Here is a 286003-nt window from a genome sequence, read left to right as displayed (position 1 = left end):
TAGACAACGGAACGGACCTCTGAGTTTCATAGCTTGCACCAATTTTATGTTTAATATAAGATAGAAAGAAATAAGGCAGTAAGATAATAAGGTGCCAGATGCCAGATATTATGTTATAGAGGATTTTATTAAATGAGCAGGGGGGGAGAAGGAAAGGGGGAAGGGTACCCCAGAGACAGAGAGAGAAGAGAAGAGGAGAGAGAGAGAGAGAGAGAGAGAGAGAGAGAGAGAGAGAGAGACTGAGACAGGAAGAGTGAGAAGAAGGAGGATAGAGAGGAGGAAGAGGAAGAGGAAGAGTGGAGTAAGGGGGGCAGGGCAAGGTAGAACTGTCCTTTTGTATACCCCTGGGCAGGGCCACCTCCACACCCCCAGATCCCCCCTCCCCCTAACCCCCTCCCCTACCCCCATCCCCCACCCCCCTCCCCCTGTGGCAGATAGGCAAAGACATCACAGGTGGGCAGACTAAAGCAGAATCCTAACACTAATCTTCTGGCTTCTTATTTTCTGGCTCGTTCTGTCCTCACCTGAGTTTTCTCTCTGTCACCCATCTCTCTTATCACTGTCTTGGTAAAACTGCCTCCTCTCTCTGTAGAACTGCCTCTTATGGAGCTTCCCTTTCCTCTCTTTTCTCATCAGAGTTGGGTGTAACCTTTTCTGTCAAATCTTCTCTGATTCGTCACCTTTTCTGCCACTCAGTTAGACATCACTTTCAAACATGGGTGCTTCCTTCTACAAACTAACTTTACCTTTGTTTGGGATTCGAGGCGTGTGCCACCATGTCTGGATCTAAGCTTTTCTTTACCTGATACTTGCTCTATACTAGGCTGTCCTTAAACTCAGGTCTGTTTTTCTCTCTCCTGTTTTAAAGACGTGTTTGTATTCTAGCTGGATCCCACAGACCTAGGGCTTTGGATGTGACCTCTTGCCAGAGCAGCCATGTTCTGAATTAACACTCCTCTGCAGCAAGTGGTCCTGCTGCCACTGCCTCTGGAGCAGCCAGGCATAATATCCATGTTCCTGCCAATATGAACGTCAGAACATGGGTTAGGTTTTGTTTCTGAGCCTGTGGGAAGTCTGCCTATACCAAAACCAAAATTCTTTAAGGATTTTGTTTATTTATTTATTTATTTTTGAGACAAGGTTTCTTTGTTTAGCCCTGGCTGTCCTGGACTCTGCTTTGTAGACCAGGCTGGCCTTGAACTCACAGAGATCCGCCAGCCTCTGCCTCCCCGACTGCTGGGGTTATAGGTATATATGCCTCTGCACCCAGGTGAGATGCCGTCTTGAATGCAGCAAGGAATCGAAAAGGAATGAAGGTGCTTAGTTTGCCCTAGGTTTTTTTTTTTTTAAGATTTATTTATTTATTATGTATACAAATCTCATTATAGATGGTTGTGAGCCAACATGTGGTTGCTGGGAATTGAACTCTTGACCTTGCGAAGAGCAATCAGTGCTCCTAACCTCTGCGCCATCTCTCCAGCCCTACCCTAGTTTTATAAGCCCCTGTTTCACACGAAATAAAGAGACCAGCATCATCTGTTTCATCAAAGATCATCTGGTACTCATTTTTTATTCTGGGGAAGGAAGGGATCCCCTTCTCCCAAAATTGCTGAGCTGGGTGTGGAGGCACACTCCTATAATCCCCATACTGGGAGGCAGAGGCAGGAGAATCTCTGTGAGTTCAAGGCCAGCCTGATCTACAAAGCAAATCCAGGACAGCCAAGGCTACTCAGAGAAATCCTGTCGTGGAAAGAAATTAAAAAACAAACAAACAAACAAAAAACTGTTGTGGCCTCAGAACAAAGGAATAAACTGAGGTTTGAAAGGATGCAGAATGGCTAGTCAATGGCCAATGGGGTCAGGCGGCCAGGCCGCACTCCACACCCTCTCTGTTCGTTAGTTTTGTTAGTTAGTTTGTTAATGTCAGGACACCACATGGCCAGCAAGAAGGGTAACCTGAAGTCACTGGTGAACCAGCAGAGGGAAGGGCACCAGCCACAGGGATTGTGAGGGCTGAGAGCCAGAATGTCATCTAAGAAGGCCTTGAAGCAGCTGCCTCCCTCCCTGTGTGGCCTTGTCCTCCTCGGCCCTCTGTGACCTCTGACCCAAAGGCTGGGTGCTTTTGCTTCCCTGCTGTGTGGTTTACATTTTGCTTTCCCAGTTGTCAGGGCTTTCTGAGAGAAATGAATATTTCTTTAAAAGTGATCTTATTTCAGTCTCTTCGGATCCAATACCGCTGGGATTCCTTGTTTGTTTGTTTGTTTGTTTGTTTAGCATTGGGGATGAAACCCAGGGCCTTGGGTGTGCAAAGCACTTGTCTGTCATTGAGCTGCACCCCTGAGCCTCAAATGATATGATTTGAAGATTTTAGATTGGTTGGGTGTATTCAGTTTTGAGACAGGATTTCATATATTCTGGGCTGAATATTATGGCTGGTTGGAATGTCAACTTGCCACAAATTAGAATGACACAAAGAACTGTGCTGACTGCCTTGGTTGTAGTCTGAGGACCCACCCTGACTGTGGGCTGCACCTTCAGGTAGCTAAGAAAGGGGTGGCAGCAGAGGCAGAGGCAGGCGGATCGCTGTGAGTTCGAGGCCAGCCTGGTGTACAAAGCGAGTCCAGGACAGCCAAGGGTACACAGAGAGACCCTGTCTCGAGAAAAAAAAAAAGGGTGGGGGGTGGGGGGGTAGCAGTGGGAAGATCACACTTTCTTTTGCTTGCTTGGCCTCCCATCTTGCTGCTGGGTTGATCTGTCTCTCTGTCTGTCTGTCTGTCTGTCTGTGTACGTATCCCATTAGTTCTGTTCCTCTAGAACACCCTGACTAATAAACTGAGGATTCTCCTGAACTTCCGATCTTCCTGCCTCTCTACCTTCAGAGTTCTGGGGTCACAGGTGTGCACCATGACACCTGATATACACTGGGCAATAATCACACTCAGGGCAGCTTCTGCGCTGGAAGACACTGAAGACGGGCTACATCCACAGCCCTGCTTTGACATGTTATATGTGCAAAGTACGTTCCCATTCTACCAAGGAAAAGGAGCAAATGCCCACCAGGCAGGGTAGGGGGATGGGGAATATAAGGGTACCTCCATCTGCATCCAGAGGAGGGCAGCACCCCATTTACCTAGAGCCAGGACTTCAGTTTCCAGAGGGATTTAATCTCAGTGCCCTTTGATGCACTTTTTCACGCTCTGTCCCTTCATCCCTTCGGAAACACCCATCCCTTCTTCCGGTCCACCTGTGAGGCATCGGAGCCCCCAAACTAACTCTCACACAGGCCATGGTGGGAGATGCTACCTGTACCCCAGCAGCTTGGGGGCAGACACCTGCTGCCTGCCTTGTTCCCTTGATCTGGGGCCAGAAGCCCTGAGGGAGACACCGGGCACCAGCCAGTCATACACCTTAGCAGTTTGGTGAGCCCCTTTTCTAGGTAACCTTCAATGGGAGCAGGCATTTCAGGTGATTTCCCATGGTAGCAGGGGGAGTCACCTGCCCCCTCCCTCCTGTCTAGATCAACAAAGGCCCTAGAGTTTGTTGTTTGTATCACCCACTCACTAAGAGCCAAGCAGATGGTGAGTCACAGGGAACACCACCAGCAGCATTCATCTGGCCAGGTCTTGTTCCAGAACATTCCTGGCAACCCCACCCAGGAATACCAAGCACGGTACAGCCAAGGTTAGGATAGAGGGGATCCCAGTGTAGAATGGACTCGCTAGCTGAGTGGCGATGTCGTGGGGCTGAATGATAGAAACACATCCACCCCTGCTCAGGGGGTGCTTATGGTTTGCTGCTGTGGACATACAAACACAGACACCAGGACAAATGGTAGCTCACAAAGGAAAAGGCTAGATCGCAAGAAAATAGACACAGGAGGAATAAAGAAAATGCAGCCGAATGGGGTCAGGAAAGGTCTGTGCGGGGGGGGGGGGGGGGCAATGATGGAAGCCCAGCATGCCTGTAATCCCAGGATTCGGGAAACTGAGGCAGGAGGATTACTGTGAGTTCTAGGTCAGCCTGGGCTAAAAACGGGTCCTTGTTTCAATCTCTGATCCCTGCCTACTCTAAGAAGCTGGTATTAACAGAATTAACCAGAACCAGAGTGCATCCAGCACAGAGTCAACCATCAATTCCTGCATCCAAAGGCGTCCTAACTCAGATGTCATCTGATCTTCTTGTAACTGACTCCGTGGCCTGGCTAGTGACCTTCATTTCCCTGTGGCCTGGAAAGCCAGCCTGCCTGAAGAGACAGAGAGGAGACTATATCTGAAGACTCTTGTTGAGACTAGCAAGGGTAGCACACATCTGTGGTCTCGGTACTGCAGAGGCTGCTTGCTGTAGGAGGATCCCAAGTTGGAAAGGCAGCCTGGGGTAGTGAGACATCTTCCATCTCTAAGCACAGGAAACTGAGGGAAGCCCCAGAGAAGCCTCGCACATCGTCCCTTCAGCAGCACAGGTGTCTTATTCCTTGCCAAGCTCAGCCTGAGCACGTTCTCATTTCCATCTCTTCTGGAAGGCCTTCCTTCTCTCCTTGGAGATTTGGAATTGGCCTTTTCCTGGCCTCTCTTTGCCCCAGGCCACACCATCACCCAGACAGTAGCCCAGTGTTCGCTCCTCAAGCATTCCATCACTCTGAAAAGGACATTATTCGTCACAACTTCAATTCTAGTCAAAGAGAGATGTGCAGTGGATGTAAACATGTTTTTGTTTTGATCCCAAGTGTGGGATGTGAAACAAGAGTTGTGTGGAGGGCGTGCAGTGTTTGTCTTCTGGAAACAGACTTATGAGAGAAACTGCATCTTGCAGGGGCATGGTTTTGAGAGGCGATATATGTATATATATGAGCCCCAAAACAAGAGGTTTTGGCTTTTTGGTCTTAGCATCGATTCCTGTTATTTGGCTGTTTGTCTCTCTGCTTTAAAGAGGAACCGCTCCAGGGGTTCTGGCTGTTGCTCCAGATTCCGGCTGCTGAGGTTGCAGTCACCTTTGCTGAATTGCTGGTTTGCTCCCAGGAACTGCTCTAAAAAGATCTACTTCTCCTGTTCTCATTAACCACTTTTCTCTCCTATCTAGGGTGGGTGGGTTGGAAGGGAACTGTAAGCATTTAAAAAACCAAGTAAAGTAGGTTTGAAAAAGCTCAAAGCTGCCGAGTGGGGATGGCGCATGCCTTTTATCCCAGGCCTTCACTCCCAGCACTTGGGAGGCAGACACAGGCGGATCATTGTGAGTTCGAGTCCAGTCTAGTCTACAAAGTGAGAACACGACAGCCAGGGCTATTACACAGAGATACCCTGTCTCAAAAAACCAAAAAGAAAAAAGGAAAGGAAAAGAAAAAGTTCAAAACTTAGAGATGGCTCAGCCATTAAGAGCAGAGAGGACCAGAGTTAGGTTTCCAACACATGGTGGTTCACAACCAGGGTATATGACAGTCTTTTCTAGACTCCGTGGAGACCAGGAACACACGTGCTACACACCACACAAAGCACTAATACACATTTTAAAAAGAAAAAAAAAATGGCCTGGAGAGATGGCTCAGAGGTTAAGAGTACTATCTGCTCTTCCAGAGGTCCTGAGTTCAATTTCCAGCAACCACATGGTGGCTCACAACCATCTATAATGAGATCTGGTGCCGTTTTCTGGCATGCGTGCAGGCACACTTGGGGGCAAAATACTGTATACATAATAAATAATATTTTTTTTGACACAAGGTTTCTCTGTGTAGCCTTGGCTGTCCTGGATTTACTTTGTAGACTAGGCTGGCCTCGAACTTACATGGGTCCGCCTACCTCTGCCTCCCGAGTGCTGGGAGTGAAGGCGTGCGCCATAAATAAATCTTTAAAATAAATAAATAAACTAAAAACTAACAACAACAACAAAAAGGAATTTTCCCACTGTTTTGCTTTTGATTTTGTTCTGTGGTCCTAGAAGTTGAAACTTAGGGTCCTTGCATTTGAGCCAAGTGCTCTCCTTCTCAGCTGTGTCCCAGGTCTTTCTTTAGTTTTCACTTTGAGACAGGGGCTCACTGAGTTCTCTGGTAGCCCGGAGAACCCTTAAACTCATGATTATCCTGCTTCAGCCTCCTACACACTGGGATTATAAGTGTGCGCCAATATTTTAGGCGTATGGTTTCTCTTATTTATTATTATTTGTTCTCTGCTTTCTTTTATTTTATGAGATAGAATCTCATATATTCTCGGCTGGGCTCAAAGTCAGTATGTAGCTGAGGCTAGCCTTGACCTTCTGATCCCCTTGTCTGTGATTATAGGCATTCATCATCTCCCTCAGCTATGATACCTTTTTGGGTGTTGGGGGGGGTGGAGAATAGGTTTTCTCTGTGTAGTCTTGACTATCCTGGACTTGATTTGTAAACCAGGCTGGCCTCACTGGGCAGTGGTGGCACACCCCTTTAATCCCAGCACTCGGAAGGCTGAGGCAGGCGGATCACTGTGAGCTCAAGGCCAGCCTGACCTACAAAGAGAGTCCAAGACAGGCAAGGCTACACAGAGAAACCCTGTCTCAAAATACCAAAAAAAAAAAAAAAAAAAAAAACAAAACCCTCAAAACCTCAAAATAATAAAGGCTGGCCTCGAACTCACAGAGATTCACGTGCCTCTGCCTCCTGAGTAGTGGGATTACAGGTGTGTGCCACCGTGCTGGGAGCTACGGTATTGTTTAATGTGGTGATTTACCACTCAGTGTGTGAGCTTATCTATCGTATTGTTACAGTATTACAGTACAGTTAGTTTAGATGTTGAATTGACTTACTTCCTTATAGATGGATATTGGGAGTCCATCCACCATTTTTTACACTTTATTACATTTATTATTTATTTATTTATTTATTCTTTGGGGGAGGGGCTCCTGCCACAGGGCAGGTGTGGAGGTCAAGTAACAATGTGGGGAGAGTAAGTTCTTCCCTTCCACTACGTGGGCCCCCAAGGATCGAATTCATGTCCTCTGGCTGGGCCTCTACCCACTGAGCTCTCTCTCTCTCTGGACTGCTGTTTGTTTCTTTTTAGTATATTGGATGACTTCTGTTTGTCAGCTTCATTTTCCTATCAGTTTCTTTTTGTTTGTTTGTTGTTCTGTTTTTGTTTTGTTGTTTCATTTATCCAGACAGAATTTCTCTGTGTAATAGCCTGGCTGTCCTGGATTTGCTTTGTAGACCAGGTCAGTCTCAAACTCAGAGATCTGCCTGGGATTACAGGTGGGAGCCGATATGCCCAGCCTTATTTTCCCATTGGAATTTTTGTTCTGTTCTGAGACAAGTTTTCAATAGCCCAGACTGTCTTCCAATCCCCCGGCCCTCCCCCGGCCCCAACTCTTATGCAAAATGAATGACCACTGCTCCTGGTTGCTGTTGACCCAGTTTGATGAGAAGAAGCTGGAGATATCCTGACAGGAAGATTGGACTTCCCCAAGAAACAGCATGACCCACACACAGCAGGAAATAGCTAAGGAAAACTACCCCCCTTCACCCCACTAACCTTCTTTCTCTCCTACCTGGTGTTGGGGAGTTGGAAGGGACTGGGGTGGAAAAGGGAGAAAGAGATATAAGGAACCTAAAATAAAAATAGATTTTAAAAGTATGCCAACATGTTGGGCATGTTGGCGCACGCCTTTAATCCCAGCACTCGGGAGGCAGAGGCAGGTGGATCACTGTAAATTCAAAGCCAGCCTGGTTTTATGAGTCCAGGATAGCCAAGGCTACGCAGAGAAACCCTGTTTTGAAAAACCAAAAATAAATAAATAAAAATTTATTTTAAAGTATGCCAAGCTGGGCGTAGTGGCACACGCCTTTAATCCCAGTACTTGGGAGGCAGAGGCAGGCGGATTGCTTTGAGTTCGCAGCCAGCCTGGTCTACAAAGCGAGTCCAAGACAGGTAAGGTTACATAGAGAGACCCTCTCTCAAAAAACCAAACCAAACAAACAAACAAAAGTATGCCAACACACCACCGCTGGGCGTTTCTGTAGCTTCTGTGCTGAGGTGGGTTCCAGTGTCTCCTGCACGGGAACGGATGCTTCCACACTGAGCCTCCTCCTCAGCTAAGTCCTTGTTTGGCATTGAAGCTCCTTTGTTCCTGTGTGTGTGATCCTAGCCTCCTTCCCTGACAGTCCCCACCCTGCTGTGAGGTAGTGTTGAGTCACCTTCCCACCGTTTCCTGCACAGCTCTCCCTTCTGGCAGCTCAACACTAGGACTCCCAGCATGCTGCTCTTTCACAGTGGGGAAAGCTCGCTCCAAGTTCTTGCCTGTTTTCTCATTCTCTAGCGTCACCTCCTGTCAGGCACCTCTTCACCTTCGCTTTCTGGCTAGGCGGCTCGCCCTGACTATCTGCTTCTATGGCTTCTGATTTTTCTTCTCTCCCTTCCTACTCCTCTTTGAGATAGGTGGCCCTGGGGCCCGGGCTCGCCTTGAACTCGCTAGATAGCGGGGGAGGGGGGGGCGGGGGGGGCGGGGACGGGGGACGGGGGGACGGGACACAATCTTGAACTCCCCACCTTCCAGCCACCACACCCAGTTTCTTCTGAGATTCCACACAGGGTTTGGGGCACTCTGGGCAAGCACTCTACCAACTGAGCTATTCCCAGGCCTGGGCTTTGATTCCTGCGGGAGTTTCCAACATTTCGTCCACCCCACATACTCGCTCTTCGGGTGTGCCCCATCCCTTTTGCTTTCCCAGCTCTGGGCCCTTTGTCTGCAGCCCCACTGCCTCCATGTCCGGCCCCTTGGCTGGCTGTGGTGGCTTGTGTCTGCAGCCCCACAGCCTCCATGTCCGGCCCCCTTGGCTGGCTGTGGTGGCTTGTGTCTGCAGCCCCACAGCCTCCATGTCTGGCCCCCTTGGCTGGCTGTGGTGGCTTGTGTCTGCAGCCCCACAGGCTCTCCCCTCACTAATCTCTTTCCCACGGGCTGTCTTCCACAGCCAGCCCGTCCATCAGGAGCTGAAGGAGAGGCTGACAACTATCTAATGAGTCCACACAATGTAGACAGCCAATTAAAATATTCTTCACAGGACGCCCCTTCACTTTGTTTAAGGCTGAACTCCAATGAGGCCTGCCCCTTCACAAAATCTGCCACACCATCTAGAGGACAGGGTGACAATAACTGATGTTTATCTCACTAGCAAGTGACACTTTTAGCACGCTCTGATGCCTTACATCCAAATAAAGGGTAACTAAATGCACCCGTGAGCAAGCAAAAACAAAATAAATAAAAAAAAAACCCAACACACACACACACACACACTCACTCATTATTAGTGTGTAACTTGAAACGAAAATCTGAGACCAAATAGTGATTTCATTAAAAGAAAAGAATAAAAAAAGGGTTTACACAGCTCTAATTGTTAAGTTCCGGGGATCAAACCCAGAGGTGCCCACAGGGTGGGCAAGGCTTCTAACATGGAGCTACACACCCACCTCTGACTGGCTGTTGTTTGTTTTGGCTTTTTGTTTCATTTTGTTTTGACACGGGATCTTGATATCCCAGGCTGGTCTGAGCTCACTGTTCGGGAAAGGGTAACTGAAATACTGCACTTCCTGCCTTCACTTCTGAAGTGCCAAGATAACAGGCCTGTGCCCCCAGGATATCCCATTGTTAAAATAGCTAGGCCCGGGGCTGGAGAGTTGGCTCAGTGGTTAAGAGCACCGGCTGCTCTTCCAAAGGTCCAAAGGTCCCGGGTTCAATTCCTAGCACCCACATGGCAGCTCACAACCATCTGTAACTCCAAGATCTGACACTCTCACACCAATGCACATAGATTTAAAAATTAAATAAAAATATTTTTAAAAATATCTAGGCCCAGTGGAGGCAGAGGCAGGTGGATCTCTGTGTTCGGGGGGCCAGCCTGATCTACAAAGGGTTCCAGGACAGCCAGGGCTAATACACAGAGAAACCCTGTCTCGAAAAACAACAAAACAAAACAAACAAAGAAAAAAAGTGTGGATCTAGCTGATTGGTGGTGGCACATGCTTTTAATCCCAGGACTCAGGAAACAGAGGCAGGTGGATCTCTGTGAGTTCCAAGCCAGCCTGGTCTACAGAGGCAGTTTCAGGACAGCCAGGGCCACACAGAGGAACCCTGACTCAAAAAAAATCGAAAGAAATAAATTGATAAGTAAAAATAAATAGTCTATTGGGCTTGAAGGTAGGACAGGCCTCACACACATAGGCGAGCCCCTTGCCTTGGACCCTATCCCCAGCTTGCTGGTTTGTTTGAGGTAGTGTGCATCAGATCGCTCAAGCTGGTCCGGAACTCATAGCAGTCCTGCTCTTCCTGCCTCAACCTCTCAATATTGGAATTCCAGGCGTGCACCATCACACCAGGTTCTGGATTTACAATTGTGAGCTGCCATGTGGGTGTTGGGAATCTGGAAGAGCAGCAAGCACCGGAACTACTGAGCTACTGTGGTGGTTTGAAGCAGAGTGGCCCCCATAGGTCCATATGTTTGACTACTTAGTCATCGGGGTGTGGCACTACTTGGGAGGGAGTAGGAGGCTCGGCTTTGTTGGAGTAAGTGTGGCCTTGTTGGAGGAAGTGTGTCACTAGCCAGGCCCGGTGGCGCTCTCTTCCTGCTGCCTACAGACCCTGATATGGAACTCTCAGCTATCCCCCGCCCCAGCACCATGCCTGCCTGCATGAGGCCATGTTTCTCCCCGCCCCGCCCCCCCCCCCCAGTCATGAAAATGGACTGAACCTCTGAAACTGTAAGCCAGCCACAGCTCCATGCCTTCTTTTATAGAGTTGCCATCTCATGACGTCACTTCACAGGAACAGATCGCTGTCTCCCCGGCCCCTCCTTGTTTGAGGCACAGTCTCTGTTTCTGCTGCTACACTTTGTATAGCAGGGCTGGCTCTCCTGGGCTTCTGGACGGATCCTCCAGCCTCTTGGTCTCTTGTAGCGGTGCCCGGATGCCACTGCATAGGTCCTAAGGATCAAACTCAGTTCTTTGGGCTTGTATAGCCAGTATCTTACCCAACAAGCCATCTTCTGGCCTTGTATTTTAACTAGCACACACTTCCTGTACATGCTTTGTGGAGAATTTTCCACACATTTGCACCATGTGTAAAGCTCAAATCAGAATAATTGTTCTATTTATGGCCTTGGACACATTTCTTTTTATTAAGAACACTAAGATGAAACCCAGGGGGTGGGGGGAGGGTGGGGTGTGCACCTTTAATCCCAGCACTCAGGGAGGCAGAGGTAGGCGGACCGCTGTGAGTCCAGGACAGTCAAGGCTACACAGAGAAACCCTGGGGTGTGGGGTGCGTGGGGGGAACACTCAGATTTTCTGTACAAGCTGCTTTGAATTTGCCAGTATAAGCCAGGCATTGTTCACCTGGATGTGTGGTTGAGTGGTAGCAATATACAAGGACCTGGGTTCCATGCTTAGCACCACATGAATTAAAATCTGGAGCCAGGTTATAGCACCGATTTGTAACCCTGGAATTCAGGAAGCAGAGGCCGGAAGATCAGCAGCAGATCAGGGCAGTTTCTGTGATTACATATCAAGTTGGAGACAAGCCTTGACTACATGATACCATTGTCAAAAAAATAAATGAAAAAACAAAGAGAAGGAAAACCGTAAAACACTTAGCTTTTCATTCTGTATATGGCTTCAGTAATCTTCCACAGCAATTGCTTCTGGTCCTCACATTTCTCACCCAGAACAAAGTCTCTGGTAGATTTTTATCTTGACGCCTTAAAAATCCCACCTCCCTAGGAGTTCCTGAGACCCTGGAGACAACGCATAACCCTTAGTTTCTCTCCAGGGCCCTCAACCCACTCCTCTGTGGCCTTTAACTTTTTTAAAATAGAGGAGTCGGGCCTTCCTGTGTTACTGTGGCTGGTCCCCAGCTTCTATGCTCAGGCAAGCTTCCCACCTTAGCCCCTGGTAGCTGGAACCACAGGAGTTCTCTCCACCAGGCCCAGCTGGCCTAACTCCTTGGTTGCCCTGGAGGAGCCTCTTAGGCAGTGACTTCATATGCTAGAGGGCCAAGTGGCACGCTAAACAGAACCCAGCTCCTGTCCCTGAAGAATTGAGCATCAAGCACAGGTCCCAAAGCCTCTGAGCTTGTTTCTTAAACTATAAGAAGAGAATAACAAGACTGACCTTGTAAAGAATGTGTGACCAGGGCTGGAGAGATGGCTCCGTGTTAAAGGCTGGGCTCAACAACCAAAAATACAAGAGAGTAGCATGTGTGGAGAAAATGTAATGGCCAGGTGATACGCCTCAATTCTAGCCCTTAGGAGATAGAGACAGAAGGATCATCCTCAGGTACATAGCAAATTCAAGGCCAGCCTGATCTACATGAGACATTACCTCAAACAAACAAACAAACAAACAGCAACAAAACTACTACTACTACTACTACTAATAATAATAATAATAATAATAATAATAATAATAATAATAATAAACCTCTAAATTTATGCTCCCAGCATTCAGAAGGCATAAGCGAGAGAACTACTAGGAGTTCAAGTAGAAGCTCCTGCCCAGGTGGTGGTGGTGGCGCACGCTTTTTATCCCAGCTCTCAGGAGGCAGAGGTAGGTGGCTGTCTGAGTTCAAGGCCAGTGTAGTCTATAAAGTGAGTTCCAGGGCAGCAAGGGCTACATAGTGAAACTCTGTCTCAAAACTACCCGCCAGAGACAGGGAAGGAAGAAAGGAGGGAGGGATGGGGAGGGAGGGAGGGAGGGAGGGAGGTGGGGTGGGGGCAAGGTGTTTTGCCAGACATCATCAGGTGTATATATGGCTGAAGTCAGATGCATCATGAGAAAGACGTGCATAGAGAAGAAAGGCTCACTTAATACAAGCCTTGTTTGACAGTCAAGACAAATCCACCTATGCCTTGTCTCTTACTAATCAACTCATCCTTTCCCTGGGCCTAGAGAGCAGCCAGGGGCCCCGAGTGTTCCTTGCTGGTATATGTACATCTCGTTGGTTCTGAATAAAGTCCCTTGTCACTTTGTTATTCATGTGCACATCTTCCAGAGGACCCAGCACCCACGTCGGAGTTCTGTTCCCAGCACCCACGTTGGGTGGGTGGCTCACAATGGCCTGTAACTTCATTTCCAGGAGACCCTGTTGCTTCTGGCTTCTGTAGGCACCACCCACACATGGACACATTCACACAATTACTCTTAAGGAGCCAATCTTTGGAAAACAAAGAAAAGTATCTGAAACGACACAGCCATGTGGCTCTGTTAAGATCTGAGTTAGGACTCAGACTAACATGGCTTTCCCTTTTTCTTCTCTTGCTTTTTCAGGTCCAGTTACCACTCCACAACATGGCTGCTTACAAACAGGATGGATTTCTCTTTTCCTCTTCTTCATCTTCCTCTTCTGGGCAGCTGCCAAGATTTACAGACTGCCTACCTTGTTACTTTTCTTTTCCTTTCTTTCTTTTTCTTTTTTTCTTTTTTGGTTTTTTTTGGTTTTTCGAGACAGGGTCTCTCTATGTTAGCCTTGGCTGTCCTGGAGTCACTTTGTAGGCCAGGCTGACCTCGAATTCACAATGATCCACCTGCCTCTGCCTCCCAAGTGCTGGGATTAAACGTGTGCACCACCACTGCCCAGCCCCTTGTTACTTTTCTTTTAACCTCTAAAAAAATTTTTCCTCCAACTTAAAGAAGGAAAGAGCATCTGCAATACATCCAAGAACATCTCAAGGAGTAAAAAATCAGTACACACAGGAGGAGGCAAGGATCAAACATAGCTGTAAAATGTGAGGTCCCATTCTGGTTAAGCAAGGCACAAAGGACATACAATAAGGTGAATGAGAAAAATCTTCCAATAGCCTGCGCCTGCAAATGTTAATGGTTCAACCGTGTCAATTAAGATACCCTGAGCTGGGCGTGGCCATGCTCGCCTTTAATGTCAGCACTTGGGAGGCCAAGGCAGGTAGATTGCTGTGATCTCGCAGCCTGGTCTCCAAAGTGAGTCTAGGACAGCCAAGGCTACACAGAGAGACCCTGTCTTAAACAAAACAAAACAAAACAAAACAAAACAAAACAAAACAAAACAAAAGATACACTGCATGGGGAGGGTAATATATTCTCAGAGCCATAAAAATCCCAGTGCCAACTGTATTTTCTCCCCACAAGGTATATTGGCAAAGGAAGCTTCTAAGTTCTTCGGAGCAATGCAGGTCTGGCACTGCCGCTGGTTGCCCAGGAGAACTGAACGGTAACAAGTACAGCTGAAGATGCCCTGGACTTCGGTTGCCCGTTAGTAACCGGCTAAGGAGAAACCAGGCAGGGACTGAGTTTGGGGCCTCCTCCCTGTGGGCTGCAGAAGGGGATCTGCAGGCTCTGCAGGAGAATTGCCAATAACCTGTGACATACACTAGGCCAAAGGTGTCCACTGATGCATGAAGACATGGCAATGGTGTCCCTGAGCAGAGGCTCCTCACTCGGCCAAGGCACTGACTCCAAAGTTCAGCATGAGCAGGGGAAGGGAGATGATGGGCTCTAAGCAAAAGGATAAGCCTGGGATATAGAGGGATGGTTTCCTGGGTAACACAGGAGGGACTGCTGTGAAAACCTCTGTCCACTCTATTTCAAATTATTACTGCCCACCTAACGGCTGCTCATCAATGTCGTTTAGTGACTTTCCACCAGTATTTGTTTTTCTTTCTTTCTTTTAAATAGATTTTATTAATTTATTCATATTACATCTTAGTGGTTATCCCCTCCCTTGTATCCTCCCATTCCTCCCTCCCTCCCATTTTCCCTTTATTCCCCTCCCCTATGACTGTGACTGATGGGGACTTCCTCCCCCTGAATATGCTCATAGGGTATCAAGTCTCTTCTTGGTAGCCTGCTATCTTTCCTCTGAGTGCCGCCAGGCCTCCCCATCCAGGGGATGTGGTCAAATATGGGGAACCAGAGTTTGTGTGAAAGTCAGACCCTACTCTCCACTCAACTGTGAAGAATATCCTGTCCATTGGCTAGATCTGGATAGGGGTTCGAAGTTTACTGCACATATTGTCCTTGGCTGGTGCCATAGTTTGAGCAGGACCCCTGGGCCCAGATCTTTCTCTCTTTTTTATTTTTGGTTCACTTTGTAGACCAGGCTGGCCTCGAACCCACAGAGATCTGCCTGCCTCTGCCTCCGAGTGCTGGGATTAAAGGTGTGTACCACCACACCTGTCTAGTTTTTTTTTTTTCTTAAAAAAATAAAATAAAAAGGACCAGGCACAGTGGCTTACACCTTTAGTCCCAGCACTTGAAGGCAGAGGCAGGAAGATCCCTGAGTTTGAGGCCATCGTGGTCAACTGAGCAAGTTTCAGGACAGCCAGAACTACACAGAGGAACCCAGTCTTAAAGGAAAACAGAAGTGTGTATGGATCGAATTCAAGTTAGGAGAGGCAAGTCTGGTCTCAAAGGGAGAGCTATGACCCAAAGGAACCAGAAGAGCTGAGAAAACTGCTTATTGTGGTCTGAGCTCTGAAACCACAGACGAGAGCTGAAGAGAACATTTTGAGAAATGGGTCGGGAGGCAGAGGCAGGTGGATCGCTGTGAGTTGGAGGCCAGCCTGGTCTACAAAGTGAGTCCAGGACAGCCAAGGCTACACAGAGAAACCCTGTCTTGAAAAACCAAAATAAAATAAAATAATAATAAAATAAAAATAAAGAGAGAGGGGGGCACACTTACAGACTGTGTGGTAATGAGAGATCCCCCAAACAAAACGTCCCAGGGGCTTTGACCTACTCTTGTGTTGCAGAGGTGGATATTGCATTGTGTGCTCGGCCACAAAGTTGATGGGCTTGTGGTGGAACCACAGACAGCTATTTCTGGAGAGTATTCTGTACAACCTGGTGCCTGTTTAACTTTTGTTGATATTAAAGAAGATACAGGGGGCTGGAGAGATGGCTCAGAAGTTAAGAGCACTGACTGCTCTTCCAGAGGTCCTGAGTTCAATTCCCAGCAACCACATGGTACCTCACAGCCATCTATAACGTGATCTGATGCCCTCTTCTGTCATTCATGCAGGCAGAGTACTGTATACATAATAAATAAATCTTTAAAAAAAGAAAGAAAGAAAGAAAAGAAAAACCAGCCAAAAAAGGCCGCAGTTCTTAGCAGGAGAGAGAGTGAGGAGTTGTCAGGAAAGCTGCAGGGTATGTTGAGACAGTTGTCCCAGGAGCATTAAAGGAACTGTAAAAATCTGCCACAGAAGGAACCACAGCCAAAAAAGGATCCATAGTCAGAGGAGTTACTGCAGCTTAAACAGGAAACCCTTCTGTTCAGGATGTCATAGCCACAGTTGGCAAAAAGTGCAGTGTTGACTAATGTAATGCAGTGTCCATTAGATGAACAGTCCTTTGTTTGTTTGTTTGTTTGTTTGTTTTTCAAGACAGAGTCTCTCTGGGCTGGGATTAAAGGCATGTGTCACCACACCCGACTTTGTCTTTTTCTTTTCATTATATCAGGTATATTGCCCTATAAATTGTGGCAGTGGCAGCAGGAATTAAAAAAAGAAAAAGAAAAGAAGAAAGAGAATTTTAACTTTAAAAAAAGTGTGTACGGATATATTTTTCATTTTCATCTTTTTTTTTTCTTGGTTTTTCGAGACAGGGTTTTTCTGTGTAGCCTTAGGCTGTCCTGGACTCACTTTGTAGACTAGGCTGGCCTCAACTCACAGAGATCCGCCTGCCTCTGCCTCCCGAGTGCTGAAATTACAAGCATGCACCACCATGCTCAGCTTCGTTTTCGTCTCTTAACCAGGATTTCTTAGTGAAATCAAATAGAACACCTAGAAAATATGCTAGTATCATGAGTTGTGATTTAATTAGGTTAAGTTTTGTTTTAAAAACCCTTTATTTAGGTCATATGTGTGAGTGTACTCCCCTACCCCGCAGGGCTTTGCTGTACTATCTAGGCTGCTCCTAAACTCTCAGGACTGGATGCATTGGTCCTCCGCCTCAGCCTCTACAGCAGCCTGCACCTACGCGCCCGGCAGGAAAATGCTTGTCTTGCTGTGATTTGGGATAAGCTAGTTTGAGAGCCCCACAGCTAAAAAAGAAAGTGAGTTTGAAGTGGGTAATGGTTACAGATCTTCAGTTATAGATTATGTAGATGAAAAATGAAGCCAGTGGGAGTGGAAACAGCTGCAGCGGTGACGGCAGCAGCCCACACCTTGGATTCTAGCATTCAAGAGGCAGAAGCAGGAGGATCTCTGTGAGTTCCAGGACAGCCAGGGAGAGGGAGAGAAGGAGAGGAATGGGGGGAGGGCAGAAAGAAAAGAAAAAATATTGGAAGAAAGAAAAAGAAAAATGGAACAAGCTCCGAGGAAAACTGAAACCAACTGAGTATTTACTTGCTCATGATAAGCACTGAGACAAGCACTTTTATGTGTCCCTCCATCTGTCTATCTCTCAAGGCTCCTCCATCTGTCTGTCTGCCTCCCAAGCCTGGTAGTAGAAATGTAACATGATCTAAACCATGTTTAGAACAGGCTCAGTGTCTCACTAGGATGTCAGAGTTTCGTGAAGGAGTAATCCAGGATGGCGAAGAAAGGCCCTTTAAAAGGGAGGACTGCGGGGCTGGAGAGATAGCTCAGTGGTTAAGAGCGTTAGCTGCTCTTCCAGAGGACCCAGGTTCAGTTCCCAGCACCCACAAGGTGTCTTATACCTTCTGATCCAGGGTTGGTTGGTTGATTTGTTTTTTAATCTATTTTTGCTGGGCATGGTGGCACACACACCTTTAATCCCAGCTCTCGGGAGGCAGAGGCAGGCAGATCACTGTGAATTCGAGACCAGCCTGGTCTACAAAGTGACTCCATGACAGCCAAGGCAGAGAGACCCTGTCTCAAAACACCAAAATAAATAAATAAATAAAAATTTTATGTGCATTTGTGTTTGCCTGCATGTATGTCTGATGAGATCTTGGAGTTACAGACAGTTGGGAGGCACTGCCATGTGGGTGCTAGGAATTGAACCCAGGTCCTTTGGAAGAACAGCCGGTGCTCTTAATCACTAAGCCAGGGTTTTTTATGCCATTTTCTGGACCTATCCATCACCAAGCACACATGTGGTATACAGATATACATGCAGGCAAAACACTCTTACACATAAAATAAATGCTTTCATTTTTTCTTTTAAAAAGATTTTAAAATTTCATGTGCACTAGTGTTTTGCCTGTATGTATGTCTATATGAGGTTGTTGGAACTCGGACTTCCTGGAACTGGAGTTACAGACACTTGTGAGCCACCATATGAGCTGGGAATTGAACCCAGGTCCTTGGAAGAGCAGCCAGTGCTCTTAACCACGGAACGGTCTCTCCAGCCCAAATGTTTCCATTTTCATTTACAGAAAATGCACGGGGGTATAGAAGGCTGGGGATGTAGCTCAGTTGGTAGAGTGCTTGCCCAGCATGTATTATGCCCTGGGGTCAGCCCCCAGCACCACCTTTAGTGGGTGGCGTGCCCATCGTCCCAGCAATAGGGAGGAAAAGGCAGGAGACTCAGCAATTCTGTTATCCTCAGCTGTATATATCGGAGGACAACCTGGGCTAGACCCCATCATTAAAAGCCAAAATGACCCTCCCCCCAAAAAAAACTGAAGCTAGCAAGCAACCACCAAAGTAAATAAAATAAATAAGATGGAGACAAGGCAAAGTACTGGGAAATGACACAGAGTACAGGTGAATGATGGTTACAAAGTCAGTGGAGGGAGCCATGAAAGCCATTGCCTTCAGCACACTTCAAAGGCGACAACCAAGTCTTCCAGACAAATCTGGTCCTGCATGGCTGGCTTGTGTGGGAGACAGTTCAAGACCCTCTTTTGGTTGAGTGGAAAGGACCGGAACATTAACACTAGAAGGGATCTGAAGGGTCCGGAGAAGCCCAAAACAAAGGAATGACTCTAAAGGGTCATAAACTTTTCTCTAGAGATGATCTACTGTTTACCACTGCTACCTCGTTAACCATCCAGTGGGGTCAGCTGAGTGCACACACACAAGCACACCCATGGCGGGTGAGGAGGACCCCAGAGTGCCCGAGGCAGGTGGGGAGGATCCCAGAATGCCCAAGGCTAGTGGGGAGGACCCTAGAGTGCTCACAGCAGGTGGAGAAGACTCCAGAGTGCCCATGGCAGGTGAGGAGGACCCCAGAGTGCCCACGGCAGGTGAGGAGGACCCCAGAGTGCCCATGGCAGGTGGGGAGGACCCCAGAGTGCCCATGGCAGGTGGGGAGGACCTCAGATAAAGGAAACTCCTGAAAAGTAGCCCTGAGAACTGGGACACTTTGCACACAGTGACTACCAACTGATGTTTCACTTATTTGTAGCCACTTAGGCTTCTCCCCTCAGGTCTGTGAGAAGCCTAGGGAGGTTGGAGAAGAGGCATGCTTAGTGACAGTAGCAGTGAGGCTGTTTGCCTGTGAGATTCTGTGACTTACGGGACATTGAAGAAGTATGTCTCCCGGTAATGTTGGGAGCCTGGGAGTGTGAACCCGTGGCTTTCCTAACCAGATCTGTCCTCAGTAAGGAGAGTGACCTTTCACCCTACCTGATTCTATGGCAGCATAGTGGTGAACCCTTCCCTTCCAGCCAGCCTGCTGCTGTCTCAGGTCTCAGCTTCTGCTCAGCCTGACTCTTCCCTTCACACATCAGTACAGACCCTGTTTCTTTCAGCACAGAGTAGTTCCTCCCATCCACCCAACCCCCACCCAAGGAGTCTAAGGGGAAGGGGCATGCTCCCCCTGTTAGGATTCTGCTTCAGTCTGCCTTCCTGTGAGGTCATTGCCTACCTGCCATGGCGGCGTGGCCCTGCCCAATATAAAAAAGGACAGACTTACCTCGCCTCTCCCTCTCTTACCTACTACTTACTCCCTTTCCTTCTTTTACTCCCTCTCTCTTTTCCTCCGTCTGTCTCTGTCTCTCTGGGGTACGCCTCTCTCCTTTCTTTCTCTCCCCATGATCACTTAATAAACCTCACAGAATCTAAAATCTGCTGCCTGGCATGCTATTCTCTTATTGTCTTACTTCTTACTACTAAACATCAAACCATCACCACACAACACGAGGACAGGATCCCAGCATCCCAGCCTCGCTCACTTGGCTTTATTGCTCTGGATGGATTCCTTGAATACCACATCTTGTTTCACCCAGATGGCTTCTAGCTCTACAAAAGCCGAAGCAGCCTTCCTTTCTGTTCTGCACACCTAACCAACCCAAACAATGTGCTGTATAACAACAACAATAACAATTAAAAAAAAACACATTACAGCCGGGCGTGGTGGTGCACGCCTTTAATCCCAGCACTTGGAAGGCAGAGGCAGGTGGATTGCTGTGAGTTCGAGGCCAGCCTGGTCTACAAAGTGAGTCCAGGACAGCCAGGGATACACAGAGAAACCCTGTCTCGGAAAACAAAAACAAAACAAAACAACAACAAAAAGTAAAGTGCTAATTGCAAAATATATCCCTTAAAAAACAAAAAAACAACATCTATAAAAACTTAGCTGGTTGTGGTTTTCTGTATCATAAGGAAACACTTTAATGTAATTTAAATTTTTATTAATTTTATGTGTGTTAGCATTCTGCTTCAGTTTGCCTACGTATGATATCATCCCTACCTGCCATGAGGGTGTGGCCCTGCCCAAGGCTATATAAAAGGACAAAGCCTCCTCTTGGTCTCTCTACTCCCGCCTCTCTCTCTACTCTCCCTCTACCCCTCCCCTCTTTCTACTCTCTCTCTCTCTCTCTCTCTCTCTCTGGGGTACCCCTTCCCCCTTTCCTTCTCTCCCTATGCTCATTTAATAAACTCCTCCATAACATAATATCTGGCATCTTATTACCTTATCTTATACCTTATATCTTTATATTAATCATAAAAATCTGTATGAGCATTTGCCTGCATGCATGTCTATGCAGCTCGTGTCTGTCTGGTGCTCACAGAAGTCAGAAGAGGGCATAGGTTCCCCTGGGACTAGAGTTAAAGACGGTTGTGAGCTGCCATGTGGATGCTAGGAATTGAACCCCAAGTCTTTTGGAAAAACAACCAGGTTTTGTTTGTTTGTTTTTTAAAGACCAGTTAAGGGACAGTCTGGGCTACAAAGCAAGACCCTATCTCAAAAAACAAACAAACAAAAATCAACAAATAATGTGAAATACTTTTTTAATTTGAATTTTTTCTTTTTTGTTCATTTATTTATTGAAATTTTTAAATAGCCACATTAAGAAACAAGAGCTACAGTAAAAAGAGGACGTGGAGTCATTGTCCTGTTACAGTGCTGTGTGTTGGTTCAGTCCCAGAAAAACAATATATTGTGGAGCCAGATCCTGGACGGCCTCCATCAGGTGCCCCCTGTGCTATCTCTCAGAGGCTGACAGCTGGCCAGTGTTTGCTGTGAACCTCTAGGGACTCAGGAGGAAGTCCTGCCCCCGTTCCTCACCGCTCTGACCCTGATCCTAGCCAGAGGCAGAGCCATTACTTCAAGCTGTCCAATCCCCACAGTGGGTGAACAGACTTCCTCCCCAGAGGCAAGAGGCAAAGACTGTGGTTCTTCTTGACATGGGCGAAGTCACCTGGAAGTGGCAGGGTTCTTTGTCTCAGCTCTGGCAGTTGGTTACAAACACAGCTGTGGCTGGTCTTCAAGTGTGGTCCCCCCACCAGCAGCTCCACCATTGTTTTGGGCATCCATAGCCCTTACCCGACCCTGTTTGCTCAAGCAGAGCAGCTCTGGGTTTTTCTTTTTTCTTTGCCCCAGCACCAGGCCTCAGTGTCATTTAATTACCAGGAGGCTGTAAACCTGGGCCGGGACCCACTTCTGCCCCTGCCTCCTGTGACATAGGCACAGGGCCCTTGGCATCTGTTCCCCCCTCCATTAGCTTTCTTTCTATTCTTATTTGTTTATTGTTTATTTGTTTGTTTATCTCAAGACCAGATCCTGCTGTTTATTCCAGTCTGGCCTTGAATTTATGTTGATCCTCCTGTCCCTGCCTCCTAAAATCTGAAATTACAGGCACAGACCACTATGCTTAGGTTTTTGTTTGTTTGTTTGTTTTTTGTTTTTTCTCTTTAATTATTTGGGGAGGTTCTTTTGAGACAGGATTTCTCTGTGCACTCCTAATTGTCCTGAAACATTTTTAATGAATAAAAATGTATTATTTGGTGGGTTTTGTTCATTTGAGACAGGGCCTCACTATGTAGACCAGGCTAGCCTCCAAATCTCAACAATTATCTTGCTTCAGCTTTCAAAGAGCTGTGACTATAGGCAGATGCCACCATACCTATCTGGTTGTTTAAATATCGTGTGGCTGTTGTTGTTGTTGTTGTTGTTGTTGTTGAGACAATGTTTCTCTACGTAGTCCTCCCTGGGAGAGAACTTGCTACTTCAACCAGGCTGGCCTCAAACAAACTTAGAAAGACCTTCCCAGCTCGCCTCCTTGAGTGCTGGTGCTGCAGGCATATGCTGCCAAACTCAGTTGTGCTTTGTTTTGGACAGGGTCATGCAAAGGCCAGGCTAGACTCCAACTTGCCTTATACCTGAGGGTAACCTTGAGTTTCTGATCCTCTTGCCTTTACTTCTGTACTTCTGGAATTATTGGTTTGCATGGTCACTCTCAGTTAGTATATTCCTGGGGATTAAATCCAGGGCCTGCTAAGCAAACCCGTCTGCCAACTAAGCCATGCCTTTGAGACAGGGTTTCTCTGTATGCCCTAGCTGGCCTTTAACTCACAGAGTTCAGCCTCCAGAGTACTGCTTGACTTCTGCTATAGGTTTTTGTTTTGTTTTGGTTTTTTTGAGACAGGGTTTCTATGTGTGTAGCCTTGGCTGTCCTGGACTCACTTTATAGACCAGACTTACCTTGGACTCACAGAGATCCGCCTGCCTCTGCCTCCCTAGTGCTGGGATTAAAGGCTTGCGCCACCACACCCAGTTTGCCATAGGTATTTTATTGTTGTTACAGTTGTTTGGTTTTTGTTTTTGTTCTTTCTTTTTTTTGTTGTTGGTTTGGTTTTGTTTGGTTTTGTTTTGGTTTTTGAGACAGGGTTTCTCTGTGTACCCTTGGCTGTCCTAGAATTCACTCAGTAGACCAGGCTGGCCTTGAACTCACAGAGATCTGTCTGCTTCTGCCTTCCGGAGTGCTGAGATTACAGGTATGCGCCACCATGCCCAACTCTGTCTGTAACTTTAGTTACAGGGAGTCTGAGACCCTCTTCCAGTCTACATGGGCACCAAGCACTGACATAGTACACATACATACATGCAAGCAAAACATGTGTACACATAAAATAAAAATAAATAAATATGTAGAAAAGAAAGATTTGGCAGGTTGGGCCTCAGAAGACCTAGCTGGTTTTCCTGGTCTTGTGCTCTGACTCCAAACAGTAAATTCCTGGGGTTGCTTCTAAAAGTTTTTGTGCTCAATCAAGAAACAGAACCAACCTGTGGATCCAGATTTGGTTTTGTGCATATAAGAATGAAAGTAGATAAGAACCCTGGGCCCTGAGCCAAACCATCCTGTCTTCAAGTTCTGGCCCTGCTCCACTTGCCTCTCAGCTTCCTGGACCAGTGTCTTCACTGTTAGATGGAGCTAACACCACCCAGGACAGCTGGGTTTTTCAGTAATGGCACCTGGAATTAGCTAGCAAAGGATTCATGCTTAACCACTGTTCTTTTGACTTTTTTGTTGTCGTTCTTTTTGTTTTTGTTTTTGTTTTTTGAGACAAGATTTCTCTGTGTAGCCTTTTGTGGAACTAAAAGCCGTCTAGGTGAAACAAGATGTGGTATTCAAAGAATCCATCCAGAGCTATAAAGCCAAGTCAACAGAGTCTCTGCTGTGAGTGCAACCTTAGGAAAACGAAAGTCACAGAGTACAGACACAGGACTTAACTGATGTTAGCTGTTCACTGGGTTATTTCCCCCCTACTCCCCTTTGGTTTTTCGAGACAGGGTCTCTCTGTGTGTATCTCTGGCTGTCCTAGGTTTGCTTTGCAGACCAAGCTGGCCTCGAACTCACAGAGATCATCCGCCTGCCTCTTCCTCCCAAGTGCTGGGATTACAGGTGTGGGCCACCACACCCAGCATCCATTGGGATATTAACATGCAGATTGCACGCGTGTGCACCACCCCCATGCTTGTTAGACTGAAGTCTCAATTCCTGCTGTGGCTCAATTTGGAGTTAGAGCCTTCAGGAAGCTGTTAAGGTTAAACGAAGAGAGCTAGCAGTCCGGGAGAGACTGTCTACCTCAGGTTTGACTGGTGTGCGTTGTTTGTTGGGGGTTATCTTGCTTGCCTTAACTGACGTGGGAAGACCCAGCCTGAACGTGAGCGGCACCAGTCACTAGCCCAAGAAAGCGGTCTGCGATCGATCCGCTACTAAGCATGCACACATTCGTCTCTGCTCTTGGCTAGAGCAAGGTGGGCAGCTACAGTGATGGACTGAGGGGATATTTTATCATGGCAGCAGAAATGAAACTAGAGCCTTTGCCGAGCACGTGAGACCCCACCGAAAACAAAAGAGACGTGAGCTGGACAGGAAGTTGCATGATTTTAGGCCAGAGTCACCTCTCCAGACTATAAATGCACCCCTCCTGGGCAGGCGGCAGAGCATCTTGTTAAGTACGGAGTAACTTCTAAACCAGTCCCTCTCTGGCTCAGTTTCCCTTAACTTCCTTCCAGCTTCTGTTCTATCAGGTTCAAGACTGCCAATCATGGCCGGGCGTGGTGTAGCCCTGGCTGTCCTGAAACTCACACTGTAGGTTGGCCTTAAACTAAGATCTGCGTGCTTCTGCCTCCCAAGTGCTGGGATGAAAGATGTGTACCATCATCACCCAGCGGAGTTATTTCAATAGTAAACAAATATCTCTATCTTTGTCTGTTTCTGTCTGTCTGTCTGTCTGTCTGTCTGTCTGTCTCTGTCTCTGCCTCTCTCTCCCCACCCCCAGCCCACCCCACCCCTACTCCGCTCATTGTGTAGCCCCTGCCTCGCCAGTGCTAAGATTAAAGGAATACACCATCTCTCTAGCTTCTTCCCATTTCTTCATATTTAGGACCTTGAGCTCTCCTCTCCTTTTTTTTTTTTTTTTTGGTTTTTTGGTTTTTTTGAGGCAGGGTTTCTCTGTGTAGCCTTGACTATCCTGGACTTGCTTTGTAGACCAGGCTGGCCTTGAACTCACATCGAATCACCTGCCTCTGCCTCCCGAGTGCTGGGATTAAAGGTGTGCGCCACCACACCTGGCAAGTTCTCCTCTCCTATATCTTCATTTTTAAAAAACCGTGTGTGTGTGTGTGTGTGTGTGTGTGTGTGTGTGTGTGTGTGTGTATTTTGAGACAGGGTCTCACTAAGTAACTCTGGTTGTTTTGGAACACACTATGTAGATAAGGCTGACCTCAACTCAGAAAGAAAGAGCCACCTACCTCTGCCTCCTCCTGAGTGCTAGGATCATACTCAGGTGCCAGCACACCTGACAAAACACCATGGCCAGCAGAACGTGCAATTCCTTATTGTGATCTATAGTTGCACTATTGTACTCTGAAATATCAGAGCGTCTTCCTCTGTGTTTTGGTTCCTTTATCCAGCCTCCCTCTAGCCCTGGTAGTCGCTTCCCACACAGATTATCTTGTTTCAGCTTCCACATGTGAGGAGACACACGACAGCCGCACCACCTCAAGCTCTTCTACTTGACATGATGTCTTCCCGCTGGTGTATGCGGCTGCAAAGAATGGGGTTTCATCCCTTTGGAGGAGAAAGAATCCCTGTGCACTTACACCACATTTTGGGTTTCTTTTGCTTTCTATTTATTTATTTTTTGTTTTTGTTTTTGTTGTTGTTGTTGTTGGTTGTTTTTTGATTTTTTGAGATAGGGTTTCTCTATCTGGCCTTGGCTGTCCTGGACTGTCCTTGTAGACCAGGCTGACCTCAAACTCACATCAATCCACTTGCCTTTACCTTCTGAGTACTGAAATGAAAGGCGTGTACCACCATGTCTGATTGATACCACATTTTGTAGGCATAAGGTTATGGTGTAATTCAAAAGCTGATTTCTGCACCCCCATATCTGGTTGCCATCCTTGTTCTGAGAATCTCCTCTCTCATTGTTGTGTAAACACTGCTCCCCAATTGTCCCCCAATATGCCAATAAGGCAGCTTACAGCCAATTGCTGAGCAGGAGAAAAAAAGAGGGCTGGCCTTCCTGCCAGCCAGGGGAGTTAGAGGAGGAAGTAAGGGATTCGGCCATGGGAGAGGTCCAGGAAACACCAGAAGAGAAGCTGGAACACGGAAAGCTACAAAGTGCAAATATTGGAGCTGGAGAGATGGCTCAACCACATGGTGGCTCACAACCATCTATAACGTGATCTGATGCCCTCTTCTATAATGTGATCTGATGCCCTGTGTACATGCAGGCAGAACACTGTATACATAATAATAAATAAATAAATCTTAGAAACAAAAACAAGGCCAGGCATGGTGGCACAAGCTTTTAATCCCAGCACTTGGGAGGCAGAGGCAGGCAGATCACTGTGAGTTCCAGGCCAACCTGGTCTACAAAGAGAGTCCAGGACAACCAAGGCTACACAGAGAGACCCTGTCTAGAAAAAACAAACAAAAAACAAAAACAAAAAGTAAAACACAAGTATTTCCAGGGTATAAGCTGGGAAGAAGCCAAATTAGTTTAGAGAGTTAAAAATACAGTAAAAACTGCTCAGTTGTTTGTTTTTTGTTTTGTTTTTCTCTTTTCTTTTTTTATTTTCTTTACCTTTTTTGAGACAAGGTTTCTCTGTGTAACAATCCCTGGCTATCCTGGAACTCATTCTGTAGACCAGGCTGGCCTTGAGCTCAGTTATCCCCCTGCCTCTGCCTCCCGAGTGCTGAGATTAAAGCATGTGCCACCACCAGGCCCAGCTAACTGCTCAGTTGTTATGTTGCTAGGCTTATTATCAAACAAATATAAAACAGTCTCAATTATTTGTATATAGACAGGTTAAGAGAAAAATGGAGAAACAAACAGATTTATACAAATAACATTAACAAAGTTTTTCTGTTTGTTTGTTTGTTTTTTCAAGACAGGGTTTCTCTGTGTTAGCCCTGGCTGTCCCAGACTTGCTTTGTAGACTAGGCTGGCCTTCAATTCACAGCGATTTACCTGCCTCTGTCTCCCAAGTGTTGGGAATAAAGGCATGCACCACCATGTTCTTTTCTTTCTTTCTTTAATGATTTGTTGTTTTGGAAGAAAAGTAAATCCCAAATGTTCAATTTTACCAACAAAGACTCAGGAACCAGATGCTAGGATGAAAATCTGATAGCTCAGAGAGGCAGAGAGAGCACTCAGTTTACCTTCGTATTCAGCTCATATCCTGAAGGACAAGACCAAAAGCCAAAAGCCCAAGGCCAAAAGATTGCTAACTAGCTCAGCTGACAGCCCAGGAGGAAAAGGCCAAAAAACACAAGACCAAAAGCTTCTTCACTCAAAGCTCAAAAAGCCCTGCTTCTTATCCACACTGTCTTAAATACCCTTAAACTCCAAGTCCCTCCTACTCTTTAATCCCTGTCAGCTGGTTTCTTGTTCTGCCTCCTGACCCAGGGTTATTATTTTTTATTAAATCCTGTGCACAGAAAGATCTTGGATTACAGTGTGTGCTAGGGTCACACCATAATCACTTGTTTACAATAAACAGAAAGTTCTTGGAATTAAAGGTGTGTGTTACGGCTGAACCACAACAAACAAGAAGCAGGTTTTTACAGTTCGAAATCTTGGGGTTCACAATGGGATCAAATATCCTGCAATGATGATTTGTTTGTCTTTATTTTTCATTTGATATGCATTGGTGTTTTGCCTTCCTGTATGTCTGTGTAAGGGAATCCATTACCTGGAACTGGAGTTAGAGTCAGTTGTGCGTTGCCATGTGGGTGCTGAGAATTGAACCCAGGTCCTCTGGAACAGCAGCTAGTGTTCTTAGCCACTGAGCCATCTCTTCCGGCCCACGCCACATTTTCTTTATTCATCCACCTGTCTGCAGACCGACATTGATTATGTGCACACTTATCTGGAGGCTTAGATTTTTCAAAAACCTACTTTATTTAGGGTTCTCAAACCTCATGTCTACCCCACCGACCAGAGGAAGGAAAGAATGGATGTTAATAGGAAAAAGGGGTTGTGGACCTGTTTAGATGTAGTTCCCTGGGCCAGTTCTACTCTGTGTTGTCAGGATACGAGCAGCCCAGTCCAACAGCCCACACAATCCGTAGTAGCAACAGGAATCCATAGCAGTGGCAAGATCCAACAGAAGCAGCAAAGCTCTGCAAAATCAGCACGAGTCATCGAAAGCAGCCAGAATCAGCTGGCACACCACGAGAAGTTCTCTGGGCTGTTTCTCTCTGCGAAAAGACCCGTGCCAGGCTGTGGTGGCACACGCCTTTAATCACAGCACTTGGGAGGCAGAGGCAGGTGGATCAAAGCCAGCCTGATCTACAAAGCAAGTCCAGGATAGTCAAGGCTACACAGAGAAACCCTATCGAAGAAGAAGAAGAAGAAGAAGAAGAAGAAGAAGAAGAAGAAGAAGAAGAAGAAGAAGAAGAAGACGACCTGTGACGATCAATGAAGAGTTGCATGGCAGAGCATAGCAGTGTAGCAATGCAAAGGTGTGTGCTAGGGCTGAGCCACATCACAACTGCCTGTTTACAATTAACAGAAAGTTCTTGGATTAAAAGTGTATGCTAGGGCTGAGCCGTACCACAACTAGAAACAGGTTTTCCCAATACACAACCTTGGGGTTCATGGTGTGATCAAATATCCTGAAACACTTATCATGTTTATTTATTAAGCATCCTCCTAATAAAAAGTATATATTTATTTTCTGTATTAGTTACTTTTATTGTATACCTGACATAAAGCAATTTTAAGGGAAAATGGGTTTATTTTGGCTCATGGCTTGAGGAGAGATATAATAGGATGATATAGGCCACATTCGAGGGGATTTTCCTTCCTCACTTAAAGAGGAAATACCCTCACAGACATGCCCAGAGGTGTCTCTGAATTGACCCTGAGATTGACCATCACATCGGGTTTTTGATGTTGTCATTGTTTGCTTTGTTTTGAGACAGGTTTTCACTACACAGCCGTGGCTAGCCTAGACCTCCCTAAGTAGACTAAGCTGGCCTTAAACTCAGATATCTGCCTGCATCTGCCTCCTAAATGCTGGGATTAAAGGCATGCGACATCACATGCTTAATGACCAGGGTCTTCTACGTTTATATTGCGTAGGGCATAGATTTTTTTTCTTTCCTCTTTCCTCCTCTTTTCCTTCCTTTCACTTGTTCTTCCTTTCTTTCTTTTCTTCTTCCTTTCTTTCCTCTTCTTTCTTTCTTTCTTTCTCTCTTTTTTTTTCCCATATGAGACAGGGTCTCATGTACACCAGGCCAGAATTGAACTCATCTATGGCTGAGAATGACCTTCAACTCTGTGCCTCTTCAAATCAAGAGCTGTTCTACAAAGTCTAGGACAGCCAAGGCTACACAGAGAAACAAAACAAAACAAAATATTTTCTTCCCAGGCGGACGTGGATGTGCATGCCTTTAATTCCAGCACTCCACTCAGGAGGCAGAGGCAGGTGGATCTCTGTGAGTTCGAGGCCAGTCTGGTTCACAAAGCAAGTTCTAGGACAGCCAGGGCTATTCCACAGAGAAACCCTATCTCAAACAAACACACACACACACACACACACACACACACACACACACACACACACACCCCAAACAAACAAACAAACAAAACAAAGGAAAAAACAAAAAACAAAAGACCCTAAAACTAACCAGCACACTGTGCAATGATGAAATCTGGAGTTTGGATCCCAGCACTCATGTAACAAGCCAGGCATGCTGTGAACACACATATACACTTATACATGTACAGAAATAAATCTCTGTGTATGTGTGTGTAGCCCTGTCTGTCCTGGAACTCATTCTGTAGAACAGGCTGGCCTCCAACTCAGAGATCCACCTGCCTCTGCCTCCCGAGTGCTAGGATCAAAGGAAACAAAAAAAATTTTAAGCCACTATGCAATGATGACATATTAAACTTTTGATATCTCTTGTAATTATTTTCAGGAAGAAAATAAGTTTATTGCCTACATTGCAAAGACAACATGGGCTGGGCAGTAACAAAAGTATTACCAGAAGCTTGTTTTTGACGTAGAGGGTCTCATCCCAGGTGGACCCCAAGCTTGCTGTGTAGCCATGGCTGACACTGCACTCCTTATGCTCTCTCTGCTCCCTCTCTGACACAGGTGCACACACCACCACACCCCGCTCTCCCTCTCTAACCCAGGTGCACACACCACCACACCCCGCTCTCCCTAACACAGGTGCACACACCACCACACCCTGCTCTCCCTCTCTAACACAGGTGCACACACCACCACACCCTGCTCTCCCTCTCTAACCCAGGTGCACACACCACCACACCTCGTTCTCCTGCACAGATGCTGGGCTCAGTAGATGGAGAATTAAATACTCTGATTGACGGTTGCTTGAAGCAGCAAAATCCTTCAGTCCAGTAGGCAGTTAGAGGCTAACAAACAGGTTCACGTGCTGATGCTTCACGGACTGATGCTCTAGGCTTAGGGGTTGCCAGGAAAATGACCGTGTTATTGCAGCCATTTCCCAAACGATAAGATTTAATGAGCCATGGATATTTAATTATTTCCAAAAGTGTACCTTCTGGTTTAAGTAATAAGCTGATGGCAGACGTTGTTAGCATCAAATCTCTGGGGGAAATGCACACAGGTACACATGGCCCTGGGCTCAACACACAGCTCTGTCATTTTATTTACACACTAGATTTTCTCATTGCTGAGGCTTTGGCTGATAGCCCTGCCCTAGTAGGCAAGCGCTTTACCATGCCTCACTCCTCACATTTCTTTTCATTTTTAAATTAAAAAGAAAATATTTTATTTAGTTGTATTTACTATGTATGGGTGTTTTGCCTACATATATGTCTGTACACCACATGTGAGCAGTGCCCTCAGAGGCCAGAAGAGGGCGTTGGCTCCTCTGGAATTGGATTTACAAAAGGGTTGAACTGCCATGTGGATGGTTGGAAACAAGTCCAGGTCCTTTGGAAGGGCAGCCAGGGCTCTTAACCACGAAGCCATCTCTCCAGCCCCTATATTTCTTGAAAATTATCAAGTATGAGCTGGGCAGTGGTGGTGCACGCCTTTAATCCCAGCACTTGGGAGGCAGAGGCAGGCGGATTGTTGTAAATTCGAGGCCAGCCTGGTCTACAAAGGGAGTCCACAAAGCCAAGGTTACACAGAGAGACCCTGTCTTGAAAGGCCAAACCAAACCAACACTCCCCCCCCCAAAAAAAAACCAAAAAAAATGATGTGCTTTCCCAGCTTTGTCGATGTCTCCTTCTTCTTTCTACTTCTTCTTCTTCTTCTTCTTCTTCTTCTTCTTCTTCTTCTTCTTCTTCTTCTTCTTCTGCATTTCTTGTGTGTGTGTGTGTGTGTGTGTGTGTGTGTGTGTGTGTGTGTATGGTGTTCATGTATCTGCTCATATATGTGTAAGTGCATATGTGTGAGGGCACATGTGCACATGGGGTGCACATATGTGGAGTCCTTCAGGGGTCTTCTTCGATTGAGTGCTGGATTAAAGGCATGTGCCACCACTGCCCCGCTGAAACAGGGTTTCTTTATGTAGCCTGCAGATCTGTAGATCAGACTGGCCTGGAACTCACAAAGGTACACCTGCGTCTAACTTCTGGCTGCTGGGATTAAAGGTGAACACTACCACCTGATGAAGCAATAACAGCTTTAAAAGTTCACTTGGGAAAGTTTCTATGCAACAAATATTTTCTATTTTGTGTGTGTGTGTGTGTCATGTACACATGTGTACAGAGGCTTGACTGTGTTCTCAGAGGCCAGAGGAGGTGGCAAGGGACCCTACTCTCTCTGCCTAATTCCTTCCCTGAGACAGGATCTCTCACTAACCCTGGAGTTAGGCTGGTGACCAGCAAGCCTCCTGTCTCTTTCTCTGGCACTGCTGAGGTTATAGGCCTACAGAGACGAGCCTCAGTTGTACAATGACATCAACAACAATGTGCCATAGGTGTTGGGATCTGAACTCAGGTTCCTATGCTTGCATATCAAGTGCTCTTACCCACGGAGCCATTTCTCCAGGCCCAGCAGTAAACAATTTGTTGTTCTTTTTTATGCTTTTCATTTTTCACTTATACCCTTTCTTTTACATTTTTATATATGTAGGCATAGGGGGCACATGTGCCAAGACACACTTATAAAGATCAAAGGACAACTTTGGAGAGTTGGTTCTCTCCTTCTGCCGTATGTCTTCCACGAACTACCCTCAGGCTGTTTACCTGCTGATCTGTCCACTGGGCGTCAGTTATGCCTTTAAGTAGCACTTGCCTTTCATACTTCCTGGAACTTGAAAAACTGCTTAGTGTACCACCCAGAAGGAGTTGTGATGAGAAATATGACATGAAGGAGACACACACACACACACACACAATTAAAATATTAAAAACATAAATTAATTAGTTAATAAAAAGACAAATGGATGAGCCAGGCATGGTGGTGCACGCCTTTAATCCCAGCACTTGGTGCCCTGGCCTGCGGGGTTCGACTAAAACTCGGGATGGAGTTCACCTGTTGAAAATGCAAAACACAAAGAAGGAGAGCAAGTCTGATTGATCAAACTCTCAAACTTCATTAGTCAGGCAGCAGCTTTTATACGTCAGAAGGCAGGGAAGCATATTGCTATAGCAACCGAACTGCAGGCCTTTCTCAAAACACAGGGAATTCCAGGCAGGGCCATAATGTCCTGCCACACAGGGCATCTTGCTTTGTCTTCATCTAGCTTTAGTCTAACTGCTGACTCACAACAGGGTCGCTCCATCCCTATCTGTCTTTAGTCTAACTGCTGACTCGCAACAGGGTCAGCTAGTTTCTGGTGAAAGGCAAGCTCTGGGAAAGACAGACACTTAAAGGTGCAGACTTGGACAAGATGCCTAAACATTGGCCATATGGCCTATTGTCCCGAACACTTGGGAGGCAGAACTCTCTGTGAGTTCAAAGCCAGCCTGGTCTACAATGTGAGTCCAGGACAGTCAAGGCTACATGGAGAAACCCTGTCTCGAAAAATCAAACCAAACCAAACCAAAAGCAAAAAAGACAAGTGGCCTTGAGGAAGCAGGTGAAGTGTAGAGCAGGGGCCTCATATAGACTTTACAGTCGCCAGAAGTAACCCCTAAACAGTGCACACAGGCAAGGGAATCTATACTAACATCAGTGAATAGAAACAGAACCCGTGCCACGGCAGGTGAGCGCCCATACCACTGACACAAATGGACAACTCCGTAGTCCAAAGATGAGCTTGAGGGCTAGTGCTCCATGAACCCTAAGGAGTGGGAAGTAGAGCTCCCAGGGCTACAGAGGCCCGTGTGAGATGTCCCTTTCCTCGCCTCTCTTTGCGGCTAGCATTATCACCCTGACCTTTATTACAGACTTGCTCTGCCAACGGTCAGGCTTAGGCTCTTGTTCTTCTCCAGCTGCCTGAACGGCAGGTTGAATGGGTTCCATGCCCCTGTGATGGTGACAGAGAACCTTGGTGACTAACGCGCTCAACTGACTTGTTTCTTGTCATGCTTCATCAACCTTGTCAGGAAGCTTGGCATGTTCTGGGTGCAGCACGGTGTGCAATTGCACACACATGAGCTTGCGAGGTCAGGCCTGGCTTCTAAAGGTCCCTCCCAGGTCCCCGCTCTGGGAATGACTCAGATAGTGAGTTGTCCTCTGCAGGGACCCCTGTGACCACCCCCTCATTTGAAACTCTGTTACCTATAGATTCCGGTGCCCCAGCCCATCCCTGTTGCTCTGAAGGCAGAAGGGATAAAGGCTCAGCAGGATTTCGACTTCCCTTGTGTTTCTACGAGCTCAGAGCCCTTGGCATGCACTTGGGCAAACCGTTTAAGCCATTTCTTCAAGCAACAACACTTGTCTCATTAAATTGTGAGAATTAAGTGAGGTGGCAACACTTAAAATAGCTGGAATTTGGTAGGCTGTGGTTACAATTAGCTCTTTCAGCCAGGTGTGGTGGCACATGCCTTTAGTCTCAGCACTGGGGAGGCAGAGGCAGGGGGATCTCAGAACAGACAAATTCTCTCTCTCTCTCTCTCTCTCTCTCTCTCTCTCTCTCTCTCTCTCTCTCTCTCTCTCTCTCTGTGTGTGTGTGTGTGTGTGTGTGTTTGCTGGAAAAATTCAAGGTCTCCCACACACAGGCTAATGTTCTACTACTGAGCTCTAGTTCTACCTTTTCAGTCATTTTTACTTAAAACAAACAACTTAGGACAAGTTGTGGCAGTATTCCTTTGTAATCCCAGCACTCTGGAGGCAGAGGAAGTTTGATCGACACAGTTTAAGGCCAGACTGGTCTACGTAGCTAGTTCTTGGTCAGTCAGGGCCATACACTGAGACTCAGACAGACAGACAGACAGACAGACAGACAGACAGACACACACACACACACACACACACACACAAAGTGAGTGAGTGGCTGAGTGAGAGAGAGAGAATTATAAAATAATATACAAACTTCTTTTTTTAAAGTTTTTCTAGACAGGATTTCTTTGTGTAGCCTTGGCTGACCTGGACTACCTTTGTAGACCAGGCTAGCCTCAAACTCACAACGATCCACCTGCCTCTGCCTCCTGAGTGCTGAGATTAAAGGCATGCACCACCACACCCAGCTATACAAACATTTTTTATAACCTATTCACTTTTATTTTGTGTGCATTGGTGTTTTGCATACATGTATGTCTGTGCTGTCAGATCTTGGATTTATAGTCGTGAGCTACAATGTGGGTGTTGGGAATTGAACCCCAGTCCTCTGAAAGAACAGCCAGTGCTTTTAATTGTTGGTCCATCTCTCCAGCCCTACTTTTGTTATTTTTCTGGGTGTGTGGGGGGGAGGGAGAGACAGAATGTGAGTACAGGTGTCCATGAAGGCCTGAGTTAGATCCCCCGGAGCTGCAGTGACAGGCAGTTGTGAGCCACTTGACATGGATATTGAGGTGGAACCCAGGCTCACTGCAAGAGCAGTACAGCACTAATTTGAAACCTCAGAGCCATCTCTCTGGCCCCAGTCTAATAGTTTAATACCTACCAGGGAAAAGCCTCATTTCAGGGAAAAAAAAAAAAAGCAAATATGCTTTGATATAAAGTAGCTTCCTGTACACTTTATTACATGTGGATTCCATTGCCTTGAAAGATAGTGTTTTCAGGAAAGAAAGAAAGAAAGAAAGTTGTTTCAAAGAACAATACCTTGATAAGACTTAAAAACCGCTGGGCAGTGGTGGCGCACGCCTTTAATCCCAGCACTCGGGAGGCAGAGGCAGGTGAATTGCTGTGAGTTCGAGTCCAGCCTGGTCTACAAAGTGAGTCCAGGACAGCCAGTATAACACAGAGAAACCCTGTCTCAAAAAACAAAAAACAAAAAAACAGAAAAAGAATGAGCTTCATAGGATGACTCCTGGGTGTCGGCTGGAACCTCAGCAAGTGACCAAAAGGCCACAGAGCACAGTAGACAGCAAAACAAAAAACAGAGGACATGAAGATTTTGTGTTTGTTTTAAGTGTTTGTTACTTATGTACATGTGTCTGTTTGTCCATTGGAGTGTATGTATGTGCAAGTGCCCAAGGAAGTGAGAAGAGGGCATCAGCTCCTCTGGACTGGAGTGGTACGCCACCCACCATGGGGGCTGGGAAGCCAACGCTCATCCTCTGAAAGAAAGAACAGTACACACTCTTAACTGCTGAGCCACATATTTTCTCTGGCCCGTTAATTTTCTTGAATTTTGAGATAGGGTCGCATGTAGACCAGGAGGTCCACAAATTTACTATATAGCTGAGACTGGCCTAGAGTTATATCCTTCAGCCGCACGGGAAAAGTTTCAAGACTCCAGTAAAACAAGGCCTGACCCTCTTACCTCTAGCGCCCAAGACCTAGAACCACAGCAGACAAGCATCACCTCGCCAGGCCCAGGGAGAATATGTGTATATGTGGTACTTGGGATTGAACTTAAAATACTGAGCGTGCTAGGCAAGTGCTTTACCAAGGGAGGGTGCTGGTGACTTGGTAGAGTTTCATTTCCTGGCAGAGCTAGTGAATGAACAAGTGCATATTCAGATTTGCTGCGCAGCAGGAAGCCCGGGGCTAGCACACAGGTTTCAGAGGCATCAAGAAGTAACTGTCAGGCCGGGCTTGGTGGCGCGCGCCTTTAATCCCAGCACTCGGGAGGCAGAGGCAGGTGGATCGCTGTGAGTTCGAGGCCAGCCTAGTCTACAAAGCAAGTCCAGGACAGCCAAGGCTACACAGAGAAACCCTGTCTCGAGAAAAAAAAAAAAAAGTAACTGTCCGCCTGTTGTGGTGGCACACGCCTTTAATCCCAGCAGGAGGCAGAGGCAAGCGGATCGCTGTGAGTTCAAGGCCAGCCTGGTCTACAAAGCGAGTCCAGGACATCCAAGGCTAACATACAGAGACCCTATCTCGAAACACCCACCCCCAAAAAAGTAACTGTTGATCCTGGCACACGCCTTTAATCCCACTACTCAGAAGGCAGAGGCAGGCAGATATCTGTGAGTTCAAGGCCAGCTCGGTCTACAAAGCCAATCGAGGACATTCAAGGTTACATAGAGAAACCCTGTTCTGAAAAACAAACAAAAGAATCACTGTCACTTACCTTAAAATCTCCAGCACCTTCTATAGTGCTTCATGAATAGGCGCTGGAAAAATAGTTGAAGGAACAACATTGGTTGGTTTCTAAAGGTTTTTGTTGCTGTTTGTTTTATTTTGAGACAGGATCTCCCTAAGGAGCCCTGGCCGGCCTGAAACTTGCTATGTACATCAGACTGGCCTTGAGTTCTCAGAGATCCACCCGATTCCACTGAGCGGCTTTTAAAAATTACTATGAGCTTTTGTACTTGAATTAAAACAGGGCCTTGCAAATGCATGCGCTCTGCCACTAAGCTCCGCTCGGCCGGTGGGGTAGTATGGAAGTAGATGGGCTGCCTGAGAGCATCACTTACAGCTAAGGGTTCCACAGCCTCTGATCCTCAGGGCTTTGACTAACTCTGAGGCTCTGCAGTCACTGGTAACTACTGAAAAACAAAACTATTCTCTCCAATTTTCAGTTTGTTTTATGTGTATTTTGCTGGTGTGTGGGTGTGTGCGCAGGCGCATGCATGCATGTGTGTGTGTGTGTGTGTGTGTGTGTGTGTGTGTGTGTGTGCACCATGTGCATGCCCTGAGTCTGTGGAGAGCAGAAAAGAAAAGTGTCAGATCCCCCGGAACTGGACTTACATGTAGTTGTGAGCCACCATGTGGGTGCTCTGCAAGAGCAGCCTCTTGTCATTCCCTGTGTGCTTTCTGCTTTGTGCTTGCAGGTCAAGATGTGACCCCTTAGCACCCCGCTGACGTCTTGGCCTCTAACCCTCTGGAACCATAAGAAAACCAAAGCAATGATTTCTTCTCCAAGTTGTCTTGATCATGGTGTTTTTATCACAGCAACAGGAATGTAGCGGATGCCGTACTCTCGAGCCAAGATGGCAAAAGCATCCATCTGTGGACAGAAACATGGCTGTTTATAAGGCAATTTGATGGGTGCGTGATGTCACTTTAGCAAAACAACAACTACAGCTTCCCCACTAGGGCCTACAACCTCTCCGGCCATAAATGAGTTTAAACTACCAAATTTCAGTTTTGCTATTGTTTTGTCTTAAACAGGGTCTTTGTTGTTGTTGTTGTTGTTGTTAGTTAGTTAGGTTTTTGTTTTGTTATTTTGACAACAAAAGGGTTTCTTTGTGTAGCCCTGGCTGTCCTGGACTCGGCTACCCTGGCTAGCGTGGAACTTGCGATGATCCTACTACATCGGCCTCCCCAAGTTGCTGACTTAACAGGCACAAACATCAGGCCTGTCTGTCTTAACTGTATAATAGTTTGAAATTTTCTCTTTCAAATGTCTGAGGACTAGGGTGTGGGGGAGGGGTTGGGAGGGGAGGTTGCTGGTGTCGTCCTTTCCGGCTTTCCATGCTGTGTCTTTGACTTAACCCCATTCTTGTTGCATTTTCTTATCTTCTCTACAGACATCTGCAGTCCACTCTGATACGTTAGCACAGGCGGGGTGGGGTGGGGGGTGGCTCACGCCTGTGATATCAGCACGCTAGGGACAGAAGGAAGAATCCTGCCCCAAACTCAAGGCTGCACCAGCTTTATTGAGATCGTGTCTCAAACCACCAAAAAAAAAAAAAGTTAAAATAGACTGTCAATAAAGTGGTCCAGGTGTGGTGTCACAGGCCTGTAATCCCACACTTGGAAGATAGAGGCCGGCGAAGCTCTGTGAGTTCGAGGCCAACCTGGTCTACAAAGTAAGTGCAGGACAGCCAAGGCTACACAGAGAAACCCTGCCTCAAACAAACAAATAAATATAAAATGGGCAAGTAAGTCTTTGGTATATCTTTTTTTAAAAAACTGTTTTGTACTTCAGAAGTGTGTGTGTGTGTGTGTGTGTGTGTGTGTGTGTGTGTGTGTTCATTAGGTTACTTGCAGGAGCATGGACAGATTAGGGGTTATATATAGAGATATATAGAGACTGAAGATATATAGAGATTAGAAAATAATATAACTCTCTCTCTCTCTCTCTCTCTCTCTCTCTCTCTCTCTCTCTCTCTCTCTTTCTTTTTTAAGACCAGGGTCTTTCTGTGTTAGCCTTGGCAGTCCTAGACTGGCTTTGTAGACCAGGCTGGCTTCGAGCTCACAGCAATCCTCCTGCCTCTGCCTCACCAAGTGCTGGGATTAAAGGCATGCGCCACCACGTCTGTCCAGATGGTTGTTGATGGTGTTGAGAAATTGAGTAACATCAGACATTTAAGGTCTCATTAAGATCATGAGACATTTAAGGTCTTTCTCTGTGAGTTGGAGGCCAACCCGGAATACATGAAAAAGACTTTTTTTACACAGATGGTAAATACGTGTACAAATGGATACTCCAGAGCCTTAGGAAAATGTGAATTAAGCTAAATTAAATAATAATAGCACTTTGTTGCTGTGGTCTTCTCCGTAGTCCAGGCTGTCCTTGAACTTTCTGTCTCAATAATGACCTTGAACCCCCAATTCTCCTGCTCCTACTGCCTGAGTTCCGAGATTGCACCACCACACTGGCCTGGTTTTTGAGCTCTGAGTTGTTACAATGTATCTCTGGAAGGTTCTGAACTCGACCTCTCCTACCTCCCCGTTTAGTGTGAGCTAACATACCCAGCAGCACACTTTTTCAAACGGCCAACATCCAGAACATTTCCAAAACTGGGGTGAGCCTTACATGCCTGTAATCCCAGCACTCGGGAGGCAGAGGCAGGTGGTTCGAGGCCCAGCATGGTCGACAGAGCAAATCCAGGACAGGCAAGGCTCTGTTACACAGAGAAACCCTGTCTGGGGGGAAAAAAAACCCCAAAACTAAAAAAAGAAAAGAAAAGGCCAGTGGTGGGGTAGATTTAAAACAACAGGGACTCTCTTTTGTTGTTAGGGAAGCAATATGGTAGGACTACTAAGAAAAACCACTTAGTGATTTCTTTCACTACTTAACCTTCTGGTCCTGTTCTTCAGCAGGCACACTCATTGGTATTTATTCAAAGGACCTAGAGACAAAACAAAACAAAAAAAGATTGTCCACACAAAAATGTGCACACTGTTTATATCAGTTTGTTCATAATGGTCAGACTTAGAAGTTACCAGAAGAAAGACAACAATATAAGTAGATAAACTGCCCTGTGGAGAATTGACTGCTGCTTGGTAATAAAACAAAAACAAAAACAAAATCCCTTTGATCCCAGAACTTGGGAGGCAGAGGCAGGTGGATCGCTGTGAGTCTGAGGCCAGCCTGGTCTAGAAAGTAAGCCTAGGACAGCCAAGGCTACACAGAGAAACCCTGTCTCGAAAAACTAAAAATTAATTAATTAATTACTTTTAAAAAAAGAAAGAAAAGAAAAGAAAAAACCAAGTGTGGTGGTGTACACCTTTAATTCCAGCGCTTGAAAGGCAGAGGCTGAGGATCACTGTGAGTTCAAGGCCAGCATGGTCTAAAGAGTGAGTCTGGGACAGCCAAGGCTACACAGAGACTCTGTCTCGAAAAACCAAAACCAAAACAAAAACAAAAACAAAACACAAAACAAAACAAAAAGCCCAGGCACTCAGGAGGCAGAGGCAGGTGAATCGATGTGAGTTCGAGGCCAGCCTAGTCTACAAAGAGAGTCCAGGACAGCCAGGGCTACACAGAGAAACCCTGTCTTGAAGAAAAAAACAAACAAACAAAAAACAAAACAGAACCTATAGATACAATAAAAAGATCATTGGTTTGGGTAAGGATGGGATAAATAGGAGTAACACAGGAAAATGATTGTTTTCTTGAGACATGATCTCATGTAGTTCAGGCTGGCCTTGAACTTACTATATAGCTGACCATGGCCTTGAACTGATGATTCTTTGCCTCTGGATCCCTTGTGCTGAGATTACAAGTATGGGCCATCAAGCTTGTTTCAGTATTGTTACATTAGTTTATTTATTTATTTATTTATTTTTATTTATTTATTTTAGTTTTTAGAGACAGGGTTTCTTTGTGTAACAGCCCTGGCATCCTGGACTTGCTCTGTAGACCAAGCTGGACTCAAACTGAGAGACTTGTCTGCCTCTGCCTCCCCAGGGCTAGGATAGAAGGTGTGGGCCAACACTGCCCAGCGTGAAACAGGGTATCACTATATTGTCCAGGCTGGCTTCTAACTTGTGATACTCCTGCCTCAGCCTTCTGAGTGCTGGGATGAACCACCATGCTTGGCCTTGAGCACAGAAAAAGAAATTTTAATTATATTTATTGGTGTGTGTGTGTGTGTGTGTGTGTGTGTGTGTGTGTGTGTATGTGTGTGTGTGTGTGTGTGTGTGTGAGGGTCAGTTTTATGCCACCACATGGTCCTGGGAAATAAACTCAGACCCTTTGTCTTGGTACCTGTCTTAACCTGCTGAACCATCCTGACAGCCACAGGATTTTTTTGTTTATTATTTTTTCAGACAAGGTTTTACATTATTATTCAGGCTGACCAGGAATCCACTCCATAGTCTAGGCTAGCCTCAGACTCTTGGCAATCCTCCTGCTTTATCTTCTCAAGTTCTGGGATTTACAAGTAGAAGCCCACGTGTCTGGCTGTACGAGACAAATTTAAAGTGTTAAAGCTACTTCATACAGCCGGGCGTGGTGGTACATGCCTTTAATCCCAGCACTGGGGAGGCAGAGGCAGACGGATCGCTGTGAGTTCAAGGCTAGCCTGGTCTACATGTCAAGTTTCAGGCCTGCCAGGGCTATATTGTGAGACCCTATCTCAAAACAAGCAAACGAAAAGAAGAAAGAGGCCGTGGGATGCAGCTCAGTGATGCTAGGCTTGCTTAGCACGTGGGAGGGCCCCTGCGTTGGCGGGGTCGCTCAGTGCTGGAGGGAGCGCTTAGCGTGTGCAATGGCACCGAGTCCATCTCCAGGATCAAAAAAGCAGAACAAAACTAAAACTAAGCTAAGCTGTGAGTTCTGGGGGCTGGTGAGACGGCTCAGGATGTAAAGGTGTTTGCTGCCAAGCCTGATCCCTGGGAAAGTACAAGTTGTTTTCTGACTTCTCAGATGTGCCATGGGATGTGCATTCTCCCACACACAGAGAAACGACCGCCATGGCAGGGAGGATGACAGCAGGCAGCCATGGCACTCGAGTTTACACGCGACCCACAAGCCAGAGGTAGACAGACCTAAGTGGAAAATCCATAGGCTTTTTGAAACCTCAGAGCCTGCATGCCGTGACATATTTTCTCCAAAAAGGCCATACCTCCTAATTCTTTCCCAGTGGTGCCAACAACTAAGGAACAAGCATTCAAACGTATAAGGCCACGAGGCTCGTCCTGTTCAAACCACCACACCAAGGGGCTGGACGGAATAAAGCTCTCTGGGAGATCACAGGCACAACTTGTGTTTGGTTGCAATAGCTCACACATGATTTCAGACCACGTTAGAGACCACCAAGGGCCGACAAGCTGGCTTAGTGTGTACAGATGCTTGCTGCTCAAGCCTGGAGACCTGAGTTCAAGCCCCAGAACTCACATTAGGGCCAAAGGAGAAAACTGACTTCACAAAGTTGAGCTGTGGCCTCCAAAAAATAGGCCCACCAATGTATAATAACATTTTTAAAAAGAGCCCCAGAGACAAAATTAGGCTTTATGTGTCCGTGGTTTGTGCTTTCACTGGATTTCCTATCTAATTTTGTTAACAATTTTTTTTTTCCGAGACAGGGTTTCTGGGTCTCTCTGTGTAGCCTTGGCTCTCCTACACTTGCTTTGTAGACCAGGCTGGCCTCTAACTCACATCCCTGCCCCTGCCTCCGAGTGCTGGGATTAAAGGTGTGCGCCACCATGCCTGGCTTCATTGACATCGTTCTTGAGTCATACTTAATCAGCAAAGCAGGATCACTAGCAAGAGAGATGGAAGAAAGCAACCGCTCACCTGCCTAGACTAAAATGTTTTGCAACTGAGCCGCCTCGGGGAGAAGAGGAAATTGACTAAATGGTGACTCTAGGACCAGCTGCCTGTACCATGCAGGATGACAGCAACTCAGAGCTTGGAGCTACAAACGGACCGGTGTATCCCATTCCTACAACTGCAGAGGGCAGCCTGGGCTGTCAAGGGGGTGAGAGGCTGTGTACAAACAGCTTATACCGTTGATTCAGCTGCCTGTGAGGATCACGGGCAGGCAGCCAGCCTTGACTTGTTCCTTGTCTTTCTTTCTTTCTTTTTCTTTTTGGTGTTTTGAGACAGGGTTTCTCTGTGTAGCCTTGACTGCCCTGGACTCACTTTGTAGACCAGGTTGGCCTTGAACTCATAGCAATCCACCTGCCTCAGGCTCCCAAGTACTGGGATTAAAGGCATGTACCACCACGGCCTAGCTCTTATTTGCTTTTTATTTTATTTATATTTATTTAGGTTTTTATTTTTGGGGGTTTTGTTCTTTTTGGGTTTGGGGTTTTTTTGTTTGTTTGTTTGTTTGTCTTGTTTTTTGTTTGTTTTTCGGAGACAGGGTTTCTCTGTGTAGCCTTGACTATCCTCGACTCAGAGATCCACCTGCCTCTGCCTCCCTGGGTGCTGGTATTACAGGCATGCCACCATGCCAAGCTTTGTTTAATTTTTTTGGTTTTTGATTTTGGCTTTGTTTTTCCAAGACAGCGTCTCTCTGTGCAGCCCTGGCTGTCCTCAAATTTGCCCTGTAGATCAGGCTGGCTTCAAACTCACAGAGATCTGCATGTATCTGCCTTCTCAGTGCTAGGATCAAAGCATACCACAACCACCAGGCTTCTGGTTTTTTGTTTGTTTGTTTGTTTTAAAGACTGCATGAGGGACTGGAGAGATGGCTCAATGGTTAAGAGCACTGAATGTTCTTCCAGGGACCCATGTTCGATTCCCAGTACCCACAACTCGCAGCTCACAACTCTAAGATCCGACACCCTAACACAGACATATGGGCAGGCAAAACACCAACGTACATAAAATAAAAATAAATTAAATTTTAAAATGTTTAAGTGTCTGTAGGCTTTAAACTTTTTTTTTCTTTCTTTTTTCACAGCGATCCACCTGCCTCTGCCTCCAGAGTGCTGTGATTAAAGGCATGCACCACCACACCTGGCGGCTTTGAACTTTTAAAAACATCCCTCATTTGGGGTAAATGTTCATACCTCCTTTCTAACCCACCTACCCTAGATAGGAGAGAAAAGAGGTTAATGGGAACGGGAGAAGTAGACCCTTTTAGATTCAGTTTTTTGGAGCAATTCCACTGGTGAAATCTGCACGATTCTAACAGTCCCATTAAAGAGCAAACCAGTAATTCAGCAAAGGTGACTGCAACCACAGCTAGTGGAACCCAGAACAGCAGCCGGAACCGGATCCTCAAAGTGTTTGCTGGAGCAGTTCTCTCTAGGAGCATCTTAAAGGCAAGTGATGAACAGCCAAACACCAAACAATAGAAAAGAATGCCAAGACCAAAACAAAACAAAAAACCATTTCTTGTTTTGGGCTCATATATACATCTCTCCTCTCAGAGTCTGTACTAGGATGTTTATCAGTTGACAAAGACCAAGCCCCGCAAGAAGTGGTTCCTTTTCTGGTGGACAAAGATCACTTGTTCTCTCAGAAGTCTGTTTTTAGTAGAGAAATACCACACACCCTTACACAAGTCTGTTCCACATTCCACACTTGGGATCAAAACAAAAGTAGGTTTACATCCACATCAAGTGCCTGTGTCTGTGTGTGTAGCACCCTCAGAGGCTAGAAGAGGGCCCTAGACGCCCTAGAACTGGAATTGCTAATGGTTGTGAGCCACTATTTGGGTGCTGAAATTAAATTGTAGTCCACTGGAAGAGCAGGGCACTTAATTGCTGAGACGCCCTAAGGTTTTCAGACATGTATTTTGAGACAGGGTTTCTCTGTGTAGCCTTGGCTGTCCTAGACTCACTTTGTATACCAGGCTGGCCTTGAACTCACAACGATCTGCCTGCCTCTGCCTGCCAAGTGCTGGGATTATAGGCGCGCGCCACCATGCCCGGCTGTTTATTATGTTTAATGGAAGCCAAGCAGCTAAGTGCTTGTGAATCTCAGGGAGGAAGTGCCTGATTTGCAGAAGCCCAAGGAGGTCAGAAGAGAGTCTGGGATTTCCTGGAACTGGAGTTACAGATCATCAACCATGTGCGAGGTGGGAACTGAGTCCGGGTTCTCTGCAAGAGCATTAAATGCTCTTAACTGCTGAGCTGTCCCCTGCCCCTGTTTATTTAGTTATTGAGGCAGGATTTTGTTATGTTAACTGGCCTCAGAGTTAAAATCCTCTTGCCCCAACTTCTGAGTTTTTAAGATAGTATGAACTCCAGTCAAATAAATGAAATAAAGCTGGGCACTGCCTCGTGCCCCCACGCTGTGGGAGTGAATAGCTCAGTGGGCCTCCCACGGTATTAACAGCACAATCTCAAGATGGCCTCAGTTCCCAGAGGACGCTGGAGGCGGCAGCCCTTTGGTGAGGTCACAGAAGCATCCCCAGGGTTCTGGGAGGCTCCCTTAATTAACACACCTGAGAGCCTGGCCACGCTGTGTTGACTAGCTGCAGCCAGGCCTCTAGGCTCCTCTTCATGCGCTGGCCCAAGAGTGGAAAAACACCAGGGCTTCCCTTTTTCTCCTGTACACGGTGGGGAGCAGTGAGAAGCTGCCAAAAGAACTCTCCAAAAACACGGATGGGAAACAAACGCGGGAAACCCCCACCAGGCAGAGCCCAGCATGCAATCCTGCCTCCCCTGTGCCCTCCCAGGAAATAGGCCTCCACAACAGAGGCCTGGGCCAGTGAGGGTGGGGGTGGGGCATCCAAGGGTTGTACCCTAGAACACCCAGAAGCTTGAGAAGGCCTGTGGCTGTTACTGTTCATCTCCTCAGGCACCTAAGTACCCTCCAGTATCTCCCCTCTCCGGAATCAAAGACAGCTTTTCTTCCTAGTGTTTTATGAGAAAACTTCTGTGCTGCATGCAGATCCTATGGGAAAGAGAACACGGTGTAATAAGAGGCCAGGCCTCTTGATGCTAGTCTGCTTTATACTTTGTTTTGTTTTGTTTTGTTTTTCAAGACAGGGTTTCTCTGTGTAGCCTTGGCTGTCCTGGACTCGCTTTGTAGACCAGGCTGGCCTTGAACTCACAGAGATCCGCCTGCCTCTGCCTCCCTAGTGCTGGGATTAAAGGCGTGCGTCACCACCGCCCGGCTTGCCTTATACTTTTTAAATTGCTTTATAAAGCTGGATGGGGCAGCCCTGTAATCCCAGCTGCTAGAGACTTTGAGGTCTGAGTGTGGTAAACTCAAGGCCATCTTGAGCTTACATGAGTTCAAGGCCAACCCGGGTTTCTTAGTGAGTGCCTATCCCACATGGAAAGAAGTTTGAAGGCAGAGTTTAGTGGTAGAGCATTTGCCTAGTATGAGTAAGACTCTGGGTTCAATCCCCATTATCACCACCACAAATGCACAATACACACACACTTTTTATTATATATTTGTGAGGCAGAGTCTCATTTTGTCTCCCTTGGTTGGCCTGATACTCCCTATGTAGTGGGATCTGCCTACCTCTGCCCACTAAGTGCTGGAATAAAGGCAATGGCCACCCCAACTGGGCACATCATTTATTATTTTCAATTAATTATGTGTGGATGGGTGTTTCTAAGTGTGGGTATGTGCATGTGAGTGCAGCTGACAGAGGTGACAGGTCCCCTGGAGCTGGAATCACAAATTGTTGTAGGCCACCTGATGTGGGTGTTGGGAACTAAGCTCAAGTCCTCTGGAAGAGCACGCAGTACTCCAGTTCATAATTTTTTGGTTTTTTTTTTTTTAAGATTTATTTGTTTATTATTATGTATACAGTGCTCTGCCTACAGGTACACCTATAGGCCAGAAGAGGACATCAGATCACATTATAGATGGTTGTGAGCCACCATGTGGTTGCTGGGAATTGAACTCAAGACCTCTGGAAGAGCAGACAGTGCTCTTAACCACTGAGCCATCTCTCCAGCCCCAATTTTTTGGTTTTTTAAGACAGGGTTTCTCTGTGTAGCCCTGGCTGTCCGGGACTCACTTTGTAGCCCTGGCTGGCCTCGAACTCACAGCGATCTGCCTGCCTCTGCTTCTGCCTCCCGAGTGCTGGGATTACAGGCGTGCACCACCATTCCTGGTTTGATTCTTTTTCTTTCTGAGAAAAGCTCTCCTGTGTCCCAGGACTACTTGGGATTAGCTGTATAGCTAAGGATAACCTTGAATTTCTAATCCTCCCAGCTCTACCTCCCAAATACTGATCTGAAAACTGCACACCATCAGAAATGCTTGTTTTATTTCTTCCCAGGATCCTTTCTTTCTTCCTTTTGTTTGTCCCCCCATCCCCCCCCCCAAAAAATGTTTCTCTGTGTAGCCTTGGCTGTCCTGAACTCAGCTGTAGACCAGGCTGGCCTCGAACTCACAGAGATCCGCCTGCCTCTGCCTCCCCAAGTACAGGAACTACAGGCATTCACCACTGGGCCTGGTTGCACCATCATTTCTTGAGACAACGTCATGTTTTCTGTTTGTACACAGAGAATGCCATATGGGTCAGTTTTCTTCCTGGCTCTCCGAGCTGTCTGGGTGCAGCAGCCATGTTGGATACATGTCTGTATTCCATAGGATGAGTACAGCTATTAGCACAGCATTGCTAGTTGTCTTAACAGCTTTTAAGAGAAATAACTACACTGAACTAAGTCATATTACTCAAAGTTTGACAGTCTTAACTATTCCCCACCCCCCCCACCCCCGCCCCTCGAAAGTTATCCTTATGCTGTTGGGTTTTCTGTTCCTTTGGTTTTACCTGGACTGGAGATCCATCCTAGGGCCTTTGTGCGTGCGTGCTCAGCATGTGGTCTGCCACAGAGCTATACTCTAGGCCCCTGAGGATAGCCCGAAATTCTTAATAACCCCAGCTCTGTCATAATTCTGGTAGAGTTCTGGAACTCTGCCACCATGCAGCCATCCCCACTGGTGGCTGTTCCCTAGGGACCAGAGTGTACGTTTGATGCTGTGGTTTTGAGCCCCATTGAAACAAAAAAATCTGTTGAAACAGATGTCTAACCCTGAAAGAAAAGGAAGGGTCCTAACTGGGTGACGGTCTAATCCCAGCACTTGGGGAGGCAGAAGCAGACAGAGGCAGGCAGATTGCTGCGAGTTCGAGGCCAGCCTGGTCTATAAAGGGAGTCCAGGACAGCCAAGGCTACACAGAGAAACCCTGCCTCGAAATACTAAGAAAGAAAAGAAAGCCGGACGTGGTGGCACACGCCTTTAATCCCAGCACTCGGGAGGCAGAGGCAGGTGGATCGCTGTGAGTTCGAGGCCAGCCTGATCTACAAAGTGAGTCCAGAACAGCTAAGGCTACACAGAGAAACCCTGTCTCGAAAAACAAAAACAAAAACAAAAACAAAAAAAAGAAAAGAAAAGAAAACAAAGAATTTGGACACATCTACCATCAAGGAGATTTTCTTTTCTTTTCTTTCTTTCTTTTGTGTGTGTGTGTGTGTGTGTGTGTGTGTGTGTGTGTGTGTGTGTGGCTTTTTGAGACAGGGTTTCTTTGTGTAATAGCCCTGGCTGTCCTGGAACGCTCTTTGTAGACCAGGTTTGCCTCAAACTCACAGGGTTCCATCTGCCTCTGCTTCCCAAATACTGGGATCAAAGGTGTGTGCCACCACACCTGGCTAATGTTTTCTATAATTGTCTAGAGTGTAGCACAATAAATGCAGAGAAAGTGGAGGAGGAGGAGAAAACAGCATGGGCAGTGGGATGGCTTAACAGGTAAAGGCACTCACCGCCCAGCCTGATAAACCAGGTTTGATTCCTAGAATCCACATGGTGCAAGGAAAACAACTCCTGTAATTTGTCCTTTGACCCACACACCCATGCTATGGTGTATGTGAGTGTACAACACAAACACACACAATAAATGTTTAAAAAAAAAAAAAGAAATGCTACATAATGCATACACATACATTTATATATATCATAGTCCATAAATCTATATCATTTTTGTGAATCAAGTAAAATAATTACATTTATTTTATTTTTGTTTTTTGTTTTGTTTTTGAGACAAACTCTCACTATATACCCATGGAGCCTTGGCTGGCCTGGAACTCTGTATAAACCAGACAGCCTCACCGGGCCATGCCTTCAATCCCATCACTCAGGAGGCAGAGGCAAGTGGATCACTGTGAGTTCAAGGCCAGCCTGGTCTACAAAGCAAGTCCAGGACAGCCAAGGCCACACAGATAAACACTGTCTCAACCTCCCCCCCCCAAAGTAGATTGTTAAAAAAGAAAGAAAGAAAAGTAACCCCCCCACACAAATAAATAAATAATAAAAAATAAAGAAAGAAAAATCACATAAATGACTGTCACTGTACTGTTTTTAATACTGAGGACCAAATTCAGGGTGTTATTTATCCTAAGCATGGTCTGCAACTGCTCTACATCTCTAGACCCTCAAAATCAGTTTATATTATGTTCTTGCATAAAAATTAAATCCCAAGGCTCCCTGGGATGTTTCAGTGCAAAGCTTCATCTCTGAACTGGACAGTGAAGGGCCCAAATGCTCGGGCCTCTTGCACCACAATGAATATAGATATGCCTGACCCAACGCTCTGAACTCCTTGGCTGTTTTGTATATTGTGCCTCTTTGCTTCTGCCCCAAGTGCAACAGGCACAGTGTCCTTCAAGATCCAGCCAAGTACCACCTGTCTGGCCAGCATGTTCCGATGTCTGAGTTCAGTGCGGGCAGTGTGCTCTTAGTATATCATGCTTACGTGGAAATGCTGGTTTGCTGAACTCCTTAATTCTAAATCTAAAGCCTTCTGCTGGGTGGTGGTGGTGGTGGTGATGGTGGTGGTGGTGATGTCGGCGGCGGCAGCACTCAGGAGGCAGAGGCAGGTGGACCTCTGTGGGAGGCAGAGGCAGGCAAATCTTTGAGTTTGAGGACAGCGAGGTCTACAGTGTGAGTGCCAGGGCAGCCAAGGCTACACAGAGAAACCTTGTCCCCAAAATCAAAACCTTTGGGTAAGTGATTTTAGGGTTTTTTGTTTGTTTGTTTGTTTTTTGAGACAGGGCTTCTCTGTGTAGCCTTAGCTGTCCTGGACTCACTTGGTAGACCAGGCTGGCCTTGAATTCACAGCAATCCGCCTGCCTCTGCCTCCCAAGTGCTGGGATTAAAGGCGTGAGCCACCACTGCCCAGCATTGGCATTTGTTTTTGTTTGACTTCATTTCACCATGGTTCAGCACTGTGTTAGGTGCTGTGACCACAGTAATAGACAATTCAGGGATGGAGGTTGGGGTGTCAGAGGTTGAGCACTGAAGTGTGTAAGAAGATGGTCCTCAGTCTCTAGCACTGCAGAAACAAAGCCAAGAATACCAGACCAAAGTCTTGCTGCGAATAAAGGAACAGATAACAGCACCAAAATGCACTTGGAGACCAGGGCATGGTGGCGCCTTTAATCTCAGCACTTGGGAGGCAGAGGCAGGTGGATTTCTGTGAGTTCAAGTCCAGCCTGGTTCATAGAACCGAGTCCAGAACAGCCAGAGGTGTTACCCAGAGAAACCCTGTCTTAAGAAACAAAACAAAAAGCACTTGGAGAAAGAGGTACTTTCAGAATGGCAACAACTAGTGTCCTCATAGCTGACGGAAGAGGAAATAATGTATTTTTCTCTTGTTTTTATTCTTTCATTGAGACAAAGTTGCATCTAGCCTGGGCTAATTTTAGACTTGCTTGTGGGTCAGGTTGACCTTGAACTGCTGATTCCCCCCACCTTCCACCTTCCTCAAGCTGAGATTTCAGCGACTCTGTCCAATTTTACAGGGTGCAGGCGATCAAACCCAGGTTTTCCTGCATGCTTGGCAAGCGATCTAGCAGCTGAGCTGTTGCCCAGCGCCCTTATCTTGCTCTTCAATGAAAGACAGGTGAGCTAAACTTACAACAAAGCAGCTTTTCCTCCTTTGTAGAAGGTTCTTTGGATAATTAGAATTGATGGAATTAGAAGCAGCTGGCTCGTGCAGTAGTGACTCTCCAGATGATGGCCAGAGCCCGCCATGTGTGTCTAGAAGGCACTCCTCCGAGCGTGGGAGGCTGGCCTCTTGGCTTCTAGGCCATGAAGTCATAATGCATGTCAAAATTTCGTCCTGTTCAGTGTCCCTCCCCCGGCCATATATGGAACAATGGCAGTCTTTACCTCCCTAATATGTCCGTTTCAGTGATTTAATGCCAACCCTGTGCCTTTCTATTATTTTTTTTCTTCCATCACCAGCCCCACTGATTTTTTGTTTTGTTTTGTTTTGTTTTGATTTTGGATTTGGTTTTTCGAGACAAGGTTTCTCTGTGTAGCCTTGGCTGTCCTCAAACTCACAGAGATCCCCCTGCCTCTGCCTCCCCACTGCTGGAATTAAAGGCATGTGCCACCATGCCAGGCTCAGCACCGCTCCTTATAAACATACCTAAAAGCTACACTCAGCGGCAGCTTACCTCTGCTTCCCGGCCCAGCACTGACAACCCAAGCAGAGTCTGTGTCCAGGGATGATGAGGACAAAGAAGACAGGTAGATATGTTCTCTTGGGATTGGAGTGACAGAATTTTGAGCAGTTGTGAATCATCCTTTTCTCTCAAAGCCATCAGCTGATTAGAAAAAGCAACAAGGAGCCAGTCCTGGTGGCACATGCCTTTAATCCCAGTACTTGCAGAGGCAAAAGCAGGCAGATCTCTGAGTTCAAGGCCAGCCTGGGCTACAAAGCAAGTCTACAAAGTGGGTTCAGGTCAGCCAAGGTGACACAGAGAAACCCTGTCTCAAACAAACAACAAACAAACAAAAAAAACCCAAAAATCATATTTGGAGCACATACTTTACTTCTGTCGTATCTCCCCTCAAGGGATTTCTCCCACCAGTCTGTCCTGTGGGTCTTTTGACACAAAAGCTCTCAATGTAACTCTGGCAAGCCTAGGAGAGCTACTGTTCTGTCACATAGAAAAACCCTGTCTCAAAAAAAAAAAAAAAGAGGCTGGGCATGGTGGCACACGCCTTTAATCCCAGCACTTGGGAGAGGCAGAGGCAGGTGGATTGCTGTGAGTTGGAGGCCAGTCTGGTCTACAGAGGACAGCCAGGACTGATACACAGAGAAACTTTGTCTCGGAAAAACTATAAAAAACAAAACAAAACAAAAACCAACTATCTTATTTTTTTCCATAACAATCGTGTCCTCTTTGCTCTTTGTTTCAGTGACAAAACAGTGACCAAAACCAATTTGGGGAGGAAGTGACTTATTTGCCTTATAGGTTATATTGAGGGAAGCCAAGGAGGAACTGGGAGTCAGGAACTGAAGTACAGACCAGAAAGGAATGCTGCTTCCTGGATTGCTCCCCATGGCTTGCCCAACTTGCTTTCTTAGACACAACCCAGGACTACTAGTCTATCGTGTTTGGTGCTACACATAGTAGGCTGGGTCCTCCCACCTTAATCATTGATCAAGAAAATGGCCCCAGCCAGGTGTGGTGGCGCACACCTGTAATGCCAGCAGTCAGGGAGGCAGAGCAGCGAGTTGCTGTGAGTTCTAGGTCAGCCTGTCTACAAAGCGAATCTAGCCTGTCTTGAAAAACAAAAACAAAAAAGAAAGAAAAAGGCCCTATGTAGGCAAAGTGTCCAACTCCTTTAATCTCAGCACTTTATACAAGCAGAAGCAAGAGGCTCTCTGTGAGTTCTAGGCCAGCCTGGTCTACATACATAGAGATTTCAAGGCCAGCCAGAATTACATAGAGAGACTTCATGTCAAAAGACCCACAGGCCAGTCTAGTGGAAGAAATCCCTCACTGGGGTTCCCTCTTTCCAGGCGACTATAGTTTGTGTCACACTGACAGAAGGTAACTAGCACAAACTGTGGAGGTAAATAAATTGGGAGTGAATAATGGCAATATGTAACTATTGAGGAATTTCAGTACAGCATCTAAGCCCATGTTTAGTGCTAAAGCTATAGTTAGAGCCCCCGCCCCCACCCCTCCTACCCTCCAGGGACTCAAGCAGCCAAGGTTGGCCTTAGATTTATTATATTTTTTTGGTGTGAGCCCAGCCTTTAATGGCTGAGCCATGAACTTATTGTATAGAAAAGGTGACCTTGAGTTTCTGATCCTGTGACCCTCTGACGTCCACCACCAGGGCTTATGAGACGCTAGCATATGTGGTGGTGGTGAGAGGGGAATCTTCATGAATGATAGGCAAACTCTGTAATGGATTGGGCTAGAATCCCAGGTCTTCTGAGCGTTTTGGTTTTTTACTATATTGTTCTTTTTTCTCCTACTTACATCTTACGAGGGCTGATCTTAAATTTGTGTAAATATCACTCTAGGGCTAAAAATTGTTTCCAGGGGCTTGAGAGATGGCATAGAGGCTAAGAGCACTGGCTGCTCTTCCACAGGTCCTGAGTTCAATTCCCAGAAATCACACGATGGTTCATAACCATCTATAATGACATTTGGTTCCCTCTTCTGGTGGGCAGGCACACATGCGGGCAGAACGTTGTATAAATAATAAATACATCTTTTAAAAAAAATTGTTTCCAGCCGGGCAATGGTGGCGCACAGGCTGGCCTTGAACTCACAGCGATCCGCCTGCCTCTGCCTCCCAAGTACTGGGATTAAAGGCATGCACCACCATGCCCGGCGGACTCCCATTTTGTAACAAACTGTCTTGGAACTTGAGATCCTCCTACCTTAACCTAGATCACAGGAGTGTGCCACCTCCTCCAGTTTATGCAGTGACAGGGATGAGTTTCAGGCTGTGTTCATGCTAAGTAATCACTCTACCAACTGAACTGTAGTCACTTCTAACTATAGGACTACAGGCGCCAGGAATAACAGATGTACTCAGTTTATACTGCACTGCGAATTCTACTATTTTATCAGTTCGATGAGAAACTTCTTAAGGCCTGAAACAGAATTTTTTTTTTTTTTAACCTCAAGGTACAATTCAGTCTTAAACGAAATGCATCAGGAACAACTTGGGCCAGGTTAAGGAGTTTGAGGCCAAACGTATATGACCCTGGACACTTCGTCAACCAAAGTAACGTGACCTTTAAACTGAGTAGGGATGATCTGAGGCCAAAGGAAGGACACAAGGAGCTCAAATAATTAAAAGGAAAGTTGGAGAAATTAAGACTCACAGGTCCTTTGAGAAGAGATTAGGGGAGAACTCATTAGGGTTCACCAGCTTCTGAATGGCACTGGGAATTGAGACGCTCCAAAGCTATTTGACCCGGTGTCAAGAACAAGAGGAGATGTCACAATGAGACGGGCTCAGCCTGGAGGCTCCAGGAATTCAGAGAGGAATTTTGGGAGCAGAGAAACATAGCAGGGACTAAGCATCCCCGGGCACCAGAGGCTGGCTTGCAGATGCTGTTTGTGGAAGAGGATGAAGCAGGCCACAAAAATCTGAGTGGGATTCTCCTCTATTTTTCTTTGGTGTTGGCTGAGTGTGGGGGTGTAGGGCTTCCTGAGGATTTCAGTCTTGAGTCACGTGGAAGGAAGGGTGCTCTCAACACCCATTTGAGTCCTACCCATCCAGTTCAGCAATTTATTTTATTTTATTTTATTTGCTTTTTTGAGACAGGGTTTCTCTTTGTAGCCTTGACTGTCCTGGACTCACTTTGTACAACAGGCTGGCCTCGAACTCACAGCCATCTGCCTGCCTCTGCCTCCCAAGTGCTGGGATTAAAGGCGTGCGCCACCACTGCCCAGCTTCAGTTCAGCAATCTTCAAAGCACTCTCTCAGGATGTATGGTATTGCAGCAGTGTTCTGGGGGTGGTGGAGGAGCGCTTGTCTAGCATGCTTGAGGCCCTGGATTCTAGCCCTAGTAGCATCAAAACAAAAGAAACCACAGTTGCCTGTCAGGTATGGGTCACTTTGGGCCAGACATGCTGGAGCACACCATACACTTTTAATCCCAGCACTCGGGAGGCAGAGGCAGGCAGAACTCTGAGTTTGAGGCCAGCCTGGTCTACAGAGTGAGCTCCATGACAGTCAGAGCTACACAGAGAAACCCTGTTTAGAAAAAAACACCCCTACCCCTCCAAAAGAAAAGTCTTGGAGCTGGAGAGATGGCTCAGTGGTTAAGAGCACTGCCTGGTCTTCCAGAGGACCGGTGTTCAATTCCCAGCACCCACAAGGCAACTCACAACTCTCTGTAATTCCAATTTCAGGGTTTCTGACATCCTCGCACAGACACACATGCAGCCAAAACAGCAATGAACATAACATAAAAATACAGATATTAAAAGAAAAAGATATGGCCCAGGCTGTTTGAAGCTAGAGGCAAGGATGCAGAAATGACTCCAAAGTGCAGCAGCTGCCTGTGTGTGGAAGACAGGAAGAGCCAGGGGCCTTTGGTACTGGGTCTGGAGGACTTTGTTTTGCTTAAAGAAGTTTAAGCATTTAACGAACCTCCCTGTGTGATTTCAGATGGGCAGGACACCTGGGCCTGTCAGCCCTCCTAAGCCTCTCAGTCCTTCTGCTCAAGAATTTGACCTTTGCTTAGTTTGGTTTTGGTTTTTTGAGGCAGGGTGTCTCTGTGTAGTCCTGACTGTCCTGGATCTCACTCTGTAAAGCAGGCTGGCCTTGAACTCAGAGATTCACCTGCCTCGGCCTCCAGAGTGCTAGGATTAAAGGTGTGCGCCACCACGGTGTGAGTTTAACCTTGACGACAGGTTGCTTAGAACTTTGTAGAAGCTTGATTGCAGCACACTAAAGATGGAATCTGCGTGGTTGTGGCAGCATTTACCGTGTCTACCCACTGACTAGAGGCCACACCCTATCAAGGCAGACCATTAGGCAAAAGTTCTGATTTCTCTTCAAGCAGTAACCCCTCACACCACCCTTCCCAAACTAACCTGAATGGTCTTGGGGAAGCAGACCCTGTGGTGAGGCATGCCACAGGCATTACCACACACCCCAGGCATTACCACACACCCCACTTCCCACCCCCTCAACTCCTAGGTACCTAATGAGGTAGCTCATGTGGCCCCAGAGTTTCCAGGATTTCTGCAAGCTGATAGTAAAGAGCACAAACTTCCAGGCTGAAGGCCGAACCACAGAGCCGCTCTTGTCATCTTGATCTCCAACAGCCTTGCAGATTAGCTGCTGGAAGCACTTTGAGGCCTGCAAGTGCCTTCAGTCATGGAAATTAAAGGCCCTGCTCAAACCAAGCATGGTGGTGCACGCCTTTAATCCCAGTTCTCAGGAGGCAGAGGCAGGCAGATTGCTGTGAGTTTGAGGCCAGCCTGATCTACAAAACAGTCTATGACAGCCAAAGCTACACAGAGAAAGCCTGTCTCAACAACAACAACAACAAAAAACCAAAAAAAAAAAAAAAAACCAAGCTGGGCAGGATCTCTGGGAGTTCAAGGCCAGCCTGGTCTACAAAGCGAGTCCAGGATAGCCAAAGCTACACAGAGAAACCCTGCCTCGAAAAACAAAAACAAAACAAACAAAACAACAAAAAAGGCCTTACTATAAATGTTTGTGCGAGTACATGTGCCATAGCCTAAGCGGGGAGGTCAGAGGACAACTTGCAAGAGCCAATTTTCTTCCACCCTGTGAGCTCTGGGAATGGAACTCAGGCAAGGTAGTAAGTTCTTTTACCTCCTGAACTACATATCTAGCCCTCTCGACTATACCTTTTTATTTATTCACTTTCCATTCATTTAGTGTGTATGTGAGGGTGATTTTGCGTGCCATGCAGTATGTATGTGTGGACGCTGGAAGATAACTTCGAAGTCAGTTCTCTCCTTTCTTTTATTTTTTAAGCTTTATTTATTATGTATATAGTATTCTGCCAGCATGTACATCTGCATACCAGAAGAAAGTACAAGATCTCATTATAGATGGTTGTGAGCCACCATATGGTTGCTGGGAATTGAACTCAGGACCTTTGGAAAAGCAGCCAGTGCTCTTAACCTCTGAGCCATCTCTCCAGCCCCGGTTCTCTCCTTTCACCAGCATCTTCTGGGAATCAAAGACAGGTTAACAGGTTTGGTGGCAAGCACTTTAACTTGAGGAGCCATTGGATAGCCCTTCCACCTTAATTCTGAGTAAGAGTCTCTCTTTGAACCTGGAGTTTGCTGTCTCAAACAGACCAACTGGCAAGCAAGCCCCAGGGACCCACTTGTCTCTACCTCACCAGTGCTGGGGTTAGAGGTGTGTGCCATTGTTGTACCTGGTATTCAACTGGGTGCTAGGATCTGAACTCATGTAGTCAAGCTTTTGAGGCAGCCTACAGTGAATCTTTACAGTGATTTTGGTTTACAGTGACAGGGTCTCTCTGTGTAGCCTTGGCTGTCCTGGACTCACTTTGTAGACCAGGCTGGCCTCTGTCCACCTGCCTCTGCCTCAGGAGTGCTGGGATTAAAGAAGTGCACCAACATGCCCCGTTGCTTTTCAAATTTTTGAGGCAGAGTTTCTCTGTCTAACAAGAGCCCTGGTTGTCCTGTATTAGATTTTTAGACCAGGTTGGCCTTGAATTTATAGAGATCCACCTGCCTCTGCCTCCTCAGTGCTGGGATTAAAGGTGTGCATCACCACACCTGGTCAGATAGGGACTTATTATGTGATCCTGGCTAGTTCGGAACTCATTATATAGACCTAGGACTCAAAGCCATCCACATACCTGTAGTGGAAGTTTTGGTTTCTTTAAAAAACTCAAGTTATGTTATGTAAATATGTTTTTGTTTTAATCCCAAGTATGGTATATGGGGCTGTTTTAGTTTGCCCACAGCTGATAAATGTCTCCTTTCCTCTCAGAGAGGGGCGTGGTCTTTGGCAGTTGCTTTCTGAGGACTTTGAGAGGATATATATATGCCAGAGAGAAAGAGGAGAGAGGGGAGAAGAGAGAAAAGAAGAGAAGAGGAGAGAGGACGATTTGAAAATGCTCTGAGAATGCTTCCTTCTGAGGATGCTGGGATGGGGGCAGGGGTGGGGGCCCCTTTGAGGAGACAGTTGGAGAAGGAAAAACACTGCTGATTCGCTGGACTGCTGGATATCCTGATGACTGAGATTGGTATTTTCCCAAAGAACCCTAACCAGCCTGAAGTAGCCTAAGAAACCTAAGCCCTCTTTCCCGTCTAACCTCCTTTCTCTCCTAGCTAGTGTTGGGGACTGGGTGGAAGGGAGACAGAGGCGTTAGCAGCCAAATAACACAGCACCAACACCCAGATGCACTTTTATTTTTATTATCTGTGGGGCTGGAGATTGAAACCTTGGCCTCATACATGCCAGCCCCTGTTATTTTTTCCTCCTTAACTTTCTGCTACTTTCAAAATGATTTTGTTGTTGTTGTTGTTGTCTCTGTTACCTTCTTTCCCAGACAGTGGTCCATTCATCCTTTTAAATTTCCCACAATGAATGAAAATTGCTTCAGAGTGTTCAGAACTGGTGAACTTGCTAAGATGGCAGGAAAGAATAGTGTTGGTACAACAGGTTACATGGTGGCTGGGTTGGAGGTTGGACAGAAAGTACAAGGCTGTGAAAGGAGATATAAAGGCAGCATTGGTAGCACTGTGGCTGGGAAATTTTCTTTAGTTCTTTTGTTTTGGTTTGGTTTTTCTTTTTTCTTTCTTTTTTTTTTTTTTTCCTGTTTTTAGAGACAGGGTTTATCTGTGTAGCCTTGGCTGTGCTAGACTCACTTTGTAGACCAGGCTGGCCTCAAACTCAGTGATCCTCCTGCCTCTGCCTCCCAAGTGCCAGGATTAAAAGCATGTGCCACTATCCCTGGCTTTTGTTTTGTTTTGAGACAGGGTTTTTCTGTGTTGCTTTGGCTGTCCTGCAACTCACTCAGTAGAGCATGCTGGCCCCAAGCTCAGAGATCTCTGCCTCTGCTTCCTGAGTGCTGGGATTAAAGATGTGTGTCGTCACTGCCCAGCTCCAAAAAAGGAAAATTTAATTATAAAAATTGCCAGGCACAATGGCACATGCCTTTAATTCCAGCACTTGGGAACAGAGACAGGTGGACCTTTGTAAATTCAAGGCCAGGCTGATTTACAGAGCTAGTTCCAGGACAGCCAAAACTACTACACATAGAAACCCTGTATCGAAAAACCACTCCCTAGAGGCAGAGGCAGGTGGATCACTGTGAGTTCGAGGCCAGCCTGGTGTACAAAGTGAGTCTAGGACAGCCAGGGCTGTTACACAGAGAAACTCTATTTCAGAAAACACACACACACACACATACACACACACACACACACACACACACAGAGAGAGAGAGAGAGAGAGAGAGAGAGAGAGAGAGAGAGAGAGAGAGGAGAAGAAACCCACCACCACATACAAAATAAATAAAAATAAAGTTTAGGTGGTTATTAGTGAGGCTTTTTATTTTTGTAACATTATGTTACCCAGGGCCTGGTAGGCAAGTGTTGTACCAGTGGGCCACATCCTTAAATCTAGGGTTTGCTTGTTTTGAGGTAATAGCTCATTATGTAGTCCTAGTTGGCCTGTAGGTCCCTATGTAGACTAGGCTAGCCTCAAAGCCAGAGATCTGCCTGCTTCTACCTCCCAAGTACTGGGATTAAAGACATGTGCCACCATGTCCAGCAACCCTAGGGTTTTTTGTTTGTTTTGTTTTTTGTTTTTCTGAGACAGGGTTTTTCTGTGTAGCCTTGATTGTCCTGGACTTGCTTTTTAGGCCAGGCTGGCCTTGAACCCACAGAGATCTGGCTGTAATCCTAGGTTTTTATTTTATTTCAGTTTTTTGAGATAGAGTTTCTCTGTGTAGCCTTGGCTGTCTTGGGCTTGATTTGTAGACCAGGTTGGCTTCCAAATCATATGATCTGTCTGCCTCTGCCTCCCTGAGTGCTGGGATTAAAGGTGTGGGCCATCTCTGCCTGGTTGTGGTGCAGGCCAAACTCTCTGAGGTTGAGGCCAGCCTGGTGTACATAACGATTTACAGGACAGTCATAGCTATACAGAGAAACCCTGTCTTGAAAAACAAACGAACAAAAAAAACCCCCAAAACAAACAAACAAACAAAAAGGCCAACACCACCACATCCAGCTTTTTCCTGGTCTTTAATATTAAAAGTAAGCATCCAGGTAGCACATGGCAAAATGACACCAGAGCTGGGGGAGGGGAGGCAAGATTGCTGAGAAAGGCCTATGACCGATCTGGTTGTGAGTGAGTGGGGCCCAGACCTGAGAGCAGAAAGGCTGAGGCAGGCTGCACACCGTGCACACTCCGCCCTCCTCCTGTTCCTGTGGCGTGTGCCATTATGCACACCGCCATTACACAACTGGCTCATACCAGAGAGGATGTCCTTGAGAATCTAGTGAGAAGACAACTCGAATGCCATCAGTCAAGTCACTGCGGAGTCAGCAGTAGAAAGGGAAGAGGGCTCGGAAAGTGACTCAGACGATGAGCGATCTTTTGTGGAAAGAGTCCCTGGGGACACCCCCAAATTAAGGCGTTTCAGGAAAGTTGTATCAAGGAAGTGAGCTTTGCACACTTTATGCTTAGAAGTGAAGTTGTAAGTAGTCTTTCCAGGCAATCGGAAGGCACGATCAAAAGAGGAGCTGAGGTGATGGGTCTTGCAGTGCAGTGAACCTGTTTGGCAGCAGGAGAGAATTCCTGGTGGGATAGGGTGGAGGTGTTAGTGGCAGAAAAAGCTAAAAAGAAGGCAGGTTAAAGCCAAAGCTTGGCAGGTCTTCACCACGTATCTGCCACATTTGGAGCTTTCTGTCAATGATCAAAAAGACAGTCGTTGATTTTTTTTTGGTACGTGCATATGTATGGTGAATATATGACATATATTATTATGTGTGCAGGCAACAACTCGTGTGTGGAGATCAGAGGACAAGGGTTCTCTGTGTAGCGTTGGCTGGCCTCAAACTCATAGCGATCTGCCTGCCTCTGCCTCCCACGTGCTGGGATTAAAGGTGTGAGGACGAGGGTTTAAGAGTCAGTTCTCTCCTTCTACCTAGTACGACGTATATACGTATGTATGTATGTATGTATGTATGTATGTATGTATGTATGTATAGGGTTTCTCTATATAGCCCTGGCTGTTCTGGAATTCACTCTGTAGACCAGGCTGGCCTCGAACTCACAGAGATCCACCTGCCTCTGCCTCCCACGTGCTGGGATTGAAGGTGTGAGCCATCGCTGCCCAGCTGAACCTCTTGAATACCTCATGCCTACAGAGGCTGGAAGAAGGAATTGGATCTCTTGGTACTGGAATTACAGGTTGTCAGCTGTCATGTGGGTGCTGGGAATCAGACCTGGGTCTTCTAGTCGAGCAGCCAGTGCTCTCAACTCAGGTGCTCTCATTTTTTTTTTTTTTTTTTTTAATGTTTGAGACAATGTCTCATGGGACTCCGGCAGGTCTGGAAGTTGATATGTAGAACAGATTGGCCTGGTGGCCTGCACAGATAGCTTCTAATCTCTGCTTCCAGGGCTGGGATTAAAGGTTTTTATTATCACATCTGGCTTCCAACTGACTTTTTTTTTTTTAGTCAGGGTTTCTTTGCGTAACCTTGGCTGTCCTGGACTCACTTTGTAGACCAGGCTGGCCTCGAGTTTACAGAGATTCTGCCTCCTGAGTGCTGGGATTAAAGGCATGCACCACCACACCCAGCTGCTCCAACTCATTTTTTTTTTTTTTAAGTTTTTTTGTTTTTTCGAGACAGGGTTTCTCTGTGTAGCCTTGGCTGTCCTGGAGTCGCTTTGTAGATCAGGCTGGCCTCGAATTCACAGCGATCCACCTGCCCCTGCCTCCTGAGTGCTGGGATTACAAGCGTATGCCACCACGCCAGGCTCCAACTCACTTTTTAAAGTAAGTTTCTGACTAGTTCTCCAGGTCTGTGTCTGAGGAATTCTCCTATCTCTACCTTTCATCTCTCCGGTTGGCTTGATGGGACTACAGACACAAACCACCACATCTGTATTTTTCTTTTCTTTTTAGTTCCAGGAAGGAAACTCAAGGTGCCTGGCTTGCACAGCAGGGGCATTAAGCATGAAGCCATCTCAATGACTGACTGAATTAAATATAATTTAAAAATTTTTGGCAGTGCTAGGGATCTAACTCAGACCTAGGCAAGGACTCTGCTACAAAACTACGCCTTGGCCTGGCTAAATTGGCACACGCCTTTCATCCTAGCACTTGGGAGTCAGAGGCTGCCAGCTAGCTCAATGTGTAGGACAGCCAGTACTACACACTGAAACCATGTCTTAAAAATCCAAAATAAAAACAAAAAGAAAAAACCTATACCCATATACTCATCAAAGTCATTGTAGGTTAAAGGCACTGGCTCATGAGTAGAAAAGAATAAGAGTGAGACGTGGTGTAAGGAAGATGGTAACCCAGTTATCAGAGAGAAGAAAATTGACTAGGTTGGAACAAATCAGGAGCTGCAGCTGCCCTCAGAAGCAAGGGGTAAAAAATCAGAGGGTGAGTGTCTTAAGTATTCAAGCATTCCTAAAGGGTCCTTAGTGTAGTTTCCAAATCAGCCCAGGAAACAGGTCAGAAGCAGGTAAGCACACGGGGAAAGGGGAAATAAATGTTGAGAGCTGGGGCGAGGCTCCAGGGTTCAGGGGAAGTAAGCCTAGTCTACTTGGTCAGACCTAAGTCATTTCAACTCTTTTACTCTGGAGCCCGGACGGGAGTGGGACAGACAGTACGTACAGCTTGAAGGTAGAGAGAAGGAAGCAGGTCCATACCGCAGGGCCCAACGGAACCAGTTACATAACGGTAGTCTTCTCCTGATGCGCGAGTCCCATGAACTCATGGGATGCTCAAGACGACACTGGCCCCAGAGGCAAATCCACCCAGAGGAAGGAGGTCTGACGGTTTTGACAGCATAAGGGTTGGAAGAGTAGCACTTCCAGTTTCACAACAGCTTAGACTTTTAGGACTTCTGGCGGCAGCGGTGTGGAGCAAGGAAAGGGGAGGAGGTTACAACGGGGGTGTGTAAGTGCGTGAAACGAGCATTCAAGTACCGTAGTGATTACCGTGTGGCCAAAGCTCTCTTAACTTTGTGCGTCCTGGCATTGATAACTTATTAGGCTGACCAGTAAGGACAACTGAGATGCCGACTATGAAGGTTAGATAATGATTAAAAAGAAAGACAAATGAGAAGATAGACCGGAGAACAGGGAGGAAGGAGCGAACAGTTAGAACAAATGGATTTGACGGAAGTGAGAAGAACGCACCCCGGAAGCGCAGGCAGCATTGGTTCAAGGTGATAGAGAGCTGGTTGCTAGCTAGTTTTTATGAAACCCTTTCCAAAGGAAAAAGGCATAGTACACAGAGAGCACAGTTCAAAGAAAGACAAACGTGAAGGCTCGGGATCAAGGAGTGCCTGAGTTTGAGGCCAGCCTGGGCTACTGGGTGAAACCTTGTCACAAAACAAAACAAAAAAGTCCATACAACATTCCAGGAGATATGGCGAATTCCAGAGGCCTGCTACTCCCCCACCCCCCACTCCTCCAATTGATTCAGGAGGCATCTACAGAGTAGCCGAGTTAAAAAAAACATTGAAAAAAAAATCGGGTAGATAGCGTTCATGGGTAGCTAACCCCCACCTACAGGTCAGTGTGCAGGAAGATGAAGTGTCTTAAGATCAGTGCCGGCTCACAAAAGACACTCTTGGATGTAGCTTAAGCATTTTAGTGTTTCTAAGTGCTGCCTTACAAAGACACAAGAGGTTATTAAAATGATCAGAACGGGCGAGGGAGGAGGAAGGTGAATTACCCCGGCAGCTCACTTCTACATCTACCACACAAACTCGCTCCTCATGCTGGCTACCTATTATTCTCTCCGGGGTCGTCCCTATCGCTCAGTAAGTAGCTAAATCTGAGTGCACGTCGGGGGCGGTGCTTCTTGAGAAGTGGACTAAAGAGAAGCAGCCAGGACGCTCAGCCTAGAGTAGAATTGCCCAAGCGCAGTGACCAACACAAACAGACGAATCTTCATCAACGGAGTTCTTCCAAACTTCGGCGTTTGTTTTTGGAGGTGATTTCCCCCTTCCGGTTTAGAAGAAGAATTCCAACGTCCTGAACGGCAGTTAACATTACTAAAGCCCATCACATTCCCTTAGCCTGGCCAGGCCTCCACCCCCAACCCGGACACACGTCCCAGAGTCTCGAGGCTCTTCCCCATCCCCCCAGCCTCCTTAGCTACATTGTGAGCGCTCGCGCCCGCAGCCCTGCAGCGCTCGGCGAGGGCAGTCACAGGGCTCTAAGCTAGTCTCCTCTAGGGCGGCTGCACGTGTCCGTTCCCTGGGGTGGGGGAAATTGCTCTTCCCGCTAGACTGCTGATTGGTGCCTCCCTCCCCCCCCCCCCAACCAACTCCACCCTTCCCGCCACACTCTACCCTCCGTCCTACTAGGTTCCAGCCTAACCAGCCCCGCCACCTTCTTCGCCCTGGAGAAGCGAGACACTTTAGCGCTCCCTGAAGTCCCGTTCTCAGACGGAATAAAAGCGCTAAAGAACAGGTGGAAAGCGCTTCGTTTCCCTGGGCCTCCCGTTCCCAGCGTGGACAGCCCACTCGCTCTCCTGCACCACCCTCCCCACATCAGTAATAACTGAAATCCCACACGTGCGCACTCCTGGAGCTGGCCCCTAAGCGAGAGCACCACCCAGCGGGCCCTTTAAAAGGACTCGACCACTGAGGCCACGTGGGGGGTGGGAGAGAGACCCTTATTGTCTCCCGTCACCAAAGTCGCCCAAAGTCCCCGCTCCCAAACACCTGCACCGCAGAGCGCGGCTCCCACCCGCCCGCCCGCGGCCTGCGCGCGAGGGGGGGGACGACCCCCTCCGCGTCACGCGCGGCCCCTCCCGGTGCGCGGCGGGCCCGCTCCCCCTCCCCCTCCCTCAGTGCAGCTGTCCGCGCAGGGGTGGGGGCGGGGTTGTTGTTGTGGTGCGCGCCGGCCCCGCCCCCTCCTCGTGGGCGGCCCCTCCCCCAGGCTTCTGCCGGGCCCCCTCCCCACCCCCAGCCCCATCTGTTTTCCTCAGCGCTGAGTGGATTATATTGTATGGGACTGGGGGCGGCCGCACCGCCGCGGCGGGACGGGGCGAGCGCGCGGCCCCCGCCGGCTGCCCGAGCAGCGGCCGCTTGAGCGACTCGGCCCGCCGCCCCCCGCCCGGCGCGCCTCAGCTTGGTGCTCACGCCGAGCGGCGGGAGCCGCGGCGCACTGAGAGGCGCAGCCGGAGTCGGAGCGAGCGAGCGAGCGAGCGAGCGCGGCGGGGAGATGTGCCCGGAGGAAGGCGGCGCGGCCGGGCTGGGCGAGCTCCGCTCCTGGTGGGAAGTCCCGGCCATCGCGCACTTCTGCTCGCTCTTTCGCACGGCGTTCCGCCTGCCGGACTTCGAGATCGAGGTGAGTGGCCGGCGCTGCGCCCTTTTCTCCGCGCTTCTCTGCGGGGAGTCGAGGGCCGCCGACTTGGCGCGGAGTGCGGGCGGGCGAGGGGCTCGGCGGCGGGCACGAGGCTGGCGGCTGGCGCTGGCTCCCCGCGGCCCCCGCGCGCTCTCGCCGGCGGGGGTCGAGGCTGCTTTTGTCGGCGCGGGACCCGGGGGAACTCTCCCGGGACTCCTCGGCCGGCCTGAGGGCGAGAGTGCGCGCGCGCTCCCCGCCGGAGCCTCGGAGGCGGCGAGCAGCTGCTCAGGCGGGGACCGGGACGGGGTGCGGGCGCACGCGCGGGGGGCGGCTGCGGCCCCGGGCTGGGGCGGCGTTGCTCGGGAGATGCTCGCCCGGGTCGCACTTGGCCGACTTGAGGAGGCCCGGAACTCTCGGGCGCTTCGAGTCAACTTCGGGCGGGCGCAGATGGGGCCTGGGGCTCGGGGCGTTCGGTCTCCTTGTGGGACCGCCCGTCGCTCGCCGTCGCTCGGGACGCCGAGGCTGTGGAGGGAAAGTTTGGGATCCTCCCCACCCCCTTTAAAAACTGCTCCTCGTCTGAGGAACGTGCAGCCCTCCGTGCTCGGGGAGCTCTCTCTTCGAGTTGATTTCGCCACCATTATTCCCCCGGGCGAGCGACGTGGAAAGGGATGGCTTTCTGGCCGGGCGGAAGGTGCTTTCAGGACCCGAGGCTTTGTGATAACTGGACTAAAATCGGAGGGTCCTAGCGGCAAAGACCGTGGCGGGAATGTGGGAAACGGAATGTAGAAGATGGTCCGAAGCAGCATCTGTCTTTATATTTGGAAGGAGGTGTGAAATATGTGATTGGTTGGCAGGTTGAGTTGCTTTCTTTTCTATGGTAGTCTGTGTAGTGACTTAATCACCTTTTGCCTTGGGACAAAGGTACACGGAACTGTTGGTCAGTTACTGTTTTCAGTTCTGTGCATGGCTTTACAAATGAAGTACTCAAAATTAAAACCATTTATTTGGAAGGTCTGATCGTTGTGATTGCCTCTCCACCCCCACGAATCTTGCATTTAATTTGTTGACTCCTGAGGTCTTTGCTCACCTTTATTTTTAAAGTCCGTTGTGTTTGCAAAAATATCGCTTATTTCTGTGAATGAAGCGTGGGAACTTACTTTTGTTGCAAAGTTAATGAAATCGGAAAACTAAAACGACCGCAAGGGTTGGGTTAGGAGTATGAAGCTGGGGCCACTCGCTGGCTTTTTGGAGGTGCTTTAAAACAATGTGAATAGCTTGGTAGGCTTCTCCAGGTCGTGAGCTTCCCCAGGTTTTAGGAAAATGTAACTTGGGAATTTCACGCAACCTGAAAGCGTTTGTTTACAAAGTTTGAACATGATGTAACGAACATTTTTTGTGATGAAATTTTGTAATGAAATTGGACTACAAAGACTATTTGAGGACTCCTAAAGGGGAAAAGATGCTTAATGAATCTGACGTCCTGTGTTTCCTTTAGTTGGTTTGAAATCCTGAGTAGTCTAATTAAATCCTGCTGTTCAAAATGGTGGCTGCCTTGTGTGTTTGGGGTGTTGCTTGTGACAGTGCCATCTTGGTAAACTTGTCCCCAGCCCGATTTCTTTTACCAAGAAAAAGTAAGTTCATGAGCCGGAATTCAAATATATTTTTACGAACACTGCTGCTGGAAAAATGCCAGCTTTCTAAGTCCCTGTGTTCCCATTTTGTTGGTGGAAAAGTAGATGAAATCCATTTTGCCTTAATTATACTCAGAATATTTAGAGTAGCCTCTGATTTCTGTCCCAAGTAGTAAACTTGAGGTCTGTTGTGTAGGATGGCCTAATTCCTCCAGGAAATGTAAACTATTACTGTCTTTACATGGTGAATTATCAGGTCTACTTGACACGGTGTCTTTTAATTCTAGTGGTTAAGGAACAGTTACGTTGTGTGGGTGTGCATGTGTCACGGAGTGCTTGTGGAGGTCAAAGGATAGTTTGAGAGAATTGGTTCTCTCCTTCTGGGGGTGAGAGCCCCAGAATTGGCACCGATTTCCTTCACAGGGATTCATCTCTCCTAAGCATTCTTTTGAAGAGACACTTTTGTCAGTTATGTTACCTGAAAAACATTCAACACATTAATATCCTGATTCCAATATGTACACACTTTAAATACTACCAACTCTTTTCTCCTCACCACTATGAAGATGATCAGTAAATATGTAACAAATGATGGCTTTCCCCTCTTGTAGCTCCTATGTTTAATTTAGGATTTTGAATAGTTACTAAAAGGTGAATTTTCTAAAATTCTAATTCTCTTAAGAAATTTGACTTTGACCCATCAATAATACAAAATTCCCCAAAGACACCATCAGTGAATTTGTTTTTGCTTTTCTTAGGTGATTTGAAAAACATCCACTACTTTATTGGTTAGGCCTTACAGTGCAAGTCTTAAAGTAAAAAATATACTAGTTCCGAGCTGAATGTGCCTGGTAGTGGAAAGGCCCCATAGCCCCAATTACACCCTGGAAAGCTAGAAATGAGGAATATAAACTATCAAATTTTCAAGTTGGACATCATTCCTTTAGGAAGCCAGTTTTCTGTCCTGTAAAAGATCGCATTTTACCTCTTTCCCAAGCTGAATCCTTGGGTTTATAGAAAATTTAGGACACAAAATCCTTGAGGACTTAGTTTCTATCCCAAATGAAGCCATCGCCAGGATTCTTGTTGCTGTTTTGTAAGAGGTCAAGACCTCCCACTTAGGAGGGCTCTAAAGTGGGGATGTTTTTATTTTTGCATGTAGAAATATTTTTGTGCTCAGTTAATTAACTTTAAACTGATCGTTTCTTCAGAAGAGTCAACATACTTGACTTCGTGATGTGTAGTGTTGTGTATTGAACTCAGGGCGCTTATACATGCTAGGCAGGCTCTGTATAACAGCCTTTCTTGGCCCTTTTCTTTTTCTGAGACAGGGTTTCACTGTGTGTCTGTGGCTGGCATGGAACTCACTGTGTAGACCAGACTGGCCTCCAATTCACAGAGATCATCTACCTGTGTCTCCCAAGTGCTGGGATCAAAGGCATGTGCCACCCTGCCCTGCTTTTTTGCTTTTCATTTTAAGATAAGCTTAAACTTATCTTAAATATGTGTGTTCCTGCCCTAAAATAAAGGTTCTCACATAATCAGAACAAAAATCTGATGGTATAATAAGAATGCTTTCAGTTGTTCCAGATCCTTGGTTTATGATAGAGTATAATTCAGAGTTGAATAGTTGGCAGAATAACTGAAGTTGTCATAATTTTCCTCCCTGGTTTTAAAAAACAGCACACAAGTTGTGTTGGGGCACGCTCAGTAATCCCAGTACTTGGAGAGGCATGGGCAGGTGGATCTCTGTGAGTTCTAGGCCAGCCTGGTCTACAAATCCGATTCCAGGACAGACAAGGCTACACAGAGAAACCATGTCTCAAAAATCAAAACAAAACCCAAAAAGCTTATATAAAGCTTAATTTTTTTAGCAAGATACAGATAAGAGAATTAAATAACTCTAATCATCAATGAAGGGGGGAGGTAGTAACTTAAAATTGTACTTGTGACATTTGGGTAAAAACCTTCTCTTACCATACTTAGAAATCCCTACTGGGCAGTGGTGGCTCACGCCTGTAATCCCAGCACTCAGGAGGCAGAGGCAGGCGGATCTCTGTAAGTTTCAGTCCAGCGTGGTCTACAGAGGGAGTTCCAGGACAGCCAGGGCTACACAGAGAAACCCTGGGGGTGGAGGAAGAAATTCCTAAATTCCTGATAGCTTTGTGCTATGGATTAGGTGTTGCTTTTAGTTTTCTGAAGAGGCTAAGGTATAGTTGGGCATTAGGACATTAAAGAGACTGCCTTCAGTAGCTGGTGTTCATTAAATACTTAGGGCATGCTTTTTTACAAGTCTCACTTTGCAGCCAGGGTTGGTGAATTTTTTTTAATTGTTGTTTTGTTTTTGAGGTAGTGCATGAACTTAGCTAAACAGGCTTTCTGTCCCCCCTCAGCTTCCTTCCCTAGTAGCTTGCGTTATAGGCATGAAATATCTGTTCACCAAAGCAGCTCATACTTGGCTCCCTTTGGCCACATTAGCTGATAATATAATCAAGTTATGTATGATTTAGTTAAAGCCAAATAGTTTGTACTTTATATTGTAGTGGATTAGGTAGGTTGTTTTGCTCTGATATGAAACAAAGAAATAATTGACCTCTTTAAATTTAGTACTTGCTTCAAGTTGAAGTAAGGCGACGGAAGACAGTATGATTTGCCATAACCTTAAAGAGCAGCAGTTCACAATCTTTGGGGTTTGTTGAACAACCTTTTCACAGAGGTCGCCTAAGACCATCAGAAAATACAGATACTTGTATTAAAATTCACAACAGCAAAATTACAGTTATGAAGTAGCAATGAAATTAGTTATATAGTTAAGGGTCAACCACAACATGAGGAGCTGTATTAAAGGGTTGAAGCCTTAGGAAGGCTGAGGAGGCCCAGGCCATCATGGTGGTACAGGCGCTGGTACAGGGCTGGAGGGGTCCGTCCAAGTAGATGTTTGGAATTGTTTACATGGATTTGAGTGGTTTGTGTAGTAGTTGCAGCCAGATCAAAACAATTTAATTATTCTTTTTTTTCCCCCTGAGATGCTCTCCTGCCCCTTTCCAGGATTTCTTTGTGTAACTTTGGCTGTCCTGGAACTCTTGATGAGGCTGGTCTTGGCAGAAATCTTTCTGCCTCTGCCTCCTGAGTGCTGGGATTAAAGGAATGCACCACCATGGCCCAGCTTCTTTCCTAAGACTTGGCGTTTGTAGCCTGAATCTTGCCTGCCTTGTGTCTTCTTTTGGGTTGATTGTATGTGACTGATGCCCTTCACTCAGAAGGTTGATGTGGGGCCAGGATATATAGGACTTTGTATTCTGCCCTCAGTATTCCTGTGTTTCCACTCCTTCATCAAGAGAATGAACCATGAAATAAAATTTACATTAGTTGAATCAGCTGTGTTTAGGGGTGGGCAATAGATTTTGTTTGTGTACAGGAACAAATGCAGTCAGGGTGAGGATTATAGTTAGCACTTTAATTATTCTCTTTTTTGGTTTTATGAGACAGGGTTTCTTTGCATAACAGTCCTAGTTGTCCTGGGCTTGCTTTGTAGACCAGGCTGGCTTCAAACTCACAGAGATTCGCCTGCCTCTGCCTCTGGAGTGCTGGGATTAAGGGTGTGGGCCACCACACCTGGCTTTTAAAAAAGGTTTACTTATTATTTATACAGTATTCCTCCCACATGTGTGCCTGCACACCAGAAGAGGGCACCAGATCTCATTACGATGGTTGTGAGCCTCCATGTGGTTTCTGGGAGTTGAACTCAGGACATTTTGAAGAACAGCCAGTGCTCTTAACTTCTGAACCATCTCTCTAGCCCCTCTTACCCCCCCCCCCCCAAGACAGGCTTCTCTGTGTAGCCCTGGCTGTCCACTTTTGTAGACTAGGCTCACCTTGGACTTAGAGATCTGTATGCCTCTTCCTGAGTGCCATAGGACTTAAAGACATGCACCACCACTGCCTAGCTTTTTTATTTTATTTTTGAGACAGGATTGCTTTTTGTTTGTAACTCAGGCTGCTTTACAACTTGCTATAATTTTCTTGCCTGAACCTCCAGAATGCTGGGTTTGTAAGTGAGTTCCCTTGTCTGGCAGGGGATTATTTTTAAGCCTTTTGAAGTAAGTGCAGAGTCAAGTTAATGTAATAATTTCTATTGACGTGTTATAGAGCATCTACAAGCTAGGCAGGGTACTTGCTGATGAAGGTACAGCTATGTGTGTAACACAAAAATACCTGCTCTCTGGGTAGATAAGGTGCCTCAGTGGATAAAGGAGTTTGCTGCCAAGCTTGAGGACTTGAATTTTATCCCTTGAGCAAACATGGTAGATAAGAGGAGAGAACCAGCCCTTTCCAGTTATCCTCTTCCACATGTGTTCAGTGGCACATACGTAAGGTAAATAATAATTATTAGTATATTTTTCTGAGACGCAGGCCATTTCTGTCTAGTCCTGGTTTTTTGGGAACTCATTCTGTAGACCAGGCTGGCCTCTGCCTCCCAAGTGATTAAAGGTGTGTAGCAGCACCATGCCCAAAATAAATTAATAAGGTGTGAAAAGTCCTTGCCCTCATCTTAGTGGACAAATGATACAGTATGTCACAGGGTCTAAGAAACGATGAAATCCAGGGATGCTTGCTAAGGGTCATGCTAAGAGATTGCTACTTCAGTTTAAGAGAGGGTTAGGGATGCTTGCTGAGAGCATTTGAATGGAAGTAAGATCAATGAGGTACAGTGATTTAGAGATGGGTGCAGTATTGCAGTGCCTTTAACTCTAGCACTCTGGAGTTTAAGGCCAGCCTGGGCTACATAGTGAGATCTAAGCCAGCCAGGATTAGGTAAGACCTTAAAAACAGAAACAACAATTAAAAAAAAATTACTATTTAGCTAGGTGTGGCTGCACAGGTCTGTAATCCCAGCACTTGGGGAGGCAAAGGCAGGTGGACCTTTTGAGTTTGAGGCCAGACTGGCCTATAAATCCAGTCCAGGACAGCCAAGGCTACACAGAGAAATCCTGTCTCCAAAAACCAACCCCTCCAATAAAATTGTTACTGATTTTTATATTTATAGGTGTTGTGCCTGCATGCATGTCTATGCCTGGTACCCTCAGAGGCCAGAAGAGGATGTAGGATCCTCTGAGGCTGGAGTTACAGAAGGCTGCAAGCCACCATGGGGGTGCTGGGAATTGAACTTGGGTCCTCTGGAAAAGCAGCAAGTACTCTTAATTACTGAGCATCTTTCTAGCTCCAACAGAAGCAAAACAAATTTTAAAAGTGATTTAAGGTTTTGTGGTTTGTGGGGCAGTGGTGGCATACACCTCCAATTCACTGAGACCCTCCTGCCTCTGCCTCCTGAGTGCTGGGATTACAGGCGTGCGCCACCATGCCCAGCTCTTATTCACCCTTGCCATGAAGTTGTGATCTTAGCAAGCTTACTTTGGTTTCAGATTAGTGACATGGGAGTTTCAGGCTAGATGACTTCTGGCTTTTTCCTAGGTGGGACTGTTTGGGTGTGCCTTGTACCACTGAGTCAAGTAAGTCACCGTAGGCAGCAAGGGGTAAGCTCAAGGCTGCTACCCAAACTTTACAAGCTGATTTTTTTTTTTAAAACCAAATAGAAGCTGCAGATCCATACTTGCTTGACATGTCTGGATTACATTATGTGTCTCCTCCACTGGGAACTTGCCTGCAAATAAGGTTCTCTGATAGACACTTCTGCAGGTTGGGGTGTCTCTCTCACCCTCTTCCCCTCCCCCCACTGTGTTTCTCTCTGTAGCTCTCTGGCTGATCTGGAACTACCTCTGCATCTCAGGCTGGTCTTGAATTCACTGAGATCAGTCTGCTTCTGCCTTCTAAGTGCTGGGATTAAAGGTGTGGGCCACCACCTTCCAGCCACTTAAAAAACAAAAGAAAGACATGATGTCATTGTAGTTTACTGCAGATAACTATAACTCATCTGTGTAGTTCAGGCTGGCCTTGCTCCTGACAATCTTGATGTTTCAGTCTGTAGACAAGGCTAGCCTCAAATCTACCTGCCCATCTCCCTCCTCAGTGCTGGGATTAAAGTCGAGCACTGCCACATACGGCTTCTGAGGAAAGTTTTGAAAGTTTAGGTTGTTCCCTGCTTTTGCATATGTCAGGTAGAAACCTGGTAAACAGATACTTGATTATTATCATCCTTCCCCCCTCTTTTCTTTATAGAATGGGTCTCACTGTGTAGACCAAGTTTCCCTCAAAATCGTAGAGAGCTGCGGCCACTGCCTCCCGAGACTGGAATTAAAAGGCATGTACCACCATACCCTGCGATAAGTGTGTTGTTTTGGTTTGGAGAGAAAATGGTTTTGTGATGGTGACTAAACAAGTCTTAGTGTGCTGGGGAATGCCCTGAGTTCTTGGATGAGCGATACAAAACATGCAGGACTATGGTGCAGCGCGCCTTTAGCCTATGAGTTCGAGGCCAGCCTGGTCTACAGAGTGAGTTCCAGATAGCCAGGGCTACACAGAGAAACCCTGTCTCAAAAAACCAAAACCAATCAACCAAAAAGATACGAAACATTTAAAGGATATGTTCACCTGTCACTGGCTTGTGACATCTTATCATTGGTTTGTAGCCCCTTCCCTTTCTCTCCCTCAGTCCCTGCACATTGGAGATGCAGGACAAGCCCTCTGCCACAGATCCAGCCTGCTGAGCCCCCGCGGCCCCCCACCCCTCGGGGTTTCCCTGTGTATCCCTGGCTGTCTTGTTTTTGTGTTTGTTTGTTTGTTTGTTGTTTTTTTCAAGACAGGGTAGCCCTGGCTGTCCTGGACTCACCTTGTAGACCAGGCTGGCCTCGAACTCACAGTGATCCATCTGCCTCTGCTTCCAGAGTGCTGTGATTATAAAGACTTGTGCCACCACTCACTCACTTTGTAGACCAGGTTGACCTTGAACTCATAGAGATCCCTCCTGCCTCCCAAGTGCTAGGATTAAAAGCTTGGCCTGCTGAGCCTTCTTTACATTTTCTTTTAACTGAGCCCGAGACTTGGCCACCTTCCTTTGTTTTTTCTTTCATTCCATTGTTGTGCTCAATTCCTCACATCCCAGGCCTGCCTGCTCTGGGCATGTGTGGAGGAGGGGTAGAATTTTGGTTCTAAACCCCAGAATTCATGTAAATAAACTGCAGTGAAGTCAGCTGCAGCTAAAGGCTCCCCCCCCCCCCTTTAAAAAATACACTCCTCTTTGAATTCTTCCAAAGGCATATGATCTCTTAGAATAATGCTCATATGTCCTGTGTCTTGTACTTCATTAGCCACACACAGGTTTCAAATGTAATTACATAACAATACTTGAGGGCTAGTATTCATTTTCTTGTTTAAAGTCTCTGACCTCATCCGACCTTTATGAAGGGTACTTGGCTGGTGTAAGTGATGGCATGTTCTTTGCTGCTTCCTCTGCAGTGGTAGCTTTAGCCTTGATTCGATAGCACCAGCTCCTTGGGCTGAGTCAGGTCTACTTTCTCCCTGGGGGAGGCTTTCCCGAGTAGCTGTGTTACTTGAAAGTAGGAGGTCATTTTATGTGGTCACCTCAAGCTACTCTGATGTGCTGAGCGGTCTCTTGTTTATCCCAACATCAAAGAGTCAGGGTGGAAACAGCAGGGATTGGGGCGCAGTGATACCAGCCCTTTACTTTTTAATGTTTAACTTAAAATCACTTCTGAAGTATAATTTCTAGGAGTGGGTTAAATTCTTAGAACTGAGAAAAATGTTAAACAGTCTTGTTGATTGGAACAGTTATTTTCGTTTTTTCTTCTGGCCAGTTCCTTTTAATGAACACCACCTCCCTGAATGATCATTGTTTCTGCAACAATGGCACTTGGGACAGGTTATTTGTCTGACAGAAGTGTGTTAAATTAACAGATCTATTCCTTTGGGGGGGGGGTCCTTTCTGATCTCCATTTCCTTTGTTGTCTCTTCTCTCTTCCTGGAAGGTTATTCGTGGCTTCTTCAGGTGTGAGCAGTTTTTGTTTGTTTGTTTTGTTTGAGACAGGGTTTCTCTGTGTAGCCTTGGCTGTCTCTTTGTAGAGTGTGAGCAGTTTTTATGTCCTAGACTTCCTTCTTCAGAGAATTCTGTCTCATAAGGGCAAAGAGAACTTGACTTGTTGGTATAATTACTGGGATTATTGGCCCATTCTTTGAGTGGCATTGGTTTGAGCTACTATCCCATATACACGAACTAATTATTCTCATACACTCTCTTCTTTCTCTCTGTTTCTCTCTGTCTCTGTGTCTCTGTCTCTGTCTGTCTCTCTGTCTGTCTGTCTGTCTGTGTGTGTGTGTGTGTGTGTGTGTGTGTAGCAGGGAGACACAAACATGCAGAATATGCGCCCTAGTGCATGTGCCTGTGGAGGCCAGAAGTCAGCTTCCAGATGTTTTCCTCATTCTTTTTTATTATTTATTTATTTTGGTTTTTCAAGACAGGGTTTCTCTGTGTAGCCTTGGCTGTCCTGGACTTGCTTTGTAGACCAGGCTGGCCTCGAACTATAGAGATCCTCCTGCCTCTACATCCCAGTGCTGGGATTAAAGGTGTGCACCACCACACCCAGCTCCTCAATTGCTTTCTATCTGTAAAATATTATTTTTATTATTTTTACTTTTCCCCCCCTTTACGACAAGAGTTTTTCTGTGTAGCATTTGCTGTCCTAGACTCGCTTTGTAGACCAGAGTGGCATCAAACTCACAGAAATCTGCCTGCCTCTGCCTCTCTGAGTGCTGGGATTACAGGTGTGCGCCTTGGCACCCAGCTATTATTTTTACTTATATATATTTTTTTGTATGTGCATTGGTGTTTTACCCGCATGTGTGTCTGAGGGTGTTGGATCCCCTGGAACTGGTGTTACAGATAATTGTGAGCTGCTGTGTGGTTGTTGGGAATTGAACCCTGGTCCGGAAAAGTCACTCTTAACCATTTATTTATTTATCCAGCCCCTTACTCTTATTATTATTACTTTTTTTCCAAGACAGGGTTTCTCTTTGTAGCCCTGGCTGTCTTGGACTTGCTTTGCAGACCAGGCTGCCCTTGAACTCACAGAGATCCACCTGCCTCTGCCTCTGCCTCTGCCTCTCTTAGTGCTGGGATTACAGGCATGTGTGTACCACTGTGTCTGGCTCTCCTTATTACTTTTTGAGACAAGGTTTACTATGTAGTCCTGGCTGGCCAGAGTTTGAGAGATAGACCTTAAATTTATAGAGATCATCCTATCTTTGTTTCCTAAGTGCTAAGATTACAGGTATATGTAACCATGGCCATCAATAATAGTAATAATAATAACAACTGTTATTATTGTTACTTTCGTTTCATTTTTGAGATAGTGTCTCACTATGGTTTCTACTGGCTTTGAACTCAGAGATACACCTGCCTCTGCCTCTGGAGTGCTGGGATTAAAAGTGTGTACCACTACCCCAGTTTATTACTATTTTTAATTTATTGTATGCCCAATCACATGCCACAGCATAAGTGTAGAGGACAATAATCTGGATCCAGTTCTCTGCATCCACAATGTGTGTCCTTTGGATAGAATTCAGATCATCAGGGGTAGTGGTCAGTGTGTTAGCCTGCTGAGCCATCTCCTTGGCCTTTAATATTTTTATTATTTCATTTGAGCTTAGCACACACCTTTAATCCCAGCACCTGGGGAGCAGAGGCAGGTGGATCTCTGAGTCAGAGGCTATCCTGGTTTACATAGTAAATTCCAGGACAGATGTGGCTACAAAGAGAGACCCTATCTCAAAATAAAACAAAACAAAAAGTTGTTTTTTCTTAAATTATGTTTCTATCTGTGTGTTGATTAGTGCATGTGAGTACAGGTATCCACAGAAGCCGGAAGAGGGCATTGGATTCCCCTGGAACTTGGTGGTACAGGCAGTTGTGAACTGTGCACTTTGGGTGCTAGGAACTGTATTCAAGTCCATCAAGCCATTTATCTAGGTCCCCTATCCTTAACAAGGCTTATTTTACTTTTTTCTTAAATAAATAAATAAATAAATATCTTAAGCTGGGCTTGAGGGCACACATCCTTAATTCCAGCACTTGGGAGGCAGAGCCAGGTGGATGGATCTCTGTGAATTCGTAGGCCAGCCTGGTCTACAAAGCAGTCCAGGTCAGCCAAGGCTACACAGAGAAATCCTGTCTTGGGGGGTAGGACGGGTAGTGGGGAGGGTGCGGTGGTGGCATAGGCCTTTGAAGACAGAGGCAAGCAGATCAATGTGAGTTAAGGCCAGCCTGGTCTACAGAGCTAGTTCCAGGACAGCCAGAGCTACACACAGAGAAAAACCTGTCTCAAAAAGCAGAACAAAAATTGTTTTTAAAGTACTTTATGTATTTGTTTGGGGACAGACATGTCATGGTGCATGTGTAGAGAGGTCAGAGGATTCCAACATGTGGGTCCCAGAGATTGAATTCAAGTTGTTTACTTGGTGGCAAGTACCTGTGCTTGCTGAGCCTCTTTTTTTTTTTTTTTTTTTTTTTTGCAATCTCATCTGTTAATGTTTTTAGGCAGTGTTTTTTGTTATTTTTTGTTTGTTTGTTTTGTTTTTTTGAGACGGGTTCTCTGTGTAGCCTTGACTGTCTTGGACTCGCTTTGTAGACCAGGCTGTCCTTGAACTCACAGTGATCCACCTGCCTCTGCCTCCTGAGTACTGGGATTAAAGACGTGAGGCAACACACCTGGCCCACAACATTTTTTAAAGCCATAAAGAACAAAGAACCAGTGACATCAGTAGGTACTAGGTATGTGCCTGCTGTGGTGGTCTAGTCTGACATCAGTAGGTACTAGGTGTGTGCCTGCTGTGGTGGTCTGAGCAAGAATGGGCCCAGAAGCTCACAACTTTGAATGCTTGGTCCTCAGTTTGGAACTGTTTGGCAAGGATTGGAGGGTGACATTGTTGGAGGCCGTGTTTTCACTAGGGGCGGGTTTTGAGGTTCCAAAAGCCCAGGCTATTCATTCCCAGTTGTGTCTCCCTCACCTCTTATATCTCAAGATGCAAGCAGGCTCTCAGCTACTTCTCCAGCACCATATTTGCCTGGTGCCATGTTCCCTGCCATCTTGGTCATGGAATCATCCTCTGTAATTAACTTTGAGCCCCAAATTATAAAGATTTTCTATTATAAGTTGGCTTTGGTCATTGTGTTTCATTGCAGCAATAGAAAAGTAACTAAGATATGCACAAGCCCTGATAGCCTGAACTCAATCCTTGGAATTCACTGACACACCATGGCATGTGTGCCCCCCACCCACATTCACCTCTCATACACTAATAACACTAAAATTGAAATGAAAGAAACAGAACAATACATAAACAATAAAATAAAAACACAGAACAAAGACCCATTGTGTGTAGTAAAGAAATACACTAGAGATGATCATAATAACAAATTAAGTCAATCACAGAAGATAATTATATTCTCCTTCATTTGTGGTTCCTATATTTATACAGATACATATAGGGAGGCAGAGGCAGGCGGATCGATGTGAGTTCCAGGCCAGCTTGGTCTGCAAAGCAAGTCCAGGACAGCCAAGGCTACACAGAGAAACCCTGTCTTGAAAAACCAAAACAAACAACAAGCAAGCAAGCAAGCAAACAAACAAACAAGTTGTTGATATACCATATCTTTTTCCTTTTTTGGTTCCTCAAGGCAAGGTTTCTCTGTGTAGCCATGGAGTCATAGATTCACTTTGTAGACCAGGCTGGCCTTGAATTCACAGAGATCCACCTGCCTCTGCCTGGGGAGTGCTGGGATTAAAGGAAACATGGAGACAGCAGTATAAACACAGGTAGATTGCAAATTTCCGGTTAGCCTAAGGTGTATAGTGAAACCTTGTCAGGCTCAAACAGCTGGTGAAATTTACCTCAGTTGATGGAGTTTTTGCCTAGTACACAAGAAGGCCTATGTTCAATACCTGGTACTGCATAAGCCAGGTGTGGTGGTGCACACCTATAACCTCAGCACTTCGGAGACACAGGAGTTGTAAGACATCCTTAGTTGTATAGTGGCAGATTGAGGGCAGCCTGGATGATATACCAGACCTTGGTCAAAAACAGCAACAGTCTGGGCATGGTGGTTACACACCTTTAATCTCAGCACTAGTGAGGTAGAAGCAGGTCTGATTGCAGTGAGTATAAGGCTAGTTTGCTCTACTTAGGTAGTTCCAGGCCAGCCAAGATTTCATAGTAAGATCATGTTTCAAACCATAACAAGACAGACAAAAACAACACATCAACCAAACTCCAAATTCCTAAGTATGTAAACAGACAAGTTTAAAATAATGTTTGAAAATTGCAAGCCGGGCATGGTGGCCCACGCCTTTAATCCCAGCACTCGGGAGGCAGAGACAGGCGGATCGCTGTGAGTTCAAGGCCAGCCTGGTCTACAAAGTGAGTCCAGGACATCCAAGGCTACACAGAGAAACCCTGTCTCAAAAAAAAAAACAACAACAACAAACAAACAAAAAAAAAAAAGAAAAGAAAGGAAAATTGCTGTACGTGGGGGCAGTTGAAGTTTAAGCAAGGGCTAGCAATGAGATCTATTTGGAACAGTCCTAGGATATAGAATGTATACAGTGTAAATATTTGTTTGTTAAATAGAAACCAATCTTTACAGAGTAGAAAGTTCACTTTGCTATAGAACGGGCAAAGAACAAGGCTAGGTGAGACGCTGCCCGAGGGGTACGGGCCACATTAAGGTTCTTGTGGGACAGTTTACTTAGTTTTGCAGGAGGTGCTTATGACTACAGACTTGGTGTTGAAGGCTTGTTACCTGGAGCAATTGCAGTTAACAATACAGATTTCAGACCAGTGAGCTGGGTAAGTGGGTAAAGCATTTGCTGTACAGTCCGGGCCTGAGTCCCATTTTTGGTTCCTGAAGTGGAAGGAAAGGACCAGTTTCATTTACACATACAGTGCACACACAATAGTCACTTGAAAAGTTTAAAACACACCTCCAAATCAGAGGAGAATGGATTCCCGAACGTTGTCCTCTGACCTCTACACACTCCCCAGCCATGAACACACACACACACACAGCACTAGCTGTTCGTAGTTACCAGACATTCAGAATGTGCTAGGGTTGTGAATATATGAATTATCTCATTTGGTGTTTATAAGACAATATTTTAATGATGACATTAAAGCCCATGGGATTTAATACATGTTAAGAAATCATAAATAATGAGCCAAGGGGGGCTGGAGAGAGAGCTCAGTAGTTAAGAGCACTGACTGCTCTTCCAGAGGTCCTGAGTTCAATTCCAGCAACTTCATGGTGGCTCACAACCATCTATAATGTGATCTGATCATACTGTATTTATAATAAATAAATCTTAAAAAAAAAAAAAAAAAAAAGAGCCAGAATTGGGTAGAACTGAACCAGATGCTGTTATTCAACCTGTAGTCCTCAGAAAAATCTTTAAAACTAATTGATTAATTAATGCATTTTATGTGTATGAATGCTTACTTTCAGATCCCATTATAGATGGCTGTAAGCTACCATGTGGGCGCTACGAATTGAACTCGGGACCTTTGGAAGAGGAGCCAGTGGTATTAACTGCAGAGCCATCTCTCCAGCTCCCCCTCAGGAAATCTTTTTTTTCTTATTGGATTTTTGAGACAGGGTTTCTCTGTGTAGTCTTGGCTGTTCTGGACTTGCTTTGTAGACCAGGCTGGCCTCAAACTTACAGTGATCCACCTGCCTCTGCCTCCAGAATGCTGGGATTAAAGGTGTGGGCCACCACTGCCCAACCCTCCCCCTCAGGAAATCTTGAAGTGAGCTTGTGAGACATGTTTTCATCTAGGCCTCGTCCTGGAGCTACTGACTTTAGATATGGTGTCCAGGTGATTTGAGTGCACACTAAAGTAGGAGGCTCACAGGGACTGAGCTGAGAGCGATTGGGTCATTATGTATGGGATATGGACAGACCTCCTTAATGGTTCAGGAAAGGCTTAGAAAGCCAGGCCCTAATACACTGCTTCCAAGTTGCACCTTTTATGTTGGTGAGGCTTTTTTCTTTATCTAATTCTCATCTTTAGATGAGGCAAATTCTCTCTGAGGTTTAACATTTATGGTTGGGAAGAAACCTTTGAAGGGTTTGGATAGATTAGTGGAGACACAAATGGTTGTCTTCTTCCTTCCTTCCTTTCTTTCATTTTGTTTTTTTCAAGACAGGGTTTCTCTGTGTAGCCCTGGCTGTCCTGGAACCCATTCTGTAGACCAGGCTGGCCTCAAACTCAGAGATCACCTACCTCTGCCTCAGTCCTGGGATTAAAGGCGTGTGCTGCCATTCTAGGCCCCTTATTCATCTTAAGTTTTTTTAATTGTCATTTGTACTGAATTTGTAATACATTCTGGAAAGTTCACAGCTATCTTCCCATTCTCTCTGTTCCATTGTTGGAGGACTAAAGAGGGTAAGAGCTACAAGGGATGTTATGTTAAAGATAATTTATGTCTAGCTCACAGTCACACAGGCGAGGGCATTGCGCAAAGTGGTGGGCTGAGTTGTGATTGGACCCAGGACAGCCAAGCCTAGCAGTAGCTCGAGCCAGCATTGGCTTAGTGTTTCACACAGGTGCTTTCTGTGGTTTTGGTTGAGCTCTTCTTTGTTTTTTTGTGTTTTTGTTTGTTTGTTTTTAGAGATGGTTTCTCTGTGTAGCCTTGGCTGTCCTGGACTTACTTTGTAGACCAGGCCGGCCTCGAATTCACCATGATCCGCCTGCCTCTGTGCCACCACTGCTTGTCCTTTTTTTAAAAGCCAGTTTGTAAGTCGTGTGTGTGTGTGTGTGTGTGTGTGTGTGTGTGTTGTTTGTGTTGATAAAGTGTGATGTGGTGCTTGTGTTGAGGTCAGGGGACAGTGGTGAAAGGGTCTGTTCTTAGGTTATCAGGTTTGCCCTGTAAGCATTTTTACTCACTAAGGCATCCATCTAGCTGGCCCTCTCCAGCTTTGTAGTCAGTGATCACATATGGTACTTTTGTGGCACCTCATTTGGCTTTTAACATTAGACACAGCAATATTTTTGGATGAGAATTAACATAAAGGTATTACTTTATTTGGGGATAATATTTCATTTTCCCTGTCTTAATGGGAAGGAGACTGATTACTTGTGCAATGGGTATTTGTAAAGAATTGGGAATGAGGCAGATGAAGTGGAGAGAACTGACAGAAGGTTGCAGATGGAGGCGTAGCACTTTGGAATGAGTCCATTGATTCCTGCTGTTCACTGCAGTGTGAAAGGTCCATCTGGGCCTCACCTACGCACAGAAATGGAATGTAACGGACACAGGATATGAAAGCTTGCTTTACTGACCTGCTTGGATCAAAGACTTGGAAATGTTGGGTGTAAACTACATGGAAGAGCCGCTTGCTCAAGATTTTCCCCCTTCTATTTTCCCACTAAATTCTAGACTTGGTTTTATATTTCATCTCATCCCAAAGCGAACAGTGGGGAGGATCACTGGGCCCAGGAGTTCAAGACCATCCTGAGTAACTAATGAGACTCTCATATCAAAAATTTATATAAAAATACAGACAATATAAATCCATTTATGTAAAATTTAAAAATAAGGAACTTGCCGGGGCTGGGGGAAGATGGCAGGGTGGCAGCGCACACCTTTAATCCCAGCACTGGGGAGGCAGAGGCAGGTGGATCACTGTGAGTTCGAAGCCAACCTGGCCTACAAATGGAGTCCAGAACAGTCAAGGTTACACAGAGAAACCCTGTCTCGAAAAACCAAAACCAAAACCAAACCGGAACTGGCAAGGCTTGTCCTGTCTTAGCTTCTCAAGTGCTGGCCTTAAAAGTGTGCACCACTATGTCTGGATGGCCCAAGTTTTCCTTATAAATCAGTTTTATTGGCAGGATAATTTTCATATAATCAAGAACATAAAATTTAAAATATTTAACTGTTCACATGTATAACTACCATCCCAAAAAATGATGGAACACTCTAATTTCCCCAAAATACTTACTTAAGGCTTGTAAAGTCACATAGGTCCCACCATCTTCTTCAGGCCAAGGCTGATCTGAATTCTGTCTCATCACAGATGAGGTTTTCCTGTTCCAGAAGATCAGTGCAACCTTACTGCATGTATTCTATCATTTTCTTCCTGGCCAACTGTTATGCATGGGATATATACTTTATTGTTGGTTTGTTTATTTTAAAACAGTATTTCTCTGTGTAGGCCTGACTGCCCTGGAATTTGTTTTGTGGACCAGTGTCTTATGGTTCAATTTCTGTGAAGAAACACATGACCAAGGCAACTCTTAGAAAGCCAAACATTTAGTTAAGATATCACACTAGGCATATATATATAACCTCAAAGCCCGCCTCCATAGTGTTACACTTCCTCCAACTACCACTTCCTTCAAACTACCACAACCAGGCTGGCCTGGAAGTCACAGAGGTTCTCCTGCCTCTGCCTCCTGAGTTAGTGGCCAGCGGTGGGGGGCATAACTTTTATCTAATCCTGTATATTGTGTATCTTTATGCCTGTGCTTGAATACACTAAACCGGAGGATAGTGATTGACTTTAGTTCTGTTAAGCTTTGTCCACAAATTCCAGTGCCTTACCTGCTAGACCATCTTGACAGCCCTCCGTTGGATGATGATGATAATAATGATTTTTTTTCTCTCCTGAAACAGGGTCTCTCTGTGTAGCTCTGGCTGTCCTGTAGACAGCCTCTCAAGTGCTGGGATTAAAGGTGTGTGCAACCACGCCTGGCTTGCCAGTTTTATTTTTATGATAGACCAGGACAGATACTTAGTTTTGATTAGCTGTAGACATTAATTTAAGGAATAGCTGGGCAGTGTTGGCACATGCCTTTAATCCCAGCAGAGGCAGGCTGATATCTGTGAGTTTGAGGCCATCCTGGTCTACAGGACAGCCAGAGCTGCACGGAGAAACCAAACCTGTCTTGAAGAGAGAGAGAGAGAGAGAGAGAGAGAGAGAGAGAGAGAGAGAGAGAGAGAGAGAGAGAGAGAGAGACAGACAGACACAGACAGACATGGAGGGAGGGAGGGAGAGAGGGAGGGAGGGAGGGAGGGAGGGAGAAATATAGATTGCTTACTGAACTAAGTATTTTGCCAGGTAAGTGAGGAATTAAAGATAATACATATTCTTCCATTTCAAAATGACATAATGTATTGACCAAAAATCTGGTTCCTCCTGTGGCAGTCCTGTTCGTGGCTTAAATGCTAGATTATAGGCATGAGGCAGGATACCTAGCTTCCAGTGTTTGTTCTTTGGACTGGGACTCATTGCACTCCTGGGCTGGCCCATGTGGCTAACAGGAGCTGGAGAGATAGCTCGGTGGTGAAGAGTACTTACTAGTCTATCAGAGGATGGACCCAGGCTAGGTTCCCAGCACCAATGGCAGTTTAGGTAACTGTAACTTACTTCCAGGATCCAGTGCTTTCTTCTGGCTTCTGTAGGAGCTCAGTGCAGAGACACGCATGCAGGCAAAACACCCAGGCACAGAATTTGTTTTTAAGCCATTAAGCTGAGGATGACCTTTAACTTTTGGTCTCCCTGTCTCTACTTACGAAATATTAGGGCTACAGGAAATACAGGTTACAGGTTACTACAGATTACTCCTAGGCCTATTCTAAGAACCTAGGGGTCTCACGGATGTTAGGCAAGCCCTCCATCAACTGGGCTACATCTGTAGCCCTGATCTTTTGTTCCTCAAGCTTGGCGTCTGTGTTAACATACATTTTTTCCCCCCAAGACAAGGTTTCTCTGTGAAGCCTTGGCTGTCCTAGACTCACTTTGTAGACCAGGCTGGCCTCGAACTCAGCAATCTGCCCGCCTCTACCTCTCAAGTGCTGGGATTGAAGGTGTGCACCACCACACCTATCTATATATGTGTTATATTTTTGATAAAATGCCAATGGTGCATTTCTTTTTTACTTTCCAGTTTGTTATTTGTATTAGGTTTCATTTAGTCCAAATGTAAATGCTTCCATCTTTAAAGATTTTAGAGTTGTGTATGTTTTGTGATGAACTTAATTTCTGTCCAAGAGCATGGTTGGAGCACTGGTTTGATGTCCAGGAGCTCTATAACTACCTTCTATACTGCAGTGGCCTGGCTTCATTCCTTCTTGGGCTCTATGAACTCTTAACTTAGAGAGCATACCATCTTACGCACGCACGCGCACACGCGCACACACACACACACAGAGTTAAAAATAAAATAAATAATAAAGCACCACACACCAAAATTAACCAGACCCCAAAGCCAGTACATCTCAACTTCCGTATGGTTAGAATAGCTATTCTGGATCTTCACACTGGGATTTCTACTTTCACATGTAACATGTTTTTGCATACTTACTTTCCACCAAGGTAAAAACATGTGATAGATTTAGACTAGAAGAATAATTAGCCTTCTATTCTATTTATAACTCATGTCTATTATATAAATTCAGTCCTTCCTCATCTAAGTGTTCCCCCTTCTCCCCCTCACTTGGTATAGCCTTGACTGTCCTGGAACAAGGCTAGTTTCAGATACTAGGATTAAAGGTGTGTGCCACCACATCCAGCCAAAGTGTGTATTTATTTGATTTGTTTCTTTTTTAAAACAATAAAGTTGTTTTTAACATCTTGGAAAAAAAGCCCCACAAAGTTAAGTATATAGATAATCCTGAGCTACAGTTTGTATAATGCAGGCACAATAAATGCATTTTAAAAAACATACTGAGCTTGTTTTCTGGAGAAAAATGACTTGAGGTGGAGATATTTGTTAGGTGTGTGTCTGCATAACAAGTGTGATGGCACACAATACCAACACTCTGAGGCTCCAAAGACCTGCCTGAGCTATGTACATAGTGAGTTCCAGGTCAGCTTTGAGGCCTTTCTAGTAGGAAGAGAGGGGTCACATTTGGAGTCACCAGGAGTCATCTTCTCTTTCCTAAGAGAAGGGTTTTGGAGCTTCAGTGGATGGGGGAGATGGTTTATAGGGGTTATAGTGTGCATGTGTGAGTCTGTTGTCTTTTCTAGTATTTTTTTAAACTTATTTATCTTATTTATGTGTATTTATGTTTTGCTTGCATGTGTGTCTGCATGAGGGTGCCAGATCTTGGAGTAACAAACTGTTATAAACTGCTGTGTGGATTCTGGGAATTGAATTCAGTGCTCTTAACTGCTCAGCCATCTCTCCAGCCCCCAAATATCTGTATTTGAAAATATAAATGCAGTAATTGTTCATTAGGTCAGGGTTTTAACAAATATGTAAGTGAATAAAGGCATGCCAAGTGTAATAGGGAGAGTGACTGATGGCATAATATTAGGATAAATAAAGAGAAGTGACAGTGATTGGTACAAAGATGAAAAGAAATAAATGATAGAATTCATAGATGAGGGAAATGTTGGATTTGGAAAAAGGAAATATTAGAAAAATGAGATAGTAGTATAGGCAGGATAAGGATTTTGGATACAAATGACATAGGGCACAGATAGGTAAAGGACAGGTGAGAATTTGAGCATGGGACATGCTAAGATCACTTAGGGGAAAATAAGGGGCAGCACAGAACACTGTAGCGTTAGCAGTTTGTTGAAGACTTACCGATGGGGAGAAACCATTCAAGTCGGGGCATGGGACTGTAAGCCTGTAATTTTAGCACTGTGGAGGCTGAGGCAGGATTCCTGTAAGTTCCAGGTCTATTCGGACTACATTTTAAAGACTCAGTCTTTAAAATAAAAATAAAAATAGCTATATTGTGCTGGGTGAGTCATAGGTAAAGAATTGCAAATCATTTTCATTGATGGTGGGAAGAGACCACCTCAGCTATAGGGCAACAGTTGGCAGTTTGGTGGCTGAGAAGGAGAAGGCAGACCATAGCAGCGTCACAGGAGTGCTTTCATGAGTGGTTATGGAGCGGCCCAGCGGAAAAATCAGCCGTTACTTTTGTGGTCTTGGGAAAGGATTTTTCTGCTTAAGGAGGTTGTTATGTTATGACAAGAGATATTGTCAAATATCTATATTTTTATCTATCTACTTTTTTTTTTAACTAAAGGGTTGATGGTAGTTTTATTAGGCTTATAATGGTTGAAGGGAAACTTGACCCACATCTTTTGTGGCCATTGATGTTTGCCTCCTAGAATATTGCTCTTCTTGCCAATATTTTTTTTTAATCTGTCGTATCTTCTATAGGTTGGGTCTATTAAACTGACCAACTTTCTTTTTTTTTTTTTTTTTTTTTTTTTTTGGTTTTTCGAGACAGGGTCTCTGTGTTAGCTTTGGCTGTCCTGGACTCACTTTGTAGACCAGGCTGGCCTCGAACTCACAGCGATCCGCCCGCCTCTGCCTCCCGAGTGCTGGGATTAAAGGCGTGCGCCACCACGCCCGGCTCTGACCAACTTTCTTTAATGTGGTTCTATATGATAAATGTACACACACCATATGCTCCATTGCATTTTTTGTTTTTGTGTTATTTGGGATTAAACCCAGGGCTTTCTGTATGTGTCTTCATTCTTTAACAAAACAAAAACTAGAAAAACTAGGATTGAAGGTTCCCGAGAAACACTGCATATGCTCATCTACAAAAGTGGCCCTGCCCTTTTGTACCTGATCTCTCTAGCTCAGTGCGCCCCCCCCCCCCAATCCTTTGGAGTCCTTCCATCTGGCATGCTTTGCTTTCCTCCTAATTCTTCATGCTGGTCTATCAGCCAATTTATCTTCCATCAGCCCTTGTAGTTCATCACACTCAATTATCTCTGATCCTCTGCCACCTCTGCCCACTGCACATGCCCCAGTGCTCTCTCTCTCAGGCTGTGATCGATTGCTTTTCCTCTTCTGCCATCTTTCTCCTTGAGCTAGGCTTTTCATTCAGATATCAACACTGGGGAAGTGTTCAGTCCAAGCCTAAATTGTACTTTGTGCATCCTGACTTGTTTCTCAACTCTGCACTAATGAACCAGTGAAAGCAGCCAGTGTGGGAAGGAAAAGAGAGAACTTTACATCGTGCTTGTGCATTGGAGCTTTAGAGTTTTTTTTTTGCAGAATTTAAAAACAGATTACTAGTGGGTGCTCAAATGACTTTGGGAATAATTACTGCTCTGTAAGTTAAATAGTTGTAGGCAGCCACTGCCTGATATTTTTATGTTGAATTACTTAGCATAATTGCATTATTACATGCTGAAAAACAAATTGTTTTATTTGATTGAGCATAAATTAATCTGTTTGTAAGTTGTAGTGTTTGTTGCCCACATTGTAAGTGGTTACAACTGAAAACTCTGTTGAGCATGACAGGATTGCCGATGTCAAATATCAATCATCATTGTGGTCATTTGTACATTTTGCTAACTTCCCAAGTGCATCATCTATTTTTGCTGAAACAGATAAAAGAACTTAAAATGTTTGTCTAATCAGGCATGAGATGTATCTTTCTTTATTCAGCTCTTATAACTCTGATGAATGCCCTATCATTTATCTTTATTTTTCCTTTTTCCTTTTGTTGGTTTTTTTCCCCCCTTCGGTTTTTTCGAGACAGTCTCTCTGTGTAGCCTTGGCTGTCTTGGACTCACTTTGTAGACCAGGCTGGCCACAAACTCAGAAATGTTCCTGCCTCTGCCTCCCAAGTGCTGGGATCAAAGGCATGTGCCACCACATCATGCTCAAAGTGTACTCTTTTTGGGTTTTGGTTTTTGGTTTTTCAAGACAGAGTTTCTGAAACTATGTAGTCTTGGCTGTCATGGACTCAACTTTGTAGATGAGGCTGGCCTCGAACTCACAGTGATTCACCTGCCTCTGCCTCTCTGAGTGCTGGGATTAAAGGCGCGCTCACCATGCCCGGCCTCAAAGTGTACTCTTAAGCATGTAACCATCACCACAGTCAATTTTAAAGTTGTTTTCATTAACTGTAAAATAAATGCCAAAGCCCTTTAACAGTCAGGCTCTACTCCAGTCCCTACTTGCTATCTTCTTGAAACCACTAATTTGAAATTTGCTAAGTGAACTTTTCCAATGAGTTGAATTACTCAAACTGTGTGCCTTTGTCATTGATGTCTATTATTTTTATCAGGATGTTATGAATGCCCATTCACATTTCAGCAGGTGTGTCTTAGTTTGCTTTCTGTTGCTGTGATTGAACACCATGACCAAAAATAGTTTAAGGAGTAAAGGGTTTACTCAGCTTAAAATTTCACAGCATAGCCCATTATTGAGGGAAGTCAGGACAGGAACTCAGGCAAAGATACCACAGAGGAATACTGTTAACTGGTTTGTTCAGCCTGCTTTCTAATATAACCCAGGGCCACCTGCCCATGGGTAGAACTACTAAAAGTAGGCTATGCCCTCTCACACAATCATTAATCAAGAAAATTCAGGAGTTGGAGAGATATCTCAGAGGTTAAAAGCATTGGCAGCTCTTCCCAGAGGACCCAGTTCAATTCCTAGCACCCACATGGCTGCGCACAACGTCTGTAACTCAAGTTCAGTGGATCCAACTCCCTCATACAGACACTCATGTAGGCCAAACACCAAATGTACATTAAAAACAAAATAAGAAAGTGCCCAACCAGCTTGTCAACAGGCAGGTATGATGAAGGCATATCCTTAGTTGAGGATAAGCTCATATATTTGAATACTTGGTCCCCATTTGGTTGAACTGTTCAGAAAGGATTAAGAGGTTGGACCTAGGGGGTGGTGGCGGCGGCCATGCACACCTTTAGTTCCAGCACTCAGGAGGCAGAGGCAGGTGGATTGCTGTGAGTTCAAGGCCAGCCTGGTCTACAAAGCCAGCCCAAGACAGCCAAGGCTACAGAGGGAAACCCTGTCTTGGAACAACAACAACAACAACAACAACAACAACAACAACAACAACAACAGAATAGGTGGGGCCTTGTTGAGGGAGGGGTGTCACTGGTGTGAGCCTCCAGGCCATTCCCAGTTAGCTTTCTCTAGCTTCCTCTAGATCAGAGGTAAGTTGTGAGCTCCTGTGCTCCAGGGCCGTGCCGCTTGTTTATTGCCATGTTCCCCACCATGGTCATGTTCTCCAACCTTCTGTAACCCTGAATTCCCAAATTAAATACTTTCTTTTATATGTTGCCTTGGACATTGTATCTAGAGGATTATAGGTGTATACTTCAGTCCTTTATTGCCAAATATATTCCATTTATAGATAAACGTAAATTTTGTATAACCATTTATTAGTTGATAGACATTTGAGTTATATATACTTTGGCTGTTGGGCATTGTGCTCTGAATATTCCTGTTCAAGCTCATGTGGGGCACAGGCTTAAACATCTATCATGAGTAGAATTAATTAACCAGTTCATTGAGGCTATATCTCACTATGTACCCCTTACTAGCCTAGAACTAGCTATGTAGGTCAGGTTGGCCTCAGACTCACAGAGATCTGTTTATCTCTGTCTCTCAAGTGCCGGGAGTATATCACCATCCCGGCTGGGTGGGACTTCTCATTCCACATGGTTTGTGTTTATTAACCTTTTGAGGAACGCCAGACTTCTAAGATTGCTGCACCATCTCACATTGCCATCACTGGGTGACTGGGGATCCAGTCCCTTTATATACTCACCAATACTTTCTTTTTAAAGTCTTATTTATTTATTCATCCATAATTAATTGGGGATTGGTTTTTTGAGATGGGGTCTCATAATCTGGCCTGGCCTTGAACTTGTTAGGTAGCCAAAGCTGGCCCTAAACTCTTTTTTTTTTTAAAGACTTATTTATTATGTATACAATGTTGTGTCTGTATGTATACGTGCATGCAAGAAGAGGGCACCAGATCTCATTATAGTTGCAAGCCACCTTGTGGTTTTTGGGAATTGAGCTAAGGACCTCTGGAAGAGCAGCCAGTGCTCCTAACCTCTGAGCCATCGCTCCAGCTCCAGGCCCTGAACTCTTAATTGTCCTGCTCTACCTCTCTAGTGCTGGGATGACAAGACTGGAGGAATTAGGGACTTCAGACACCACTCCTAGCTTTGTCATCCTGAATATAGTTCTCTAATTTCATGCCTGCCTGCATGGCAGATATAGTTTAGTGATATCCAAAATGTGGTATACTGACTTTTGGGTGAAATTTTGTAAATACTGATAAGCTGGAGGGTTAATTCTTTGAACTCACGAGTGATGACATTACTAGCTCATGTGTGGGGAAGTCTGGTTTGCTCTTTCTCAAGCACTGCTAGAAAATTTTCTTTTCAGGAAGTGTGGTAGGGATCAGCTCTTGTGCCCTGACCATGCTAAGCACATTCTCTGCCCTTGAATTATACTGCTAGCCATAAAAACATGTGTGTTATTTTCTCCATAACAGTCATAGTTTAAGAGGGATGCTTTATGTTTGTATGTATGATGTTCATCTTTATGTGTAGTAATATTTTAAACTCCATAACAAATGTTAAATTACATGTTGGTTTGGACCAATAAGCTGTTAGAGCGGTGTCTCTTCCTTTCAGTGCATTGCTGCTGTGAATATCCCAGTACTGTCCATTACCACCTCAAGGATAATGCCTCCAAGGGTGTGAGTCATGGTTTGGGAAGCATCTAAGAAGATTACTTAAGGGAGTAGTCATGAAAGTAAGTTGAAATAGTTTTCTACTGTGTAGCTATTGGATCCTAGAGAACATTTAGTCAGAGCTCATTCCGAAGGATTTGAATAAACAAGTAACTACACTGTGGCAAGACTCCTGCCATCTGATAGGGGAAAATAAAATGAAAAGATCCTTTTCTTACTAGGAGGGAGCATTAAAAACAGCCAGACATAATTACTTTAGTTGTGTTTAAGGTGAGAGTTCTTGGTCAATTTTAGACTGAGAAGGAAGGATTCAAAAGGCGTTAGGGGAAAGTTTGTATGTTGAGACCAGGTCTTACTGTACAGTCGTTGATGGTCTGGAACTTGCTGTGTAGACCAGGCAGGCCTCAAACTCACAGAGACCTACCTGCCTCTGTGACTCTCTCAGCTGGGGAAAGATTTGAGTCAACCCCACTGTTCCAGGACATGAGTACGCTTTAGAACTCTAAGCTTGTGTGTGTTTGTGGGCACATGAGTGCCAAGACACATGCACCGTAGTTGTGTGGGTCTGCAGGTCAGACAGGGTTGTTAGGCTTGGCAGCAGATTCCTTTCTTGCTGAATCACTTTGCCAACCCTCTTTTGAGGCAAGTGTCACTATGTGACCCATTCTTGCCCTGTACTCCGTGGCAACCCACTGCCTGAGCCTCCTGGGATTACATGCATGAGCCATCAGAGTCAGTTGCCTGCTTAGCCTTTCTTGGGGTGATGGTGATGATTGTCTTGTTTTTCAGATGGAGCCTCACTGAATCACCCAGTCTGGCTTTAACCTCCTTAAACAAGCAGTACTCCTGTCTCATCTCCATGCAGTTAGGACTTGATTACTTGATTAAAGTGCAGCTCCTAACTTTTTTTTTTCTTTTCTTTTTTTTTAAGCTTTAGGAGAAATAGAGACAATCAAAAAACAAAACCCTCAAGTGTTAAACATTGATCTAACCTTTCTTTTGTGCAAATTACTCCATTGGGCTAGCATGTTCCAGTCCCTTTAAGATGATTTATTTGTGTGTGTGTGCACATGAATGTGTACACACAAATTCAGGTGCCAATGGAGGTTGGATTCCTCTGGAGATAGAGGTATAGGCTACCTGAAGTGGGTGCTTGGAACTGAACTCAGGTTCTTTGCAAAGAGCAGTATGTGCTTTTGACTACTGGCTGAATCATCCTCTTTTGAGACAGGGTCTCATGTATTCCAGACTGACTGGAATTCACATTGTAGGGGGAGGATGGCCTGGACGCACTGGGACTCCAGGCATGCACCACCATGTTGGCTTCATGCTGTGCCAAGGGATGAACCTCTGCTTTGCGTGCGTACTGTACTAACTGAGCTGTATTTCTAACCTACATCCATTTCCTTTCTCATTAGTGTGTCAATCAATGATAAGTTCAACAGAGCTTTTGATCAGAACTCTCCCGCACCACTAAGGTGTTACTGTTTCTTACCTTCCATCTTACCTCAGATTCTGTTTATTATTTATTTCTGTCTTTATTTCTTTATATTATTTATTTCTGTCTTAACGTCTGTGTGTGTGTGTGTGTGTGTGTGTGTGTGTGTGTGTGCTTGGCCAGTTTCATTTATTTATATATGGTTTGAGATTTTCATACATGTACATAATATATTTTGGTCACAACTTCTTATATCCCCTCCAGCTCCATGCAGAGCCTTTTATACCTTGCGCCCTCCCAACTTCATGTCCTCATAGTCTACCGAGTTTAGGTATTGCTGTGTGCATGTGGATGCGGGTAGGAACATCCACCAGAGCGTGGGCACTTACCAGGGGCCACTTTCCTATTTAAGCAACCTTCAACTGCCAACGCTCCTAAGCTAGTGGTGGAGTTTTGAGTCCTCCCCCAACTTACCCCAAAAGCTTGCCTGGCTTGATACAGGGTCTGTGGATTCACAGGTATAGCCATTTATTAGTTCTCTTTATATTCACTTTGGGGCACCAGTGTACTGCTGGTGAGGAGAAAGGCGTTACATGTATGATGGTTTTGCCTGCATGTGTGTATGTGCCTGCATGTGTGCAGGAGGTCAGGAGAAGGCATCAGGTCTTATAGGTTATATGCCACTGTGTGGAAGCTGAGAACAGAACCTGCCTCTTCTGCAAGAGGAAGAAGTGCTTTTAACTGCTAAGCCATCTATCTCTCCAGTCCCTACCTAATACTGTTTAATTGGCCAGAATATTGTATCAATTAAATCCTGAGATTACTGGCAAAAGGAAAATGTCAAGAGAGTGGAACCTTGAATAATGTCAGTATTATCTATTTATGACCAGTGGGAAAAAAGGTTCATGAATGGTTGACTTGGAAAGAACATCCACTAAGCATTTTCATAGAGTTTGTTAATGTCAATTAAGAGTTGGCTAGGTAAGCTGACAAGGGGTTGGCCTTTTGGTACACTGAAGTGGAGGGTGCCTGGCTATGTTGAAAGGGAGCAGCAGTCTCACATTAGCCCCAGCAGAGCTATGAATCAGAATTGGAGCTTTTGATTTTTCAAAATGGAGGCATCCACTTTTCTTTTTCTGTAAATTCTTTCAAAATGGCAATTAGAACTTTGCTTTTTGCATGCTATGAATTTTGTAGTTTTTACACATCAGATTAAACTTGAACTTGTAGCAACCATCCTGCCTCAGCATCTTAAACGTTGAGATTACAGTTTGTGCTATTGAGCCCTTCTCTTCTGTGAACTGTTGATTAGAGTTAGCCTCAGTGTGGTGCCTTTTCTCTCATGACTACATACGGGAACCTTTGGAACTGTGTCCTGATGAGGTGATTTGACCACTTAGCAAGCAAGGGGATTGATTCTTCACAGAACAGCCACTTTCATGTAATCCAATAAATTTTTTGACAGACTATACATAACATTTTTTTTCTAGAAAAATTCACAAGATAATTTGCTTTTAAGAAAAATCAGAAGAACACGACCACATAACTCAACCTTCTTATGTGATTTTCTCTTGATTTTTCTTTTATAGATTGTAGAATGCCTCTTTAACTGGAGGTTAAATATAGCTGATGTTCTGGTCTCACTTTAGCCCAGGCTGTCCTGGAAATGTCGGTAGGCATCTTCTCTTGGTCTTCTAAGTTCTCCTATTACAGGGTGAGCCACCATGCCTGGTTTGTTAGTCTGAATTATGTTTTATTACAATCAAAAGTTAATTTGGCCTTCACAGACTTTGTTTTTGTTTTTGCACAGCAGTACAATGTATAGTGCTTTTACTACAGGTTATCTAGCCCAGCAAGTTACAATTTGAAGTGACATAAGAAAGACTTGGTCAGTCAAGAACTCTTTATGTTACTTGCTTGTTCCTGGCTTTTTTTTTTTTTTAACTTAATTATAAACTCCAAGTTCTGATTATCTTTTTCTTAGTAGAGATGTTCATTGTGTGTTGATTGAATTTGTCACTAAAGCCTTTGAAACCCATGCCAGTCTTTGGCCTGGAAGAAATTGTGCTTACCTTAAAGGAAGGGAAAGAGGAGAGTTAAGGGCTTCAAATAGGAACTCTTAAATTAAAAATACACACAAACACACACACATACACGAACTCCTAAATTAAAAATACACCCACATGACAATTGTTCTCTTAAATTGAGTATACTTTGGGCCCTTATACCTTTCTGGCTGCAAGGTCTGAATTAGGTCTTTAGGTGTGAAATAGAGAGAAAAGGAATTTGTGTTTTTCTTGTCATTCCTAAATGAGTAAGTAATGAATGCTTTCTTAAGATTGGAGTTGAGGCAGAAGGATGGGTTATGGAACGTAGAAAGTTTCTCCCTTAAAACCATAGTAGCTTAGGAAGTGCCAGACTGCTAGGTTCCTGGCTAAATGCTAGCACTGGGCTTCAGCTCTTAGACTGTAGAGTTTTGAAATGTTTTCTTAAGGGTTTTCTGGCCAGATGTTGTGTGACAAGTGATGGTGCTCTTTGCCATTCCTCACCATCCCCCTCCTAAATTAGATACATCCCCCTCTGCTTCCAGACGTCTCCATCTCTTGGTCTCTTGACAGAGCAATCATTTATCAAGTTGTTTCACTAGGTGTCCGGAGGGGGCCCTGGGAACTTGAGTTTGTTTCGTCCCTTTGTTGGAGCTCCACAGGATCTTCCAGCTCAGTCTCCAGCCAACTGCTGAGAGTTGCTGGACTCCAGGAGCAAACGTTAAAGGGACCGCCCGCCTTTCATCTTGCTGCTGCTTCAATCTTCATCTTAAATTGCAGCTTATTGGGTTTCCAATCACCCTGTATTGACATATATACTCTTCAAAAATGAGAATTTTGTTTTCCTTAGCAAGCCTCTTTTTTTATATCCAATTATTGGGTCTCTTGAGTTACATACCTCACACCCCACCTCCTGGGGCGCCCAAGTGTGCTTGTGTGGTTGTGTGGTCATTCTCTGTTTTCTCTTCTTTCTTGCCCCATTGCATTTTATACTGGCAGCAAATTGTCATAGATATATAAAAGTAGTCACTCTTGCTTTTTTATAAGCTTTTTTTTTTGAGGGAGGATTAAATTTTAACTTAAGATGTCACCTCTATTGATGTCACACTGTACATGATAAGTAAAATTTCCTAAATAGTATAAGGATTTTAAAAAGATTTAAAATTGTAAATTTTGTCAAGCCTTAAAGAACAAGATAAATTTACTGCTTTAACTTGAGTTACATAAGTTTTTTTCTAAGTGTCTGAAACACAAAGGTTTTTCTTTACAAATAAGGATGCTCTATCCTTGTAACATTAAATCCATTTTTGACTGTAATTGAAAAATGAATGTTGCTTACATCTTTGTTTCCTTGTCCCTCCTCTCCCTCCCTTCCTCTCTTCTCCCCTCCCCCCCTCCCTCAAGATGAGCTTTCTCTGAGTAGCCCTGGCTGTCCTGGAACTTAACCCTGTAGATCAAGCAGGCCTTGAACTCAGAGAGCTCCCTGCCTCTGCTTCCTGAGTGCTGGGATTAAAGGCGCGTGCCACCACTGCTCAGCATACTTTAATAGTTTAGGACAAAATTCTTCTTACAGGTTAATAGGAATAAAGCAATGTGAATGAGATTCTTTTTTCTGTGATCTAGAATTATTCTTGCAGTGGTTTATAATAAAACTTTTAAATGAAGTAACCTGGAGATAACGCTGGGTTAAGAGCGCTGGCTATTCTTCAACGGGACCTGGGTTCAAGTCCCAGGATCCACATGGTGTTTCACAACCATCTGCAGCTCCAGTTTCTGGGAATCTAATGCTCTCTTCTGACCTCCATGGAATCCTGCACACATGTGGTAGACATACATATACATATATGTACACACACATATGTTTGTTTTTGGTTTGTCGAGACAGAGTTTCTCCGTGTAGCCCTGGCTGTCCTGGAATTCACTTTGTAGACCAGGCTGGTCTCTAACTCAGACATCTGCCTGTCTCTGCCTCCTGAGTCCTGGGATTAAAGGCATGTGCCACCACTGCCTGGCTCACACACATAATTTTTTAAAAGTTAAAAATTAACAGGGAGGTTGAAAGGATTGTTATACTAATGATATTTTTGTTTTTAAGAAGCATCCCTTTACAGATGGAATAAAGTATGCTTTATTCCAGATGAAATATTTTACAGCCCTGATTCTGAATGAGTCTGTTTTAGTTAGAATACAGCCTAGAATCTGAGCCTAGAATCCTTGGTATGGAGAATCATAAAGTAAGGACAGCGTCCTCTCTTCTCTTCAGATGCTTTAGCTTAAAAATATTGAAACAGGGGCCTGATGAGATAGATAGCTCAGAGGTTAGTGCACTGACCACTCTTCCAGAGGCCTCGAGTTCAATTCTCAGCAACCACATGGTGCTCTTCTGGCCTGCAGGACTATATGGGGTCAGAGCACTGTATAAATAATAAATAAGTATTAAAAATATTTAAACAGGCTCTAGAAAGATGGTTCAGTGGTTAACAAAGGTACTGGACGGTCAGTTCCTAGTATCCACATGATGGCTCCACAACCATTCTAGTTACAGACCTCCTTTTCTGGTCTGCAGGGGCACCAGACAGGCATGCTGTGCACGAGTGTGTGTAATCAAAATAAACAGTACACACAATAAACACAAAAGCAAACAAACTGGACCATGTCCTACAACTTGTCAAGTATCTAGTTTATAAGAACTAAATATGTTCTAGTTGGCATGATTTGGCTCCTATATACAAAGTGTCTTTTAAACTAATTCCAATTTTTTAAATTTAAGGTTTATTATTTTGGAGAGAGAGGAGGAGAGGGAAGGGAGGAGAGGGGCGGAGGAGAGAAGAACATTCATTGCTGTGTTGTGCCTGTGGACGTTAGAAGACAGCTTGGAGACTGGCTGTGGCAGTGCCCACCTATAATCCCAGCACTCAGGGAGGTACACACTACAGATTCAGTTTGTTTACTGAAAATAAACTAGATGTCCAAAGAAATCAGCACCCCATGTCTCTGATGGTTGTGCCTGCCCTCCCTCTCTTCCTCCTTCACTCTCGATTTTAGTTATTCAAGATAGGGTTTTTGTAGCACTAGTTTTCCTGAAACTCACTCTGTAGACCACGAGGCTGGCCTACAACTCACAGAAATACACCTGCCTCTGCATCCTGAGTGCTGGGATGACAAGTGCGCCGGGCAATGATTGTGTTTCTTAATTCCTAACTGTTTAGAGGATTTCAGGACTTACTAGTATGTCAAAAGGATGCCAGTCAAGGGAGCAAGCCCTGGCTGTTAGTTATCTGAAGAACACAGGACAGAAGGTTGGACCTTTGCTAATGGCAGGAAAGTGAGAAATATGGTGGAAGGTTCAGTATGATATTGTACACTCTGGTGATAATCTTATGAATAGAGTCACTTACCTTTAGTTTTGTTTAGTCAATAATATTTGTATTACAGCATGCCAGTTTAAAACCAGTCACCATTATTCATATAGAATATGATTTATTCAAGTCTTTTGAAAGCTTTAAAAAGTCCCTGGGGACACTCACTAGTTAATAGTTCCTGTGTACTGTTCTGTGGCATCCCTTTTGAAGATGTGAATGCTCTTTTTGAGGCTATTACCAGAGGATGAGTTTAGCTGGTGGTCTTCATCCTGAATCTTTGGATTTTGTGGCCTTAATAGGTGATGTATTTGTAGATTAAAGAGTTTTATATAGAAACAAGATTTAGATATATAATTATTTGGTTAATGTTTTTTATGAAACAAGTCCAGAGGTGTGATTGACATTATAACTTAACTTATTTTGTAGAAAATAAAATTTTACGAGAGTGTCATACCAAGAAAAAGTAGCCTGGTATGGTGGTGCATACCTACAATTCCAGCAGAGAATCACCCACCAAACATTTGTAGGCCAAGCTGGTCTACAGAGTGAGGTCCAGATTTTCAGGCTAGCCTGGACTACAGAGTGGGACCTTGCTTTAGCAAAAACCAAAATAGAAAACAAAGACCTGGGGGAGTTCCCTCAGAGATTGGTGCCTACTCCTCCCCCACAAAGCCCCATATATAAACAAATGAAACAACAGCTATAACCATCCTCCAACTCCCCACAGAAACCTCACATACACACAGCCCTCAACAAACTCATACAGTTTACCCACAACTCCCTACAAAAACCCACATACACATGAAAAGAAGAAAAATTTGTGTTTCAAACATCTGGATAGGGGCTGGAGAGATGGCTCAGCAGTTAGAGCACTGGCTGCTCCTTCAGAGGTCCTGAGTTCAGTTCCCAGCAACCACATGGTGGCTCACAACCATCTATAATGTGATCTGATGCTCCCTTACAGCCTGCAGGTGTTCATGTAAGCAAAAACACTGCAAAATCAATAAATCTTTTTTTAAAAATTCTGTATAGAAAGGGGGCGACAGTCTGTAGACTTTATTTCAGCAAACTCATTACATATTAAATTTAAGAAGCAGATAATGGGAAGATAGCAACAAGGAGAAATCATGGTCAAACTTGATTCTGCTTAGTGAAGAAGGAAGCTTTTGTCCCATCCCTTCCCCCAAGTGGAAGCCCAAGTGAAGAGCATTGAAAGTCAAGCAGGCAGTGCTGAAAGACACAAAAAGAGGGACCTGGATGTCACCCACCTTCTGGTGGCCTAAGATCCTGTGGCTCCAGAAGCAGCCCAAATACTCTTGGAAGAGCACCCCCAGAAGAAACAAGCTTGACCATCACACCATCCTCAAGTTGTCTTGATCACTGAGTCAGCCATGAAGAGAGCAGACAACAACACGTTGCATTCGCATTCTCTATGCATGTTAAGGCCAACAGGCACCAGATCCTACAGGGTGTGAAGAAGCTCTGACTTATGTTGCCAGAGTCACTACCCTATCAGGCCTTGATGGAGAGATGAAGACATATGGCTGGCTTCTGCTTAGGATGCTTTGCATGTTGCCAACAAAACTGGAGCCATCTAAATTGAGTCCAGCTGGCCAATTTAAATACAGTTTTTTCACCATAAAAAAAAATTCCACCCACCCACCCACCCTGTGAGTGGGTATCTGCTCTGTAGCAGCTCATTCATTCAGATAGTCTATTTAAATTGCTGAGCAGGCTACAAAGTGTGTATTCAGAAGTATTAAGACCTAATTTAACTCTGTGTATAGACCAGATGGCTTTAAACTCTTAGGGATCTTCCTGCTTCTGCCTCTACATCCCAAGTGCTGGAATTTAAAGGCATAAGCCACAACTTCATTAGTGAAGGATGGCTGGAGGGATGGTTGAGCAGTCTTCAATCCTCTTGCAAAAGACTCGGATTTCTCAGCACCTACATGGCAGCTTACAAACTGCCTGTAATTTTGATTTCAAGGAATCTGATACCCTCTTATGAATTCTGGGATAATGTATGTATGTCTACAAATGTACATATGTACAGCCAGGCAAACACACACACACATAAGGTTTTGAAATGAAAAAGTCAACATAAAACTAGTATAATATTTCACATTGTACTAAAAACTAATGCATCAGTATCTGGTTTAATGGAAGCAATTGCAATTTCCAGTAAGTTTTCAATTGAAAACTGGTGTTACTCATCAGAATAATTTTTCTGCTGAACATCTTGGTGCACACTTTCAATCCCAGCACTTAGGAAGCAGAGGCAGGCAGATCTCTGAATTTGAGGCTAGTCTGATCTACAAAGCCAGTCCAGAACAGCCAGGGCGACACAAAGAAGCCCTGTTTGTTTGTTTTTAAATTTTATTTATTTTATGTATATAAATGCTCTGGCTCTGGAACACCAGAAGAAGGAATCAGATTCCATTATAGATGGTTGTGAGCTACCATGTGGTTGCTGGGATTTGAACTTAGAACCTCTGAAAGAGCAGCCAGTGCTCTTAACCACTGAGCCATCTCTCCAGACCGGGAAACCCTGTCTTGAAAAACCAATTTCCCCCTAGAAATCTGGAAATCTTTTTAAATTTTTGTATTGAAATGAAAAGCATTTTAAGGTTCTCATGAAACACTACATTGATAAGTTGGCTTCAACCTTCAAGATCATGTTTAACTTAAACGAGTCTTTAAATCCACTAGAAAGGATAAATTTGGGGCTGGGAGATGGCCCAGCAGGTAAAGCTGGACTACTTGATGCCAAGCCAGATTACATGAGTTCTACCCTAGAAGCTCACAAGGCCAAAGGAAAAAACCAACTCCTCCCAATTGTACTTTAACCTCCACCCATGGGCACATATACTGTGTGTGTGTGTGTGTGTGTGTGTGTGTGTGTGTGTGTGTGTGTGTGTGTGTGTGTGTATGTGTGTGTACGTACACATATGTGTGTGCTTGAGACAGTCTCTCCTTGTAGTCCTGATTGGCCTAGTCTTGCTGTGCAATTTATTTTACCCATTGAGGTATTTCATTATCTACTTTTGTTTTGGGGTTTTGTTGTTTTGAGACTGACTGACTCTCTATCTCTCTCTATCCCTCCCTCCCACTCTCCCTTACCCACCCCAACCCCAGCCGCCCCAACCCACTGGAACAACCTGGCCTGGAACTCACAGAGATCTGCCCATCTCTGTCACCAGAGATTAAAGATGTGCACCACTACACCTGGGCAGATTTTTGTAACTTTTAAACATCTGGTCAGGTGGTGGTGGCACATGCCTTTAATCTCAATACTTGGGGAGGCAGGAGCAGGCAGATATATGAGTTCGAGGGCAGCCTGATCCACAGAATTCCAGGACAGTGAGGGTTGTACACAGAGAAACCCTGTCTTCTGAACCATGTCCCCCCAAAACAAAAGACCAAACATAAGAAATCTGTGTAAAAGCCAATTTTTTCTCCTCTTCCTCCCCCCACCCCCACTTCATCATCATCAAGTTCTGGGTGGTGTGTGCCTTTACTCCCAGCACATAGCATGCAAATGTGGATAGATCTCTGAGTTTCAAGCCATCCTGTTGTACACAGTGAGTTACAGGACAGCCATGGCTACACAGAGGGGGGAAACATTCTTATTGAGGGGCTAGAATGACTTAATAACATTGTAAGTTACACAGTCTTTCCAACATTTCACTTGTCTTAGGGTTCTACTACTTCTGAAAAGTAAATGAGCACACAATGAACATTGACATATACAGAAAGCAGCTCTTGCTGAATGTGGTGGCACCATCTGTAGCCCTAGCTAGACAAGTGGGTGAGTGAGGCAGGAGAATAGCTAAAACTAGGACTGGGCAATAAAGTGAAACCTTGGCCTTTAAAAAAAAGTTGAGGATAAAAGGCAGATCTTAAGAGTCTAGCAGATCACGTGTCTAACACATGCAAGGTGCTAGGGTGGATCCCCAGCACTGATGTGTCGGGGATCGGTTTATGTGTATCAGTCAGTATTGCCCCTAAAAGTTTTACTGGGTCATATATCATTGGGAAGATGAGGCTCCACTCAGGTTTACCGACTGGTAAATAAAACATGGCTGTTTATCTGTTTCCTTGTGTATATATGAGGAGGGTGCGTGTGTGTAGATAATAAGTGTGATTACCACACTTAGATTTGTACATTGAGTGGTAAGAATCTGAACTCAGGTCTTTTTTTGTGTTTTTGAGTTAAGGTTTCTCTGTGTAACAGCTCTGGCTGTCCTGGAACTCACACTGTAGACCAGGCTGGCCTCAAACTCACAGAGATAGATCCACCTGCATCTGCTTCCCCAGTGCTGGGATTAAAGGCGGGTGCCACCACAGCCACTACTAGCTGAACTAAAGCCCCCCCCCCTTTTTGGGGTAAACTAAATTCTTAATGCTTATATGGCAAGCACATAATTGACTGTGTCCCGTGTCCAGACTATTTGTTTGCGCTTCTGAGTTAGGTTTGCCATGTGATCAAAGCTGTCCAGGACCTCAAGCTGCGAGCAAAGTGATACGCCAGCTTCAGCTAGGTTTATAGGTACATGTTACCATACAGGGCTGTAACCTTAGTAATGCCACAAGGAAAATAACCAAACCAGTATTCACAGCTCCTTCTTATCTACTGTACCAAAGGGAGTCTCATAGTATATACTTTCAGTGAACACTTCATCTGGTGTGCTTTAGCACTGCTTAGACTCCCAAACTGGTTCCTGCTCTGCTTATATTTTAAGCGCACAGATGAAATTAATTTTTCCTCAGAGTAACATTTTTTTAAAACTTTACTAATACTAAATACTTATCAATTCAACATTTACAGAAACAAATTTTATAGATGTAATTGTTAAGTTATTACAGATCAAACTTCAGAGTAGGCACAAAAATATTCCACATGCTTTACTTTTATACTGTGCTATTCATGATCCCCCCCCCCCCTTAAGACAGGATCTCTCTGTATGTAGCCTTGACTGTCCTGGACGTGCTTTGGAGACCAGGCTGGCCTCGAGCTATTCATGATCTTAAAATTTAAGGTTTCTGTTACAGAGTAGGATCTTAAGAATATTGGTTTATAGATGCTGGTTAGCTTCTTTCAGAAAATAATAAATACACCGAAAAGATGTAATTATGCTAGTCTCAGAGTCAGGAGTGGAGGAACCAGCAGAGAAGTCTCAAAAGAAATACTGGGGAGATGGTAAATAAGTGCCCTGAAGCCATGGAAGAAAGTGTTGAAGATGCCAGGGTAGTCATATAACTGAAATGTCCTAGATTTGTTACGAAGAGGCTGAGAGAAACTACTTATTAAATTTGACTTGTTCTCGTAGAAAGGTCAGGATGAAAGAAAGTTTCTGCCAGCAATACTAATAGTCAGATTTTACTTGGAGTACTATAATATCTCTTTCAATTCAGCCCTAAAACTCAACATCTGAAAAACAAAACATGAACATCTTAGGCTCTATTTAAACTTTTATCAATTTGAAGCAAATAATTACTTAGGGAGTTTAAGGCCAACTAATCAATAACTTGACTAATAACAACTTGTAAAAGGTATCCACATCAGATTTTGAGTTATGGTGACAGGAAGTGACCCTGTATCTGTAGAATAGGAGTTTGACAGCAGCAGTACCCTGCTGGGCCTTTTCATCATTATTCAGTTCATTAACACTGTAGTTGCCAACAGTAAATTATGCTCTTTCCCTTTCTGAAAGGAGAAAATGTTTTATATGGAGTAATGAACCAGTGTTGTTGTTTTGAGACCCTATACCTGATTGGCCTGGAACACTTACATGGGTGGACCAGGCTGGCCTCTCTCCCTCTCTCCCTCCCCCACCCCTCCCTCTCCTGCTCTCTCCCTCTCCTTAAACCCAGTAAGACTCAGGAGCCAAATGTTGGAGTGAAAGCCTGCTAGCTCAGAGAGGCAGAGAAAGCACCCAGCTGACCTTCCTCCTCAGCTGACATCCCAGAAGGCATCTCCTTTTCCCACTCTGTCTCAAAACTCCCCCAAACTAGTGTCCCTCCCTTCTACATCTTTGTGGCTCTCTATCTGTGCTTCTTGACTTCCTCTTCCTCTCTATGCTATTTTCTTAGTAATCCTATGTTCACTTCTTTCCAGGTGGCCCTTTGTTCTGCCTCTTGACATATGGTTGTCTTTATTCAATCTTGTTTACAATATTCAAGCACAAAGATCTTGGATTAAGGGTGTGTGCTAGGGCTGAGGCATACACCACAACCAGAAACAGGTTTTTACAGTAAATAACACAATCCCAGGGTTCATAGTGCGATCAAATATCCTGCAACAGTAAAGAACCTACTCCCACAAATTGCCCACTGACCTCCACCCATGCACTGTAGCATGTGTAACCTACACACACATAGAGACGCACAGACACATACACATGCACACATGTGCACATACACATGCAGGCACGCACCTCTTAAGTGTAATGTTTTTTTAAAAAAAGAATAACTATGAGCCAACGGAAAATGAGAAGCTAAAATGGCTGGCCCATAACTATAATGTTTGTAATCCCAGCACTTTATTTTTTATTTTATTTTTTTCAAAATCTTTATTTAAAGTACATGGAAGTTCTGCCTTCATGTATGCATGTCAGTGTGAGAGCGTCAGATACCCTGTAACCGGAATTACAGACAGTTGTGAGCTGCCATGTGGGTGCTGAGAATTGAATCCAGGTCCCTTGGAAGGACTGTCAGTGCTCTTAACCTCTGAGCCTTCTCTCAAGCCCCAATCCCAGCATTTTAAAGGCAGAACTTGAACCAGACTGGGTCACATGAGAATAGAGGGAGAGGAAGGAGAAGAAGGGAGTGGGAGAAAGAATGAACTAAACAACTATAATTTCCTGTTTGTACAGATACGAACAATAATAACTGTAGCAGAGCTTTTAATCCCAGCCCTCGGCAGGCAGAGGCAGGCAATTGCTGTGAGTTTGAGGCCAGCCTGGTCTACAAAGGGAGTACAGGACAGCCAAGGCTACACAGAGAAACCCTGTCTTAGAAACAAGCAAACAAACAAAACACTGGAGCAGAACAGTCAGTTATGACATCATCAGAGAAAACCCATTCTGTAATGGGCATGCCTCAGATATTAGCAGTTAAGGATACAACCATAGGACCAGGTAAGTCTACAAAGAAGCAGGTAGCTTTCCCTCGACAGATTTGACAAAAGTCCAGCTAAGATTGAACCAAACCTACCCACATGCTTTGCTGGGTTGTAGGAAAGACCAGAAGGGGTAAAGTCTTTCACAAGAAAATAAAGGTTTCAGTGTAAATGCTGGGGATTTTCCCCTCATAATGAAGTGTGTGCTGTTTAGGAGAATTATGGGATATGAAGCACAGGAGGTAGCTATGTATGCAGTAGTTAGTATAAGACTCTAATGCTACTCAGAGTAACAGAAATGACTAGAGGTGTAGATTCACTTCAGACTCTAAGATTGTCTGCCCAGACTCAGGGTTGTTTCTTGCTTGAATCTTGGCTCCTCTTCTGTTCAAGGACATTGTAGTTAACTGAGGCATGCATGAGTCTACTCAAACCTTAATTTCCCTGAAAGAATCTGAGCTGAGAAAGAAACCATAGAGGCTCTTGGTTTTCACAGTGAGAACAGGTAAATACCACAAGCTAAAGGGCCACCAATCAGAGTATGTCAAAGTCTCTTCTAAAGTAGAGGGAAGTGATAAAAGAACGAATGAGGGCATTGTGCTGGCTGAAAGGGTAAGAGCTTTTCAGATCAAGCCTGGAACCCACATGTTAGGAAAGAACTGAATCCAGTAAATTGTCTTCTCACCTCCACGAGTATATTACTGTGTAACAAGTGTATTGTTCCTCTCCCCTCTCTCTCTCTCTCTCTCTCTCTCTCTCTCTCTCTCTCTTCCTCCCTCCCTCCCTCCCTCCAAGAAGTAAGTAAATGTTAAATACAAATAAAAAAATGGGGAGACGCTCAACAGTTAAGAGCACTGGCTATTTTCCCAAAGGACCGGTATTCAATTCCCAACACCCACATGGCAGCTTGTAGTTGTCTTAATTCCAGGGAATATGAAATCCTCTCTTTGCTTCTTCAGATGTACTACATGCACATGGTGTACAGATACGTGTACAAGTAAGACAGCCATAAACATAAATGGGAAAAAAAAAAGAGGTACTGAGCTAAGCAACTTGGGTAGTGAGTGAAGGGTGACAGAAACTATACAGAAGCGTTGTTTCTCATAGTTATGTAGACACGTGGTTAACCGTTCTGCTCCTGGCTTGCCATATGCTAGAAATGAGTGAGTAAATGAATGGCTAACCTACATTTGTAAGCTACACAGAAGGCTGATTTGGGTGAATCTGGAGGGTTCAATCCAGCTAGACAGCATAGGGGAGATCCTTTTCCCCCCAAAGCAACTGAATGGTGCCTGGCAGGAGCCAGGTTTCTCACTTTTGGAATTTACAGGCAAACAGAAGAGAGGCAACTATCCAATTCATAAAGTCAAGGTTTTAGAACTGGAGATATTAGCATAAGCTAATATATAGTGTGTTCTAAACACAGTGGCTTCCATAGGAAGTAAGTAGAAATGTGTCTAGACAAATTATAGGCACATTTCTTTGCTCTGTCAACAAAGATGGGCCCACAAGCAGAAATATCAGACATTTCTAAAACCACCCACTTCAGAGAAATGGCTGGTTTAGAATCAGGGCAGGATATATGCAGATGGGCCTGGTGGTTGTGAGTGCCTGACTTGGGTGCTTGGAAACCAATCTTAGGTCCTCTGTAAGAAAAGTGAATCTTCGTAACCAGCAAGCATCTCTCCAGTCCCAGACACTGCTACATCTTTTTTTAAAAATTATTTATTATTTGCACAATATTCTGCCTGCATGTGTGCCAGCAAGCCAGAAAAAGGGCACCAGATCTCATTACAGATGGTTGTGAGCCACCACGTGGATGCCAGGTTTTGAACTCAGGACCTGGAAGAGCAATGAACCTGCTTCTGTGGAAAACCAAATATACTGAAGAAACAGTGCTTTTAATTGCTGAGCCATCTCTCCAGCCTGATACTGCTAAGTTTTACACTGGCAATTCCAGTAAAAGTTAAAAACAAAGCCAATTCTTTATAAATCTTTGCTTAATTAATATAGTCTATCTTATTATATGACAAAGGTTAATATAAAGGGGATTCTCCATGAATAGCTTCCTTAGTGTGGTAATATGTTTCTAAGATAGGGGGGAAAATGGTTTCAGAGTAGTTAACATCCTTGGGCAGTCAGTCAATGAAATACTTTTGAGTATCTCTGTGAAAGGTAGTGTTTAGAGTAAGGGAGGGTAGTTCTGTTCTGTTCTTTCTTTCTTTCTTTCTTTCTTTCTTTCTTTCTCTCTCTCTCTTTCTCTCTGTTTGTTTGTTTGTTTGTTTGTTTCTTTCTTTCTTTCTTTCGTTATTGTTTTGAAACAGGATTTCTTTGTGTAGCTTTGGCTGTCCTAAACTCCTTTGTAGACTAGGCTGGCCATGATCTCAAGGCTGTCACAGAGAAACCCTGTCTTGAAAAACAAACCAAACAAAAAAAAATGGTTGTGAGCCACCATATATCCATGAATCAAATTTGAGTCTTCTGCAAGAGCAACAAGTGCTCTTCATTGTTTGGCCCCCTTGTAAAGGTGTTTTAAAACTAAGTACCTACCCTTAGGTAGGTGTGGTGAAACATGCCTGGCAGGCAGCTCTATATAGTGAGCTCCAGGCCAGCCAGATGACATAGTGAGACCATATCTCAAAAAGAAAATAGAAATCTGTAGATCTTAGGTCATAATAATAGCACATAGGACAGTTAAGACTATGCTGGAAAGAAGAGGGTTTACTGTTAGGTACCTTTACTGCTTTGCAAGAGTCTGTTCCCAATACTCACATGGTGTCTGGCAAACCCATGTAATTTCCAGTTCTTAGGGCACCTGCACACACCTGGTGCAGAAACTCAGCCATACACAACATTCGTATTAATAAATATGTATTAATAAATAACATATAACAAGGTAGCTGAGTAGCCTTAACAAATCCCAGTTGTTATAGTGGCATTCAGAAGTTTCTTAGGGGCTAGAAAGTTGGCTCAATGGCAACAGGTGGTTGCAGCCAAGGTTGATAACCTGAGTCCAGTCCTGGGAACCTGTATGGTGGAAGCAGTGAATTGGACCCCTATAAGTTGTCCTATGGCCTCCACACATGAACACACATCTAAGCACACATGAAATAGTAAAATCCAGTGTAATTTTTCTAAAGGTCTCTGTAGCAAATAAGCTATGTCATTGATTTACAAAACAGGACTTTCTTCCAGGAAGCCCTATAATTGCTCACAAGTCACAGGAAGAGAGTCTGAGTAGGAATCAAAAATTACTAGTTCTTATGTTGGTTGGCCTAGGTTGAGTAGACGACACTGGTTGGCAAAAATAAAAATCTGACTTCTATCCCCATCACTTACATGGTGGAAAGAGAGAACTGACTTCCAAAAGATGTCCTCTGGCTTCTACATACATTAATAAATAAATGTATCCCAGTACTCAGGAGGCAGAGGCTGGCAGATCGCTGTGAGTTCGAGGCCAGCCTGGTCGACAAAGTCCAGGACAGCCAAAGCTTCACAGAGAAACCTAGTCTCGAAAAGAAAAAAACAAAACAAAAATAAATAAATGTAAAATGGGTTACTACTATTGATCAGTATATCATTGAAGAACAATCCTAAATACTATGTAAGGAAGTTCCTGTCCTCCCCCTCTTTAAAAATCTTTAAAAAAAATTTTTTTATGTGGGCCAGGCATTGGTGGCACACACCTTTAATAATCCCAGCACTCGGGAGGCACAGGCAGGTGGATTGCTATGAATTTGAGGCCATCCTGGTCTACAAAGCGAGTCCAGGACAGCCAAGGCTACGCAGAGACCCTGTTTATACCATGTATGTGCCTGGTACTGCAGGAGACTAGAAGAGAGTCTTGGGTTCTTTGGAACTGGAGTTACAGGTAGTTGTTAGCTGTTACGTGGTGAGTCCTGGGAACCTAACCCAGGTCCTGTTCAAGTGCTCTTAATCTCCAAACCATCTCTGTAGCCCTGAACTTGTTTGCTCTCTTAAGAGAAGGAGCTAGCCCTGGACTGTTTATAGTAGTTTTCAAGGTAATGACCAGAGCTTTACTTACTGAGCTCAAGACACTGGACTAATTAAAATATTCTACACTTTCAACACTCTGGACTAACACTCCCCTGTGCTTTCTGAGATACCCTTGTGTTTGTGGAAGACACAATCTTGTTTTAGAATGTTCTGCTTACTTTTTTATGCATGCTAAGTGGACTTCTTACTCAGTAGTCTGCAGTGGGAGACATTTTGTACCTTTGAGCACTGCATATGTTGAACTCCTTGCCAGGAAAGTACCACACCCAGGAAACTGTAACTGTGGATGGTTCAAGGCAACATTGGGCCTATCAGAAAGTAGATTTGTCCCAGGTGTGGTAGACAACGCCTTTAATCTCAGCTCTCTGGAGGCAGAGACAAGCTGATCTCTGTTGAGGCCAGTCTGGTCTACAAAATGAGTTCCAGGACAGCCAGGGCTGCTACACAGACTTGCTACAGGCAAATCAAAAGCAGTGTAAGTTGGAGATTGTCTTAAAGCTTCCCTGTGCTGACACCAAAGTTATTCTCTCTCTCTTGATTTACTGTTTTTTGTTTGCTTTTGTTTTGAAACAGGGTTTCTTTGAATAGCCTTGACTGTCCTGAACTACCTGGACTATAGTTGTGCCCTTTCTCCTTTCTTCTTCTTCTATTTCCCAACAAAATTGTATCTGTTTGCTTGCCTTGTGTTCCCTCTGCAATTGCTTTGGTTGTCCTGGACTCCCTTTGTAGACCAGGCTGGCCTCAAACTCACAGCAATCCACCTGCCTCTGCCTCCCGAGTACTGGGGTTAAAGGTGTGCATCACCATACCCGACTACACACCAGATTCTTAACACCAAGATCCACAAGCTAATCCAGCCTGGGGGGAATAGTTTATCCCAGGGCTGATGAAATATTTGTCCCCCCACAAAGTATCATCAGAGTCTCTCTCCCCAAGGGCAGGCTTGGGTAAACACTAGCAGGTTCTTTATCTTGAGATTTTGCACTATTGATAGCATGAAGTTTATCCCCCTTTGGATTCTGATAATCTTTTTTTTTTTTTTCAAAAGAAATTATACTATAGGGGTTAATTAACTTTAATGTTCTGTCTTTGTAACAAGATTCTAAGATAACAAAACTTAAAGGGAGGGCAGTGGCTTAAAGCTATTGTTATTTGGCCCTGTTGCTTTGAGCTTATGGTGTCAGGACAACTCATATCAGGGGCACCTACCTGGGAGCTGTACCACAGGGCATGTGGAAACAAAGAGAGTCAAGAAGCAGATTAGATTTCAGTATTCCCTTCATGAGCATGCCTGCAATGGCCTAGTTTATTTCCTTCCTGCTCTTAACTTCTCAAGGCTCTTTTCACTACCCCCTGCTAGACCTCAGAGCAGTCGCTAACACGGGCACTGAGTGCTGGGATTAAAGGTGTGTGCCACCACACCAGCTCTAGCGGTTCATTCTTATATGTTGCATATAGTTTTCATTGAGTGTCTTGTTTGAGGTCCACTTGCTGACTTGAGAGCTTTCATGAGCCTAGTTCATCTCCACGTCAGCATTCTGACTGTCTCTCTGCTTGGGGATATCCATTACTCGGAACTGAAAATATTATTTATTGCCTTTCTTTTTTTTTTATAGCTTGATTTGTGCATATATGAGCATGAGAGTATGTGTGTGCACATGGATTTGCACACACAGATGTTTGTGCCAGAAGGCCAGAAGAGGATGATATTCTCTGCTCATAAAATGATCCAATTTAAGACAAATTAAATATAAAAGCAGGTTTATTGGGGACAACTCTTGGGGGAGTTAACGGGTCCAAAGGAACAGAACCAGGGAAGTCACTGTGCTGACAGGGAGATACAGAACGGAAGGGAGGAAGAAAGAAAGAAGGAAAGAGCATTCACATGTGAGAAAGAGAGGGAACCAAATGTTTGGATTATATAGTTAAGAGCCTCTTGGGTGAGAGGAAGCCCTTCCCCTGGGCTGGAAAGTTTAGGTAGGGATAAAAAGAATACTTTCTTTTTTAATAATGTATATGTGTTTATCTATATTGGAGTATGTACACAAGAGGGCAGGTGCCCACTGAAGTCAGAGGAAGGCACCAGATTCCCTGGAGCTGCCTGTGAGCTTCTCTGTGTGGGTTCTGGGAACCCAGCTCATGTCTTCAGCAAGAAGTTTATGCTGTTGACTTCTGAGCCATCTCGCAGCCCAAGCCACAGTTTCATAGCTAAGCCTTTCTGGCATACACAAGATGCTAGGTTCCATCTTCAAACTACTCCCTCTAAATGTCCCCTTCCCTTCCCCACCCAACTGCGCCTCCTCCCCCCCCCCCAAAAAAAAAAAAACAAAAGAAAGAAAGTCAAAAGTATTTGGGCCCTGGTTGAAGACAGAGAATGCTAATAAGTTTCTGATGCCTGAATTGTCATTTGAAGTAGCTTCCAAACTCACAGTCTCCTGCTATAACTTTAAATTTTATGTGGATATCTAATTAAGAACACCTTCCAAGCATCAAGGACCAACAGTAAAAACAAACAAACAAAAAGGCAAAGTAAAATTGTTCAGGAAGCTGTGCCATTTTCACCTGATGGCTTCCTGTATCCTGCCCATGGTTGGTGGAACCCAGCTGCCACACATGCCCTGATTGGAACACTTTGATTTCAGTCATGAGTTCTAGACAAGCCATCCTAGAGCCTGGTATCAGAAGTTGGGTATGGCTAGCCCATTTCTCCAAATTTCTCTTCTACATGGCCTTGCTTGCCCAGTACACTTGCATCCTAGAACATGGCAAATGGGAAGCTTTTTGGCCTCGTAGAACTCAAGAAGATGCACAGAGCTTCAGGAATTTCCTGCCCCTTCCTGCCCTCCTCCTCCCTTCTCCCCTTGCAACTCTGAAATATCACATAGCTACAGAAGTCACACTCTAGGCTTACTTTTGTTTGTTGGTATAATTAATGTTTCCCAGTGAAGTTGGTACTTTAGAGTTGCAGTCCACTTTGAGGGAGGAACTATTTTATATCCATTCTGTTTCTTGGGAAGCTGGGGGAAAATGATTACAGCAAAACAGACTGTTAGCTAGCCTTTGGAAGTACATAGAATAAGCTTGGCCAACTAAAAGTGTTTATAGCTGGTTTCAGGTCCCTGTGCATTATAGGCCCTCTATTTGATTTATATTTTACAGTCTAAATTGGCATGGCACATGCCTTTGGGATTAAATTAACTTACACCAAGCGAGAAAGCATCAGCTGTCAAACTCAGGGTTGCCTTCTGGAGACCAGTGTGCTTTTTTTTCTTCTAGCATTCTGAGCATACACTCCAGGCATTCTCTCCTGGATAGCAGCTGGGAGAGCCCTCCAATGAGGCCTGTTCAGCATCCCCTTTGTGCAGAGTGGATCTGCTTCCACGCAGAAGCAGATCTGACCAATCCTACACTGTCCTTGGTCCTGTGCACATTAGGAGGATTTAACTCTAAAAAAGCAAATGCAACAAACAATCTATTCTTTTAAGTGTTTTTGTTTGTTTCCTTTGTCTCTAATGAACTTAAAGCATTATTGTGATTGGTTGGCAATTATGCAAATCTGTGATCTTTGTCCTTACTTGGAAGTAGAAGAAAAATTTTCTACCATCTCTTTTAGTAAGATTAAAGAAAATTTGTTTAAGGAACATAGCATATAAGAGAAAACATCAGTGTTGTTTAAGTGAAGGGCTTTAGGTAAATGTGTAATAGGTTATATGAAAGGAATTTAGCAGTGCCCTGTCATTAGAGTGTCTACAGTCACAAATTTGTGTGTGTGAAGTTAAGAATACTGTTTTGTATGTGTGCTGAGCACCTCTTTGTGTTTGTTTCCATGGCCCAGGAGTGTGGGCTGTCCCTTGCTCAGCCTGAGCTCTTCCCCAGTAGCCACTGCATGGTGGAAACTGGGGGGACAGTGATCAGGCTTTTCACTAATGAGCTGTGACGCCAGCTGCAAGAGGGGCAAATCCTGTTACTCTCTTCACCTACTCTCTGAAGCTGCAGCGCCGATGGGAACAAGGTTCCCTTCTCTCTGCCAATCTGCTGCCTTTTCTGCTGTTTCCTTTCCCTTCCTCTTCTGCCCTGAGCATCTTGGCAAAGGTCAGATTTCAGTGCTCACAGTTCATTGCACACAGTGAAAGGAAGATACAAAAGAGTAGGAGAGAAAGTGAGAAAAAGAAAAAAAGGCTGAGGTGGAGATTTCTAGGAGGCTCCCTTGCTCCCTTAGTCTTAAGGCTTAAGCTCTAGGTTGAAGCCTTAAATAATAAAGCTTTGAATAACCTGGGTTTTAAGTAGTTCTTTGTAGGCAGCTTTATTAGAGCATGGACATGTTAGGCTGTGAGCTAAAGAGAATTTCAATTTCTACTCAAAAACTTGAGAATTTTGAAGAAGATAGTTTTATCTCTAGTGTTTGTTCAGACTGTCATTGTAAGGAGGATATGTAGCTCTTACAATATGTGTCAGATTGTACTGCTCCATCTTAGCACGGCAGTCTTTGGAGGTAGACACACATTTAAAGTGAACAATATAATATACTCCTTAATAGGAAAAATATTTTAAATTGTGGCAATAAATTTTAAAATTGAACTATTAAAATGATGAATTCCCCATTAACCATTCATTTTTTAAGTACAGTTCAGCAGTACCTTGCTGCTAGCTGTTTGGGTGCATGTTCTAGAAGTCCTAGGTATATATTCAATTCACACTGATGTGAAACACATGTCTACAACTTTCTCTTTTCTCTCTCTGAGACTGCGTACCGTTAAACTAATGTGGAAAAGGTTAACCAAGCCAGTTCTTTTGTTCAGCAGGATTAAAATGGCTTCTCTGTTCTTTTTGCTGTTGTTTTCTCCTTAAGCGGTCTTACTGTACATCCCACCACCGAATGATATAAAGGCATGTTTTACAGTCTTGTCACCTATTGGAGAAGGATAAAGCAACTATTTAAAAATGTCTGCCTTTTAGGGGGTAGGGGGAGACAGGTTATCAGCATGTAGCTCTGGCTTGTCTATCTCTGCCTCCTGGGTGCTGGGATTGAAGGTGTGGACCACCGAACCTAGCTAATAGCTCTTGACCTACCATTCTCTGAGTAAAGGCCTATTAGAGGTGAGTCTTAAAGGGGCCCAAGTATAGCTGTGGGTATATATAGCTCAATGGCGAGGCCTTTAGTTCCATCCCCAGCACAGAAGAGCAGAGCTTGAGTCAGTTATGTTTGAGTCAGTGTTGTGGACAAGGGGACATAGTAAATCCCATAGAAGTGCGTATGTTATGGTATGGTATATTAATGTAGCTATGGCATTTTGGCAGCAGGACCACAAAGTGGAAGTCATCTGGAAAGACTTGTAAAAGTTGTAAAAGACAGGTGTCTTGAACATGACTTACTCATACAGGCAGACATCTGGGATCTCTTGACATCACACCTTAGGTTAAAGGAAACAGCACACAGTTGTTGACTTTTAACAACCTAGTAGTCTGGCTCTCAGTGGTTCCACCATATCTGGAAACATAGACGTTGAATAGAGGTGGTACAAATTGTCTACTTCACAGCAAGCAACCATGTCCCTCCCATATTCACAGGTGGGCAAAGGACTATGGATGTTGGCTCCACAGCAAATGCTCCTTGAGAGCAATGTTCCTTTGAGCTACAGAAGCTAGCTGGTCATGGCCTTAGTTGTATTATCCAGATGAACCAAGGTGCCAGACACTCAACATTCACATGGGTAGAGGCAGGAGTGCCTAGTGGGACACACAGTGACTAGAAGGGTCCCTTGTTGCTATGTGGGTCTTGGGTGCACTGAAGTTTGTTGGACATCAGCACCCGCTGAGGTGTTTAAAGCCTGGTCTTTTATATTCTTTAAAGGTTTGTTTTTCAGATGTTTTGGTCTGTGCTTCTGATTGGTATGGGCTGATGGCGCCCCGGGGCTTTACCAACTACATGCAAGTGCTTAGTTCTGGTGTCAGGACACTGAGTGGGAGTGCCTCCATTTTATTGTTTCTCTTTACTAGAAACAGACAGTCCACTTTATTTGGGGAAAAAAATATATATCCATAGAATTGGTATTGATCAAAAATCATGTCATGCTTTTGAGATAAGATGCCCAAAAACTTGATCCCCCCCCCCATGGACTATAGATCTAGTTGTAAGATAGCCAGTTGTAAGCAGACTCTCAGGAGTCTGTTTAATGCAGGCAGACTTATGACTTAGAGTGTATTCCATCACTTCAGAGAGTATTCTTGTATTGGAGAGTCAGAAAGAGAAAAAGATTACTATTGTTTCCTACTGCTACTTTTTGCCAGTTGGCCCATCTCTTAATCTCTAAATTCTGTGTGGAGATCAGCTGTCTTGTGAAGCTTCCGCTTGAACTTTGAGGGCAAGTACAGGCTCCTCACCTAGGATTAAACTAGTAACAGTCATTACCTCATTTCTTTCCAGATGATGTAAGAACAGTCTTGTTCTAGCAACTAGCTTTCATCAGTCAGATGCCATACTGCATCCTCCCAGTGCCGCTTCATTCACGACGTGGTGTGTGTATGTGTGTGTGTGTGTGTGTGTGTGTCTGTCTGTCTGTGTGTCTGTCTGTCTGTGTGTCTGTCTGTGTGTCTGTCTGTAATGGTTTTTGATTGGTTCCTTTAAAGCTGTTATAAGCAGTAATGGTACTGTCAGGTAAACGAAGACTAATTTATAATTAGTTGTATGGTGTTTCTGTAGTCTTCATTGTCATTTAAATATGAAGCCAGGGGCCAAGGAGGAGACTCACTCTGTAAAATCTTTGCTATGCAAGCATGAGGACCTGAGTTTGACTCTCCAGAACTCATGTAACCAAGTCAGCTGTGGAGATACTTGTCTGCAACCCTAGGGTTGGGAGGCAGGGATCCAGATTTACTCTAGTAATCTCCAGTTTCAGTGAGAGACCTTGTCTCATAAAATAAAATGGACAAGTGCACCGCGCGCACACACACACACACACACACACACACACACACACACACACACACACACACAAAACTTTTAAAAAAATATTTATTATGTATATAGTGCTCTGCCTCCATGTACGCCTGCACACCATAAGAGGGCATTAGATCTCATTATAGATGGTTGTGAGCCACCACGTAGTTGCTGGGAATTGAACTCAGGACCTCTGGAAGAGCAGTCAGTGCTCTTAACCTCTGAGCCATCTCTCCAGCCCACAGTGGCATTTAAAAAACAAAGTTCTTTGATTATATAATTCGCATCATTTCATGAAAAGAAATATGCTTCTATATTCTTCTGTGAAGGTTGCAGGTGAAAGGGAATGGGGCTTAGTAAGAAGCAGTGGAAGAAATAAACTCTAAACTCTCATTGTCCTTCTGACAGTGTACATGGGAAGAAGGGGAGTCCTTTATTTCCACTAATCGTTCTGTTGTTTGTAGTCTGATGGTGCCAAGAAGGGACGGACATTGTATCTAAACAAATCTCTGATCTATTTCTCTCTCCTTCCTCTCCCAGGAGTTAGAGGCAGCTCTTCATAAAGATGATGTGGAGTTTATCAGTGATCTGATTGCCTGCCTGCTTCAGGGCTGCTATCAGCGAAGGGATATCACGTAAGTATCCTGGTCTCATTATTTCCTGTATAGGGAATCCATTAACCTGCTGTCGTGGAGCTCCACTCTCCTGTGACAAGCAAGGACCCAGCACTGCCAGTAGACAGCAGTATAGACTCTACGCACAAATGTATTCGTTCTCCCCCACCTCCACCTCCCACCCCCAGACAGGGCTTCTGTGTGTAGCCTTGGCTGTCCTGGACTCACTTTGTAGACCAGGCTGGCCTCGAACTCGTACAGACCCACCTGCCTCTGCCTCCCAAGTGCTGAGATTATAGGCATGTGCCACTGTGCCTGGTGTTTATTCATTCTTCAGTATAATTTTTTAGTTAATGTTTACAAACAAATGTCATCCTGTTACCTACTTTGAGCATGTGGTTTTGTTTTGTTTTTCTGATTTTGGCCTGCAATCCTAGCAAAATATTGCTTAACAAATTAAAATCAGGTTTCACTACATTCCTGTGGCTTGCATGTCTTCTGTTGTTCCTATAACTAGTACAGTAACAGAATTAACTTGGAGTCTCTGGGCTCCTTTCTGTTGTAGCTGCCAAGTAGGCTGCTCTCCAGAACCATTGAGGTGTGTAGAGTTTGGGAGTAGATGTTATCTTTGTTGACAAGTGCAGAACTCTGATAAAGAGCTCTTTACTTTGTTTTGAGATTGGGTCTATCTGTATTGCTCAGGCTAGCATAGAATTCTTAAGCTTGGGAGATCTTTCCACTTAAGCTAGACTGTAGACATGGATCATCCAGCTTTCCTTATTTAAACAACAACAACAAACGTCAACCAAAAGGCTGATTACCCTACTGTCCTAGTCTTTTGGCCCTTTGAAACCATGTAGGAGTTCACTTTATATTTTTTAAATAAAGATGGCTGGAGAGGTAGCTCAGTGCTTAAGAGCACATACTACTTTTAAAGTACGCAAGTTTAGATGACATACAACCTCTTGTGGCTCTAGTTCCCGAGACTCTGATGCCCTCTTCTGGCCTCTGGGCATGTACATAAACCGACACAGACACTCACATAAATAATTTGAAAATACAATATATTTTTATTTTAAAAAAATAGTGTGTCACATCATTTTGTTGTAGTGATTCCAGTGTGCCAGGCTTGGTGTTAATGTGTAGGGAGCCGTCATCAGCTGAAAGAGGCGGACAGTGTCGTTGTTATTCAGGGTGTCAGTCTGAGGGGTATTGGCCTGGCCTTGAACACCTCTGTAGTTCAGGGATGACAAGACTGCTAGAATTGCCAGGTAATAGTGGTATCCACTTTTAATCCCAGCACTTGGGAGGCAGGGGCAGGTGGATCTCTGTGCACTCAAGGCCAGCCTGGTCTACAGAGCAAGTTCCAGGGCAGTCAGGAAGTGCTATACAGAGAAACTCTGTCTTTAAAAACAAAAAGATAAAGAGTGCTTTAATTACAGACAACACACCTAGCTTTATCATCCTGAATGTAGTTTTCTGACTTCATGCCAGATTGCATGGCAGATATATTTTAGTGATATCCATAAATGTGCTAACTGACTTTTTGTGATTTTTGTAGACACTGGTAAGCAAAGGGTTCTTACACAGCAGCGACATTACTAGCTCATGCGTGTGGAAGTCTGGTTTGCTTTCTCAAGCCCTGTTAGAATATTTTCTTTTCAGGGAGTATGGTAGGGATCAGCTCTTGTGCCCTGGCCATCCTAAGCACATTCTCTGTCCCTGGATTATATTGCTAGCCATAAAATAATGTGTTATTTTCTCCATAGTAGTCATAGGATGCTTTATGTTTGTATGATGCCTGTTTTGAGTGAAATATATGTGTAATAGTTTTTTAGGGCCTGGCATGGTGGTGCACACCTTTAATCCTAGCACATGGGAGGCAGAGGCAGGTGGATCTCTGAGTTTGAGGCCGGCTTGATCTACAAAGTGAGTTCAGGACAGCCAAGGCTACATAGAGAAACCCTGTCTCAGAAAAAAAATTTTTTTTTGTTAATGGGATACAGTTATGATTTGCTTATTAAGAGTACTCTATATTTTTCTGGAAGGCTCAAGTTTGAGTCCCAGCATCCATGGTGACCCATAACTGTCTGAAACTCCGAATTTTAGAGCATCTGATAGCCCCATCTGGCCTCCTCGGGCTCTAGGCATGCACTTGGTGCTGAGACACACATGAAGACCATACACAAATACACACACATAAAAGTAAACTCTGTGTATGTTTCCTTTTGGTTTTTTGAGACAGGGTTTCTCTGTATAACCTCAACTTTCCTGGAACTCACTTCATAGACCAGGCTAGCCTTGAACTCACAGAGATTCACCTGCCTCTGCCTCCCAAGTACTTGGACTAAAGGCGTATGCCAACACCGCCCATCACAAAATCTTTTTATAAAGATTTTATTGACAAATCAGAGTGCCCACCACAGAAGGGACTCTTCTCTCTTTGAACCTTTTTGGGAAACATGAGTTAATTTTCTTTAGCTCAAAACACGATGCCCTTTACACCTATTAGGGGGCACTAATACGTTTTCTCCTGACTAAATGAGCCAGTTAACGCCAGATCTTAGCATAAAGGCAGGTTAATTGGGTGCAGCTCTTGGGCAGGTTCATTGTCCCGAGGAACATCACCATGGGGAGCGAGACTGAGACGAGGGGGAAAGAAAGAGAGAAAGAGTGTGGGCACGCAGGGAAGGAGCAGAGAGACCACAATGTCTGGACTGTATAGGGAAGAGTTTCTGGGGGTGGGGCAACCCCACCTCTGGGTAAAGGGTGGGGTATGCCAGGCACACCCTGTAGTAGGTAGGGACTAAGGGATGCTGGGAGAACGTGGAGGCCAGGCCTGCCTTGGTATGTTAAATATGTACCTCAGCTGTTTGTTCCAGGTCTGAAACCCAACAGGGACTAAACAGAGCACTCCACTGTCTCTCTCACAGTCCATCCAGACACTTTAATTGGAAGGATGCTGTCTTTGCTACCCTAAACTAATGTCTAAAACCCCAAATTATAAAATATATTTAAACTAATATATTTTAAAATGTTATTTTCAAAAACATAACCAATCTTTTCTCTGTTTACAAAATTAATCAAAATCTAGACATCAGATCAGGCCACATTAGGTCATAGTTTTTGGGTTCTTTTACAGCTGGACTCCAGCTGGCTGTGTAGGATTGATTGAATTTGAGTGCTGGGGTTACATGTGGTGCACCCCATGTCTGCTATGGTAATGTGCTTCTCTCGCAGCAGTTTTTTTGTTTTTTGGGGGGTGGGGTGGGGTTTTGGTTTGGTTTGGTTTGGTTTTTCAAGACAAGGTTTCTCTGTGTAGCCTTGTCTGTCCTAGACTTGCTTTGGAGATCAGGCTGGCCTCAAACTCACAGTGATCCGCCTGCCTCTGCCTCCCAATTGCTGGGATTAAAGGTGTGCGCCACCACACCCAGGTCTGGCAGCAGTTGTAATTTCTTAGCATTACTGTCTTTAACTATTGGTGAGCATAAATGTTTATTTACTTTGAAGTGCTTGCCGTATATATAACATGATGTGAAAATGCTTGATTTCCACTGGTGAAAAAGACACCGCCCTACATTACTGCTGTTTATTGCCTACACTCACACCTGCTTGAATTGTATCTCTGTGTTAGATTTTTCATCCCAAGATTATGCAGTTTACAATGAACATAACCTTGCAAACTTCTTCAGTTACCATCTAATACTTTACCCACCTCACCCTCCCTCCCCAGAAGAGAATGAGATGTACCTGGCTAGCCTCTGACTCACCACAATCCTTCTGCCTCAGCCTCCTGAGTCCTAGATTATAGCTATGAACTAGTATGCTTCTAAGTTCGTTTCTGTAACTGAGGAAATTGCAGCGGAACAAATGTACATACACCCAGGTCACCTGGTGCCTGGTGCTTTCCCCTCATGTTTGCTGTATTCTGTTCCATCTTATCTAAGCTGAACTTTCTGAAGACCACAGTGGAAATTAGTGGGACTCTTCAGTCTAATTAGATTTATTTTGTTTAGAAATCCTTTGTGTCTGACAGAGTAAACCTTCAGATTTAAAAGTTTTCAGGTCACATCTGTAATTGTCCAGGAGTTCAAGTCCAGCCTTCTACCTCAGTGTGAGGGAGAGTGTCCAAGAAGTTTGTTTATTGCTTAACTAAAAGTCTTTTACAACTTGAGGGTGTAGCTTAGTGATAGAGCACTCACCTAGCATATTGAAGCCTTGGATTTGATCTCTGTCACTAAGAGATGAAAAAAAAAAACTACTGAAAAATGGTTCTTCACAGGATTGTGTGGGTGGTTGTTGGGCTCTGAGGATGGCCCATGTAGTTCTGTAAGTCTTTGAGTGAGAGAGCACCTATTCCCAGGCAGGAGAGTTTGGCTAGAAATCAACTCTTCTCACTGGAATAAGCAGTTGTAGTGCCCCTCCCTATCAGCTAGTACCACATATAAATAAGGTTTGCAAATAAAGCACTCTTCAGAAGCATACCCACAATTTTGTTTTGTAAATATAAAATGAGGAGAACTGGGATACATACATACACAAAATTTATAAAGAAGACTAACATAGTACTTCAGAGAACCAGGAAGAGGAATATCAGAGACAAATTTACCACCTTAGCATGTAAGCGAATGATCTTGGACCAGCTGGGTCATCAAAGTTGCCTGGATTCAGTGTGTGTTTGATGTGCAGAGGTGCTGCCGTGCTGGTCCTGGCCACACACAGCGCATCACCTGTATGTTATCACTTGTTTGCTGTTTTGTAAACCTGATGCATACCCAGTTTCTTTAGTTTGTTCTTGGGTATTTTTCTGTTATTTTCTTTCTCAGTACAAATGAAATGTTAGTAACATGTTCCTTGCAGTGCTTTCTGGTTCTCTTCCCTGTCACCTCTGAATACTCCTCTAGTTACAGCACTTCCCATTAAGTACATAGTTTAAGGATTTAACAGGAACTTCTCTCTTTCATATCTCTTTTCCTTCTGTATTGGGAAATTGATTAGAATAACTGAGTACTAGACTGAAAAATAGCTTCTCTGTCAGAAAAGATAGGAGTAAATCAGACCATGTCTGAGCATAAAAGTAAAAATTGAAGCTGGGTGTGCTGTTGCACGCCTGTAATCCAAGCACTTGGGGGAGCAGAGACACACAGATGTTCATGAGTTCTCTTGAAGCATGCTTTTTATGTAACATAGGCCAATTTTGATTCAACTGTGGTCTTTGCTCACTTTTTTGTTTCCACTATAAGTAGAAAGTCATCAATTTATAAACTTAGTTTTTCAGAGTTAATTGTATATCTAACATTGTTAAACTTTTTGTTGTTGATATTACTTAAAATATTTAGTTTTGAAGTCTTGTTCTTTATGCAGAAATAGCACTTTTGTTTGGAAATTGGAATACCTATGCCAAATGTACATTTGAACATATCTTTGTTGCGATGAGATATGCCTTTTAAAGAAGATTTCTGCCCCCATCGTGTAACAGCCCTGGCTGTCTTGGAGCTCATTTGCAGACCAGGCTGGCCTCACACTCAGAGTTCTACTGCCGGCATGCTGAAATTTAAGGTGTACACCATCATGCCCAACAACAACAACAACAAAATCTATTTTTGTTTTATATATGGGTGTTTTGCCTTCATCTATATCTGTGTACTATGTATATGCAGTGTCCATGGAGGCCAGAAGAGGACAACAGACACTGACACTCTCTCTCTCTCTCTCTCTCTCTCTCTCTCTCTCTCTCTCTCACACACACACACACACACACACACACACACACACACACACACACACGGTTGTGAGCGACCCTGTGGTTGTTGGAAGTGGAATCCAGGTCCTCAGACAGGGTCTTTCCATATGGAGAGGCTAACTTTAAATTGGTGATGCCCCTGATTTCACTGCCTAATAACTACATACAGGTGCTGGTACATACCTGACTCTGAGGCCAGTCATTCTTGACAAAGAATCCAGCATGTAGTCACTACTGTACTCAGGAACATAGATTCTGCACAAATCTTTCTTTACAGTTGATCGCTTCCATACAGATACCCAAAACCTGGCTACCGTTAATCTCATTGAACCACTATATATTAAGACTTACCTATTTGGGGGTTCTGTATGAGTGAGCTCATGGTGTGAGATGGTGTGTATAGCTTCTTTTAGTCTAGCATGACATCTGGTGTTAATGTAGACTGCTATGTGTTATCAGTATTGGCTCCTTTTGGAGGGTGAAAAATTGAATTGTGCCCAGGGGAGAAAAATAGGACACAAAATTAACTATTGTTTATTGATGAACATTGTGTTGCTTTTAATTAAGACTGTTTACAAACAAAGTTATTGTGAAAGATGCAAGGGAATGCTTGTGCAAACATTTTTTGATTTCTTTTGGTAAATAGTGGGTCATATGCTGCGTGTTTAAGTTGAAGAAGCTGCCAAACTGTTCCGAAGCAGTTACATTGCTGTTTCTATTAGTGCGCTAGGAACAATCTGGGTGCTGTGTATCTTTGCAGCATTTACTGGTTTTCATTTTACTGAGTATTTTATTCAGATGTATATCTTGCTCTTACATTTGTTTGTATTTGAAAGAATTTAAGGTGGCCATTTAGTTGTAGTTTATAAATTTTTACAGTATATTTTGCTTTTACTCCCATGTCTATGGGACCTCAGTGTCAAGAAGACAAGACACCTTATCACATTAAAATTTTTTTTAAGCCAGGTGTGGTGGCGCACACCTTTAATCCCAGCATGTAGGAGGCAGAGGCAGGTGGATCGCTGTGAGTTCAAGGCCAGCCTGGTCTACAAATCAAATCCAGGATAGCCAAGGCTACACAGAGAAACCCTGTCTCAAAAAACCCAAAAACAAACCAACCAAACAACCCCCAAAAATGAAATAAAAAGGCTCTTAAAGGGGCTGGCAAGAATATTCAGTGGATAAAGCATTGCCACGCAAGCAAGCAGCTAGAGATCCAATCTTCAGGACCTGCACAAACGCAGGGCATCCTGCCTGTGATCCCGGTTCTCAGGAGGAGCACTGGCTGGCATGTGAGACTAGCTGAATTGGTAGGCTCCATGTTCAAATGTAGCGTGTGGAAGGCTATTGGAAAAAGCACCCTCTGATCACATGTACACATGTACACATGGACAAGTGAGCAAGCAAGTGCATGTGTATATGTATACGCACACACGGATACAATTACCACATACATGAAAACTACACATACCAAGGGGGCCTGCATTTAGCTTTTTAGAGTTCATATCAAAATGCACTTTGGACTGGGGACAATCGTAATCCCATCATTCAAGAATCAGACCCTGGGATATCTTTTTGAGTTCTAGGACAGCCAGGTTTACATAAAATGTACTTTAGGTTAGTATTTATATATGAGGTGAGATAGTTATCCTTCCTCATTGTTGAAATGTATGTTTTAGAGGGCTGGAAAGATGGCTCAGAGGTTAAGAGCACTGTCTGTTCTTCCAGAGGTCCTGAGTTCAATTCCCAGCAACCACATGGTGGCTCACAACCATCTATAATGTGATCTAATGCCCTCTTCTGGCTGGCAGGCATACATGCAGGAAGAACACTGTATATATAATAAGTAAATCTTTTTTAAAAACGTAAGGATCAGGTATCTCCTCAAGTTCAGTAGGATAAGATCACCAACCCATTCATGTATGGGTATTTGGCCTACATATAAGTCTATGTACCACATGTGTTTAGTGTCCGTGGAGGCAATAGGAGAATATTGGATCGCCTAGGACTGGGGCTAGAGGCATTTCTGACCTACCATGAGGGTGCTGGAAACCAGACCTGGGTCCTGGAAGAGCTGTCTCTCCAGCCCCTTGTTCTTTAACCTTTAAAAAGTTGTTTTTGAGACTTGGGGATGTGGTTTAGTTGATAGAGTGTTGACTAGCATATATAAAGCCCTCCTCCCCAGCAATGCATAAATTGGTCATGGCACTGTAGGTCTGTGATTCCAACACTTGGGAGGTGAAGATAAAGGCAGGATCAGAAAAGTCCAGGATCATCTTTGGCTATACAATGAGTTTGAGGCAAGCCTAGACTAAGTAAATTGATATTCCATTCCCCCCACCTCAAGGGAAAAGGTTTTTATTATTGTTACTCCTCTGTACTTCCACATAATTTTAAATTTTTTAAAATTTATTTGTGTGTATGTAAATTAAGGTCAGAGGACAACTTGAAGGTGTCTTCAGGCTTGGCAGCAAGCACCTTTAACCAGTGAACAGTCTTGCTGGCCCAATCCACATAAAAATTTAAATTCAGTATGCCAGTCTCTAACCCCCCAAAGTCAGTTGATCTGCTATGTGATCTTTGTTGTTCAGAGTTGTAATTCAAACCTAGGGTCCCTCACATGTTAGACAAGTGCTGTAAACTGAGCTGTACCTCGAACCCTGTTCATTTTTCTTAGGTTTTCTTTTTTGTATGGCATATATGTTCTGTCCTTTAATCATTATTTCTATACGTAGATTATATAGGTAACCTGCTTCTTAAGAATATAATGCACATGTGTGCATGGGTGCATGTGTCCTCTTAGAGGCCAGAAGAGGGCATCAAATATTCTGGAACTGGATGTAGAGGTGGTTGTGAACCATTCAATATAGACACTGGGAACCAAACTTAGTCCTCTCTATGAATGGTGCTGTTAGCCACTGAGCCATCTCTCCAGCCCCAACATGTGCCTTAAAATTGAAATGTTTAACCAATTTCCATTTGCTCTGTATGTATGTCTGTGGAAAAAAATGTGCAGTGTGTGCAGGTGCACTTATCTATGTAGTCATGCGTGTAAGCCAGAAGTTGACATCAGGATGTCTTCATTAGTTCTCCACTTTCAAAAATGTGTATATGTGTATGCATGTGTGGAGGCCCCAGGTTGAGATCAGGAGCCTTTCTCCATATCTCTTTAACTTTATATATCGAGGCAGGGTCTCTTAAAGAAAATAACTTTCAGCAAATCATGATGGTGCCCACCTTTTTTTTTTTTTAAACTTCATTGATTCTTTGTGAATGTCACATCATGTACCCTAATCCCACTGGTCTTTCTGTCCCTGCATATCTACTCTCCACTTAGATTACCTCCCCTCCAAAAAAGAAAACAAACAAGTAAAGCATCTTGTCATGGAAGCTGTGGTATGTCATGATATATTACACAGTGTATCCTTTTGCCCAGACAGCTTTATTTGCAAATGTTCATTGCAATGAGCCATTGATCTGGTTCTAGGCCTCTGGCTTCTGCTACACAATCAGTACTGGATTCCTTTAGGCTATCCTGTGTCATGGAGATCCTACAGCTTTGGATCTTCTAGAATGGCCCCTTCCCATGCTCCAGCACTTCATAGACGGGGCAGATCTATAGTTGGGGTGGGCCAACTCAGAGTTCTGGATCTGGGTCTGAGTTGATAAGACTGCCCGCTTTCCTGAGCCTGTGCCACCAGGGCCAGATCCCACTTTGCCCAGGCAGGGCGCAGGACCAGTTCTCCACATGCACATCTAGCAGCCAGGCCACCAGGGCCAACTCCTCAGCACTGCCCTGGCCAGGGGGTGCCCACCGTTAGCCAATACTTGGAAGACTGAAGAAGGTGGATGTTCAAGGCAAGCTTGATCTAAATAGGGAGTTCTAGGCCAACCAGCCCTACAAGTGAAACTTTGTCACAAAAAAGGAAGAGTGTCAAGCATGTCGCTCTTTACACTGTGTAGAGGAGTGGTTCCCAGCCCTCCTAATGCTGTGACCCTTTAACACATGGTGGTGAAAGGGTTGTTCAACCCTCCCCCCTCCAAAGGAGTCATGGATTGAAAACCACTAATGTAGAGGCTTCTGGACAGGCTGTAGGTTAGGAGAGTGGTGCTGCTCATGGACACAGTGCCCAGGCTGACCTGAGACAGATTTCTAAATTGTCTTCCCAGCATGCTCCAGTGCAGCTACCATCCTAGCAGAGTGATTTTCATGTCACAGACTCCTAAGGAGATCATTGTTTGGGGAACTTTCTATACGTTAGGAATTCTTTTTAGTTTAGTCCATCTGTTTACTTACATTTCTTTAGTGCTAAGGATCAAAAAGAGGACCTCACAAGTGGTAAGGAAACATATACTCTCTCTCCTAGAAAATTCTGCAAGTACATATAATACTTAGAGGGGTTTATTTATTGCTGTGTGTGTGTGTATGTGTGTGTGTGTGTAGAAACCACCTTCTTAATTTTCACATAGACAGTTTCCTTTCTTTGTACCCAACCACTTACTCCTAGTTCATGCATCTACTTTCCTCAAAACTCCTCAGTTCTCTGAATTGACAGTGTACGGTCTTAAATATTTTTTCTTGAAATACCTGTTTTCAAAGTTTAGATTACCTAGATACAATGGTGTATACCTGTATTCCATATGAAACCAGGAGTTAAGACCAGACCAGACAACATATAAAAAGAATGATAGGCTGGCAGGGTGGCTCAGTGATAAAAGCCCTTGTCACCGAGCTTGATGATCTAAGTTTGATTCCCAGGCCCCTTGTGATAGAAAGGAAGAACCAACTCCCACAAGGTGTTCTTTGACCATCACATATGTGCCATAGTATGGGGACATGAACCACAAGCACATACACACAGTTGTTCTCTGACCATCGCATATGTGCCATAGCATGTAAACATGAACCACAAACAGCGTAAGTTTTGTTTGTTTGTTTGTTTGTTTGGGTTTTTTGTTGATGCTTTTTGGGGGCTGTTAAGACAAGGTCTCTTTACATATCCCTGGCTGTCCTGGAGCTCACTATGTAGACCAGGCTGGCCTTGAACCCAGAGCAATCTGCCATCCCCATCTTCTGTTTTATATTAATGTATTTATGTGTTTGGGGCCATTTGGTTAGGCCTCAGACATTCCACAGCTACCTGGAAGACATTATTAACTACCGTTGGGAGCTTGAAGAAGGAAAGCCCAATCCTCTGAGAGAAGCCAGTTTCCAAGACCTTCCTCTGCGCACTCGTGTAGAGATCCTGCATCGCCTCTGTGATTACCGGCTAGATGCAGATGATGTCTTTGATCTTCTCAAGGTACTTCTCTAGCATGCTCCTTTCCAGTGAAACCTGAAAGTTTGGAGTTTAGCTTGCTCACAGTAGGTCTTCATCTCTTACTCTATAATGACCTGTATATACAGCTATACCCATGTGGCCAACGGATTGCAAGCCATGTATGCAAAGTGTATGGCTTTCATATTTATTTCTTTTCATTTCCTGAGCCCTAGTTTGTCTTCACACAAAACAGCAGTGAATTTGCCATTGAATTTTTTTTCGGTAATTAAAATAACAATAAATTCTAAAGCCAGGCTTGGTGGCACACGCCTTTAATCCCTCTACTCAGGAGGCAGAGGAGGTTGGATCACTGTGAGTTCAAGGCCAGCCTGGTCTACTAAGTGAGTCTAGGATAGCCAAGGCTAACACAGAGAGACTCTTGTCTCGAAAAACAAAACAAATCAAAAAAATTGGAGAGACTGGAAACTATTCTTTATATACATTCCAATTTAAAAACAAATACATTGAAGAAAGATGGGGACTATTTTTCTGTTTCCTTTACTCTCAATTGCTATTAACTATTTTAGAAATATAGATTGTTGTTTCCTATTTTCTAAGTGTTGTGTGAAAGGAATTGGGTTAATGCCTTCACAAATAGGGAGGTCAATTTCTTTTGTTTTTGAGACAGAGTTTCTCTACACAGCCTGGGCTGGCCTCTCCACCTGCTGCTGCCTCCTGAGTGCTGGGGTTAAAGACATGCGCCACCATAACCTGGTTTGGGAGGTTGATTTCTAATTCTACTCAATGAGACGATTAAATGTAACAATTTTCATTTGATCTCTGTGCACAGACACATTTTAAAAATCATATAATCTATTGTAGCTCCTGCTGAGCACAGGGCCCAGTACAGGCCCAGCCCTGGAGTACTTTGAGAATTGCTTTGCTGGATCTCAGCTGGAGTAAATAAGGTGCTATGTTGGGTGGAGAAAGTGCCCAGCAGTTAAGAGTCCTCACCGGTCTTCCAGAAGACCCAAGTTCAGTTCCCAGCACTCATACTAGGCAGCTTACGATTGCCTGTAATCCCAGCTCATGGAATCCAATGTCTTCTTTATCTTCCATGGGCACCCGAACATACACGACAGACACACACACACATAATAAAATATAAAAAATGTTTTGGTAAAACCACATGGAAAACAAAGCCTTTTGACTGGAAATCAAATGTGTATGGTAGGGTCTCAACGTAAAGCCTCTATAATATCAGCACTTAGGAGGCTGAGGCAGGAGGATTGTTGAGAGTATACGGCTGTTCTGGACTACAGACAGAATGAGAAAACTGTATTGAGCGTTCTGATTCTACTTGGCGTAGTTATCCCTCCTTCCTTATAAGGTGGTAGTTCTAAACCAAATGGTGTAGAATTCTTTTTAGTTCCTCTTTTGTGAGTGTGTGAGCCAACATGAGAGTCGGGGTTGATTAGAGGGAACATCTAAAATTTCCTCATCTTAGTCATCCCATTCTGTTCTGTCTGTATTTCATCTTTCCTGATAGAAAATTATATACAGCATATTGGCATTTTAAAATATGAAGTGTGCCAGGCATTGTGGCGCATGCCTTTGATCCCAGCACTTGGGAGGCAGAGACAGGCAGTTCTCTGAGATTGAGACCAGCCTGGTCTACAGAGTGAGTTCCAACACAGCCAGTGCTACAAAGAGAAACCCTGTTTTGAGCCCCCACACCCCAATGAGGTGTGTCTGAGTATAAATTTTGAATTGTCATTTTAAATTTTTTCTGTTTGATATTCCTCATTTTTCCAAATCCACTTTCCTCTTCTGCCTAGGGTCTGGATGCAGACAGTCTCAGAGTGGAGCCTCTGGGTGAGGACAATTCAGGTGCACTCTACTGGTACTTCTATGGGACAAGAATGTACAAAGAAGACCCAGTACAAGGAAGGTCTAATGGAGAGCTCTCCTTGAGCAGGTATTGTTGCTAATGTCAGGGCTGTGATAACTGCTCTATTAAAATGCTATGAAAGTTAATGTATCAGAATCATCTAGCACTTTGTTTTTGTCCAATGCAATAGTTGGTCGTATTGGCAAGCCTGTGACAGGATGGCAAGGAGTTTCATACTGAAATACAAAGAAATTATTCTGTACTCTCTGCCACAAGACTGGTGAAAAATAGTGTGATTCGAACATAGAGTATTCATGAGATTCCTGATGAGTACCTGACTATTTCACACAGCAGTCTTTGAGTACCTTTTTTCTATTAGGATTATTATTCTGTCTTAGGAACTTGAGGATTCACCATCATAAGGCAGAATTTTATATGATGCCTGCAAAGTAAGCCTATGTTAAGTGCTTCTTAAACAAGCAGCAGCCTCATTCCCATGGCATGTAGAATGATGCTAAGCACTGCTTTCTCCATAAAGGAAGTACTGCTTCCTTACTGCTGTAAGGCGGTAGGAAGGTGTTAGATCTTTATTTTAGTACTGTCAGTGCCTTTTTTTTTTTCTTGATTTCACATTTAGGTAATCCCTATTGAAGAGAAAGCACTCTATATTTTCTGTTTCTGCTATTTTGAATAATCCATTTTGTTATCCTTGTGACAGAGAATATTGTAATTACTAATACAAAAATCATACTAGTTGTTAGTATTATGTCAGAATATTTCTATTTAATGATACTGTTTCTTAGGGAAAGTGAAAGACAAAAAAATGTCTCAAATATTCCTGGAAAAACAGGCAAAAGAAGAGGAAGGCCTCCAAAACGGAAAAAACTACAGGAGGAGATTATATCCAGGTGAGAAATGCCTCTGGTCTGTGCTCACACAGTCTCCTACTAGAAGGGATCTTAATTTCACTTCATCTTTATTATCTTTACTTGTGTGTGGAGAGGATATAAGTCATAACTTACGGAGCCTTGAGTCAGAGTCTGTGTGAAACTGTGATGCACCAGTGTCCGCATGGCCTCTGCCTGTCACGCTGCCTGCTTCCCCGAGTCTGTTATTTGTTGGGTGATGGTTGTTCATTTAGTGAGGATTAAACTAAACAGGACAGTACATGACAGTACAAGAAAATGAAGGCTGTGCTTGACCCATAGATAGTATTTGATAAGCATTCCTTTTAGTGTATATTTTCAAGTTCATCATACCACTAGAGAGTTCGTAGAGCTATATATTACTCCAGGTTTGTTTTTGTCCCGCCCCTGGTATAGGGGAGGGAGAGGAGGCCCTGGAGAAGGCATGGGACAGAGTGTGAGCCATGAGGGCAGGAGAGAAGGGGACACCTAGGGAAAAGAGAGCAACAGTGGCAATGGAGAGAAGCTGGGACAGAGAGCTGTCATTCTAGGTTTAGGGCTTACTCTTTTTTATTTTAGATTTTTTGAGACAAGTTTTCTTGTGTTGCCCTGGCTGGCCTTGAGCTTAGAGATCCACCTGCCTCTGCCTCCCGAGTGCTGGGAATAAAGTCGTGCACCGCCATCTGGCTTAATTCTTTGACTGTAGTAATTAAGGTGCCAAAACATGCATATTCCTACAGTGATGAAAAGATAAAATGTAAAATATTTTCTGAATCTTTAATTTTAGAAAAGGAAAATACATTACTTAATACTTGGGAATTTTCATATATCATTACTTTTTAGAGAGGTCTGCCTTTGTTATGAGTATGTGTGTGGGTGTGCAAGCATATGGAGGCCAGACTTTTATTTTGGTGTCTTCTCGATCATGGTCTGTTTCCTTAGCACTGGGATTATATGCCTACCACGCCTGGCCTAGTTAGGGTTACTAGTGCTGTGATGAAACATCATGACCAAAATGCAAGTTGGGAAGGAAAAGGGTTTATTGGGCTTAGACTTTCATATTGTAGTCCGTCGTGGGAAGAAAGCTGGGACATGAACTCACACCTGGAGGCAGGAGCTGATGGCATAGGCCATGGAGGATACTGCTTACTGGCTTTCTCGGTCTGCTTTCTTCTTCCTCCTTTCCTCCTCTTCTCCTTCTTGTTTGTTTTGTTTTTGAGAGAGGGTTTCTCTGTGTAGCCTTGGCTTTCCTGGACTCTTTTGTAGACCAGGCTGCTTTGAACTCACAGAATTCAACCTGCCTGAGTGCTGGGATTACAGGCATGTGCCATCATGCCCAGCTTTAACTTGCTTCCTTATAGAATCCAGGACCACATGCCATGGGATGGCACCACCCACAATGGGCTGGGCCCTCCCCCATCAATTTCCAATAAAGAAAATGTGCTACAGCAGGATCTTATGGAGGCTTCAGTTGAGGTTCCCTCCTTTCAGATAAGGTTAGCTTGTGTCAAGTTGACATAAAAATAGCACACTGGCTTTGCTTGTTTTTAAATGTAGGTACTAAGGATCATACTAGGAGCCTTAACATTTCTAGTAACTGAATGAACAGCTTCTTCTCAAGAGTTTAGAAGTTCTACTTAGTTTAGCTGTCCTTTCAATGGCAATTTCAGTCATTCCCCCCCCCCCTCTAATGACAAAGAAATATTCCTAGGCTGAGGCAGGAGGATCCTAAGTTCCAGGCTAGCCTGGACTACATAGCGAGGCTATATGAAAAGAAGGTGTTAATGGAAAGGATTCTTAAGAAATCACACGGGTAGTAAGTAGACTGGTTAAGTTCAAGTAGATTACAACTTCCTATTTCTTTTTAGTGTTATTTTGGAAAATGTCCTGTAGTTACTTGTGATCTGTATAGTCAGCATCTGTTTAAGCATTTCCTGAGAGGTCTAGAGATTCTTCCTGTAACAGAAATCTGTTTTATACCTACCTTAATGTCGGGAATATTGAACCATTATATTGGTACACACGGGCTTGCACTACCCTCTACTGGTCAGTGACAGTCTTGAGCAGAGCAGTTCATCTTCCTCAGAGAATGCCAGGTAAGCTCGGCCTCTCTAGTGTATCCCTGAGCCCCAGAATCCCGACCCTGTTCTTCCCTCTTCATTGTGCGGACGCCATAGCCCTGATAGTTGGGTTTCAGTGCTTCCATTTTCTGCAGCAAACCCTCCCTACATTCTTCTTTTATTTCTCATTAGAATTATCTTCCTAACTTTGAATTTTGACAGCCCACCTGCCCCAGCCCCAGCCACTGTTATATGAACTGGGTCCGTATTTACAAGAAAGACAGGACGGTTTGGGCATGTCCGTGTTTTGTTTTACTGTTTTCTCTTTTTCCTGTGTTTCAGTGAGAAGCAGGAAGAAAATTCCTTGGCACCTGACCTACAGACACGAAATGGTAATAATGATCTTTGTTGCTGTGTGTTAGGTCAATGTGATTCATACATACATTATAGCAGTACATTTCCAGTCACACAGTGTATATGGAAAATGCAAGCAGTCTCCTATTTTTTTGCTCCCTGTTTGATCCTTTCTCCATCATGCATCTCACAGATGCTTAAGATGAGAACTAGTTCTGTTCTGTTCCCTAGCACAGTATATTAAAGACTCAGACATTTGAGTAGGCAAGCAGCTTCTTGGATATCTGTCTTTTAATGTCAGTGACTTGGGAAGTATTGCATACATGCATGTATACATACATGCATAATTAGATTTTATATTATTTTATTTATAACTTTATTATTATTATTGGTTTTTGGAGACAGGGTTTGTTCTTTTTTGTAGCCTTGGCTGTCTTGGAACTTACTCTGTAGACCAGGCTGGCCTCAAGCTCAGAGATCCACCTGCCTCTTCCTACTGAGAACTAAGATTAAAGAAACGTGCCTCTGGTTAGATTTTAATTCTGTAATCTAAATGTTTTAAATTTGGAGGGTTATTTGGAGGGAAATAACCATTACGCAGTATCATAAGTGAAATAAAGCATACATGTTTACAGTCTCAGTTTCAAAACCATAAGAAATTTAAAGCACTTGTACAATGTCACATTTTTATTTAAATCACAGTAGTTACAGTTTTGGTTTTGCTAAGCATTTGTCTAGTTATAGACAGTGATGGTGATAGAAAATCAAAAGCACAATAATCTCTGCACGTGGGAGGCAGAGACAGGTGGATCTCATGAGTTAAGGCTAGGCTCAACAAAAAGGTATACATTACAGCCAGACAATGTATAAAGTTCCTGTGATGCCAGTGCTTGAGGGGTGGGGCAGGAGGATTACTTGATCTCTCGAGTTCAACACTTCTATGAGCAACTTATCCCTAAGAAAGAAAAGAAGACACTGTCAGCCATTAGAAGATTAGTGCCTCCTTTTCCCATAATTTCTGTGTTTAAGTCATGACCCAGGAAGTAGGAACAAAAGGTCTTGGTGTGGGGTCTATTGTACTGAATCCATTCTTTTTTTCTGTAGGGTCCCGAGGGCCAGGCCAAGGTACTTGGTGGCTCCTGTGTCAAACAGAAGAAGAATGGAGACAGGTCACTGAGAGTTTCCGAGAGAGGACCTCTCTCCGAGAGCGGCAACTCTACAAGCTGCTCAGCGAGGACTTCCTGCCTGAAATCTGCAACATGATCGCCCAGAAGGTAGAGCCTCCCTGCTAGTCAGGGCTCACCCTGCTCCTGCTGGAGTGGATGTCAGTGTAGACGCTCGAGGACTTGCTTTCCTTACCATGGGGGTCATTCACGATGCTTCCATGTCCAACACCCCCTAGTTCTTAGAATGACTTTTTGCAAACTGGAGCCAGCTTTCTTTTCCCTATGACTATCACTAGGAAATGTGGCCTGAGTTTGATCTCCCCCACACCCCCCAAAAAATAATCATTTTAGGACCTATCCTGTTTCTCCCTCACAGTGTCAGCCTTTGAACATTGAATTTTTAGGTCTGTGCCAGTTCCTGAGCTGTTTATGGTTTCTCCTACTTCAGTGTAAACTATATGAACTATATTTCAATCTACACACACCCTATACATAATTTCAATCAACATATACAGTATACATTTTCAAACTTTTTTTATTCTCTTTGGATGTTATTCAGAAATGTGGCTCACAGGTTAAAAGTTACATGCTACTCTTGCAGATTACCCAAGTTCAGTTTAGTTTAGTTCCCAGAAGCCGTGTCAGGTGACTCACTACCTTATTCCAGCTCTGGGGTATCCAAAACCTTCTTCTGAACTCCAAAGGATAATTAGGAGTTTTGAAGCTAGCCTAAGCTACATAGTTCCAGAACATTCTGGGCTACAGAGTGAGATCCTATTTTGTTTCCAATTATTTATTCTTTAATAATTATGTACATTTATAATATACTTTAATAATACACCTCTCCCCCTTTCCAGGCTATTCTCTCTTACCCCCTCTCACTCATTTTGAAACCCTTCTTCCCGACACATCTCCCTCTGCTTTCCTGTTTTGTTTTGTTTTCTTGGCCCACTGCATTTAATTAGTTACTTGCGTGGGTGGAGGTTTATTTAATCAAGCAATAGCAACTTATCATTGGTTATACCACTGATGATTATGACTGTTCTTCTAGCAACCATTAATTGCCTATGGCTCTTCAGTTAGTCATTGAAAATCCAGTGACACTCCATTGGAAACACACACACACACACACACACACACACACACACACACAGAGTTATCCATTGCCAATAGCTTCTTGGTTAGGAATGGGACTTTACCATTCACTTTTTCTTCTTGGTGAGTAGATATCTTATCCTGATTAAAACTAAACACATTGTCATTCAGTAATCCCCATGTCACTTGTTAATACTAGCATATGGGAGCTATCTCCACCCCAAATGAAGAATACATTATAATCCATCAGGTTGAGGCTAAACCTACACTGTAATGTTAATAATGCTATTTTAGGAGCCCTTTTCCAATATAATATAGCTGCCACAAAATTATTTTTACAAAACTGGGGATCAGTCTTAGGGTCTTAAGCACGCTAGTCAAGTGCTCTCCTTGTTGAGCTGCATCCTCAGCTTCTGACAAAAGAGGGAAGAAAAAGAAATTTAAAATGGAAAACTATAGAATGTTTGTGTGGAGAACTATAAATGTGATTAAATGTATGTTAAGTAGGATTTACCAGAACCCACTGCAATCCTTTCTAGACAACACAAGTGACTCTGTGCTTAAAACTTTAAAAATCACTGAAAATAAATGCATGTATAGTGCCAGCAAGTTTATCAATAATCTTAAGAGTTGTACCTAATCTTTATGGGAAAAAAATCTTAAAATGTTAGTATGTAACTTCAAACTCTTATATATTCAGAGCTATCTGATCTTAGAAGGAAAGGCTAAATTCACTGTCCACTATTCAGTTCCCAGCACAATAACAATATCCTCCAAAGCAGAATGAATCTGTGTAAACACTATGGCAAACCTAGTGTAGTGGTCTACCGTGTTCTTAAACATGCATCAGTGAATTGGAAGCACTCACAAAGGATCTTCATTTAATAGTTCTTAAGCTAGAGAGATGTTTATCTACATAGTGGCCTTTCCTGTACATGGCAGTTAGCACTTGAATTATATTCAGCATACTGTAACAGGTCTCTCTTCATATACATTGTACTTGGTAATTGTAATTGTAGTTTTAAGTATTATAAAAGCAGGAAAATAAAACAGATACTTCTTTTTTTAAGATTATAATTACTGTATTTCTCTGTTCCTTTCCTCTCTCCAAACTCTCTCAGATACCTCTCCCTGCTCATCTTCAAATTCATGGCCTCTTTTTTTTTTCTTTTTCCATTTACATTTTAAAGATTTATTTATTTATTGTATGTGAGTGCTTTATCTGCAGAAGAGGGCTCCAGATCACATTATAGATGGCTGTGAGCCACCATGTGGTTGCTGGGAATTGAACTCAGGACTCTAGAAGAGCAGGTGGTGCTCTTAACCACTGAGCCATCTCTCCAGCCCTTCATTTATATTTAAAATATAGGCTGCTCAGTCCATATAAAATTATGGGTGTGAATGTTTTTAGAGCTGAGTGTTTAGCACTGGACAACCAGTAGATGTGATCTTCCCTGGGGAGGACCAGCATTCCTCAGTTGCCTTTGGTTCTTGTCTGCTCTTGGCTTGGTACCCAATGATGGGGGGCAGGTGAGAGAGAATGAATGAGTGTAAGAGTGTACCTCAATGCAGCCTAGTTAGAGGCTGATACTGTTCTTAGAAGAGCTGCATTACCAGAGAGTGTCATAAACTCAGTGACACTCCCCGTACTCCATATCCAGCCTGTGCCTGTATACACACTCCAAGGTCATGTACAGTTGAGACGGAATTCACATTTTGGAACCCACTGTGGAAGGAGAAAAATAGTTCTTGAAAGTCATCCTCTGACCTCTACAGGCATGTGCACAGCCTCACATACTTATAATAATAATTGGAAAATAAAAAAATGTTTTTTAAAAAGTTAAGCTGAGGGACACAACTAATTCTAGCCCTTGGATGTCAGAGGTAAGAGAATTGTCAATAATTGGTGGACAGCCTGGTCTACACAGCAAGATCATGCCAGCCAGGGTGTCCCAGAGTTGAGACCATGTCTTAAACCTGCCCCAGCCCTCCCCCAGAAAACTGTTAGTCCTGAAAATCTGCTTGTCAAATTGGAGTAAAGGAAAAGATTGAAGGGGACTTAGTTTAGCAGTGCTTTTGTTTTTCAAGTGTGTGTACGGGCTTTTGTCAAAAATAAAACTTGAAGATCAGTGTTTATGTAAGTGGGTCACAGAGAACTCCTATGGTAAGGTATTGGTGAAGTCAGGACACTTAATGCTGAATGCTTAATACTTTTTCCTGTTTATTTGCTTGATCTGGCTGTTAATTTACCACATCCCATCCTAATTTATAAAATAAGTTAGCAGTAAAAATTATCTGTCAAATGTGAAAATCAGAAGAATTATGAGTACAAAGAACATGATACAAATAGTCATCAAATTTTCCCCTTAAGCTCTGTGTATAGGAGACACAACAACCTGAGCAGTGGTCACGAGGATCTGTGAAAGGACTGGCTTCTCAGATTTTGTTTAGCTGTTGTGCTCTGGTGACCCAGTGGATAGGTACATGTATCTCTGAATTGCAATTTCATTTTTCTGATTAGCAAAGTAAACTACTATCTTTACGCAAAGCTTTTTTATAGGAATTAAACAAAAGAACCAATTGACTCCCTCCCTTTTTTGTTTGTTTTTATTATTCGACACAGGGTTTCCTTGTGTAGCCTTGGTTGTCCTGGACTCACTCTGTAAACCAGGCTGTCCTCGAACTCAATGATTCGCCTGTCTCTGCCTCCCCAGTGCTGGGGTTAAAGACGTGCGCCAACACACCTGGCTGCACTCCCTTCATTGTTGGTGGACGCTAACTGTGTGTTTGTTTGAGAGTGGGTCTCTGTGTATCCCTGACTGGTCGGAAACTCAGATTTTTCTGCTTCTGCTTCTTCCCAAGTGCTGGGATCAAAGGTGTGTGCTCCCATGCACAGTAACATTCTATATTTCTTAACAAAATAAATCCTGGTAGAGAAAAGACTTGATAATTAGGGGATAGGATAGTAAACTTTGAAAGTCTGAGGAGAGGGCCTGAGAGAGGTCTCCATGGTTCAGAGCCTTTACTGCTCTTAGGCTCTGCACTCCCCACACCCACATTAGGCAGCTCCCCACCGCTATGACTCTAGTTCCAGGAGATCTGATACCCTCTAGAGGTGTGGGGAAGTCTCAAGTGTGGCTTTTGAAGAGTATGTAAAAGTTGTGTTTTTTTTTTTAATTAAAATTAAGCCAGGGTGTGGTAGCACAAGCATATATAATTCCATTACTCGAGAGGCTCAGACTGGAGGATTGCTAAGAGTTCTAGGCCATGCTGGACTTCATAGCAGAAAAGAAAGAAAGAATCAACTATTGTTGAGAAATTCCAACCTGAAGATGATACTAGTAGAACAGAAAGAAGTTTGCACTGTGCCTTACCTCCCCCCCCCCACCCCTGCCCCCAGATTCCTTTACCCTCACACTCCCCCAAGACAGGGTTTCTCTGTGTAGTCTTGGCTGTCCTGGACTCACTTTATAGACCAGGCTGGACTAGAACTCAGAGATCCTCTTACCTCAGCCTCCCCAAGTGCTGAGATTACAGGCGTACGCCACCACACCAGGCTTGCAAATGTCTATTTATATAGTGTCTGTTGACCTGTTTATTTCTAGTTATGTGTTCCTATCAGAGCTATGAAGTATTGTAATGATAAGTAAAATTTACAGTTACTGTATAAATAGGTACAACTTCATCGTATAAATTAGTATATTGATGATGTGTGACATTAGTATACTGATGATGTGTGATATATCTAATGTAGACTACATTATTATTACTCTTCAACCTTTATTTATAAATATTATGGTATAGTAGAATTTTACACAAACACAAATCAGATTGTTAATAAAAGCAAATGCTGGCTAACCTTGTGATTGTAAAAGGTTTTTTGGAGAACATACAGAATTCAAACTATCATTTATTTTTAATTATATCCAAAGATTAGTGGGTTTACTTGCTAATCTATAGGCATCTATTGAGACATAGGTGTTATAGAGTTGTAAATTATTTTTGTCTAGCAAACAAAAAAACAAGTAACTACCAATTTTATGGCCTATAGTGTTGCTGGAGATTATCCTGCTTAATGTCTAGGCCAGGGGTCTATCCTGATACCGGCCAAAATAGCCAGTTTTTCTAATGTTCCGTTTGTTACCCATTGAATATTTTGGGTTTCTTTTTGTTTTTATTTAGTTGAATAAAATATTTGACTCATGTTCACTTTTAAAATCAAAACAATAAGGGTATAGAGCACTGAAAGTATTAGTGTTTGGTGGCCTATAAACATTAGCAACTTCATAATAATTATATCTGTATACATTGTCTCCACAAAAGCCGATAGTAGATGGATGTAGTGGTGCACAAATTTTATCCCAGCATTCCTAGCATTTGAGAGGTACAGGTAGTCAGATGTCTGCGTGGGGGCAGGGACTGATCACCCTCTGTATCAATAATAGCATATCCTTCTTTCATCTAACATGACAAAGTTGGAGTAAAACTGGTGTTGGCTTCCTATAGTATTTGCATAGTAAATTGGCAAGATTTCCTTTGGAAACAGTGCTGTGTTGAGTTTATGTCTTAAGTGTAAGAGATACTCCCAGTAGAACTGTAAGCTTTATAAAAGATACACTTACAGACTTGTTGCGGTGGAGACTGCCTAAGAGCTTTGAAGATGGGCTTGAAAGGGTAGAGGAACATAGCATCTTTGGTGCTTGTGATTGTGTTTGCCCTGGGAGCTTAGAAAAAGAAAAGCTGTATCTGCAGTGTCTTAAACTGTCAAGAACCAGTCCTTGTTGTTGAGAGGTTTGTTGTTGTGTGGGATTGTTCCTTAACTTACTCTTTTCTTTTTTTTTTTTCTTTTCTTTCTTTTTTTTTTTTTTAAGATTTATTTATTTATGATGTATACAACATTCTGCCTGCATCTGTGCCTGCCTGCCAGAAGAGGGCATCAGATCCCAGTATAGATGGTTGAACTACCATGGGGTTGCTGGGAATTGAACTCAGGACTTCTGGAGGAGCAGGCAGTGCTCTTAACATTTGAACCATCTCTCCAGCCCAATTTTACTTATTCTATTAATAATTTCTGGGACACCCCCACCTCCATCCCAGAGTGCTTGTGCGCACCACATGATCTCAAGGTCAGACTTAATAGCAGCTGTCTAGACCCTCTGGGGCAGCTATTGCCTGCCGGCCTTTTAATGGATCATGTGACTTCAGGTGTTCCTGATGGCCTCTTTCAGAACCATTCACTCAAATGAATGTGATAAAATAATTTTCTCTTTTTCATTTGAAGAAGGTCTTGTTTGTTTGTTTGTTTTGATGGTAGGTATGTTGGTTTTGTTGATGTTGTTTTGGGGTTTTTTGAGATAGTGCCTGGCAGTGTATCCAGGCTGGCCTGAGACCCAGGGTCCTCCTCCCTTAACCCTCCAAATGTTGGAAGTGTTAGGTATGACTATTACAACCAGCTAGAAAAAGTTGTTTTAAGGTTGGAATATCTCTTGCCAGTGATGAAGATTTTCACAAGAAATGCTTCGTTGTCAGTGCCTTTTGAGTTGTTATTTGTATTTGCTAAGTACCTAACCAGCTGAACAGTTGTTTCCCCCGATCATCCTACAAGATAGACACCTGTGGCCCCTACTAGCTAAATTAGTTACCAGTGTGCCTCAATGGCCATTCTGCTGGTGGCAACAGTAGCGGCAGCATCAGTAGCTGAGAACACCCTAATCTATCTTTTCCTTTCTCTTCCTCACTTCTAACTGTAGGGAAAACGTCCACAGCGCACAAAGCCAGAGTTGCAACATAGGTTTATGTCTGACCACCTGTCCGTCAAATCCATCAAGCTAGAGGTGAGTGTGTCTGAGAGTCAAAAATGTATTTAAAAGGGATAGTTCCATTTCATTATTCCTTGCCTTCAAAAAAAAGTCTAAATCTCAGATATTCACTGAAGATTATTATTTGCATGGTCTTTCTGGGAGAAGAAGATGAAGATGGGAGATTGGCCACATTCCTTTATCTTACTGCTCTCTTGGTGACAGGCATACATTTACCGTGGATGTAAATGGCAAGCTCATGAATACAAAGACAGAGAAAACTGAAGCCAGGCACAGAGAAGGGAGTCTAGGCAGAGGGATTTGGCCTTACTGTGTGAGGTAGCTAGAAATCTGATGGATGACAGTGGGTCTGGAATTAAAGCCTAAGCTCTTCCTCCCCACAGGAGCAATGTAAACAAAAGCTCCAGAGCAGAAAGTAGAACAGTGTAGTCAAAGAACAGTGTGTATTTGCATGTGGCTGGCATGTTAAGACATGCTGTGATACACGGTGGGAAAATGGAGACATCGCCAATTTCTGGGGTCTCCTGGCTCTCATACCGTGTTCAGTAGGAAAGAATAAGGAGGGAGTCATGTGCAGCTGGCTCCAGCACGTGCGCTGCTCAGGAGGGACGCTCTGGCCCACACGTCCAGTGGATCACTAGCTCCTAGGGCAGGGCAAGAAAGGATGCTACTGCCTCAGGTGGGAATCTGCAGTGCAGTATTAGGTGGGATCAACTAGATAATACTAAGAATGTTTTTTCCTTAGAGCCAGGATGTTTCTGACTGTGGCACATTTTAGCTGCTCATGGTTTGAGCTAGTGTTCTGCTGTAGGAAACCAGAGTGTATTTTTATTCACCAAGCTGGCTGGTGAGTATGCATGTGTGAACACAGAGGTAGTGGAGAGTGAAGTGAAGGGCTAGGAAACCTGTTCACCCTTATCTGTCTCTGCTCCAGGAAGGTGGTAGGAGGCTGCCTTGACTGTTCAGGGGCTTTCGTGGCATGTGCTACCCTGCTTCATCTTCTCAAAGCCTGGCTAGCTATCAGATTCTCTCCCGTTCCAACTGTTTATCTCCTTTTGGCAATGTGTTCCATTGCATATGTAGTCAGATCAGTGGTCACGCAAAGCTTTGCCTTAGGTCACAGTTGTTTTGCTCTGTCACCATGCCTTGTGCTAGCTTGTGAAGTTGCAGAGTTATATAGAAAAATAGTCACATTTTTGTGGCTCGTAATGAAAGTTATGACACCTTGTGTTCTTTGTAAGGTTTTATTGACTTTATTTTTATTTAGGCAAAATGTGGTTTGTGCCTATAGTTCTACTGCTGCAGAAAGCAGGTTCAGGAGGATTATAAATTTAAGGTCAACCTGGAGTGGGATTCTCTCAACTCTCCTTCCCCCTCACACAGATAATGGAGGGGCATTCTTTAGTTTCTATAACTCTCTTGGTTTTTTTAAGCTAGGTAGTGCTTGTATGGACTAGGCTTGCCTTAGACACCTGAGTGCTAGGAGGTGCATACCACTACATGTGGTTCCTGTTTAACCCTCACATGACAATTCTGCAGTAACATGCCAGCTCCTTCCTGGTACTCCTTAGCTTGGTAGTGGCCTTTGTGACTGATGCCGAGTTTGGTTCTGAGTAGTTTCCAGCTCTTCTTTACTAGATTTATTGCCTTGAACCTCCTTGAAAGCTGCTTCCTGCTCACTGCTTCAGGGCCTAATAATTCCCTCAGAGTGTCTGCCAGTCAGACTACCACAGAACCTCCTCATGACTGCAGGCAGAAGCTTGAGGCCACTCACACTTCTTTCCCTCTTTACAGAGTTTTAAAATTCTGTTTAGTTTGAAGTAAAGGAAACCACCTGATACAGACATTTTGGAGTTTGTGTTTTGACACCTGTTCTACATAGAAACTGGCTGGTGCTCTTGTCTCCAGAGCAGAAATCTTTGGTCTTTTGACGCCTTTGTTTATGCAGGCACCAATCACCCAGTGTTATCGCCTCAGAGAGCCTTCTAACTGTGACTTCTGGGGAAAATATCAGTGGAGAGACATTGATATTTGTCAGTAGGCCCTCCCTAGTGGGTGTCTAGGGAGCAGTGTATGATGCTGTGATGTCAAGTGTGTTTATGGTAGCAAAGCTGAGAGTGACTCTGGACCCATGTGCTGGCTTACAGAGCATGGACACTGCTTCAACTAGAGTTTCTAGTTAATAATCCTTTTTGGAGGGTGTCACAATGGCTCCTTAGTAGCATCTCACTAAGATGCCTTCATGATTCTAAAAGATCTCTTTCTTACCTATAAGGCATTTAACCACCAACCACTATAGAATTTGCAGTTGACACTTTTCTGGTTTTATGAGACAGGGTGTCACTCAAGTAGTTCTGATTGTTCTGGAACTCAAAGTGTAGCCCATGCTAGACTTGAACTTAATGATTTTCCTTCCTCAGTCCCCTGATTGTAATTCACTTATGTGCTACCATGCCCAACAGACCTCTTTTATAGGGAGAAATTGCAACCTAAGACTGTTTGAGAGGCTAGAAAGATGGCTGAGCACTGCTGTTCTTGTTAGGACCAGAGTTTGGTTCCCAGTTACCCACATTGGGTGGCTCACAACCACCTTAATCGAATGCCCTCTTCTGGCCTCCACAGGTACCCACGTGCATATATGTATACTTAACAGAGATATACACTCATAAATAGGGGCCAGGCGTGTTGACACATACCATTTAATCCTAGCTCTTGGGAAGCAGAGATTGAAGCAAGCCTGGTCTAGAGAGTTCCCAGGTGAGCCATAGTGAGACCCTGTTTCAAATAAATCTTTCTGTAGTAAAGACAATATAAGATTTACACATACATACAGTGGTTAGTATTTTGTTGTTTCACTTGTTGTATCAGTTCTTTTTTCCTTTAACTTTTATTTATAGATCTATTTGTTTATAGTAAATGGCACAAGTACATGCTGGGACACACATGGAGTAAGGGGGTTGGTAACTTAACGAGCCATTTCTCTCCTCAGTCTATCAGGCTTAACAGCAGGTACCTTTTACTGATGAAACACCTTGCCAGTAGTGGGTTTTTAATAGTTAGAACCCTTTTCAGGAAGGAAGTCCTGGGACTTAGATTGCTCAGCAGTTAAGAGCACTGGATGCTCTTGGGACGACCTAGGTTTTAAATGACCTGACTTTGGGTCCCAGCATTCACGTGTCGGCTCCCTTTCTGGCGATATTTGATGCCCTCTTCTGGCTTTCACAAGCATAAGGTGCATATACATACATACAGGCAAACTTTCACGAAAATAACAATAAATAAAATCATAAAAGAAAGGAGTCCTAACAGGGAGGCAAAAAAGTAAATCCTTTGTTTAGCACTCAGCCTGGAGAGGTAGCTCAGTGATTAAGAGCACTGTCTGGTCTTCCAGAGTTCCAAGGTTCAATTCCCTACAACCACATGGTGGCTCATAGTCATCTATAATGTGATCTGGTGCCCTCTTCTGTCCTGAAGATAGAAGATAATATGCATAAAATAAATAATTTTTTTTTCCCTAAAGGGAAGCACTCTGGCAGTAAGCACAGGAATTTTCTGACAAATCTTTGTTGCACAGCATGGATTTTTCCTCCAGATGTGTAGTTCAGGTGTCACTTCTGTGAAGTAGTTGTAGGGATTGATGTGAGGAAACAAGCCTAGGCCATCTCCATCATAGCAATGCCAAGTGTGGAAGTAATTCCAGATAAAGTGATCTAAGAATAGAAGGAATGAATAATAGAGGTAGAACTCTGCCCAGTCTGGTGTCTCTGCCTGTAATCCTAACAGCAGAGGCAGAAGCAGGATGCTCACTGAACGTTGGAGGCTGCTATGGTTTACACAGTGAGTTGCAAGAGGGCTGCCTGGTGAGACTCTCTAAACAAAACAAAACAAAATTAGAATGGGTGGCAGTGGCGGTGCTAATCCCAGCACTCTGGAGGCAAAGGCAGGTGGACCTCTGAGTTCCAAGACAGCCTGGTGTACAGAGCAACTTCCAGAAACCCTGTCTGGAAAGCCAAAAACAAACAGAATAGAGGGAGGGGTCAAGGCATGCAAGCATAAGCAGGTGTGGGCTTTTAACCTCAGTTGGTAAAAGATTTGGAGAGCTTCCAAGTTTGGGTTTAAAGATGCTATGAATCCAGGTTACTCAGCTATTAATATCCAGTATGCTCATGCTCAACATATATATTAACACACTCCCCCCCTTTGTTTATACAGTCTCTGTAACCTGGCTGCCCTGGAACCCAATGTGCAGAACAGGCTGGCCTCAACTTTACATAGATATTTCTGTCTCTGTCTCCTAAGTGCTGGGATTAAGGGTGTTCACCACAATGCCTGGTACTTATATTAATAGTGTGCCTATAATCCCATCATTTGGCAAGTGGAATTTCTGTGTTTGTAGGCTAGATCCAACCTTTTGTGACTTAATATTGCTTTGTTTTGTTTTGGTTTGGTTTGGTTTGGTTTTTGGTTTTTTGAGACTGCGTTTCTCTGTGTGGCCTTGGCTGCCCTGGAACTTGCTTTGTAGACCAGGCTGACCTAGAACTCCAAAGGTCCTGAGTTCAATTCCCAGCAACCAGATGATGGCTCAGAACCATCTATAATGAGATCTGGTACCCTCTTCTGGCCTGCAGGCTTTACACTGTGTACGTCATAAACAAACAAACAGTAAACAAACAAACAATTGCGAAAAGAAAGGCACTTGCCACCAAGCCTGATGACCTAATAGCAGTCAGTGCTTGGGATCCACGTGGTAGGAGAGAATCAACTTCTCAAGTTCCACATTCACTGCGGTATAAATGAGCCCTCACAAACATGATAAATAGGTAAGTAGATCAGTAATTGACATTATCCCAGCAGAGGCAGGTGGCTCTCTGTGAGTTTGGAGGACAGCCAGGGCTACAATAAAAGCAAACCAATTAAAAAAAAAAAAAACAGTTTGAGTGTTGTGCTAACTTCTCCAATAGCCATGTGCATTTATCTTTGCTCTCCTGCATAAAGGCCACTTGTCCAGTGGAGAGAAGTGACTGTAGAAGGTTCTTATGTCCTCTCTCACACTCCCAGTTAGGGTATGCTAGTTCTTCTGTTGACACCTAAGTTATTCTTCTGTTGTGCAGCTTGTCATGACTACGCACACTCACGTGTGAGCACACATACACATACACAAATACTCTAATTCTGGTGGAGTGGCTCAGCAGCCAAGAGTACATACAGCTCTTGCAGGGGACCTGGTTCGGGACTTAACACACCCACTAACACCAGCTCTAGGTGCATCTGACACCTTGTTGTAACCTTTCACATCAGCACAAAATCTGAACAGAAAAGTGAAAATAATTTCTGTGTTCCTAGCTACAGAATAGTCCAGCCAACTTATTCTTTTTTCCCCATGATTTAATTTTTGAAAAAATTTATGTGTGTTGGTGTTTTGCTGACATATATGTCTACGTGGGGGTGTTGAGTCCCCTGGAACTGGAATTACAGACAGTTGTGAACTGCCTTGAGGGTGCTGGGAATTGAACTTGGGTCTTCTGGAAGAGCAGCCAGTGTTTTTAATCACTGAGTCATCTCTCCAGTCCCCATGTCAAGCCACATTATTTTTTTTCCAAGCCACATTCTATTCAAAAATATACAATGTAAACTTTCTTAAGAAGGCGGTTTTGGCCCTGCCTTCCTTCCTCTATTTTACCTTACCTTTGATTTGAGTTCTTAAGCAGCAATATGCCCAGGGAGTATCTGCAATCTTTCATGCATTTGCCTAGCATTTCACCATTTTCTAAACAATCTGAATAACTTCCAAATAGTGTCTATGTACTCCATCCTGTTCCTCTGCTTTCCCCCCCCTGCCTCTGCCTCCCTGAGTCCTGGATTGTAGGCCTGTGCTACCACTCCTGGCTTCCTGTATCCTGCTCCTGTATCTTGTTGTTGTTTAGTTGGTTGTTGTTGGTGGTGGTGGTGGTGGTGTGTGTATGTGTGTGTGTGTGTTGAGAATAGGGTATCTGTATACCTGTTCCTGTAACTTAAGTCAAAGCAGCTATTCTTTTCATCAGGCCTCAAGTATTTTTTATTGTTTTGTAATTAAAAGTATACAGGCCAGAGATACATGAAGAATTCCATCCCTATCACTCCATAAAGCCAGGCGTGGTAGCACTTGCCTATAATTCCAGCATTTGGGCAGTGGGCACAGGACAATCAGGTTTAAGGTCACCCTCAAATACATAGTAAGTTTGAGGCCAGCCTGGCCTACAGACATCAACTGAGCTACAGGGGATAGTTAGAGCCCTCAATCAATAAAGGGTTCACCTCATAAACATGAGGACCTCTCTTTAATCCCTGACACAAAATAGCATGGCGGCATGTGGTGGTGGACAAGTAGGAACAGGGTTTCTTGGGCTCCCTGGACAGCCAAGCTAGCTAGCTGGTTGGTGAGCTAGACCATGAGACACCCTGACCCAAAGGAAGTAGATAGTACCTCTGGCACTCACATATACACGTACACCTCAAGACAGGATTGGACGTGGTGTGGCATACCTTTAATCCTGGGCATAGTCAGGCGGATCTCTGAGCTCAAGGCCAGCCTGGCCTGAAGAGCAAGTTCCAGGCCTACCAGGGCTATACAGTGAGACTCTGGGAGTGGGGTGGGGGCACACAGCTGAGATGGATCATTAGATTGAGGACAGCCTTGACAACATAGAGAGTTTCAAGTTAGCTTATACTATAAGATCAGACCCTATTAATAAAAAAAAGTTAGCCAGTTTGATAGCACGCACACCTTTAGTCCTAGCATAAATAGGCTCTCTGAATTTGAAGACAGCCTAGACTACATACGAGACCCTGTCTGGGGGAGCAAGGGAGAAGAAAAAGTAAAAGAAAAGGGGGGGAAAAGCTTAAAAATAAACTCTTAGCCCCAAAACTTAAAACCGCAGCTCTGCTGTTGTGTATGTGCATGTTTGCCTCTGTGTGTCTGTGCATTGTAAGTATGCAGTGCTCAAAGTGGCCAAAAGAATGTGTCAGTTCCCCCTGGAACTGATATTACAGAGAGTTGTAAGCTGCCATGTGAGTGTTGGAAGCCTGAACCTGGCTTCTCTACAAGGTCAGAAAGTATTCTTACCCACTGACCTCTCTCTCCAGCCCAGTTTGGTTTGAGACATGGTCTCACTGTGTAACCCTGGCTGGCCTTGAACTCTGCCTCCCAAGTGCTGGGAGTAAAGGCATGCACCACTGCATATCTTGTTTTGTCTTTTGAGAATCTTTTGGAAGACTAGACTCTCCTCAAACTCATAATCGTCAGTGCTAGGATTCTGGTGTGTATCTTGTATGTTGTAATATTCATGTATTTTTGTACATTTATACACACATTTCACAGATAATAAAATCAGTCTGTATTTGAAATTCAGTCCTGTCTACTGGTAAACTAGCTCTTAACTCAGTGAAAAGGTACCTTGCAGTTGTTGTCCATTGACCCTCAGTGCTTTTTGCCTCCTAACAGGAGACTCCCATGCTCACCAAAGTGGAGAAACAGAAGCGCAAGGAGGAAGAGGAGGAACGGCAGCTGCTCCTCGCAGTGCAGAAGAAGGAGCAAGAGCAGATGTTGAAAGAGGAGAGAAAGCGGGAATTGGAGGAAAAGGTGAAGGCAGTGGAAGGTATGTGGAGGTTCAAGGGTGAGAACACGGGGCCAAAGCATCCTTCATCTTACTGTTTCTGTCTGTTTCTACTTAAATGTCCTGTAAACCGCCCTGTGTTCTGTCATGTTTACTCTTCTGATTTCAGTCTTGCTTCCTTTACATTCTGCCAAAGCCACTTGGATTCTCATTCTCAATGTGCCTTTCTGTTAATGGGATTTCAACTGTGTCCTACACTTTTTTTTTGCTTTTTTTTTTAATTGAAAAATAAAATCATTCATATTACATCTCATTTGTTATCCCATCCCATGCATCCTCTCATTCCCCCTGCCTCCTGCTTTCACCCCATTCCCCTTCCCTATGACTGTGACTTAGGGGGGACCTCCTCCCCCTGAATATGATGCTAGGGTATCAAGTCTCTTCTTGGTAGTCTGCTATCCTTCCTCCGAGTGCCATTGGGCCTCCCCATCAAGGGGACATGGCCAGATATGGGGTACCAGAGTTCGTGTAAAAGTCCCCAGTCTCCACTTAACAGTGGAGAATGTTCTGTCCCTTGGCTAGATCTGGATAGGGGTTTGATGATGACTGCACGTATTGTCCTTGGTTGGTGCCTTAGATCGAGCAGAACCCCTGGGCCCAGATCTGACCATCATAGTGTTCTTCTTGTAGGTTTGTAGGACCCTCTGGATCCATCTATTTCCCTATCTCCTATATTTTTCTCACCTAGAGTCCCAGTAGGATGCTCTCACCTCTATCCCACTTTCCCGGTAAAGTGAAGACTTTCATGAGACATGCCCCTTGGGCTAGTGTCCAGTTATAAGTGAGTATATACCATTTGAGTCTCTCTGCTTCTGGGTTAGCTCACTCATGATCATTTCTAGTTCAATCCATTTGTTCACAAATTTCGGAAATTCCTTGTTTTTAATAGCTGAGTAGTATTCCATAGTGTAAATGTACCCCAGTTTCTTTATCCGTTCTTCTACTGAGGGACACTTAGGCTGTTTCCATTTTCTGGTTATTATAAATAAGGCTGCTATGAACATGGTTCATTTGGTTTTTGTTTGTTTGTTTGTTTTGTTTTGTTTTTCAAGACAGGGTTTATCTTGTAGTCCTGGCTGTCGCTTTGTAGACTAGGCTGTCCTTGAACTCTGCCTCCCCAGTGCTGGTATTAAAAGTGTGTGCCACCACGGTCCCATACTTTATATAGAAATTTTAAAAAGAAAAAGCGTCCAAGTGGTGGTGATGCACGCCTTTAATCCCAGCTACCAAGGAGCCATTGTGAAACCCTCCAAAGAATTACTTTGAACAACTTCCTGCCTACCTCCCAAGTGCTAAAATTACAGATGGGCAACACCACTCCCAGATTATGTGCACCTGCATGCCTAGGACTTCCTGCATGCTAGGCAAACTGTCATCTACTGAACTGCATCTCTAGCCTGGATTTTTCTTTTGGGTGGCATATCAGAATGTTGCCTTTAGTCTCACTGGTGCCAGGGAGCTTTCTTAGACTCCAACTGCAGTCTTGGTTTAGTAAGATTTTTCTTTTGTCTATATATTTATTTGTTTTTGTTTTGCTTATTAGAGACAGGATCTCTCATAACCATATAATTGGCATGAACATCACAGTGCAGACCAGACTGGCCTTGAACTCACATATATCCATCTGCCTCTGTCTTTTTGAGTACTTGTCTATAGTTTTACAATGCAAAGGGTAACACTTCAGTTGCTGTCTTGGATAGCAGTAGTATTTACCAGCTGTTTTAATGTACATCAGTGGGTTTTTTTGTTTTTTTGTTTTCTCTCTCTGTCTCTGGGTCTTCCTCCCTCCCATTCTCTCTCCCTCTCCTTATGGCTTTTTTCTTTTTGGTAAAAAGTAATAATACATTACAATATATCTCTCTTTTTGTGTGTATGTGTGTGTCTCTTTGATATGACCTCATAATGTGGCCCAGGTTGGCCTAGAATTTGCAGTAATCCTCCTGCCTCAGCCTCCCAAGCACTCTGATTATAGGTGTGACCACACCTAGCTGAGGTAGTTCTTTGAAGTAACTTTTTAATTTTATGTGCATTGGTGACTTTCCTGCATGTACATCTGTGTGAGGGTGTCAGGTCCTCTGGAATTGGGGTTACAGACAGTTGTCAGCTGCCATGCTGGACCCAGGTCCTCTGGAGGACCAGTGCTCTTGACCACTGAACCATCTCTTTAGCCCCCAAAATGACATTTTTTTAAATGCACCCATTCTGTAACAATCACTGTTCTAGGCTTATGGTAATGAACAAAATAGGTTAATCCTTTTGTGGGATTTATAAACAACTATTGCACAAATATGAGTAGTGTTGACTGCTCAGAAGTGGGCTTATGTATCCCAGTGCCTGGAAGGACCAGACAGCAGAATCAAGAGTTTAGGTCTTGGCTATGTAGTGAGGTTGAGGCTAACCTGAGATAAATGAAACCCTTCTTGAAAAAGAAAAGCAAAAAGTTTCATGATTAAAGTGACATTTTACTGGGATTATCACAGATTTTGTCTGATATGGCATTTGAATAAAATGAATGAAGTTGCCGAGTGTGTAACTGATGGTGACAGTGGGCTCAAAGAAGGCCACGGAGCAGCAAATGCAAATGCTCATTTGGATTGTGTTAATGTGTTGGTTATAGATCGAGCTAAGAGGAGAAAGCTCAGGGAAGAGCGGGCATGGCTGTTGGCTCAAGGCAAGGAGCTTCCCCCAGAACTTTCCCATTTGGACCTGAATTCTCCTATGAGGGAAGGAAAGAAGACCAAGGACTTGTGAGTATTTATAGCAGCAACAATAGCAGCTGACCATGCTAGTGAGCACTTCTCTCTGAGAGCACTCGCCGAGCCTGGAGCCGACACATGAGAGGATTGACTGCTGTCCTCCATGAGTGCACACACACAATAAATAAGCTTCAGTTTTTAAAGAAGCCAGACAGTAGTGGTGCACACCTTTAATCCCCGCACTTGGGAGGCAGGGCAAAGTAGGTATCTGAGTTTGAGACCAGCCTGGTCTACAGAACTAGTTCTAGGACAGCCAGGGCTACACAGAGAAATGGTATCTTGAAAAACCCAAAAAGCCCAGCAGTTAACACTTCCTAGTCACTGGAATTTGAGTCAGAGCTCCCATGTGCCAGCTCACAAGTCTCTTTAGCTACAAGAGGATCTGACACAAATGCATACATATGATTAAAAAATAAAATTCTTAGTTAAAAAAAACTTCTATCATTTAATCCTTGTAACAGACAGGCCTATTTGGGAGCCAGTGGCTTTGCCATTTTAATGTTAAGAAAGGATAACAAGGGTTAGTGGTAAGCCTTAAATTCGTTTTGTATTTTGTTGTGTTGTGGTTTTCCAGACAGAGTTTCTCTGTGTAACACTGGTAGTCACACCTGACCCAAATCCACACATACCCACATACACCCTTTAAGTGACCCTATATCACCAGAATCTTTATTTATTGGGAATTGTTTCTTGGAAGTGTGTAGACCGTTGACATTTGTTTGTTTGTTTGTTCAGCAGTGCTGAGTTTTGAGCCCTAAGACTTGAAGGATGTCAGGTAGTGCTCTAGCACTAAGCTCAGCTCAAACCTATGTCTAAAGGCTGGAACTCACCATTCTGGTACCTCAGCTTCCTCAAGTGCTGGGGTTACAAAAGTGCCCCCGTGTTCAGTGAGCACTTTTTAAATTTTAAAATAGTTACTTTTGCAGGGTATAGTGTTGCACATAATACCCAGCAGGTGTGCATAGTGGGCAGGCTGAAGATAGGCCAAAATAGAAGCCTGGCAACAGGAGGCAAGGTTCGAAAGGAAAACTAGCCACCATTTGGTAAACAAAGGCTGGTGGCTCTCTGATTCCAGGCTAGCCTGCTCTAGATAGCTCAGGACAGCTAGGGCCTATCTCAAAAAAAAAGCAAAAATAAAAAACAACACAGTTCCAGCCAGGTGTGGTAGTAACCCAGCTCTGTAAGGCTGACGCCGAGTGAATTTTGAATCAGCCTGGACTACATAATAATCTCCCGCATGTTTATGTTAATAGTTACAAGTCATAATAAAGTTCTGAAAGGTTTGGGCCAGTTCTTCATTACAGATGGAGTTCATTATAGGGAGTCTGATAGTCCTCCTTAGCTGAAGCCACACCCACTCTCCTCGTGTTGGTTCCAATGAGTGGTATCAGTGTTGGCATTAAGTAAAGAACACTAATCATTCTGTGTTTGAATCAAAAGGAAAAATGGTCACTGTTAACTAATACATGTTTTCTGGTTCACAGCTTTGAACTGGATGATGATTTCACTGCCATGTATAAAGGTTCGTTTCCATTCTCAACTGTGGAATTTCTGATGAGCATCTTTCCATAGGGATGTGTCATTGTTTTATGTTTCCCTTTGGCTTTCAGTTCTAGATGTGGTGAAGGCTCACAAGGACTCGTGGCCTTTCTTGGAACCTGTGGATGAGTCTTATGCTCCCAACTATTACCAGATTATTAAGGTAACTTTGAAATTGTACTTACGCATCTGTGTCCTGCTTGGGGTTTGTGTTGTCATTTTTCCGTCAGAGTGTCCAAGTGCCATAGTAACAGGCAGCTTTGTGGTGGTAGGAGCTTGTTCACATCTTGGTGGCCAACCAGACCTCAGGGCTTGAACTGGTGCAGGGTACCACCCCACAGTGACTCCCTCCCTCCAACTAGGCCCAACCCCTTCAAGGTTCCACAGCCTCACAAAGCCGAGGTGCTGCCTGGGAGACCAGGGGTCTGTGCGCTCAGTTCACATTCAGACTGTAACAAGTGTCTGGTTTTTGTCTTGCCTTTCTGCCTTCCTTAAAATCAGGGCTACTGGTCAGATGTACAGGACACACACATATACAACTGTTTAGTTTTGAGACAGGACACACCATGTCTTCTTAACTGATCTGGAACTCATTATGTAGACCAGACTGGCCTCAAACTTACTCTTCTGCCTGCCTCTGCCCCTGAGTGGTGGGGTTAAAAGTGTGTGCCAATACCCTGAGCTGTACAAGGCTCTTGAAAAGTTAAAATGCAAAGATTCCTCTTCCTTATAGAAACTGATAGCATGCAGCCAATTGATTTTGGCTTATGTTAAGACTAGGCTTTATTCTGTTATAAAATTGGCCTGGAACTCACTGTGTAGCACAGGCTGTCCTCCTGAGTCCCAGCGCTGGGCTCAAAGCTACTGGGCCACTTACAGCATGTTCTAATTACAGTTATGTGTTCTATTTTAGATCCCCATGGATATTTCAAGCATGGAGAAGAAATTAAATGGGGGTTTATATTGTACAAAGGAGGAATTTGTAAATGACATGAAGACCATGTTCAGAAATTGTCGGAAATACAATGGGGACAGTAGTGGTAGGTGGTGAGGGCCTGTTTGCTGGATGTGTGTCTTCTGTGCTGTTACAGTGGAAATGAAATGCTCTTTAGACATGTGTGTCTTATCCTTCAGACTTTACTATTGTTTTCTGTTTTGATAGGGAGTCTCTAGCCCAAGCTTACCTTGTGTGTATGAGTGTTTTAATATGCACCCCATGTGTGACTGGTACCCACAGAGGTCAAAACAGGGTGTTGCATCATCTAGAACTAGACTTAAGAATGATTGTGAGCCACCATGTGGGTGCTGGGAACCAGACCCAGGTCATTTGTGAGAGAAACAAGTGGTTCTAACCTACTTTGAACTTTTGTCTTGCCATGTGTTGGAATCTCAGGTATGCCACTGTGATAGTTTCATATTTTGCCTTAGGACTACAAATGGAATGTATATCAACAGCCATGGGATTTATCACTTCAACTTCTTTCTTCTTCTTCCTTCCTTTCTTTTTTGGTTTTTCAAAACCGGGTTTCTCTGTATAGCCTTGGCTGTCCTAGACTTGCTTTGTAGACCAGGCTGACCTCAAACTCAGTGACCTGCCTGCCTCTGCCTCCCTGAGAGCTGGGATTACAGGCGTGCGCCACCACACTGGCTTTTCATTTCCCTCCCTGGCTTTTCATTTTCTTCCCTTCCTTCCTTCCTTGATTTATTTCATGTGCATTGAGGTTTGGCCTGCACGTATGTATGTTTGTGTGAGGATGCCAGATCCCCTACAGCTGGAATTACAGACAGTTGATGTGGATACTAGGAATCAAACCTGGGTCCTCTGGAGGAGCAACCAGTGCTCGGAACCACTGATCTCTCCAGCCCCTTGCTACAATTAATTTTTTTCTGCTTTCTTTCTTTTCTTTCTTTCTTTCATTCTTTCTTTCAGATTTATTTATTATTTATTCTGCCCACATGTGTATCTGCATGCCAGAAGAGGGCACCAGATTTCATTATAGATGGTTGTGAGGGCTGGAGAGATGGCTCAGTCATTAAAAGCTAGGCTCACAACCAAAACTGTAAATGGTTGTGAGCCACCATGTGGTTGTTGGGAATTGAACTCATGACCTTTGGAAGAACAGACAGTGCTCTTAACCTCTGAGCCATCTCTCCAGTGCCCCAGCCCCAATCCCATTTCAATTACTTCTTTCTTTCTTTCTTTCTTTCTTTCTTTCTTTCTTTCTTTCTTTCTTTCTTAGATTTCTTTCTTTATTACATATACAGTGTTTTGCCCGCATGTATGCCTGCACACCAGAAGAGGGCACCAGATCTCATTACAAGTGGTTCTGAGCCACCATGTGGTTGCTGGGAATTGAACTCAGTACCTTCGGAAGAGCCATCTCTCCAGCCCCCATTTCAACTTCTTAAACAGTGCCCTAGGAATTCTCATTCAGCCTTCTAGATAAAAAGAGGTCTGGTCTAAAGTTGTCTTTACTACAGACAAGATTGAATCTCCTTAAACTCAGGCTGTCTTGTTTGCATAGGAGATGGAATCTAATGCTTACTGAATGCTCAGCAAGCACTCTACCACTGAGTGACATCCTTGGGTTCTCTTAAATCTTTTTTTTTTTTTTTTTTTTTTTTTTTTGGGAGACAGGGTTTCTCTGTGTATCCTTGGCTGCCCTGGACTCACTTTGTAGACCAGGCTGGCCTCGAACTCACAGCGATCCACCTGCCTCTGCCTCTCAAGTGCTGGGATTAAAGGCGTGCGCCACCACGCCCAGCCTTCTTAAATCATTTTTTAAAATGGCATCATAACTTTCTGAAACTTGGAAATATTCACACATCAAGACGAAAATGCTGCAGCCTAAAAAAAAGCAGATTCAGTTATAGTATTTAGTAGTTTCAGTAACTTAGCCTAAAAGAATTAAAATTTTACTAATTTGAGATAATGTACTAGAATTACTATTATGTCACAGCCCTACAGCCTTAAGCAGTAGAATAGTTACAGAAACCAAATCTTCATGTTGTGCCTATAGCTTTGCAGTGTAATATTCTCCAGAGATAAATTCAACTCAAGAGTTTAGTCCAGTATATTTCCTTATTATTTTCAATAATTTTCTTTTGTGTCTAGTAAAGCATGTACCTGGAGGTCATTCCTCTTGTCTTTCTTCTAGAATATACCAAGATGTCTGACAATTTAGAGCGATGTTTTCATCGAGCCATGACGAAACATTTTCCTGGTGAAGATGGAGACACAGATGAAGAATTTTGGATCAGAGAGGATGAAAAAAGGGAAAAAAGAAGGAATCGGGCTGGTCGAAGTAGTGGAAGCCATGTTTGGACTCGCTCTAAAGACTCAGAGGGACCCAGCAGGAAGCAGCCCCCAGTGGAGAATGGAGGAAAATCACTGCCCCCTGCTCGCTGCCGAGCTGCCTCCTCAGGCCATGGTCACAGTAGCAGCTCTGTACAGCTCCCTCCAGAGGTGGGCACATCAAATACCCAAGGCTTTTCCCGCACCTTGCACTGTGGTAGGGTGCCTGACCAGGCACCCTCTTTAAACCAGATGGTAAGAAAAGGCTCACCTTCTGTTATGTCTCCAAGCCAGTGCACTTATAGGGATCTAAGGGCTAGTAACGTGTAGTCTTTAGATAACCATAGATCGGTGGCTCTCAACCTTCCTGATGCTGTGGCCCATTAATACAGCTCCTCACGTTGTAGTAACCCCAGCCATAAATGTATTTTTTTTGCTACATTATAACTGTAATTTTGCTTTTACGAATCATAATGTAAATGTCTGATATATGCACATGGTCTTAGGCAACCCCCCCCCCCCATGGTATTACAACCTATAAGTTGAGAACCAATGCCAAAGATGGTTTATTTTGGTTTTGGTTTTGGAGACAGAATCTTATCTAACACAATATGATCTCAGACTTCCTATGTAGTGGACACTGAGGCTGGCCTTGACCTCCTGGTCCCCTTGTCCCTGCCTCACAAATGAGATGGTTTTTCTCACATACACCATAGCCCTGTGGGTATCCCCTTTTCACTTAGATTCTCTTTTACCTTAGTCCGTTGAGTCATGTGTTCTCAAAGAGGGCAAAACTTAGGAGTAGAAAGGCCTGGTGCTAGGGTTCTTACCAGTATTCCTGGCTACTTTGCAAGCTGGATTTTTAGGATCACTTGAATCTAGATGGCTTGAGACCATCCTTGGGCCACAGAGTGAGAACTCCATCTCAAAAAGCAACACAGAAGAAATAAAGAACAGAAGTATAGTATATAAGCTACATATTACGTCTCTGAAGCATTGACATTGCATTATGAGTATCTGGGGATTGTAGCTCGGTTGGTAGAGTACTTACCTAGCACGCATGACACCACGTGTTTGACCCCTAGCACAGTGTAGTAGTGGGTATGGTGCCTACCTGTGATGTCAGCACTTAAAAGACCAATACAGGCCAGATGGTGGCACACATGTTTAATGCCAGGACTTGGGAGGTAGAAGCAGGCAGATCTCTGTGAGTTTGAGGCCAGCCTGGTCTACAAAGTGAGGCCTAGACAACCAAGACTATTAACACAGAGAAACCCTGTCTCAAAAAACAGAGAGAAAGAGAGAGACAGGCAGGAGGACCAGTTCAGGTTATCTTCAACTACATAGCAAGTTTGAGGCCAGCTTGACTTCATGAGACCCTACCTTTAAAATGTATAAACAAACAAACAAAGAATTAATTATGGGATGTACTTAGATCGAAAATGTCTAAAATGGCTTTCTTTGTTGTGGGGAAGGTGATTTTTTTGTTTTGTTTTGTTTTCTGGTTGTTGTTGGGTTTTTTTATTTTTTTAAAGATGAGAGGGAGTCTTTTTTCTTTTTCTTCTCTTTTCTTTTCTTTTCTTTTTCCTTTTCTTCTTTTTCCTAGAAGAGAAGCTGCTTTGTGACAGGTGGCATTGATATTTCTAGCCGTGGGGGCACATTAATAGCAATCCATAGGAATGCCTTGCTCTCTCTAACTCTTTCCTCACACTGCTCTCTGCTTTACTCATTGCCTTCAGAGGCCAGCAGCACCAGGAACGTTTGGCTCTCTTCAAGGATCAGATCCCACCAACTTATATGGCTCCTCTCGAGTCCCAGAGGTGCCCCCAGGAGAGCCCTTGCAGCACCCACCCTTTGCTCTACAGGTGAGTAAGCAGTCTGCAAAAACAGCTGGGAAGGCTCTGCAGCAGGTTTGAGCAGTAGTCTCTCCCTGCATTACATCTAATTCAGCCTCTTCTCTCCCATGAAGTGAAGTATCCTTCAAGGCCTGTCTTGCTTTATGAATGTGACTAATTCTGCTCCTACCTTTTCTATTGCCAGGCCCCAGTTGGAATTAGTAACCACCAAGGACCCCGGCTCAGTGCTCCTGAAGAGAAGATGTGTGGGGGGCTAACACACCTTTCCAATATGGGATCACATCCCCCCTCCTTGCAGCTTGGACAGATGAATTGTCCTAGTCAGGATGGGAGCCTGTATCCACCTGCTCCATTCCAGGCAGGATTTATTCCTTCTAGGCATGGTGGGACTCCAGCCCGACCCCCAGACTTTCCTGAAAACTCGGAAATTTCTCCTGGTCACATTTATCCTTCATACAAGTATCTGAATCGAGCACACCCTGCAGTCTGGAATGGGAGCCATGGTACTGCAGACCCTGGACGTCTGGGACCAGGACCCTCTCACCACCCTCAGACCCTTGGTCACATGATGGATGGTCGAGTGATGAGACCACCTATCCCACCTAACCAGTGGACTAAACAATCAGGCTTTCTACCTCATGGAGTTCCTTCCTCGGGGTATATGCAGCCGCCCTGTAAGTCTACTGGACATCGGTTGCAGCCACCTCCAGCTCCAGCACCAAGTCCTCTGTTCGGAGGACCCTCCCAGGCCCTCCGGGGGGTACAAGGAGGGGAATCCATGATGGACAGCCCTGAAATGATTGCCATGCAGCAGCTGTCCTCCCGAGTCTGTCCCCCAGGTGTGCCTTACCACCCCCGCCAGCCCACTCCTCCCCAGTTACCTGGTCCCTTTCCACAGGTAGCTCATTCAGCATCAGTATGTGTGTCAGCCCCCAAGCCTGCGTTGGACAACCCTGGGAGCACACAAGAGATCAGTGAAACACAAGAGCCTGAGAATGACCGAGGTAGCCTACAATGTCTTTATATTTTTTCCCCTGACTTTTGTGTATCAGTTCATGAGTAATCTTTTCATATAAAATATGAAGACATGAGGTAGCCTACAATGTCTTTATATTTTTTCCCCTGACTTTTGTGTGTCAGTTCATGAGTAATCTTTTCATATAAAATATGAAGACATAGGCTGGAGAGATGGCTCAGCGGTTAAGATCTCTGGCTGCTCTTCCAGAGATCCTGATTTCAATTCCCAGCAACCACATGGTGCCTCACAACCCTTTATACTGGTATCTGATGCCCTCTTCTGGCCTGCAGGTGTACATGCAAGCAGAACACTCACATACATAAAATAAATAATCTTTTTTTTTTTAATGAATACACAAAGTGGTATCAAGCCTCTCCCATAAACTACTCAAGTTTGGGGTAGTTGAAACTCTTTTAAGTATAGAGGTATCAATAGCATAATTAATGAGTATACAGGCAAAAGGCATCTGAGACACTCTTAGGATCTTTAAATTCTTGTTTGTTTGTTTGTTTGTTTGAGACAGGATCTCTCTTGCTCTGACTGTCTTGGAACTTTGTAAAACAGACTCTGGCATCAAACAGAGACACACACCCCCACCCCACCCCCCCACCCCGCCTCTGCTTCTCAATGCTGGGATTAAAGGTGTGCACCACCATGTCCAGCCTCATTTTGAAACCTTTTTATATAAACACATTTAATTAGAGTATGCCTTTGTGCAAGCTATTACCAGTATCTTTGGGGGTTTTTTTGTTTTTGTTTTTGTTTTGTTTTGCTTTGTTTGTCTTTAATTGGGGTGTGAGGGATAGTTTAAAAACCAGAGCCAAGCAGCCTAGCTTTAACATCTCAGCTGCTGCCCCAAGGAAGAGATTGAAGTAGAGAAGGAAACAGACAAATAGTTACAAGTGGCAATACTTAGAGGACAGAGGCTTTGGAGAAAGACTAAGGAAGCCCTAAATATTGAACACAGAAGTATTAAGAAAAGCTTATGCCGGCCATGATGGCGCATACCTTTAATCCCAGCACTCGGGAGCCAGAGGCAGGGGGATCGCTGTGAGTTCAAGGCCAGCCTGGTCTACAAAGCTAGTCCAGGACAGAGAAGCCCTGTCTCAGAAAAGAAAAGCTTCCTTAGCAAAGAGACAAGCTGGCAGTGATTGCACGTGCCTTTAATTCTGGCATGTGGGAGACAGGTGGATCTCTACAAAGTGAGTTCCACAAAGCTTGGGCTGTTATACAAAAAACCCCTGTCTTTCTGATTTTCTGAGACAAGGTTTCTCTGTGTAGCCTTCGCTGTTCTGGACTCGCTTTATATACCAGGCTGGCCTGGAACTCAGAGATCCTCCTGCCTCTGCCTCCCAAGTGCTGGGATCACAGGCATGCACCACTGCGCCTGCCTGAGAAACTCTGTCTTGGAATGCGGTAGGGGTTAGATAAAGAAAAGAGACATTAAACTTTTCTGAGTCTGGCAGACTTACATCCCTGCATGGCTATTGTCCCTAAGCCCCTGCCCAGCATCTTGTGTGCAGTTGAGAAATCTAGGGCTGTGATTGCTGTTAGCTAATGAGAAAATGGTAGCGCTGAGTTTGAGCCTATAAAGGTAGACCAACATCATGTTCTTTGTGTATTTTATGTGTACATTGTGAGCCTTTGTCACTATGTGCTCGTGTATGTGCAGATGCCTGTAAAAGCCAAAGGAGGGCATCAGGTTACTTGGAGCAGAAATTACAGGTGGTTGATTGAGAGCTGCCATCTGGGTGCTAGGAACTGAATCCAGGTCCTCTGCAAAATTAGTAATTGCTTTTAACCCTGAACTAACTTTCCAGCCTCAGCATTATATTCTTAATTGTTTAATTGCTGATCTTGAAAATTATCACTATGAAATGTTTTCAGTGTCTTAATTATTTCCACCTGCCTTGAATACATATCAGTGAAAAAACAATGAATTCTTATAAAGGTTGAAAGTTTCTCAGTAATGCTGTTTAAAGGCCATAAAGATACGCCAGGTGGATGGATCTCTGAGTTTGAGGCCAGCCTGGTCTACAAGGGGAGTCCAAGACAGCCAAGGCTCTGTCTTGAGGAAGGAAAAAAAAAAGGCTATTTTAAAAAATGAATCCTGGGCTGGAGAGATGGCTCAGAGGTTAAGACCACACTGCCTGCTCTTCCAAAGGTCCTGAGTTCAATTCCCAGCAGCCACATGATGGCTCACAACTGTCTATGAGATCTTGTCCCCTCTTCTGGCATGCAGGCTTAAATTCAGGCAGAACACTGTATCCTTAATAAATAATAAATCTTAAAAACAAACAAAAAAGAATCCTAAGCCGTGGTGGTGGTGCATGCCTTTAATCCCATCACTTAGGCAGACACAGCTGGATCTCTGTGAGTTCAAGGCCAGCCTGGTCTACAATGTGCGTCTAGGACAGCCAAGCCTACACAGAGAACCCCTCTCTTAAAAAACAAAAATAAAAATCCTTTCGGGCTGAAGAGTTGTTACGAGCACTGTCTGCTCTTCCAAAGGACCCAGGTTCAATTCCCAGCGCCCACAAGGCATCTCACAACTGTCTGTAACTCCAGTTTCAAGGGATCTGACATGCTCACCAATGCACATAAAATTAAATTTTTATTTATTATTTTATTTATTTTTGGTTTTTTGTGTGGGGGGAGCAGAGTTTTGAGAGTTTCACTGTGTAGCCCTGGCTATCCTGGACTCGCTTTGTAGACCAGAATGACCCCGAACTCAGAGATCCACCTTGCCTCTGCCTCTCAAGGGCTGGGATTAATGGCATGCACCACCACGTACGGCCTAGATAATTTTCTTTAATGAATCCTTTCTTGCTTACTTGTATGTTCAGTATGTAATTTGTGTTATTTTGTTTAATATTTGGCTGGGGAGTAGAGTCACTTGAGCTTTTATGGAAGGTGATAAAAATTCCACATGAAATTGATACTAAGTCTGTAAGATACTAGATCTTAACTTTGAATTGTCCTCCGCCCCCATGCGAAAAGGACCACATTCTTGTACATATTTCAGATGCCTCTACCTGGGGGTCTGCAGTTGATCTCTTAGCATCTTTCTAGTGTGACTGACAACACGGGAGAGACGCAAACATCTTTTTTGGTAGCTTAGATGTGCAGTGTTCCACCTACAAAAGGGAGTGTGCAGGTCCTAACATTGCATTACCCTTCAGAGTCTGACTGTGTCACAGCATCTAGCTGAGGTTTAAACTGCCAGATGGCATTTCGGCCTTGACCTTGTTCATCTGGCTGCTTTCCATTACATTGCCCCCTGACACTGTTATTTCAACTACCAATTTACTGTTTTGTTCTCCTCCCCAGCAGAGCCTTTGCCTGGCCTTGAAGAGAAAACAAGCATTTGTGCTTCAGAGGGGGTATACCTCAAGCAGCTACCTCACCCAGCACCTCCCCTGCAAGCCAACTGTACCAAGCAAAGCTCACCACAAGAAAGGGAAACAGAGGACCCAGATCTAAAAAGTGATGCTTCAGACACTGCAGACACTTACAAAGCATCAAAGAATAAGAACACCTGGCCTTTGGACAACAGCTACAGCAGCCCAGCTGTGCAAGGCTGTTTGAGAGATCTCTCCATAGTGGCAGACAGGGGGACTCTGCCTGAAAATGGAGTTGTGGGTGAATCAGCATCACCTTGTAGATCAGAGGGGAAGGGCCTTGGTGGCAGTGGTTTAGAAAAGCCACTCTGCCCCAGGGGTAAAACACTGCAGGAAACCATGCCATGTACAGGACAGAATGCAACTACACCTCCTTGCACAGATCCCAGTTCGATAGCAGGCACTGTGAACCAGTTTTCTCCAGTCTACATGCCTGGCCTAGAATACTCTAATTCTGCTACACATTACCATATGAATTCAAGTCTGCAAGGCTTAGGCTCTGTGATGGGAGGAAAGTCCCCAGGATCACAGCCTCAGCCCTTCTCTCCCAGGGGTTTCCAGCCTAATAGTCCCCACCCTGGACTCTTTCCCCGGTACCGCCCCCAACAGGGCATGAGGTATTCCTACCAGCCGTCTTCTCAACCCTCCTACCACCCCTATCAGCGGACTTCTTATTATACATGTCCACAGGGCTTTTCTGACTGGCAGAGATCTCTCCCTTCCCAGAGAAGCCCAAGTGGACCCCCTGGGAGTCAGCCTCCACGCCACGTCTTCTCAGACAAGAATGCCTTGCCTAATCTGCAAGGTTGTGAGACACTGAATGCTGCCTTAACTTCTCCAACTCAAATGGCTACTAAAGTTGTTCCATCTGATGGACAGAATTCTGGCCCAGAGGGAGAAGAGATAGACGAATCTGGGGACAGGCCAGAGAGTCCCAAAGAATTTCTAGATCTGGACAACCATAATGCAGCTACCAAGAGGCAGAGCTCACTGTCAGCCAATGACTATCTTTATGGAGCTCCACCACCACCACCTCTGAATTCAGGAATGACTTTTGGTTCACCTGCTTTCCCACCGCATGGTGTGATGCTGCAGACAGGGTCTCCATACACTCCTCAGCGTCCAGCCAGTCATTTTCAACCCAGGGCATACCCATCCCCTGTAGCTGCCCATCCACCTCCCCATCCGGTGGCCACCCAGCCCAATGGCCTCTCCCCAGATGGCCCTCTCTACCGCTGTCAGGAAGAGGGCTTTGGTCACTTCCCGGCTGCAGTGATGGAGCAGACTGGCACTGGAAGCGGAATAAGAGGCTCTTTTGAGGAAGTGCACAGACCATCAGGGTAAGGTTTCATTAGGTTTCCTTGATGGCTTTAGGAGAAGACCAGAAACATGTGAATTACAGACTTGATGGAGATTAGATCGGAGTTCTGGCTTTGTTGTTTTTTTCCTTTGAAAATGAATAAACATTTGGACTGTTTTTTATTGTAGTGGTAGATAACTAACTCCAGAACTTATATTTTCCATGAATTAGTATTTAAATGATTAGAGGTTTTGTTGCTGCTGCTGCTGTTGTTTTAAAAAATAGAAAAGATTGAGGGGAGGGGGTCGAAACCAGGGCTCACAGTGTAGCCCATGCTGGCCTCAAACTCTCAGGAACCATCCTGCCCTAGCCTCTTAACTACCAGAGCTGAAGGTATGACCCCCATGCCTGGCCTGTTAGGAACGTTAATCTGCACACTTAATAACTACAGTTTGAAATCTGTGGGCAGAGGCTGGTCAGAATTGCTGCCTAGTTGACCTGACACTGACCAAGGTAAAGAGGATCTGCCTTAGGAAGCCTGAATATGCATGGTTAGCGTTTGCTTCTAATCTCTAGTCTAATCCCTGGTGCTCAATAAAAATACAATCTAGCAATGCAACAAATAAAATGTCCTCATGAGAGTTCGTGGTGATGCCTTAGAAACCTGTAAGGAGCTAGTGAAGAAGGTGGCTCACACCTTTAGTCCCATCACTTGAGAGGCACAAGCAGGCAGATCTCTGAGTAGCCTCATCTGCATCTGTACAGCTAGGTCAGGACAACCAGGGCTGTTACACAGAGAAGCCCTGTCTTGAAAAATCAAAAAGGGGAAAAAAACTTACTAGGGGTGGTATATAGCTCAGTATAGAACACTAACGCACATGAGGTGCTTGGTCCTATCCACAGCTCTACCCAAAAGGAGCAGGATGAGGGCAACACATAGTAAAGTGATTTACCTGCTGGCCAATTTAATAACTAACAGGAAAAATCCAAATCAGTAGTATAAAAGATAGTCAGGGCTGAGCGAAGTGGTGCACACCTTTAATCCCAGCATTCAAGAGGCAGGTGGATCGCTGTGAGTACGAGGCCAGCCTGGTCTCAAAGCAAGTCTGAGTCCAGGACAGCCAAGGCTACACAAACAAACCCTGCCTCACAAAAACAGAAAATAAGCCAGGCTGGGAACTCAAACCTATCATCTTAGCACTTAGAAATCTTGAGACAAGATCCAGAGTTCAAGGTCAATCAGGTGTGGTGGCGCACAGCTTTAACCCAGTCAGGTAGAAAGATCTACCTGGTAGAGGTAGAAAGTTAATTTGAGGTCACCCAGGCCTAGAGGTAGAAAGATCAGGTAGAAAGTTAATTTGAGGTCACCCAGGCCTAGGGGATAAGAGCCTGTCTCAAAAAAAAAAAAAAAAGAAAAAAAAATTCAAGGTCCAACTGAACTACATATAACTGTCTTAAAAATACGGTCTAGAGTCAGGTGCAGTGGCACATGCCTTTAATCCCAGCACTTGGGAGAGGTAGGTGGATTGCTGTTAAGTTTGAGGCCAGCCTTGTCTACAAAGTGAGTCCAGGACACTCAGGGCTACACAGAGAAATCCTATCTTGAAAAAACGAAAGAAAAACTAGTAAAGTTATTTCTAACATTAAAAGGCCTAATCATGGGGCTGGAGAGATGGCTCAGTGGTTAAGAGCACTGCCTGCTTTTCCAAAGGACTGGGGTTCAATTCCCAGCACCCACATGACAGCTCACAACTGTCTGTATATCTAAGATCTGACACCCTCACACCAACACACATAAATTAAAATTAAATAAAATATTAAAAACAAAAGCCTAATCAGTATACCATTCAATTTAAGTGCTGGTGTGTGACTTCTGTTGTTGATTTTATCTATGTGAGACAGGATTTTGTTCAGTAGCCCACTCTGACACAGAACTCGACCTTCTTGCCTCTGCCTCCCTAGTATTGGAACCTACATGTGTGAGCCACACTCACTGTCACATTCTACATTTTACCTACTGTTTTTTGGTTTGGGTGTATTGGGGGAGGGGTAGTTTTGTTTGGTTTTGTGTTGAGGGGGTTGTTTTATTTTGTGAAACAGGGACCCTCTGTTATGTAGCTCCGACTGTCCTGGTACTGTTCAGTGTATACCAGGATGGCCTCCAAACTCAAAGATCTGCCTGCCTCTGCCTCTGCCTCTGCCTCCCGAATCCTGGGAGTAAAGGTGTGTGCCACCATGACATGATGTTTTGTTTTTGAAACAGGGTCTTACTGTTCTGGCTGGCCTAGAACTCCATATGTAGACCAGGCTGGCCTCAAATCCAGAGATCCACCAGCCACTGCCTCCCAGGGTGCACTACCACTCTCTGCTTGCTTTCCTGGTTCTGTACATCTCTAGTAACTGCTGTGTTTTGTTGCTTTTCTTTGTCAATGGAGCTTCCGTTGCAGCTCTCAGTTCCTCAGTAGGTAGCACCTGAGCGTCAGGACACTGACCTGCAACAGTCTTGAAGTGCAAGTACCACACCCAGGGAAAAGCATGGTGGTTACTACCTTGCCCTTAAATGCCTTCCGTGTTACTGGAATGCTTTTTCTTCCTGCTCCAGAATCCAGTCAAGGCTTGGATTTATTTTCATTTAGCTGTGGTGCTTGCTTAATCTCTGTGTACAAATCTTCAGTATCTTTGTCTTGTTTCTCAGAGTTCAGGCCAGTTCTCCAAGGAGGGTGTCCCCAATGCTGTGTTTGTTCGTTGGCCTCTGTGGTTAGGCTTTAGTGTGTTTGGTGCTTCACCCCAGGAGGGATTTTATGTCATTTTGTCCCAGTATTGATGCTTCCAAATTTAACTCCTGGCTAATTACAGCACTGTTTTAATTATTAAAATTTCTACTCTCTCAGTAGGTCCTTATTAACTCTTAACTTTCCTTTTCTTCTGGCTGTAGAATGCACATTCATCCAATCCCATCACAGTCCTTATTCCCAAAGACCCCGGCATCTGCAGCATCGCCGGAACAGTTGCCACCACACAAGCCGCCAACACTTCCTCTGGATCAGGTAAGAATTACTAAAAACTAGAGCATTTCCTAACTCTTGAAGTGTAAGGATAACGGCAGAGTGGGCACCTTGGGCCCCAGCTATCTACATGTTGGGATAGTTGCAGACTTTACTAGTTCTATATTTGACCTGAAAACCTGAAGCCCAGAATGCTGCAGAATGTGACTTTTATTGTTATGTCTAGGTTTTTAAAGTTTTGGATTAGCCGGTCAGTGGTGCGTGCCTTTAATCCCAGCACTGGAGAGCCAGAAGCAGAGGGACCTCCAGAGTGAGTTATAGACGGTTGTGAGCTACCATGTGAGTGCTGGGAATTGAAACCCTGGTGCTCTGGAAGAGCAACCAGTGCTCTTATCGGCTAACCATCTCTCCAGGCCCAAAGAGACCTTATCTTAGAAGAAAAATTTAGGGCCTCGGTGTTAGAATAAAGAATATTCAACCTGTATCTGACCTCATTTTTCTGAAAATAGGAGCTGAAGAGTTTTGTTTTGTACCTGGGATTTTATGACCCTGGGGAATCCACCCAGGGGGACCCTGAATCCTAGCTGAGCACTCTGAATAATTCTTGGGGGTGGGGGCATTATTTTGGTTGGTAGTTGGTTTTTGTTTGTTTTTTAGGAGGATCTCATGTGGCCTAAGCCACCTTAAATTTACTATGTGACTTTAAACTTGTGGTCCTTTTGCCTCCATCTCCCAAGTGTTAGGTTTGTAAATGTGCACAACTACGCTGGGTATTTTTCATTTCTTTCTTTCTAACTGCTAAGCACTGTGGCCAGGATCCAAACTGTTGATTCAGAACTCAGACTAGCCTCTAGGAGGAAACTAGTAGTATAGACAAAGCTGAGTATGTTTTTTTGACATACTCAATTAAACCCTAACCTGAACTCATTGTTAGGTAATTGATGTAATTTAAAATTTTTTGTTCCTTTCAGAGCTAGTCCAAGGAGGAAATAAGCCCCAAGGAAATGGACAGCTGCACGTGAAGACAGGCAGGCAGGCAGGCCTTGAGGAATTGGCAGGAATGCTGTTGTACATCGCTGTTCTGTCATCCTGTCCCACCTCTTCGCTGTGAATCAAGCCATCCTCAGCTGAACTGACAGGGCCTGTGGCTGGGATCACATACTTAAAAAGAGCAAGTGTACCTGGAGTTCTTGCCAGCTTCTCCAAACCCCAAGACTCTTGTTCAGGGAAAAATCGCTCTAAACTTGGGTGGAGGGTACGTGTGAGGCTGGAATGGTGCTTTTAACGGTTCATGAGCAGCTAATCTCAGGTATATGTTTGGGGAGGGACTACTTGTAGTATTAATGTTTTTGGAGCTGGGTCCAGTTTACAGAGGTTTCATGTTGCCTTTTTTCTTTTATATTGTGGTGAATGTATTGTATATAGAGTGGGACAGTCAGGCGGCACCCGGGGGAGCTGGGCATCCTTCCCAGCTGAGGCAGGCACACAGTGCTGGACTAGCTGCCTTTGTACAGTCAGGTCACACTGAACATTTCTGGAACTTGGAAAAGACCCAGAGGTTTCAGTATGTGTATGTCACGGACTTGTTTTCCTAGTAGCCTCCTTTCCAGCCAGCCTCAGAGACTGCTGTCCTCCTCAGCGTTCACTTCTCACTTTGTTGGAAAGTGCTGTCATGTGGTCAGAGGACAGGCTGCTCTCACTCTGGTGGCCCAAGTTCTGGACTTGGGAAAGCATGCCCCTTCTTGATTTTTCTGCCAGCTCTATCACATAGTTGTAAACCAGGAATTTGGGCTCGCTAGAGTGTTTTACTGATTAGAAAATAAAGTGGCTTCTTCATGGGCCTGTTAGGCCTGTGATCTAGAAGGCATCATGCAGCGCTTTCTAGCACAAATCACATTGTGTGAAAGTGACTACTCAGGTTTGTTATGTGTGTTAGTCTCAATAAAGAAATTGCACAGGTTTGAATAAGGAAAGTATATCATATAGATTTAAATTTTAATTTAGGGTTATTTCGGTATGTATAGTTTTTATTCAGTTTAAGTGAATTATAGACTCAGTCATGTTGATTTAAAGTAGCTGTCAAGGGCTAGTTCTTGGAAATTATTTGTGTCTATGATAGGAAACAATTTTACAGTATTACGTTACTATGGATTTAGAAGTGAATTACACTGGATTCGCCCTGCTTTAGTCTTCTGTATTTTATTTTAGCTGAGATGTCACCAAAGTTAGGACCTATGTTTAAATTTTTGAATATCCCACACAGAATAAACCAAGGGAAAGCCCTGGAATTGCAAATCTTTGTGAAAGGATGTCTGCTTTGGGGTAATAGAGGTCTCCATAAAATACTGATCTGCCCTAGATTTTTAGAAGTTTAAGTGTGGGGAGGGGTCAGTAGAAGATTTCCCTCCAGTGCCAGCATCCTCAGGAAGTGCACACTAGTCTGCCAGCTGTGTGAGGAGGGAAGGGAAAGAAGTTGCAAACAGTCCAGGTTGCAGAGACCTGCTCTCATGGTGGGAGTGACTGCTTACTAACCTGCTGGTACTGCTTAGGACCAGACAGTGTCTCCCAGGTACAGCACGCACAAACAAGAAGTTTCCTTTCCTTTTAATTGGTGTTTCCAAGTCAGCTGAATCAGAAGCCTGGCACCTCTGCAGTTGGGCTGTAAAAGCCAGCTTGCTTGGCTCCTGCAGTTTCCGTTTCTGCCATTATCAGTGGACGCCTGTGAACTTCTCCAGGAGTGCTGCAACCATCAGTCCCTTAGAAGGTGCTAAACTAGAGGTTACTAAGCTGCCTCCACCTCCCATCTCACCCTTGACTTGCTCCTGAAAACAGTACTGGGGAGCGGAGATTAGTGAGTTCCTTTATTCCTTCTTGGCTTATGGAGGAAATTAACTAGGACATTGGACCGCTGTATTAACGTTCTGACGCCATAAGAAGAGCCTGTTGTGTCCTGTGTGGGAATTTGATGGTGCTTAGTGCACACAGGACCTAGTACTTGCTCCCCTGGTCTGGCCCCAACTCTTATTGGTCTTTGAAATGCTAGGTTTCCTGGAACAGCCAGAACACAGCTTCTGCGAGCCCCTCACCTACTCAGACGCAGACAAGACCTCTTATTTTTACTTTCCAGCACTTCTCATCAAAGTGTCTTACACAGATGCAAATAATTGTGTTTGCAGTCTTCTTCAGTAGGAGAATGGTGGCTATGGGAGATGTGGTAATTAGGAAGTAGTGTGTAAGGATGTCGTAAAAGTCACTCTTGGGCTAGGACCTGTATCCATTGGTCACTGTGACCTTTACAGTATGCTGACTCTGGTCCCCAGGAGGACGTAGCTGTGCATAATTGGAAGCACTCTTTGATTTAGTGTTAGACTTAGTCAAACTTAGTCACAATTTAGAATCCTTAACGGCCTAAAACAAAATAAAAGATTCAGAAAGAAAAGTAGAGCCTTTTAGAAGGCTTATGGATAAGTGTCTTTGTCCCCCAACTTTAGCCCCACTGTGAAATCATTTTCTATTGCTCACCTTAGAAGAATGTGAATAGGACAGAATATGCAGGATTCTTGTTCATGTAACTTTCCATCCTTTCTCTTCAAAATAAATGGACAGCCACTCTGCCTCTGAGCCGGTGAACTGCTCCTCCGTTCACACTGAGCCTAGGCCCCAAGCCAGCTGCTCTCAAAGGGTAAACCTCATGCTAGTCCTGTAGTAAGCTGTCTATGGGAAACTTTAAGACCCATGGTCTCTGCCCCTCAGCTCAAACAGATTGCTCAACTGCTCTATCCTTCTCTTGACTAGCCATTGGTGTTTTGGTTTTGGGTTTTAAAGACAAGGTTTCTCTGCATAGCCTTGTCTGTCCTGGACTTGCTTTGTGGACCAGGCTGGCCTCAAACTCACAGAGATCCACCTGCCTCTGTCTCCCAAGTGCTTCGATTACAGGAATGCAGCACCACACCTGGCAACCATTTGGTGTTATTCTTCAATAGCATTTGTTTGCTGTATGGTTGTTATTTATGTTGACTTCTACTAGAATCAAAAGGTACACATGTTTAACATAGTCTTTGGTGCACAGATGTCCCAGTGTGGTTCTCACCAGGTTTGCCACCAAGACTTCAAGTCATACCACTTGGTCAGACTTTTTCTTCTAGTGAATGTTCAGATAGATCTATGAATGATAAATTGCTCTTAAGACCTAACTGGGGGGCTGGGATGTAGGTCTGGGGTAGAGTACAGGGCCCTGTGTTCAATCCCCAGAACTACAAAATAAAAAGACCAAAGGCTGGTCTGGTGGTGTGGATCTGTAACCCCAGCTCTGGAAAGTCTGGGGCTGGAGGGTCACAAGTTAAACCTTGCCTAAGGGTGAGGGTATAGACTTGGGCAGCATACTTGAGGCCCTACCTTCGATCCCCAGCTCCCACCATCACCCTAAAAATGAAACAAAACAAAAAATTAATTGAAATTCCACAGGAAGGCCTAATCCAGAGACCTAAACCCAAGGTCATGCACCTAAAACCTCAGGTGTTTCAGATAACCTAATCTGGCCTTGTAGCATTCTTCACACTCCTCTCCTTGGCCACGTGCAGAGGCATTTCCCCCATGAATTTACAGCACTGCTTTAGTTCAAATGAGGGCCCAGAATGGCTGTACAGGCCTTTCATTCCAGCAGGCAGAGGCAGATCTCCCTGAGTTGAAGGCCAAAACTTAGAAAGTGAGACCCCACTAAAACAACAAGCAACAAAGTAAAAACCCACGTATGAATGTGACAGATATGATATACTTGCTGGTGAGAAAGCACTGACCTACCTTTTTCTGTTCCAGTGCACTGGACTCTGTAGAGCCTTAGGACCTGATGTAGACCTTCCCTTTGAGAAGACAGGCTGCATCACCAGTCACAGTGAGGCTGAGACAGACAAGCTTTGCCTTGGTGCTAAGCTCTTGATATCTATTAGTCTTGAGTCAAACATACTTTCTAGGTGAGTGTGCCTTTGAGCCTTCTACTAGCTAGGCTTACCTAGCCGCTCTCTCTCCAACCTCTCTCTTACAGTCCAGTGGGACAGCTGTATGGATATTGAGTAAGTTATTGCAATGCTGCCTCCCTCCACCTCACACTATAGTCTCTGCAGCTCCTTCATTTCTCTAGGCAAGCAGTACTTCTCTCATTTGTCTTGTGGACAGCGCCTCGGGGCCCCAACCATGCCCACAGGTCTGCACACAGTATAAGTAAGACTTATTATTCACCTCCTGCTACGAAAATGAATGCTCTATGAACTGTCCTGGCCAGTACTGGAAAGGGGGGAATGATATTTATTTTTATATTGTATATATTTTGTCATGGTCTGCTGGTTCCCTGCTGTTTCACTGAGAGCGACAATTACCTCAATAGTTAGTTTGATAATGTGTATTCAATAATTTTTTGAAAGAACTTTTTAAAAAGCTTTTTTGATCTTTGGAGGTCTGTAGACTTATTTCCATATGAACTGGTTATTTTGTATAAAGTACATTGTTAAATTAGCAAGGCTTTGATGTATGTACCTGGTGTGTGTTCATGTGTCACTTTTATCATCAGGACAGACTCCTATTTCAACAGACGTTTGAGCTAGGCCACCACCTAAAAGCATCTGTCTCTTCATCTCACTTAGATGCCAAGAATCTTCACAGTGGTGCAGTCTACCAAGTGCTTAGATGGTAATAAAACTGTCTGCAGTGTGAACCATGCCGGGGCAAAAGCCATCACCACTAGCCTGTGGTACCCACCTCAGGCCTTTGCCTTCCCCCCAGCACCAGCACCTCGCTGGTGCAGTTGTCCTCTTCCCTGAGGGGATGACTCTGGCATTGGCTGCTCTCCTTGTAGAGCCTTTGGTGGGCACACATCCAAGTTCTGAGTATCCAGAAGAGGGAGCTGCAAGCCCAAGGAAACTTAGGTTACCCCTATTGTTTTGGTTTTGTTTATTTTTCAAGACAGGATTTCTCTGTGCAGCCCTGGACTCGCTTTGTAGACCAGGCTGGCCTCAAACTCACAGAGATAGCCCTGCCTCTGCCTTCCTGAGTGCTGGGATTACAGGTGTGTGCCACCACACCTGTAAGTAGTCCTCATTACATGAACATCCAACCATACCTGTGCCCACCTGCAGGCCCTGGGTCTGAACCCTGAGAGACAGTCAGGAGCTTGAGGCCAGCTAGGATTCTGCAGCGGACCTTGTTCCTCCTTCACCTTCACATGTGTTCTGGGGCTCAACTAAGATTGGGCTTAAAAGGGAAGCATCTGGTGAGCCGTGTATCCAGTCCAAGGCCTCTTCAAAAGAACAACAACAGAAAAAAAAGCCCTGAGAACATTTATTTATAGGAGAAAGGGGCATTTCTTCTATAATGTATGCTATATCACTTTACTTTCTTGTGTGATGTTACAGGCCTATGTAAAATTTCTAAAACAGAGTAACCTCTAGGATGAAAACCATTAGGAAACCCAGGTCTGTATTGTGCTGGTCACACTGTTCTCCCTGGTGGTTTTTTTCTGTACACCTGTAGAGTGGGGTGGACTCTGGCTTCCAGCCCAGCTGCATCACTGGCTTTAACGTGCTGAGAGCTGCTTCCTTGTGTGCACTCTTGTCCCTTAAAAAGGTTGAAATCTGGGCTTCTGACTTACATATTCTCCACCAAATCCTCCATATTACAGAATTCCTTAACAAAGAAATCCAGATTGCTAAGAATTTGGCTGTGGTCCTGGAGGGATGGCTCGGGGTTAGGAGTGCTTGCTGCTCTCCTGGCACCGGCAGGGTAACTCACAGCTGCCTGGAATTCCAGTTCTGACCTCCACCTTGCACGTAATATACAGGCATAACACTCCGTGCGTCAATTAAAACAGATCTTTAGGCGGGCGTGGTGGCACACGCCTGTAATCCCAGCACTTGGGAGCCAGAGGCAGGTGGATCTCTGTGAGTTCAAGGCCAACCTGGCCTACAAACAGAGTTCCAGGACAATCAGGGCTATTACACAAAGAAACCCTGTCTTGAAAAAACCGAAGAAGAAATAAAACTTAATTCTTAGGACCTGATGTTGATCAGTTGATGGTGTCTGTACCATGTGTGAGGCCCCAAGTTCCAACTCCAGATAAAGCCAGGTGTGCATGTGTATTCTTAGCACTACAGAGACAGGTGGGAAGATCAGATGTAGTCTTTTTGTTTACATAACTTCCAGCTTAGGGTACACGAGACCCCCCTCTCAAAGAAAGCATTTATTCTGCATACATTCTGACCAAGCAGGCAGTGCTGAGTCCTGTACACAACGACAACAAAGGTCTCCCGCTAATCAGCTTGGCTTGAAAACTTGCTAGAGCAGTTTTTTTCAGCCTCTTGGGGATTGTGTCTGGGTAACATTTTTGGTCCAGCAGGTAACATGTAGCATCCTGTGCTGTGAGCTTCCTTGTTAAAACTGGAACAGAAACAAAAAGCACAATTAGAAGGTAGTTAGGGAAGAAAAGAAGCTGTAGACTGTGAGCCACTCCCCACTGAAGGGGCATCTCATCAGAGATTGTCGTGTCTCTGGTGTTCCGCTCAGGAAGAACAATGGCACCTTCATTACAAGCCACCCTAACAATCTGGAAAATACCCAGATGGAATCTTCTGGAAGGAGGATGGCCTATGCCCTGTGGTTGTTATGCAAGTGGTGTCTTTAGCAGGAAGGCTGTGGCTCCTGGGTGGCTGAAAATCCAGCTCAGCCAAAGGTGGCTGAGCTCCGAGCACCCATGCTGTAGCAGCCTGTCTGGGCCACCTTCACTGTCCTCACCCCCCACTTCGCTTTGGTAGCTTGGTCTTGCTAATCTGTTGCCCTGGATTCAGTTCCTTGAGCTTTTGAAAGGACATTGTTTGTGTGTTTGTTTCAGTTTTCTTTGTGCTTACAAGGCTCACTCTTCTAGTTTCCTGAGGCAGTTTTAGCAAAAGCTTTCAGTGCAAAATGAACTGTGCAGTGGCAGCCAAGAAGGCAGCTGGGAAATGCCCAGATGGAACTATTGTGTGCTAGAGTCCCTGCCTCTCTGCCTTCATGACACGAATTTTAACTCAGGTGCCTTGGGACCATTTGAGGAGTGGAAAACCACAGCTTACTCCTAGAATCCTGTCAGCTCATTCCTGACTCATAGGACCAGTCACCCTCATCTTGCCAGCGAAAGCTGGGCAGAGTTGTTTGAAGCAGTGAAGCCAGTTCCTCAGGCCGTATCCAGACTTTTCACTATGGGAAGGAGTTAATTCTTTATAGGAAAGCCAAGACAAGTTCCAGCACAGCCTGACCTGGAGCATACCAAAAACTGAGGTGTGGAGTGACTCCTAACCCAAGCTGTCAGTAAGTACAGTTGCCCTTGGCATCCTCAGCGATTGGCTCTGGGGCCTAATATTTGCCCATCTTTCTGTATGTTGTCATCTCTAGGTTTCGTATAAAGCCTATGTAAAAAATTGCTAAACTGTACTGTTGGGCACTAACAATAAGAGAAAATGCCTGTACATGCTCAGCACAGAATCCCTACCCCATGTATTGGGTGCAGTTTGTTGAAACCACTTGATGTCTAGGGCAGACTGACAGGCAGCCTCTGCCCGGCACTGCCTGCTTATTCAGAACACGAAGGAAGAGACTACCTGCCTTTCCCCGGAGTTAAGAATGAGGGAAAACTGGCCTCCTGCAAGGTGCTGAAATGCACAGTGCTTATTAGCCAGTGTTGAAGGTGATGTGTTTTGGTTCCCTCTTAGTAATTGGTACGTTCACTCCATTGGAGAGACCTCAGTGCATAGGCTAGGTATTAACTGTTGTGGTTGTCAGACGGAGACCTGCAGTAAACAAGTGCCTATCAGCCTAGAACTGGGTAAAATGCAGGTTCTAACTCCTTCCTCATTCTGCTTGATCAGCCCCATAAAGCATCCTGGTCCCCTGGTGTGCAGCACAGCTTGCCTGAGTTCTACAGGAAGGGCCTGGCATTAAACTTCAGTTCCTAGACCATTACACCCTTCTGAGCTGAATCTCACCTTCCTGTCTTCTAAAGAATTATGGAATCCAGCTCATGCTGCTATTTAGCAAGGAGTAATGGTACCAGGTGTCCTTCACACCTGGGAAGAAATAGCAAAACTGCACGGATGGCCAGTGGTGGTGCACACCTGTACCCCAGCACTCGGGAGGCAGAGGCAGGCATATCTCAGAGTTCAAGACCAGCCTGGTCTACAAAGCGAGTCCAGCGCCAAGGCTATGCAGAGAAGCCCTGTCTCTCTAAAAACAAAACAAAAAGAAATAGCAAAGCTGAGGTACTCCCTTATTTTTTATTTGTTATTATGTATACAGTACTCTGCCTGTATGTATGCCTGCAGGCCAGAAGAGGGCATCAGATCCCATTATAGATGTCTGTGGGCCACCATGTGGTTGCTAGGAATTGAACTCGGGACCTCTGGAAAAGCAGTCAGTGTGCTCTTAACCTCTGAGCCATCTCTCAAGCCCGAGGCACTCTCTTACTGTCCGCCCTAGTCCAGACCAGCTGGCTTCTGTCTTCCCTCCTTTCCTGGGTCACAGTCCAGTTCAGCTTCCCATTTGTTCTGTACTTCAGGTTTTGAAACAGTAGCCCTGATACATCAGAACTGCCCTGCCAACTGTAGTCCTGTGCTGTCTAGCAGCCTGCATACCTGTGACAACCCATCAGCTGCTGCTGTGATTTAGTCAACAGACGAACAAGCTCCTGCCAGTTTAGGCTGCCTCTTAATGGTTTTCTGGGCTCTACAAAACCTGCCTGTCTGCCTGATAGCCCACCTTAAAGAGATTGGTCTTTATGATGCACTCCAGATTGTAAACCAGCAGAGCAGTGGTTGGAAACCTTGACTGTGTCATCAGGGTATCCTTGTATCATCAGACTGGTTCACTGGGCCTGAGGAGATGGAATATACTGCCTTCTAGCTGGCTGGAATCTTAAGGACCATTCTGGAAGCAAGCAGACCTTGACCATGCCTGGAAAGTTGTTTTAAAAGAGTGGTAGCGCACACCTTTAAACCCTGCACTCAGGAGGCAGAGGCAGGCGGTTGGCTGTGAGTTTGAGGCCAGCCTGATATACAAAGCAAGTTCAGGATTTCCAGGGCTACACAGAGAAGCCCTGTCTCGAAAAACCAAAAAGTTAATGTGCTTTTCCAGATCCATCATCCTTCTTTATTCTTTCCTTCCTTTTTTTTGGAGGGGGGGTCAAGACAGGATTTCTCTGTGTAGCTTTGCCTGTTCTGGACTTGATCTGTAGACCAGGCTAGCCTTGAACTCAGAGTTCTGCCTGCCTCTGCCTCCCAAGTTCTGGCATTACAGGCATATGCCCCACCCTTCTTTCTACCTTTAACTGCTACAAACCAGAGCTGAAGTTCCCTTCTGTTCTGGCTTTCAGCTCCTATGGTTCCTTCCTAGCCTATGATGTCATACCAGCTTCTTTTTATTTGATGATTTGAGATAAGAGTCTCATAAAGCCCATGGGGGTCTAGAATGTGCTTGCTAGCCAAATACACTCTTGAACTTCTGTTCTTTCTGCCTCTACATCTGGATTGCCGCTTACCCGCTAGGGATTGGTTGGACTTAATGCATCCTAGGCAAGACCAACTAAACTACATCCCATCCCTGCTTATTTTGTTTTGAAGCTTTGGGTTTTGGTTTTGAGACGGGGTCACTCTATAGTAAGAGCTGGCCTCGAATTTATAATTTATGTAATCCCAGGATTTGAAGGTTGAGATTTCAGGTCCTAGGATTGGAGGTGAAAATCACTAATACTCAATATTCACCTATTCTCTCTCTCTCTCTCTCTCTCTCTCTCTCTCTCTCTCTCTCTCTCTCTCTCTCCCCCTCTCTCCCCTCTTCCCCCCCCCCATTGCCCCCTTCCTCTCCCCCTCTCATGTATATGAATATTTTGACGTTGTATGTGTCGTGTCCTTACCTGGTTCCCACAGAGGTCAGAGAGGGCTTTGAATTCCCTGAAATGGAAGTTAGAGATGCTTGCAAACTGCCATGTGGGTGCTAGGAACTGAGTTCCAGTTCTTTGCAAGAGCAACAGTAACATTTACCTGCAATTACAAAAGTTCATGAGACTGGTAAGCGCTTACCCCGCATGGCATGTACATACAGAACATGCAGTTTCCATCTACGCAGCTGCAAAAGGAATCATTAGGTAGGCATAGTGCATGCCTGTCATCCCAGCACTCTCAAGGTTGAGGTGCAGGGAGTGTGAGGGGTTTTGTTTATTTGATGGTGACTTTTTTGTTTTGGGGTTTGGTTTTCTGTTTTTCGAAGGGTTTCTCTGTGTAGCCTTGGCTGTCCTGAACTCACTCTGTAGACCAGGCTGGCCTCAAACTCACAGAGATCTACAGGATTGTGAGTTTGAGACCAGCTTGGTCTACATAGTGGGTTTCCAAGCCAGCCAGGCTACACATTGAAACCCTATCTCAGAAAGCAAAAAGCGCATGCAACCAGGAAGCATATGTGAGCAATCACAGCACATGTAGAATGAATGACCCTTACAGGTGCTGTTACGTTCAGGCCAACAGCCAGAGCGCTGACCTAGCTCCCGTGCTGACCTAGCTCCCGTGCTGACCCCTTCCTCACACTTGCCGCCTGCCCAGTGTATTCAGCTCGCTGACAAGGCAGTTGAGTATTCACAGAAACGGCTGCTTAAGACTTGCAGAAGTGTAGGCATTGTGGTGATTACTACTTGCCCATCTTCCTGACAGCTGAATGATGGGGAGTCCCCATTCACACAGTTACCCTGCCCTGCAGCTGCCTTCATCAATTGGCTTTTCAGCTGTGTTTCCAGCACTCTACTAGCAACCAGGTAAGGGGGGAGCTCTGGCCAGGTGTGTGGCCTCTGTGGAGTGTGATCCAGACCTAGACTGTCAAGTGCAATGTAGTGAGGCTAGGACTGCAGGGAACGAGGGCTTCATGACTGCCTGTTTGGCACTGCTGCCTACTGAGAGCTGCAGCAGGGACGAGGAGGGAGGGACTACACTCTGATAAGCCCCAAGGACAAAGCTCCTGGAGACAGCTTTGTTAGCCAGCTCTGCCCACAATTCACTGGAAACACAGCCTCTGTCCTCTACTCCAGAGGCGGCAGAACGAAGGTCCTTCCCGGAAGGAGGTAAGATTTGTCTGTACATGTTGGTAGGGAGAGATGGCAAGGAAGCCTGGGGACAGGGCTTTCCATGGTATCCACTGAAAGCAGGGGAAAGAGGACGTCTCCGGCATCTCAGGAGCATCCTAGGAAGTGGGGTACTTCCTGGGTAGTGAGTCAAGACAGTTAATGGCCACTCTGGTAGTTGGGAAACCCATGTGCTCTGCTAGTAGGAAGAATCAGCCCTGGTTCTTAATGCTGAGACCCCTGAGCCAGCTCCTTAAAGTGTGAAGAAAACAGCTCAAGAAGGCTGTGTCTACACTAACATCAACTGCCAGTCAAAGGCAGTGGTTGCCTTCGTTGGTCACTGAGCAGTCTGATAGCCAGCTGTGACCCTGTAGATATAACCCTTAAGTGATCTTAACTGAATTAACTTCTTATTTGGATAAGAATATAGGTCAGTAACAGTGCAGCGAGTGTTGAAACTCAGTTTCCAATTTGTAGCCTGTGCTACAAAGTGAAAACCTATCTTAAAAGCAAAAGTGGGCACAGGAGAGAGAGCTCAGTAGTTAAGCGCAATGACTGCTTTTCCAAAGACCTGAGTTCAATTCCAAGAACCTACATGGCAGCTCACAACTGTCTGTCACTCCAATATCTGACACCCTCCCACAGACATAATGTGCAGGTAAGATACCAATGCACATAAAATAAAAACAAATACGTTACTTAAAAAATAAAAGGGCCCAACTAAGGTTGGCAGCACATTTTAGGCCAGGTGTGGTAGTACACACCTTTAATCCTAGCACTTGGGAGGCAGAGGTAGGCAGACCAGTAACTGTAAGTTCAAGGCCACCCTGGTCTACAAAGTGAGTCCAGGACAGCCACCACTACACCGAAAAACCCTGTCTCAAAACTAAACAAAAAGAAAAGCAAACTCACAGGGCAGTGGTGGTATACACCCTTAATCCCAGCACTTGGGAAAGAAAGGAAAGGAAAGGAAAAGCCAGGCATAAGAGGCAAGAGGATCTGTGGGTTCAAGGCCAGCTTGGTCTACATAGCAAGTTCTGAGACAGCCAGGGCTACATAGACCTTGTCTTTAAAACACAGACACACTTCTGAGAGGAAGTGACATTGGTTTAAATAGCACTCTGATTCCCAAACAACAAATGTATTGGCAACCTGTGAGCAGAATGCGTTCTGGACATAAGACCAGTGTGTACAAGGCTTACCCTCTGAAGAAGCTGGCCTGAGCTGATGGAGGGAAAGCAGAGAAGGAAGGGCAGACAGTGCTCAGGATAGGGTGGAAGCAGGAACCTGTCCTAAGATCGTCAGTCTGTCAGGCAGCAAGTACATAGGTAGCAGGCTGAGATCATCAGAGTGCTCCTGTCCTGGAGGGTGAACCTGGGCTGGAAGGCTGAAGACCAGACTCTGAATCCCGCCAAGTGATGACATTGGCACAGGATTCTGTGCCTTATGCTTATTCATTTGAATATGTGCATACCATAGTGTCTGTATGTATCAGTGATGGAGCTGATTTTCTCCTCGTCCTTCATGGCCCATTACTTTTGCAGTTTTACAATTGGAGCAAATTGCTGCAGAAATAGAATTAAATCACAAGATAAAGCAGGACCAGCAAGATGGCTCAGTGAGTAGAGGTGTTTGTTGCAGAAACTTGGAAAAAAACAGCTCTAAAAAGTTGGCCTCTGACCTCCACATATACATCAGACACTTTAAAAAATTGTTTATGAATGTTGAGCTGCACGTAGGTCTGTGCAACACATGCATGTCTGGTGTCAGAAAAAAGTGACAGATCTAGCATTACAAGTGGTTGTGAGCTACCATGTGAGTGCTGGGTTTTGGTTGTTGTTTGGTTTTGGATTTTTTGTTTGCTTTTTGAGAGGGTTTTTCTGTGTAACATCCCTGGCTGTCCTGGAACTCTCTGTGTAGACCAGGCTGGCCTCAAACTCACAGAGATCTACCTGCTTCTGCCTCCCAAGTTCTGGGATTAAAGGAATGTACCACCTCACCCAGTAAGTACTGAGTTTTTAACCACTAAACAATCTCTTAGCTCTTTAAATTTTATTAAGAAACAAACCTTCTTCTTTCTTCTTCTTCTTCTTCTTCTTCTTCTTCTTCTTCTTCTTCTTCTTCTTCTTCTTCTTCTTCTTCTTCTTCTTCTTCTTCTTCTTCTTCTGTGTTTCAAGACAGGGTTTCTCTGTATAGCCTTGGCTGTCATGGACTCACTGTGTAGACCAAGCTGGCCTTGAACTCACAGAGATCCGTCTGCCTCTGCCTCCCCAGAGTGCTGGGATTAAGGATGTGTGCTACCACGCCCGGATCCCCCACTCCTTCTTTAGCTAACATTGATCCTGAAACATAAAACAAACAATTGCCAAGTGTTAGCTGAGGCCTGGCATTCTGGGCTACCACCTCCTGATCTGGGGCAGCGGCCTCATTCATGTCACTTACACTTTTCAAGCAGCATTTGTGACAAGACTCTAATCCTAGCCATTCTGGAGACTGAGACGGGGGAACCAAAAGTACAAGGTGGTGGTGTGCCTAGGCCACAGATTAAGATCAGAGCCAGCCTGAGGAACAATGAGAGCTCCCAGTATTTTTCAGTAGAGAGAGCACTTGCCTAGCACAAGCATCTGCAGCAGTGGGTGGAATGCTGCTTCCTGAGTTAACTTTAAAAAAAAAAAAACTGCTTACAACTTTAAAAATAAACAGCACCTGAACATGGTAGCGCACACCTTCAATCCCAGCACTTGGGAGGCAGAGGCAGGTGGATTGCTGTGATTTTGAGGCCAGCCTGGTCTATAAAGCGAGTCCAGACTGCCAAGGCTACACAGAGAAACCCTGTCTCAAGAAAGAAAGAAAAAAAGAGAAAGAAAGAAAGAAAGGAAACAAGAAAGAAAGAAAAGGTATCCCAGCACTTAGGAGGCAAAGGCAGGCTGAGCTCTGAGTTCAAGGCCAGCCAGGTCTACATAGTGAAACCCAGTCTTTAAAACAACAAAAACCCCCAAACTAATCTGCCCTCCCTGCAACTGACAAGTCGCTCTTCAGAGAAGTGAGGGGGATGGTTGCTGGTGGGCTCAACTCTGAATGTGGGGAGGAGGCCAGACAGCTCTGTGTCCAGACCTATTTGCTCCTGACTCTGGCTCATCTTAAGCCACCGCATTGTTCACCCAGTGGGCTGGGAGAGTTCAGTGGCAGCAGGTGACAGAAGCACTCCAGGAATACAGGCATCAGAGAGGACACTAGAAAATGGCGCCTCTGTGGAAGGAGCTCTGCCTGCCAAGCTGATGTCCTTCCCTCTGGCCTACAGTGGTGAAGGAGGTGAACCCAAACAGCCTCCTGCTCTGCCCTCCTCTGTAGGCAGCTTCCTTTCCTGGCTGTCGCCCTCATCCTCCAGTACCTTAGGGTCAAACCTTAGCCCTGAGTGGCCACCACGTTTATTCAGCCCTCATTCTTCATGCCTCTGCACCCCAGTCTCTGTGTCCCACCACTGTGAAGCCCTCCTAAGACCTCTGTCCAGTTCTTCCAGAATAATTCTTTTTATGCCACATGAAGAGTGCTTCCCTCTTCAAAGAGTTCACTGTCTACACAGTCATAGAAGAGGTGCTTCTGGGGAGCGTGCTATACCTGCCTACCACAGCTCTCCACATCTGGCTGGCCCTTTGCAGCCTTACTCCCACACTAAGTGAGCCTGAGCACCCGGGGCAAGGGAGCAGCCCCACTCTGCCTGCTGCCTTTGCTCTGTGCTGCTTCCACAGTGCCCTTCCTCAACTGACTCTCTTCAACACTAACCACTCATCACCCGAAGTATTTGTTAAAAATGCTGCCTAATGACCTGGTCCATTAGAAGGAGCCTGGAATGGTCATTAGTAGTCCCTGGTCGGAATGAGGCCCAAGTGACTGGAACTCCTCCCTAGTGTTCAAGGCTAACCTGACAGGAAGGACTCCCGCCCTGAAGGTCCCTGCATTCCCACTAAAGCCACTGCCAGCCATGTCCTTTCAAAGTTGGAACCAGTAAAACCTACAGCCCCTGGACGTAAAGGGATCTGACTTTGTCAGCCAGCTACAGCCTAGCTTCCTGGAACGCTGACCGTCACACTGCAGCCATTCGGCAGGTTGCCTAAAGGACTTGGTAGTGCGGGCCCTGCCTGTTGTCAACTTTAGGGTTTTCCTGATAAGATTCCTTTAAAGCTCTTAAAAAAGGCTGGGCATGGTGGCACATGCCTTTAATCCCCGCACTCGGGATGCAGAGGCAGGTGGATCTCTGAGTTCAAACCCAGCCTGGTCACAAAGTGAGTCCAGGACAGCCAAGGCTACACACAGAGAAACCCTGTCTAAAAACAAAAACAGGCAAGCACATATACGTACTAGTTTAAAAAAAAAAACAGCTGTTATTTATTGGTTCACAGATTGAATTCCCTATGGCAGGAATTGGGTGGCACCCTGGTCTTTGACAGCTTGAGTTTGCTAAAGGGAGCCCGTGGCTAGGATTTACAGGGTGAGAAAAGCACCTGCCAGTAAAAGCTGCAGAATCACTGTGGAATGCCCAGGCTCAGTGTGGTCCTTTGTTCTCTGATTTATCTCAAACATGCCCATTCCCACTGCCAGGGAACACTGGCTTCTGACATCTGATTTTGCTCTAGAAATGCCAGGAATGTTTCCTTTACTCCAACTTCATAGAGAAAGATTCCGTTCTATGTTTCCAAAGTATCCTGTATTCTGTTTTTGTTTGTTTCATGACAACTTGCCATCTCAAAGAATGACTGGCACTTTAATACGACATTTTGCCACCCCAACATTCTGGCTTTTAGAAAAAGGACAGGGTTTGAGCTTTAAGAGGTGGTGGGATCAGCTCCTGACCAGGATGAGGACTCCATAGCCTAGACCTGCCTGTCACACTCCAGGCCGGGTGGGAGTTAAGGCAGTGTTGCAAATTGCCTATCCCATTGCTGACTTTCAGTATTAAACTTTTGATTAGAGATACCAAAACGCAGGGGCTGAAGAAATGGCTCAGCAATTAAGAATTAAGAGCCCTGGCTGCTCATCCAGAGGATCCAGGTTCAGTTAACAACTGTAAACCCCTTCTCAGAGAATGACACCCTTTTGTGGCCTCCTCTGGCACCAGATATATAATACAAAACTAACATGGATAAAATACACGGGCGCATGCGCGCAGGTGGGCTGGGAATTTATCTCAGTTACTAGTATTTTCCTAACAAGCCTTAAACTCTGGGTTTAGTTTTCAGCCCTGCATAAAACCAGTTGTGATCACACAGGCCTGTGTTCCTGGGACTTAGGAGACTGAAAAAAGAGGATTGCCACAAGTTTGAGGCTAGCGTGGGCTCCATAGTTACAGGCTAACCTGGGATACAGAATGAGACTGTCTCAAAAAGAAATAGAAGCAAAGCTGGGTATGGAGGAGCATGCCTTTTATCCCAGCACTTGGAAGGCAGAGGCAGGCAGATCTCTTGAGTTTGAGACCAGCCTGGCCTACAGAGTGAGTTCCAGGGCAGCCAGTGCTAACCCTGTCTCCAACCAAAATAAGCTGGACGGTGGTGGTACATGCTTTTAGTCCCAGCACTTGGGATGCAGAGGCAAACCTCCAAATTCTAGGCCAGCCTTGTTTACAGAGTGAGTTCCAGGACAACCAGGGGTACACAAATCCTGTCTCAAAAGAAAAAACAAAAAATAGATTAAGTAAGTGAAACAAAGCAATTCTGTGGTCTGATAGGATGGCTCAACATGTAATAGAAGTTGCCGTAAAACCCAACAACCTCACATAGTGAAATGTGAGAACCAACTCCTGAGGGTTGTTTCTGACCTCCACACATGTGCTGTGGTGCATATACACACCATAAATAAAGCACACTTACAATTTCTTTTTGTTTTGCTTTCTCAAGACAGGGTTCCTTATGCCTCTTTGTCCTCTGCCCACCCCAATCCCAACACCCCAGCAACAGGCAGGAGAGAAAGCTTAGTGGGGAGAGGGGTGTAGGTCTCTTAGCTTCTTCCTGCTGGTTAGGGTCACAGGGTTCCTTGGGTCAAGTCCAATCTTTGTTTCAAGATATCTCTGACTTCTTCATGTCTAACTGCATAAAAAGCAACCAGGAGCCAGACTTTTTTTTTCTTTCTTGGAGTCCCCCTTTCTCTCTCCCTGGGCTCTGCTATTTATTCCCTTTCCAGAGTCCTTGGAATTAAACTATCTACAGATGGCAAAGAGCCTCTCTCAGAGCCTGCATGAGACAAACAGTTTGCTGCTATGGACAATCTGAATTAGCCCCATATCCCACCCTGGGATTAAAACAAAACATGTTTGCATAACATAACAGGTTTTTTTTTTAAAAGATTTATTTATTTTTATGTGCATTGGTATTTTACCTGCATCTATGTCTGTGAGGATGCCAAATCCCTGGAATATGGAGTTATAGTTATGAGCTTCCACATGTGGTTGCTGGGAATTGAACCCAGCAGCCAGTGCTCTTAACCACTGAGCCATCTCTCCAGCCAATAACTGAGTTTTTAAAGACACCAAAACAGCTGTGTGGTGGTGGCTCATGACTTTAATCCAGCACTTGAGAGGCAGAGGCAGGCAGATCTCTATGAGTTTGAGGCCAGCCTGGGCGACAGAGCTAGTTCCCAGAGAGCCAGAGCTATACAGAAAAGCCCTGTCTTGGGAAAAAAAAAAAAAAACCAAAATAAATAAACCAAAACTTTGCACTATAGGGTTTCTCTGGAACTCTCTTTGTAAACCAGGCTGGTCTGGAACTCACAGATCTATGTGCCTCCACCTCCTGAGTGCTGGGAGTAAAAGTGTGCACCACCACCACCCAGCTAGTAATAAATTTAACTGCAGTTTTTGCAAGATATGCAGTGAGGTCAGCAGACTATCTCAGTGTTCAAGTACAAAAGTATAGCTGGCATTTGGGTATGAGCTGGAAGCAAGGATTGCTACCACTAAGGCCAGGAATCTCAATTACAGGGGAGGCTGAGGCAGGAGGATTTTACAAATTGGAGGCCAGCCTGGGGCAAACTTAGCAAGATCCTGTCTCAGAATAAGTAAAATAGGGCTCATTGATAGAACAAGGCTCGGAGTTCAATCCCCAGTGTCAAACAGCAAAATTAAAGCCTGCCACAGCAGTGCATGGTAGCACACACCTTTAATCCCAACACTTGGGAGGCAGAGGCAGGCAGATTGCTGTGAGTTCCATGCCAGCCTGGACTACAGAGCAAGTACAGGACAGCCAAGGCTACACAGAGCAACCCTGTCTACAAACAAAACGCCTGGCACACAGCCCACAGTAGCTGACATGGGTCTATCAAGTCACCCTCTGTCCAGTGCCCCCACCTCCACTAATGACTGCCTTGCTGACCCTTCAGCTCCCTGGTCAGTTGGCAGCACCCAGGGTGGTTTTGTTTTTTTGAGACAGGGTTTCTCTGTGTAGCCTTGACTATCCTGGACTTGCTTTGTAGACCAGGCTGCCCTCGAACTCAGAGCGATTCACCTGCCTCTGCCTCCCACCTGCCTGTTTTGTTTCTTCCTTGGCAGTGCTGGGGGCAGGAGGGAAGGGGGTGGGGGAGGCAGCAGGGGGGAGGGGGAGGAATCCAGGGCCCAGGTGCAAGCCAGCCACATAACCACCCCTGGAGGCTCTGCCTGGTCCTCACGCCTGTCCCTTGCCTGAAATCCTGCCTAGTGAAACCCCGCTCAGACTTCACTGACACTGGAGTCAGCTTTTCCTTTCTAAATATGCCCCTCTTGCTCCCCATATCTGTTTCATGTAAGGTGGGGATGGGGGTAAGGGTAGGGGCTGAGGTCAAAGCCAGGAGACTTCCTCCATCACTCTGCATCTTTACTGTCTGGGGCAGTTTTCTTACTGAGCTTGAGGTGTATGACGAGGTCCTCCTGCCTCAGGCTTCCAGGTGCTGGGAAGATAGGCAGGAGGCGCTGTTTTTTGGATAGCAGTTGTTCCTCTCTGGGCTCTTGGGACTTTCCTGTGGGTTTTTGTTGTTGTTGTTTTGTTTTTCTCATTGATTTATTTTAACGTCCATGCGCGTGTTGCCTGCATGTATGTATGTGCACCACATGGGTGGCTAGTGCCTGCAGAGGCCAGAAGATTGCATCAGATTTCCTAAATTGGAGTTACAGACAGTTGTGAGCTACAATGTAGGTGCTGAGAATTGAACCTGGGTCCTCTGAGAGAGCAAGTGCTCCAACCACCAAGCTATCTCTCTAACCCCTCAATAATTAATTAATTAATTTTTGCTGTTTGTTGTTGTTGTTGTTTGTTTTCTTTTCGAGACAGGGTCTCTCTGTGTAGCCTTGGCTGTCCTGGACTCGCTCTGTAGACCAGGCTGGCCTCGAACTCACAGCGATCCACCTGCCTCTGCCTCCCAAGTGCTGGGATTAAAGGCGTGCGCCACCACCACCCAGCTAATTTTTGGTTTTTCAAGACAGGGTTTCTCTGTGTAACCTTGGCTCTCCCTAACTCGCTTTGTAGACCGGGAGTGCGCCACCAGGCCTGGCCCCTTTTCTTTTCTGATCAAAGTCCAAACAATAATTTCTGTCTGGATCTACATTCCAGAAAGGTATAGGAAGGAAGGACATGGGACATGCCAGGGCACGACAAGTCCCATGTCCTGTCAGCTCTGCGGAGGGCTAGAGTCAAGGACATAGACACACTCTTCCCTCTCCACCGGCCTCCGCAGCAGCTGCCTGTGAGGAGCGCACAGCCAGTGTCCCGGGAGCTGCCGTGCTTCACCGACTGCAGGATGTCCAGCCAGGACCTGAGGTAGGCTGAGGGGGACAGCTGGTTTAAAGAAGGGTTGCTATGGCACCGGCCAAGAACAAATGAGACCCATTGCCCCAAATGTGTATTTCCCCAAATAAACAAGCAGGCGCACGCACTTTGGCACTGTATTGTTACAGTGAGGTTTGCAAGTTGGGTGTGATGGTGTGGGGAGAGGCTCCAGGCCTCGGTCTAAGGCCAGCCTTAGCTACAAGAGATCCTCTCAAAACTCCCACCCCTGCAATTTTTTTTTCCAGTTATTTTGACACCTCTCTGTTGGGAAGTTTAAGCCACGACCCTCTTTGTTGCCATTTTCTTTCTTTCTTAGGTTCCTTTGTAGAGAAACTGTCCCTACCAAAATATTTTCCTCTAGCCAGGTGTGGTGGCTCATGCAGAGGCAGGCAGACTGTGGTGAGTTTGAGGCCAGCCTGGTCTACAAAGTAAATCCAGGACAGCCAAGGCTACACAGATAAACCCTATCTTGAAAAACAACAAAATAATTTTCCTCATGCCTGCCTCTAGCCTAAAAGATAGGAACATTTTACTATTTTCCAAGGAGTCTGAGGAAGCTTTTTTCTCTACTCCCAGACTCCTATCCTTGACTAGGAAGATGAGCCGTGCCACCTAAAACGGACATTAGGGTAGATGATACACAGCTTATCAGTCCTGGTTATCTCTTGCTAAGGACACACAAGCTCAGAGTCAGGGCATTTTATCTTTTAAAGATTTTTTTTTTATGCTTATTCTATGTGTGTGAGTGTTTTGCCTGCATAATGTATGTACATGCCTGGTGCCCACAGAGATCAGAAACAGGTGGCAGGCCTGCTGGAATTGGAGTTCCACATGGCTGTGAGCTGCTGTGTGGGTGCTGGAAATCCAGCCTGGGCTCTCTGCAAAGGCAGCAAATTGCTCTTAACCAATGAGTCATCTCTCTAGCCCAGATGTTGTCTTTTTTTTTTTTTTTAATTAATTATTTTTATTTTATGTGCATTGGTGTTTTGCCTGCGTGTATGTGTGTGTGTGAGAGTGTCAGCTCTTGGAATTACAGACAGTTGTGAGCTGCCATGTGGGTGCTGGGAGTTGAACCTGGGTCCTCTGGAAGAGCACACAGTGCTCTTAGCCACTGAGCCACCTCTCCAGCCCCGGGTGTCTTATTCTGAACAATAGCTGTCATTTACCTGATGTTCATTTGGTCCTCACACAATCCCTTAGATGAGGGAGATGATGTTTCAGAGAACTAGAGTACTTGCCCAAGCCCACAACCTAGCCAAACGACCTTTGCACCACATTCTCTTGACATTCTAGTGGGAAAGAGAGTTGGAACTTGTTTGAAAACTTCCTCACAGGCCTCCAAGGGCGAGAGGCTGGAGAGCCAACCAGAGCAGCTCTGGAGGACATCTTCGAAGGCCAAGCTAAGGCCTGCCAACTCCCTGGTGGGCTCCCTTCCCAGCAGGCCTGCGGCATCTTCGCTTGGTGAACCCTTCACTATGGGCTTCCTGGGAAGAGCTTCCTAGCCTGCGTGGAAGGAGGGGCGGGGACTGACGCTGGGCGGAAGGGTCCTGAGGAGGGGCACTCTGGCCCATTCCTGGTTTTCTCTGCATGCTCCTGACCTCATGTCCCCTACCCTAGCTGCCTGTGGCCAACAACCCTCTCTCGCCCCACTTCTCTTTTTCTCCTTCCCGTGGCCCTAGCATCACCGCAAAACTCATCAATGGAGGTGTGGCAGGACTCGTGGGGGTGACCTGCGTGTTTCCCATTGACCTTGCCAAGACCCGACTGCAGAACCAGCAGGGGAAAGATGTGTATAGAGGAATGTAGGTATTGGTGGGAAAGTGACAGCAGGGAGGCCCTGGGGGAGGCCTTGGGGGAGGCCCTGAGGGTTTGCTTGCTTCTCCAGGGAGGGATCTGGGGGGCAAGGACAACTGAGGTGTGCCCAGGAGCTACTTTTGGTCATTACTAATGTCCTTCGCGGCCTCTGCTTCTAGGACGGATTGCCTGATGAAGACCGCACGTGCTGAGGGCTTCCTGGGCATGTACCGAGGTGGGCTTCTGAACTCCCAGAGTTCAGGCTCCTCTGTCAAGGCAAACAACCCCCGCCTTGTGAGCTTGTAGCACAGAGGTATCGGCGTCCACTCCACCCAGGGTACTGCTCTGGACTACTCCAGCTTTCAAGAGCCTTCACTGTAGAGGCAGCTGTTTCTAGCTAAGGCTCCCTGCAAGGTGCTGGTTGTGCTGTGTTAAAAGCAAGTGCCCCCAGCCTTCCTCTGCCTGCCTCCCATCTTATTCTCCCTGAATGACCCCCACCCCAGAGCTGTGAGCTCAGCCCCCCACAGGACCACATGCTGCTGCTTGCAGCTTCCACATCCATCATGAGGCCTTGGGAAATGGAAAGAGCTGGACCCCAGGGAACTAAGACAAAAGCTTGTGTGAATCACCCGGTTCCCATAAAAAGGTTCCCATAAAAAAGGAAGCCTGCCCAGTTCCTCAGGCCGCCTACTCAGAGGCGGGAGACTCTGCCAGGTATGGAGGCTTGCACCTGGGGTCCCAGCATTTGGGAGCCAGGGGGACTAAGAGTTCAAGCACAGTCACCAAGGGAGCTCGTGTCCAGCTACGTGTGACCCTGTCTCAAACAAGCCAAAAAGGGAACAACAACAAACAGACAAAACTAGATGACTTCTTGGTAATGGGACACGCTCACCCATAAAGAAAATGGGAGTTTAAGGAGAACTGGACTGGAGAGCTGGGTTAGCAGTTAAGAGCAAGCACCACAGCCAGGCATGGTCACACACACCATGCAAATAAAATCTTCAGGGCTGGAAAGACGGCACAGCTTAGAGCACTGGGTGCTGCTTCCAGAGGTCCTGGGTTCAATTCATAAAACTCCCACCCGGCAGCTCACAGCCACTTGTAATTCTTTTGTTGTTCTTGTTGTTGTTGTTGTTGTTAGGGTTTTGTATTTTGTTTTTTGAGACAAGGTTTCTATGTGTAGCTATGGCTGTCCTAGACTCACTTTGTAGATCAGGCTGGCCTTGAATTCACAGAGATCCCCCTGCCTCTGCCTCCCGAGTGCTGGGATTACAGGGGTTTGCCACTATGACTGGCAAAATAAAGTCTTATAAAGAAAATATAGGAGCCAGGCATGATGGTGCACTTGGGAGGCAAAGGCAGGAAGATCTCTGTGAATTTGAGGCTAGCCTGATCTGCAAAGCAAGTCGAGGACAGCTAGAACTAAAAGAGAAACCCTGTCTCAGAAAAAGAAAAGAAAGAGAAAGAAAGAAAGAAAGAAAGGTGTAGCACATCTTTCATCCCAGCACTCAGGAGGCAGAGGCTGGCGGATCACTGTGAGTTCGAGGCCAGCCTGGTCTAAAAGCAAGACCAGGACAGCTAAGGCTACACAGAGAAACCGTGTCTCTCTAAAAAACCAAAATAAACAAAGAGGAAAATGTGTTAGGGAGAAGGAATGTAAATTTATCTGTCTTTCAGTAAGGTAGACTGTGCCCCCTTGCCTGGCTTCCCCAGACTCGGTCACCCCAGAGCTTTGCCTTCCCGTCCGTCAGTGGCAGACTCTGGGGCTGGTCACCTCTGCAGCAGCCTAGCACTTCCTCTTTATCTCACCCCCAGGGGCTGCAGTGAACCTCACCCTGGTCACTCCAGAGAAGGCAATCAAGCTGGCAGCCAACGACTTCTTGCGGCAGCTGCTCATGCAAGACGGGTAAGGACAGGTGATGATGGCACAGGGACCCTTCATTATGTGTCTGTCCTTTGGGTGCCAAGGGACATGCCTCAGTTTACCCGTATGCATCTATATGAATATGTGTGCACATGTGGCTGAGGTCACTGTGTTTTGACACATAGCAAGTGGAGGGAGAGGGTGAGCCAGTGTAATGTGGAGGAGAGAAACGGTATATTCAAGAGAGAATACAAAAGCCGGGTGCTTGGAGAGGCAGAGGCTGGCAGATCACTGTGAGTTCGAGGCAGGCCAGCCTTGTCTACAAAGCGAGTCCAGGACAGCCAAGGCTGCACAGAGGAACCCTGTCTCAAAAAACCAGAGAGAGAGAGAGAGAGAGAGGGAATGAATACAGAACATACAGAATATATATACAGATGCATTTTTTGAGACAGGATCTCCCTACTTAGATCTGCCTGGCTTGGAACTTACAATGATTGTCCAGCCTCTACCTCCTCAGTGCTCAAAATCACAGCCTTGAGTGGCCACATTTCATTGTTTTTCAAGACAGGATTTCTCTGTGTTACAGAGCCCTGGTTGAAGCTGGTCAGTGGTGACACATGCCTTTAATTCTAGCACTTGGGAGGCAGAGGCAGGTGCATCGCTGTGAGTTTGAGGCCAGCCTGGTCTACAGAGCAAGTTCCAGGACAGCCAGGGCTGTTACACAGAGAAACCCTGTCTCCAAAAACAAAACAAAAAACCAGAGCCCTGGCTGTACTGGACTTGCTTTGTAGACCAAGCTGACCTCAAACTCACAGAGTTCCTCCTGCTTCTGCTTCCCTGAGTACTGGAATTAAAGGCGTGCACCACCATCACTCGGCCAAGCTGACAAATGTTAAACATCAGTTCTCAAAACCTCTCTTCTGTGTCCCCATTTGTCCTAGGGATGGCATTTCAGAGGCCGGAGCAAGAACACCGGTCTCCCATGGTTCCTGATTTCAGCTCAGATGTAGCTGCTGCCTCCCTGTAATCTATCTGAGCTGTGTGCAGTGACACTATCTGTAGGAGACAGATGCAGGGGAACTGCAGCAAAACTGAGGACAGCTTGGTTTACAGAAAGTGTCAAAAAACAAAAAAGGAGAGACAAGCATAGTGGTGCCCACCTTTAATCCTAGTAGAAGGCAGAGGTAGAAGGATCTCTATGAGTTTGAGGCTAGCCTGGTCTACAGAGCGAGTTCCAGAACAGCCAGGGCTATAAGAGAAAGCCTGTCTTAAAGCAACAAAAACAAAGAGTTCCAACCACCAAGGAGGGTGGATGGGCAGAGTCGGGGCAGGGCTGGCCTGAGACTAAGGACCTTCCTCCGGGTCCCACAGGACACAGCGAAACCTGAAGATGGAGATGCTGGCTGGGTGTGGGGCTGGAATATGCCAGGTGGTGGTTACCTGTCCCATGGAGATGCTCAAGATTCAGCTGCAGGATGCTGGCCGCTTAGGTGAGGCACATTCCCATTTATGACATCAGCAAGGTTGGATGCACTGCAAACTCCCATGCTCCCAGCAGCCAGGCCCTCAGCTGCTAGGTCAACAGTGTTTTATGGTGTGTCTTTAACCCTTTCAGCTCCAGCCCAAGGTTCTAGAGGCTGTGAGCACACATCAAACCTCCATGCTAACACCTTGATGCTCAGGCTGGATTCCTGAAGCTTTTAAAAAATGGAGTTTAGGCTGGGTGTGGTGGTGCATGCCTTTAATCCCAGCACTTGGCAGGCAGATCTCTGTGAGTCCAAAGCCAGCCTGGTCTACAGAGCAAGTCCAGGACAGCTGGATATACAGAGAAACCCTGTCTCAAAAAATAAAAGGAGGTGGGGTTAGGGTGCTGGTGAGATGATTCGATGATTAAAAGCACTTGCTGGCCAGGCGTAGTGGCGCACACCTTTAATCCCAGCATTTAGGACGCAGAGGTAGGCGGATTGATGTGAGTTTGAAGCCAGCCAGGCCTACAAAGAGTCCAGGAGAGCCAGGCTACACAGAGAAACCCTATCTCGGAAAACAAAACAAAAACTAAGAGTGTTTGCTGTCCTTCCAGAGAACTGGGGTTGCATTCTAGCACACAGCAGCTCACCACCATCTCTAGCACCAGATCCAGAGGGTTTAATGCCGGCTTCTGGCCCCCTTGGGCAATGCATGCATGAGGTGCACAGACACGTGCAGGAAAAGCACATACACATAAACTAATACATAGATTTTAAATTTCAAATATGGAAAAACAGAACCAGGGGGCTAGAGAGATGGCTCAGAAGTTAAGAGCACTGGCTGCTCTTCCAGACGTCCTGAGTTCAAGTCCCAGCAACCACATGGTGGCTCACTACCATCTGTAATAGATCTGGTGCCCTCTTCTGGCATGCAGGCAGAATACTGTATATATAATAAAATATTTAAATCTTTAAAAATCTTTTTTTAAAAAAGAAAGAAAAAGAAAAGAAAAACGGAACCAGACTGCTGACAGTGCCACACATACAAGGATTAATCCCTTGAGGGAAGAGACAGGAGGCCTTTCCCTGTGCCTGGGTAAAGAAGCTAATGTACCACTAACCCCCTGCTGTGCACACTTGTGCTGCAGTCCAGCCAAGTTCCAGACTGGGATAGAGCAGCTTCCGTGGCTTCAGGAAGCCCACTGTGCCTATGCCCGCGCCCAGCTCATCAAAGGGTTTCAGTCAGACTGGGCAGAGTCTAATTGAGGTGTCACCATGCACTGGGACACCCTGGGCACTGGCTGCGCTTGGTGCAGGTGTGGCTGCCTTTCCTCTCCAGCTGTCTGTCATCAGCGCTCTGCCTCAGCCACGCCCACCTCTCGGCCCTACTGCACTGGCTCGGCTTCCACGCACAGGCGCCCCTCGGCCACCCTCATTGCCAGGGAGCTGCTCCGCACTCAGGGCCTGTCCGGTCTCTACAGGGGCCTGGGTGCCACTCTCCTCAGGTGAGCCCCTGTTCTTGAGTCCCCTAAGACCTGTGCATCTTACTCATCTTACCAAATTGCTTTCCTTTGTAACTACAGCTGGTTCTGCAGGCTCCAGGTGCTGGGGGCGGGGCAGGAGGGGAGGGACTTCCTTCGGAATGGGGGTGTTTCTCCCATCTGCTACACCCCAGGACTCCTGGGGAAGCTGCTGAGAGGGGCACCCCGAGTATGGTCTTTCTCCTCTGCAGAGACATTCCCTTCTCCGTCATCTATTTCCCTTTGTTTGCAAACCTGAACCAGCTTGGGGTCAGCGAGCTCACGGGCAAGGCCCCCTTCACGCACTCCTTCGTGGCAGGCTGCGCAGCAGGTTCTGTGGCCGCAGTAGCTGTCACCCCTCTGGACGGTAGGTGTGGCGTTTAAGGGTCATCCTGCTTTATGAATCCGGTTCACAAGGCCTATGGACAAAGCTCCAATCTTGGTGTTCAGCCTAAACTGAACTCACCAAAGGCCCTCACAGAAGGCTGTGTCCTCACTGTTCCTTGTCACCTGCAGCCCCTCACCTTCCAGAGGCTTTACTTTTTCTTTCCAGTAGTTCCGGAAAGTGGGGGAACTGTGAGGAAATGCTCCCGCGTGCTCACCCAGCCCCCTCACAGGCAAGCAACCCCAGCTCTCCCACTAGCAGGGAGGCCAAGGAAGAAGGCTGCTCACCTCACAGCCACAGAAGGGCCTCACAGGGCCTGCGCCCACAGGGAAACGCACGTGCTGTGCAGAAAGACAAACGCGGGTGTTTCTTACTTGTCCTAACTTCTGCTTTGTTCAGTTCTGAAGACTCGAATCCAGACCCTCAAGAAAGGACTGGGTGAGGACACGTACAGTGGGGTCGCTGACTGTGCCAGGTGAGCCCAGCACCCCAGACACCATCCAGCTCATGGCAGGCTTTGGGGTTGCTTTGGAACATGTTGGGTCCCCTACTTCTCAAAGAATGCAGCATTGGGAGCTTTCTGATTCTTCCTTCTTTGCCTCACTCCCCTCACCCGGTTGCAGACAATCTGCAATTTCTAAGGCTCTCCCTCTCTCACACTGCAGTCCTCCATACTGAAGGTGAGTATTTGGCCAAGTGGGCTTTACTGGCTCCAGTGTTTAGCCTGGCACTTGAGAGGTGAAGGCAGGGGACCACTGGCCAGCCTAAACTACAATGAGATCTGGCCTCAAAGGAGGTGTGGAGATGCTGTGGGCTGGATGGCTCATTTGTAATACTATAATCCTATATATGTAATACTATAATCCTATATAATATATGTAATACTATAATCATGAAATTGAGGGCAGCGTAGGGCCAGCCTGCGTTACAAATCAAGATCTCCCCAAATCCAACAACAAAAACCAAATAAAGCTTGGAGAAGTCATGAGTGAATGTGCTCTTGGCTCTTCAACTACCAAGGCTCTCCTTCCTTCACAGGAAACTCTGGACACAGGAGGGAGCGGCAGCCTTCATGAAGGGCGCAGGCTGCCGTGCCCTGGTCATAGCCCCTCTCTTTGGGATTGCCCAGGGCGTCTACTTTGTTGGCATCGGAGAGCGCATCTTAAAGTGCTTCGAGTAATCTAACACGTCCCTGACTTGCTGCTGCCTCTGGCCCTACCCTGGACTAGGTGGCAGTGCTGCAAGTGTAAGATGTCCACCCTGACGTACATGGTGTCTAACCCTGTAGAGCCACCTCAGAAGAAGTGACCCATTTTACTGAGAGAGTAGAGCCTTCCTCTCCCTTTATGAATGCTAAGCTTTGTGGTACAGCTTACCAGGGATGTCCAGAAGCCCCACCCACCTCTGTCTAACAACGGAAACGACCCCGTGTATGATGGCAGGACCACTTGAAGGACAGACGGAAGGGACTGTTCCACACTGACACTCCCACTGCGGGCAAGTGCAGCCCAGTGGTGACCGTGTGTGGATTTAGCATTGATCCTGGCTCTGATGCTCTTAACAATTGAGAAGAAGTGCACCTGGGCTGAACTGTGCCCTCCTGGGCATCACCAATGGATGAATGGACCCCGAATGAGCAGTCTGGCCACATAAGCAGCTGTCCTGGCCCAGATGCCCACCCTGAAGGATGGGCCCACTCCCTCCTAACAGATGCTAGTGGGACATGATCTGAAATAAAGCTGGCTAAAGCCTTGTCCTGTAATCAGCATAGCAGATGACTAACACGGACTGTCTTCTGCAGATCCAAGCTGTGGCTTCTGGGGCCCCACAGCAATTCACTATGATCTTCCAACTGGTGTTTAAGAGTGGAGAGTGGTTGGAGGGACATTTTTACATTGAACCCATTTTAATTATTTACTTATTTACATGCATGTGTGTCTGTGTGAGTGCCCTGGGGGACCAGAGAGAGGAGTACTAGATCCCATGAAACTAGGTTACAAGCAGTTGTGAGCTGCCAGGCATGGGCACCGAGAACTGAACTCAGGTCCTCTGAAGAGTAGCAGGTGTTTGCAACCACTGAGCCACCTCTCCAGCTCCTAACACTTTAGTCTTGCCTCTGTCTAGCCGTCACTTCATAACCATAGCGCACTAAGGAACCCGAGTCTCACGGGCCTCAGTTCCTTCCTGCACAGCCTGCTGTACAGAAGTGGAATAACGTCACACGATGACATCAGGTCTGGAGGAAACAATCCTGTTTTAAGAATGGTGTTCCCAGCCGGGCGTGGTGGCGCACGCCTTTAATCCCAGCACTCGGGAGGCAGAGGCAGGCGGATCGCTGTGAGTTCGAGGCTGGCCAGGGTTCACAAAGTGAGTCCAGGACAGCCAGGGCTACACAGAGAAACCCTGTCTTGAAAAAAAATCAAAAACAAAAAACCAAACCAAACCAAAACAAAGAAACGGGCTAGAGAGATGGCTCAGTGGTTAAGAGCATTGGTTGCTTTTCTGAAGGACCTGGGTTCAACTCCCAGCACCCACATGGCAGCTCACAACTATCTAACTCCAGGATCTGACAGCCTCACATAGACATACATATAGAGAAAATGAAAATAAATTTTTTAAAAAAGAAAAAAAATCACAACCAAATCCAAATCCACATAAACTTTTGTTTTAATAAATAAAGAATACTTGTGGCTTAGATTTTAAATCACATTTACAGAAAAGGAAAACTAGACCTAAATAAGAACAGTGAAGCTAGCACTGATGGAGGAACGCAAGGCCACATGCACTTTACACGCAAAGAGCAGGGACGGCGTGCACAGTGCACTCTAGACTAGACCAGGAGCAGGAAAGGTGGGTTCGTGGTGAGGGCAGCAGTGCCATCTGACCCCTCACGTCCTGCTACTGAATCAGTGCATCAGATGGGCTGGGGCTGGGGCCCTGCCCACACCAGGCAGCCCTTCTGTTGACACTGGGCCAGGGGCATTAGCTGCAGAGGGTGTCCACTGATTACAACAGAAAGAGAAAGCCACATGGGTATCTGCACCTCCCCAGGCTCAGTCCAGAAACTTCCTGTTGGCATTCGCACCAAACAAGGCTCCCCGGACTTCGGGCATCATCTGTAAAGAGTCAGCAAATAAGGATCTCAGTCAGGGCCTTATACAGCTGGAACCACCACGTGGGGAGAGGAAGGCGGAGCTTCGCACATCAGGTCTGCCAGAGACACTTAAGCAGTCAGACTGTGCACTCAATGCTTACAAAAGGGACAGAGAAAAAAGGGCCTGGGGTCATCACTGTACACTGAGATGGTGTATCTCATTACACAGCAGCTCAGACATGCTTTCTGAATGCCTACAACCCGCCAGGAGTGACCGCAAAGGGCAGTCAGGATGAAGTCTGTGCTGAAGCCTTAACAGACAGCTACAAGGACTTTGTCTTACACTTCCAAGGCTGTGGCCCCTTAGATTCACCACACTGGCTTTGTTGGGGGTCAGGCAGTCCAGCCTGGACTGTAGGAAGATTTCTGGTGGTCAGATAAAAACCAGCATTCCTCAGGATCCTGTGAAAGCAGTTTGCACCTGCCAAAAGGAGTCATTTCCCTGACCTCCTGCAGAAGGGACAGATGGCTACCTGTGGTTGTGTCAAAGTCCCTGAAGACCTCCAGGCTCCCTCGGTATCACAAGTACCTGCTATACATCTCAAAGCATGTGCTAGCATCCTAGCCCTTCTCACCTCCCAGATACCCATTTGTTCTCTTTACAGCTCTGCCTCCACGGTCTCACCACACTTGTCTCTTGCTGGCCCTATTACTCCCCAACTATGCTCTTCTCTCTCTTTCTCTCTTTCCCTCTTCCCCCTCCCCCTCCCCTTCCCCTTTCTCCTAGCCCTGGCCATGTTCAGACTGGTCTCCTTTCTCTCTCAGCTCTGGGCAATTCCAGATGCCTCTGGCTGCTCTATCTCATCTACAATAAAAGTGGATGGCCAGAGCTGTGCCCACCTTCCCCTTTCTGTATCTTTGCTGCTTTCTCTTATCATGGAACAGTCATGTCAGCATTTTTTTTTTACTGTGCTGTTCACATATAGCTTTATGTACTGAAGACCTGAAAGGACTCTGTGTGTGTGTGTGTGTGTGTGTGTGTGTGTGTGTGTGTGTGTACATGTGTGTACTACCTCAGCTTCCCAAACAGCAAAGCTACCACATCTGTCTAAACTACTCTTTTCACTTGTTAGTTTTTCAAGACGGGGGTCTCTCTACATAGTCCTGGTTGTCTTGGAACTCACTCTGTAGACCAGGCTAGCCTCGAACTCAAGAGACTTGTCTGCCTCTAGGCATGCACCACCACACCTGGCCTAAACTACACTTCTAGTCAGGGATTAAGAAAGTTAACAGTGTGCTGTTGACCACCATGCCTGAAAGATGAGCAGTGTGCAAATGTGGGGACGTGAAGACCAACAGCCTTGCACTCCCTTTGACGGGCCTGTGTTCTCTGCAGCACTTCAGAGCAGTGCCAGCCACCAGGTGACCACGCATCTTCCGCACTCACCTGCTGGGCGATGAGGTCCAGCCGGCTCTCCAGAGTGTTGGAAACCTTTATCTTGCGATCTCCATTATAGACTTCAACTCCACCAGCTCTACAGAACACAGAAAGTAACAGGCTTGAGGAGGTGTGCATCCCTGACACAGTACTCCCTCAGTGCAAGGCAGCCTACCCATGTCAAGGGCACAGCAGGGCGACAGGCTTGCCACGAATTCAGTGCCAGCCCTCCCCAGCAAGGTGGAAACTGGTTTCAGTTCTCTCAGCTTTGAAACATTGGGCAGCCTAGGAGAGGTGGCACCTGCATGCTGCTGACGGACGAGGACAGATGACTCAACATCCCTGGCTGCCTACTGGCTGCCTCTAGCCACCCCTCACTTGCCACCACTCCTCAAAGCCTCTCAGCACTCAAGAGGCCAACAGGTCAACTGTATTACAAGGAACCATGGGGAACCAGATTCACCTATGTCAGGTACCAAGATAAAGGGACTATTGGTCAAGGGCCCAGACACTGAGACAATACCTCACTAGGTAGCCCAGGCTAGCCTGGGACTCCCCATCTAAAATTCCTCCTGCCTGCCGTGATCACAGGCACGTGCACTAACCGCAGGTTGGGAAAGGTTCTGCACTTTCTCCCTGAGCGTCCAGGGGACGGTCACTGCACCCGCCCTCCCCTTTCTGTGTCTTTACCTCCTCTCCACAGCCTGTGTGCTTTACAATGGCAACATGGTGCTCGGTGAGATCCTGACTCCTGGGGGTTTGTTTTGGGGGGAATGTGAGGATGGGAAGCAAAGATGACCCAGGCAAGCACCGGCCTCAGCTGGGCTTTCTCCTCTTCCCTCTTGTGTGCTGAGACAGGGCCTCCTCCACAGTCCAAACTGCCCTCAAACTCTCTATCCTTGGTCAGAGCCAAAGGCTGAGAAGCACCCGCTCTGTCTAACCTGCCTCCGCTTCCTGAGCGTGTGCACCAGGCCTGATGAGCCTACAGCTTGTTGTGGCTTCCTGACTTCCCAGGAACCTGAGTCTTATGCACACGAGATGTGATGAACAAGGAAATGCACTCTGATAAACCAGAAAGGGAGTATTAACCACACCAAACAATACCACTCTGCCCGAAACAGTATGTCTGTAAACTCTTAACTGTGATACTAAAATTCAAAACAATATTTAATTCATGTGTCCCGCAAACAAGAAGCGCCTCTCTCCTGTCACCTGGCAGAAACGAGCAGATCTTGAGCTCTTTATTTTGCATAGTGTGAACATTTCCATAGCGTTCTTTTCAACCTCGTGCAGTTATGCTGCTGGGGTTGGGAGCAGCACAGCTGGGATGACATGCATGTCTATGCTTGAGTTTTGGAAAACACCCGCTCCATGTACATCATTTAAAATAATAGTAATAATAATAGTAACAACAACAACTTCTCAGGCTGCTACGAACTCTTGACAATGCTCTTGCTTCGACACCCCAGCACGGTGACACAGGCAAGGGCCGCCAAGCCCAGCTTTTCCAGGGTGCTCATTCAGAAGACTCAGTATACCGGCAGTGTGTCTCAGACTTGAAGACACTACCCAATGGGAGGCATAGGTGCTTTATCACTCTTAGGTACCGGGGATGGGACCCAGGGTCTCACACCTGCTGGGCACACCCCCAACTGCCAAACTACACCCCGGCCCATTTCATTCTAATCTCTGAAATTCAAAACACACATGATGACAAAGCTCCAGGAGCCTCAGCCTCTGCAGCTGATGTCTTTTGCACCGGCTGCTCGGTTTCCACAGCACACCGGGACCACACTGAGTGCTGCCTAGACATGATCTCATTTCATGAAGTCAGCTGGGCATGGTGAGCCTCCTGCTTTCAGACTGCTGGAAACAAGACCAACCTGCTCTACAGGGTGAAATCCTGTCTCGTTCCTCAGCACCAGAAAAACAAAACAAAAAATGAAGTCAAGACTCAGTGAGATGAAGTGAGTATTCCACCACCACTCAGTCCAAGGCAGAGCAGGGAAGCAAACCCACACCTGAACTCATGACGTCATGGCTCTACCTGGAGTAGCAAGAAGTGAAACCCCAAGCCCCCAAATCCCACTTTAATGACAGTGTTCTCAACCCACTTCACATCCCTAAGCCTCATGCTTTCCACCAAGTTCAGACTATGTCCCAAGATTCTGCTCCAGGCTAGGCAGTGGCACTGTGACATCAGACTGACAGCTTTGGGCATCAACCCTCATTTCCAACGGCTCCCTACGGTTGTGTCCCACACTTCCCATGCAGAAAGCTCCACCCAGCCCAGAGCAGCAGAAGTGCCACCCCTCTGACCAGCTTAAAGGAATGGAGAACCAGACAGAAAAACAGGCCCAGGCACCTGGGGAACACAACCACTCCTCTCCTTCAGTAAAGACCTCACCCTAAAAAACCACTGTTCTTAGTTAGGGTTGAGGAGTAAACCCAGCCATGGGCTTTACCTCTGTCCCAGCTGGTTCTGTGTCAACCTGACACAACTAGAGTTATCAGAGAGGAAGGAGCCTCAGGTGAGGAAATGCCTACATGAGGGAGGGCCCAGCCCATGGTGGCCAGTGCCGTGCCTAGGCTGGTGGCCCTGGGGTCTATAAGGAAGCAGGCTGGGGCTGGAGAGATGGCTCTTCCAAAGGGGCTTGAGAGATTGCTCAGAGGTTAAAAGCACACTGACTGCTTTTCCAGAGGTCCCGAGTTCAATTCCCAGCAACCACATGATGGCTCACAACAGTCTATAATGAGATTTGGTCCCCTCTTCTGGCATACATGCAGACAGAATACTGTATACATAATGAATAAACAAATAAATAAATGTTTAAAAAAAAAAGAAAGAAAAGAAAAGAAAGAAAGCAGGCTGAGCTAGCCATGGGAAGTAAGCCAGTAAGCAGTTCCCCTCTGCATCAGCTCCTGCCTCCAGGTTCCAGCCCTGACTCCCTTTGATGGTGACCAGTGCTGTGGAAGTGTAAGCTGAATAAACCCTTTCCTCCTCGACTGGCTTTTTGGTCATGGTGTTTTGTCACAGCAATAGAAACCCTGACTAAGACAAGCACTGAGCCACCCCACCACCCAAACCCACCACTTTCTAAAAGGCTTAGCACCAAGGCCATTCCCACAGCAAGAAGCAGACTTAACAGAAAGACTTCTTACATGTCCTCAGGCAGATAGGCCTCCTGGTCAATTTGGACATCAACATCTTTTTTGGTGGCAATTTTATACATAGGAATTGCTTTTTGTACTGCAGCCTGGGGGCGGGGGGCAAAAAACAAGTAAAGATTTTCAAGTAAAAGCAAACTTTGCTGCTGAGGTCATACAACAGTGCCACCCCCCTCCCCCTTTTTTTTAAATTTTATTTTCGAGACAAGGTTTGGCTGTCCTGGACTCGCTTTGTAGACCAGGCTGGCCTCGAACTCACAGCGATCCGCCTGCCTCTGCCTCCCGAGTGCTGGGATTAGGGGGCGTGCCCCACCACACTCAGCCAACAGTGCCATTCCTGAGGAAGAATGAGGAAATGGGAGACTGCACACAGGTTGGAGACATAAACTAATCTGTGAAGAGTCAGTGGGCCTGGCATCTGAATGGACCTGCCAGGGACGCCAGTGCCTGAGCTCAGGTGTAAGACAGTGTGGTATCGCTGTGCGGTGCTGTGGAGGGGTTTGGCTATTGGCCTGACCTGGCACCTCTTACTAAGAGAGACTTCACTCCCTAGGATAAAGAAAGCACCAGGCTGGAGAACTGGCTAGGGTTAAGAACAAAGGCTTGAGCTGGGCGCCATGGCACATGTCTTTAATCTCAGCACTTGGGAGGAAGAGGCAGAGTTCAAGGCCAGCCTGATCTACAAAATGAATCAAGGACAGCCAAGGCTACACAGAGAAACGCTGTCTCAAGCAAAACAAAACAAAGGCTCTCCCAGACAACTGGAACATGATTCCAGCACCCACAAGGCAGCTCACAACCATCTGACTTCAGTTCCAGCAAATCTACAACTCTCTTCAGGCCTGGAAGGATGCAAGGCACACAGGTGGCACACAGACATACTTGCAGGCAGAACACCCATATGCATAAAAAAATTTTTTTAAAAAGATTTATTACATGCACAGTGTTTTGCCTGCACACCAAAAGAGGGCTAATTCTGAGCCATCTCTCCAGCGCTCATAAAAAATTTTTTAAATTAAAATTTAAAAAAGTATTAGAGGTTAAGAGCACTGACTGCTCTTCCAAAGGTCCTGAGTTCAATTCCCAGCAACCACATGATGGCTCACAATCATCCATAATGAGATATGGTACCTTCAAGAGTTACATGCAGGTATCACACCGTATACACAAAAAATAAATTTTTGGGGAAAAAAAAAGTATTGTCGAGTATGAAGAGGCAGGAGGACCTTTATGCATTGTGGGTAGGAATGTAAAACAACACAACTACCTAGAAACTGCATGGCTCTTCCTCAAAAAAATCCAAAACACTGAAGTTACTTAGGCATTTGGCTCACTGCAGGCACATCAGAGACCTTTGGTTGTGACTCTCAACGGTAAGCCTGAGGGCCAGGCGCTGTGACACACGGACAGCCTCAGCACTGGGCTCTGAGTTCAAGGCCAGCCTGCTTTACACAAGCAGTTCCAGGGATGGAGATGGCTCAGAGGTTAAGAGCATGTCTGCTTTTCCAAAGGTCCCGAGTTCAATTCCCAGCAAGCACATAGTGGCTCACAACCATCTGTAATGAGATCTGGTGCCTTCTTGTGGCAGCAGGCACACATGCGGGCAGAATACTGTATAAATAATAAATAAATCTTTAAAAAGAAGTTCCAGACCAGCCAAGTCTGCCACACTACTGTCACAGAGAATGAAAAAGCAAAACGTAGACTAGTTTTAAAACTTTATTTTTGCCTGATAGTGGTAGTGGTTGTGCAAGCCCTTAATCCCAGCACTTGGGAGGCAGAGGCAGTGGGATCTCTCCTGGTCTACAGAGGAAAACCCTGTCTCAAAAAACAAAACCTATTTTTTATTTTAACCATATTCACTTTGTGTCACAGAGGTCAGAAGGGCAGTGACTGTCCTGCCCAGGCTGACGTGCTCGGCCATCTGGCTCATGCAGTCTATTTAACATGCTGCAGAATCACTCACTGTCTTCGCTAGCTCCATGGCAACTCTACACAAGCTAGAGTCACTTGGGAAGGGGGACTCCCAATTGGGAAAGTCTCCACAAGGCTGTCCTGTAGGCTAGTCTGTGAGGCAAACCCTTAGTGGTAGATGTGTGGGCTCAGCCCACTGTGGGCGCTGCCATGCACGGTCTGGGGGTCCTGAGCACTATAAGAAAGAGGAGTGTGGTGACACGTGTATTTACTTTCAGTTAGCGGCAGAGGTAAGAGGATCTCCGAGTTCACGGCCAGCCTGTTCGACATACCAAACTCCAGAGAGCCTGTTTCAAAAACAAAACAAGCCAGGCAGTGGTGGCGCACACCTTTAATCCCAGCACTCGGGAGGCAGAGGCAAGTGGATCGCTGTGAGTTCAAGGCCAGCCTGATCTACAAAGTTAGTCCAGGACAGCCAAGGCTACACAGAGAAACCCTGTCTCAAAAAACCAAAACCAAACCAAAACAAAACAAAAGGAAAAAACAGCAGGGTTAGTTCCTGCCCCGAATTCCCTCAGTAACCAGTTAAGTCACATCTCTAACACTTTGCCCCGTGTTTTAAACAACAACTAGCAACAATAATAATAATCTAAGTTCTTTACCTTCACCAAGGGGAAATCTTGTTTTCTGCAACGCACAATCATCCGAGGCTCCAACAGCTGGTACAAGCCCTGTAAAAAGCAGTTAGAGTCTACAGTGGAAAACACAGCACATGCTGTCTTGTAGTTGTCTCTGGTGTCACCAGGTAACGCTGCAGAGACAACACGCAGTACAAGAACTCAGAGAGCAAGCCTCGTATTGACACTAGACACAGACTGGCACCGGAGACTTTCACTGGTCAGCCGCATTCCAATGGAGTCCTATCAGCCAGGCTGAGGACAGACACTCTGGGTTAACATGGGTAAAGGAATGCGATCATAACTCAGAAGCAGACAACTGTTTGCCCTTTTTTCTTTTTTGCAGTGCTAGATTGAACCTGAGGGTCTTTCACACGCTAGGCAAGTATTCTTTACCACCAGGCTATGTCCTCAGTACTAAACATGGACTTTCAAAGCCAACTTCAAAGGAAGTTTAAAGCTGCTGGCAAGTAGATTTGACTAGAGTTGGAAAGGTCGTGTGCATTCACAGGAAATGGTAGTAACCCCTTCAAGACTCAGACAAGCAGATGTCGCCATCTTGTGTGGTACACAGCATAAGACACAGGAAGGAGGAAGAAAGAGAAGTTAAGGCGGGAAAGCGAGCTGGCCTCTGACAGACCTTTTCAAAGGCTCTCAGGGCTGCAGCTGGGAGAGGCAGCCTAGGCACGGGAGCATACCTGGAGGACCAGCCCATCCAGCAGCACTTGGTACCGGGTTGTGTCTTTTACCACCTTGCTGAGTCTCTGTTTTGCCTCGCTTAGCAGATCCTACAAAGAGCAGAAAGAGAAGGCATCGTATCTGTCCATCCTAAGTCATGGCCATCACCTCACACCCACTGCTAGGTCTCCGCTAGGCACACATTCTGAGACATGGGGTAATGTGCATGTCTGCGCTACACACACTACGTGCTGCTGGGAGACGCCACTGCTCTTAGTTCTGTCTAGCAGATCTGCATGACCCAGAAACCTACAGGACAGATGAGCCTGCATTGCAATTCCATGGCTGAGTGTATGAGGCCTCGGGGATTACACAGCAGCGAGGGCAGGCAGCATGGCGGTTTATGCCTACACTGCCTGGTCAGTGGAAGGATCATCACAAGTCCAGGGCCTGACTCTCTACATAGGGAGTTCCAGGTTCTGGGGCCACTGACAGCTTGTCTCTAAAACAAAGACAGCCAGGAGCACACACGCCTCTAATCCCAACACTTGGGAAGCAGAGGCAAGTGGATCTCTGAGTTTGAGGCCAGCCTGGTTTACAGAGCAAGTTTTAAGACATCCAGGGCTATACAGTGAAATCCTGTCTCAAAAAACCAAACCAAACCAAAACCAAACTACCACCACCACCAAACCAAGCAGCTATCTGGGGCTGTAGGTCAGTTGGTAGAGTGTTTGCTTAGCATGTATGAGACCCTGGGCTTAGACCCCATAACTATATAAAACTGGCCACCAAGTTGGGCGAGTTGGGCGTGGTGGCACATGCCTTTAATCCCAGCACCTGGGAGGCAGAGGCAGGTGGATTGATGTGAGTTAAGAGTCCAGCCTGGTCTGCAAAGCGAGGACAGGACAGCCAGGGTGACACAGAGAGACCCTGTCTCAAAAAACAAAACAACAACAACAACAACAACAACAGAAAACCTGATGTTGGGCGTGGTGGTGCACACCTTTCATCCCAGCACTCAGGAGGCAGAGGCAGGCGGATAGCTGTGAGTTCGAGGCCAGCCTGGTCTACTAAGCAACTCCAGGACAGCCAAGGCTAACACAGAGAGACCCTGTCTCGAAAAACCAGAAAACCAAAACCAAAACCACAAAAAACCCTGGCCACTGTGGTGCATCCCTGTAAACCAAGCACTAAGTGGATGCAGGAAGCTAAGACGTTCAAGGTCATCCCTGGCTACACAGGGACACCTAAGCCAGCCCAAGCTACATATTGGTATTTGGCATCCCCAGGAACAGTTATGCAGACAGTCCAACTGTGAAACACCTGTATGAAGAGCCAGGCATGGAACACCTGCTGCAGTCTCAACGCAACAAACACTACAACAGCCTAAAGCAAACCGAGAAATGCCCTGTGAGTAAAGCTGGGGGCTTGGGGATCCAGCTCAGCAGCACTGTGTCCTGTCATGGGCTTTAAAAAGGAAGCTAACAAACGAGTAACATCATAAACATACTGAAGTCAATGAGGACCAACGAGCTGCGGCTCAGCTCTACCATGGTCTCCTAGCTACCCATCTGCACAGCTCCCCTGCCAAGCACCCGACAGGCTGGGGTGGCTCTCCTAGGTTACCAGTGATCCTGTACAACGCAGTTGCTCAAAATAGTTACACATCTAATTCCCTTTTTGTTTTTGACAGTCTCACTATGTACCCATGGCTGACCAGAGCTCCCAGTGCAGCCTCAAATTTCCAGTGATCCCATCTCTGCCACCTGAATGCTGGGGTGCTGGGATGCAGGTGTGCATCACGATGTCCAGTTTCCTGTGGTGCTGGGGACCGTTCAGTCACATCAGTTGTCGCACCAGTGCAGGAGCTCCCAGACATGAGGTGTGCTCACTGTAAGTCACAATTTCAAACATCCTAATACAAAGAAAAAGTCTCCATGCCTCACTAGCCCCATTGAGTATTTCATTGTAGAATAAAAAGACTAAAATAAAATTCTTTTTTGTTGTTTTGTTTGTTTTTTGTTGTTGTTGTTGTTGAGACAGGGTTTCTCTATATAGCCTTGGCTGTCCTGGACTTAAACTCTGTAGACCAGGCTGGTCTTGAACTCACAAAAGATCCACCCTCTTCAGCCTCCTGAGTGCTGGGATTAAAGGTGTGCACCACCACTGCCCAGCTAAAAAAATTTTTTTTTCAATTGAAGGCAGCATGGCTTAGTTTTACATTCATGGCCCTATACTCAGTCCCCCCACCCCCCACCATGTACTCTATGGCTTACTTCTTGATATATGATCTAAGACTGTCTTACATGCCATTAGCTTAGAAGGTCACCAAGCATAAGGCCAGACTGCTGTCATGCCTGCCTTTATTGTTAATAATATCAAGTACAATGATTTGCTGAACAAATGTTTTTCTCTCCAAAAAACGCTTATAGGGCCTGGAGAGATGGCTCAGATGTTAAGGGCACTGACTGCTCTTCCAGAGGTCCTGAGTTCAATTCCCAGCAACCACATGGTGGCTCACAGCCATCTGTAATGTGATCTGATGCCCTCCTCAGGCTTGCAGGTGTATGTGCAGGCAGAGCACTATATACATAACAGTAAATAAATAAATCTTAAAAAAAAAAAAACCAAAAAAACCCGCTTATAAACCTGAGCATGGTGGTTTGTAACCCTCACTCAGAAGACTCAGATTGCAGGAACAAGTTTTAGGCCAACTACATACTGAGACACTATCATACAAGCAGCAAGCAAACAAAAAATGCCAACCCAACCAAACACAAAAGCAACTGCAAAACCTATTTTCTCTAAATATTCACTAGTGACTCTCTATCACGGGAAAGTGAATAAGCATTTCACAGCTTCACAACTGGGAGGAGCTAATTACTCACAGTGATAAGGTCATCTCTTGCTCTGAGGACTTTCAGCCTTGCCTGATTCATCAAATTGGACATTTGACTGCAAAAGGAATGGGAGACTATCAATAATACAACATAAAAGGCAAAGACTACAGAAAAATAGTCAACAGCCACGTAAGCGCAAAGGACCCTTGATAAACAATGAATAACCTTCCAGTAACCCTGGGAGGTTTCCGTGTTCTCTCATCATTTTTGTTCTTGAGGGGTTTTTTTGTTTTGTTTTGTTTTGTTTTTTTTGGGGGGGGGGGGTGAGGGTGTTTCTGTGTCCTTGGCTGTGCTGGAATCACTTGCAGACCAGGTTGAGATCCACCTGCCTCTGCCTCCCGAGTGCTGGAATTAAAGGCACGTGCCATCACACCCTTGCCATTTTTGAATTCAGGAGTCTGCTGTCCCAGACATTAGCTACTGCCCCAGCGGAGGTTTCTGTTCCACAGTGACGGAGAAGTTCACTCACTTGTGAAGTTAAGGACCAGACCTTGCCTTGCCTCCAGCATTTGGAACTTTCTTTGGATACAGAGCTGCTCTTGGGGAATGGCGTTTGGGGCCCTGCACAGGGCTAAGCGAGCACCGTCCCACTGAGCTGCTCCCCGTGGCCTTGTTTCATTGACTTTCAAAGCTTCTTGATGACTGAGGACACAGCTCAGCCGGTTGGTGGAGCGTGTGGACATCACCAGGCCCTGGACTCAGTCTCCAGCTGAAGTCACTTATGATGGCACACGCCTGTGAGCCCAGCGCTGGGGAGATGGAGGCAGGAGGACCTGCAGGTTCAGGCCTCTCCAGGCTACGGCGTCCGAGCTTCCCTAGTTTAGCCCGCTAACCATCACCTACTTACATTTTCTTCTGCTGCTCAATCTGCTTCTCTTTCTTCTCGTAGTACTCCATGATCTTGAGTCTCTGCGTCTGCACCAGGCGGCCCTTCTCAATGTTGAACTCCTCTTCTGCCTACGAACAGTTAATGCATATTAATCCACCACACGGGATTGGGCCAAGCGTTTTATTTTGAGCACCGAGAACAAGGAATACTTTCATATATTCACTTGTTCCCTATCTGAAACAGAAAATCTAACACTTATCCTCAAAGATTACTTTAATTTTTGCTTGTTTTTGTTTTGAGACAGGGTTTCTCTTTGTAGAGCTGGCTGTCCTGGAGCTTGCTCTGTAGACCAAGTTGGCCTCAAACGCAGAGATCTGCCTGCCTCTGACTGAGGGTGGGGATTAAAAGCCTGTGCTACCACACCGGCTTGTTGCTGGTTACTTGTGTGCTTGTGGAGGCCAGATGAAGGTATCAGATCCTGTGGGGCTCAACTTACAGGTGGTTCTGAGCCACCGGTACAGGTGCTGGGAACCAAACTCTGGTCCTAAGTAACAACTGTACTGCTTTACGCCAGCGAGCCATCTCTCCAAGCCTAACTCGAGACAGGTTTTCTCTGTGTAGCCTTGGCTGCCCTGGACTCACTTTGTAGACTAGACTGGCCTCAAACCCTGCTTGCCTCTGTCTCCCAGAGTGCTGGGATTACAGGTGTATGCCACCATGCCCAGCCCCTGACAGTCTTTTCTTTTCTTTTGGCTTTTCAAGATAGGGTCTCCCTGTATTAGCCTCGCCTGTCCTGGACTCGCTTTGTAGATCAGGCTAGCCTCGAACTCACAGCGATCTGCCTGCTTCTGCCTCCTGAGTGCTGGGACTGACAGTCTTTTCTAAGAATTTATATATGTTGTTATTTATGGAGCCTAGAGTTAGTGTAGTCATGGTGTCTCTTCATAGCAATAAGACCCTAAATAAGACAGAGTTTTACTGGGCACAATACCACACCTAAAGGAGGCCTCATGCCTGCTATAGATGGCCAACACAAAACAAACTCAACGGTACCTTGTGAGATGCTCTGTCTCACAATACTTTGGGCACTGTTTTAACCTCACATGTCCTTTGCCTGTCTTTATTGTTTCTCATTTTGTTTTTTATGAGTTTTGTGCGTGCATCTGTGTATTTTGTGTGTGTATATTTCTTGTGGGTTCTTTTTTAAAAGATTTATTATTATGTATACAGTGTTTTGCCTGCACATACATCTGCATCAGATCTCATTATAGATGGTTGTGAGCCATCATATGGTTGCTTGGAATTGAACTCAGGAACTTTGGAAGAACAGCCAGTGCTCTTAACCTCTGAGCCATCTCTCTAGTGCCTTGTGCTTTTTCTTTCTTCTCGTTTTTTTTTTTAATTTTCAATAAAAATACAGTATATGAGCACATGTGCACACAGTAAGTATAAAAATTGTTTTAAAACTTCGCTGAGCATGGTGGTGCACACCTTTAATCCCAGCACTCAGGAGGCAGAGGCACGTGGAAGGCTGTGAGTTCGAGGACAGCCTGGTCTACAAAGTGAGTCCAGGACAGGCAAGACTACACAGAGAAACCCTGTGTTAAAAAAACTAAACAAAAGAGATCTAGCTCATGGGCTGGAGAGATGGCTCAGAGGTTAAGAGCACTGGCTGCTCTTCCAAAGGTCCTGAGTTCAATTCCCAACAACGACATGGTGGCTCACAACCATCTATAATGAGATCTGGTGCCCTCTTCTGGTATACAGGTAGAATACTGTATTCATAAAATCTAAAAAAAAAGAAGATCTAGCTCATTTGGTAGAGTGCTTGCTTGCACGTCACTCAATCCCAGTATGGCATAAAATAGTAGTCATACAACTGTAGTTTCAGCGCTCCAGAGACAGGAGTCAAGAACAGGAGTTCAAGATTGCTGAGTTAGAGGCCAGCCTGGGAGACTGACATTCTGTCTCAAAAATGGAGGGAGGAGGCTGGCAAAACAGCTCTGAGGGTTACTGCCACCAAGCCTGAGGACCCGAACTAGAGTCCAGGGACCACATGGCAGGAGAAAACTGACTCTAGAAAGTTATTCTCTGAGCTCCACATATGCCCACCCCACAAGAGAAATGCAGCTGGAAAAAAGAATTTAAGTGGCACTGCATAGATGGCTCAATGGTTGAGGGCACTCACACTTCTGGAGGACCTGGGTTCAGTTCCAAGCACCCCCATCAGACAGCTTTCAACCACCTGCACCCACAGTTCTGAGTTGCCATGTGTGTGCTGAGAACCAAACTCAAGTCCTCAGGAAGAGCAGCCAGCACTCTTAACTGCTGAGCCATCTCTCCAGCCCCAATAATAAATATGATATATAATGAAACTAGTTTCTTTGTTTGATGTTATAAAAATGAGACACATGCTGAGAGGTGGTGGCACACGCCTCTAATCCCAGCACTCAGGAGGCAGAGGCAGGCAGTTCCCTTGGTCTACAGAGAGAGTTCTTAGACAGCCTGGGCTACACAGAGAAACCCTGTGTGGAGAAAAACAAAAACAAAAACAAAAACAAAGAAAACTCCAAAAAACAGAGACACAAATATGCTGGGTTTTTTTTATTTTTTGGTTTTTCAAGACAGGGTTTCTCTGTGTGTAATCCTGGCTGTCCTGGAACTCAGAGATCCGCCTGCCTCTGCCTCCCAAGTGCTGGGATTAAAGGCGTGCGCCACCACACCCAGATATAAATATGCTCTTACTGATCATATGTAATGTGGAACTAAACAATTCTTAGCAGCAATATTGCTTAGCAAACCAAACAGCGCGAACCTTTAGATGACTGGAAGTAGAAAATCTCACCTTCGCATCTATTTCTTCTGCTTTCTCGTTGGCTTCTTGTTCGATGAAAGCCATCATGTGCTTAATCTATGTGGGGAAAGACATGATGTGTTAACTCAGTGAGAGAAGACAGTGACATCTAACTTCAGAGTCACTAGGTAGTCACACGAGGATTACCAAGTTCCAGGCCGCCTGTCCTCATGGCACTTCCACGGCAGTGCGAAGACTGAAGAAGACACAAGGCTGACTATCGCCTCCCTCCCAAGCACCATCCGGAACAAACCAACATAACTGAGGACTCTTCAGGTGGCGCGGTTAGCGTAAGTCGCTCATTTCAGTTCCTTGAGTTTACTGTTCGTTCTCCCGTGCAAGGTGTCTAAATATGCTGCCCCTCCACGTGGATCAGTCTTCACTTGCCTAACCTCAGGCCCCAGCTCAGCCGACAGCTCCTGAACCTCTCATGGCTGCACTCCTAATGCACTCTGTACCCGCTCTTCTAAGCACCTAAGCATCTGGCCAGCGGTTCTCTATGTAGTCCTGACTGTACTGGCCTCGAACTCGCAGAGATCCGCCTGCCTCTGCCTCCCCAGTGCTGGGATGACAGGCGTGCGCCACCACGCTCAGCTTGCATCTATCTGGTCTTCTTCTTTCCATTTTTATTTACTGTGTGTCCATGTTTGTGGGTGTGCATATGCCACAGAGGCCAGCACCTGTAGAAGTCAGCTCTCTACTTCTACCATGTGGGTCATAGGGATTGACTGTGCCAGGCTTGGCATCAGGTGCTTTACCCAATAAGCCAGCTGTCCTGGTTGGGTTTTGGGTTTTTTGTTTGTTTGTTTGTTTTTAAGAAAGGGTTTCTCTGTACAGCCTTGGCTGGATTTGCTCTGTAGACTAGGCTGGCCTTGTACTCGCAGCGATCCACCTGTGGGGTTTTTTGGTTTTTGTTTTTTGTTTTGTCGACTTGACACAATGACACAAACTAGAGTTATCTGAAAAGAAGGGATGCACAACTGAGAAAACTTCTCAGAGATTGGCCTGTAGGCAAGCCTAAACGGTTTTAGAGATTCATGTGGGAGAGCCCAGCCCACTGTGGGTGGTGCCACATCTAGGAAGGTGGTCCTACAATGTACAAAAAGGCAGGCTGCGGGAGCTGTGAGGAAGAAACCCCTGAACAGTCTGTCCCTTGGCCTCTCTTTCAGTCCCTGCCTCCAGCCCCTACCCAGACTTCCTTTGAGATAGACTGTGATGTGTAATTGAAACTCATCTCCAAGTCACTTTTGGTCATGGTGTTTATCACCGCAATAGAAATACTAACACACACAGAAATAAATGTTATTTTTAAAAAGCATCTTAAGACGCTGGGCACAGTATCATGTGCCTGCACTTGGGAAGCAAAGGCAGGTGAATCTCTGTGAGCCAGCTTGAGTCCTAGCCTCAAAAACACAGACGTACTTTAACAACATGATCACTGTTTATAAATGCTCCGAGATCCATCTGGCTTCCCTGGATGAAACCGATTCAAACCTGTATTACCTGCCCTCCTTAGCTGTGCTGGGCCTCTCAGCCACAGATGTGCCTTCATCAGCCTAGCAAAGGCTCCCATTTAACTCAGGCCAGAGAAGCCTGTTTACAGTCAACCAAGATGACTGCATGAGTCAACCTCTTAAGGACATTTAACTCCACCCCTGAACCAGAAAAGAAAAAGAAAGAAAATCTGATGTACTAAGTAGCCATACTCTAAATCCGGAGTGAAGGGAAGGGAGGATGGCTCAGTGCTTGCCCCCCATGTTGAGACCTGAGCCAAGCACCACACTGTCCCAAACCAGACAGACATAAAATTGAGAATAAAAAATGACAGGGGAAAGGGAATTTTTATTTTATTTATTTATTTATTTATTTATTTATTTATTTATTTGGTTTTTTGAGACAGGGTTTCTCTGTGTAGTCTTGGCTGTCCTGGACTCAGTTTGTAGACCAGGCTGGCCTCGAACTCACAGCGATCCACCTGTCTCTGCCTCCCGAGTGCTGGGATTAAAGGCATACGCCACCACGCCCGGCTAAATCTACGATTTCTTAAGCACCTATTATTTGCATGGCACTTGGCTTTATATACTGCTGAGAATATACTGAATAAAACATTGCCCTTGCGTGGTGGCGCATGCCTGTTATCCCAGCACTCAGGAGGCAGAGGCAGGCGGATCGCTGTGAGTTTGAGGCCAGCCTGGTCTACAAAGTGAGTCCAGGACAGCCAAGGTTACACAGAAAAACATTGTATCGGGAGAAAAAAAAAATTTGTCCTTGGCCTGGGAGTGTAGCTCACTGGCAGACCACTAGCCCACCATGACCTAGGTTGGAGCCCAACCCACCGCAGGACAAAACAGGCCCCTCGTACAACAAAGGCCTCTGTTCTCACTGGAGTGAGCACAGACTGTAAAGAGTTCTTCTTTAATATAAAGAAAAATGGGTTTTCTAGAACAAAATAAACATTCCTGTAGAGGCCTTGGCCTTCCACACGTCCACACATTCTAACAAGGAAAGAGAAGGAAACTGGGGCGGGGGACTGGATTGTGACTGCTGGGAGCATGAGGAGGGCACTGTGCTTTCCCAATGCATCAAGAGTTTCCTACACTAAACCCTGGGGCGGTGACACATGTCCCAAAGCCCCAGTGTCTGTAAATGTACTGTGGGGTTTCTTAACCTTCACGGGTGTCACCCCTATTTCCTTTCCGTAATTACCGTCTCCACCCTACTCCCAAAAGGAAGAACCACCACCTAACTGCTTTCAATGCGTATTTGGTTAAGGATAAAACGAAAAGATACTTCTACCAAAGACATGGAAACATCAAAGGCAAAAACTGTTCATCCAGGAAGACTCAAGAGTCGCTTAGTGCCCTTCAGTTTGGCGGGGAGGGGTGTTCCTGGTTCTTACGGGGGGGGGGGGGGGGGGAAGAGTATTTAGTTCTCTAAACTGTGTGGACATTAAATTGGCAGCTTTACATTTCCTTTTCTGGAAACTCATGTAGCTCGGATGACGAGGGCTGCATCTGTAATCCCAGCACTACAAAGCAAGAATTTATTTCAAACCACCAAAGAAAAAAAATCCTCTAAATAAATAAATAAGTGGATAGATGGATGGATAAATAATAGACAAGTCCCAGGAGACCTGTTATCAGTCAGCAAAACAAATGGGAAGCACTTTTCTCTTGTTTTGAGACAGGGTTTCTCTGTGTAGCCTTGGCCGTCCTGTAGACCAGGCTGGCCTCGAGCTCACAGAGATCCGCCTGCCTCTGCCTCCTTCAGTGCTGGGATTACAGGCATGGGCCACCGCATCCGGCCCACTTTTCTCTTGTAATAGACCTGCCAGCACCCTGTTTCTCCCTTATCCCTTATAATGCGCCTTTACTTTGATTACATTTACAGTGTGAAGTCAGGCTGTGAAGCCCAGTCGGCCTGAAATCGTGATTCCAAAGCATCCAGGTCTACACAGGTGTCATCTCAACTAGAATTGTAATATTCCTAGTATTTAAAAACTTCAGTGAAAATCCAGTGTGGTGGTGCAAGTCTTTAAAAACTTCAGTGTAAATCCTGGTGCAGTGACGCAAGCCTTTAATACCAGCACTCGGGGAGGCAGAGGCAGGCTGATCGCTGTGAGTTCGAGACCAGCCTGGTCTACAAAGTGAGTCCAGGACAACCAGGGCTAACACAGAGAAACGCTGTTTCAGAAAAATCAAAAAAAGGAAAAAAAAATAAAAAAGCCAAGCTCATCCTCAGAACTGGACAGCAGCCTGGGCTACAGAAAACCCTGTCTCAAAATGAAGGTAGAGGAACTGGCCTGAGCTCATGATTACTCACCTAACTTGTGGCTTGTAACTGTAATAAGAAAAGGCTTTCTCATTCGACAGATATTAAATGTACACCTTAGGTTTATGATAACTTTCCGAGATAAATAACCTCGGTTTTCTCAACGACGGTCCTCAAAAAAGCAAGCTGTTTTCCCCCAACAGTCTCTTCCCTATTATATATTGTAGATCAGTCTTTCGGGCTTTAAAAAAAAATGAGGGGGTAAAAACCGCTTTCAACCTTTCCACAAAACTGCCGGATTAAGCAGTGAAAATCCCAGGAAAAGGGGGTACGGAGATGGACGGCAGAGAAGAGGCTCCGTGAGAGGCTAGTGGAAGCAGGAGACCAGCGGGCACGTGAGATGCGGTGCAATTCCCTCACCCCCGACCCGAGGCCTGCAAAATCATCCCCGCACAAACCACCCGCCCCCTGACAGGAGGCAGTGCAAGGGGCTCAGCCACGGAGCTCCGGCCGCCCTAAGAGCCAAACGCCAGCACAGACCGCACTGCGGCTGCGCGGCACCCAAGCCGGCCCTCACCTGCTTCTGCACGTCTGCATCGCTGAGCGCCATGGCGAAGGCGAAGCTCGGCCAGGGGACAGGCTTGAGTTTGGGCTTGAAATTGCGGCGGAGCGGACCCGAGACGAAAGCCCTGGGACAGACGCCGCTTCTTTTACTTTATAACACCGGCTTCCGGTTCCTGCCAGGTGAGCAAGAGGCAGACCCTTCTCAACCAATAGAACGAGAACTGTGCCCTCGGAAGTTCCGCCCTAGCCCAGCTTTCCTCCCAAGCGCCTGCGCAGACTGTCCAGCCAGTGTCTTTTTTTTTTTTTTTCCCCCAGCTGACTCGTGACTGTTTGTCAAGGACAAAATACTCCATAAGAGAAGTGAGAGAGCTTTAAGGATTCTTTTTTCTTTTTCGAGACAAAATTTCTCTCTGTAGCCCTGGCTGCTCTGGACTCGATTTGTAGACCAGGCTGGCCTCGAACTCATAGAGATCCGCCTGCCTGTGCTTCCCGAATACTGAGATTAAAGGCATGCGATTCTTGTATCAGATTTTAATCAGAATTATTTACACTTCTTCGGCTGTTACTTTTGGTATTTTGATTTTCTGAGACAGGGTGGTGGCGGTGGTGGTGGTGGTGGTTGGTTTTTCTTCCAGAGCTGAGGACCGAACCCAGGTGCTAGGCAAGCGCTCCACCATTGAACTAAATCCCTAACCCCAAGACAGGGTTTCTTCGTGTAGCCTTGGCTGTCCTCGAACTCTCGCTGTAGACCAGGTTGGCCTCCAACTCCGAAATCGCCTGCCTCTGCCTCCCGAATGATTGGATTACTGGTGGGCGCCACCTTGCGGGCTCCGAAGTTGCATGTATAAAACTTTGTTTTTGTTGGTGTGTGTGTGTGTGTGTGTGTGTGTGTGTGTGTGTGTGTGTGTGTGTGTGTGTGTTTTCAAACTGGCCTTGAACTCCTGATCTTCCTGCTAAGTATTAATATTATGGATGCACACCATGTCTGGCTCAGCCAATGTAAACAGTTTAAGTAGAGTTTATGTAGAGCTCAGAACCAAAGAAATTAAAAAGTAACAAAAAAGTATGAGGGTGCATGCCTTTAATGCCAGCCCTCAGGAGGCAGAGGCAGGTGAATCGGCTTTAAGGGCTAGCCTGGTCCTCAGAGTGAGTTCGAGGACAGTCAGGGCTACACAGAGAAACCCTGTCTCAGTGAAACAAACAAATATTTATTTATGTATTTTATGTATATGAGTGCTCTGTCTGCATGTACGCCTGCATACCAGAAGAGGGCATCAGATCCCATTATAGATGATTGTGAGCAACCATGTGGTTGCTGAGAACTAAACTCAGGATCTCTGGAAGAGCAGACAGTGCTCTTAACCCGCTGAGCCATCTCTCCAGCCCTTGAGTAAGTAATTTTATCTAAACCCAAACCATGGGGCTAGAGACATGACTCAGGGATTAAAAACATTGGCTCCTCTTCCAGAGGACTCAGGTTTAATTCCCAGCACTTCTGTGGCAACTCACAACTGGAATTCCAGTTCAGGGGGATCCAATGGATTCCATGGGCAGGAAGCATGCAGCTAAAACATCTACACACATTCAAAAAGAACAAAACAGGGCATGGTGGCGCACGCCTTTAATCCCAGCACTTGGGAGGCAGAGGCAGGCGGATCACTGTGAGTTCCGAGGCCAACCTGGTCTACAAAGTGAGTCCAGGACAGCCAAGGCTACACAGAGAGACTCTGTCTCAAAAAGAAAACCAAACAAAATAACAACAAAAACAACAAAGAACAAAACAAAACCCAACCTGGAATTAGCTCTAATGAAGACAAGCCCTTTTGTAAAGGAAGATTTGCTTTCTTTGTAAACTCTTATGTAAATATGTTTCTGTTTTAATTCCAGGTGTGGGAGTTTAGTTTAAGCTTCAGTTTGTCCACAGCTGATAATTGTCTCGTGGGGGCACTGCCTTTGCCAGCTGTAGTTGGTTGACTTCTGAGGACTTTGAGGGGTATAAAAAAAAGAACATAGGGCTGGAGAGATGGCTCGGTGGTTAAGAGCACTGACTGCTCTTCCAGACGTCCTTGAGTTCAATTCCCAGCAACCACATGGTGGCTCACAACCATCTATAATGAGATCTGGTGCCCTCTTCTGGTGTGCACACATACATTCAGGCAAAAGCATTGTACACATAGTAATAAATAAATAAACTGAGAGCATAAAGGGATAAGGTGAGATGGAGGGGATTGTTGGAGGACTGCCTGCTCCATTTGCTGTTACAGCTGAGATTGTCATCCCCAAAAAGAGCCCGATGACACTGCCCAGCAGAGGAGTAGAGGGGTCTATGTCCCCTGTTTTCCTCCTTCTAACCTTCTTTCTCTCCTATTAAGGGTTGGGGGGTTAGAAGGGAGAGAAAGGTGTTTAAAAACCCTAAATAAAGGAGGTTTGTGAATAAAGTGACGCCTCCACCCTTCAATATTTATTATTAAGTAAGAATCGTGTGAGCCGGGCATGGTGGCACAGGCCTGTAATCCCAGCACGCAGGAGGCAGAGGCAGGCAGATAGCTGTGAGTTCGCAGTCCGCCTGGTCTACAAAGGGAGTCCAGGACAGCCAAAATAACACAGAGAGACCCTGTCTTGAAAAACAAGATCAAAACAAACAAACACCCTATTTTTGTACTTCATACTTTTGAGTTATGAGACCCCCCTATAGAGTCACAATGGCCATTTTAAGAAAGGTGTGTGTGTGTTGGAGAGATGGCTCTGAGGTTAAGAGGACTTGCTGCTCTTCCAGAGGAGCCAGATTCAGTTCCTAGCACACACATGAGGTGGTTTCCAACTGTCTATAACTCAGCTCTAGGGGATCCAACACCCTCTGGCCTCCATAGGCCCCTGAATACATGCTCCACATAAACTCACACAAATGAAAGTGAATAAATCAATATTTATAAAAAAAAAAGAAAGAAAGAAAGAAAGAAAAAAAGAAAAAGAAAGAGCGGGGATGGAGAGATGGCTCAGCAGTTAAGAGCACTGTCTGCTCTTCTGAAGGACCTGAGTTCAATTCCCAGCAACCACATGGTGGCTCACAACCATCTATAATGAGATCTGGTGCCCTCTTTCTGGCCTGCAGATGTACATGCAGGCAGAGCATTGTATGTGTAATAAATAAATAAATCTTTAAAAAAAAATAAATTAAATTTAAAAAACCCCAAAACCCTATGGACTAATGTAGCCCATTAAACTTTGAATCTGTTCTGTTGGTGGTGGTTTGTAACGTTTATTTATATGTGTGTATTTGTGGTATATATGTTTGGTGGCTACAGCTCCAGTGTGGAGGTCAGAGGACAATTTGGGGAAGTTGGTTCTCTCCTACAAAGTGGGTTCTGGGGATTAAACTCAAGTTGTCAGGCTTGGTGGCAAGTGCCTTTACCCACTGAACCATCACACTGCCCCTTCCTTTTTGAGACAAAAATCTCATGTAGTTCACACTGTTCCCAAACTCTCAATATAATTGAGGATGACCTTGAACTCCTGATCCTCCCACACCCCACTTGAAATACTGGGAACTTTGGGCGTAGATCAGTTGGTAGCGTGCTTCAGTATGCACAAGCCTTGGGTTCAGCTCCCAGTACTGAGTAAACTGGAAATGCTGGCACATGCCTGTAATCCCAGCACCCAGGAGGTGGAGGCAGGAGAAGCAGACATTCAAGATCCGGCTACAGCTTTATCACACCAAATTTGTCCAATCTCATTAGACGGTCAAGATCGTCCTTAGCTACACAGTGAGCTTGAGACCAGCCTGGGCTGCATGAGACCCTGTCTTAAAACAATAACAAAACGTTTGTTTGTTTGTTTGTTTTAATGCTAGAACCACTGTAGTGGATATAAACATGTTTTTGTTTTGATCCCAAGTGTGGGATGAGGGACAGACTTGTGAGAGATCAGGTGATGTTTATCCAAGAAGACGAACTACCTCCTGTGGGAGCGTGGTTTTTGCCAGCTGAAACACATCTTAGTACAGCCTCCAGAACAGGAGGCGGGGCGGGGCTTTTGGGGTCTTGGAATCCTTTGGCTAGTCTTCACTCCACTTCGAGACCTCCTAGAGAGAACCGCTCCAGGGAAGCTTTGGGGCTGCTCCAGGTTCCAGCAGCAGCTGTGGTGGAATTGCTGATTTGCTGAAATCCTGCCCACTATGCCGGGCGAATCGCTCCCAGGAACTGAGTCCAAAAAGGTCTACTTCTCCTGTTCCCATTAACCTGCTTTCTCTCCTATCTAAGGTCGGTGGGTTGGAAGGGAGGTACAAGCATTAAAGAACCTCAAAGTAGGTTTGGAAAAGGTCAAAGCCACTTCCAGCTTCGTGCCCCCCCCCCTTTTTTCTTTTTTCTTTTTTTGAGACAGGGTCTCTGTGTAGTCTTGGCTGTCCTGAACTCACTTTGTAGTCCAGGCTGGCCTCGAACTCACAGTGATCCACCTGCCTCTACCTCCCGAGTGCTGGGACCTCCTCCCCTTTTTTGTTTGTTTTTCCAGACAGGGTTTCTGTGTAGCCTTAGCTGTCACAGACTTGCTTGGTAGACCAGGCTATCCTCAAACTCACAGTGATCCACCTGCCCCTGCCTCCTCCTGAGTGCTGGGATTAAAGGTGTGCACCACCACGCCCGGCTTCACCTCCCTTTTTCTATGTGCTGTTGATGATACTGTTGGTTGGAGTCTCAGAACCTGCTCTGTATCTGGACGCTGGGGGATTTCCCAGCTGTTTTGGTTTTGTTTGTTAAAATTATAAATTATAATTGGACTTAAAATTTTTCCTTAAGATTTTTTTTAATGGTACTACACTACACCCTTGGTCCAGAACAGGGTCTAATGTATCCAAGGTTGGCCTTGGAACTAAGCTCTGTTGCCAAGGATAACCCTGACCTTGTTTTCCTGCGTCTATCTCCCAAATGCTGGGATTTCAGGCACTGTTGTGTTCAGTATTCTTGAGGTGTTTGGGATTGGACCCAGGCTTTGAGCATGCAAAGCAAGTAATCTAATCAACTGAGCTACAAAACTAGCCTCCTGTTTCTGAATACTGTGAAACTTTTAAGGGGTATTGGCAGGTCTGTTGTCTAGGCCTGTCTCCAACTCCTGCTAAGATGTGGGGATCTTTGCCACTAACAGGTGTGCAGCCTGTGAATGAATTCAGAGCAGACTGATAGAAAAGGGGGATTACCCAGTACTGGGGGACGGGGCAGAGGCAGGCGGGTCTACAAAGTGAGTCCAGGACAGCGAGGGCTACACAGAGAAACCCTGTTGAAGGAGAGAAACCTGTTCTTTAGGATCCCAAGTGTGGGATGGAACGGTCTAGTAAGAGAACAGGTGATGTTAATTCACTAGAAGAGCAACCACCTCGTGCAGGAGCTTAATTGCTACCAGATGAAGAAGATCCCATGAACAGACTCTGCGAGGAGATATATAAACGAGCCCAGAACTGGCAGCTGGGGGGATTGAAGACTTGGGATAGATTTGGCTGTTCATTGCTGCCCTTCAAGACGCTCCTAGAGAGAACAGCTTGAGAGAAGGCTTCAGAGCTCCGGCTCCTGCTGAGGCTCTGGGGTCTGGTTACACCCGGTTCCAGTGGAAGAAATCCTGCGGCTCCTGGCCGGAGAGTCGTCCTTTGGGACTGATATCCTTAAGGTTTTGTTGTTGTGTCAATTAATCTCCATTTCCTACTGTTTCGGTTAATCTGGTTATAATTGACGTAGGCTCAGTCAATAAGTTGTTAATAAAATATTTTGGTTAAGAAAATTTCATCTACACCCTGTCTCAGAGAGGGAAAAGAAAGAGGGATTTAAAGAGATAGTGCAAAAAAAAAAAAAAAAAAAAAAAAACCCAGGTGAGTTCCCAAAGAAGAGAGCAATCTTCCTGGAGGGAGGAAAAGCTTTTTTTTTTTTTTTTTTTGAGACAAGGTGTAGCCTTGGCTGTCCAAGAATTGGCTTTGTAGACCAGGCTGGCCTTGAACTCACAGATCCATCTGCCTCTGCCTCCCCAGCGCTGGGATTTAAAGGCATGTGCCACTGCTTTTGGCAAAAGGAAAGTTCTTGTGTTTAATCAGGTGAAACACCTGTGTGGGTTCATATCTGTATGGCTAAGCAGATAGTTAATTTTATTTATTTATTGGTTTTTAGAGACAGAGTTTCTCTGTGTAGCCTTGGATGTCCTGGACTTGCTTTGTAGACCAGGCTGGCCTTGAATTTACAGACTTCCACCTGCCTCTGCCTCCCTAAATTCTGGGATTATAGGTATGTGCCACTGTGCTCGGCTGGAAGATAATTAATTTTGATGAGGATAAGTTTTTTCTCTCCAGCCCACATAGTAGGAGAGAGCCAAGTCCTGAAGGTTTACCTCAGACCTCCACATGCAAGCCATGGTGTACAGGTAATGTCACTACCAGATAGACAGACAGACATGATAGACAGACAGACTGATGATAGAATAGAGATAGACAGATAGATACAGACACATTGATAAATGGATAGATAGATGGATAGATGATAGATTAGATAGATTCATGAAGCTTTAGGTAAATGTGACAAACTATGGTGCTTAGTTGTGGATAGCAGAACATGATATGCAACTATCTAAAATTTAGATTCTAAATTATTCTGTTTATCTGTGACAAGATCTCTCTGTAGCTCAGGATGGCCTGGAGCTCAAGATTGTAAAGCTGTTCTGAATGGATGCTGTCGTAATCCACTTTAGCCTCAGAACAAGGCTGCTTTCCCTTCAAAGCAGGTCTCTGCTGCCTTTGAGCAGGACCACAAAATTTGTTTGTTGTTTGTTTCTCCTTCTTCTTCTTCTTCTTCTTCTTCTTCTTCTTCTTCTTCTTCTTTTTGAGACAGGGTTTCTCTGTGTAGCCTTGGCTGTCCTGAACTCCCTTTATGGACCAGGCTGGCCTTGAACTCACAGCAATCCACCTGCCTCTGCCTCCCGAGTGCTGGGATTAAAGGTGTGTGCCACATGCCTGGCTGAAAAGTTCTTTTTTAAAAAATGTATTTATTATAATTTATTCATCTTACATCCCAATTGTTGTCCCCTTCCCACCCAAAGTTCCTCTTTTTAATGAACAGAACAGGCTCGAGGCATCAGAAACTTGACCCCGTCTTGATCCACACCTGCTATGCATAGATCGTCCCTTGTTAGGACTATCTCTTCTTGAGGCTAACACTGCTTGTGAAGCTTGGTGGCAAATGTTTTTTTTCTCCCTGAGCTATCTTGTTTGTTCCCATGTTCAGAGAGGAAGGTCTTTCTGCCTCTGAACCCCCGGCTGAAGTTATCTTCCTGCACATACCACTGTGCTCACTGTAGTGGGGCAGCAAAGAAACCACTGAGAGTGGCCACTTCACGGTTAGTGGTAAGGCATCTGGAAGAGTCCAGAGCAGAGAGAAAAAGCAGCAGACTGGACAGGGCTAGGGAAGGAGGGCATGGAAAAGCCAAGGAGGATGAGTAGCTAGCAGGGAACTAGAGCAGCATGGGAGCTTAGGAGGAGACCAGCAAGACCAGGATGTGAGCATGGACTTTGAGGTGTTTATAAGTTTGAGTAGGGATTTAAGGAGCTTGGAGGCCAGCATGGGCTTTGATATACAACCACAGGGATCTGTCAATGGAGAGCCCTATGTCCCTTCTGTCAGAGGCAAGGGAAATGACCCTTCTTGGCAGATGGGAGCCTGTTTCACAAGTTCCTGAGGAATCCTGGCTTTATATAATGACCAGAAATCCTTCTAAAGTCCCTGCCTAGACTGAACCAAGACTGTCGTTTCTGGATGTGTACACTTCCTGAAATATAACACTCACCCCTTTATTTTAAAAGTAAATTAAGTCAGGGGTCATATCTGATGTCTGTAATCCCAGTACTTGGGAGATAGAGGCAGGAGAACAAAGAGTTCAAAGTCATTCTCAGCTACATGGCATAGCAAGTTCAAGACCAGTCTGTGCTTCAACAGACCTACTCTAAATAGGTAAATAAGTAGGCATGGCAGTGTTCTCCTGTCACATCAACACTGAGAAAGTTGAGGCAGGAGATTCTCAAGTTCAAGGCCAACCTGTGCTACATAGAGTTCCAGTTTACATAGGAAGACTTAACAAACTTAAACAAAAATAATAATAGAATTTGACACAGTGGCACATGCTAACCCTGGCACTTGAAAGACTGAGATAAGATGGTGTTCCAGGCATCTGGGCTAGCATAAATGCAGTTGAATTGCAGATTTGCTATCTCTCCCCCTTGTACAGCCTCCTCCCCCAGTGTTAAGGCTTGTAAACAACTAGTTGGGCAGTTACTTGCTGATTCACTGAGGAGCAGGCCAAGTCTTGGCTGATAAGGATTCGGTTGGTACCTCTGCAGAGATAATTTCTGGAGTTAGTACATTTTCTCAGTACAGCCCTCCCTTGGTATCCATGAGGATTGGTTTCAGGACCCCTCTCAGACACCAAACTGCAGAGATGCTGCACCCCATTACACATAATCACCAAGTAGTCTCACACAACCCACATCCTTCACCCTCTCAGGCATGCCTTCATTGGTCTCTACATTACTTTTTTTTTGGGGGGGGGGCTGTTTAGAGACAGGGTTTCTCTATGTAGCCGTGGCTGTCCTGGACTTGCTTTGTAGACCTCCAACTCATAGCGATCCACCTGCCTCTGCCTCCCGAGTGCTGGGATTAAAGGCGTGCGCCACCACGCCCGGCCCTCTACATTACTTTTAATGCCAGTTACAAGGTAAGCGCTGAGCAAGTAGTTTCTGTGTTAGATTGTTTAGAGAAGAGTGACCTGAGAAAGTCTACATAATTCACCTGAGGTGACTGAAATTACATTATATTGGTAAACAGCCATGTGCTATTTAAGCTCGTTAGAAGGGGGCTCTCCTCTCAGAATGCAGCATTTTTCTTTCAGGTGTTTTCCCCCAACTCTGTGACGTGGAGGGAAGCTATCAGGAAAACGCCATGTCCTTGAGAACAGCTGGAAGGTATGACATTTCTAATAGATGGTAAGTGTTCTTTTCTTGTCACATAAAAAACACCTGCAGTAGGTACTGGAGGCTGGAAGTTCAGCCATGAACAACTCATTTATGAAGGGAAATCTCAATGGGGAATTCTAGCTGACTGCCTCAGCGTCCCTAGTCCATTCCTGCTGGGTGTGTGTAGGTCCTGATTTGATGACATTACCTTGGGTTACTTTGTCAGTCATGCTACTTCAGTTGTCCCTTGCTGGATGTTATAAACTCATTCAGTGATGTTTTACTATCTATCGGCTATTTCTCTCTAGCTGCTGCTTGCTATTTATTCATTTGCTGTGTACTTAGTAAACTCACTGATTTGAAACTGAAAGCACAGTTACCACAGATAATTTGAGAGACAGTACTGAACAGGTGTATAGTCTTATAATCCTAACCCTTGGGGGAAGCAGTGATTTGGGAAGTTCCATGCCAGCTTGGTTTAAATAGTTAAGACTTGGGGCTGGAGAGATGGCTCAGAGGTTAAGAGCACTGTCTGTTCTTCTGAAGGTCATGAGTTCAATTCCTAGCAACCACATGGTGCCTCATAACCATCTATAATGAGATCTGGTGCCCTCTTCTGACATGCTGGGTTACATGCAGGCAGAATACTTAATAAATAAATCTTTAAATAATAAGACTGTCTCAGAGTGTTTTGTTTAAATCTAAGGGCATACTAAACACTCAAGTAGTAACCAATTCATAGTTTCCTAAATCAAGTATCCTTTGATATTATCTCTTGTAGAAAAACTATTTAAAACAAAGTTTCAAGAAGGAAGTCCACTTTGAGGCCAGTCTGGTCTACAGAGTAAATTTCAGGACAGCCATGGCTACACAGAGGAACCCTGTCTTAAAAAAAAAAAATCAAACAGAGTGGACTTCTTATTTGTTTGTGTCTTTATCACAAACTGCTGACCTAAATTCCTGTCAGGTTAGCCACAAAGGATGGTTCTTCACGCTCATTGTTCTTCCATGGTCCCGAGCTGGTGGACTGGAGCAGCACACAGGCACGCTAGCCTGTACCTGAGACTCTCTAGCACTCGGGAGGCAGAGGCAGGATGAAATTCAAGGTCATTCTAGGCAACAGCAAGTTTGATGGCCAGTATGAGGCACAGCCCCAGAAAAAAAACAAAAGCATACAATCAAATAGAATTCAGTGTATTTGTCATTGTGCTGCCATTATCACTGTGAATGTTCATCACCCCACAAAACATAGCCACTGGCAGTCACTTCTTATTGGTTTTTCTTGTTTATTTTGACGTGTGTGTGTGTGTGTGTGTGTGTGTGTGTGTGTGTGTGTAATGAGGGTGGGTGGGTTGTGTTTGGGCAGTGTGGTCAGAGAAATCTACTTGGTGGAGCTGGTTCTCGTCTTCCACCACGCAGATTCCAGAATTCCAACTCAGATCATTAGGCTTGCAGCAAGCACTTTTGCCAGCTGAGCCATCTTGCTGGTCCCCAGGCAGTTTTGTAGTCAATCTTTATTTTATTTTATTTATTTATTTATTTATTTATTTTTTGGTTTTTCGAGACAGGGTCTCTCTGTGTAGCCTTGGCTGTCCTGGACTCACTTTGTAGACCAGGCTGTCCTCGAACTCACAGTGATCCACCTGTCTCTGCCTCCCGAGTGCTGGGATTATTTTATTTTTTTAAAAAGATTTATTTATTTATTTATTATGTATACACTGCTCTGCCTGAATGTACACCTGCAGGCCAGAAGAGGGCATTGGATCACATTATAGATGGTTGTGAACCACCATATGGTTGCTGGGAATTGAATTCAGGACCTCTGGAAGAACAGTCAGTGCTCTTAAACCTCTGAGCCATCTCTTCAGCCCCAATCTTTATTCTTTTAAAAGATAGAATTACCCTATGTAGCCTTGACTGCCTGAAAATAGCTTTGGAGACCAGGCCGGACTCCAATTTATGGCAATCCTCCTGCCTCAGCCTTCTGAGTTTTAGGATTACAGGCCTGTACAAGCAACTAGACACATTTATCACTTCTGATAGCACTGGTTACCACGGCCTACTAACTCCTAACCAACCTCCCGTGCTGTTCCTGTAACTTCATCTTAGGAACGCAGGCTGAAACATAAGCTGGCTAACACAGTGTTCACTGTCATCCTTTCCTCCTTCTCTTCCTCCTCCTCCTTCCTTTTCGAGACAGGTTTCTCTGTGTTGCCTTGGTCGGTTTGGACTCTCTTTGTAGACAAGGCTGGCCTCGAACTCACAGAGATCCGCCTACCTCTGCCTGGGTTCTGAATTGTCTGTCTCTGCCTAGCCCTGTCATTCCACTCTGTCTTTAAGTTGCGTTCCCAACTTTCAGGACAACCTCCAGCAGGCGGCTGCAAACCTACGCCCGGCAACGCTCGGGGACTGCAGTCTTGACAGTCAACCCGCGAGTTTGAGCCCTCCTGGAATTCACAGGTCTGCAGAACGGAGCATCTGCGATGCCACCAGCTACATGTCCCACACAGAAGCGAGCAGGCGGCGGGCGGTGTCTACCTGCTACCTAGCACCGGAAATGACTTGCGAGGCCACTTCTGAAGTCCAGGAATCTAGGGTTCCAGCAGCTCCTGGAAAGAGGCAAAGGACAGCTCGGTACACAGGTCACGCCTGCGCGAACTGACCGGCAGGAGTCAGTGACCCCGCTTCCGCTCCACTGGCAGGGCTGCCGACTTCCGGTTGGGCTCCATGCCCTGGCCCCGCCCACACGCCGCCCGTGACGGAAGCGCGCCAGGGTGACCTCACCGTCCAACATGGCGGCGGCGGTAGATTAGGTCCGCGGGTCGCAGCAGCCACCGCCGCTCCCGGACCCTGTAGGAATCACCTGCTGCCGCCGCCGCCTCCCGTATCCCTTTTGGGGCAGGACCGGAGCCAGGTGAGAGCTGTGGGATTCCGGGGAGGCCCTGGCGGGTGGCGAAGCCATTTTCACCTCCTGAGGAAGGGGGTCTTAGAGCCCACCGAGCTGACCGCCGGTGCTGCCCGGGACACGGGAGAGACCGGGCGGGCGGGCGGGAGGACCGGGCTGCTCCCCGGAGGCGACTCGGAACTTCTAGGGTCCATCTGAGGCTAATGGGTCCTGTCCAGTGTGCCCTAGGACGACGGGCTGTGTGGCTGCCTGAGGCGCAGGAACTCACCCTTGCTCTACATTATTAGCTCTTCACACAGATCTTGGCTTTGAGAACCAGGGTCTGTTTTGGGGGCTAGCCTGGGAAGCGTGCGTCCCTTGTGGGAGAGGGAAGCGTGTGTCATCCACTTAGAACGATGATAGGCTGGTGGTTTCTTGTCACAGTGTTAAATCCTGTTTCTCAGTCTTAGCACTGCAGCTTTGACACCCATTCCCGGTCCCACTCCACCCCCACCCCCAAGGCAAAACAGAACCAACTAGGCCTTCGTACCCAGTGGGGGCGATACCATTCACACCAATCCTTTCTTCCTTTGTTATTCTCCCCCTTAAAAAAAAATCTTCCTCACTTTCCCACGGGATATCCCACATTTCCTACCTTCGTATTATAGTACTGTGAAGGAGGAAGCCTAGGCTTGCTAACTTGGGGCTTTTTCTTAGGGGTAAAAGTTGAACGGATCTGCCCAGAAATACACATGCTCTTGGCTTTGTTAAGCAACTCACCATTCCCACGCACAAGTGTTTATCTAACTAATGTCTTTTGCTATGTCTTTTAGAAGTTTTTGAACTAGGCCGACAGGTCCCTCTTCTTTCTGATGTTAAAAAACAAGTTTTTGCAAAATTGCCAACATTTCCCTTGGAGGCTTGCTATAAGCCAGCCTGTCGATGCTCCCTGCCCTAACTTGTGTGACCTTAAATGAATTGCCACACCCTTGAGATACCTTTCCTCCCTTTTTAAAAACACACTAGAGTGTTAAGCAACTGTGTGGGTAGTGAACCACTTATATTTCACATTCACAATTGGGCAAATGTATCCTCTGTGTTTATAACAGTGAATTGAAAATATTTAAACCATTGCTCTCTATATAATAGGCAGGCAAGGGCTTTGCAAGTCCTTTTGCTCTGGATGATAAGGCACTATTCTAACTATTCTAAAAAATTTTTTTTCAGATGGCTCATAGTCCTTAAAATGACATTTATTTTATTTTGTTTTTTGGTTTCATGTATCCCAAACTGGCCTTGAATTCAGATCCTGCTCCTCTGACCTCTCTTGTATAGAGATCCAGGAGTGCCCAACCATGCTGGTCCCTTTTAAAAAATTAATTTATGATTATTATGATTATTGTGGGTGTAGGAATGTGGGTTACACGTGTGTGTAGGGCAGTAGGCAATTTTTGTGTGTGTGTGGGGGGGAAGAGGAACTGGACAGGGTCTCTATATATAGTCCTGGCTGCCCTAGAGCTTTCTATATAGACCAGGATAGCCTCAAACTCACAGGCATATACTTGCCCTTATCTTCTAAGACCTGTGCCACCACGCATGGCCAGTGGGCAACTTTGGGAGTCTTTTCTCTTTCCATCTTTATGTGGGTTCTGGGAGTAAACTCAAGTTGCTCTCACTGGCTGAGCCATTTTGTCAGCCCTTGCTTTGTTTTGAGGCAGGTTTAGCCTGTGGTTCAGGCTGGCCTTGAACCTACAATCAGCCTCCTTAGTGCTAAGATTCCAGGTAGGAGCTACCACACCTATATTAAAATGGCCTGTGTCTTATGTTCAAGAGTGTACCCTGGAAATGGAATTCAGCCAAATAATGTGTTTAGCCATTTTTGTTGTTGTTGTTTTGTTTTGTTGAGACAGGGTTTCTCTTGTAGTCCTGGCTGCCCTGGACTCACTTTGTAGACCAGGCTGGCCTTGAACTCACAAAGATCTACCTGCCTCTGCCTCCCTATTGCTGGGATTAAAGGTGTGCGCCACTATGCCCGGCTGATTTTTTTTTTTCAAGGTTTATTTATTATGTAGTGTTTTGCCTGCATGTACACCTGCCCACCAGGAGAGGGCACCAGATCTCATTATAAATGGTTGTGAGCCACCTTATGATTGCCAGGGAATTGAACTCGAAACCTTTGGAAGAGCAGCCAGTACTCTTAACCTCTGAGCCATTGCTCCAGCCCCCGGCTGATTTTTAAAACTATTATTATTTGACAAATTTGTACAGATATATAGTACATTTTGTCATTTTTGCCCCCACCCCATTAGCCTCTCTCATTCTTGTATTGCTTTCACCAAATACCTTCAACTTGTAAAAGAAGAAAAATGTGACACCGAGCATTTGTGTAAATCTAAATACAGGGAGGCTAGGTAAGGATGCTAGGAGGTCATCCTGGGATGAAAGTGAGACCCTGTTATAAGATAAAACAAATGGGGCTGGAGAGATGGTTAAGAGTACATACTGGGGCCGGGCGTGGTGGCGCACACCTTTAATCCCAGCACTTGGGAGGCAGAGGCAAGTGGATTGCTGTGAGTTCGACAGCCAAGGCTACACAGGGAAACTCTGTCTCGAAAAACCAAAACCAAACCAAACCAAACAAACAAAAAAAGTACATACTGGGGTTGGAGAGATGGCTCAGTGTTTAAGAGCACACTGACAGCTCTTCCAGAGGTCCTGAGTTCAAATCCCAGCAACCACATGGTATCTCACAACCATCTATAATGTGATCTGATGCCCTCTTCTGGCCTGCAGGGGTACAAGCAGGCAGAGCACTGTATACATAATAATAATAATAATAAAAAGAAACCACATGTTGCTCTTTCTGAGGACCTGAATTTGATTCCTGTCACTCACATCAGGCAGCTTACAGCTGTGTGTAACCCCAGTCCCTGGAAGCTCTCACACCTCTGACCTTTGAGAGCACTTGCATTCTTGTGCACGTACCCCCTACACATAATTAAAATAATTAAAAAGAAAACAAAATTGTGTCTTTAACCTTTTAAAAAAGGGGGAGGGGGAACCCAAAAAAAGTGTTCATAAAAATTCCACCCTCAATCTTCTTTTTGTTTTTTGAGAGACTAGGTTTCTTTGTGTAGCCCTGGCTGTCCTAGAACTCATTCTAGACCAGCCTGTCCTTGCACTCACAGAGATCCTCCTGCTTCTGCCTCTCAAGTGCTGGGACTAACGGTGTACACCACCACTGCCTGGCAATTTTTTTCTCTTCTTTCTTTTTTTTAAAAACAGGGCTTTATGTATTCTAAGCTGATATAGGGGTCAGAGGACAACTTGTAGGAGTCTTCTCTGCTTCCACTATGTGGTGTTTAGGAATTGGTTAGGGGGCTTTTTTTTTTTACACCTTGGAGCCATGTTACCATACTGTCCAAAATATTATTTGCAAATTTTCTTATGAAATATTTTAGACAGAAACTTGTAAGCGTTTTGTATTTTCATTGCTTTTTCTTAGTTTTCAGACATGACTTCGAGTCATATCTTACACCAAGATTAAAAAATTTTTTATTTCAGCTATATTCACTTTATTCTGTGTGAGTGTATGTGCACCAGTGCATGCATGGTGCCTGCAGAGGTCAGGACGAGGGACATCTTCTGGACCAGGAGGTAGGGGTATGGCTGCTGAGAACCCAACCTGGGTCCTTTGCAAGAACAGCAGATGCTCTTACCCTCTGAGCCTCTCCAGACCTCACACCAGGTTCGTCCTATATAGCCCTTGTTTGGTCTTGAACTGTGGTCTTCCTGTCTCAGTCTCCCAAGTGCTGGGATTACAGGCTGCACCACCCAAATCTGGCTCAAGAATAATATTTTCAGCAGCTGAGTTTTTATGCTAAGAGTCAAATCCACTGTCCTCTGCATACTGAGCTCTCACTTAGCTACTCCCCAGCCCCTCTTGTTGTTGTTTGCTTTGTGTTTGTGGTTCTGGGCTTGAATACAGTCTTCAGGCTTTTATGTGCTTTACTGCTGGGCTACACTCCTAGCCCAGTAGTAAGTGATTGATAGTTTTCTGTGAGACAGGATCTCACATGGTATGTAGCCCAGGCTAGTCTGGAATTCAGTGTGTAGCCCGGTCTGCCTTCAAATTGCTGTCAGTACGGCTTCAGCCTTCCGAGTGCTAGGGTTGCAGTTGTGTGCCACTGTGGCTGGCTGAGAGCCCTCATTGTTAGCAGCGTCATCGAGATAGACTTAACTTACCTTACTATTCAGTTATATAATGTCATGGCTTTCAGCATATCCAGAGTTGCACAACCATCATTTGAGTTTTCATCACTTCTCAAAACCTCATACCACTTGGCAGTGGTTCTTTTGTTATTTATTTATTTTTTAGTTTTTTGAGAAAAGTCTCTATGTAGCCCAGGCTTGAACCTGCGATACATTTGCCATAGTTTCAGTGCTAGGATTGTAGGTGTATGTCAGCATGCTTGGCAGTAGCCGTTCCTTAATCCTATACCGTTCACCACTTCTTTTTCTTCTCCTCCTCCCCACCCCTCTCCATGAGACAGGCTTTCTTTGGTTTCTCTTTCTTTCTTTTCTTTTCTTTTTCTTTTTTTGTTTTTGTTTTTGTTTTTTGTTTTTTGAGACAGGGTTTCTCTGTGTAGCTTTGGCTGTCCTGGACTTGCTTTGTAGACCAGGCTGGCCTCGAACTCACAATGATCCACCTGCCTCTGCCTCCCTAGTGCTGGGATTAAAGCTATGCGCCACCATGCCGAGTTAATTTGGTTTTTCAAGACAGGCTTTCTCTGTGTAGCTCTGGCTGTCCTGGACTCACGTGTAGAACAGGCTGGCCTTGAACTCTGAACTCAGATCTCTCTGCCTCTGCCTCCTAAGTGCTGGGGTTAAAGGCATGTACCACGGTGCCTGTCTGGACAATATGTTAAACTTACATCAGGTGACCCTCATACTTCATCTTCCACAAGTAGCTTGACATACAGGCTCATACCACATTATCTAGGCTATGTGGCTATTTTTGTTGTTGTTTGTTGTTTTTTTTGAGACAGGGTTTCTCTGTGTAACAGTCCTGGCTTTGTAGACCAGGCTGGCCTCGAACTCACAGCAATCTGTCTGCCTCTGCTTCCCGAGTGCTGGAATTAAAGGCGTGCACCACCATGGCGGGCTTATTTTAAAGGTTATTTTTAGTTAGGTGTATCTGTGGAGGTATATACCTGCCTGAGGATGCAGAGAAGTGTTGAATTTCCAGTGTTTCATGTGAACTGCCAGACATGGGTGCTGGGAATTGAACTTGGGTCTTCTGCAAAAGTGGTACATGCTCTTAAGCATTAAGCGTTCTCTTGAGTGCCCCCCCCCTTGTAAAAAGCAATTGAAAGTTGTTTCTTTCTTGCCTGTTAGGCATACAATTATCTTGAACATTCATGTAAAAATTGTGGATAGGCATATTTACATTTCTTTAGCATGTACCTAAAAGTGGGACAATATATATCTGAATTTTGTTTTGCTTTATATGAGAAGCTTAAAATACTTATTGTGAAAGTCAGAGTCTGTGTGTAAGGGAGAGGGTTTCATATTAGGAATTCCTCTATGAGTGCATTATCAGGGAATGCCAACTGCTGAGTGAAGATATTTTTGGGCAGTTGTTAGCACAGGATTGAAGCAGTGTTCCATTACGCGTGTTTTAACTGGAAAGGGACAGTCAGAGCAAGAATAATAGTGGTGACTGCTGAATTCTTAAGTTGACACCTCACTCTGGAGCAGTGTGGCTGAGTGGGATAGTTTTCACAATTTTACAAATTTACTTTTGTGTGTGTGTGCAGGTGCATGTGTGTATGTGAGTATTAAGGTTTGTGTGTGTACATGCGTATGGAGGCTAGAACTCAATCTCAGATGTTTCTCAGGAACATTGTTTTTATTTGTGTGTGTTCGAGTGCACGCGCATTTCCTGTGTATTCTGGGATTCAAATCTAAGTCTTAACACAGCAAATACCTTTCCCTATCTCTTTAGCCTCTACTGATCATGGAATTTGCCATGTGTTTGATTTATTTATTTATTATTTTTTTTGGGGGGGGGTTGTTTTGTTTTCCAAGACAGGGTCTCTCAGTGTTAGCCTTGCTTTGCTGTTCTGGACTTGCTTTGTAGACCAGATGGCCTGGATCTCACAGCAATCCTCTTGCCTCTGCCTCCCGAGTACTGGGATTAAAGGCGTGCAGCACCACGCCCAGCCTTTGCCATGTGTTTGAATTTCAGGTCATATCTGGAAATTTGGAGTGTAATAGCAATGTCTGTGATCCTAGCTCTTGAGAGCCAGAGGCAGGAGTGTAACTCCAAGTTCAGGACCAGTTTAGGCAACATGACAAGTTCCAGGTCTGTGACACTGCAGAAGCCAGTGTCCAAAAAGGAAAAACCTGACTACATAAGCTTGGGATAGACGTCTCTGAGGCCCTCTGTTTGATCCCTAGTACAATCTCTTACACACAAAAAACTATCTGTATATTTAAACGTTGTTTTTTGTTTGTTTAGAGACTGGGTCTCACTGTGTAGCTCTGGCCAGCTGGAAATTGCTATGTAGACCAAGCTGGCCTCGAACTCACAGAGATCTGCCAGTTTCTGCTTCTTTTGTAGTGGGATTAAAAATGTGTGCTACTAGCCAGGCCCTTAACACTTATTTGTTTTGTTTGTTTTGAAACCAGTTTGATTTTGAACTCTTTAATTTTCCTGCTTTTACCACTGAGTCCTAAGGAATTCTACACCACACATAATCATTTTTGTTAATGTTCAAACTAAGGATTTATGTTTTTTCCATTTGTTTATTTGTTGTATGTGAACAAAGCCTAATTTCACGAACAGTGACAGCCTTCAAAATTGTGTATTAAATTTAAGTAAATCATCAAATATTCAGTGCATAGATAATAATAGCCCTTAATAAAGTTTATTTAGGGATACCATTAAAACATAGTAAGGGTGATTTATTCAGGGGCTTACAGTGGCCATAGAAACCTTTCAGACAGCCTCGGATGGGGTGGAGGTTGGGTTTAACTCTGAACACAGCATAGGTAAGTGGGAATTTCTAGTCAAGGAGAAGTATGGAAGTCAGTAAATAGGGAATTACTGAGAATAAGGTTAAGTATAAGAAGGTCTGACTAGGGGCTGGAGGGATGCTTAGAGGTTGAGAGCACTGACTGCTCCTCGGGAGGTCCTGAGTTCAAAACTCCCAGCAACCACTTGGTGCTCACAACCATCTATGGTGTGATCTGATGCCCTCTTCTGGCCTGCGGAAAGAGCAATGTATGTGTAATAATAAATAAATCTTTTAAAAAAAGGATTTTTAAAAAATCTTTTAAAGGAGGATCTCTCTGAGTTCAAGGCCAGCCTGGTCTACAGTGTGAATTCCAGGACAGCCAAGGCTATACAGAGAAACCTTGAAATGGGGGGAAAAGTTTGTTCTGGGCTGGCAGGTGGTGCATGACTTTAATTCACTCAGGAAACGGGCAGGTGGATCTTTGAGTTCGAGGCCAGCCTGGTCTGCATAATGAGTTCCAAGCCAGCCAGGGATATATAGAGAGACCCTGTTTTAGCTCCCCCACACACCTGAAAAAAGAAACATTGTTTTGGATAAGCTCAGCAGGGATTTTACATTGTATTTTTACAGACTTCATATGTGTGAGTGTTTGCCTGCATGTATGTACATGTACCATGTGTTGGATCTCCTGGAACTGGAGCCACAGTTAATTGGGTGCTGCTATTTGGGTACTGATAACTGAATCCATGTCCTCTGAAGAGCAACAGGTGCTCCTAACCACTGAGCCTTCTCTCAGCCCCTACAGTGAGGCTTTAAAAGGAAATGTACAGATGGATCTAGAAGGTGGTCTAGAAGCCTGACCAAAGTTTGACCAAACAATCTTTGTCAGCGTTGTTATATTAGTAGACAAAAAGACCTCAGCCTTGCACTTTTCAGGGCTCTTCATAATCTTACCAACAAGTTGTAGACCATTGACTGTCCACCCCTAGAACTCTTTGAGGGAGTCCATAATGAAGCCATCGGTCCTTTCAGTGGTAGCTTCACCTTATGCCACACTCACAATTTCAGTAAACTAGGGAGGGGAAGGCTGATGGAGCAGAACCGAGTCTGGTGAAAATAAGAGACTCCCAAATACCCAATCAAGGGACTCTGCATTCTTGATGCATGGTGCATTGTTTTGGCTTATAGTGGCAATACTTTTTTCCCCTGAGACAGGGTTTCTGTGTAGCTCTGGCTGTCATGGACTTGCTCTATAGACCAGGCTAGCTTAGAATTCAGAGTTCCCCTCCACCTCTGCCTGCCTGATGCTGAGATTAAAGGCGTGTGCCACCACGCCTGACCTAGTGGCTGCACTTAACCTCTGGCTTTCTTTCTACTATTCTAACTGTTCCAGTCTAGACCAATAGTCACGGTGTTCCCCACCCCCACCCCCAGCTGCTCAGTTTCCTTCCTTCCTTTCTTTTTCTCTCTTTCCTTCTTTTTTGAGACAGGCTTTCTCTGTGTAGCCTTGGCTTTCCTGGACTTGCTTGGTAGACTGGGCTGGCCTTGAACTCACAGCGATCCACCTGCCTCTGCTCCCCAGTACTGGAATTACAGGTATGTGCCACCACCACACACCTCAGTTTTCTTCCCTGGTTTCATTTTGTGATCCTCTTGCCTCAGCTCCCTTCGTGTTGAGATCATTCCCATGACTTCCCAAAAAACCTTTATTTTCCTAAGTGTATTTTTGCATGTGGTAGGGGAGTAGGTGTGTGTGTGTACCAAGATACACTTGTGGAAGGGGAGCAGGTGTGTGTGACATGGCACACATGTAGAAGGGGGTAGGTGTGTGCCAAGATACACATGTGGAGGTCAAAGACAACTTGTGGTACATGCATATACTGCAGGCAAAGCACTCATAAAATACTAGGAATAAGTAAATCCTTTAAAACGGAAAAGGCCTTAAAGTGGTCAAACACTTGTCTAGCATGGACAAGGTCCTAGGTTCCATCTCTAGTACCTAGAATCAGAAGGGTGAAAACTTGTGCCTCCTACTTCAAGTGTGCAGTTAGACTTCTAGATCTGTATGTGAGTTTGCACATTTCAGAGGCTTTTCTAAACTGCAGCTTTAGTGTAGTAATCCTTATATAGAGTAATTGATGAGACTGGAACCCACATGTTGGAGAGAATCTACTTCCCAGTTGTCCCCTGCCTTCATCTGCATGCCGTGATGCACACACAATGAATTTTAAACTTGATGTAGAGGACTGGAGAGTTGGCGCAGCAGTTAAGAGCATTTGTTGCTTTTGTAGACAGTCCAGTTCAGTTCCCAGCACCCACATGATAGCTCACATTCACCCTTTACTCCAATTTCAGGGGATCCAATACCCTCTTCTGATCTGTGAGGTACCAGGCACATATGTATTACACATATATACGTGTAGTCAAAGCATTCATACATAAAATATGTCTAAAGTTTTTAAATTGATGTAGATTTTCTTTTCTTTTTTTTTTTTTTTTTTTTTTTTTTTTTTTTTTGGTTTTTTGAGACAGGGTCTCTCTGTGTTATCCTTGGCCATCCTGAACTCACTTTGTAGACCAGGCTGGCCTCGAACTCACAGCGATCCGCCCGCCTCTGCCTCCCGAGTGCTGGGATTAAAGGCGTGCGCCACCACGCCCGGCTGATGTAGATTTTCTATAGAAATTTATTTTTATTTTTTTAAAGATTTATTTATTATTTATACAGTGCTCTGCTTGCATGTACCCCTGCACACCCGAAGAGGGCACCAGATCTTAATATAGATGGTTGTGAGCTACCATGTGATTGCTGGGAATTGAACTCAGGACCTTTGGAAGAGCAGACAATGCTTTTAACCTCTGAGCCATCTCTCCAGCCCCCAGAAATTTAAATAAAATTAGGTTCCAGTCAGATCCTATAGGCAAACAGTAAAACAAAGTAAAGCTCTTTTAGATAGAAAAGTTACTCAGGGAGAACGTTGAGTTGCTGCAAGAGGGAGTTAGGTAGCTAGGCGGTGGAGGTGCATGCTTTTAATCCCCTAGAGACAGATCTGAGTTTTAGGCCAGCCTGCTCTATGGAGTAAGTTCCAGGACAGCCAGGGCTACACACCTGTCTCAAAAAAACAGAAGTGTGAGTTAGGGCACCTAGAAAGTGAGCTGGAAGACAGACAGGAGCCAAGGAGAAGTGCTTAGACTAGGGTCATGAAGTCCCAAGGTTGCTGTGTCCTGCCAGGGAAGTGAGTTCTAGCTTTGTCTAACATAGCCCTGCAGTTATAGATATATTGAGGATATTTAATATTAAAAGAAACGAAAAAACAAATGGGGTTCAGGATATCAATGTTTTTGCTACGTGGGTGGGAATAGAAAAATGACGTTCCAATGAGATAGCTCAGTGGGTAAAGGTGTTTGCCATGCAGGCCTGGCCGCTCGAGTCTGACTCCCAGAACCGTGTACGGGTAGAAGTAGAGAACTGACTCCACACGCACACCATGACATGGTGTGGCTCCATCAGACAGTAAAGCAAGTACATAGAAAAGAATAAAAACCAGAAAAGGAAAATGTACTCTTGACTTGAATAGTTAAATTACTGTTTGTATAAAAATCAGTTAATTTTTAAAGATTACTGGAAAGAAAACTTGAGACATTTACCTTGGGAGTTCGATGAGTAATTGGAATCAGTGGGGAAGTTGATTGGTTTGTAAACAACTTTAAACTGAAAGAAACTTTTTGTTTTTAGATTTCCAACATCCTTAAACAGACCTCTTTGGAGCTCCCTCAGCCAGTTCAATGGCGTCCTCTACTACTGTGCCTCTAGGATTTCACTATGAAACAAAGTATGTTGTTCTCAGCTACTTGGGACTTCTCTCTCAGGAGAAACAAGGCCCCTCACACCAAGGTACTGTCTTTGCTTTATGGTGGTTATGTTGCTCATTATAAGGCCATGATCTATAGTAATTTATGTGTAGGATCAAGTAATATTAACAAGCTTATACAGAATAATCACCCCACGCCTTCCCATCCCTGTTCCATTCCTAGTTGCAACCGCATTTAGTGGGTTTGGGTTTTTGTCTTGTTGTTGTTGTTTCATTTTAAAACTTTTATTTATTGCATGAGTGTGTATCTGTGTGGGTGTGTACACACTATGATGTGTGTTTGCTGGTCAGAAGACAACATTGAGGACTTTATTCTTTCTTTCTTCCTCCTCCTTCTTCTTCTTTTTTTTTTTTTCCTGAGACAGGCTTCTCCATGTAGCCTTGGCTGTCCTGGATTCACTGTGTTGACCAGGCTGGCCTTGAACTCACAAAGATCGTCTGCCTTTGCCTCCCTTTAATCCTCTGGGATTAAAGCCATGCGCCGCCACCGCCACCACCACCACAACACCTGGCTAAAGGAAACATTTAATTGGGGCTTACAGTGCAGAGGGTTAGTCCAGTGTCATCATGGCCGTTAACATGGCAGCATGCAGGCAGACATGGTGCTGGAGAAGGAGCTGAGAGTTCTACATCTCTTTTCTTTTTAAAGATTTATTTATTACACATACAGTGGTCTGCCTGCCTCTGCCTCCCAAGGGCTGGGATTACAGGTGTTCACCACTATGCCCAGTTTTTTGTTGTTGTTGTTTCCACACACACACACCCCACACACAAGGTTTCTCTGTGTAGCCTTGGCTGTCCTGGACTCCCTTTGTAGACCAGGCTGGCCTTGAACTCACAGAGAGCCACCTGCCTCTGCCTCCCAGGTGCTGGGATTAGAGGTGTGCGTTTTTTGTTTTTGTTTTTGTTTTTGTTTTATGTAAATAGTGATCTGCCTGCATGAACACCTGCAGGCTAGAAGAGGGCATCAGATCATGTGGTTGCTGGGAATTGAACTCAGGCCCTTTGGGGGAGCAGTCAGTGCCTTTAACCTGGAGAGAGCCATCTCTCCAGCCCAACGGTTGTTGTTTTTGAGACAGGGTTTTTCTATATTTTTTTCTGAAGAAATACTGCTGATGTTGAATGCCTTGTTTTAAATGTTTAATTTTTCTTATCATCGAGTCCCTGTAAATTGGGAGTATTTTGATGAGTTTTTATAGTTTGGCGATGTTTTTTATTTTCTGTTATTTCATGATAGTAAATGCCATACTTTGCCTTCTCCCAACAACACAGTAATTTTCTTTTCTTCGTCTTTCCTGTTTGACCCATTGCTACTCACAGGTGAAATAAAAGAGAAAGTTGTGGTATATACAGTTGGCAAGGTATCTGAATGCCGAGTAGTTACAGGATCATCACTGCAGTTTGTGATGAGCAGAGTGTGGTGCCAACACCACAGAGAGTCTGGGTTGCAGCTGTCATCTCTGCTGGCCCTAAAACAGCCCTCGGCTACACATGAAGGAGTGGCTGTGTTCCAGTGAAATTTTACTTTGGGCTCTGAATTTCCTGTTCATTTCTTTTTTTCTTTTCTTTTTGATAGTACTGAGACTGAACCTGGAACATTTGGAACAAACAAATACTAAAATGACAACTGTGCTCTCTTTTTCAGCTATCTGAAAAGTTGGATAAAATAAAAGTTACTTTTCTATTACGGGTGTACTAATTAATCTCCAAGTATTCAGGAATTTTATTTTTATTAGTCTTTTTAAAAAAGTATTTATTTTATGTATATGAGTGCTCTTCCTGCATGTATACCTGCATGACAGAAGAGGGCATCAGATCACATTTTAGATGGTTGTGAGTCACCATGTGGTCGCCAGGAATTGAACTCAGGAACAACAGAGACAGTGCTCTTAACTGCAGAACCATCTCTCTAGTGTTTTATTAATTAGTTTTTATTACTGATCCTTGGTTTAACTCTATTGTGGTCTGATTAAATGTAGTATGATTTAATTAACTCAACATTGTAAGTTATTCTTGCTTGACTACCAAGGTGATAGTGCTAGTAATACACTGTTGGACTCTTGGCCAAGGCCACATTATTTTGTTTTGTTTAGTTTTTTTTTTTTCGAGACAGTGTCTCTCTGTGTTAGCCTTGGCTGTCCTGGACTAGCTTTGTAGACCAGGCTGGCCTCGAACTCACAGCGATCCGCCTGCCTCTGCCTCCTGAGTGCTGGGATTAAAAGCGTGCACCACCAGGCCTGGCTTATTTTGTAAAGCTCTTCTATTAACTTTTTTTTCTAGATTCTTGCTATACCCACCTTCATAGCTGATTTTGTTTTTTGATTTTTGGAGACAGCGTGTCTCTGTGTAGCCTTGGCTGTCCTGGACTTTCTCTGTAGACCAGGCTGGCCTTGAACTCACAGAGATCTGCCTGCCTCTGCCTCTGGAGTGCTGGGATTATAGGTGTGCGCCACTACACCTGGCTACCTTGCATATTTTATGCCAAGTGATACTTTTTGTGACGTTCAATTTGGCGTATATTAACATAGACTACCTTATGTTCTCTGCTCAGTAATACAGACTCAGTAAGGAGACATTTCTATTCTTTTTTGTGTAATAACTTGGGGTTGAACCCAGCTAATTATGTGTCCTACCTCTGAGCTACAGCCCCAGCTTTATATAATTCTTTTTTGAAAGGATAGTTACATTGTCAACAGTATGTGACAAATGCATGTTTATATAATAACTTTTTATTATTCCTTCTAAAACTGCTAGTGCCTGCTATTTTTCTAATTTTCTATGATTTTGACTTTAGGTACTTTATATAAAGTATGTCATTTTGTAACCTGTGTTTCACATCGTGGTGTGTATAAATCTCTTCTTCTTCCTTTTTTTTTTTTTTTTTTTTTTTTTTTGGTTTTTCGAGATAGGATTTCTCTATGTAGCCTTGGCTGTCCTGGACTCGCTTTGTACACCAGGCTGGCCTTGAACTCACAGTGATCTGCCTGCCTCTGCCTCCTGAGTGCTGGGATTAAAGGTGTGTGCCACCACGCCCGCCTTAAATCTCTTTCCTTCTTAAGGCTTAATATAGGTACATACCACACTTTGTTATCCATTCATCTGTTTATAGAGATTTGAGTTTTCCTACATTTTGGCTATTGTGAATAGTTCTTCCTTGAACATGGATGTACAAATACCTGCTTACGTTTCTGTTTTGAATGGTTTTTGGTGTTTTTTTTTAGATTAGATGTCATATAGCCTAAAATGGCCTTGATCTCTGTGTAGCTAGAGGTGACCATGAAGTCCTCCAGTTACTACCTCCTGAGTGTTGGAATTGTAGGGTTATGGATTTAGGAGATGACTGAGCAGGCAAGGCATGTCACATAAAACATGCCTGGTTTATATTTATGCATGCTAGGCATGCACAAAGCCACCGGAGCTACATCCCTGGCTTTTGCTTTGAATTCGGTCTGTTATATATCCCAGATGTAGGGTTGCTTTGTTATATGCAATCCTAGATTTAAATTTTATTTATTTAGGCTTTTTAAAATGGGGTCTCAAGGATCTCACTAGCTCAGGGTGGCCTGGAACTCACTGTAGCCTCATTTAGCCTCAGATTCATAAGTGTAAACCAATATTGTGTGTGTGTGTGTGTGTGTTACATAGGTAGGTCACAGGACAACTTTTCAGTGTTGGTTCTCTCCATTTTCATGAGTTTGGAGCACTTGTGCAACAAGTGCCTTTACCTGCTGAGTCATGTCATAGGCCCTTAGCCCCCAGATCTTGTAATTTTCATTTGTATTTCTGTAGTGGCTAATGATATTGAACATACTTTTATGTGCTAACTGTCCATTTGTGTACCATTGGAGAAAATCTGTTTCCTGTCTTTCTTCTGTTTTTGAATAGGTTCTTTATCTTCCTGTTGTTCAGCTGTGTGGTTCGTTATATATTCTGGATTCCCAGTGTGGTTTACTTCTGCCACTAAATTTTCATTTTGATGAGGTTCAGTGTTTTTTTGTTTTTGTTTTTTTCATTGATTTCTTGTGCTTTTTGATGTTACTTCAGAAAGCATTGCCTAGAGTTTCATAGCTTTAATCTCTTAAATTTAGACATCTGATCAATTTTTTTGTGTTGATTTGTATATGTGTGTTTGAAGTAATAGTCAGTTGATTGCTTTGGTTTAGAATATCTAGTCCTAGACCATGTATTGAAAGTGTTACTCTTTCCTTGAGTAGCTTTGATGCCCTTCTCAAAAATCAGTTGACAGGATGAGACGTGGTGGTGCACACATGTCATTCCATGTTAGCTTTAGGAGTCTAAAGCAGGAAGATGGTGACTTTGAAGCCAATCCAGCTATAGAGTAAGTTTTAGCTTTTAAAAAATAAGGAATACAAACATATCAGAAATCTAGTGATCATAAATATACATTTCTAGTTTTAAATTAAATTCTGTATGTTTTATTATAATTTACTATCCTAATTGTTTGTTTCTGAGACAGAGTCTTGTGTAGTACCCTCCCTCATTCTCTGGACAGTGAGAGTCCAGTGCATGGGGCATCTTGCTGTCAGTCTTTACAATGTACTGACTTGGGAGTTGGGGTTAGTTCAGGCTCATACTTGTTTTGTCTTGTTTATCTTAATTTTCTCTCTATTGCTGTCATTTTAGCACCATGACCAAAAGCAGCTTGGGGAGGGAAGGGTTTATTTGGCTTACATGTTCTGAACACAGTCCATCATGAGGGACGCCAAGGCAGGAACTCAAGCAGGGCAGCAGAGGCCATAGAGGAATGCTGCTTATGGGCTTGTCCCTCATGGCTTGCTTTCCTGTGGGGTGACAGCTGCCCACAATGGGCTGGCCCCACCCGAGTGTACCATTATTCAAGAAAATGTCCCATAGCCTCCCTCACCTACAGGCTGATCTGATGAAGGCATTTTCTCAACTGAAGATATCTCTTCCCAGATGACCCAGCTTTTACATGCTGGGGTTAAAGGAATGCTTCACGGTGTCCAGCCTAACAAAGTTATTTTTAGATTTATTTATATTATATTATGCATCTGAGTGCTTTACCTGCCTATATGTATGTGTGCTACATGTCTACCTGGTGCCTGCAAAGGTCAAAAGGAGAGCATCAGATGGAACTGTAGTCAGGAAAGGTTGTGAACCACCATGTGCATGCTGGGAACCAACCCAGGTCTTCTGCAACAGCAACAAAAAGGCCATTTTTCTAGTCTCCACCTTTCAAGTAATTTTAATATGCTCCAATTTGGAGATTTGTAGATACAGAATTTACTTCTCTTTGATTTAGCCCATTCAGTTTGGCCAAAATGGGTTAATGGTACACAATTTAAAAGCTCTGGACAAATTTCAGAGCTAGGATATGCTGGTTGCTGACTCACTTAACTCTTAGTTGGTATTCAAGTGGGTGGACGTTAGCGTGCTAATGTCTGTTTATCTTTGAACTGCCTCCCATGGATTCACTGAACAGGATTTATGCTGCGTTGGCCCTACTGTGTAGTCCTGTGCTCAGAATGTCTGCGTGGAGAGGATTAGTTAGATGAGGATCACTGAGTCTGTCTGTCCTTGCATAGCTGGCTCGCTGGCCCTTTGTACCCTAACAGTGGCAGCCTTTTTCTGGTCAGGCTTTCCACATGGCTTATTATCAAGTATGACAACTTGTCGTGTGTAATCAGCATCATGTCAGTTTCATGAGAACAGGCCCTCCTCTAATCAGCTGCTGCCTAATCTGGTGGGGTGTGAGGCATATGGTAATCAAGACATGTCACTTACTGTGTGGGTTGGTGGTGGTGCTAGGGGCTGTGTGGGGCTGTGTATGTGTTGGATGTGCATATCTTCCAGATGGAGGCTTATGACAGATGGCGCAGCTTATTCCTTATTTGAGACTGTGCGTCAGATTTATAATTATACATTCTAGGGTTCAATAATAAGTCACTTAACAGATATTCTCTCTCTCTCTCTCTCTCTCTCTCTCTCTCTCTCTCTGCCTCTCCCTCTCTCCCTCTCTCCCTCTCTCCCTCTCTCCCTCCCTCCCTCCCTTCCTCCCTCCCCCCGCACCCTCCCCCCTCTCTCCAGACTGTTCTTGAACTTGTGACAGTTCTTCTCAGTCTCCTAAATGCTGGGATTACAGGCTGAGCCACCACTGCAATCAGAAGATCTGTTTTTCAATATTGTTTTTTTCATGGATTATTGGTGTACTGGCCAATAATGATGAGGACTGATTGATTTACAGACTTGTCAATTTGGTTATTGAATATAATTCTCATAAGTGTGGAGGCAGTAGTTGAGGTCTGATTCTTTTCTTTTTTTCCTTTCTCTGTATTCTCTATTTTGATCCACTGCCATAAATAAATGGCGTATTTATTGCCCTGCATATGTGGTTAGTCAGTTTTCATATTCTCTTGTAGAAAATGATTGCTGTGAGTTCGAGGCCAGCCTGGTCTATAAAGTAAGTCCAGGACAGCCAGGGTGACACAGAGAAACCCTGTCTTGAAAAAACAAAACAAAAAAAGACTTTGCTCTCAGTACGTAGGGCCACATACTTCTTTTAATTGTTGTTTCTTCTTGCTTTTTGGTTTTTAATTCTGTGTGTGTCATTTAGCAGGTGCTCTTCCACAGTCTGTACTCAGCTTTGTTGTTGTTGTGAAAGATGCCTTCTAGCCTTGCTTTCTGACTTAGTACTACTAAATATAAACAGTTCTGGGTTTTGTTTTTGCTTGGTGTTTTGAGATAGGGTATCCCTATGCTGCACAGGCTGGCTCTATCCTCCTGATCTGAAGTGACCCTCCTGCCACAGCCTCCACACGTGCCTGATACTGCTGTATCCTAATGGCTTATCTGTCCCTTCCCATAGCAATCTCTTGTTTGTTTCAGGAGCTCAACTAGATGTCCTGCCACAGTCCCTGGGTCCAGAAGTTTTACTAAAAGTTAAATCTGAAATTGAGGAAGAACTGAAATCCTTGGACAAAGAAGTCTCTGAAGGTCTGTTCACTCTGACTATCCTGGGCAATGTGTAGATTTTGTTGTTTTAGTTGTTGGTTTTTTTGGTGTGTGTGTGTATGTGTCTTTGAGACAGGTTTTTTTTTCTCTCTGTGTGTGTGTGTGTGTGTGTGTGTGTGTGTGTGTGTGTAGCCCTGGCTGTCCGAGAATTTGCTATATAGACTCTGCTGACCTCAAACTCACGGAGATCTTCCTGTTCCTTATTCTAGTGCTGGGTTTAAGATGTGCACCACCATATCTGGAGCACTTCCTCCAAAGATTTCTTTCTGTGTGTGTTCACAGGTTCACAGTATCACCTGTGAATCCCTGTAGAACAAGCCTCACTTCCCATTAGAAAATGATTTTCATAGCTTAATAACTTTTTTTGCCAAAATATGCATTTTAAATTATATTTTATAACCAGGTGGTGGTGGCGGCGGCGCACGCCTTTAATGCTAGCATTTGGGAGGCAGAGGCAGGGGGATCTTTGTGAGTTCAAGGCCAGCCTGGTTACAGAGTGAGTTCCAGGACAACCAGGGATACACAGAGAAACCTTGTCTTAGAAAACAACAACAAAACCCCCAAAAAACGAAACAACAAAAAGATATTTTATTTTTGAAAACATTGTAATTACATCATTTCCTTTTCTTTTCTCTTTTTCCTTCCAGCCATGTACCTCTTTCATGCTTGCCCCCCCAAAGAAATTGTTGGGATGTGTGTTCCTAAATAAATAAAGCCTAATGACTTTCAACAAACAACTGATAGATTGTATTTATAAATAAGTGCCTTGTTAATTGTTAAAGAAGATGAATAAAAATATATGAACAAACTGGACATGCTGGCTGGCTTGTAGTCCTAGCACTTGGGAGGCAGAGAGATGAAGATCCTTATAATTTTGAGGCCAGCCTGGGCTACATAGTAAATACCAGGAGAAGCTGTAGTGATACATACACTCGCAAAAATAAGTAAGTAAGTAAATAAATAAATACAAATTTATAAATAAGCCATTGGTAATGGTTTTTGCCTACAATCCTAGCACTTAGGAGACTGAGGAAGGAGAAGCATGAGTTCAAAATCAAGGGCTATGTAGGGAGACCTCCATCTAAAAAACAAAACAATAAAACCTTAAAATCTAGAACCTATCACATTTGTATTCCAGCCAAGGTTAGTATGTATAATGATTATCTCTCTAAGTATTTTATAACTCTTGTTCTTAACAATAAATACCTTAGTTTCATGGGCTTTCTTTTCTTTCTTCTTCTTCTTCTTTTTTTTCTTATATTTTTGTTTTTTTGAGGCTGGATCTCATTGGATCCCAGGTTGGCCTTAGATTTACTATGTAGCCAAGGCTAGTCTTGAATTCTCAATCATCCTGCCTCTACCTCCATAGTGTGCTACCATGCCTACCTTTGTGTATTTATTTATTTGTCTGTCTGTCTCAGAACTGAATTTGTAGGCAAGACTGGCCTTGCGGGATGTGCCTGCCTCTACCTTTCAAGTGCTGGTTTTAAAGGCATGTGCCACCATACCTTGTTTGTTTGCTTGTTTTTTATACAGGTTCTTGCCCAGCTGATTTGAACTCCCCGTGTAGCCCAGGCAGGTTTCCTACTTGAGGTCCTTTTGCCTCAGAATCCTGAGTGTCAGACTTACAGGTGTGCGCCATTACACCTGGCTTATAGCACAACTCTTGGTACTTTTATTTTATTTTATTTTTAAAGATTTATTTATTATTCTGTATACAGTATTCTGTCTGCATGTACACCTGCAGGCCAGAAAAAGGCATCAGATCACATTATGGATGGCTGTGAGCCACCATGTGGTTGCTGGGAATTGAACTCAGGACCTTTTGGAAGAGCAGTCAGTGCTCTTAACCTCTGAGCCATCTCTCCAGCCCCCGGTACTTTTATTTTTTATATTTGTTTTTTCTTTTTTTGGTGGGGGATTGAGATAGGGTTTCTCTGTGTAGCCTTGGCTGTCCTGGACTTACTTTGTAGACCAGGCAGGCCTGTAACTCACAGAGATCTGCCTGCCTCTGCCTCTCAAGTGCTGGGATTAAAAGTGTGTACAACCATGCCCGGCTTTTATTTTTTATGTGTATGGATGTTTTGTCTGCATGTGTACCATGTGTGTGCCTAGTATCCATGCAGGCCCAGAAAAGAGCTTTGGATCCCCTGGTACTGGGTACTGGGAATCAAACCCTAGTCCTCTGTTCTTGGCAGCTGCCAATCTCTGCAGCCTCAGTACCGTCTATTAATTCTGGTCTTTCTTTGTCTTCAGCCTTCACCAGCACAGGCTTTGACTGTCACACCTCACCAGTGTTCAGCCCTGCTAACCCTGAAAGTTCAATAGAAGACTGCTTGGCCCGCCTTGGAGAAAGGGTGTCACAGGATCTGAAAGAGCCTTTGCATAAAGCACTGCACACAATCCTCAGCCAGTGAGTTGGAGTTGTGGAGTGGGGTGCTTCTTCTCCAAGTAGTGCCTGGGTCGTGCAGAGGCTGCGTGGCTGAGGCTTTGCCTTAGGCAGCTCTTCACCTTTCCTTCCTCTGTGCTCCTTAAAGCATCTGCTTTGTGTTTTGAATGCCAGATTTGCCTCAAAGTAGGGATTTAAATATTCCAACAAAGATCTCATGTTTTTTTTTTAACCAGTTGAGCTGTCAGGTTTCAACAGATACATGTACTGTGTTAGGAACACAGGCTATGGCCCTTGTCCTAATCACTCTTTGTTTCTGTTCCGTTTAATTCCATCTTTATCTGGCTGGGGGATTGTGCACTGTAATGTGTGGTTAGCATTCTCTTTGCATGTTAGATACGATTCTAAACACAGACAATGTTATCCTTTCGGTTTGCCCATCTGCCTGTGAGCAACTTCTCCTACAGTGAGCTCCTTTGCAGCCATGACCTCAGCATAGGAAAGCTAAAATCGAGAAGCCAGTGAACAGGCGAGTGTGCTAGAATAGGACCACTTCACTTAGGATCAGTCCCAAGAGTCGGCTTCCCCTAATTCTGCGATGAGAACCGTGAGGAGTCAGTATGCATTACAGGATTAGCATGAATTGATAACAGTGGTTCTCAGGGGGAAATGTGTTCCTCACCAAAAGGCTGAAATTCAGATGCCAAATCACTGTTGTAGTAAGGAGATTACATGTAGTCCAGGGTTATAGTTGGCTGTGTCTTATCAGGCAATAATTAGGGGTTATTCCTGTATATTCTGGTGAAACAAGCAAATACAAAATTTCAAATTATACTCAGTGAAATGAAACCATCGTTGGATTTTCTGTCTCAGACACAAACTTAAATAAATGTGGAAAGTAGCTCTCGCCTTTAATCCTGGCACTTGGGAGGCAGAGGCAAGCGGATCTCTGAGTTCCAGTCCAGCCTGGTCTACAAAGTGAGTCCAGGACAGCCAGGGCTACACAGAGAAACCCTGTCTTTAAAAAAAAAAAAAGTGGAAAGAACAATCTGAGTGGAGTGGCCAGGAAATTTGGGTAGGGGGCATGGCTTTCCAGAAGTGCTCAGAGAGCTGCTGTCCCTGAGCTCCATGGGCCTGCGGAGCTGAAGCAGGCTTCATCAAGATTCCCTGTCCTTAAATGTTCGTTCTTGTGTATATAGAGATTACAGCCTTAAAGTGTTCTGGGCCGGGGAGATGCCCATTGGGTAAGAGCATTGGCTGCTCTTCCAGAGGACCTAAGTTCAATTCCCAGCAACCACATGGCAGCTCACAACTGTCTGTAACTCCAGTTTCAGGGAATCCAACACCTCACACAGTTGAACGTAGGCAAAACACATAAAGTAATATTAAATAAAAATTTTTTAAATTCTATTTTTTTTCTTTGTCTTTTTTAAGACAGGATCTCCCTTTATTCCAGGCTTGACCTGAATTCACAGAGATCCATTTACCTTTGTCTCCTAAGTGTTGATTAAAGGCATGTGCTGCCACCATGTCTGGCCTTAAAGACTTTATTTTTATTTATATGTGTGCTAATGCCAAGGAGGCCTGAGGCAGGTGTTGGGTCCCTGGACCAGGAGCAACAGATCCCAGTGTGGGTGCTTGGAACTGAGCAGGGGCAGGAAGTAACCTTAATCTTAACTGCTGAGTTCTTTCTGCAGCTCCTTAATGCAAATTGTTTCATTCTTCACATGTCAATTTCTACATTTGTTAATTGTAACTTGGCTGAGAAATTACCAATCCTCCAATGAACAGAATGATACAATTCTGTTTTTCTAAATAGGGTCTCTTACTATGGAATCTTAGCTGGCCTGGAATTCACAGAGATTCACCTTGCCTCTGCCTTACAAGGGATAGCATTAAAGCTTTGTGCCACCATGCCCTGAGTTTCTTTTTACTTTAAGAGAAAACTAGTTTGCATGAATATTTACTTTTCCCAAGCCCTAAATAATGATATAATTATTTTTGAAGAAAACAGTATCTTTTCTTTTTTCTTTTTTTTTTTAATTTCATATACATGCCCGAAGAGGGCACCAGATCTCATTATAGATGATTGAGAGTTACCATGTGGTTGCTGGGAATTGAACTCAGGACCTCTAGAAGAACAGACAGTGCTTTTAACCTCTGAGCCATCTCTCCAGCTCCAAAGGCAGTATCTTAAAGTGGAAATATCTCCTACTCCAAATGGTTTTGATAAAGTAGGGGAATTCATCTTGAACTCTCTATATGAAATACCCTTGATTTCTAAAGATACCCTCTTTCTTAGACCTCTTAAGGAAGGCTGGTATTCGGTTCCTTGCTTTTCTTTGTATTAAAACATGAATGTTTTAACCTGTTACATTTTTCATGTGCATGTATGTGTGTGTATCTAATTTTTTAAATCATGTTTCATTCTTGATAAAGTACTTAGTCTGATGGCCTCAGGGGAAGCTTCAGGGAGATAAAGGGAGGAGGGTGGTGGAGTTGCTGGTGAATTTTGAGTTTCACAGGACTTAGGATGTATCCTAAGATGTTTCACAGAATCTCAAACACCACAGAGAGTGTGTTGTGTTTGCACTGTGGTAGTGAGCTGCTGTGTGACGGCAGCACTGTGTCTGTGCTGTGTTTGCACTGTGGTAGTGAGCTGCTGTGTGACGGCAGCACTGTGTCTGTGCTGTGCTTGCACTGTGGTAGTGAGCTGCTGTGTGATGGCAGCACTGTGTCTGTGCTGTGCTTGCACTGTGGTAGTGAGCTGCTGTGTGACGGCAGCACTGTGTCTGTGCTGTGTTTGCACTGTGGTAGTGAGCTGCTGTGTGACGGCAGCACTGTGTCTGTGCTGTGCTTGCACTGTGGTAGTGAGCTGCTGTGTGACGGCAGCACTGTGTCTGTGCTGTGCTTGCACTGTGGTAGTGAGCTGCTGTGTGACGGCAGCATTGTGTCTGTGCTGTGCTTGCACTGTGGTAGTGAGCTGCTGTGTGACGGCAGCACTGTGTCTGTGCTGTGTTTGCACTGTGGTAGTGAGCTGCTGTGTGATGGCAGCACTGTGTCTGTGTGTGCTTGCACTGTAGTAGTGAGCTGCTGTGTGATGGCAGCACTGTGTCTGTGTGTGCTTGCACTGTAGTAGTGAGCTGCTGTGTGACGGCAGCACTGTGTCTGTGCTGTGCTTGCACTGTGGTAGTGAGCTGCTGTGTGACGGCAGCACTGTGTCTGTGCTGTGCTTGCACTGTGGTAGTGAGCTGCTGTGTGACGGCAGCACTGTGTCTGTGCTGTGTTTGCACTGTGGTAGTGAGCTGCTGTGTGACGGCAGCACTGTGTCTGTGCTGTGTTTGCACTGTGGTAGTGAGCTGCTGTGTGACGGCAGCACTGTGTCTGTGTGTGTTTGCACTGTGGTAGTGAGCTGCTGTGTGACGGCAGCACTGTGTCTGTGCTGTGCTTGCACTGTGGTAGTGAGCTGCTGTGTGACGGCAGCACTGTGTCTGTGTGTGTTTGCACTGTGGTAGTGAGCTGCTGTGTGACGGCAGCACTGTGTCTGTGTGTGCTTGCACTGTGGTAGTGAGCTGCTGTGTGACGGCAGCACTGTGTCTGTGTGTGCTTGCACTGTGGTAGTGAGCTGCTGTGTGACGGCAGCACTGTGTCTGTGCTGTGTTTGCACTGTGGTAGTGAGCTGCTGTGTGACGGCAGCACTGTGTCTGTGTTGTGCTTGCACTGTGGTAGTGAGCTGCTGTGTGATGGCAGCACTGTGTCTGTGTTGTGCTTGCACTGTGGTAGTGAGCTGCTGCAGCAGAGTGATCACTGTGCCATCGCAGTGATGTCCTGCAATCTAGACTAGTGCTGCTCGGTAGGTATAGTGCCCGTCACATGAAGGAAAAACATCTCGCAAACACATAAAGAAAATTTTAATGTATTTTAAACCAGTATAGTCAAAATACTTAAAAAACCTCAAAATCTTATTGAGATTTCACATTCTTTTTTTTTTTCCTGACTGACTCTTTGAAATCCAGTGTGTGTTAATATTTTAAGCACAATAGGTACGTTTCAATTTTTTTTCTTTTTTTGGTTTATTGAGACAGGGTTTCTCTGTGTAGCCTTAGCTGTCCTGGACTCACTTTTGTAGACCAGGTTGGCCTCGAACTCCAAATTTTTTTAAAGCTACATGTGACGTCTAGACATTTTTGTGGCATATATCAAAACCCTTGAAATGGAAGTAGTGTGCTGTTGGGCTCATATCCAATTGAGTGTTGGCCGGGCATGGTTTGGGGATATGTTGTCTCTTAGCTTTTTCTAACTTTGCCTTCCTAACTGATGCTATATGATGCAATATAAAATATAAATATACTAGGCCACTAATACGTGGCAATTATTTTATTCTGTTTTCTCAAAACAGCGTTTCTCTGTGTATCCTTGTCTATCCTGGAACTCACTCTGTAGACCAGGCTGACTTTGAACTCATTAAGATCCGCCTGCCTCTGCCTCTGAGTGCTGGGATTACAGGTGTGCGCCATCACCGCCCGGCTAGTGGTGGTTATTCTTATATATTCATGTGCTGAAAAATTCATGGACTAGAGTAATCAGAACAGAGAGAAATTGGATTTTTAAAACCTATAAAACCAAGAATCCTCCCACTTTTTATTTTTTAATTTATCTATTTATTTATAGTTTTGTTTGTTTTGAGACAGGGTCTCTCTACATAACCCTGGCTGTCTTGGAACTTAACTGTGTAGATCAGGCTGGCCTTGAAGACACGGAGTTCTGCCTGCCTTTGTCTCTTGAGTGCTTGGACTAAGAGCATGCACCACTATACCTGGCTTCCACTTTTTAAAAAAAAATCTGTTAGTCTCTTAATACTCCAAATGGGAAGTGTAAGTTTATTTTCCAAGGTATTGTTGCCTTCACCTTATTTGGCACCATATTTGTTTGTTTGTTTGTTTGTTTTGTTTTAAAAGTATACAGGAAACGGTGCTTAAAGTTCTTCAGCAAATTTCAATAAGACTTGTAGTCTCTGGCAATGTCTCAGGGCTTGGATCTAAGTTTAGGACTAACGGGTAGATTTGTTGTTTTTGAGACAGGCTTTTGCTATGTTGCCCTAACTGGTCTGGTATTCACTGTGTAGCCCAGGCTGTCCTATTACTCAGCTTCTTCAGTGCTGGGATGATAGGGATGTGTGGGAGCAGGCTTTTCTCAGGGTTTTGTATTAGACAGCAACTAAAAGACAGGACACCACTTACTACCCCTGTCTGTTCCAGTTCTTTGTAACCTTAGTCTTAAAAAGTCTTTGACTTACTTATAATTTTTAACGTTGACACTTCTTTTTTCTGTGTTTTTAAGACAGATTTTTTTTCTCTGTGCGTGCGTGCGTGTCTATTGTGGAACTCATTTTGTAGACCAGACTAGCCTTGAACTTAGAGATCCACCTGCTTCTGCCTCCCAAGTGCTAGGATTAAAGATGTGTTCCATCGCTGCCTTAAGAAAATAGATTGTGTTTTCATTTAACTGTGTTAAGTTTTACATGATGCTGTTTGATTCTATATATGTAATTCAGGCATTTATCTGCAACATAGAGGTTCTACCAGATAAATTCCAAGTAATTAAAAAACAATGACTAGAATACACATTTATCTTGTTATACTATAATGACTCCCCAGCAATATAGAGAATGTTTTGGGAAAAACACATACCAAATATTAAAAGCCATATCTTGAAAAAAAAGGGGGGGACTATATTGAACAATTCTAATCATATTAGTCAAAAGTTCAGCAACAAAGTAGTGTCTGTATGTTTTTTTTTTATTGGAAACTTTAGCCCTTTTTGGTGACACAGACTTTTAAAAAAATCTCTACAGGCCAGTGACATATCAGACATACCGTGAATGTACAACGGAGGCTGCAGTTCATGCCACTGGATGGAATAAGGTATTAACCAAACTATCTTTGCTCTTACGAAATTTTAGTGCTAATATAAATTATAAAAAGAATTGTTAGCATCACACAGCATAGAACTGTAATCACTAAATAATGCATAAATCCATATTGTGTTAAGTGGATATTTTTGCTGTAACTTTTTTTTTTAATTAATGCTGCAAGATTCTACAGTGTGCCTCAAAATATGTGCTCTGTAGTATGCTGTCCTTTTCTATGCTCCTTGAGCTGCCTGTCATTTCTTGATTTCTCTGTGTTAAACATGACACTTAGGCAGTTCTTTGTTAACATGTATGCTAACATGTCTTGCAGAAGACTGGGATGTTTGTTTAATTGATAATTACCTATGGTTTCTCTTACAAGATTAAGAGAGCCATTTGTGTTTTATAGTTTATATGTCATTCAGTCATTCCAAACTCTCCTTTGAAGAGCGCGCTGGGGGTTATTTTGTTGCCCTGTGTGGAGGCTGGGAAGGGGTGGGGTATCCTGCTGACCGAGCATCCCCAGGACTGTGTGCAGCTCAGGAAAACTGTACTGGTGAACCACAGCCCCAGCACAACGAGCTTTCGCTCTGTTATTTATTTACTTAAGTTGATGACTATTCAGGAAAGGGTTAAATCACATGAGTAGGATCTCTTGACTAGCAGCCAGGTAAGATCTCTTGGTTCTACCCTTTCCACTATGTCATGTGGTTGCCCGTCATGTGGTTGTCAAGGTCGTTGTTTTTGAGCAGGGGAACCTCTTAAACTATATTCTTAGTTCAAATTCTTTCCTTCCTTTCTTTTTTGGTTTTTCGAGACAGGGTTTCTCTGTGTAGCCCTGGCTGTCCTGGACTCACTTTGTAGACCAGGCTGGCCTTGAACTCACAGCGATCCGCCTGCCTCTGCCTCCCAAGTGCTGGAATTAAAGGCATGCGCCACCACGCCTGGCCAAATTCTTTCCTTTCAAACAAGCCTTTTCACAGATTGGTGCCTCAAATTGAAAGAGGTCTTGCCTTCCAGGGCAGAGCAGGAAGTTTGTCCACAGTACAACTAAGTTGTCTGTAACTTGTCTGCAGTTACCTGTCTGTAACTCCCAAGATCTGACACTCTCACACAGACATACATGCAGATAAAATACCAATGCACATTTTATTTATTTATTTATTTATTTATTTATTTATTTTTGTTTTTCGAGACAGGATCTCTCTGTGTAACCTTGGCCGTCTTCTTGGATTTGCTTTGTAGATCAGGCTGGCCTTGAACTCATAGTGATCTGCCTGCCTATGCAATTATATATATAATATGAACTACAACTTCTCTTTTGCGTACACTTTCGCTGCACCTTTACATTTGTTTATATTCTTTTCAGTGCCAAACTACACATTTTTTTGTCTTTCTGCCCCATTCTCTGTGAGGGAATTAAAGAAGTCTGTGAGTAAAAGTAAGCCAGCAGAACTATCCTTTCTGATGCTGAAAGGTTCCTAAACAATCCATTCTAAGAATTCCAAGGAATAAATATTCCATATGCAGAATACTGTTGCCCATAAGGAAATTACTTAGAATATGAATAAAAAGATAGGGCTGGAGAGATAGCTCAGCAGGTAAGAGCACTGTCTACCAGAGGTCCTGAGTTCAATTCCCAGTAACTACATGGTGGTTCACACCCATCTATGATGAGATCTGGTACCGTCTTCTGGCATGCAGGTGTACATGCAAATAGACCACTGTATACATAGTAATAAATAAACAAAATCTTTTTAAAATTTATTTTTAAAAATAATAAAAAAGAAAGTTCGGCAGTGTTGCACCCCACTGCAGAGGCAGGCAGATCTCTGAATTTGAGGCCAGTCTGGTCTACAGAGTGAGTTCCAGGACAGCAGGGCTACCCACAGAAACTCTGTCTTGCCCCTCCCCCCAAGGAATAAGAAGATAAGTATTCTGTTTAACACTTAAAAAGTAAAACTGCAAAGTACTAAAAATAAAAAATAATTGTTTTAAATTATAGAATTGACACAGTTGACACAGATGAGTTGTAGAAGTCACTTAACTTTTCTCTTTTTTTAATTTTAATTTTATTTTTGGGAACAGCATCTCATGTAACCCAGGCTGACCTAGGCTAGCTATGTGGTCAGAGATGAACTTGAACTTCTAAGCTTCTGGTTATTAACATGTAATCTTCCAGTTCAAGCTTGAACCACTAGCACCCAGTTTTATGTGTTGCTTCATGGATGCTAAGCAGGTACTTTACCAACTGAGCTACATCTAGCCCTACTTAGAAGTAACCATTGATGCTTCTTGTATAGGAAAGTAAGTTGTAGTATGTAAAGACACTCTACATTGTATTTAAAAACTAATGCTCCTAAACTGGGTATAGTGCTATGTCTGTGATGCCAGCAGTTGGGAGGTAGAGGCAAGGAATCAGGAATTCAGCGCCATCCTCAGCTATGTGATGCTCTCTGGGCCAGCCTAGGGTACATGAGACATGTCTCAAATAAAACAAAACAAAGAAACCCAAATAAAAGTGAGTAGGCCTGGAGGTCCATTAGGAAAGGTCTGTCAGATAAGGGAGCCCAACGTAGCAGTCACTTAATGGTTATTATGACGGGGTGTGGTGGTGCATATGCAGTCCTAATGCTGGGGAGGTGGAAGTAGGAGAATCAGGTGGTCAAGGCCATCTTCAGCTATGTGAAACATAGCCCCTCTTTCATTTTAAGGATTTACTTATTTCTCATGTACACAGTATTTTGCCTGCATGTATGCCTACACCCCAGAAGAGGGCACCATCTTTCAAGTTAGCCAGTTGTGAGTTACCATGTGGTTGCTGGGAATTGAACTCTCCTGAGTGTTGGAATTACAGGCGTGCACCCCCATGCCTGGCTTTTGAGACCCCTTCTTTTTTCCTTTTTCTTCTTCTTTTCTCTGTGTAGCCTTGGCTGTCCTGGACTCGCTTTGTAGATCAGGCTGTCCTTGAACTCAGAGAGATCCGCCTGCCTCTGCCTCCTGATTGCTGGGATTAAAGGTGTGTGCCACCACGCCCAGCCTTGAGACCCCTTTTTAAGCAAAACAAAATGGGTGACAAAATGGCTCAACAGTAAAGATACTTCTTATCAAGCCTGATGACCTGAGTTTGATCCCTGGGACCTACAAGGTGGTACAAGAGAATGCACTGTCCTCTGGCGGGCGCGCGCGCACGCGCGCGCACACACACACACACACACACACACACACACACACACAGCACTCTTAGACTACCACCTCCCCAGTCAAATTTTTAAAAAAAGATTTATTTATTTTATTTAATCATGTATACATTGCTCTGCCAGTACATACCCCTGCAAGCCAGAAGAGGGCATCAGATCACATGCTAGCTGGTTGTGAGCCATCATGTGGTTGCTGGGAATTGAACTCAGGACCTCTGGAAGAGCAGCCAGTGCTCTTAACCTCTGAGCCATCTCTCCAGCCCCTAATACATGTAATTTCAAAAAACCAAAATAGTGTGAGGAATGAATGGGGAGGAAATGAATCATATCTGCTAAGACGTGTGTCAACAAGAATATTAGCAGCCGAAGAGAAAATGCTAGTGCCATAAAGTGAAGTGTGTCTTCTGGTTACTGCCATCCAAGACTAATTGGAACGGAAAAGGAACAGTGAAAACACTGAACAGAGATCAGGTGACAAACTGGAGCTGCGGTGACTAGAGACTAATCAATGCTAAAGGTGATAGAAGCCCTCACATTTATTACTCATTTATTATATGTAAAATGAGATAGCTTCTTTTTGTTGATAAATATGGAAGATACAGTTTGCAACAAATGAAATGTTATTTTATGTAGTGACTCATAAAATAAGATGTTCGCAGTTTATTTCCCCAATAGATAATGGGAGGTTAAGCACGCCCAGCCCCAAAATGTTACAGCATTGTGGATTGTTATAAGAATGTACAGTGCTTTGCAGTACAGGACATCGCAGGCCTTTGAGGTTGATGTGGTAGGAATTTGCAAGACTGATTCTCAGGCCATCCTTTACCTGCTCCTGCCCAGAGCACAGTATCAGGGCTAGAAAAAACAGTCTTTTCACTTTTTGTTTTAAACAGCTTGATGCATTTTTTTAATGTAAAAGGCCTATCTTATTCTTCTTCATAGCCCCTTTTCCATCAGTACTAGAAAAGAGTTTTAATGTATTTCAAGCTGCAGTTCTTTGTGAATATCAGAAAATGAAGATATGTGTTGTATTCTTCCATTCAGACTTCAAAGCAGATTCCCTCCAGGCTGCTTTTCCTCAAGCAAAAGCCAGAGTATTGGGCTGACGCATGAGCTCATGTTAATGTTTGTTTTCTTTTGAGGAAATACTTTGTCATTTTATTATTTCCTTGGCAATCCAGTAACAAGGCACTGAAATTGGTTTATTTCCTCGTGCATTCCTTCTTAGGTCATGGAGAGACTTTGATGTTTTAGACAAGAGCCTGCACACAGACGGCCGCATGACATGGGTTAATTTGCCCTCCTCTTTTCTCCTTCCCTCTTCTCCTCCCTTGTCTCTAGCTTTTTATTTCTTCTGTGCATGTAACTATCTAGCATATCTTTCCCTGCTATGGCTTCTGAGGACCCATGAGCCAAGCTCTTTTGTTTTGTTTGGTTTGGTTGGTTTTTTTGTTTTTGTTTTGTTTTTTTGAGACAGGGTTTCTCTGTGTAGCTTGGCTGTCCTGGACTTTGTAGACCAGGCTGGTCTCGAACTCACAGTGATCCGTTTGCCTCTGCCTCCAGAGTGCTGGGATTACAGTTGTGTGCCACCACACTCGGGGTTATGGAGTGAACCAGAGCCTCCATATTCTGCCACTGAGGTATCCTCTGCCCTTTAGTTTTTGCTTTTTTTTCCCCTTTCTATGTGCAATTGATTTTTTTTTAAGAAGGCAATAGACTGTAGCTAGTTTCTGTTGTAAATTATGATTATTTTAAATATTAAGCCACAAGGTTATTAGGTATCATTTATAATGCCTCTTTTTGCATTTCATTTTTTATGACTCTGATAAAGTAGCTCATAATTTTTAAAAGTTATTGTTTTGCCAAGTGTAATCCCTCACACCTGTAACCTCAGCACTCATATAAGGATTGCCACAAGTGTGAAGCCAGCCTGAGTGACAGCATGAGACCTCTCTCACAATAGCAGCCATGAAAGTCCTTTCTTTCTTTTCTTTTTTTTTTGTTTTGTTTGTTTTTCAAGACAGGGTCTCTCTCTGTATCCCTGCCTGTCCTGGACTCCCTTTGTAGACCAGGCTGGCCTCGAACTCACAGTGATCCGCCTGCCTCTGCCTCTCGAATGCTGGGATTAAAGGTGTGCACCACCACGCTGGGCTGAGTCCTTGCTTTCAAACAGATAATAAAAGCATGGTGCAAAATGTAAAAAGTATAGAAATAAGATGGGTGGTGAGGGCTCACATTTTTATTCCCAGCACGTGGGAGGCAGAAGCACGTTGATATCTGAGTTCGGGGCCAGCCTGGTCTACAGAATGAGTTCCAGGACAGCCAGGGCTGCACAGAGAAACCCTGCCTCAAAAAAATTGTATAGGAACACTAGAATGAAAGATAAAACTTTCCTTCACCCTGGCTTCTGTCACCTACTTCCTCTAAGTGAATGATGTTGCTGGGTTTGCATTTTTTTTTTCAGAGACATTGTAAGTTACAATGTATGTGTGTACATGTGAATATTTGTGTTGACTTAAATTTTGGTAATTGGGTACTGAAAAATCTAGCTTTTTTGTTTGTTTGCTTTTGGTTTTCGAGACAGGGTTCCTCTGTGTATCCCTGCCTATCTAGACTCACTTTGTAGATCAGGCTGGTTTTGAACTCAGAGTTTGCCCTCCGAGTGCTGGGATTAAGATTAAAGGCGTGCACCACCATGCACATCTGCCAATCTAGTTCTTTTTAACAGGTGGGTGGCTGCAGTTTTTAGATTAGTTTTTGTTCAATTGTTTTTGTATATTATCATTATAATTAATTAATTTTTATCAATTTCTGTGTTTTACACATAGTTATTTTCAAAAGCCACTTTTTCTCCTTCACATACAATAGTCTGAAAATTTTTAGCAGGAGTTGATGTTCTATCATAGTGAGACTTAAATAACCATAATTATATGTCTCCACTAAGATTTTCAACAGTTGAACATAAAATCTGTTATAAGGGGGCAGGAGAGATGGTTTAGTGGTTAAGAGCACTGGCTGCTCTTTTAGAGGACCAGGGCTCAATTCCCAGCACCCACATGGCAGCTCACAACTGTCTGTAACTCCAGTTCCAGGGGACCTGGCACCCTCACACCGACACATATAGGCAAAACACCAATGCACATAAAATAAAAATAAATTAGTTTTTTAAAAAATCTGTCATAAGAATTTCAACTTTCATGTGTTTTGTGTTTTCATCTTTGCATTGAAGATTTTGGTGCCTCTAGTTTTGCTACAACAAATGCTTCTGGAATTGACACGACGAGGTCAAGAGCCTTTGAGTTCACTGCTGCAGTTCGGCGTGACGTATCTGGAGGACCATGCCTCCGAGTTCATCATTCAGCAAGGTGGCTGGGTATGACTACTCAAAACTTTTCTTTAGAATAACTAAGTTTGTGTTTATTTTATTTTATCTTTTTATTTTTTTGGTTTTTTTGAGACAGGGTTTCTCTGTGTAGCCCTGACTGTCCTGGACTCCTTGTCGAGATCCATCTGCCTCTGCCTCCTGAGTGCTGGAGGCCATGTGCCACCACACTTGTTTTTAGAAGTTTTAAATATTTATTTGCTGGAGTGGAACCCATGGTCTTATTTCTGGTGGGCAAGTACCGCCCTGCTGAGGTACGCCCGTAGCCCAGGTCTTTGTGCAGGTCTGTGCTAGTGCTGGATGACAAGCAATGGGAAGGCTGTTCATACCATTTGACGTCACTTAAGCAAATACATTGATGTATGTGGTGCTTATAGATGGTTGTTAGTTATGAAATACTTCATGCTAACAACAACAGCAACAACAACAGCAATATTCGGGATACCTAAGAGATGAAGAAGGCAGGTACAGAGATGAAGAAGGCAGGTACCCACAGGGACTAGAGCCGTCTGATCCCTCTGGAGCTGGAGCCACAGGTGGTTGTGAGCACCTGATGTGGTGCTGGGAATTGAACTCTGGTCCTCTGGAAGAGCAGTGATCACTTCACAATGATCCTTTTTAGCTAGCTTCCTTCCTCCATGAAAAAAAGAAAACATTTTAAAGCACAGTTGGAGTTTATTTAATCCCAGCACTTGGAGGCAGAGGCAAGTGGATCTCTCAGTTCGAGGCCAGCCTGGTCTACAAAGTGAGTCCAGGACAGCCAAGGCTACACAGAGAAACCCTGTCTTGAAAAACCATAAGAAGAAAGACTGAGCCAGGGGGAAGGGGAAGAATACTTCATTTGGGGAAATTTTAGAAGGAATTTTAGCCACAAGTACCAGCACAGCCCACCTTTAGAAGCTGGGTGCATGCTGCCCACAAGAGTCACTGGGTTCTTAGAGCTGAGTGAGGACATAAGGGAAGGGGAGGGTGGGAAGACTGAGAACAAAACCCAGGGCTTTCCCAGCTGGGCGTGAGTTGGTGCTTCACCTTGCAGTTGTGCAGTTGTCCCTCACCTTTCCCTGGTAGAATGAGCTGCTTTGGAAAGTGGGTAGGTGGTGGGTGGGGGAGGAGAGTCCGCAGAACCTAGCTTGGTGCAAGCAGTGACATCCAGCAAATAGCTTGAGCTTCAAACTGCGTGGAAAACAAGGGCCAGGGCCCAAGGCTGATCTCTGACCACCACGGGCACCACTCACACACCTGCACACCGCAGAGAGAGGCCACACATGCAAACAAACCACAAAAGCAAACAAAATTAAGAAAGCCTTAAAAAATAAAAACCAGCTAAGGCACTGAAGCCATAGACCTGAGCCCAGTCCTTCTGAGTGTAGAGGCAAGAGGGTCAGGAGTTGAAGGCCAGCCTGGGAGCTGAGAGAGACTGACTCAAAAAATGATGATAATAAAAGAGGTTAAGAGCACTGGCTGCTCTTCCAAAGGTCCTGAGTTCAGTTCCCAGCACCCACATGGTGGCTCACAACCATCTATAATGAGATCTGGTGTCCTCTTCTGGTGTGCAAGTGTACATACAAGATCACTGTATAAATGGTAAATAAATCTTCAAAAATAAATAAATAAAAATAAGGGGCAGTTAAGAGCACTGGCTGCTCTTCCTCATTGTGACGTGATCACTGCTCTTCCAGAGGACCAGACTTCAAGTCCCAGCAACCACATGGTGAGTCACAACCTTCTATCTATACTTGGATCTAATGCCCTCTTCTGGCTTGAAGGTGTACATGCAGGCAGAGCACTCATATGTAAAATAAATAAACCAAAAAAAAAGGTAAAAATAAGGTACTAGTTTCCTTTTCCCCTTTATAAATTCTTTGAAATTTTCATACATATGAGTTTTGGTCACATTTATTCCCCTTTTCTCTCTTCTCCCAGATCTACCCCTGTTACTTTTCCATCTCCAACTTCATGGAGTGTTTTGTTTTGTTTTAAATATACAGCCCATCAAGTCCAGTTGGCACTGCCCATGTACTCCTGGGTGGGGTGTGGAACCATCCACTGAGGTGTGATTGATGTACCAGGAGCTACACCCTTAAATAACAATGACTCTTGTCCCAGAAGCCATTAGCTGTCCATAGCTCCTCAGTTCAGAGAGGGTGTCGTGAGCCTCCTTCCCCCTGCAAGGATGTTGACTGCCCTGAGGTCTGTCAGAGGTGCAGCTGTCTCTGACACAGATGTCAGCATGAATCGCCTTTAAGGCACTTTGCATTAAGTACTGAATTGACAGCTCTCAATGTCTTTCTAAGCCAACCCTGGTGGCACAGGTATATAATCTCAGCACTTTGGAGGTAGAGGAAGGAGAACCGTGAGTTTGAGGCCAGCCTGGGCTTCACAGTGAGTTCCAAGCCAGCATAACTACATAGTCAGAGCTATCTTAAAAAAGAAAAGAACGAGAGAAAAGGAAGGAAAATTTTCACTTTTGTAAATGGCAAGCTGCTAGGTGTGTCTGTAAGTGTTTGTATGGCTTTCTGTTTTCTCATCTTTAAGTTTGACCTCTGTTTCCTTGGCTGTGACTTGCATTTGCCTGCTACCCAGTTAGGGCAGGTGAGATCTGTGTGCTGTGACTGAGTCACGTTCTTCTCCTTCTGCTCTCACTCTTCATTTCCTGGCATTACTACATTGTGAGTAAGTTTGTTTCCTGAAAGGGCAGCAGTTATCTTTCACCTTTTCAAATAAGCTGTCCATGTATAATACATTAAGTAAATGTCAAACAAAATGATCTTAAGTTTCTGCCAACTTACAATATACAGTTTAGGTTTCCATCAACATACCATATCAATACATAAAGCAAAATTTGAATAGAATAATCTTAAATTTCTATCAATCTACATTACCAATGTAATATATTTGAATACCAATGTAAAATATTTGAGGCTAGTAGATTCAGTAATATACTTTTTATTCTATAAATCTATATCCTTCCTTATATCTTTCTCTTATATCTTGCCCTTATATCCTTCCCTTCTTGCCCCCTTTTCCCCTAACGGTAGATAGGATACAAAGATAAGAGAGAGAAAAAAGGATAGAAGAAAGAAATCCCTAAATGAACTCCTATTAACATAACTAATCCCCACAGGCAAAAATGAACATTAATAACCCACTGAAAACTGCCACCCCACTTATTGGGAATGGGGGCATCGTTCTCTCAAAATTACTTTTTTGCTCTTTGGGGGAAAACATCTTTTGGGTATCCTTAGAAAAATAAGATATTGGCCAAATGCTGCAAAAGCTAGCTGTATCTGTTTTTGCCCAGTCTTTTTGGGATCAATCCTTTTGGGTAGCCCTTTTTAAAGTTGATATGCATGCAATTTCTTGAGGAAACAGTAACTGAACAGTAAGGCTTTTTATTTTCTCCATTGTTATGAACTAGACAAAAAAGATTCCGTTTTGGATTACAAAGAAAAACTATTGTAAACTTTTGTCTTCAATTTTAAATGAAATTAATCTTTTATCTCTTTCCTCTGATTTGAAGATTGTTGTTACAATTTTAGAGTAGCAGCCATGAAAAAGGGTTATTTATTTTTACTCTAGGATAAGGATTCTCTTGGGTGCATTTAGGGTGGGGTTTCCTTAAAACAGTTTCATGCTATGAACATTGGTGTGAGACCAAGTATAAGTGGTTTGTGACTAAGTCAGCTTAGTTTAGTAAGTTCTGGGAACTCCGTGCAGGGATGGGCATTGTTCCGCTGGTTCCTGGTTGATCCCCTCCCCCTTCCTCAGTGCTAGAGAGGACGCTGTGCAGCCCCACCCCAGAGCTGGATTCTTAGCTATGCTCTTGTGGCTCTGGGCCTCAAGCTACGTGAACAGTAGTTAACTTCTATAGAAGGTCTTATAATACTCACTGACTTCTTACTTTATGTTAAAAGGGGTTCAAAAAGCATTTTTGTTCATGTCCTGTTGAACATTTAGAAAATCAGTTACCTGATTCCATCTTAGAAGCTGAATACTTGAAAGTGTATGTAAGGGCTGAGAATTAATGGTAAAAGTTTATTGGCAGAGCTTGGAGGGAGTGCTTTCCTTGATGGACTTACCAGTGAGGGTGGGCTTTGGAATTGCGCCCACCCATCCTCAGATGAGAAAATGAAACCAGAGGTGTTTAGATCACCAGCCATGAAGCGAAAGGTAAAATTAACACCCCTTCAGCGCACTCCCTAGGAATAGAGAAGGCCGCTTAGTTTTGTTTCATAATAGTACTGTGCCTTTAAAAAAATTACATTTAGTTTCAAAGGAGAGCATGGCTGTGCTCAGGAAGACAGTGTGTCATCTAAACAGTGCATGGCCTGCCCTCTTGGCTTTTTGACTGGAGGGGTCAGATAATTAGCAGCACTCTATTTTATAGCATTGAACTGAGCCATTATCTGATGATCCGAGATATTGATGGACTGTAAGAGGGTTGTAATAGAGGCAGGGAGGAGAATTGATTTCCTAAGATAGACTAATACCAGTGAGGACTAATGTACTAGTTATGAGCAGACACAGTGATACCCAGCCAGATGCAACAGTCTACTTTCCATGTATCAGCAGCTTTCCTTTCCTTTTTTTTGGGGGGGGGAGGGGTAGTACTGGGCATGTATCTCAGGAAATTGTCATTGTTCTGCATTTCACCCCCTTTGCTTTCTGGAGACAGCCTTGCTGCCAGCCTCATGACTTGAGTACAATCCCTGGGACCCACAAAGTAGAAGGAGAAAACTAACTCCAGCAAATTGTCCTCTAACCTCCAGGCACATGCCATGATGTGCACATCCAATTAATAAATAAGTGTGAACATTTTTATGGAAATACTGAATTCTTTTACTAGAGTAATAGCAGAAAATGTTTAGAGAATGAAAAACTTGTATTTAGATATATTATATTATGGTTACAAGCTGTGCCTGGTTTTTATACCTTTAATAATCCCAACACTCAGAGACAGAGCAGGCAGAGCTCTGTGAGTTCAAGGCTAGCATGGTTTGCATAACCAGTTCCAGGCCAGCCAGGGCTCCATTGTGAGAGTGTCTCACAGGGGAGGGGGAGGGAGAGAGAGGGGAGAAGTGAAAAGAAGAGAGAAAGGATGGATGGATGGATGGATGGATGGATGGATGGATAGATAGATGGATGGATGGATAGATAGATGGATGGAGGATGGTGTGTACCTATAATCCCAACACCCAGAAGGCAGCGGTGGGAGGATTGCAAATGCAAGCCTAGCCTGGGCTATGTGTTTCAGCCATTTCAAGCTGTTGTTCAAATCTCTGTCTTAAAAATCAAACAAAAACAGCTGGACGGTGGTGGTGCACACCTTTAATCCTAGCACTTGGGAGGCAGAAGCAAGTGGATCTCAGAGATTGAGGCCAGGACAGTCTGGAAGCAAACAACACCTCCACCCCCAACAAAACAAAACAAAACCAGAGCCAAACTTTGTGGCATAAGTCTGTATTTCCAGCTCTCAGAAGGCAGAGCAAGGAGGATCAGGAGTTGAGGGGCAGAGAGATGACTCAGTGGGTGGAGGGGCTTGCTGCTGGCCTGGGTCCAATCCCTGAACTCACATGGTAGACGGAGAGAGCTGACTCCTCTGACTTCATAGTCACATGCTCCATGATACATACATGTACACAGTGGCAGGGTGGTGGTGTTTACACACACACACACACACACACACACAATAACTAAGCTGAGAGTGGTGGCGTAGGCCTTTAATCCCAGGTGAGTTTGAAGCCAGCCTGGTCTACAGAGCGAGTCCAGGACAGCCAGGGCTACGTAGAGAAACCCTGTTTCCAAAAACCAAAACCAAACAAACAAAAACTAAACTAAATAAATAAATGTAATAAAATTAGTTAAGTCCAGTGGCTTATACCTTTAACCCTAATACTTGGAAGGCAGGTGGATCTCTGTGAGTTTGAGGCCAGCTAGCGTCACAAAGATACTGTCATAAAGAATTTAGAAGGCCATTTTTTGGCTACATATTTTGTCTGTTTATATGTGTATATATGGTGGTTTTACCTACATGTATGCTTGTGTATTATATGTGTGTCTGGTGCCTGAGGAGGCCAGAAGAGGGTGTAGGGTCTTCTGAAACTCGTTATAAGTAGTCGTGAGCTGTCGTGTGGGAGCTGGAGGAGCAGCGAATGCTCTTCATCACTGAGCCGTCTTTCCAGTCCTCTCAGCCACGTGTTGAGTTCAAAGCTGGCGTGGGCTACGCGAGGCCTTGCCTTAAAGACCACAAAACAAGAGATACACAGTTAGGAGTACATAAAGATGCTTGTGCTCAAGGGTCAGCAAGACGGTGAGTGGAGAGCACAGAGAGGTGAGCTGGAAGTGGCGCTTCTCCCGGGGACTTCTGCCGCTGATGGCAGTTCTCTTGGTTGTAACGGGCTTTTTGTTAACATACATTATTGATGAAGGTCAGGAGATGTTGCTGTTATGCTAATGGAGGCAACAGGAGTCAAGAGAGCTCCCACAGGAGTGGGTCTGGGGGAGGCCTCTTTTGTTAAAGCAGGGGTTGAAGCTGGGAATATATATGAGGAATATCACTACGGGGAGGCATCCTCTGAAGGAAGCTAAGCAGGAACACTATTGGGTCTGGGGTGCATGCAGCCCTGGGCCTGATTGACATTTATGATTCTCTGCATTCCATTGCTAGCACAAAAAGAAGAAAAGAGCAAGTGTGTGTGTAGGGGTGGGGATAGAGGGGGTGGGGGTGGGGTTGGGATATGTAGGAGGCATTGAGGGATGGAAAACTGCTTGGGAAGTAGTGTATGAGAGAAGAATATATATATATAATTGCTATGAAAACCCCTGCTCAGTGTTTTTAAATCTCATGAGTATTTTGTCTGCGTCCTGCATGAATGCCTGCAAGAAGAGGGTGTCAGAGCCCCTGGAACTGGAGTTACATATGGTTGTAAGCCATTGTGTGGTTGCTGGGAATTGAACCTGAGTCTTTAACCCCTGAGTCATCTCTCCTGATCAGTTTTCACTTTTTTTGCTTTGTTTTTTGGTTTTTGGGTGTTTTTTTTTTTTTTGAGACAGGGTTTCTCTGTGTAGCCTTGGCTGTCCTGGACTCACTTTGTAGACCAGGCTGGCCTGGAACTTACATCGATCCGCCTGCCTCTGCCTCCCGAGTGCTGGGATAAAGGCGTGCGCCACCACGCCCAGCTTACTTTTTGCTTTTTTATGTGTATGGTGTTTTAGCTGCATGTGTGTCTGTGCACTGTTTTTGTGTCCGGTGCCTGTGGAAACCAGAAGATAGCATTGAATCCTCTGGAACTGGAGTTGCAAACAGTTGTGAGCTGCCATGTGGGTATTGGGAATTGAACCCTGGTTTTCTGCAAGAGCAGCCAGCGCTCTTAACCACTGAGCCGTCTCCAGACAGACCCCTTCCTCGGTTTCCACGTCCTGTCATCACAGCAGCTAGGATAGGTCTTCGTCTCTTCTTTCTGAACTGGACCAATAAATCCCTAAGTTGTTTAGTGTCTTCCCTTTCTCCCCACTTCTCCCACCTTCTCTTTCTCACCTAAATATTTCTCTTCTGCATACTTCCAGTTAGATTCAGAGGAACTTCCCAAAGGCTAGGCTCCTCCTCAAAAGCTGGGAAGCATCTGTCGCTTTTATCATCATTGTTATTTTTACCTGTTTGCTTTTGTGAGAGACAGAGACAGAGACAGAGAGACTGACTGACTGACAATGCAGCCTAGGTCGGATTACTCCTTTAGCCTCTGGAGTCATAGGTCATGAGTGTGTATCATCGTGGAGTCATAGGTCATGGGTGTACTATCACATGTGCTTCCTAGAAGCCTTTCTCCCTTCAAAGCCCATTGCCCCTCCAGTTTTCCTGTATAGTATTGTGTACTATATTAGAAATTAATGTAGAGTCATTGTTTATTATATACCTACTTCCCTATATACCACTGTAATTTTTTTTTAAAATACAGGGTTTCTGTATAGCCCTGGCTGTCCTAGAACTCATCCTGTAGTCCAGGCTGGCCTCGAACTCACAGAGATCTGCTTGCCTCTGCCTCCTCAGAGCATGGACTAAAAGCGAACACCACCACCACCCATCGTGATTTAAAAAAAAAAAAATTATTGTGTGTGCATGCACATGCCATAGCATGCATGTAGGACTCCAGATCGGAGAAAGGCCCCTCCTCCTTTTGCATGGGTTCTAGTTTCAAGTCAGTTTATCTGGCCTGCATATGAGTGCCTCTGTCCCCTCTATCCCCTGAGCCATCTCACTGCCCTCGCCCTGCAGTGCTGGACTTTGTTTGCGGAAACAGCATCTCACTATGTAACTTTGGATGACCTCTTATAACATAGACTGGGTTGTCCTCACACGCAGTGATCCGCTTGCCTCTGCCCCCTGAGTGCTAGGATTAGAGGGATGAGCCACCACACCTGACTACACTTAGTTCTCAGTGCTACCTTGGTGGTTATTCCCATTTTATCTATGAGGAAATTGAAGTCTGAAGAGCAGGCAGGGCATCCACTCTCTAGCTACATAGCTGGTGCCTTCAGAGCTGGGATTCAAAGTATTTCTCTTTTACTCACAAATTTTGTTTTAAGGACTGCACATTTTCCTTTGGCCTATTTGAGGCATCTCCCTATGGAGGTAGGAACATCTCTTCATGTGGCACAGTATCCAAATAAGTTTGTTTTGCTTTGTTTGTGACTGGGTCTTGCTGTGTTTTCTAGGTTGGCCTGAGCTTCTGAACTCAGTGATCCTTTAGCTCAGCTTCTTGGAGTACTGGGATACAGACATACACCACTGCACCCTGCTAAAGACAGTAAAGATGTTAGGCCATCAACCTGAAAGTTTTGCATTTACTCATTTGTGTGTATGTGTGGAGGTCAGAGGTCAGCCCTGAGGAATTAGCTCTGTCCTCCTACTGTGACCCTCTGGGGATTGAACTCTGGCCATAAGGCTTGGCAGCAAGCATCTGTTCTTCTCAGCCATCGAGACGGCCCAGAGTAACGGTTAGCGCGGAGCTCTGTTGCACTTTTCACCATGTCAGTGGTAACTGTTAGCTGCGGAGTGAAGTCCGTATTTCTAGTTCTGTCTGTCCTGGCTCAACTTCCTCTTCCTCATGTACACAGCGCAGAGCAGACGGTCCGCTCTCCCCGCCTGCCCCTGGTAGCTCTGCTGGCACTGCTCCTTCTGGTGACCTGCGCTGCCAGCAATCCATGATTGTTCTGCAATTGCTGTGCCTTCTTTCACTCAAAGAACCATTCTCCTCTGAACTTTGACTTGGTCCATGGCAAATTCCCAGAGCAGAAGATCTTGTTTTCATTTTCTCTGCTTTTTGAATTAATTGGCTGTATATGATACACACTGAATACCATTTTTAAAAATTAATTTTTTTAGTTTCAAGGAAACTAAAATTGTTTTTTTTGTTGTTGTTGTTGTTGTTTTGTTTTCGAGACAGGGTTTCTCTGTGTAGCCTTGGCCATCCTGGATTCACTTGTAGACCAGGCTGGCCTTGAACTCACAGCGATCCGCCCACCTCTGCCTCCCAAGTGCTGGGATTAAAGGCGTGCGCCACCACGCCCTGCTGGATACTAAAATTCTAAATTAGAAATTCTTCCTTTTGTCAGGGTCTGGTGGCACAGGTCTGTGACTCCAGCACTTAGAGGGCCAGAGCTGGACAGTTAGAAGTTTGAGACTGTTGGGGGAAAGGAAAAGTGTAATCATAATATATTGTATGGGAAAAAACATTTTTTTTTCAATTTAAAAAAACACAACAAAAAAAAACCACCGGGTGTGGTGGGGCACGCCTTTAATCCCAGCACTCGGGAGGCAGAGGCGGGCGGATCGCTGTGAGTTCGAGGCCAGCCTGGCCTACAAAGTGAGTCCAGGACGGCCAAGGCTAACACAGAGAGACCCTGTCTCAAAAAACAAACAAACAAACAAAACAAAAAACAAAAAAACAAAACCTAAGCCAGGTGTGGTGGTGCACGCCTTTAATCCCAGCACTTGGGAGGCAGAGGCGGGCGGATCGCTGTGAGTTCGAGGCCAGCCTGGTCTACAAAGTGAGTCCAGGATGGCCAAGGCTACACAGAGAGACTCTGTCGAAAAACCAAACCAAAACAAAACAAAAAAAAACCCTGTTTAAGGGCAGGGAAAGTTTGAGACCAACCCTGGTAGAAGCATCTTTTTCAAAAAAAAAAGGAAAGCTCCTCCCTGCATTTGCCTACAGATGAGTATACCTGTTCTGAAACTGCAGATGCTCTACAGCGTTTTTACTCTTAAAACTCGATGCTAGACAAGAATGATTTTTCCCTGGTCAGCATAGTTTAAAACATTTATACTTCTTTGTGTGGATTCTCCCTTTTTCAGGGCACCGTCTTTAGTCTTGAGCCTGAGGAGGAGTTCCCTGGAATCATTGCAGAGGACAGCAATGACATTTATATACTGCCCAGTGACAACTCTGGACAAGTTAGTCCCCCTGAGTCTCCAACAGTGACAACGTCTTGGCAGTCGGAGAGCCTACCTGTCTCGCTGTCCGCTAGCCAGAGTTGGCACACCGAAAGCCTCCCAGTGTCTCTTGGGCCTGAGTCCTGGCAGCAGATTGCAATGGATCCTGAAGAAGTGAAAAGCTTAGACAGCAGCGGGGCTGGGGAGAAGAGTGAGAACAACTCTTCCAACTCCGACATTGTGCATGTGGAGAAGGAGGAGGTGCCAGAGGAGGCGTTCCCCGGGGCTTCTGCGCCCGTGCTCCCACAGATCACTACCAAGGAAGCCTCAGAAATGAAGAGAATTGAGAAAGCCAGCCCCACTTCATCTGTGTTTGTGGAGTTTGGTGAGGAAGAGCTGGAAGCGGCAACAGTGCGACCTGCTGCTGTGGAGGGGGTGGAGTGGGCTGTCCAGCTGAGTGAGGAGGGCACAGGGGGCAGGAGAAAGAGTCACACTGGGGAGGCCACTGCTGTCACGGGAGCAAAGGGTGCCCTGCCCGCTGAGGGCAAGGCTGTGCTGCTCTTTGGAGGGGCTGCTGCGGTGGCCATCCTGGCAGTGGCGGTTGGGGTTGCATTGGCTCTAAGAAAGAAGTAACGGCTTTTTTAGATGAGAACGAAGACAAAAGGACTATGGCTTTAGTTGTACTCACTGGAACTTAGACTGCCAGCTGCTGACTGGACATTACAGGACACTGGGGGAATTGGGCTCTCTGCTTAGCGTGACAATGGCTTGAGATAGTGTTCACATTGGCCTGGTTGTCATTCTAAGGGCTTGGGCTCATGCTCGATTCAGAAAGGCAAGAATGAAGTTTGTCAGCCTGGGCATCATTGACCTTTCAGTACTTCTCTGTAGGAGGCTGCCCTGTGCATTAAGGTAATGGTTGGCAATATCGCTGGCTTCTACCCACTAGATGCCAGTGGCTCCCCACTTTCAGTGCGGGTAGCCAAAAATGCCTCCTACATTGCCAAACGTCCCCTGTGGACAGTCATCTCCCTGTTGAGGGTCACTGCTTATGGGATAGGGTTCAAGGTTCAATTAGGAGAATCTGGGGGAGGAACCTGCAGCTGGAACTGCCAGCTGTTCATCCTGTTGCAGTTTCTCAGAGCAGGTGAACTTGCTGCGCTCTGCAGCTTTTTGTTTTTTTTGTTTTGGTTCCCCATTCTGTAGTGTGAGGTGCTCTCCCACACACCACCTCTCAGGTACTGCAGTGCAGCATGTCTCACACCTCTTTCACACCCAACAAGCCCCTGAAGCTTCCCATGGCTCCATCTTTCAAAGATGCTGCCTTTTAAATGATAAATACCCAGGCCAGATGTGGTGGCACTTGCCTGTAATCCCAGCACGTAGGAAGCAGAGGCAAGGAGATTATCAGGAGTTCAAAGCTAACCTGGTATCCATACTGAGTTTGAGACCAGCCAGAACTGCATGGTGAAATCTTGTCCTGAGAAAAGGGATAAATTGATTGAAGCTGTATTGGAGATTTAGGGTTCCCTAGTCTGATTGCCATCGAAGGTTAGAGGCTGCAGTCATTGGTCTTAGAGGCAGGAAGGTGATCTACACGACCTGTCAAGGTCTGTTTGACCTCTTAAAAGTACAGCCAGCCAGCCACCTCGCATGCCTGTGATTTAGCAGTGACTCCTCTGACGGCATGTGCCCTGTTTAGAACCCTGGGTTTGTGTGGACATTGGCTTCTCTGTGGGTCTCCTGCTGTGTGGGAAGCAGTGTCACCTTTTGGTTTACAGAACCAGTTGGATCATAGCCCTTATTCAGTGTAAATCACAGAAAGAAATGATAAAACATTATCATGTAATATTAGCTATCACTTAAATGAAAAGTGGGATAGAAAGGATTTTAAGACCAAGGCTGCTGCTGAAGGTCAGGTTTGGTCTTCGGCATTCAAGAGGAGACTTTTGAAGCTGGGTGCAGTGATACACACCTGTGGTCACAGCACTCAAGGAGGCAGAGGCAGCCTGGTCTACAAAGGGAGTCCAGGACAGCCAAGGCCACACAGAGAAATCCTGTCTCAAAAAAAAAAAAAAAAAAAAAAAGAGACTCTTGGCCTGAACTTAGCCCAGTGCCAGGGCAGCAGACCAAAAGGACCCCAAGCACTCACTGTAGCTAGTGGGACCCGGCAGAATCTTGTATCACCTGGCTGACCCCATCCCTCAAGGAGGAGTGGAACCTGAGGGCCACAGTGCCATCCTGCAAGGCACACATGCTTGATAAGAGGCCATCTCAGATTTGTCCTAGTCCTGTAACATTACTTCTTAGATCCAGAACTTTATAATAAAAATACTTTTAAATACTCTGATCACCTAGAGCTTTGGAATGTGCTTGATTTTTTTTTATTTTTTACAGAAACCCTCCCAAAAGAAGAACTTCAGAGTTGATCAAGAGGTTTTAGTGTGTTTGTGTGTCCTGCTGATGTGTTGCACTGTGATGTCCTGTTGTGACTTTGTCCCGTGTAGGGAGTGGCGGTTGTAAGGGCTCTAGTGGAGCTGAGGTGATGGGGGCAGTGGCTTCCGAGTTCTCACAGGTGGTGTGGTCTACAGTCTGCTTCACAGGACACACAGGCTGGTGGCGCACCTTGACCTTTTTTTTTTTTTTTTTTTTTTAATTTTTCTTCCAGTGTTGACATCTTTGAACTTGGGGTTCTCAGCACCTAGTGGCATAGCTCACTTAAGCACTAACCGTCAAGCTCAGGTGGGAGTTGGTCAGATGTGGCCTTCGTTTGGGGTATTTATATCCATGTTCTCCACCGAGGCAGGAGCAGGGAGGACTGAGTCTGAGCTAAGTGCTTGCTACTTTATTTCACTGCCCCATGAACACCTACCTCTCCCTATTCTTTCCTTCCTTGCCCTCTGCTTGGCAGAGGGTGGGACAGAGTAGCCACCACAAGAGTGGTCTTTCACTGCAGCTATTACTTTAAACACAAACAAGACAGCCTTCCTATGTAGCCTGGGCTGGTCTTAAACTCGCAGCCCAGCCTCAGGACTGAGATTACAAGCACGTGCCACCACACCTAGTCTTGCTGTTAGGTGAAAACTAGCTCTCAAGGCTTTGTTGTTCTGAGGGACGGATAGGAGGCTGGAGATCCATTCAGTTTGATTAGGGAACACTGTGTCAGAATTGATACTCTGTGGCACCTCCTGTTCTTTGTGAAGTAGTTTTACTACTTCTGTAGATAGATGGTTATCTGTGTGCCTGCACTTTGTGCTCGGAACTGTGATGCATATTAGGCAAGAGCCCCGTCCCTCCCACACCCCAAAACCTTGGTAGGATCAACTACTCTGTTCAATAAGATGATTGATGGTTAGCTAAAAGCCAGTGAGGTTTTCCTGACAAAAACACCCGAGCTAAACCTTATGTACAGAAGTAAAAAAATCTGAGTCCAGAGTGCCTTAGCAGGAGGGGCTTGCATGATCATCACTGCCTTCTAGAAAAATGGTCTAGATCAGTGGTTCTCAACCTGTGGGTCATGACCCCACTGGGGTTGAGTGACTCTTTCACATGGGTCACAGATCAGATATCCACATTACGATTCTTAACAGTTAGCAAGGTTACAGTTATAAAGTAGCGACAAGAATAATTTATGGTTGGGGCTCACCACAACATGACCTGAAAGGGTCGCAGCATTATGGAGGTTGAGAACCAATGCTCTAGATTGACTTATTTGCTTGCCCTGGTTCATGTGTACCTCACCTAAAGCGTCCCTGCTCCCTCTTGCCTGTTTTAGTCCCTTCAGGTTATCATCTGTCCTAGGGAGAGTGAAGGTCCTCAGAGCCTGCTACTCTGAACCACAGCTGCCACTGTTTGTCAGCTCCGTGCTAAGCCCTCAGAGACACAGTGCTTGCTCTTGCCTTCTGCTCAAAAGGTGAGACGTGGGCATTTGACCTTTTAGGAGCTACTTCATGGAAAGTACACTTTCTAGCTAAGAAACAATGTCTTTTCCTTTCTCTTAGTTTAGTCTTCATGAATTCTACATGAACCCTGTACTAATTAGTATGCTCAGCCTTGGCCTGTCTCACACCACACACACCCGTGCATGCACACACACGCGATCTCTTACCAACAGTACAGGACTGAGAACCTCCGTTTGTGAGATGGAGCTTTGTGTGGGTCACTGTCCCTTTTGCTAACTGGTTGAGCACTTACTGCATGCCAGAGGCTAGGGGCTTCCATACTGTGCGGCTCCTTTGGATCTTAGGAGCCGCTTGTATCTAGATTTCCCAGGTTGCTGGGTAGGAATCTACCCAGAACTTCTGGCTTAGAGGTGCCTAACTTATTGAAGACAAAGCATTTGAGGGAAAATTCCTGGTGCCAGCCAGGTCTAGTGCTTTTCCAAGTTACCCTACCAGTTGTGGCAGAGTCCCTGTAAACAGTTAATTTACTGCATACAATAGACTAGGTGCATCCTGTGGTCCACTTCCTGTTTCTGTTGGATGTACCACATAGGCTAGTCTAATACTGAGCCTGTTGAATACAGAAAACCAGGATCATATGCTCAGTAGCTTCATACTGCACTTCTGTCCCTTTGGCCACTCAGTGAGGTGCTTAAGGGTTGTTCAGTAGTGTTCTTGGTTATTGTGTTGTCAGGCCATCTGACACAGCTGTTACCACCAAGCGTGCACTATGACAGGTGAAGGCAGCCACTTGACACATCTCTTTCCCCTTGTTCATAGTGTTTGACCCCCTGGTCCTTTTTCCCTGTGGTGGCCATCGGTCCAGGGTAGGCCTGTGGATGTGCAGACACCTAGAAGTACTGTTTGGTTCTTGACACTCAGACTCAGGATTGACCAGGCAGTCTTCTATCTTGCTCATCTGACAAGAGTGCTTCCCAGCGAAATCCTGAACAGAACAGTGAGTGTTGCAATCCATCAGAATGGACTCTGCAGGGAGAGTTGGAAGCTGTTGTTCAAAGATGAACATCCTGTCTTCTTCACATGGCCCTCTTTGGAACCCCAACTTGGCTTGCCATGTCCTCGTCTGCCAGTTAGGGCCCTCTTCCCACGTTCATGTTTACACAAGGCCCCAGCCCCTCGCCCCTCTCCAGTGTGACTCAGGTCAGAACTGTCTCAGGGACACTTACAAGGCCTCAGCCCAAGTTGGAGCAGGCAGCTCAGGGGATTCCCGTTAACACTGCTGCTGTTCTTTGTATCGCGGAAGATGCTGGTCACAGGACATCCTTCAGCACACATTGTGACATGAAAAGCTATTCCTTTATTATGTGTGTAGATGTGTGCCAGTGTGCATGAGAGTCAGGACAACTTGTGGAGCTGGTTTGTTCTCCACTTCCCACATACGATCCCAGTGCTTGGTGGAAGGCACCTTTATGCATGGAGCCAGTGCCACATTTTGTCATTTTGAGATGACAGGTTTATGGAGGCCTTCCTCAGGACAGCAAGCTACATATTCCCTTAGTAGGTCTAAAAACGTCTGTCTGGTCCTGTGTACACGGGCCATTTATTGGCCAGCACTGAAGGAAAAGAAAAACTCCAAACCCCCCACCACCCCTGTATTTTCCCTGCTCTTATATTCTGTGTCTTCCTTCAGATTAAGTGCCTCTTCCTCCTAACACTCTAATTAAGGTCATTTGGTTGTGGTTCATGTATCTTGTCTCCACCTCCCACCTGCTCAATGGTAATTACTAACACAGCAAGGTCAGGCGGGTGTAGCTGTTTGCCCAGGGTGCATCAAGTCCTGGGTTCCATCCTGGCACCACATAAATGGCGTGGAGTATGTACCTGTAATCCCAGCACTATGTGAAAGGCCAGCCTTGGATACATGAGATCATGTCGTCTTTTAAGAAGTTAGCATAAGTATAAACATTAGCCTTAGCATTTAATTCACACAGCACTCATTTCCTGTGGGACCCACCAGCCCTGACTTCTACTGTCTGGTTTGCTCAGTTTATTACTGCGAATTGTTCTGGCTCCTCTCCCATGCTGTTGTCCGATTTGTGCCCAATCTATTCTTTATTGGGAAGTGACAGAATTCAAGTCTACGAACTGTACTTTAGTTAGAAGCAACGTCTTGAGGGGAAACACCCTGGGGGTGACAATAAAATGAGACTTTATGATAACTGATAATGACTCACCTTTTTGTTCATATTCTTCACTTAGGGCGATTACCTCAGATAATGCTTTGTATTCTTAAGAACATGCACTCTGGGCTTGCCTCTCAGTTCTAAAGGCATGATCCTGGCATTTGAAGCCACATCTCAGGTCCCAGTGAGCATGTCTAGTGAAGTCTGCCTCAGCAGAGCCAGGCTGAGGAACTGTGCCCCCAAGAGTTGTTTATGCTGGAATGATTTGAGCCTGTGATGTGCTGGATTGTTTGGAGATGTAGCTATGCCAAGCACCTTTTAGAGAAGAACCTTTTATTTTGAAGAAGCAAATTTCTATCATTTAAAACAATTCACACTTTTTTTTTTTAAACAGAATGAACTAAAATCATCTCTTACACAGGGGTCATGTTACTAAAGAAAAATCCAATTTCCAGGATCCCCCTCAGGCCATCACAGCTGGGAGGAGTTCACATATGGGACACCTGTAGGCTGTGGTGGCTCAGCCTACCCACACTCCCAGCTTCAGGAAGGTAAGCAGGAGAAATCACCCTGCGTGTGAGGACACACAGTGAGACCTTGTCTCTGAAATATAAAAGCAAAGGGGATGTTTGGCTTTGAAACATCCACAAAGTCTTCTGTGATGTTAGCCGGGGAGAGAGGATGGCAGCTTTGCTTTACAACCCAGAAAGCCTTGGCTGGAAGTTAACCTTTGTGCACAGCGGGAGGTGACAACACTACTGTTTGCATTACTAGCTGTCTGGGATTTGTTCACTCTGGCTTGGCTTGACTCTGCTACTTCAGCAGATGCTTGTGTAAAATATGTTCACTAGGGAGAACCTGGCTTCAATGGCTGGTGTCACACAGAAGAGTTGTGCGTGTGATTCAGTTTGTTTCTACTGTTGTAGAAATCTTTAGAAAACCCCTGAAACAGCCAACCTTCTGTGTATGGGTGGGGTGGGGTGGGGTGGCCCGTGCTTCCCATGGCTTGAGAACAGAATCCTGATCTTAAACCTCATGGCCACCTGGCTTTTACAAAAGGAAGGCTGTGGCCCCCTGAGCACTAGGACGTCCCCCAGGCTGGGTGGAATTCTCACTCACAGGCCAGTGCACCTCTCTTGGTACTATTCTCCTTAAACAGAAGCCCGCCTACATGAAGACCGCGTCCCAGAGGTGGCCTCTCATGAGCAGGAACGTCACATTACAAATACATTTTTCTGCCTTACAACCTATTTTCAAGTTTAATTTCCAAGACGGAACCTGTACATGGTGTGGATCCAGGAGCTGGCGTAAACGCTTCAGATACATGCAAACTGACATCTTCATTAAAGTGAATCACCAGCTTAGAACCACCCTCCTGAGACGGGAGACAGAGTTGTTATCTGGGACCTGTCTTCTTCACTCCAACATCTGCTTAGATGGCCATGGTTCCTTCCGCGTCACTGTTCTCGCCATGTCAGGTTTCGGCCAGTCATGCTTCTGCAGGGCCTCAGTCCATCTCCTAAGGAAGAGCAGCCAGTCAGTGTCACTGCAGAGCTCAGCGCTTCAGAACACAGGCTCCGGGCTCTGCTGCGGCTCAAGCCCTGCACCGCTAACCCAGGTGTGGGGTTCCAGCCCGTAGTCCTAGCACTCAGGGTGCTGAGGCAGGAGGACTGCCTTGCCTTCCACTGCCATCTTGGCCATGGGGTGTGGACTCTGCCGTCCCCCCCCAAAGGGAATCCTAAGTAATGTTTCTGACATGTTCTAAAACTCCAAACACTCGCAAATACTATTGCAGATTAGACATAACCATCTGCTTCCACGTGGGTGTGAGATGAGAGCTTAGTACCTGATGGGCGCTTGACCCTTTCCCAGCACCCTGACCTTGGGCTTAGCTCCTCAAGCGCTCATGGAGATCTTAGCCTTCACTTAATCCAATTGCTACTCCTATTCGTTTCTTTCCATCATCCCTGGGAAGCACACTGTTAAAGAATTTAACTTTTGGGCCAGTGAGATGACTCAGTGGGTAAAAGCATATACTGCCAAGTCTAATGACCTGAGTTCAATCCTCGAGACTCACACAGTAGAAGGAGAGGACCATACCTCAAAGTTGCCCTCTGATCTCCACATTGCTGTGGCACATGTGCCCCACACAAACATACATACACATAGTAAGTGTAGAAACTTTATCACCTATGCCTGGGGCTGTGGAGATGGCTCCGTGAGTTACAATGCAGGCATGAAGAGCTGAGTTCAGCTCCTCAGCACCCACTGGCTTGATTCCCAGCACCTATATGGCAGCTTACAACCACTTGTCACTCCAGAGGATCTACCGCCCTCTTCTGGCCTCTGCAGGCATCAGGCACACATGTGGTCCACAGGCGTGCACTCAGGCAGAGTACCAATGCACATAAAACAACTGCAACCCCAGTGCTGCAAGGGAAGGGAGGTGGGTGGAAGCCCTGAGCTCGCTGGCCAGCTAGTTTAGCCTAAATGGCAAGCTCCAGCCTTACTGAGGCCATACCTCAAAAAGATAGGTAGAGATCAAAGATACCTGATAACCTCTGGCTTCCACATGCACACACCACCCACACACACAGGTTTGTGACAGTAAAAAATAACCCACAGGTAGCTGAGCATGGTGGCACATGCCTTTAATCCCAGCACTCAGGCAGAGGCAGGTGGTTCTCTGTGAGTTCGAGGCCAACCTGGTCTACAAAGACAGCCAGGGCTACACAGAGAAACTGTTTTTTAAAAAAAAGGCCCAAGGGAGCTGGGCCCTTGGCCATCCATCATGCTCCATGTCTCCCCACCCTGCCTGGATCCCATCAGTAGTGTGAACCAGCCTTTGCCTCTCCTGAACAGTCATGATTGGTCAAAGGGAGGAGGTGGGAGGGACTTAAGCAGAGGCTCTGCTCGGTTAGAACAGGTAGGCAAGGACCATAGGGCTCCCCAAGAAGCCAGGCGCTGGCATAATGGGTCCTTACGTTTCTAACCAAGTTCCTCACATAGGTCAGCAGGTTCTGGTTAATAAAGTTCACGGTCGTGCGGAAGACATCACGGAGCAAGGTTGGTGTGTGATCGGCCACTTTCTTGGCCAACAGCATGGTCATTATCAGCATGGCCTTGTCATTCTCCATGTCTCTAGGGTAGGCTGTCTTCACCTCGTCGAGGGCTTTGGCCAGGCAGTTCCTTCTGTCCTGCACATTAAAGAACAGTTTATTGATGATCTCCCTTCAGAGATGGAACTGGGCGGAAGGAGGGGGAAGTGGTTTAGAGGGCAGTGGTGATAAAATAGCTAAGAGCATTGGGTGGAGGGAATGACGCAGAATTGAGTCTCCACAGGCCGTGGAGAGGGACGTGGGGACTCACCAATGCATGCTCACTGAGCGAGACACAGGAGCCTGAGTCCTTCCTGTACTGATTTACAGGCGGATGTCTTAGGCTCATCTTAGTGGTGTGCTTAGCTTGAGGGCTATGTTATCTTTCCTTCAAGTGGGAAAGACACTGAGTCTCCTGACCTGAAGAGAGCATGTACTGCTCTCCCAGAGGACCCACCTACAACAGCTCACGATGGCCTGTAACCCCAGCTCTAGAGGATCTCATGCCTCCACGGGCACCTGCAAGTATGCACATGGAACCCAGACACAAGACACACAGAACTTTAAAATAAATCTTTTAAAAGGGGGACAGGATTCCTGGCATGGTGGTTCTCGTCTTTAATCCCAGCACTGGGGAGGCAGGACTCTGAGTTCAAGGCTAATCTGGTCCACAAAGCGAGTTCCAGGACAGCCAAGATTACATAGAGAAACCTTGTCTCAAAACAAAACAAGAGCTGGAGAGATGGCTCAGTGGTTAAGAGCGCTAACTACTCTTCCAGATGTCCTGAGTTCAATTCCCAGCAACCACATGGTGGCTCACAACCGTCTATAATATGATCAATGCCCTCTTGTGACAAACAAGCACACATGCAAATAGAGCACTCATATGCATTAATTATGTAAGTAAATAAAGTAAACAAAGAGGGGAGAAATCTTCAAGTTCTGTGGCTCACATTCAAAATCTACCCCATAGGGCTGGAGAAATGGCTCAGCGGTTAAGAGCACTGACTGCTCTTCCAGAGGTGCTGAGTTCAACTCCCAGCAACCACATGGTGGCTCACAGCCATCCACAATGAGATCTGGTGCCCTCTTCTGGCCTGCAGGTGTACATGCAGGCAGAACACTGTGTACATAATAAATATTAAAAAAAAAAAAAATCTACCCCATAGAAGGAGCCCCAAGGCTGTTCACAGCTGTTTCTATGTTCTGTGGCAGCCACTGGAGTGTCAGAGAGAGTGCCAGCACAAGGGCAGCCTGTATGGAGGCAAGTGGATCTAGATGGTGAAGGCAGCCATGGTTTCAACTCAAGGTCCAAAGAACAGAATGTCCCTCCTCTGTCCCTTCACAGCCTCGGGGTTTGGTGTTCTCTCTCCTTCAGGAAGGACACAGTGCTGAGGAACGGGCTTTGGGTCCTTCACAGGACCCAGCAAGAGGTGGAATAGTGCAAGCTCCTTGTGCTGATAACACGAAGCCAAGCAGATGAGCAGGCTACACTGTCACCCTGATGAACTGCATCTTCATCTGACTCCACAACATAAGACTGAGTTGCAGGAGGGATCCGGCATGTTAGGGAAGCTTGTCCCGCTAAGCTCTTTCCTCTGATTTAAGGGATCCTAACTCTCACCCACCTTTGGAGGGACTATGCTGGTGGGCAGTCAAGGACAGGACTCACTTCCTGGAAGAGGCTCTGTTTCAACAAAGGAAAATGTCCCCATACTTCCCAAGTGCCCTAGAAGAGGAGCTAGAGTCACATACTTACTTCCTCCGACGGGCTGTTCATGAACTGCGTGGCCAGTTGTCTCACCAGTGTGGGCTGGATGCTGTGGTCCAACTCATCGCCTACTTGGGCAAGATGTCTGGCAATGTTCTGGATGATTTCTTCCTGACTTCCAGAATCTGAACGTTCAGGCAGCAAATACAAACCAGACTCAGCAACAGTCCAGCTCAACTGCTTCATGCCACTTCCTACCTCCACACATGCCCTAGTGGGGACCGGCCATGGCCCTGAGTCTAGGGAAGGCCTGAGGAGCAGAAGCTGGCTGAAGAAGCAGGCCTGTCCCAGGTTATATGTTTGCTACTGCTGGGGAAAGGCCCAGAGCTGTAGCATCCCTGTATGCACCACCAAGGTGAGCCTGGGTCGAGCCCAGGGAGGGGGCTGTGCAGTCCTCGGCAGCTGAGTCCCTGATCTGCCACACCCTACCTGGAGACCGAGCATCCTCTACCTCCTCGCAAGGTGGCAGTGTCGCTGGCTCCCTTCCAGTCCTCTCACTCCATTAACACCAGAGTTCCTGTGTGTCCACACCTTGTCTACAGGGCTTCCCTGTCCTGTCTCCTCGGAAGCTGTCCCTTCTGCAGCTTCCTGATGCTGCCTGTGCCTCGCCTGCGGTGTCATCTCTGACCGAGTCTGCTCCCCTTCTTTCTCTCTTTTTAAAAAAAAAAATCTACTTATTATTATGCATACAGTGCTGAAAAGGGCATCAAATCTCATTATAGATGGTTGTGAGCCACCATGTGGTTGCTGGGAATTGAACTCATGACCTCTGGAAGAGCAATCAGTGCTCTTAACCGCTGAGCCATCTCTCCAGCCCCACCCTTCTTTCTCTTTTTGGCACCTACCATGCACTTTTATCTATTTCTCTTATCCGACACAGGTGCTTGAATGTAAGCTCCTTAAAAAACTGTGAGTCTGTTCAGATGAACGGATATTCTGTGTATGAGCGTTTTTGCCTGCACGTATGTCTTTGTGCCCCCTGTGTGCCCAGTAACCATGGAGGCCAGAAGAGGGCACTGGAGTCCCAGGACTAGAGTGAGAAGGGCTGTGAGGCACCATGTGCATGAGGGAATTGAACCTCGGTCCTTCGCAAGAACGACAAATGTTCTTCATCATGAGCCATCTCTCCAGCCCCTGGAAAACTAATTTTAAAACCTTTTGGTTCGCTGTCAGATGGCCAACACTTAAGAACAAGGCTTGACTAGCATAGTTGGTACCCAGTACGTAACTGTGAGCGAATGAGTTAATGAATCAACAGACTTGTGCGTAGCTCCTTAAAAGTACTCAATAAATATCACTGTAGTTTTTGTTCGTAACTTCCCTATGGCTTCTTAACTATCCTGACAGAGCTATGCTTGTTGGTTTATAAGCGGCCTGCTTCTAGGTTGCTTAGCCTCCCATAAGGTGTCACCTTGTCTTACTCCTGCATTTTCCCTAAGGGCGCCCTTTTCTTTCGCTCTTTCTCTCCTCCTCTTTCTTTCTCTTTCTGTGTGTCTACCCCCATGGCCCACTCAGGCCCTAACTCTTCTCCCCTTCCCTTTCCTCTAACAAATCTCCCCATATCAGATCTGTTGCATGGCATCTCATTCTTAAATCCTAACAACCCTCCCTCCCTCCGTCAATTGTGAAATAGGACCTCAGAGTGCAGGTTCTGTACCTCGGAACCAGGAAGAGGCTACAGTGAGCTGAGTCCTGAGGGGACTCACTTAAAGGAAGTGGTGAGAGGCCCAAGGAACTCAATCCTGGGAGTGGGGTGAAGAGGGCTCCTTCTGCCCTGTGCTCTTGCTTGTGTCACTGCTGCTCTCGTGGGGGAGACTCAGCCTCACATGAGTGGGGCTGTGGCTCCAGCGTTCAGCTGCACCCCAGGCCCTTCACGCAGCCGACGCAAGTTGTATAACCAGCACACTGCTCCCCTTGAGACCTTTCCAGAGCTTGCTCACTTCTGCTTAAGTGACATGTCAGTATGTGGCTTCCGATTCCCTGTGATTCAATCCTACTCCTCTTCAAGTGTTCTAGGCACACCTGGCTGCTCACCCACCTGCTGAAGGCTCTACTTTCCCGGCTTCCGAGTCTGATCGGACAATGCACAGCTAGTCCTCCTCAGAGCCTCGGTGAGACTGAGTGTCAGCCCACACTGAGTTAAGCCTGGCTCTGAAGTCGAAAGGCTTGGGAAAGTGCAGGGTGAGACACACTTCCACACAGCCAGTCCTTCCTCCTGGCCAGATGACTCAGGAGGGATTCGAGGACAGTCTGTGGTTAAAACCTGGCTTGTGAGCCCAGTGCAGTATCACATGTCTGTAATCCCAGCACTCGGGAGGCAGAGGCAGGCAGATCTCTTGTGAGTTTGAGGCCAGCCTGATCTACAGAGCAAGTCCAGAACAGCCAAGGCTACATGGAGAAACCCTGTCTTGGAAAAAACAAACAACACCCCCCCCCCAACCCAAACAAACCTGGCTTTTGTAGAACACCTATCACATACTATTCAAGATACCACTTCGGGACTTTAAAAAATTAACCACACTTGGCAGAGGCAGGCAGAGCTCTGGGAATTAAAGACTATCTAGCCTGGTCTAGGCAACAAGTTTCAGGCTAGCTGGGGTAACATAATGAGACCTTGTCTCAAAATATTTAATTAGCCAGGGTTGGAGGATGGGGGTTAGAGTGAGCTAAATCAATTGCTTGTCTCCCTTATGACCACTAGAGGGCAGTGCAGCCTCTGCCCAAGATCAGGGCGGCTGGGCTTAGAGACAGGTACCAAGTCTAGCTTGCTAGTGACAAACCCAGGGCTTTAGACAGGCCAGGAACATTCTATCTCTGACCTCCATTTCCAGCCCCTGGCCTGCAAGTTGGAAGTCTTCAGTCTAGGGCTTGGAGCTCCTGGAGGCTTACAGAGCAGTGATTGCAACCAGGATCAAAAATTGTGAGAGCCAGCGCGATGGCTCAGAGGCACTTGCTGCCAAGTCTGATAACCTGAGTTTGACTCCCGGATACGCCTCAGCACTCTGGTTATCTCTTAAGGTCACATACGCTAAATTTTCATACAGGATCCAAAACTCTAAAGGCAAGAGTTTCCACTGGATTGAGAGTTCACCTAGTCTACACAGGTGCTGTGGGGGCTATGACCAGCCTAGCTATGTCCCAGACCTCCCTTATCTGAACGGCAGGAGGAATGACTCAGCCTTGCTACTTTCCAAAACTCCCCAGGTCTTTGAAATTGCACAAGCTGAAGTTGGTGGCACTTCTGGTTTAAAAAATACCAAGCAGGGCTGGGTGTGGTGGCGCAAGCCTTTAATCCCAGCACTTGGGAGGCAGAGGCAGACAGATTGCTGTGAGTTCGAGGCCAGCCTGGTCTACAAAGCAAGTCCAGAACAGTCAAGGCTACACAGAGAAACCAAAATAAACAAA

The 286003-nt window shown here is 45.1% G+C and overlaps 5 protein-coding genes and 3 long non-coding RNA genes across 20 annotated transcripts in view; 3 read left to right on the top strand and 5 right to left on the bottom strand.

The window, feature by feature from the left end:
• Window positions 1-35115: 35115 nt before the first annotated feature.
• Window positions 35116-37764, bottom strand: LOC311588089. The gene is made up of 3 exons (XR_014776083.1): window positions 37329-37764; window positions 36709-36751; window positions 35116-35749 (listed from the first exon to the last, which is right to left on the bottom strand). It is a non-coding gene; the product is annotated as an uncharacterized lncRNA (long non-coding RNA).
• A 26897-nt stretch (window positions 37765-64661) lies between these two features.
• Window positions 64662-169060, top strand: CECR2 (CECR2 histone acetyl-lysine reader). 6 transcript variants are annotated; one of them, XM_084766079.1, is made up of 19 exons: window positions 64663-65010; window positions 116576-116670; window positions 127512-127695; window positions 129492-129631; window positions 130348-130452; window positions 132852-132901; window positions 133968-134137; window positions 140875-140958; window positions 148424-148577; window positions 151213-151342; window positions 152836-152873; window positions 152962-153053; window positions 153804-153930; window positions 156049-156356; window positions 157925-158050; window positions 158226-159045; window positions 162390-163800; window positions 166696-166807; window positions 167737-169060. In XM_084766079.1, the coding sequence occupies exons 1-19, from the start codon at window positions 64885-64887 to the stop codon at window positions 167740-167742; spliced, it is 4278 nt and encodes a 1425-aa protein (XP_084622205.1). In that variant the 5' UTR covers window positions 64663-64884; the 3' UTR covers window positions 167743-169060. The 6 variants fall into 6 exon arrangements, with proteins under 6 accessions (XP_084622207.1, XP_084622206.1, XP_084622205.1 ...); XM_084766078.1 differs by having other exon boundaries at window positions 156049-156440; window positions 162393-163800; XM_084766077.1 differs by having other exon boundaries at window positions 156049-156440.
• Window positions 168217-177642, bottom strand: LOC311588465. The gene is made up of 2 exons (XR_014776206.1): window positions 175425-177642; window positions 168217-174907 (listed from the first exon to the last, which is right to left on the bottom strand). It is a non-coding gene; the product is annotated as an uncharacterized lncRNA (long non-coding RNA).
• SLC25A18 (solute carrier family 25 member 18) lies at window positions 174873-196463 on the top strand. 5 transcript variants are annotated; one of them, XM_084766131.1, is made up of 12 exons: window positions 174875-175096; window positions 177706-177846; window positions 178483-178583; window positions 187581-187663; window positions 189352-189474; window positions 189646-189701; window positions 191282-191372; window positions 192702-192820; window positions 194136-194301; window positions 194529-194683; window positions 195101-195176; window positions 195740-196463. In XM_084766131.1, the coding sequence occupies exons 4-12, from the start codon at window positions 187644-187646 to the stop codon at window positions 195879-195881; spliced, it is 948 nt and encodes a 315-aa protein (XP_084622257.1). In that variant the 5' UTR covers window positions 174875-175096; window positions 177706-177846; window positions 178483-178583; window positions 187581-187643; the 3' UTR covers window positions 195882-196463. The 5 variants fall into 5 exon arrangements, with proteins under 5 accessions (XP_084622255.1, XP_084622257.1, XP_084622259.1 ...); XM_084766129.1 differs by lacking the exon at window positions 178483-178583 and having other exon boundaries at window positions 174873-175096; XM_084766133.1 differs by lacking the exons at window positions 177706-177846; window positions 178483-178583 and having other exon boundaries at window positions 187584-187663.
• LOC311588472 lies at window positions 183782-187450 on the bottom strand. Its single transcript, XR_014776213.1, has 2 exons — window positions 186499-187450; window positions 183782-186320 (listed from the first exon to the last, which is right to left on the bottom strand). It is a non-coding gene; the product is annotated as an uncharacterized lncRNA (long non-coding RNA).
• An 887-nt stretch (window positions 196464-197350) lies between the features above and the next one.
• Window positions 197351-216782, bottom strand: ATP6V1E1 (ATPase H+ transporting V1 subunit E1). Its single transcript, XM_084766136.1, has 9 exons — window positions 216602-216782; window positions 212245-212310; window positions 209418-209527; window positions 208559-208625; window positions 205691-205780; window positions 204978-205046; window positions 202396-202490; window positions 199243-199330; window positions 197351-197817 (listed from the first exon to the last, which is right to left on the bottom strand). The coding sequence occupies exons 1-9, from the start codon at window positions 216632-216634 to the stop codon at window positions 197755-197757; spliced, it is 681 nt and encodes a 226-aa protein (XP_084622262.1). The 5' UTR covers window positions 216635-216782; the 3' UTR covers window positions 197351-197754.
• An 11555-nt stretch (window positions 216783-228337) lies between these two features.
• BCL2L13 (BCL2 like 13) lies at window positions 228338-274001 on the top strand. 3 transcript variants are annotated; one of them, XM_084766800.1, is made up of 7 exons: window positions 228338-228476; window positions 239202-239360; window positions 246205-246312; window positions 248587-248743; window positions 254574-254643; window positions 261060-261203; window positions 271567-274001. In XM_084766800.1, exons 2-7 carry the CDS (start codon window positions 239252-239254, stop codon window positions 272275-272277), a joined length of 1299 nt encoding a protein of 432 aa, XP_084622926.1. In that variant the 5' UTR covers window positions 228338-228476; window positions 239202-239251; the 3' UTR covers window positions 272278-274001. The 3 variants fall into 3 exon arrangements, with proteins under 3 accessions (XP_084622926.1, XP_084622927.1, XP_084622928.1); XM_084766801.1 differs by having other exon boundaries at window positions 261060-261195; window positions 271567-271722; XM_084766802.1 differs by lacking the exons at window positions 248587-248743; window positions 261060-261203; window positions 271567-274001.
• A 4968-nt stretch (window positions 274002-278969) lies between these two features.
• BID (BH3 interacting domain death agonist) overlaps window positions 278970-286003 on the bottom strand; it is a 21263-nt gene continuing 14229 nt past the window's right edge. For both annotated transcript variants that reach the window (XM_084766803.1, XM_084766804.1), the window contains exons 4-6: window positions 282587-282723; window positions 280714-280926; window positions 278970-279248 (exon numbers count right to left, since the gene is read on the bottom strand). In XM_084766803.1, coding sequence (XP_084622929.1) covers window positions 279237-279248; window positions 280714-280926; window positions 282587-282723 — 362 coding nt within the window. In that variant the 3' untranslated portion in view covers window positions 278970-279236. The remainder of the gene's footprint in view (window positions 279249-280713; window positions 280927-282586; window positions 282724-286003) is intronic.

The sequence above is a fragment of the Acomys minous genome (assembly GCF_964271855.1).
Source record: "Acomys minous genome assembly, chromosome: 17".
Taxonomy (NCBI): Eukaryota; Metazoa; Chordata; class Mammalia; order Rodentia; family Muridae; genus Acomys; species Acomys minous.
The sequence above is the reverse complement of the archived record's forward strand: the minus strand, read 5'-3'. Positions and strand labels throughout refer to the sequence as shown.

Bases quoted from the DNA above. Each gene is read 5' to 3' on its own strand.
- BCL2L13 (XM_084766800.1), top strand. From the start codon at position 239,252: ATGGCGTCCTCTACTACTGTGCCTCTAGGATTTCACTATGAAACAAAG. The intron at 246,313-248,586 runs GTCTGTTCACTC...CTTTGTCTTCAG, and splicing joins GGACAAAGAAGTCTCTGAAG to CCTTCACCAGCACAGGCTTT. The intron at 261,204-271,566 runs GTATGACTACTC...TCCCTTTTTCAG, and splicing joins TCATTCAGCAAGGTGGCTGG to GGCACCGTCTTTAGTCTTGA.
- ATP6V1E1 (XM_084766136.1), bottom strand. From the start codon at position 216,634: ATGGCGCTCAGCGATGCAGACGTGCAGAAGCAG. The intron at 205,047-205,690 runs GTATGCTCCCGT...TGCTTTTTACAG, and splicing joins TGGATGGGCTGGTCCTCCAG to GGCTTGTACCAGCTGTTGGA. The intron at 199,331-202,395 runs GTAAGAAGTCTT...TGTGTTCTGTAG, and splicing joins GCCTATCTGCCTGAGGACAT to AGCTGGTGGAGTTGAAGTCT.
- CECR2 (XM_084766077.1), top strand. From the start codon at position 64,885: ATGTGCCCGGAGGAAGGCGGCGCGGCCGGGCTGGGCGAGCTCCGCTCC. The intron at 130,453-132,851 runs GTGAGAAATGCC...CCTGTGTTTCAG, and splicing joins CAGGAGGAGATTATATCCAG to TGAGAAGCAGGAAGAAAATT. The intron at 151,343-152,835 runs GTGAGTATTTAT...TCTGGTTCACAG, and splicing joins GGAAAGAAGACCAAGGACTT to CTTTGAACTGGATGATGATT.
- SLC25A18 (XM_084766129.1), top strand. The intron at 189,702-191,281 runs GTGGGCTTCTGA...TCTCACCCCCAG, and splicing joins CTTCCTGGGCATGTACCGAG to GGGCTGCAGTGAACCTCACC. The intron at 195,177-195,739 runs GTGAGCCCAGCA...CTTCCTTCACAG, and splicing joins GGGGTCGCTGACTGTGCCAG to GAAACTCTGGACACAGGAGG.